This window comes from Castanea sativa, chromosome 11 (genome assembly GCF_040712315.1).
Source record: "Castanea sativa cultivar Marrone di Chiusa Pesio chromosome 11, ASM4071231v1".
In the NCBI taxonomy this organism is placed as follows: domain Eukaryota; kingdom Viridiplantae; phylum Streptophyta; class Magnoliopsida; order Fagales; family Fagaceae; genus Castanea; species Castanea sativa.
The window spans coordinates 10,608,975-10,897,332 of NC_134023.1; the positions used below are offsets into that span (position 1 = coordinate 10,608,975).

The following is a 288,358-nucleotide window of genomic DNA, read 5'->3' on the forward strand; positions in this document are numbered from 1 at the left end:
TGTAGCACAAATGTCATAATAATAAGTTAATTATTTCCATAAACTTAAAATAAAAAGAATATATATATCCACTACAGGTATCTAAATGAGTGAATTGAAATCTAAAGTAGATAGGATTATTATTATTTTTGATAAACAGTAGATAGTTTTATTATGATACTTGATTATAAGAAGTTTTTTATATACATCTGACTCAGATAACCTGATTTTTTGACGTTCAAAGCTAGTTTTTATAAATCAATGAATCTGTATCAATTTCTACCAAAAATAATAATATATATATATCTGCATCAAAGAATTCTATAATCCACATAGTGCACGCTAGTTAATAGTTTATCAAAAATTTAATATACAATTAATAGAGGGTGCCAAAAGACCTAATTTTCCAAGTCATTGGCTGGCCCAACCCATAAAATAAGCTAACACGAGGGATTACAATTGTCTATATGTGCCTCATAATCCTAGTTATGCTCCCTTCTGATAATCGTGGCCACCTATAAATATATGTACATGTATCTATGACACCTCAATTCCAAAATACATATATCCTTCTTCCTTCTAATTTCTCTCAAAGCCACAGTGCCAAAAAATTATATAGCTCAAAAGTCACGCTAGTTGATTGTGGGACCATGTGGCCATTACTTTCCAAGTATAAATATATTTTACAAACACTAACCAAAGACTCATTGCAACATTATTGGGATTAAAGTCATCTCTAATAGTACCACACGTTTTGAAGTTTTTTTTTTTTAATTCAATAGTTATAACGAAAGAGGGAATATTGGGATCCTTGATTTTTCCAATGATAGTTATATCTAATTAGAATACACTATCTTTTCAAATAAATCAATCTAACAGTAAATAAATTTGAATTTATGTTTGATTAAATTTCCGTGAACAAATTTTAATTAATATGCATATTCTACTCTAAAAAGTCTCTAAATTACAAATTACACCTCTAACTTTGACTTGCTTTTAATTTTGGTTCTTTAAGTTTCACTCTTTTTCATTTCATTCCTCTAACTTTCATTTGTTTTCATTGAATTCCTTACATCCAATCCATATTGGACGATATTAAGCTAATAGCAAGATTGGACAATTATGATGGAATGACTAAATTGATAACATATTTAAGTTAAAGAGTGAAAAAAATATATATGAAACTTAAATGACTAATTTGAAAATAAGTTAAAGTTGGAGGATGTAATTTGGAGTTTAAACTTAAATAAATATGTTTTATATATATAATAAAAAAAAAAACAAATTTCATGATCATTACATGGGATGTGGATGAGTAGAAAACTAGATATGTAATTATAGTTTGTTTTTACTTTTATTTATTTTTGAAGAAAAAGTAATAGATGACGTAAAACTGACCCAGATATCACGATTGCTATACGTTTGATAATTGCCATACACTTAGTTAGCAATTATGCAGTCTGCATCAAACAATTGTTATATAGTCCAAAATTTTAAGATTATAATTTTCCAAGTTTTTGAAAGTTTCAAACAATGACCAAAAGACATTGGAAGTTTCGAACAATGACCAAAGACTTTATGAGATATTAACAAGATTAAAGTCTTCTAATGGGGTTACTTGTTTTCATAAGTTAAAGGTATTTGTCATATCAATGACTTTAAAAGAGTTGCAATTATTTTCGCCCACACAAAATTTTAAGAGATAAAGTTACTAATAAAACTTTTCTTACCTGTTATTTTGGAAGACTATGTCTTTCCCATAAGTCCACTCCCCCCAGTAACTTATTAAAATATAACAAATGTATGTATACATATTTAGAAAAAGCTAGTCCATATTAAGGAAGATCAATCCAAACAACCATGCGTTATATTGTTTAAGTTGCACCAATTACATTCTTGTTACCAGTTTATCATTTTTTTGTAATACATTTTATTACTCTAAACAAAAATGTAGTACAATTTATAGTATCTTTAAAATTTTAGTAATAAGGGAATCAAAGATTAAGAAATAGAAATAACATTAGGTATATAAGGAAAAAAAAAACAGTTCTACTTAATGAAAATAGGAAAGATGATTGTTGGTTCCGCCATTGTATGCATGAAATACAATACCAAATTGGATCCTCTAGAACCACATTTTTGAAGTCTTTTGGATAATTTGATAGTTATAACAAAGGAGGGAGAATTTGAATTATGGAGATTCTGAGAGGTGTCAGCTCTACAAACATTTTGGCACAAGTTTTGAAGTATATTCCCCCGTAACATGGGTTTTCTAGTATGAATGAATTTAGAGAATTAATGACTTAAAGTCTATAGATGTATATCATCAAACAATTATATAGTTCAAAAGTCAGTTGATAGTGGGACCATTCGGCCATTACTTTCCAAGTTTAAATTATTATTATTACTATTACTATTATTATTATTATGAACGGTAACCAAAGACTCATTGCAACGATATTAGAATTAAAGTCTTCTAATAGTACCACCCGTTTTGAAGTTTTTTATTTATTTATTTTTTAAATATAATAGTTATAACAGGGAAGGGAAGATTAGAATCCTTGATGTCTCCATTAATAGTTATAACTGATTATACTGTATCTTTCAAATAAAGCAACCTAACAGTAAATAAATTTTAATTTAGGTTTGATTAAATTTCTTTGAAATTTTTTTAATTAATAGGTATATTCTACTCTAAAAGTTCTCTAACTGACTTTTTATTTATTAATCCTTATTAAACGAAGGCTAAATTACAAATTACACCTCTAACTTTGACTTGTTTTTAATTCAATTCTTTAGATTTCACTCTTTTTTTATTTCAATCCCTTAACTTTCATTTGTTTTCATTGTATTCCTTCTATCCAATCCACATTGGACGATATTAAGCTAATAGCAAAATTGGACAATATTGACGGAATTACTAAACTAAACAAATTTGTTGGCTCCTTGACAATGTGCTAAATGTGTAGCACAAATGTCATAATAATAAGTTAATTATTTCCATAAACTTAAAAAATATATATATATATATATATATATATATATATATATATATATATATATATATATATCCACTACAGGTATCTAAATGAGTGAATTGAAATCTAAAGAAGATAGGATTTTTTTTTTTTTTGATAAACAGTAGATAGTTTTATTATGATACTTGATTATAAGAAGTTTTTTATATACATCTGACTCAGATAACCTGATTTTTTGACGTTCAAAGTTAGTTTTTATAAATCAATGAATCTGTATCAATTTCTACCAAAAAAAAAAATATATATATCTGCATCAAAGAATTCTGTAGTCCACATAGTGCACGCTAGTTAATAGTTTATCAAATTTTCCACAAGACATAATTTTCCAAGTCATTGGCTGGCCCAACCCATAAAATAAGCTAACACGAGGGATTACAATTGTCTATATGTGCCTCATAATCCTGGTTATGCTCCCTTCTGATAATCGTGGCCGCCTATAAATATATGTACATGTATCTATGACACCTCAATTCCAAAATACATATATCCTTCTTCCTTCTAATTTCTCTCAAAGCCACAGTGCAAATATGAGGCGGCTACTCTTCTTTCTCATTTTCTTCCTCTTCCTTTCTCTACCTAATTCTTCTTTCTCTTCTTTTTCTTTTAATTCATCTACGCCTCTTTGCCTTTCCGACCAAAGCTCTCCTTTGCTCCATTTCAGAAACTCTTTTTTTGTTGGCGTTTCTCGTTGTGTCGATTATCCTCCGAAGAATTCGTGGAAAATGGGTACAGATTGTTGTGGGTGGGATGGGGTCACCTGTGATTCGATGACAGGTCATGTCATTGCTATCGACCTCAGTTGCAGTCGCCTTCATGGTCCCATCCATCCCAATACCACCCTTTTCTCTCTTCGCCATCTCCAGCGGCTCAACCTTGCTTACAACGATTTCAATTACTCCGCAATTTCGTCTAAGTTTGGTGGCTTTGCGAACATGACGCATCTCAACCTCACTGACTCCTCCGTTGCTGGTAATTTCCCATCCGAAATCTCCCACTTATCCAAACTGGTTTCACTTGATCTCTCTTGGAATTTTGGCATGAGAATAGAAACGCCTAGTTTGAAAAGGCTTGTTCAAAACCTTACCCATCTAACTGAACTTGTTTTGGATGATGTTAACATGTCTTCTGTTTCACCTAATTCTTTTATGAATTTGTCTTCCTCTTTGACATCTCTTAGTCTTATTTATTGTGGATTGAAAGGGAGATTCCCAGATAATATATTCCACCTTCCAAACCTCCAGCTGCTCTATGTAGGTTACAACTACAATCTCACCGGTTCCCTTCCAACGTATAACTGGAGTACTCCTCTCAAGTCCTTGGATCTCTCTAGAACCGAATTCCCAATCGACTTACCTAATTTAATAAGCAATCTCAAGTCCTTAAAAGAATTGTACCTCAGAGGATGCAATTTCATAGGATCATATCCAACATTTCTTCCTAATCTCACACAAATCACTTCTTTGGACCTCTCATATAATAACTTTGGTGGTCAGTTTCCATGGTCCCTCCTAAACTTTGAAGTTCTTACTTACTTAGATCTCTCACACAACAATTTGATAGGGCAGCTTCCTGAAGTTACGACAAACTTGACCCAAATTTTCTCTTCAAATAATTCTTCTAATAGTCAACTAGTCAACAAGATTCCTTCCAATCTAGAATTTCTCAGATTATCTAATAACTTATTGAATGGGACAATACCATCTTGGGTGTATACAATACCATCTTTGCGTTCCTTATATCTTGATCATAACCACTTCACTGGGCATATTGGCGATTTCCAGCATAACTCATTGGTTACTCTTCAGTTGAATAATAACAATCTACATGGTCCCCTTCCATTGTCAATCTCTAAATTGGTGAGTCTTAGTGATCTAAGTATTTCCTTCAATAACTTAAGTGGCAATGTGGAGTCAAAAATATTCTCAAAGCTCCGAAGTCTTGAATATCTTCGTATGTCAAATAATCCTCTCCTGTCACTAAGCTCCTTCACCTTTGCCACCAATATCTTGCCCAAAATTTATACATTACAATTGTCTTCTTCCAACATATCTGAAATTCCACACTTTTTACGAACTGCAAAATATATAGAAGACTTAGACCTTTCCAAAAACCAAATCAAAGGCAATATTCCAAAGTGGTTTTTGGAGGTGGGGAAGGATTCATTGTACAATTTGAATCTTTCATACAACTTCTTGACAAGTGTAGGACAGCTTCCATGGAAGTACATGGATATTCTTGATCTTAGTTCTAACATGCTTCAAGGACCACTTCTAGTACCTCCACTACACATATCTTTCTTTTCAGTCTCAAGGAATAATATAACTGGACAGATCTCTTCCTTGATTTGCAATCTCAATTCCGTCAGTTACCTTGATTTGTCTTATAATCACTTGAGTAACCTGATTCCTCCATGTTTGGGAAACTTAAGTGATTATCTCATAGATTTGGATCTGCGAAGTAATAATCTTAATGGCACCATTCCAACAACATTTGCAAAGGGATGTTACTTGAGAAGTCTTAAACTCAATGGCAATCAATTGGAAGGGTCATTGCCACAATCATTGGTCCATTGTAGAAAGTTGGAAGTTCTAGATTTTGGTAACAACAAGATTAATAGCACCTTCCCCCGTTGGTTGGAAACTCTTCCAGAGTTGCGGGTTCTTATCTTGCGATCAAACAACTTTCATGGTGCCTTAAACAACCCCAAGACCAAATTCCCATTCCAAAATTTGCGAATCATAGACCTCTCTCACAATGAGTTCCACGGGCATTTGCCGACAAACCTTTTTAATTATTTAAAAGCCATGATGAATGCGAGTGCGGACAAAGGTGAATTGAAATATATGGGTGATTATTATTATCAAGATTCTGTGTATGTGGCGATGAAAGGGTTTTTCATTGAATTGGTAAAAATCCAAAGTCTATTCACAACCATTGATTTCTCCAACAATAATTTCGAAGGAGAAATTCCAAAGGCAATTGGAGAGCTTCGGTCACTGAAGGGGCTTAATTTTTCACACAATAATCTTTCAGGTCATATGCCTCCATCGTTGGGAAATTTAACCAATCTTGAATGGTTAGATCTCTCCTCAAACAAGCTCACAGGTGAAATTCCTATACAATTAGTAGATATCACATCACTGGCAGTTTTAAATCTATCAGAAAACTATCTTTTTGGTCAAATACCTCAAGGTAAACAGTTCAATACCTTTACGAATGATTCTTACAATGGGAACTTGGGGTTATGTGGATTTCCAATGACAAAAGCTTGTGGCATTGACAAGGGACAACCACCACCACCATCATCAACCATTCAAGAAGATGGTTTTGAATTTGAAAATGGGTTTCATTGGAAAATTGTATTGTTGGGGTATGGCTGTGGATTTGTGTTTGGATTGGTTTTGGGTTATCTTGTGTTCTCAAGTGGAAAACCAATATGGCTAGTGAATATTTTTTATGGAGAACAAGATAATAAGGTATGAAGATCCAAGAAGAATGCTTGTGGACGAACTCATTGAAGAAGAATTTGGTGGATGCAAACACTGATTCTAGGTACATTCTTATATGCTAATAATATATTTGAAAATAATCTATCTCATAATTTTTTGGTTCATTAAAACTGTCTTTAAATTGTTAAGATGATTTTTCATTTTTAATTTGCTTTATTCTAGTAAGGAATGGTTGTACTTATGTTAATGTGAGGCTTATTACTAGTACTACAGGGTGCATAAGCTTCTATGTTTCCTTTCAAAAAAAAAATTCTATGTTTAAAGTATAGCTATACAGGAGAGTAATTTGATGTGCTGATATTGTTTCTATTGCCACTAGAGATGACATTATGCTAGTTTGTTCTTGATCCTGAATCTTCCTATATTCTCTCTCTCTCTTTTAAGATATTTTTTGTTAAGGTCCTTTCACCTAAGGGCTTTGGCAACAGTCTTAAGGTTTAGGATTTGATGATTGTTCGTTAAAAAAGATGCTTAAAAGAAACTTGGGGAAAATGTAAGAAACAGACTTTAAAACAAATTGTATCTCTTCACATTTATATATGTTGAGGAGTCTATCAATAAGATTCTAAAGTACACATTGGTTATGTGGAAAACTTAGAAAATTAATGAATTGATAATACATTCCTAGTGATTTTTCTTGTTTTGGTTTCCGCAAATTGTTACAGTCACCTTTACTCAGCCAACTAGCTATTTCTGGAACTTTTTGGTTATAATTTTTCAGTTGAAAATGTCAAAAATTAAAAAAAAAAAATGAAATACTTTTCTCATTCCAAATTCAGCGAAACTGACACTAAAGAACAGCTCTTAGTAACTCATTTTATTGGCGCTTTGATGTAAACTACTATACTTGATGTCACAGGCTGGTGGCCCTTTCTTTCCAGTGTTAACAGGATGGATGGACAACATTCATTCGTATTTAACGAAGCACTGGCTGGCATTCCACGACCAAATGATAATATAACACAGACACTTCACTTTTTTGCATTTAGAGGTATTGATGAAAGATTAACAGTTAGTCTTCTAGGTACTTACTATCTCTTTGCCTTTTCTCATTTCCCCCCTTATTTTATGGAGTTGAAAAAGGTTTAAAAAGTTATTTGGCTTGTATCAGTTTCTTAATCGTCTGAAGGTGCACGCGAAATTGGGAGATTAGCTGTGAATTCATACAGAAATGCCTCCCTTACCTCAAGGGGACAGGGCAGCCAAACCCTACTATAACTCCAGATTTTCTCATTGAAGTGAGAATGAGATGCAAAGACAGTAATAGGACCACCACTCATCCTTCTTCACCCATGGAATCATTGGAAATGAGTGAGTCTGCAGTGGGGATGTCATATTTGCAGGAATTGTCATCTTCAATATCATCTGGAGTAGGTTTTGACATTTATGACTGTCAGAGCTTGTCAAACAGTAGAGGACTCCTTTTGTTGATCAGCAATTGATAGCTAATGAGAAGACCACGAGATTGGTAAGGGTTTATGCCTCAGATAATGGATCAATCTAATGGACTTTGCTTGGGCAATGATGAAGATGTCAGGTCTTAATGTTTTGACTGGATCATAAGGTCAGGTCCGAAGAAACTGCTCCTTGGCTTTGGTCAGTTCCTAAGTGACAGTCTGACCATAATGAACTCTTGAGATCTTTTTTCTTTCATGTTAGTTTCTCTTATGTTCTATATTTGATTGTAGATGCTGTGACTTCTAGTTCTACATTTCTTGCCTGTGCTAATTTTCGAGTCTATATATAAAGGCAATGGCATAGAGTAGATCACAATGATGAAATTTACAGAAAAAAACTGCATATTAATGTTTTGGCTGTTGATTTCTTTTGACATATAGAATTTTAATGTTTTGATTTTTACCAAAAGTTAACAAATATTTGGGAGCTCATAATGTATGCTGCAACATCCAAATTAATATTAATGATAGAATTCTTTAGACATATGTGTAGTTTGTGGTGCCTTTGTGTTAGAACCTCATTCCCTCTCCCTTGTGCTTATGTTCAATGTCAATATGACTAGTGCAGTAGCCTTAGCTTCTAAAACTTTTCTTCTTTCATGGCCGAAAAATAAACAATCAGAAAATCTTAATAACTCAGAAGTCAGAACACTCGAACCTTAATAACTCAGTTATAACTCATTGAGGTTTTGCTTATGTTTCATTCCCTGTGCACTGTTTAATTTTTTAGTGTTTACAAAGGAGCTGTTTGAGTTTCATTTTTTTTTTTCCTTTTTTTGGGTGTGGGGGGGATAGAATGCCAGTGAGTAAGTAAGTGATTGGTCTTTCATGGGAACCTAAATTTTTCACCAGGAACCCATAATGGGTGTGAGAGCAAATCTCAGAATTAGAGTGAAACCAGTGAGCTTTGGAGACCAATTTAGAGCTTGTTGATGGGCTATTCCACTCCAGAATGTTGAAACAAATTTAAGAGAAAGCATCTCAGAAATACTGCTGGAAAAGGTATGTCTGTGTTTCAATGAGAGTTTCTATTTTAACTTTTCATTATATTTTCTTTTGTCTGATTGGTTGGCTGAGAAGGAGAAAGAGAGGAAAGCTTTGAATTTCTTAAACTTTGATGCTTTTGGTTTCAAGTTAGTCGCTAACTCTCCTCATTTCTTTTGGTGTAAATGGGTGGAGGAATTTAGTTTTTATTTGGGGTCTCAACTTACAAGATTTGTTCATTTAGAAGTGTTGTTAAATTTGCTAACAATGATTACATTTTTTTTTTTGGGTAAAATGAACATAGGTTTGACTTGCCTGCACAATCCATCACCCCTGAGATTGAGAAAGATTTGTGTTTACTGAAGGTGTGGTGAACTCTATTTTTTGTCTATGTAATTTGTTTATGCAGCACTACTTTTCAAGTATGCTCAAATTATTCTCTCGGTAACATTTTAATTGTTTAATTGTTTTTATAGATAAAATAAAAAATAAAAAATTGTTTTAATTGATTTTAATTTGCTTAGTGTTTTAACTATCGACCTTATGTGCTTTAGGGAATGTGCCATTATGTAACTTGGGTCACAGTCATGTAGCTATGGAACTAGGGAAATTATTGAAATGCCTGTGTCTTTTTTTTTTTTTTTTGATAAGTAATAAGACTTATATTCATCATGAAAGAACGAAAACTACAAATACAGGCGTTCATGATGGTGAACACAAAAAACATAGACAAAAGCAACAAAAAAGAAGAAAGGGAGGGCAGCTTAAGGGGCACTTTTAAGGGAGGAAAGAAACTCCAAAACAGAAGAACAATTTGAAGAACCCCAGAACCTAGCCCAATCAAAAAGAGTATTTCGGCTGAGAGCGTGTAATTGTTCAAGCGTTCTCTCTAGATCCTCAAAAGATCGCCGATTTCTTTCCAACCAAACAACCCACATCAAACAGCCAGGAATCATATTCCAAATGTCCGAAGAAAATTTCCCCAACCAATTATTCCAACAGGCCACCAAACACTCCACTGAACCTGGCATGACCCATTGGATCCCAAAAGCTTGCAACATATGCACCCACAAAGAATAAGCTACAGGACAATGGATGAGAAGATGGTCTACAGATTCTGCCGATCCGCGGCACATACAACACCTATTCACCAAAGGGAGGCCTCGGAGCATCAAATTATCCAAGGTAGGAATCTGACCATGGGTAGCGGTCCACAAGAAGAAAGCCACCCTCTTAGGAACCTTGACTTTACAAATCCCCTTCCAAGGGAAGCAAGAATGAGAAGTACTCCTGATCTTGTAATAGAAAGACTGAATATCAAACTTCTCATTTCCATTAAGACACCAAAGAGGTCTATCACACCCAAAACCTCTTAGGATACGGGACTGAATGAGATTTAGGAAAGAGAAGGCAACCTCAAATTCCCTCTCATGGAAATTCCTATAAAATCTCACATTCCAATATCTACTACTCCCATCCACCTGATTATCCAACAAATCTAAATACAGGCTTCCTTGTCACTGGAACACGCATACAGCTAAGGATATAGCATTTTAAGGGAGGTATCCCCAACCCACCTATCATGCCAAAAACGAATGCGGGAACCATCACCCACCACAAAAGCCAAGTGTTTGGAGAACCTCTCCCACCCGATCTTAATACCACGCCAAAGGCCACACCCATGGGCCCTTCTACACTTTTTAGTCGTCCGTCCCCCTTGACCCTCACCATATTTGGTGGCAATAACCCTCCGCCAAAGTCTAGTTCCTTCAAGGCCAAACCTCTATAACCATTTCCCTAAAAGAGCTTAGTTGAAGTGAACTAACTTCCTAACCCCTAAACCGCCCATCTCTAGAGGAGAACACACCTTCTCCCAAGCCACCAAAGAATGTTTGGAGTGCTCCTCCGAAGACCCCCACAAAAATCTTCTTTGAATACGCTCCAATCTGTCAGCCACGACTACTGGGATGGTAAATAAGGATAGATAGTATGTGGGAAGACTAGAGAGAGTACTCTTCAAAAGAGTAAATCTACCACCCTTAGACAAATAAAGACGCTTCCAACCTGACAGCTTCTTCTCTATCCTCTCCAAAATAGGGTTCCAAATGGATGTAGTCTTGTAAGGGGTGCCCAAAGGCATGCCCAAGTATTTCATAGGTAGGCAACCCACCCTACAACTAAGAATATTAGCCAAATCAACAATATTGCCAACCTCCCCCACCGGGACAATCTCACTCTTCCCCACGTTAACCTTTAGACCAGTAAAGGCTTGGAAACACCTGTGTCTTTGTAAATTAATGTTATAGCTTAAAGTGTAATTAGATCTTACTGTTCTACTTAAGAAATTGTTTGGCTTTAGATAATTCACAAATTGGAAAAATAGAAATGACATGGAAGGTGGGGTACTTCCTATTAATGCATTTGATATGTTCTATAATGTATGTGTAGACATTAGCCTTTGGCTGGATCCATGTTTAGCATTCGAAAATTCATTCCTGTGTATGGAATGTAAAAGTTTTACTTGGGGAAAATTTGACTCTAGATGGATGATGATGCTTAAATGAAACTTGGGGAAAATGTAAGAAACAGATTTTAATAGGGTTAGCATTTTCATTACATTTTTATACGTTGAGGACTCTATCAATAAGTTTCCAAAGTACATATTGATTGTGGGGAAAGCTTAGAAACTTAATGAATTGAAAATATGTTCCTAGTGATTTTTGCTGTTTTTGTTTCCACAAATTGTTACATAAAACTTTACTAGTTGTTTCAAGAACTTTTTGGTTATGGTTTTTCAGGCCTAAAATATCAAAAAATAAAAAAATAAAAAATGGAAATACTTTTCTTATTCCAAATTCAGTTAAACTGACAATAAAGAACAGCTCTTAGTAACTCCTTTTATTGGAGTCCTCTTATGTAAACTTCTATACTTTACATCACAAGCTGGTGGCCCTTTCTATCTCTTTAATAGGACTGAGGGAGAGCATTCATTCATATTTCAGAGCACTAGCCGACATTCCACAACCAGATGATAAAAATGTATGTTCTGATTTTTGGGAGTATCAATTCATTATTCCAATTTAATCCTTCCATTTAGTTTTAAGTATTAATTTGTTGGCCTCAATGTTTTGTGGGATTTTCTTGATCTGGATTGTGATGCTTCCGTCCTTTTGGACAACAGCAATGGTAATAAAAACTATTTCTGACCTTAAAGGATTTTGATAAAACTGATTTCATCAAGGAGGAGCTTGAAATGGCTTGTCCCAGGGTAGTTACATGCGCTGATATTGTCCAGAAATGGCATTATGCTGGTCCGTTCTTGATCCTTAATCTTCCTACTCTCTCTCTCTCTCGCTCTTTTGAGATATTTTTGTTAATATCAAGAGTCCTTTCACCTAAGGGTTTTAGCAACAGTTTAAGGCTTAGGATTTGATGATGGGTTGTGGATAATGATTCTTAAATGAAACTTGGGTAAAATGTAAGAAACAGACTTTAAAAGAGTCAGTAACTCTTTTCATTTTTATATGTCGAGAGGAGTCTATCAATAAGATTCTAAAGTACATATTAGTTTTGGGGAAAGCTTTAGAAAGTTAAAGAATTGAGATACGTTCCATTTTTGCTGTTTTCGTTTCCTCAAATTGTTAGTCACCTTTAATTAGCCAATTATTTGTTTCAGGCACTTTTTGATTATGGTTTTTTTCAGGTCTAAATTGTCAAAAAATTCAACAAAAAAAAGAAGAAGAAAGAAATAAAAGAGAAATACTTTTCTTTTTCCAAGTATTGGTAAACTGACAATAAAGAACAGCTCCTAGGAAGTTTGATAATGTGCTTGAGCCTGGATGCCATTGTTTGCCTTGGGTTTTGGGACAGCAGTTAGCTGGTCACCTTTCGTTGTGTGTGCAGTAGCTGGATGTTTGATGTGAAACAAAGACAAAAGGTTTGTTGCATATTTTTTTTTGCCTTAATTTCTCATTTCTTTTTCTTCTTAGGAATTTAGCTGGAAAATGCTTGTAAACTATTGTTTTGTCTGATAGCCACATAGTATCATTGGGTCTTAGATGGATTTAATTTTTTTGAATTAGTAATAGTGTGAAAAAAAGAATCATATGATTTGGAAATTATATAGGAAGACAAAGGTAACATTTTAAATTTGCGATTTACAATAATTTTTCTGTTCTGTAGCAATCAGATAGAGTAAAACAATCAGTTTGTCTCTGTATAAATGTCGTTTCTTCTTTTCTGGGTCTGAAGCAAGGGAACCCAAAACTGATTGGAAAGAATTAGTATCATACTGATTTGCAAGAAATGTTTGTATGAAGATGCGTTTTGCTTAATTGTTGTCAAACCATGAGTGACTGCAGAATTGATCTGGAACTTTTTATATTTATTTTTTGAGTTAAAAGCAGTAAAGCAAAAATATTTTAGTCTAAACACTATCATTTTATTTTAAACTATTTTATATGCTTAAAAGCATGATCCTTCTGTGGCTTCTGATCTATATATTTATATATTTTTTTCAGGATAATGTGTTTGTTACTGTTGTTACTTCTATTCAATATCGGGCCTTGTCAGACAAAGCTGCTCATGCTTTCTACAAACTCAACAACAACAAAGCACAGATCAATCCTATGTCTTTGATGGTATGGATGTGTAATTGGACCTTGAAGTTGAAAGTCACCATGTTAGTCTTAATAATGAAATTAAAAGAGACATGTATCTGATTTGAATATTATGAGGACAAATGGTGGATAGTGACGGAAAAAGAGAAAAAAAAGTTCTTATAGTAGTCATGAAATTTGCTATGTAGAATAATGCCTTTGAGGTTGGGGATAGTTTTTAGTCACTATCAATGCATATACTTGTTATGACATAGTTTCCATTGGAGACAATTTTACATATTTGTATATCGTTTGGAGAGACTAACAGGCTTATATCCCTATTCTTCTAGTTATTAGAGCAAGTGTTCCTAAGTTGGTGCTGGATCCTGTTTTTGAACAAAAGAATTAGATCGCGAAAGATGTGGAAGAGGAACTTGAAAAGGAATTTCTCTGTCCGCTAATCTGGTTTAGTATTAGTTGGGATATGGATGTGGATTCATGTTTGGATTGGGTTTGGGTTATCTTGTGTTATCAAGTGAAAAACCGAAATGGCTTGTTAATGTTGTTTATGGAGAATGGCATAACATGGTTTGAAGATCCAAAATGAATGCTACTGGAAAAATTGTTGAAGAAGAATTTTGTGGATGCAAGTACTAATTTCAGGTATGTTCTTATATACTAATCTATTTGAAAATACTCTATTTCATAATTTTGGTTTCATAAAAATATTTATTTAAATTGTTAAGACAATTGTTCATTTCTAATTTCCTTTATGCTAGTCAGGAAAGGCTGAGCTTGTGTGAATATTAAATAATGAGGCTTATTACTGTTTCTGGTTGCATAAGCTTCTATGTTTAAGTAATAGCTATACAAAAGAGTAAATTAGCTTCTACTATGTAACTGCAACATTTTAAATGCTTTATTTAGGCTGGACTTCATTTAATGACCCTGCTTTTTGCTCTAGTGTGAGAAGAAATTTCTCTACTCCATTGCAATTCTAACCATTCCTTGGTCTATGATTTTTTTTAAAAGGGGAATCTTCACTGTTATTTCATTCTTGTAATGTTACCTTTGTTTAACAGATTAAAGATCTTTTTGGTTTGAAGAGTGGGATTTTTTTTTTCCAACTTGAAGAGGTGGTAAATATTCTAGTGCTACACAAGATGCTTTAAGCTGTAGACTGATTTCCTCTATATTTTCAATTAGATGCTTATTTCAATCATTTTTATCTTGCTTGATTTATAGCCCATGAAGTGACTTTTAATTCTGAATTCTTGTGAGTAGTGTGATTCTTCGTATACGTATCAATTTTTGTATTAAGGAGGAGCTTGAAAAGGCTTGTCATGGGTAGTTTCATGTGCTGATATTGTTTCTATTGCCACTAGAGATGGCATTATGCTGGTCTGTTCTTGATCCTAAATTTTCATATGTTCTCTCTTTTTAAGATATATTTTGCTAATAGTACAGGTCAGTTCACCTAAGGGTTTTAGCAACAGTTTAAGGTTTAGGATTTGATGATTGTTTGTGGATAAAGATGCATAAATGAAACTTGGCGAAAATGTAAGATACAGACTTTAAAAGAGTTGGTATCTCTTTACATTTTTATATGTTGAGGAGTCTATCAATAAGATTCTAAAGTACATATTGATTATGTGGAAAACTTAGAAAATTAATGAATTGAGAATATGTTTCTAGTGATTTTTGCTGTTTTGGTTTCCACAAATTGTTACAGTCACCTTTACTCACCAACTAGTTGTTTCAGGCACTTTTTGGTTATGGTTTTTTAGGTCTAAAATGTCGAAAAATTCAAAAAAAATAAAATGAAATACTTTTCTTATTCCAATTTCTGTTAATCTGAAAATAAAGAAGAACTCTACATTGATAACTCTTTTTATTGGTGTTCTCTGATGTAAACTATTATACTTGACATCGCAGGTTGGACAGCATTCATTCATATTTCAACAGACACCCAATCTTAGGCGCCTTGGCCTCTTTGATTTCAGCATTCCTTGCCACGTTTGCAGCTTGATCTTCTTCAAATGATCTTATTTCTTTCTCTTTCTCTTGTCCCAAATTAACAAAAAAGGAAATCTACTGAAAGGTACCCAGGGGCAGTGACAACACTGGCCCAAGATTCCACGAGTGGATGATAACATAATACAGACGCTTCACCTTTTTGCCCATAGAGGTTTTGATGAAAGAGAAATAGCCAGTATTCTAGGTACTTACTAGCTCTCTGCCTTTCTTTCTTTTTCCCCCTTGTCTTATGGAGTTGAAAAGATTTAAAAAGTTATTTGGTTTGTATTGGTTTCTTGATCATTTGAAGGTGAACACAAAATTGGGAAGATTGACTATGAATTCATACAGAAACGCCTCTCTGACTTCAAGGGGACTAGGCAGCCTGACCCAACTATATCTCCTGATTTCCTCACTGAGATGAAAATGAAGTGCCAAACCACTACCCAGCCTTCTTCTTTATCCATGGCGACATTGGAAATGACTGAGTCTGCAGTGGGGATGTCATAATTTCAGGCATTGTTATCTTCGATATCATCCGGGGCAGGTTTTGACACTCACTACTATCAGAGCTTGTAAAAGGGGAGAGGACTCCTTTTTGCCCATCTGCAATTGATGGCTACCAAGAAGGCCGTGAGACTGCTAAGGGCTTATGCTTCAGATGACAGATCAACGTTTCGAATGGACTTTGCTTGGGCAAGGATGAAGATGTCAGGGCTTAATGTTCTTACTGGATCCCAAGGTCAGGTCCGACGGAACTGCTCCTTGCTTTTGGTCAGTTTCTAAGTGACAGTCTTGACCTAAAAGAACACTTGAGATCTTTACTCTTTCATATTAATTTCCCTTATGTTCTATGTTTGATTGTGGATCCCTACTTTTACATTTATTGCCTGTGCTAATTTGAATCTATATATAAAGCCAATGGCATCATTGGTTATGGTCACAATGATGAAATAGCTAGTTAAAACTGCATATAAATATTTTTTGGTTGTTGAGTTCATTAGAAATATAGAATTCTAATGTTTTGAATGTTATCAAAAGTTCAGTAATATTGGGGAGCTCATAATGTATGCTGCCATAATAATATTCAAATTAATTTCAATTGGGTGTTTGTGTTTCTAACAAGTTTTGGCTGATTATTCATCATCTAAAGGAGATGTTAGTTGATTCATTTGAGTTTGAACTTCAGAACTAGGAAAGTCTACAATTCTATGTCTTGAAACAAAGAAATTGATTTGTCTATAATTTTCTTATTGCTTTGATCACCAAGTAGAATATAAAAGTTGATCATAGGAATAGCTTTTAATTAGATGCCATTATGTTTTATTGTCATCAATTAGTATGCAATTACACTTTTCATGGCTGCAGAAGGTTTTGGAATGCTTTTTGTTATGCACGTCTAACAATGCTATGGTTGGGATCCCTTCACCTGAATCTAACCCATAATTTTCACTCAACAGGTTACACTTCTTGTATGACACTGCTATGCTACAACTTGAATTTACATTTTCCTTCACCTTAAACTTTTCATTTAGTGAATCTACCATCAATCTATCAGGTTCTCCTTAATGGCTTTAGGTGGTACTGATTATAGTTATGTTTCCTCAAATTGGTTATAGTTCAAGGAATAGGCATCTTTAGTTTATGCCTAGGTGGAGATTTTTCTTGTTATGGATGTCTTCATTCATCTCTTCATCTGTTACTTGAGAATCTAATTTCTTCAAATTTGAAGGTTAGGAGTGCTGCTGATGCCGTCAAAAGTGTCATTTCTGCTACCTCTGGTTGTCTGAGAGAGAGATTGTTTGATGCAAACTCAAATTTCCAAAAATTTTGAGATGCATGACTGTTGTCAAAAAACCAATTTTAGAGGTTGGGACTTAGTTTTGGATATGCAGACTATGTGATTGATTCCATTTATCAGTAGCTCACAGAATATTTTCCCTATCGTAGGGACTGGTATGACTACATATCCTTGACTCTGGTAGCTATTTAGTGAAATTAAATTGCTTATCTTTTTTATGTGTCATGAAGATGGTTTGTTCCTGGAAAACTTTTCAGTTAGTAACTATGCTTAGAGATTTTATCATTATCTTGTCTTTTAAATGTAATTTGAAGTTTTTCTCTATTAATTCTTACAGTTTTGATTTGTTCTGAAATAGCGACTTCTGTCTTTTAGCAATGCCTAAACTGCGTATGTGTCCATAATTTATCTTCTCCCCGGATACATAGTTTTCATTCTCTTATGTTTGTTCTTTGTGTTCTTATATTAAGTAAATATCCTGATTTGGCAGTTCCCTTTCAATGATCATTTATTTTTCTCACTCCAGATATTGAACTAAGTTATGCTTAGGCGCTGGTACTCTGTCCATAGTTAATTAAAAGTTCAAAACAGCTGCGTCTTTGAGCGTTTCTACATATACCTCAATAGACCACTTAAGCTTTGGTCACTGAAACAAATGAAAATAATTGAATACCTTGAAGTTTGAAACTTATAAAAGATATAACATCAAAAAAAAAATAGAGGATCATAAAATATAATACTTAATTAAACAAATTAAAGGCTCATAAAAATCTCTTACATAAGTAAATATACTAAAATTTCATAAAATCGCATACATATATATATATATATACACGTGTGTGCGCGCGCGCGCATATATTTTTAAATCTCATACAAGTGGGCTTTTTTTCTTAAAAAATATTTATAAGGAAGCCACAAAATCAAATTTGGTAAGGAGTGCATATTCCACTTGAAAATGTCAGAATTTTGACTATGATCGAATAAAGGGTTTAATACACCAGTGGTGTTTATTGACTAGAATGGAATATACCAGCTGAAACGGAACGGAATTTAAAACATTTTATACAATCCATTCCTCCCTCTCTCTCTCTCTCCCTCCCTCATTACTCTTATATATATATATATATATATATATATATATATATATATATATATATATCTCCTTCTTTTGCACTTCCATTATATCTTTTGTTCCCAATTTATTCTTCCTTGTCCACATTATGCCAGTTTGTTGTGTCCCTCTTTTTATTTTTTATAGAGAACAATGAAGGAGAAAAGATAAACAAACAAATTTGATTTTCCTTTTTACTGTTTATAGCCTAAAAAAATCAAGACTCAACTTATTGCAGTCAACTAATTAGTAATTACAATACATTTAGTGGAGTAGTTCATTTTTTTTCTTCTTTTTCTAATGGTTTCCAAATCCTTTAACTCCACTTCTTAGCAGCCAAGCTGAGCATAGCTATTTTGTGCTTTTGTCTGTTTTTTTATTTATTATTATTTATATATATATATATATTATTTATTTTGCAATATCTAGCTGCTCTTGTTATTGAATTCTCTGATGTAAACTATTATACTTGCCATTACAGGCTGGTGGCCCTTTCCATCCAGTGTCAACAGGTTCGAGGGACAGCATTCACTCATATTTCAATGAAGGACTGGCTGATATTCCATGACTGGGTTATAATATAGCACAGACACTACACCTTTTTACCCTTTAGAGGTTTTGATGAAGGGCAACACTCACTTTTCTAGGTACTTGCTAGCTAGGCCTTTACTCATTTTACGAACCTGTTTTATGCAGTTGAAAAAGGTTTGAAATGTTCTTTGGTTTGCATCAGTTTCTTGATCATCTGAAGGTGCACACAACATTGGGAAGATTGGGTTGTGAGTTCATATAGAAACTCCTCTCTGATTACAAGGGGACAGGGCAGCTTGATTGAGATGAGAGTAAGATGCCAAGACAGTAAAAGGACCACCACACAGCCTTCTTCTTAACCCATGGAATCATTGGAAATGAGTGGGTCTGCATAAATTCATAGCCAATCATTAATAGGGAGAGGACTCCTTTTTGCTGATCAGCAGTTTCTGGCTAGTGAGAAGACCGCAAGACTTGTAAGGGCTTATGCTTCAGATGACGGATCAACCTTCAGAATGGACTTTGCTTGGGCAATGATGAAGATGTCAGGGCTTAAAGTTCTGACTGGATATCCAGGTCAAGTCCGATGGAACTGTTCCTTGCCTATGGTCAGTTCCTAATTGACAGTCTTAACCATAATGAACTCTTGACAGCTTTATTTTTTTCATATAAGCTTCTCTTTAAGTTCAATGTTTGATTGTAGATGCAGTGACTTCTACATTTCTTGCATGTACTAAATTGAGTCTATATATAATAGCAATGGTGAGTAGAAATATGTTATGGCTATTGAGTTCCTTAGAAATATAGAATTCCAATGTTTGGAATGTTACCGAAAGCTAACTAATATTCGGGGAGCTCATAATGTATTAATTTTAATTGGGGCCTTGGAGCATTCACCTTAGACTCTACACAAATTTAGCTAAACTAACTCCAAAAAGGCTACTGTTACTAATTTACCAAGCATACACCTACATTGAACCTCAATATTTATTTTTTTACTCTTACAATTTTTTTTTCTCTCTTCCCCATCCTATTTCACAGCCACACATAACACCACCACACACTCACACCACCAAGCATCCCCTGCCGTTGAAAACCCAGGCCTTTGAACACCGAATTCACTGTCAGACTCATCCACCAAATCTATAAAATCAGTAAACCCATCTACCAAATCTATAAAATCAGTAAACCTTAAAAACAAAATCAACAATTTTTCAATCAAAATCAGTAACTTTTCATCGCCCATCTGCCAACAAAATCAGTAAAGCGTGATGGCAATGATGAAGAATGGAGATTTGTTCAAGGACGAACTTAATTGGTGATGGATGTTTTATTCAAAGGAAGAGAGAGAGAGAGAGAGAGAGAGCTTGGTCTAGTTGAGGGAGAAAGTGTTAGTGAACAAGAGAGATGAATTTAAAATTGGCTGAAACACTGTTCATTTGTTAGCTATTTTGGGAAAATTGTAGAAGCGCTAGGGACTTTAGCTATTTTTTTTGGGACTAAATTAGATTTACAAATTGCTTTTGCCAAGGAGACCTATATGGAAATGAGTGTGGTTCTATAGGGAAGTTGTAACAGAGTTCTTTTTTCATCTGGATTGGTCTTTCTTTGAAAGGGAACATCTTTGGAAGGTTTCGGACGTCATTCCCTTCAGCATTGAACCAGCATGAAAAGATTTCCTGACTATAGATTTGAACCACATGCTTATGACTTACACAGCTCCTGATAGCCTACAACATAACTTTGTCAAAATGTTGAAAGAACAGTAGAATAAAATGGAACTAGTCAAATGATTCGATCAGCAAATTTCATGCTCACAACTAATCATTTGAAGAATAGAGAAAATACCATGAATATGTTACTTTAAGCTAATTAGTAAGAAAAAGGAATGATCATGCACCACCGAGTTTTGTTTTGAATACAAACAATGAAGAATGGCTATATTTTATTCACTGCCAGAAGCAATGTGTTCTCACGAGTCCCTTTATCAGCATTAGCCAGGGTATCTTGAAGTTGATATATAGTGAGCACAACCAAATCACCTCTTCTGTTGCCTCTTTAGTTTACTTATTGTGATTATGGGCTTCCTCCTCTCTCGCCAATTGCATAAAGCCATTCTTCAAAAACAAAACAGCATTCATAATAGGTTCGCAGAGGCAAGAGTACTCATCCATAATGCAATGTTATACTTAAAACAAGATACTATGTACATTTTCCATCATACCACAAAACTTGAGTCAGTTTACTTCACTTTGGAGATATAATTCCATCAACCATGAGTTATGGACTCTTGCTGAGAATCATGTTCACGTTCTAATGCAAAATAGTGGAACTTCTACCATTTTAATTTCAATGATTATGATTTTATTCATTTATAAAAATATGCATTGGATCATGGGTTAGGTTTGCTTGCCTACCAATTGGTTTATGATCTTGTTATTCATGTCGATAACTATTTCTATGAGCCCTAAATGCTTCTGGAATTTATGAAATCAAAAATATTATGTTAGAACAACACTAAATTTTCTGCTGATTTACAACAACACTAAACTCACCTTTACTTTTTTCCAAGTAAATTAGGCAGTGATCTTGAAAAGGGAAAGGTATGCATTTGTTACTCTCGAACTTCTTCTTTTATATAGGTTATCTAATCAATCATCTATCAAAACCACAAGATGCTAGCAAATATGAATTTCAGACTGCCTCGATCTTATTGGCCCCAAAGACCGCACAAAGGAAATTATGAAGAGTAGCTGATTAATATGCATCAGTTAATAAATTGCAATATATAGGGGTAGCAGCTATTATGCTTGAACCAAAAATAGATTCAATTGTTCTTATATAACTTTTGGAATCATTAGAGCATCAACAGCGGATAGCCTATATGCCAAATTCAAGTTCATTTTACAATTAAGGCCCAATAACTCTCAACAATGGAACGGCTAAACTTGCAAAATTGTAGTTTTTACAATACTACTACAGTACCGTTTTACTTTTATGATGGTACTGTAGCAACTGGGATAAATAAAATATTATTTGTTCTCTCTCTCTTAGCCTCTCATTCTCTTCTTTTTTTCTTTTTCTTTTTTTTCCCATTTCTTTCCTCTGATTCTATCTCATCCTCACTCCCTCTCTCACATCTCTCTGTCTGGGTTGGAGGTCGGTGTGGCACGGCATGGAGATTGGCACACTTAGTTCTCTCTCTCTCTCTCTCTCTCTCTCTCTCTCTCTCTCTCCTCTGATTCTATCTTTGTCTTCATCCTCACTCCCTCTCTCACATCTTTGTCTTCTTCTTTTAAACATGCCACCGGAGCTAGGTTGGAGATCGGTGTGGGCGTAGCGTGTGGCATGGTGAGACTAGCGTCGTGTGCCTCGCAGTGGTGTGTGAATTTCGGGTGGGTTTTGGGTTTGATTTACGGTGCCTCACGGTGGTAATGGGTCTGATTTTCAGTGGATTTTGATGTGAATTTGCCGTGGTGGATTTTTCTTTTATTTTATTTTGTTGCTGTGGTGGTTTATTTTATTTTTTAAGTTGTTGCTGTGGTGATGGTGGATTTTTCATTGATTTTTTGTGTTGTGTTTCTGAAGTGGTGGATTATTTTTGTTGCCATGGAAGTTTTTTGTGTTGCTGTGGTAGAGGGATTAGATTATATTATTTTATTAGGTAGTATATATTATTTTAATAAGTGGAATGGAAAAATGAAAGTTGGAATGTTGGGTGTATTGTAAAATGTTATGGTATAATTGATAAAGTAGTTTTTTGTGATGATAAAATAAGATGGGATGGCATTTCTTATTGTGGATGCTCTTAAAGTTGAACAAAATGCTCTCCCATTGCTATATATTCCCAATATCTATAAAATATTAGCCAACCTTCATTTTTCAGCAGAATACCAAGATCTCATAAGCCAATCATTTTGGCTACATAGAGATAGTCCTTCAATTACTAAGAAGGAATAAAATTTTATACATAGGGGTACAATGCCATGGAAAGGCATGAATAATTTAATATGCACACACGGTGGAGAATCAACCCACAACCTCAGCTTCCATCCAAGTATGATGTGAAGAGGAAGTGCTGGTTTTCATCTAAGAACATAAGTGATGGAGTACACAAATAAAGAAACTTATTTTTTTTAATAATTTAATAGTTATAAATATGGGAGAAGTAGGACTTGAACCCTAGTTTCCGTAACGAAGAAGAGCATGGTATGCCACCAAGTTACAACACTCTTGGCAAATAAAGACACTGATATCCAAAGGAATTCATCTTCCTTTAGCATAAAATATTTCAATAACAATCAACCCTTAGTCCTAAAAATTTGGGTCACAAAACTGATGCAAACAACCAAATATTTCGTCACAGTGAAAGTATCAGACTATATCTATTGATTATGGAAATTCCATATTATTTTGGTCATTCCAACTAAATTTTACATTTTCAGTCCAAAGTGTTAAACAGAAAACCTAAAACAAAACTAGACAAAAATGAGGATTCGTAAGGGAGGGGCCTCAACTTTTCTCATGGCTCTAATCAACAAGACCACTACTTGTTCTTGTTTTCTCACAGCTTCACTGCCAACATATTCTTTGAAAATGTAAAACATTAAAAGACTTAATTTCAACACTTCTCACTTTATATGCAAACTTCAAAAAAAATTATAAGTAATGGAAAATTTATTTAAATTGTGAAAAGATTCATTCAAGTATACATGAAGTATACAGCTAGGGACCATAATTATCAAGTAGTCATTAGTGTCTATTTGGCTAGAACTTATAAGCTAAGCTTTTAGCTTTTAACTTTTAGCTTTTATGTACAGTTTTTTGAAATCTCACATTTTTAAAAAAAAAACTTTTTCTTACTTTTAAAAAAAAAAAAACTTTTTTCTCATTTTTTCAAAGTATCAATATACTTTAGCACACTTTAAAAAAAAAAAAAAAAAAAGTTTAGCAAAAGTCTAAATAAGCTATTCTAAATCGGACACTTTGAGTGAATTGAGATACAAGGTGCTTCAACTCTAACTCCCAAATTCAAAGTGTAAACTTGATTCAAATTGTATAGGACGAACCTTTTTTTTTTTTTTTTTTGAGAAGATTTATTGGACAAACTTAGTGGTGCATGTTATTGACTCATTGGACTTTCAGTTCTTTGGAAGTTTTTAGGGATGAGATGATGATAAATATTTTAGAGCAAACTAATTTCTATTCTGCTGGTCTAAAGCTGAATTCATCATACTCTCTTGATCTTCTTTGCTTTTCCTTCTTGGGCCTTATATGGGCTTGCTTCGACTTTTCAACGGATGTTAGTTCATTGCCTTGTTGAGTGGATTCTTTGGATCATTTTGTAGTTGTAGTCCTTTATGGGCTTCTGCCGAGAATCTATGATTGTGGCCCCTTTGTTGGCTTTTAATTGAAGACTTGGGCCTTACAATATTAATAGGGTCTGTATGTTTTAGGCTTCTCCTTGGGTGGGCTTATGACAGCTTGTGAAAAATTGTGTAAGAACAATGTATAAATCATGGGCAAATCAAGAATGTTATCACTAGCCAGTGACAAGTTAGTACGAAACAAATTAATTAATTCCATAGCAAAATAAGAATTTCACACTAAAAATTTTTACAGCTTTCTCGTCATAAAATTATAGATACATATACATATACATTCTTTTTATTTAGAATAGCATCACTTATTTCCTTATATTAGGATAAATATGACAACTCAATTATCACTCAGCCAATGACAGGTTAATATGAAACAAACTCAATAACTCAATAAAAAAAATAAGAATTTTATCATGTCTAAAAAAAAATTGTGCAGGCTTCCAGCAATACAAAGACTAGTAATTTTTTGGAGGGTTAAAGAATATCGGTACATTTCTCTTTTACCCCAATGGCATATTTGGATTATGGCATATTACACAGAATAAAATACTACTTTGGTTTTTGAATTTTATCAAAATTATATATTTCGTCTTTAAACTTTGTAAAGTTCTTTTTTCATCCTTAGACTCAATAAATAGTTTTTTCAATAGTTTAGTGATAAAAATATTGATGAAAAAGAAAATCTTCAATAGTTTAGGGATGAAAAAATATATATAACTTTTTCATAGTTTAAAGATAGAAATAAAACATTTTTAATAGTTTAAGGATGAAAAACGAACTTTTAAATAGCTTAAGGACAAATGAAAAAATTATTGAAGTTTTTTTTTTAGAGAAGTTTTTTATAAAAAATTATTGAAGTTTAAGAATGAAAAATAAGTATTGATCAAATTTAGGACTAAAATAGTATTTTTACCCCTACTACATATGATAAATGATTAATTGACCCAACTCAAGTTATGTTTTCAATTTGATAATGCATGCCTTTATGGAAAATCAAAGTAGGTGTGGACTGTGGACTTAGCGTGCAATACAAAAAACCCAGTCATTGTGGTATGGCACTAGTAGTGCTTAAACAGTCTATGGATATATTCATTGTTTTTGTTTTAACATCACTTAAAGCCAAGTTTTACACACTAGTCATTGACGTTACCAAATCACATTTTATTTGATGATATCGTTTTCCAGAAATTTTTATCCTTCTTTCGTTGACAAGATGCCACTACTTTAGCTCCAAACAAAGCAGCAAAATAAGACCTTCAGCTAGTCTGGTGAGATTCTGTTCAAATGATTAATTGGCAGCGAAATTTGAGACCATTTCTTCTGGTTTGTTAAGATTTTCTTCAGATAAATACTTGGCAGGTAGAACTTCAACTTTCAACCTTTGTTTTTTATTTTCCTTTTGGTTTAGGCATCTATTTGTACTAGATGGTCCATAGAGGTTAAGATAATCCTTTTTAATTTTGTGTCAGGTATATAAAATTGATGGTTTGATTACCTGTGGAACAGAGGAAGAAGATGAACCAGCTTCTTGAGAGAGAGAGGAACCGTGGTATGAACTTTCGGTAATCGCGTGGAAGCTGATCCGTCAGGTATACGACGAGGCTTCGCTCATTGGGCTTTGGGAGTTAAAATTATTATATACGTAACTGCCCTCACTTGGGCTCTTTTTATCTCTAGTATTTTGATTTTAAAAACAATTTTAGCTATTTAGTTTTATATGGCCTCATTTGGAATTTGAGTTTTTGGAAAATCAAGTGAAACTTGAGTTCTATGGAGAAAAAAACTAAGTTAAGATGTTTTTAAATTCCTAATCGTTTTTTCGTATGAGCTTGAGTTTAAGCGGGTCAAGTTCTTCACATTAAAAGTTGACTCTTAAAAACTCAAATTCTAGATAAGGCTAGAGTATTTTTTTTTTTATTCCTCGAATTCTAGATAAGTCAACTTTTGAATTCCTCGAATTTGATTTCATTTTGCAGTACTTCTAATATTTGTTCATTTAGAATTTTTATACTGAAGTAATTTTTTTTCCCGCACAAACTATCGTCTCAAAGATAGTTTGTTGATAAAATGTATCTAGATTTGACTTGCCTGCACAAACTATCATCTCAAAGATTGAGAAAGACCTGCAATTTTTTTGTCTATTTAACTTGTTTCTGTGGCACTACTTTTCAATTATGCACAAATAATTCTCTATGTAACATTTTAATTGCTTCAAACTTGTTTCATTTTTGTTAATTTTCCTATTATTTCAATTTTCAAACTTAATTATGTGGTTTAGGGAATGAGTCCAAATCTTCTGTCTTATTTTTCCTAGTCCACTCTATATTCCACCAATAAAAATATACTACATGTCAACATATTTAATTGTCTCATACCATTAAACCTTTCCTAATTTCAATTACTTAAAATAAATAATAAATAAAAACCCCAGCCCATTCCCACCAGGCCACCACTACAACCACCGGTGCCGACCCCATTAACATCACCGGTCATGGCTAACTGCCTTTGCTTGGACTGAACCACCGTCTCTCTATTTTCAAATCCAAACCACTGTCACGCTACCACCCAAAAATAAATCCAAGAACATAGCAAAAGTGCAGGTGCGATAAAAAAAACTGTCCAAATCAAAGAAAACCAAACCCACAAAACAAAAACAAGAAGAAGAAGTGAAGACTCCAATTTGCGCATCACCCATAAATCCCTTTTTCTCCTCAATAAAGCTACAGATGTACAGTAGCTTTCTTTTTAAATACTTTTTCCCCTTTTCCTAGTTACACAATAAAGTTATGGCCTTTGTTCAAGTTTTGTTTCTGGTTGAAGAAATTGATACGTGGGTTATATCCAACCACCATCACTCCACCACCAGATAAACCCAACAGATCTGAAATCCATGAACAATCCAACACATTCAGTAACAACATTTCCATATTATTTGAAAATTTGACAAGAAAGTTAGAGAGATCTAAAAATTTGGATTTGAGAAAAACAAAGTCTTGCTTTGAATGATGGTGATTCTAGATCTGTTGGTGTTTTTGGTGGAGTGATGTTGGTTCGTGAGGGGCAGAGAGATGTCCGGCATGGTGTAGATCGGGTGATGGTTTTTACCATGACTAGAGAAGTCGACGGCGACGGCTGACGGTGCCGGCATGTTTGGTGGTGGTGGCAGTGGAGGTGTTTGGGTTTTGTTTTATCTTATTTTATTTAGTATTTAAAATAAAAATAATAAGTCATAATGGTAGTATTTAATTAATTAGGTAAATATGTGGCTAGTTTTTATTAGTGGAGTATAGAGTGGAGTAGAAAAAATGAGACAGAAGATTTGGACTCTTAGGGAACATACCATTATGCAACTTGGGTCACGGTCATGCAGCAATGGAACTAGGGAAATATTTAAATGCTTGTGTCTTTGTAATTAAAATTATAGCTTAAAGTTTAATTAGATCTTATGCTTCTACTTAAGAGATTGTTTAGCTTTAGATAATTCACAAAATGGAAAATTAGAAATGAAGTAGAAGGTAGGGCATTTCCTATTAATGCATTTGATATGTTCAATAACGTGTGTGTAGTCATTAGCCTTTGGTTGGATCCATGTTGAGCATTTGAAAATTATTTCCTGTGTATGGAATTGTAAAAAGTTTTTACTTACCAAAAAATAATGTTTGTGTACAATTTGACTCCAAATGGGTAAAATAACAAATTGAAACTGAAAGCTGGTTGATTTTCCATGAACTGGAATTGATGTACGACAATATGACACTAGTAGTTGTTTTTCTACCAATGACTTTGACTGGGTTGCTAATTTAAGCCTTTCTGTAACTTTTAAGAAACATTCTTGGTGAGAGGGGTTTACCCTACACCCCAAAAAGATGATTTTCTAGGGATATAAGTGATATCTTTTAGTCATATATTGCCAACTACGTTTCTAGTAAAATGGCATCGGCATGGTCAAGTGTAAAACTTGGGCTGGACTTGATGTAATTATGATGGTAGTATCTTGGAATCTTTGATTTGTTGCTCTATCTAGGATGTTTATAGTTTCAATTTCAAAAAGATGATTCAGAAACTCAACTTCACTCAAAAAGTTTTGTTTGCATTATATTGACTTGAATGAACATTATTCTATTTTCTTACATGAAATTCACATAAAAAATCAAACATATCATAATTTATGATGTGTTTTTAAATTATGATGTGCTCTTACTTTGACCGAAGTGAGTGTTATCTTATGATAACATGTTCCAGATATAAGATTAGACTTAATTCATCTAAGGATTTCTTTGGATTTGAATAAGTTCGGCTCAAACAATCTCCCATTTACTTTTGAATGATGCTAGATCTCATTTAGATTTTAAGTCAGCCCACAGGTACTATTCCCACCAAGGCCATTCTTTTTAACCCATTCGAAGCCGAACACTATAATCAAAAGCCCATTTCGGCGTGGCGGCCCAAAACTGATCAAGGTGTCTCTTCATCCCTTCCGCCTCGCGAGACGAAATAGCACATTCTCACACTCCATCAGTCTCACCCAGGTAAGCCGATGTTTGTGCCGTGTGCCTCGACGAGCACTGCGATGGTCTCCACGCTACAGCGGATGCCGAGCCTCTTCAGATTCAAAGTGATCCCAACGCGACTTGGAATGGGTCGACCTCCACTGAAGCCCAAGTGTTTCATGGCTCTGATGGTGCTGCTACTAAGTTCATCGGCGCCGATGAGTCTGTTGAGACTCTAAATGGTCGATGTCCATCGCAGAGGGTGAGGAGAATCTGCACAGAGATCTCCGATTAATCCTTCATGAGCATTCTAGTAATGTTATAAAGAAATGGGTAAATTCGAAGCAATGGGTCCTTGAACTACGAGACGGGAGGAGGGTGGCAGTCAGCTGGCTTTGATTCAGATTTCTTTGCCATCGGGTGAAGCTGCCGAGGTTGTGGAAGAGCGAAATCAGCTGGCTTTGATTCAGTCAGATTATGAGGAAGCGTCAGTGGCTCAGATGGAAGGGGATGTAGTAGTAGTGGAGGATTGGGTCTCGGAAGCTGAGCTTCCAAATGAAGGGTGTTTCTCTCCTTTGGCCTCGGAAGGTCAGGAAGCAGTGGGTGTTGAGGGTACAATGAGACATGAACTACATTCAGAGTGGTTCCAAAGTAGATTCAATGGGTTTGATGATTTTTTGGGAGTTTGGAAGAGCAAGCAACTAACTTTTTGTTGGCTGTTGAAGCTGAGTTAAAGCGGAGGGCTGATTTGGAACATAACACACGAAATTTGAAGAGTAGTTCGGGAGTGAAAGGTATTCGAGAGCTGAGGGGTCTTTTCAGCTCGATTAATTATGGCTCTACCTCAGCAAGGCGTAGAGGTATTATTAGGCATAGGGCTCTGCTTGTTTCTGAATGAGTGTAAAGTTGTTGTCTTGGAATGTCAAGAGGCTCAAATAGGTTGGATAAGCAGCTTCAGATTCGATATTTGCTTCGTACGTGTAAGGCTGATATTGTGTGTTTGCAGGTGACTAAACTAAACTCGAGTGGATGTTCGAAGCATTTGGAGTTGTCCTTATATTGATTGGCTGTACTTGGGTTCTGAAGGTGCTTCTGTGCTTGGGATTTTTTTTTTTTTTTTAGTTTCTTGCAAATTCAAAAATGTTGGTAATCATTTTGTGTGGGCTTACTCCAATTCTTGCAGATCAATTAATGTTGTGATTTCTTTGGTCCCTTTGGATGACAGCAATGGTGATAAAAATCATTCCATATCCAATCAGACCTTGAGGGATTTTGATTAAATTGATTTCATCAAGGAGGAGCTTGAAAAGGCTTGGCCGGGGGGTACTTTCATGTGCTGATATTGTTTCTATTGCCACTAGAGATGGCATTATGCTGGTCTGTTCTCTATCCTGAATTTTCATATGTTCTCTCTCTCTCTCTCTTTTATGATATGCATTGTTAATATTAAGGGTCCTTTCACCTAATGGTTTTTACAACAGCGTAAGGTTTAGGATTTGATGATTGATTGTGGATAATGACGCTTAAATGAAACTTGGGGAAAATGTAAGAAACAAATTTTACAAGAGTTGGCATCTCATTGCATTTTATATGCTGAGGGCTCTATCTATAAGATTCTAAGGTACATATTGACTGTGGGGATGTGTTGGTTTCCACAAATTGTTACATACATCTTACTTGTTGTTTCAAGAACTTTTTGGTTATGGCTTTTCAGGTCTAAAACGTCAAAAATTCAAAAAACAAAAATGAAATACTTTTCTTATTCCAAATTCATTTAAACTGTCAATAAAGAACCGCTCTTAGTAAGTCTTTTTATTGGAGTGCTTTGATGTAAACTACTATATACTTTACATCATAGGCTGGTGGCCCTTTCTATGTCTTTAAAAGGACAGAGGGACAGCATTCATTCATATTTTAGAGCACTGGCCAACATTCCATGACTAGGTGATGGTAAAAATTTGTATGTTCTTATTTTTTGGAGTATCGATTTGTTATTCCAATTTAATCTTGCCATTTATTTTTAGATATTAATTTGTTGGCCTTAATGTTTTGTGGGATTTTCTTGATTAGGGCTGTGATACTTCTGTCCTTTTGAATGACAAGAATGGTAATATAAACCATTTTAGAACTTGAGGGATTTTGAGCAAATTGATTTCATTGAGGAGGAGCTTGAAAAGGCTTGTTCAGGGGTAGTTTCATGTGCTGATATTGTTTCGATTACCACTAGAGATGGCATTATGCTGGTCTGTTCTTGATCCTAAATCTTCCTATTCTCTCCCTCTTTTAAGATATTTTTGTTAATATCAGGAGTCCTTTGACCTAAGGGTTTTAGGCTTTTAGCAATAGTTTAAGGTTTAGGATTTGATGATTGTTTGTAAATAATGATTCTTGAATGAAACTGGGGTAAAATGTAAGAAACAAAATTTAAAAGAGCAGCTACCTCTTTACATTTTTACATGTTGAGAGGAGGCTATCAGTAAGGTTCTAAAGTACATATTAGTTGTGGGGAAAGCTTAGAAAGTTAATGAATTGAGATTATGTTCCTAGTGATTTTTGCTGTTTCGGTTTCCACAAATTGTTAGTCACCTTTAATTAGCCTACCATTTGTTTCAGGAACTTTTTTATTATGGTTTTTTAGTTCTAAAACGTCAAAAAATTCAACCAAAAAAAAAAAAAAAAAGAAAGAAAGAAAATCGAAATTCTTTTCTTATTCCAAATTCTGTTAAATTGAATATAAAGAACAGCTCTTGGGAAGTTTGATTGCGTGTGCAGCAGTTGGATTTTTTATGTGAAACAAAGAAAAAAGGTTTGTTGCATTCTTTTCCCCTTAATTTCTCATTTTGTTTTTCTTCTTAGGAATTTTTCTGGAACATGCTTGTAAACTAGTATCATTGGGTCCTAGAGGGATTTAATTTTTTTGAATTAGTAATAGTGTGAAAAAAAGAATCATATACTTTGGAAATTATATGGGAAGAGAAGGTAACATTTTAAATTTGCATTTTACAATAATTTTTCTATTTTGTATCAATCAGAGAGAGTAAAACAATAAATTTGTCTCAGTATAAATGTTGTTAGCATCATACAGATTTGCAAGAAATGTTTGTCTGGAGATGTATTTTGTTTAATTGTTGTCAAATCACGAGTGACTGAAGAATTGATTTGGTACTTTCTATTTCTATTTTTTAAGTTAAAAGTAGTAAAGCGCATGCATACACATGCGCACGCGCTCATGCACACGCACATATATATATATATATATATATATATATATTATATATATATTTTTTCAGGATAATATGTTTGTTACTGTTGTGACTTCTATTCAATACAGGACCTTGTTGGACAAAGCTGCTGATGCTTTTTGCAAACTCAGCAACACCAGAGCACAGATCCAATCCTATGTCTTTGATGGTGTGGATGTGTAACTGGACCTTGAAGTTGAAAGTCACCATGTTTTAGTCTTAATAATGAAATTAAAAGAGTCATGTCCTTTACTATTAAATAATGTTAGGAAAATAAATAAATTATGAGAAGTCAGGCTTTTCTAACTTGATATTGACTTTTGAAGTTTAGGCTGACAAGTGTGGACTTCTTTTCAAGCTTGACCTTGATTTTTTAAAGTTTATGCAAAAACAATTGAAATGTCTATTCCTAGTGAAACAACTATATAGGATAATCATTTAGGGTGTGTTTGTTTGGAGGTGAAATAGGTAGGATTGAAAAAGTGATATTTTTTACATGCTATTTTGTAACTGTTGTCTGCATTTTGTAAATGGTGGTTCCCTTTGGTGGGTTTGCTTTGAGAACAGACCAAAACTTGCGGTAGTCGTGGTTTTTGAGAAAAGACCACTGGACAACAATCGTACTAGCCATGGAAGTAGTGAAATTCTCCTGTATCTTATCAAGCCATGGCTCAAGCTCAATGTCATTGTTGAAGTTTCCTTACCCATTAGTTATTTCAGAATTTGATCCATAAAATATCGGTGCCCTTGAATGGTCCAATCTAGAGAATTTAATGGCAACCCGTCTTACCTTCTAAATGCATTATCTCAATTAAGGTTTGATATATTACTTAAATCTAATTATGAATTGCATGTCTTGTGTAGTGTTTCAGCTATAACACCCCATTTGGCGATTTTCTCAAGTCTAGACCATGCGCTATAACAAAGTTAACAATTAAAATCAATGATCACTCTCAAGAAGTAGGGAAAAGGGGGTAGTAAAAAACTAACACAATAGACATTGAAAGAAATTATGATAAAATTAAAGGTTAAATTATCTCTCTTTATTAACAGTAAGAATCAAGCCCAAAACCCACCCCAAATAGATGTATTTTGCTCCTTTAAAAAAATAAGCAAGGGCCTGTCTCTTTTGCACATCTGTGGGAGAAGAGGTGCCATTTGAGCGAAATCTCCTTGGCTTCAAGCGTGAAAAATTAAAGAACAAATAGAACCATATCTAATCATTTTGACGCAACAAAAATTCAAGCCAATTTTGTTTTGTCCTTGTATTTTTATTTTTATTTTTCAAAAACTACGTTTAAGCTCTTCCCAATGGAATAGATCCTCTCCATTTTATGTACTGAAACAAATTAGTATGCGCCTTTTCAATGGCACTTTGAAGATTTTTCATTACCCTGTGTAGAAAAAATTAGGCCTTCTTTTTCCTCTTTTCCATGAAGGGGCTTTCTTCTGTAAAATGAAAGGCTTACAAAGTAAACAGCACACTTCAACCTAATAAAAAACAAACAAATATTTTAATCCCAAGGTATGAAGAAACTATTGAAAAGATCAATACACTTATTTTTCTTATAGAAATTCACTTGTTAAAACTCATAAACATCAATGTTCTTTTCAATTCAACATTTATTTTGAGCATAAAATAGGCTGACTACACTGATTATGAATTCGAAAAGTTTCTGCGCACTTAGCACAAATGTAGTAGGCCAAGACAAAAAGGTTGTAGCTAACTTTGCTACATGACCACAACACATGGAAAAATGAAAGAAAGGATAACATGTAAAAGCAACCACATCAGTCCTTCTATAAAAAAAAATAAATAAAAAAAAACTACCAATTTTACATATTTTGAGCAAAAAAACACCCACATTAGTGGGTGTAAAAATATGCAAAAGTGTGCAGATCCATCCACGAGCTACAGTAACCGTGTATATTTACACGGTTACTGTAGCTCGTTTATCCATTATTTTATTAATTTCCATTCGCTCCTTTTTTCTCTCTCTTCTCCATGTTCAACAAACCTAGTTAATTGCTCATCTTCTTCTTTTTCCTCAGATGCACACAAACACACCCACATACAAACACATCCACACAGACAAATCAACACAGAGAATCAACATAGAGATACACTTGCTCAAAAAAAAAAAATAGAGATACACGATCGGTACTTGATCGATGCTTGATTGGATCGGAGCTCGTGGATCGTGGATCGGAGCTTGTGGCTTGTGGATCGTGGATCGGAGCTCGGATCAGAGCTCGTGGATCGGAGCAGATCAGAGCTCGGGAGAGTTGAACGAGAGGGAGAGGTTTTTAGGGGAGAGGGAGATTTTTTCAAGGGAGAGATGGGTATAGAGAGGAAGAGCGACAAACAGAAATGGGGAGAGAGAGAGAGAGAGAGAGAGAGAGAGAGGCGCGAATATATATCCGGGTAGTTAGAGAAATAATAAAAAATGTGAGGAAATTGATTATTTAATTAAAAGATGTGTAGAATAGATGAACTGATGTGGGTGTTTTGTAAAATTGGATGTGTAAAATAGAAATGTAGGTTTTGGTGTAAAAATAGATGTGTAAAATGAAAGAATTGATGTGGTTGCTCTAACACCCCAACTGTTACCCCACCAAGAGAGAGAGAGAGAGAGATGGGTCAGATTTTAGACCCACACGTGACACCCCCACCCACCCACTTATTCTCAATCACACATACTCATAAATATCTCTCTCCCTCTTGACCGGCCGCCCCTATTCTTTCACACTCAAAACACAAACACTAACACACAAATCCCTCCACCTCTCTCTCCTGAATCTCTCCTCCCTCTTGGTCTCTCAGTTAGCTTCTAAAATTTCGGTCATCAAACTCTTCTCCATGGTTTGTCTTCTCCCAACATGAATGTAAGGTAAAATCTCCATGACCGACCTTCTAATATCTTTGGGTTTTTATCATATATTGTTAAGATTGCTCCTTGTTGTGTGGGCTTTGTTTTAGGGGTTGTTTTGTTGTGTTTTTTGGGACATTTAAGAGTTGATTGGAGGTTTTAATTTAATTTGGTGAAATGGATTTATTGTTTGGCAACCATGTGAGTTGGGTTTCTTGAGAAATCAATTGGGTTCTTGATTTATATGGGAGATTGGGGTTAATTTTTGAAAGAGGGTTTCCTTGCATTTTGAGATGTCTTTAGCATATGTGGTTGTGACTGTGATTTTAACTATATATTTGTGCAAGTAATTGTGAGCATGTGTTTTTTGCTTAGCAAGTGTTTGATGAATTGCCTATATGAGTTATAGGATTGAATTTCTGAACTTGTGTTGTGATGGTTGTTATGTTAGGTTATGGGTTGTAATCCTAGTTGTTTATGTGTGTTAACACATGTAGCTTTTAAGGTTAATCAAGTCTCAAAGCTTTTGGAATAGTATTAAAATTATAGTAATTTTCTTCTGGGACTGTAAATCTGTCCCTGACAGATTTGAGTCAACTGCAATACATGATTTTAAATAAATTATAGAAAAATCGTTTTGAGCTGAATTTTTGGTGGTACATACTAGACACATAAAGGCTTCTCCCTATTTAATTTCAAGCGTTTTAGATAACACTAAAGTGGACCAAACGAATTTTATAAAAAGGGCTGACCTGTTGGAAGTTATCTGAAAGTGTGATTAGGATGCTGAGACTTTAAGGAATTTACTCCAAGCTTTTGTGGTGTGGTTTAGCTTGTAAGTTCATATGTGCTTTCTTTGACAAATGTTTTACTTTGGCTAATTTTATCATGGATTGGTAATGCACATTGTTTGCGGAAGGAAAATTAAAGGCTTTGGTTGTGTTGTAGTCCTATGAGTTTCTTGTATGCTTGTTTGATTCCCTTTTGGGTAGGGGTGCTTGTCTTAGGATGGTCAAGCTAGGCTTTAAGGCCTTAGGTTTGATTTTTGAGGAAATCCTTTCCGATTTATGGAGACAAATTTGATGGTGTAATTTTGTAGTAAGCCCTGTTATTAATAGGCTTGATACTCGTGTTTCTAGGTTCCAAGGTACTTGGTGATGAAACTAGTAACTTGATTGGTTGAATGCGGTGCCCGGTTGAGGTAAATTTGGATTGGACTGCTGAGGTAAGTAACTTTTTAATGGGATTTTTGGAAAATAACCATGTTGCATAAAGCATTGTTTTTGGGTTAAACACATTTTGGGAAATTGTTTATGGAAACTATGTTTTCCTAGGAAGCTTTATGTTGTAACTTTAATGTATGTGATTATTTGTGAAAAGTGCATCATATTTGGTAATGCAAATGGGAAAATGCATGATTTGTTAGCTTGAAAAAGATAAGCATCTTTTATAAAATTCTTGGGAATGGATTTATGAATTTATTGCATTATTTGCAAATTCGAAAGATTCTTTATCTTAGCTTGTATTATTTGGAAAATTTATGCAAAATACTTGTGACAAAAAATGGTTTTAAGGACCTTGAGATATTTTATGAAACTACTTGGAAGTGAATTGTATGTTTCAAATACATTAACTTGTGAGCTTTTGATGGGGATTTGTCATTGTGCCATGATATTGGTGATTACCCCGTTTATGTGACGACCCCGTTTGCGTGACGACCCTGTCTGCGTGACGACCTTGTCATGTGACTTTGGATGAGGTTTTTGGTTTTGATATGGTATTGGATATAGTTATGGCTCACATTGACTAATATGTAGTTTCATAGTAACCTTGGGAAGCTTGGTGCTACAATATATCTATCATTCTTGTCATGATATTAAGGAAATTTAATTTGCTGAATTCAAATGGAAATCCCCAAAATTATAACATGTTTGTAAAATGCTCATTATCATGAACTTGTATTCTCCCCACCCCCATTAATTATGCTACTTACTGGGCTTTAGCTCATTCCACTCTCCAACAGTTTTATAGATAAATTAGCTACACTTTGGGAATGGAGATTGTCTTCTTGGTGGAGATTGGAGTTATATGCTGAATTGGGAGACTCGCATTATTATTGGTTGGTGATTCGGTCTAGTTGTTCTAAGGAAGTAGTAGTTAAATCTATTAGAGGTTGGGCTTTTTAAGTTTGTTAGCCAAAGAATTTTGTTGAGGTTGCAAATTTTGAAACATTGGAGTTTTTGGTTAAATGTTTGGTGTTTGGAATATTCGCGTAAATTTTGGAGGCACATGATTTGTAGTTTGTATTGCTTGTAAATGTGTCATAGAGCTTTGACTTGTATTATGGAGAGATCAAATGTATTAAAAAAAAAATCTTATAAAGGTTCTCTTGAAGGCTCAATTTTTCATACTTTGGACCCTTTTGGATTTGGGGCGTGACAAGGTATGCGTTAGTATCACAGCCAATGTCCACAAACTTGTTTTGGGTGCTAGAGACGATGAAATTGACGGTCATTAGGAGCCACACTAAGTTCCATGTGCTAAGATCCTGCTCACCCTGTTCATAACAGTCCTCGGCTATGTACATCGTGGTTTCAAACTGGCCATGGAGGGAAATATTTGTAACAGTTTAGTTTCCAAGAATTGGTTGAACTTGGCCGAACGATTTGTTACAATTCACGACAAAATTAGGATCTATGGAACAACCTTCACTTAGGCCAAATGGTTATAGAATTTTCACATTTCCACACGAGTCGGGGCAGCTGGGCTGCGCTAATGGAAATATTGCTGCGGCTGCCAGTTCTGATAATATTATCACACCAACCCACCATGTGATGTGACTTGCATAAGGATCTTAATGTGTTTCGAATAGTTCAATTAGTAGAGCTTGAATGAAAAACACAAAAATGGGAAGAAATACATAAAAAAGTTTGTCACTGAATTAAGCCAAAATAAAAAATAAAAAATGGACGTCACATTTCAAATAGTTCAATTAGTAACGTTTGAACGAAAAAAACCTGATATTGAGCTACCTACGTTGATTTCTTAGTATATATGACAGTAAAAAACAGTCATCTTAAAACAGATTTTATAGGTTTCAAATCATGTCATATGCATAAATTAATTCATAAATTCAAAAATTATTTTTTATTTTTTTTTTCATTGTTTTTATTGTGTACCCTAACACATACAAACATGGACAGAGATGTTCAAATACATATGAGGACTAAGGAGTAATAAGAATCCCAAGGCCTCTCTTATCTTAAACTTGTCCTTTTCAGTTGCTCTGTATTCGTGAGTAATGAGCATGGCTTGAAGTAATGTGAAAAAGAAAAAATTGCCTAGATGACTTTTTTTTATTTGAAGCGTCCTTCACAATGCGCAAACTTTCTAACATTAATGTCATAAATAATGTTTGGGAGATATAAGAATTTCCAAAAATTTTGTCATAAGAGGATGGGATAAGTTGTGATTTGAATGTCACTTTCATATGAACAATGTTTAACATGATTTTTATTAATACGTATTACACATCATGACAATTCTACAAATAATTTGAGAAAAAAAATTGTGTTCCGAATTCCTAAACTTATTGTTTTAGGTTTGATTTTTCCAAACAAATTCTAACTAAATTAGGTATTATCTTTTCTACAAATTCTCTAATTGAATCTTTGCTACATTTATTTAATAAATATCTATTGTGTATAAAATATATTTTGTTTTGTTTTCAAGTAAACTTGCTGCTTACTTTTAGGTATCATATATTATATAATAAAAGTTGGGTCCTAACAATGGTGATTGCACCAACTAACTATCCTCTCTTTGTAACAAATAGCTACTCTAGCCTAGAAATTAATAAAATAAAGTTTCATTATATTATATTTATCTATTTAGGAATTTATTTACATGAATAATCCTTTTAAAATTTTAATTATAAAAAAAGTTATAACTCTACTTACGAATTGAAAGATTTTTAGTTGTTAGATAGACATAAAGTTCAACTTAGGTAAATTTCTATTATTTTTGTAAAGCTATATGTTATAGGTCTATTTATTTTAGCTTAACATGTATGCTTATTTTTGAAAAACCATCCTATTTATTAACCATTTATTCATACTGCAATACAAGAAATGCATTTAAAAAGTTACCAAAGAACGAGAGTAGAAAAATCAAACAATATGAGGTTATAAGTTAGACATGCATCAAGGAAACTGTTTTTTTTTTTTTTTTTAATAATAGAATTGCGTTATGTTAATATAGAATGGGCTTATATTTTAAGATGGTATTAGTGGGCTATGCTCCCAATCATCTCATGCAAGCAGCTAGTTGTATTGTTTATGGTTTTATGAGTTTTCATTTGTAATAGTTCTATCTTTTTACCTCAAATGCATTTAGGCAAGTTAAGTACATATTAACACTTTTTTTGGGTGGGGCCAGGGTGGGACAAGGATACCTATTGGATTGTGACTCACAAGTACATGATTAGATTTTATGCAACAACGTTTATGAAGCTGATACAAAAATTATTGTACCATTTGATGAGTTTAAGTATCTTGCTTGCCAAAAGTTTCCAAATTTTTAAAAGGAGTGTTATCATATGAGTTTAAATTATTTTAAAATTTTATTTTATTTTAATAAAAATTTTGGCTTACGCTGTGAATTTATCATTAACATAAAATATTTGTTTCCTTTGTCAGATGATTATGTTGTAAAAACATTTTTTTTTTGTAATCTATATCTAACACTTAAAAATATTTTATTTAATTTACGTATGATTTTTGATTAAGTTGTGTATCGCATGGATATAATACTAGGATAACTATAATGAAGATTTAAAAAAAAAAAAATTGCATTCAAAGAAAAATTTCACATGACAAAAAATTGACATACCAACCCGTATAACATGATAGCTACATGTTCAATCTGCCTTGAATCTACATAATCCGGTAACCACACACACACACACATATAAACTATATATTTAGTCCATATCTTTTATACCATATTTCAATTTATTTCCTAACTTTTTAATGTCGTGTCAATTTAGCCTTTATTGTTATATCTTGGATAAAAATTGCTGACATGGCTAACGACTAAAATAAGATTTTAGTTTATTGTCACATCAACAGAAGCTAATTTTTTATTTTGGCCATTAGATACGTCGTCAATTTTCATCTAAACAATAACACCAAGAACTAAATTCACACAATATTCAAATATTAGGGACCAAAGACACAATTGAAAGGTTAGATATCAAATTGAAACATAGTGTATAGAATAAAGACCAAGTATTTAGTTGATGGCGGTTCTCACAAAACTTTAGGCTCCCAAAGTCTTAGGAAGTTTTGAAAAAATGAACAAATACTTGGTTAAACGTTAATAAGATTAAAGTCTTCTCACATTTTTTAACAGGTTTTACAAATCATGTAAATATAATTTTTTTTTTTTAAATAGTGTTTTGAACACACATTTTGAAAAATTCAGGCTAGTTGATGGCGGCACTTGCAAGACTTTTGGCTTCTAAATTTAAAGTCTTTGTTAAACGTTAAAATGATTAAAGTCTTCTAAGTTCTAACAGTTTCACATTTTTTAACAGGTTTTAGTTTTAAAAATCACGTAAATGTGATTATAAAAATAGTGTTTTGAACACAAATTTTTAAATCATAATTTTTTAAAAACAAACTTTTTAAAACACTAGCAAAACAGACCCATATTCCTCCTTTATGACAATTGACAAGTACGTTTTCATTTTTCTCTCTAAATTGTACCACAAACAAAAAATCAAGAGAGATGAGATTTTAATTTTGTTTTTTATAAAGATGAGGAGCAGGTTCTCTCATTGAAGTTAAAAAAAAAGAAGGTTGAACGTTATTTTTATTATATTTTTCTCAGCAAGTTGTGCATCTAAGATTGTGCTTGGCTTGCTCAATAGACTTGGTAAATAAAAAGCAATTTCTGGCTGGTTCGCTCGAGCATGTTTATTGACTCGCTCCATAGTCTTGCTTGAGCGGGCCACAATATAATGATCCCCAAAATCTCAAGTTCAAAGTTTATTAGCTTGACTGTACTTGACTGCTCTGTTGAGCGGGTTTATGATCTATATAGCTCAAGCAGGGTTGGCTCAAGGCCTAGGCCTAAGGCTCCCACCACAAAAAAAAAGGGTTTTTACTTTTTACCCCAAGGATGAAAGGCCCCATCCTTCTTCATAGAAGGCCCAAAAATTTATAAAATTAAAATTTTTTTTTATTGGTTGTGCATTTTTTTTATGAGTGATGCGATCATGCTAGTGATACCACAAATTTATCTATAGGCTCACCATCACAAATAAGTAATTCAAATATTTATTCATTAGGTTGTTGAAATTCATCGATTACACTTATTTTAACATCATATTGTGAACATTTTCTACTAATTTTAGTATTTTCCTTTCTCATTTCTATCACAGCTTTCAAAACATGAAACCAATAGGAACCTCTAACCAATTGAAACCTTAAAATTTTTCAAAAAAAGTGTTGCAAATGTGTTAGATCTTCAATGATAGATTAATCTCTCCCAATATTTTGAGACTTTAATTTTTGTAAGTCATTCTCCTACAAAGCTGCACCCCAAATAATATCTAGCTATCTATACTAAAACTAGATTACGAATTTACTTAACTGTGTATCGTCACATACCCTAGATAAAGTAAGTTTCTTTTTTAATCATAATACATTTTTATTTCTTTTTGTTAAACTTTATACTTCAACTATGATATTCAATTCTCTATATACAATTAACATTAATTTAGTTCATATTATTTGTCAAATTATTTATTTAATGCATCAAATTAATCTTGATTTTATTCAGTTGCGAAGCCAAGATTTTAGTTTAGGAGGGAAAAATTAAAGGACAATAAAAAACTAAATATATTAATAAAAGAGTAAATAAACATTTGTAATTGTCATACAAAATCTAATATAAACATAAACTATAATTTACTTTTTCATACATAGCCTAATTAAATAAAGTAATAGATTATTCTAAATATATGAAGTTTAAATATCTAATTTGATTCCTTTAAATAAATTAAGAAATAAATCAATCTAAAAGTGTTAAAAATAAAAAAGTATAGTGGTATACCTACAAAGTTAGATACGAGTCTCATTACCTTAATTGCTTTAAAAAAATGTGCAGAGTCAAAGATTTCTTTCTTTATTCTTCAAAGTATTTAAAATTTTGCTTTATAACAGAATCTCAAAGTTTGAAACTAAAAAGTTAAGAGAAGGAGAAAAAAAAAAAATAGTAGAGGCTCTAGAGTTTTAGTACCACACAAGGAATTAGATAGTTATATATATATATATATATATATATATATATATATATATATATATATATATATTGATATTGACTTAAGTCTAAACCATGATTTTTTATTTTATAAAAGTAATTAATGTTGAGTTGGTTAATATTAATTCATTGACCTCGTATTGACTCGGTCTTTGATTAAGAAGGTTGACACTTTTGGACGATTGTATTGTGTTAATTTGAAGTTATTACTTTAGTAAATTAGATTCTATTGTTTTATACTTAAAAATTTATTTTATTATTTTCAGATTTTAATTTATATGGTAGACAATATTTCTTTTATTGGGAATATAACAGTGCAAAACTCATTTTTCTAGGAGAAACAATTTAGTATATACATCTAGTGCTTTGAAAATTAAGTGACACTAATATTTTCTGTGAAATTGGGAATTCCATAATTAGTTGGGCAATTGGAGCATCTATATTACTTAGGCCTGCTATTAGGTTCTAAATGATTTGTCATAACAAATCATGTACATAAACTTGTCTAGGTATAGATCATAGTGTCTATAAGTCATATTAGATACATGGTTTTCAGACCCGGACTGTTCATTGAACCGAAAAATGAAGAGGTTCAAGGTTTTTTAGGTCAGACCGAGGTTCAACTCAAGTCGAACCGTGATGACATCATAATTAATTTAATATTAATAAAATACAAATAAAGGTATTAAAATGGTAAACATTAACAAAATTTTACCAAAAATATGTCTTAAAAAATTTAAACAACTTTCAAATGAATTTTCACAATTTTTATTAGGTTAATAGAAAATAATAAAGCATAAACAAGTTTTAAAAATTTGTGTTTAGTAATCTTTCAAATAATAAAAAAAGTCTAAAATAAAATTATTTTCAACATAAATTTATAAATTGCACATTCACATGTAAAAAGCATAATTCTTGAACTAGAAATAAAATTATCAAAAATAATAATAGATTAAATGGGAGGTAATATGATAAATTGACAAATTATTCTCTAAACTAAAAATAAATAAAATATGTAAACCAAGAAAGACACATCAATGGTGCCCAGCATGGTGGTTGGCGTGTCAGTATAGACTTCTTGAAAGAGGGGGATCTTGGGTTCTATTCAACGCCTCTACAATTCAAAAACCGACTAGCTCGATCAATTGAGAAGAAGTTTTGGCCGATTGAGACAAAATCTATCTCCAAGGCATAAATCAAAGATTCCCTAAACTATAACCTGTTTGAGGAAAATAAAAGTACCATAATCAGTATTACCTAAATCCACTAAGGAGAGAACCTGCAAAATTGGTGCAAGATTCTAAAAACCATATAAGTAAGGTGTATAATGTAAAATTATATCTTTAGGGAATTTTTATCCTATATTACAATGTGACCACGTCTTGTTTGAAATGTTTCTGTCACTCAATTTTTTGGCTTAAAAAAAAAGGTGGGGCTGACAGTCCAATGAAACAAAGCCTAGACAGCAATAAAACCACATACGTTTCGTCAGATGATGTCAACCGTACCTTTGACCTTACTTCACCGATCCAAATATCCTTAAAACCAATACGAGGTGCACAATTATTTTCATATCTTGTTAAATTGTTATTAGAACCGTATCAATTTTATAATAGGTATATGTTAACACAGTTTATATTATGTATTAATTATACTAAACCATTTCAATCGTTATAAAAAAGAAGTGCAAATTTTTGTGTCCAAATTTTATTTATTAATTTAATGTATACTAATTCTTGTGCCGTAGATTAAAATTTCATGTAAAAGAAAAAAAAACATTTTATTAATTCTATTGAAACCGTTTTAATAATTAGTGAGTCATGAGTAAATTAACAATCTTAATGATTAGTTAGTCACATTACAAAAACTTTTTTAATTTTACGTGCAATATATCTTGAGTCACTCAGCTTGAGCAAGACATGTAACATGTAGTTTTGCTACGTTAAAACACAAAACTATAATAGATATGATCAAAAAATAAGTATTAAATTTCATTTTTTTAATTTTTAATAAATGAAATTTAGGTGTAATAGAATATTAAATGTATTAAAGCTTAGGTAATAGGGTTATACATGGAATAAACATCTTAACAATTAATAAGCAACTTAATATTTTGGTAATAGAGTTTCATTTAAATTATATTATTTTAAAAATTAATATATCTACTTAGCATAAACAAAAAATATTTAGCCACTGGGAAGAGATGATTTGAACTTTGGATATCATTAAAATACTAGGAGATGTCAACTAATAAAACTACAAGGCTCTTGGCATCCAATCCACATAGTCAAGCCCATTAAAACAATATCGTTTTGGAAAGTGAAAAATATAAATAAATAAATAAATAAAGTTAAAATTGGATATAGAAGTGAAGAAATGACTAAATTGAAATAAAAAATGAAAATGAAATAAAAAATATTAAAATTAAAGAAACAAAATGAACTAATATTAGAGGATATAATTTTTAATATATGTAATTTTTATTTTTATTTTCTTTATGTAATTATCTTTTTTTTTTTTGTTGCTAAAAATAAAAATGATTTGAGCAAAAAGAAATAGATTACATTAAATAGCCCCTGATAATACCATTTTTACACTTTCAATCTAGCATGGTTGATTTAGACACCCAAAAAATATGATTGCTACACGTTTAATGATTGCTTGCTACACGTTTAATCTGCAATGACTCAGCAATCTGAACAAACAATTCTATAGTCCAAATTCAGGGTAAGTAATAATAGACGGACCTCGCAAAAAAATATGCTTCCCAAGTCTTTGCAAGTTAAACGTCAACAAATAATGAATATCGAAAGTATTTTTTAGTGATTGGTTATATAGTTTGTAAATGTACTATAATAAAATTTGTAATATTTCTAGCATGACTTTTTTTTTTAAAAAATCAGCGTTAAAGGAAATAACTGATTTTTACTAAGCACATGCCTATAAGTAAATTAAAACAATACTGGTTTTCAAATACACAAGTCTCACCAATTTCCTTAGCACAACCAATGAAAAATAACATGAAAATTGAATCTGACACTCTGTTTTTTTATACTCTCAACACTATATAAGCTCACAGCTATGCAAAACCAAATCATTTTGCACTTTTTCCATAACAAAAGGAAAGAGGAAAAAAAAAACAATGAAATGATTTTTTTATTCTAGTTTATCTTTTTTTATTTTTTTAAGTCTATTTCATTGAATCATATTGAAAATAGTCAGTCATAAGTAATCCCCCCCTCCCCTTTTTTTTTCCTACCAAAAGGAAATTGAGTATGATGTTGGCTCCGCCATTGTAAACATGAAATTGAAAATGCAACACCAAATTGGACCTTCCCCATTTTTTTGATGAACTGAAAGACTATTAAAATTTAAAACACAAACAGCAAGATTACAAGCCATTGGATAGAATCATTAACTTGACTGTCTAGCAAGATAGTATTAGAGATGGCGTTTTGATTCTCCAATGGGTGTGTTTCTCAAAAAAAAAAAAAAAAAATCCAATGGGTGTCACTGCACTTGCAATTCAACTTTTATTAATTGTTGTAGATCATGACTGTTCTTGGAATTTAAAAGTTAGATTTTCTAATGAGTGTCACTGCACTTGAAATTCAACAGTTAAATTTTTAAAATTACAATTAATTTTGTAATTAAATTTCGCCATTTTCTAAACTAATTTCCTTAAGGCATCAATTGACAAAATCCTGTTATTATATATGAATTTCCTTAAGGCATCAATTGACAAAATCCTGTTATTATATATGAAATGTAATTCCACTAATCTTCAACATCCGTACGCACCCAACCTCTTTTAAATACAAACGTCTCTCTCTCTTTATTTGATTCTTTATTCCATTAGCATTACTCAAATATTAATGGTTTGTTATTAAAAAGTTAGCAATAATTGATTGAAATGTCTAACTTTAAAGCGACAACTAGCTTGTCATTTGTGCTTGAAGTATAATGATAAATTCATTCGTAGTCATTACCAATGTCCTTTGTTATAATGGAATCTTCAACCTTATGGTGAGTACATTTTCAGGGTTCGATCTCAGTATTTTCAATTAACAAATGAGTTTATTTAAACGATTTACATATATTATGTATGTGTGTGTCAGTGTGTGTGGTTATTTAAATAATTTACATATATTATAACTAAATGAGTTTAGTATTTTTAAATGAGAGATTTAAAATGTGGTTATTTAAAAAAAAAATTGTAAGTACTAAGATTTGGATATACTTGATATTATTAAATTTTGTTGTCAACCATATGGTTGAGGCGCCAACTTAAAAAAAAAAAAAAAAAAAAAAAAAAAAAAAAAAGATTTTTCAATGGGTGTCACTGCTTGGAATTCAACTTTTATTAATTCAACTTAAAAAAAAAAGATCAAATTCATACCTTAAACAAATTAAGGATGTTTTCCGAAGTGCTTGTATTTCTAGGCCAAACTAAATTTTAGTAAAATACAATTGTGGGAAACCAGGAGGTTTTGAACATCCTCCACAAGCTGCACCATATATCAAATGAGAGCTCAGAAATTCAACAATTATGCTAAGAGGATGCCTTATTTCTTATTTGCTAGGTGGGTGGGTCCTTTACAATGTGCTAAATGTCTAGCATTAATTTTTTACCCCAAAAACAAAATGTCTAGCGTAAATGTCATAGGTTTATTATTTTTATAAGCTGATGGTCCTAGATACACAGAGACAAATATATCCACTATAGGTATCAACATGAGTTTCTCAACAAAAAAAAAAAAAAAAAAGTATCAATAGGAGTGAGTCTTTTTTTTTTTATTTTTTTAGAAGAAGATATGAGTGAATCTAGATCTAAAGTAAATGGGATTATTATGATACTTGCGTTTATAAGGAGTTTTTAGTTTTAAAAATTTGAGCCAAATAATTTGATTTTTTTCACTTTCAAAACTAGTTCTTTAAATTAAAAAAATAGAGTAACCCATCCAGTAATAGTAATAATAATAATAATAATATTGTAACCCACAAGAGATTAATTTTTCCATGCCTTTGACAAGTGACAACAGTTCCACAGACCACAATTCATGCCAGTTAATAGAGTGACCCACAAGACCTTAATTTTCCATGTCATGGGCCAAAGACTTTTTGAAACATTTTACTGGGTTAAAGTCTTTTCTAAGATAATGAGAGCTAAGAAGCTAAAGAAAAGCCCATCCCATAAAATACGCTAATACCAGGGATTAGAATTGTGTTGCGGCTGATAATCGTGGTTATGGTCTCCCCCTGGGTTGAACCGGTTAGAAATTAATTCATTACGAAAAACTGTTGGAAGAAGAATGAGATTAGTGTTAGTTTCTGTTCTCAAAAAAAAAAAAAAAAAAAAGGAAAAAAGATTAGTGTTAGTTTCCACCCTTCAAAAAAAGTATTGTATATGGCTCACCATAGATATCTTATTAAAACACTAATTTGAAACTTACCAAGATAATTAATACAATTTCTCCTATTTCAATCTAGCATGAATCGTGGGGTTCAGTTAGCTCAACTAGTAAAGTCTTTGATGGTTGAATAAGAGATCTGGGGTTCAATCTCTGTCTACACCAAAAACCGATTGGTGTCTTTGTTTGATGATAAAGAGCTATCATTTTAATATCAGGAGTAGACGCCATAAGTTATAACTCTCCAAGAAAGGAAAAAAAAAAAGAAAAAAAAAGAGAGAGTCTAGCATGAATCTTTAGCAAATAGTTATATAGTCCAAAAGTCATGCTAGTTAATAGTTGGACCATGATGCCATTACTTTCCAAGTCTAAATTGAATTTCTGAACACTAACCAAAGACTCATTCAATATAATTAGGATTAAAGTCTTCTAACAGAATCACATGTTTTGAAGTCCATTGGATAATTCCATAGTTATAACAAAGGAGAAGACTTTGAATCATGGATATACTAAGAAGTGTCAACTAATTGAGCTATAAAAATCTAGGCATGGGTTTTGAAGTATATTCTCCCATAACACATGTTTTCAAGTTTGAATGAATTTAGAAAATCAAGGACTTGAAAAGAGTAGTTGTATATCATCAAACAATTATATAGCTCAAAAGTCATGCTAGTCGATAGTGGGACCAAGTGGCCATTACTTTCCAAGTCTAAATTTATTTTACAAACAGTAATCAAAGACTTCTTGCTATCAAGATTAAAGTCTTCTCTAATAGAACCATTGTTATTAATACCGTTTCGGACCCCGTTTCGGTTTGTCCAGTGGAATGAAATATTTCGGTACCGGCCGATTTCGGCGTACCGTTTTAAGGTGTTTCGGGTTCCTAAAAATTAAATTATATATATTCTTGTAAAACATCAAATTGTCAATTCTAATAAATAAATAACTAAATTTCAAATAATACAAATCATTTAGTCTTAACTCTTAAGTCTTAAACATCAATATAACATCTATTTAACATCACACAATAAGAAGATTTAGAAGACAATAACTAAATATCAAATAATACAAAACATTTAATCTTAACTCTTATGTCTTAAACCTCAATACAATATCAAATAATAAGAAGATTTATAACAAGTTATTACTCATTACATAAGCCCATAATAATTAATAACTAATAAGCCAACAAAATTTATAACATAATATTAGCCATCAAAATTTTTTTTTTTTTTTCCATAGGCCAAATCATGTTCCGGCCGGAATTCACATCTCGGCCGGAATTGGCCGGAATTGGCCGGAACGGCCGGAATGGACCGGAATGGTCCGAAATCTGGCCCGAGGTGGAACGATGGGTATCCTGGTACCGGTTTGCATACCGAAACGAAAAATTCCGGCCGTTCCGGCCGGAACGGAACGGAATCAATAACAATGAATAGAACCACATGTTTTGAAGTTTTTTTTGGTTTTTTGTTTTTAATTCAATAGTTATAATGAAAGAGGGAAGATTGGGATCCTTGATTTTTCCAATGATAGTAACATCTAATTAGAATACACTATCTTTTCAAATAAAGCAATCTAACAGTAAATAAATTTCAATTTATGTTTGGTTAAATTTCCTTGAACAAATTTTAATTAATATGTATATTCTACTCTAAAAAGTCTCTAATTTACAAATTACACCTCTAACTTTGACTTGTTTTTAATTCGGTTCTTTAAGTATCACTCTTTTTCATTTCATTCCTCAAACTTTCATTTGTTTTCATTGAATTCCTTCCATCCAATCCACATTGGACGATATTAAACTAATAGCAAGATTGGACAATTATGATGGAATGACTAAATTGACAACATATTTAAGTTAAAGATTGAAAAAAAATATATATGAAACTTAAATGAATAATTTGAAAATAAGTTAAAGTTGGAGGATGTAATTTGGAGTTTAAACTTAAGTAAATATGTTTTATTAAAAAAAAAAAAAATTCATGATCGTTACATAGGATGTGGATGAGTAGAAAACTAGATATGTAATTATAGTTTGTTTTTATTTTTATTTTATTTGACGAAAAAGTAATGGATGACGTAAAACTGACCCAAATATCATGATTGCTATACGTTTGATAATTGTCATACACTTAGTTAGCAATTATGCAGTCTGCATCAAACAATTATTGTATATGGCTCACCATAGATATCTTATTAAAACACTAATTTGAAACTTACCAAGATAATTAACACAATTTCTCCAAGTTTAATCTAGCATGAATTGTGGGTTCCAGTTAGCTCAACTAGTAAAGTCTATGATGGTTGAATAGGAGATTTGGGGTTCAATCTCTGTTTACACCAAAAACCGATTGGTGTCTTTGTCTGATGATAAAGAGCTATCATTTTATCATCAGGAACAAACGTCATAAGTTATAACTCTCCAAGAAAGGAAAAAAAAAAAAAGAGTCTAGCATGAATCTTTAGCAAATAGTTATATAGTCCAAAAGTCATGCTAGTTAATAGTTGGACCATGATGTCATTACTTTCCAAGTCTAAATTGAATTTCTGAACACTAACCAAAGACTCATTCAATATAATTAGGATTAAAGTCTTCTAACAGAATCACGTGTTTTGAAGTCTATTGGATAATTCCATAGTTATAACATAGGAGAAGACTTTGAACCATGGATATACTAGGAAGTGTCAACTAATTGAGCTATAAAAATCTAGGCATGGGTTTTGAAGTATATTCTCCCATAACACATGTTTTCAAGTTTGAATGAATTTAGAAAATCAATGACTTGAAAAGAGTAGTTGTATATCATCAAACAATTATATAGCTCAAAAGTCATGATAGTCGATAGTGGGACCAAGTGGCCATTACTTTCCAAGTCTAAATTTATTTTACAAACACTAATCAAAGACTTCTTGCTATTAGGATTAAAGTTTTCTCTAATAGAACCACATGTTTTGAAGTTTTTTTTTTGGTTTTTTGTTTTTAATTCAATAGTTATAACGAAAGAGGGAAGATTGGGATCCTTGATTTTTCCAATGATAGTTACATCTAATTAGAATACACTATCTTTTCAAATAAAGCAATCTAACAGTAAATAAATTTCAATTTATGTTTGATTAAATTTCCTTGATCAAATTTTAATTAATATGTATATTCTACTCTAAAAAGTTCTAATTTACAAATTACACCTCTAACTTTGACTTGTTTTTAATTCAGTTCTTTAAGTTTCACTTTTTTTCATTTCATTCCTCTAACTTTCATTTGTTTTCATTGAATTCCTTCCATCCAATCCATATTGGACGATATTAAACTAATAGCAAGATTGGACAATTATGATGGAATGACTAAATTGATAACATATTTAAGTTAAAGATTGAAAAAATATATATAAGAAACTTAAATGAATGATTTGAAAATAAGTTAAAGTTGGAGGATGTAATTTGGAGTTTAAACTTAAGTATATATGTTTTATTAAAAAAAAAATTCATGATCATTACATAGGATGTGGATGAGTAGAAAACTAGATATGTAATTATAGTTTGTTTTTATTTTTATTTTATTTGACGAAAAAGTAATGGATGACGTAAAACTGACCCAAATATCATGATTGCTATACGTTTGATAATTGTCATACACTTAGTTAGCAATCATGCAGTCTGCATCAAACAATTATTGTATATGGCTCACCATAGATATCTTATTAAAACACTAATTTGAAACTTACCAAGATAATTAACACAATTTCTCCAAGTTTAATCTAGCATGAATTGTGGGTTCCAGTTAGCTCAACTAGTAAAGTCTTTGATGGTTGAATAGGAGATTTGGGGTTCAATTTCTGTTTACACCAAAAACCGATTGGTGTCTTTGTCTGATGATAAAGAGCTATCATTTTATCATCAGGAACAAACGTCATAAGTTATAACTCTCCAAGAAAGGAAAAAAAAAAAAAAAAGAGTCTAGCATGAATCTTTAGCAAATAGTTATATAGTCCAAAAGTCATGCTAGTTAATAGTTGGACCATGATGTCATTACTTTCCAAGTCTAAATTGAATTTCTGAACACTAACCAAAGACTCATTCAATATAATTAGGATTAAAGTCTTCTAACAGAATCACTTGTTTTGAAGTCTATTGGATAATTCCATAGTTATAACATAGGAGAAGACTTTGAACCATGGATATACTAGGAAGTGTCAACTAATTGAGCTATAAAAATCTAGTCATGGGTTTTGAAGTATATTCTCCCATAACACATGTTTTCAAGTTTGAATGAATTTAGAAAATCAATGACTTGAAAAGAGTAGTTGTATATCATCAAACAATTATATAGCTCAAAAGTCATGATAGTCGATAGTGGGACCAAGTGGCCATTACTTTCCAAGTCTAAATTTATTTTACAAACACTAATCAAAGACTTCTTGCTATTAGGATTAAAGTTTTCTCTAATAGAACCACATGTTTTGAAGTTTTTTTTTTTGGTTTTTTGTTTTTAATTCAATAGTTATAACGAAAGAGGGAAGATTGGGATCCTTGATTTTTCCAATGATAGTTACATCTAATTAGAATACACTATCTTTTCAAATAAAGCAATCTAACAGTAAATAAATTTCAATTTATGTTTGATTAAATTTCCTTGATCAAATTTTAATTAATATGTATATTCTACTCTAAAAAGTTCTAATTTACAAATTACACCTCTAACTTTGACTTGTTTTTAATTCAGTTCTTTAAGTTTCACTTTTTTTCATTTCATTCCTCTAACTTTCATTTGTTTTCATTGAATTCCTTCCATCCAATCCATATTGGACGATATTAAACTAATAGCAAGATTGGACAATTATGATGGAATGACTAAATTGATAACATATTTAAGTTAAAGATTGAAAAAATATATATAAGAACCTTAAATGAATGATTTGAAAATAAGTTAAAGTTGGAGGATGTAATTTGGAGTTTAAACTTAAGTATATATGTTTTATTAAAAAAAAAATTCATGATCATTACATAGGATGTGGATGAGTAGAAAACTAGATATGTAATTATAGTTTGTTTTTATTTTTATTTTATTTGACGAAAAAGTAATGGATGACGTAAAACTGACCCAAATATCATGATTGCTATACGTTTGATAATTGTCATACACTTAGTTAGCAATTATGCAGTCTGCATCAAACAATTATTGTATATGGCTCACCATAGATATCTTATTAAAACACTAATTTGAAACTTACCAAGATAATTAACACAATTTCTCCAAGTTTAATCTAGCATGAATTGTGGGTTCCAGTTAGCTCAACTAGTAAAGTCTTTGATGGTTGAATAAGAGCTTTGGGGTTCAATCTCTGTTTACACCAAAAACCGATTGGTGTCTTTGTCTGATGATAAAGAGCTATCATTTTATCATCAGGAGCAAACGTCATAAGTTATAACTCTCCAAGAAAGGAAAAAAGAAAAAAGAGAAAAGAAAAAGAGTCTAGCATGAATCTTTAGCAAATAGTTATATAGTCCAAAAGTCATGCCAGTTAATAGTTGGACCATGATGTCATTACTTTCCAAGTCTAAATTGAATTTCTGAACACTAACCAAAGACTCATTCAATATAATTAGGATTAAAGTCTTCTAACAGAATCACGGGTTTTGAAGTCTATTGGATAATTCCATAATTATAACAAAGGAGAAGACTTTGAATCATGGATATACTAGGAAGTGTCAACTAATTGAGCTATAAAAATCTAGGCATGAGTTTTGAAGTATATTATCCCATAACACATGTTTTCAAGTTTGAATGAATTTAGAAAATCAATGACTTGAAAAGAGTAGTTGTATATCATCAAACAATTATATAGCTCAAGAGTCACGCTAGTCGATAGTGGGACCAAGTGGCCATTACTTTCCAAGTGTAAATTTATTTTACAAACACTAATCAAAGACTTCTTGCTATTAGGATTAAAGTCTTCTCTAATAGAACCACATGTTTTGAAGTTTTTTTTTTTGGTTTTGAAGTTTTCAATTCAATAGTTATAACGAAAGAGGGAAGATTGGGATCCTTGATTTTTCCAATGATAGTTACATCTAATTAGAATACACTATCTTTTCAAATAAAGCAATCTAACGGTAAATAAATTTGAATTTATGTTTGATTAAATTTCCTTGAACAAATTTTAATTATTATGTATATTCTACTCTAAAAAGTCTCTAATTTGCAAATTACACCTCTAACTTTGACTTGTTTTTAATTCAGTTCTTTAAGTTTCACTTTTTTTCATTTCATTCCTCTGACTTTCATTTGTTTTCATTGAATTCCTTCCATCCAATCCATATTGGACGATATTAAACTAATAGCAGATTGGACAATTATGATGGAATGACTAAATTGATAACATCTTTAAGTTACGGATTGAAAAAAAATATATATGAAACTTAAATGAATAATTTGAAAATAAGTTAAAGTTGGAGGATGTAATTTGGAGTTTAAACTTAAGTAAATATGTTTTATTAAAAAAAAAATTCATGATCATTACATGGGATGTGGATGAGTAGAAAACTAGATATGTAATTATAGTTTGTTTTTATTTTTATTTTATTTGACGAAAAAGTAATGGATGACGTAAAACTGACCCGAATATCATGATTGCTATACATTTGATAATTGTCATACACTTAGTTAGCAATTATGCAGTTTGCATCAAACAATTACTATATTGTCCAAAATTCTAAGATTGTAACTTTCCAAGTTTTTGAAAGTTTCAAACAATGACCAAAAGACTTTGGAAGTTTTGAACAATGACCAAAGACATGGTGAGACGTTAACAAGATTAAATTCTTCTAATGGTGTTACTTGTTTTCATGAGTTAAAGGTATCCAGCATATCAATGACTTAAAAAGAGCTGTGATTATTTTTGCCCACACAAAATTTTAAGAGATAAAGTTGCTAATTAAACTTTTCTTACCTGTTACTTTGGAAGACTTCGTCTTCCCTATAAGTCCACTCCCCCCCCCCCCCCCCCCAGTAACTTCTTAAAATATTAGAAATGTATGTATACATATTTAGAAAAACCTAGTCCATATTATGAAATATCAATCCAAACAATCATGCATTATATTGTTTAAGTTGCACCAATTACATTCTTGTTACCAGTTTATCATTTTTTTGCAATACAATTTATTACTCTAAACAAAAATGTAGTACAATTTATAGTATCTTTAAAATTTTAGTAATAGTAGAATCAAAGATTAAGAAATAGAAATAACATTAGGTACATGAGAAAAAAAAAAAAAAACAGTTCTACTTAATGAAAATAGGAAAGATGATTGTTGGCTACGCCATTGTATGTATGAAATACAATACCAAACCGGATCCTTTAGACCTTATCACTTTATGTTCAATTTTTATTAAGATTTATTTTTCTGAGATTATTAAGAAATTTTCTGCTTTTACAGTGATCTTGGATACAATATTCCTAAGGTTGTTTTTTCACAAGTGCTTCCACTCTACTAAAGCAAACTTCCCTTTAAACCAATGGCTTGAGTACTGGCGTTTTTTATTTGTGCATTTGGCATGTGCCTAGATTACATTGATTTAATTAATAATTATGCCAAGAGGATGCCTTTCACTTATTTGCTGGGTCCTTGACATTGTGCTAAATGTGTAGCATAAATGTCATAATAAGTTAATTATTTCCATAAACTGATGATTCTTAATAGGTAAAGACAAAACTTATAATAAAAGATAAAAAATATATATACATAATATATGTTAATAAAAATCTATCCACTAGAGGTATCAGAATGAGTGAATTGAAATATAAAGTAGATAGGATTATTATTATACTTAATTATAGAGAATTTTTTATATATACCTCACCCGGATTACCTGATTTTTGACTTTCAAAGCTAGTTAATAGAGTGAGCCACATAATCCTTTCCTGGTTATAGTCCCTTCTGATAATCGTGGCTGCCTATAAATATAGATGCATGTATCTATGACACCTCAATTCCAAAACACCCAAAATATATTATATCCTTCTCATTTCTCTCAAAGCCAGAGCAAACATGGTACTCTTCTTTCTCATTTTCTTCCTTTTCTGTTCTCTACCTAATTCATCTCTCTCTTCTTTTTCTTTTAATTCATCAACGCCTCTTTGCCATTCACACCAATCCTCTGCTTTGCTCCATTTCAGAAAATCTTTTGCTGTCGGCTATTCTAGTTATTATTGTGATATGTATTCTTATCCTCCGAAGAATTCATGGAAAATGGGTACAAATTGTTGTGGGTGGGATGGGGTCACCTGTGATACAATGACAGGTCATGTCATTGGTGTCGACCTCAGTTGTAGTCGGCTTCATGGTCCCATCCATCCCAATACCACCCTTTTCTCTCTTCGCCATCTCCAGAGGCTCAACCTTGCTTACAACCATTTCTATGGCTCCACAATTTCATCTAAGTTTGGTGGCTTTGCAAACATGACGCATCTCAACCTCACTTGCTCCTTTGCTGCTGGCCCCTCCTTTGCTGGCTACTCGGTTGTTGGCTCCTCCTTTGCTGGTAATGTCCCATCCGAAATCTCCCACTTATCCAAACTGGTTTCACTTGATCTCTCTGGGAATATTGACATAAGAATAGAAACGCCTAATTTGAAAAGGCTTATTCAAAACCTAACCCATCTAACTGAACTTGTTTTATATGGGATTGATATGTCTTCTGTTTCAACTAGTTGTCTCACGAATTTGTCATCTTCTTTAACATTTCTTCGTCTTGGTTGTTGCCAATTGAAAGGGAAATTTCCAGATAATATATTCCACCTTCCAAACCTCCAGACACTCCGTGTAGCTTACAACTACAATCTCACTGGTTCCCTTCCAACGTATAACTGGAGTACTCCTCTCATGTGCTTGAGTGTCTCTAAAACCGAATTCTCAATTGACCTACCTTATTTAATCAGCAACCTCAAGTCCTTAAAAATATTGCTTGTCAGTGGATGCAATTTCATAGGTTCATCGTATCCAACATTTCTTTCAAATCTCACACAAATAACTTATTTGGACCTTTCATATAATAAATTTGGTGGTCAGTGTCCATGGTCCCTCCTAAACAATACAGGACTTACTTTCTTAGATCTCTCATACAACAATTTCATAGGGCAACTTCCGGAAGTTACGACAAATTTGACCCAAATTTTGTCTTCAAATAATTCATCTAATAGTCAACTAGTCAACAAGATTCCTTCCAATCTAGAATCTCTCTACTTATCTGGTAACTTGTTGAATGGGACAATACCATCTTGGGTGTATACAATACCATCTTTGCTTGAATTACATCTTGATCATAACCAATTCACTGGGCATATTGGTGAATTCCAGCATAACTCATTGGTTTCTCTACGTGTTTCCTTCAATAATTTTAGTGGCAATGTGGAGTCAAAGATATTCTCAAAGCTCAAAAGTCTTCAATTTCTTGATATGTCAAATAATCCTCACCTATCACTGCACTCCTTCACATCTGCCACCAATATTTTGTCCAAAATTCACTCATTACAATTGTCTTCTTCCAACATAACCGAAATTCCACAGTTTTTACGAACTGCAGAATATATAGAATACTTAGACCTTTCCAACAACCATATCAAAGGCAATATTCCATCCTGGGTAATGGAGGTGGGGAAGGATTCATTGTATTACTTTTCAGTCTCAAGGAATAATTTAACTGGACACATCCCTTCCTTGATTTGCAATCTCAGTTCCCTCATATTCCTTGATTTCTCTTATAATCACTTGAATAACATGATTCCTCCATGTTTGGGAAAGTTAAGTGATAATCTCAAAGACTTGAATTTACAAAGTAACAATCTTAATGGCACTGTCCCAACAACATTTGCAAAGGGATGTCAATTAAGAAGTCTGAAACTCAATGGCAACCAATTGGAAGGGGCATTGCCACAATCATTGGTCCATTGTAGAAATTTGGAAGCTCTGGATTTTGGTAACAACAAGATTAATGGCACCTTTCCTTGTTGGTTGGAAACTCTTCTAGAGTTGCAAGTTCTTATCTTGCGATCAAACAACTTTCATGGTGCCATAGGCAATCCCAAGACCAAATTCCCGTTCCCTAATTTGCGAATCATAGATCTCTCTCACAATGAGTTCCATGGTCTTTTGCCAACAAAATTTTTCATGTATCTAAAAGCAATGATGAATGCGAATGTAGACAAAGGTGAATTGAAATATATGGGTGATTATTATTATCAAGATTCTGTGACATTGGTGATGAAAGGGAATTTCATAGTTTTGGTGAAAATTCTAAGTCTATTAACAACCATTGATTTCTCCAACAATAATTTCAAAGGAGAAATTCCAAATGTAATTGGAGAGCTTCGATCATTGAAGGGGCTTAATTTTTCACACAATAATCTTATAGGTTGTATGCCTCAATCGTTGGGAAATTTAACCAATCTTGAATGGTTAGATCTCTCCTCAAACAAGCTCACAGGTGAAATTCCTATACAATTGGTAGATCTCACAATGCTAGCATTTTTAAACCTATCAGAAAATCATCTTTTTTGACATATACCCCAAGGTAAACAATTCAATACCTTTATGAATGATTCTTACTATGGGAACCTTGGGTTATGTGGATTTCCAATGACAAAAGCTTGTGGCAATGATGAGGGACAACAACCATCGCCATCATCAACCATTCAAGAAGATGATTTCGAATTTGAAAATGGGTTTCATTGGAAAGTTGTATTGTTGGGGTATGGCTATATATTCATGTTTGGATTGGGTTTGGGTTATCTTGTGTTCTCAAGTGGAAAACCAAAATGGCTAGTGAATATTGTTTATGGAGGAAGACATAACAAGTTACGAAGATCCTAAAAGAATGCTCGTGGTCGAACTCATTGAAGAAGAATTTAGTGGATACAAATACTAATTCTAGGTATATTTTTATATACTAATATTTTCGAAAATATATATTTCATAATTTTTTGCTTCCTTAAAACTGTCTTTATATTGGTAAGAAGATTCTTCATTTTTAATTTCCTTTATGCTAGCTAGGAATGGTTGTATTTGTGTTAATGTGAGGCTTATTACTAGTGTTACTGGGTGCATAACCTTCTATGCTTCCTTAAATAAAAAAAATTAAAAAAAAAAAACCCTTTTATGTTTAAGGTATAGCCATACCAGAGAGTATATAGGCTACTACTATGTAACCACAACATTTCAACGCTTTATTTATGTCAGATTTCATTTAATGACCTTGCTTTATGCTCTAGTGTGAGAAGAAATTTCTCTACTCCATTGCAATTCTAACTACATCTTGTGGTCTAAGTATTTTTTTTTTTTAAAGGGGCAACTTCACAGCTTAGTTGCAACTTCAAATAATCTTGTGGTCTGGGTTATATTCTATTACATATTTCAATTATTATTATTATTACATCCTTGTAATATTACCTTCCTTTTACAGAATAAAGATCTTGTTGGTTGGATTGCATGAAGAGTGGTTATTTATTTATTGAAGAGCGGTGTTAATTACCCTAGTGCTACCTAGGATGCTTGGAGGAGTAGACTAATTTCCTCTATATTTTCAATTAGATAAGATTCTAAAGTTACATATTGATTGTGGGGAAAGCTTAGAAACTTAATGAATTGAATATATGTTCCTAGTGATTTTTGTTGTATTGGTTTCAACAAATTGTTACATACACCTTTACTAGTTGTTTCAAGAACTTTTTGGTATGGTTTTTCAGGTCTAAAATTTCAAAAAATAAAAAAAGAAAATGAAATGCTTTTCTTATTCCAAATTCTTTTAAACTAACAATAAAGAACAGCTCTTAGTAATTCTTTTTGTTGTAGTGCTCTTATGTACAGGCTGGTGGCCCTTTCTATCTCTCTAACAGGATGGAGGGACAGCATTCATTCATAATTTAGATCACTAGCTGACATTCCATGACCAGATGATGATAAAATATTGTATGTTCTTATTTTTGGTGTCTAATTTCTTGCCATTTATTTTTAGGTACTAATTTGTTGGTCTTAATTTTTTGTGGGATTTTCTTGATCAGGGCTGTGGTGCTTCTGTCCTTTTTGATGATAGCAATTGTAATAAAAATTATTTTAGACCTTGAGGGTTTTCAATAAAATTGATTTCATCAAGGAGGAGCTTCAAAAGGCTTGTCCAAGGGTAGTTTCATGCGCTAATATTGTTTCTATTGCCACAAGAGATGGCATTATGCTGGTTTGTTCTTGATCCTTAATCTTCCTATTCTCTCTCTCTTTAAAGATATTTTTGTTAATATCCAGAGTCCTTTAGCAACACTTTAAGGTTTAGGATTTGATTGTTTGTGGACAATGATTCTTGAATGAAACTTGGGTAAAATGTGAGAAACAAACTTTAAAAGAGTTGGTACCTCTTTACATTTTTTTTACGTCGAGAGGAGTCTATAAAGTACATATTAGTTGTGGGGAAAGATTAGAAAGTTAATGAATTGAGAATATGTTCCTAGTGATTTTTGCTGTTTTGGTTTCCACAAATTGTTAGTCACCTTTAATTAGCCAACTATTTGTTTCAGGCACTTTTTGATTATGGTTTCTCAGGTCAAAAAATTCAAAAAAAAAAAAAGGAAAAGAAGAAGAAAAAGAAAGAAAGAAAAGAGAAATACTTTTCTTATTCCAAATTCCGTTAAACTGATAGTAAAGAATAGCTCTTGGGAAGTCTGATGATGTGCTTGGGCCCAAATGCAGTTAGTTGGCCACCTTTCATTGCCTGTGTAGCAGCTGGATGTTTGATGTGAAACAAAGACAAAAGGTTTGTTCCATATTTGTTTTTGCCTTGATTTCTCATTTCTTTTTCTTCTTAGGAATTTAGCTGGAATATGCTTGTAAACTATTGTGTTGTATGATAGCCACATAGTATCATTGGGTCCTAGAGGGATATAATTTTTTTGAATTAGTAATAGTGTGAAAAAAGGATTCATATACTTTGGAAATTATATGGGAACATAAAGGTAACATTTTAGATTTGCATTTTACAATATTTTTCTGTTTTGTAGCAATCAGGGAGAGTAAAACATTCAATTTGTCTCAGTATAAATGTCTTTACTTCTTTTCTGGGTTTGAAGCAAGGGAACCCAAAACTGACCAACTAATTGTTTCAGGCACTTTTTAGTTAAGGTTTTTTCGGTTTTTTCAAGTCTAAAATGTCAAAAAATAAATTAAATTAAATACTTTTCTTATTCTAATTTCTGTTAAACTGACAATAAAAAATAGCTCTATATTGATAACTCCTTTTATTGGAATTCTCTGATGTAAACTACTATACATGACATCATAGGCTAGACAGCATTCTTTCATATTTCAAAAGACGCCTAATCTTAGGCTTCTTGGCCTCTTTGATCATCTGAGGGTGCACAGAAAACTGGGAAGATTGGCTATGAATTCATATAGAAACACCTCCATGACTTCAAGGGGATAGGGCAGCCAGACCCAACTATAACTCCTGATTTCCTTGCTGAGATGAGAATGAGGTGCCAAGATAGTAATAGGACCACCACTCAGCCTTCTTCTTCATCCATGGCTTCATTGGAAATTACTAAATCTACAGTGGGGGATGTCATATTTGCAGGCATTGTCATCTTCAATATCATCTGGGGCAGGTTTTGGCACTCACTACTATCAGAGCTTTTTAAGGGGGAGAGGACTCCTTTTTGCCAATCAGCAATTGATGGCTAATGAGGAGTCCTCAAGATTGGTAAGCGCTTATGCTTCAAATGGCTGATTAATCTTTCAAATGGACTTTGCTCAGGTGATGTTGAAGATGTCAAGTCTTAATGTTCTAACTAGATCTCAAGGTCCGACGAAACTACTCCATGGCCTTGGTCAGTTTCTAAGTGTCAGTCTGGCCATAATGAACTCTTGAGATCTTTGTTCTTTCATATTAGTTTTTCATATGTTCTATGTTTGATTGTAGATGCTGTGACTTCTAAATTTCTTGTCTGTACTCATTTTTGAGTCTATATATAAAGGCAATGGCATAGAGTGTTGAGTCTGTAGATATTAGTTGATGCTTTTGATTGGTATGTTTGTGTTTTAGTTGGTATGGCATAAAGTGTAGACATTAGTTGAAGCAGCTTAAAGATACTACTGGGAAAGGCTGGTATGTCTGTGTCTTAACGAGGAGTTTCTATTTTAGCTTTTCGTTATATCTTCTTATGTCTGGTTGGTTGCTGAGAAAAGGAAAGAGAGGAAAGCTTTGAATTTTTTAAACTTTAATGCTTTTGTTGTCAAGTTAATAACTAACTCTCTCCTCAAATAGTCTTAGGTGTAAATGGGTGGAGGAATTTAGTTTTTTTTTGGGTCTCAACTAATAAGATTTGTTCTTCTTCTTCTTTTTTTTTTTTTTTTTTTCCTCTCCTGCTAACAATGATTACATTCTTTTTTTGGTAAAATGTACATAGGTTTTACTTGCCTGCACGAACCATCACCCCAGAGATTCAGAAAGATCTGCGTTTACTGAAGGTGCAGTGAGCTCTATTTTTTTCCATGTAATTTGTTTCCACGGCACTACTTTTCAATTACTTTTCAATTATGCTCAAATGATTCTCTGTAACATCTTAATTGCTTCATTGTTTTTATCAAAAGAAAAAAAAATTGTTTCATTTTTGAGAATTTGCTTAGTGTTTAAACTTTCAACTTGTGTGCTTTAGGGAATGTGCAATTATGCAACTTGAGTCACTATCATACAGAAATGAAATTAGGGAAATTATTTAAATGCCTCTTTGTAAATTAAGGTTATAGCTTGAAGTATAATTAAATCTTACTCTTCTACTTAAGAGATTGTTTGACTTTAGATAACTAACAAACTGGAAAAATAGAAATGAAGTAGATGGTAGGGGACTTCCTATTGATGCATTTAATATGTTCTATAATACATATGTAGTCATTGGCCTTTGACTGGATCCACATTTAGCATTCGAAAATTCTTTTCTATGTATGGAATGTAAAATTTTTACTTACCAAAAAATAATGTTTGTGTAAAATTTGAGTCTAGATGGGTAAAATACCAAATTGAAACTGAAAGCTGGTTGATTTTCCACGAATTGAATTGGAATTGATAATATTTCTGCCAATATCACTGACAGGGTTGTTGATCTTCTTCATGCCTTGTGTAACTTGTAAGCAGCATCCTTAGGCCTTCTGTAACTTGTAAGCAACATCCTTAGTGAGAGGGATTTACCCTGCACCGTACAAAGATGATTTTCCAGGGATATAAATGATATCTGTTAGTCATATACTGCCAGTTCGTTTTCTTGTAAAATGGCATTGGCATACTCAAGTATAAAATTTGGGCTGGACTTGAAGTAATTATGATGGTAGTATCCTGGAATCTTTGATTTGTTGCTTTATCTGGGATATTTATAGTTTCAATTTCAAAATGTTGATTCAGCATCTCAACTTCACTCAAAAAGTTTTGTTTGCATCATATTGACCTGAATGCACATGATTCTAGTTGTTTACACGAAATTCATATCAAGAAACCATCAAAACACATCGTAATTTAAGACATGCTTTAAATTATGATGGGCTCATACTTTGACCAAAGTGAGCGTTCTCTTATCATAACATGTTCCAGATAAAGGACTTGACCTAATTCATCTCAGGATTTCTTTGGAGTTGAACAAGTCTCACTCAAACAATCTCCCATTTATTTTTGAATTGTGCTGGAACTCATTTAGACTTTGTCATTATATGTCTATCTAAATGATGGAAAGTTATTCAATACTCCTTTAGTAATACTCTCCCCTCTCACATGAATGATGGGGCCTATCGTGAATTTAATTCGTGGGACCTAGTATGATGTGTCAAGAAAATAATTTGTGTACTAAATAATTACAATTAAATAATCATATATAAGAACTTAATGTGAAGCTTCCTTTTTTCTTTTCTTTTTTTGGGGGGGAGGGGGTGATAAGGTATTGTGAAGCTTGCATAAGCATGTACTGGTTATGGGTTTATCAAGATAATAGGACACTTGCTAATCGACTTTGATGTTTCATTTGCTTGCTAGGAGTTTAGATTCTATAACTTAGGCAGGTTATTATTGATCTCTGAATTCTTACCCGTGTTCATAATTACAGTTGAGAAGTGCCATTGATCTGAAGAGGCACTACAAGAAGGGTGATTCAAAATCCAAAACATTGCCAAGTATTTCCTGGTAAGTCTATTTGTAATTTCTAGACTAATGGTATAGTATGTGATCTCTTGGAGCTGTAACTAGGACTGTGTATATTCTCTTTGGGTGGTATACATTTTGTTATTTAGGCTTGGCTAATTCATACACCATTTGGTCTTTGAACAATTAGATCAGGACGGTGATAGAGTCAGCATCAGACTTCTTCACAAGTAAACAAGGAAGGAGAGAAATAGAACAATTGTAACTGAGTTGTTATCTAATTGTACCCTTGCTAATTACAGGTGAGATATGCAACTCTATCTTGTGTTTGGGTTGAAAACCATATGACCATATCACAACATGATGTGTTGAGTTTAAAGGGTAAAAAGAATGTGGTGGTGTTGTTGTCATTCGTAAAACTTTGTTCTTTTGCCTATATAGAATAGATGTTTAAGATGAATTCAGCTAATTGTTGTCTTAAATGCCATAAGAGCATGCTTATCTTAGTTGTCAATTTGAAATGGACTCAAAAAAGAACTACAGAGTTTAGACAGACATAATTTGTTAAGAAAACAGCTATGATGTGAAGCATGGTCATCATACATAACAAAAATATAAAAACTTGAGAGAGCATATACTATTATATGGGGCAAGAGGGGGCAGGGGGGCACCAGAAAGATGACCTTGTTATTTATGATTTGTATTTCTAGAAATTATTTCCAGCAGAAACTTCCATCTTGACTCACCCCCTTATAAGCAAAAGCTAATTTGGAGTCCTCTATCGTGCACCTTACACGTTTCCATTGCTACATTTAACCAAATCAGAATGATTTTGATTATTTTTTAGGAAGTTGTTCCTTTGTCCTTGACTATGTGAAGAGCCCAATTATTTTTATGATTATCCGTGTTTGTATTTGATTTAATTCCTTTGGGATAGCCCAAATCTTTCAGGAAGCGCAAGGTTCGAGAGATAGAAGAAAAGAATCAACCAGGGAGAAACGAGAAATGGAAGATAAAAGGTCAGCAGTTGCAGAAGCGTGCAAAGCAAAGAAGGCACTGAAATATCATCACCATTTTTTATCAGATATTTCGACATTTATAGAGCTAATTGGAAAGAGTATAGTATCAAGATCAACCCAGAGAAATATTTGATAAACTATGATCCTTTTACCAAGTGACATGAGAAACAGAATCCACTAAACTGATTTATAATTCATAGCTATATTCTATGTGCTGTTTCTCTTTGATGTTGTCTACTTCCCATAGTTTTCATTATAGAGTTGATCATTATTGTTGCAATGTATAAACGCAGGCTCCAAGAAATAATATTTATTGATGGGAATTTCGGTTATTTATTGATCAGAACAAAGATCTTACTGGTTGATCGCTTCAGGAGTGGAGTTAAAGGTTCTTTTTATTTCACATTTACTTTCAGAACAAAGATGGTTACCACAATGAACTTACAAATTGACTAAGTCGCTGAGCGCTAAGTACAAATAGCAACAGGCCAACACAAAAACTTGTAGCCAACTTCGCCACAAGAGTGACAAGACTACACACACGGAAGAATGAAGGATGTATATGATTTTCAAAGTCTCTTAGTTTCATGTTTAACTTATCAATAACAACGTGTACACACACGTGCAATAGAAAGGAAATAAAGGTGTGTGTGTAAAAGACCTTTAAGTGGAGTATAAGGTAATGTGACTAGGATAAACAAGGGTAAAAGGCCTTTAAGTGGAGTTCAAGTTTCAAAATCCATGATTCAAAACCCTCGTAGACCTCAAGATAGATCTAAGTGTGTGCCTACATGTTACCATTGTAGTGTTGTTGGTCATATTAGATAAATTGTTTTAAACTGAGGTTTTGGCTTGAAATTATATAGACCTACACCTAGGAAGCAAAGTAGACCTAACACTAATCATGCTTATTTGAATTATGGTGTTTTTGGACACACTCATTCCAATTATTTCAAATTATCTGAATGTAGACTGAACACATTTTCCACATGTTGAAGAGTATACATCATTGGCATCATAATAGCGCAAAGCTTATTTTTCCAAAGAGAAACAAATTAGAATTTGCACCTATTGCCTTTAAAATTAAGTGACAAATCTTTTGTGTCAAGAATAGAGGTGCTCATATGGTAAAAAGAAGCATTGTTTGGAAAGCAGTCATTATTTCTTAGATTGAATTAAATTATTATGCAGGGCTTTTTTTTTTCTAAATAATTTATTATGAGGGGCTTTTAAAGGGAAACTCATACCAGCTACCGCAAATACTCTAGTTCAATTAGGCTTGTTTTTTACCCCCTCTTTCTTACTAAGGAACCTTGTTTGTTGAAATGAAATTATAAAAAGTAAACAACACTTAAAAAAAAAAGAAAAAGATACAACACGAATAAATAATTTAACCCGAAGGTATGATGAAACCATTGCAGAGAACAATACTCTCACGTTTCCTATAGAAAGCCCCTTGTAAAAACCGTTAAACTTCATAATTTTTATTTATTAAGTACATATAACCTAGTATGAAATAATATCTCCTCAATTATATGGAGTAACATATACAAGCCTAAAATGTCACCCATAATGAAGGCAGATACACTTCTTATAATTAAGGGAAACATCACAGAAAGAGGGGAAAATGGGCTTTTGCCCTTAATTTTTAAACTGAGCTGCAAAATGCCCCTGTTTTGAAACTCGATTTTGTTAAAATCGAGTTTGGTGTAAAACTCGATATCATTAAAATTGAGTTATATGTACTTTGTGCCAATGTGGAACTCATTAATGTGGCTTTTTCGATTAAAAAAAGCCACAACTCGATTTTACTAAAATCGAGTTCTACACTTTTTTTTTTTTAAATGCAACTTGATATATATAGTATCGAGTTATTTGAAAAAAAAAAATTAAAGATATAAAGTAGAACTTGAATTTAGTAAAATCGAGTTCCACAACTACTTTATTTTTTAAAAATACAACTTGATGTTAAAGTACAACACACATAAAGAACTGGGTTAGATAAAAGAAACATCGTCATGCAGTGTCCTTAAATATATGTCATATGGGTTAGGATTTGATGATTGTTTGTGGACAATGATTCTTGAATGAAACTTTGGTAAAATGTAAGAAATAGACTTTATAAGAGTTGTTACCTCTTTACATTTTTTTATGTCGAGAGGAGTCTATAAAGTACATATTAGTTGGGGGGAAAGATTAGAAAGTTAATGAATGGAGAATATGTTCCTAGTGATTTTTGCTGTTTTGGTTTCCACAAATTGTTAGTCACTTATAATTTGCCAACTACTTATTTTAGACACTTCTTAATTATGGTTTTTCAGGTCTAAAATTTCCAAAAATTCAAAAAATTAAAAAAAAAAAAAAAAGAAGAAGAAAGAAAGAAAAGAGAAATACTTTTCTTATTCCAAATTCTGTTAAACTGACAGTAAAGAACAACTCTTGGATAGTTTGATGATGTGCTTGGCCCAGATGCCACTGTTTGCCTTGGGTTTTGGGACAGCAGTTAGCTGGCCACCTCATTGCGTGTGCAACAGTTGGATGTTTGATGTGAAACAAAGACAAAAAGTTTGTTGCATATTTGTTTTTGCCTTGATTTCTCATTTCTTTTTCTTGTTAGGAATTCAACTAGAACATGCTTGTGATCTATTGTATTGTATGATAGCCACATAGTATCATTGGGTCCTAGAGGGATTTAATTTTTTTGGATTAGTAATAGTGTGAAAAAAAGATTCATATACCTTGGATATTATATGGGAAGACAAAGGTAACATTTTAAATTTGCATTTTACAATAATTTTTTTGTTTTGTAGCAATCAGAGAGAGTAAAACAATCAATTTGTCTCAGTATAAATGTCTTTACTTCTTTTCTTGGTTTGAAGCAATGGAACCCAAAACTGATTGGACAAAATTAGTATCATACAGATTGCAAGAAATGTTTGTTTGAAGATGTGTTTTGCTTTATTGTTGTCAAGTCATGAGTGACTACAGAATTTATCTAGAACTTTTTATTTTTATTTATTTTTAGTTAAAAGCAGTAAAGCATGAATATATTAGGCTAAGCACTATCCTTTTGTTTTAAATTATTTTATATGCTTAAAAGCATGATTCTTCAGCCTCTTCTAATCTCTCTCTCTCTCTCTCTCTCTCCCTCTCTCTCTCTCTATATATATATATATATATATTCATGATAATGTGCTTGTTACTGTTGTTACTTCTATTCAATACCGAGCCTTGTCAAACAAATCTACTAATGCTTTTTATAAACTCAGCAATACCAGAGCACATATCCTATCTCTGTCTTTGATGGTATGGGCGTGTAACTGGACCTTGAAGTTGAAAGTCACCATGTTTGTCATTATAATGAAATTTAAGAGTCAATTACTTTTTTATTAAATAATGTCACATGGGTCTATATTTGTTAGGAAAATAAATAAATTCTAAGAAGTATGGACTTTCCTAATTTGATATTGACTTTTTGAAGTTTATGCTGAGAAGTAAGGACTTCTTTTCTAGCTGGACATTGATTTTTTGAAGTTTATGCAAAAACAATTGAAATGTCTATTCTTAGTGAAACAGTTATATAGGATAATCGTTTTATGTTTTAATGATCTTTATGATTTGCTTAAAGCATCATGATTAACTATGTGCATGACATGGCTTGGAAAAGTGATTATTTTAACAATAATGTTCATGTGGAGAGGACCATGGAGGTTGTTATGAGTAATAGGGGCAAAACCGTAATATCATGTACTTTATATATAAATAACATTTTATGTGTTAGGGTTGAATGATTTTGAACCCTAAAAAACACTTTCACAGTAAACAACATGGTATCAGAGCCACCAACCTATCGCTGCCGTTAACCCTCTGACCACCACCTACCGGTATTGTTGTCACTGGCGACCATAACCTGACTCACTAGACCTCTGACGATCTCGATTTAGTGGTTGAGGGGGTTGCCCAGCGCCGGTGACCCTCTCTCTGGTCTTGCGACACCAGATCGACGGCGCCTGACCACGAGAGAGGCAGGGTTTTACTCGCCCTCCTCCGGCGACCCATCTAGCTTACTCACCAATCCTTGCACCGCCGATCCTGCACCCTAGCACCACCGCCAGAGTTTTTTTTTCTATTGATCTTTTTGTTTTTTTTTTTTCTTCTCTTGTTCAATACGTTCAGGCAGGCAGCCGTAGATTGATGTTTAGTGGTGGACTGGGCATTTCTTTTTTGCTGTTGGTATGGATTTTTTGCTGCCTTGGTTTTTTTGGAATAGTTTGGTGGTGATTCTTTGATAGATGAGTTGCTGTTGGCGCGGCTGATTGGTTGAAGTATATTGGTTGTTGGTTGGAGTTTATTTTAATTTAGTTCAACATATTTCTTTAGAGTTAGTTTGTTCTTCAAATTGCTATTATGGAGTCCAAAGACAGTGCTCAGCCCCCTAATTATTTCCTATCTCCTGATATGTTATCAATTACCTCCATTCGTCTAATGGTAGTAATTATGCTCAGTGGGCACAGGCAATGGAAGTCTTTCTTCTTGGTAGAAAGAAGTTTGATTACGTGATTAAGGAACCTCCTGCACCCACAGACCCTAAATTTGCTGATTGGAGAGCCGAAGATGCACAAATTAGGAGTTGCTTGTGGAATAGCATGGAGTCTAAGATCAGTTGTAGTTTGATTTTCTTACCAACTGCTAAACTTGTTTGGGAACAAGCCAAGAAACTTTACTCTGGTGTTAACAATTTGAAGCGGATTTATGATCTTCGTCAAAATTATTTCTCCTTGAGTATAAGTGATATGTCTTTGGAGGACTATTATAACAAGTTTAAGGGTGTATGTGAAGAACTCAATATTTATCAGCCTATCTCCTCTGGTGTTAAAATTATGAAGAAACAAAGAGATTCTATGAATGTTGCTCGCTTCCTCTCTGGATTGCCTAAAAGTTTAAATCCAATAAAATCACAAATTTTAGCTAGTCCAGACCTCCCTTCATTGAGTGAAGTGTTTGGTAGACTTCGATAGGCCACATTATCTGATTCGAGTATTGGCCATTTCTCTTCCTCCAATATTGATGCTTTACCTTCTGGTGATAAATCTGCCTTTATCACTTATATGGGGAGTAATAGAGGTGGAGGTCAAGGTCGTGGGGGCTGAGGCCATGGAGGTCGTGACCAAGGGGGTCGTGGTAGTGAACAAGAGGGTCGTAGTAAAGGACGTGGTCTTTGTAAGTGCATTTATTGTTATGGTGAAAATCATACAATATACTTTTGTTGGGAGTTATATCGTAAACCCTCGGCTTACCAAGCTAGTTTTCAAGTTCAAGAACCACCTTCACAGTTACTTCCACCAACATCCAGAGTAGTCCCTATTCTTGAGGAAGAGTACAATCGCCTCTTGTCTCTGCATTCCAACTCTGTTGGGTCTGATTCTACTGCTACTTTGGCTCAACAAGGTACTTCCGCTGCTTGTCTTGCCACTCAGGACCCTTGGGCCATTGACTCAGGTGCTACTGATCATATGACAAGTACCTTAGGTTTACTCTCTGACCTTGAGCAATCTAGTAGTCTTCCCAATGTTACATTGGCAAATGGCTCAGCCACTACAGTTTCTGGTTTGGGCACTGCCAATCTCAGTCCTAATCTTTCTCTCTCTTCTGTCTTATATATTCCTGATTTTCCCTTTAACCTTTTGTCAATTAGTAAGCTTACTAAAATTTTAAATTGTGCTACCATTTTTTTTATCCACTCATTGTATCTTTCAGGATCTCAAGATAGGGAAGATTATTGGTGGAAGGCATGAAGCCGATGGACTTTATTACTTGGATCGATGTGGTTCTTCCCATTTAGTGGCTTCTCATTTGTCTGTCTCACCTCTTCAACATCATTGTCGCCTTGGTCATCCATCTCTCAAGAATTTGAAGTCATTAGTTCCGTCGTGTCGTCAAATTGAGTATTTACAATGTGAAGCATGTCAGTTAGGTAAACACTATAGGGTGCCTTTTGCCCCTAAGCATGAGAGTCGTGTTAGTAGTCCTTTTCATTTAGTTCATTATGATATTTGGGGTCCAATAAACACTCCCTCATTGTTGGGATTTAGATATTTTGTCATTTTTGTTGATGATTATTCTAGAGTCACATATCTTTATCTTATGAAAGAACGGTTTGAATTGTACTCAATTTTCAAATCATTTTATATGGAAATAAAGACTCAGTTTAATGCTTCACTTTTATTTTTCGGTCTAATAATGCTCGTGAATATTTTCATACATCTTTGTCTCAATTTTTTGATGATCATGGTATAATTCACCAATCTTCATGCCCCCACACTCCACAACAAAATGGTATTGCTGAATGCAAAATGCATCATTTGTTAGAGGTCACTCGTGCCTTAAAGTTTCATATGCATGTTTCCAAATCATATTGGAGTGATGTTGTTCTCACTACCTGTTACCTAATTAATCGTATGCCTTCCACTGTTCTAGGTGGTCAGATCCCCTGTACTGTGCTCTCTCCTGATGCACCTTTGTTTCATCTACCTCCTAAGATCTTTGGTTGTGTGTGCTATGTTCATTTCTTAGGTCCAGGGAGTGACAAACTTGATCCTAGATCCATTAAATGTGTTTTTCTTGGGTATTCTTGTACTCAAAAAGGATACCAATATTACTCACCTACTCTTCGGCGTCGTTTTGTTAGTGCTGATGTCACATTTGATGAATCTCAGTCCTATTTCTCTCCTTCAGCTGCTAGTGACAGTTCCCCTCCTTGTCTTCCTCTCCTACCACCTGTGTCTCCTATTGAATCTTCTCAGAAACCACTCCAGGTATATTGTCGTCAGCAGAAACCTCCAATTGCTTTGTGCAAAGGTAAGCGTTCTTGTACCTCTCACCCTATCTCTCAGTTTGTCTCGTGTGGTCACTTGTCTCCATCTCTTTATGCCTTTACCACATCCTTGAATTCTACTGTTGTTCCTAAGTCTGTCCAGGAAGCTATGTCCATCTCTAGTTGGAAATCTGCTATGGAGGTAGAAATGTCTACCCTGTCTGAAAATGCTACTTGGTCTTTAGTTACTCGTCCTCCAAGGAAAACTATTGTTGGTTGTCATTGGGTGTATATTGTGAAGTATTTTCCTGATGGTTCTATTGAGCGTTTGAAGGCTCACTTGGTTGCCAAATGGTATACCCAGACATACGGTGTTGACTATGCCGAGACATTCTCACCTGTTGCTAAAATTTCTTCTATCCGGATTTTGATCTCCTTGGCTGCTAATTTGGGTTGGCCATTTTTTTAGTTAGATGTTAAAAATGCCTTCTTGAATGGCGATTCGAAGGAAGAGATGTATATGGAGCAACCACCTGGGTTTGTTGCTCAGAGGGAGTCTGGAAAAGTGTGTAGGTTGCATAAGGCCATCTATGGTCTTAAACAATCTCCTAGAGCTTGGTTTGGTAAATTCAATGAAGTAGCGTTAAAGTTTGGATTGCGACGTTGTCACTCTAATCACTTTATGTTTTCTCATACCTCTGATAGAGGAAAGATTTTGTTGATAGTATATGTTGATGATATTATAATAACTGGAAATGAAAAGCACGGTATTGATGATTTGAATAGATACCTTCAAAATTCCTTTCAAACTAAGGATCTGGGTAAACTTCGCTATTTCTTGGGTATTGAGGTAGCACGATCTAAAGAAGGCATCAGTTTATCACAGAGAAAGTTGTGTTGGATATTTTGGAAGAAATTGGCTTGCTAGGATCTAAACAAGTGGAGACTCCTATGGATCCTAATGTCAAATTATATGAAGATCAGGGGGAGCTGTTATCTAATCCTGAGAGATATCGTCGTTTGGTTGGTAAACTAATTTATCTCACAATTACTCGCCCAGATATATCATTTACAGTTAGTGTTTTGAGCCAGTTTATGAAAGATCCTCGCCTTCCACATTGGGAGGCAGTTATTCGAATTGTAAGGTATCTTAAAGCACATCTTGGCCTTGGTCTTTTGTATAAAGCTAATGGTCACCTACGGGTAGAAGCCTACACTGATGCTGATTGGGCTGGATCACCGTTAGATAGAAAATCCACTACTGGGTATTGCACTTTTCTGGGAGGAAATCTGATTTCTTGGAGAAGTAAGAAACAAACTGTTGTTGCTAGGTCTAGTGCAGAGGCTGAGTCTAGAGCCATGGCACACACATCATGTAAGCTTATGTGGATTAAGCATTTACTTGAGGAATTAAGATTCGTTGTGAAGCTGCCTATGACTATGCATTGTGATAATCAAGTAGCAATTTATATTGCCTCCAATCCTGTGTTCCATGAGCGAACCAAGCATATTGAAGTAGATTGTCATATTACTTGGGAGAAAGTAGAAGATGGTGTAATTGCTACTCCATATGTTTCTACAAGAGTCCAGATTGCTGATATGTTTACTAAAGCCTTATGTAAGACTCATTTGGGTTTATTATGTAACAAGCTAGGATTGTATGACATATACTCTCCAACTTGAGGGGGAGTGTTATGAGTAATAGGGGCAAAACCGCAATACATGTACTTTATATATAAATAACATTTTATGTGTTAGGGTTGAATGATTTTGAGCCCTAAAAAACACTTTCACAGTAAACAACAGAGGTAATGTGTCTGATATGAATATTATGAGGACAAATGGTGCATAGTGACAGAAAAAGAGAAAAAAAGTTCTTATAGTAGTTATGAAATTTGCTGTGAAGAATGTCTTTGAGGTTGGGGCAAGTATTTTGTCACTATCAATGCATATACTTTTTATGTCATAATTTCAATTGGAGACAATTTAACCTATTTGTATATCGTTTGGAGAGACTAATAGGCTTATGTCTCTATTCTTCTAGTTATTAGTGCAAGTGTTCCAAAGTTGGTGTTGGATTCTGTTTTTGAACAAAAGAATGAGATTGTGATAGTCGTGGAAGAGGAACTTGAAAGGTATTTCTCTATCTGCTAATCTAGTTTAGTATTAGTCAAGTTACAACTTACAAGGTAAATCTATTTCTTTATAATATCTTTGAATTTCACATGCATAGGCCATGTCAGCTTATGGATTTGAGATTGTTCAAATGCTCATTGTGGACACTAAACCTAATGAACATGTGAAGAAGGCTATGAGCGAGATAAATGCTAGTAAGTGTTCATTTTGAATTGAACATTCTTTCTCATCTCTCTCGTCTTGTCTCTCTCTCTCTCTCATTGGAAAAATTCCTTCCTTGATTTGTAATGACTTTCCTTAATGTCCTTGATTTGTCTCATAATCACTTGAGTAACATGGTTCCTTTGTGTTTGGGAAACTTTAGTTATTCTCTCATAGTCTTAGATTTGAGAAGTAACAAACTTAATGGCACCATTCCAGCAACTTTTGCAAAGGGAAACTACTTGAGAAGTCTTAACCTCAATGACAATCAATTGGAAGGGTCATTGCCAAGATCGTTGATCAATTGCCGAAGGTTGGAAGTTCTAGATCTTGGTAACAACAAGATAAGTGGCAACTTCCCTCATTGGTTGGAGAGTCTTCCAGAGTTACGGGTTCTTGTTTTGCGATCAAACAAGTTTCATGGTGCCATAGCCAATCCCAAAACCAAAATCTCTTTCCCTAATTTGCGAATCATAGACCTCTCTCACAATGAATTCCATGGTCTTTTGCCAACAAAATATTTCAATCATTTCAAAGCCATGATGAGCATGAATGCAAATAATGGTAAATTGAAATATATGGGTGAAAGCTATTATCACAATTCTGTGATGGTCACCATGAAAGGATTTTATATTGAAATGGTGAAAATCCAAAATCTCTTTACAACCATTGATTTCTCAAACAATAGTTTCAAGGGGGAGATTCCAAAGTCAATTGGAATGCTTAAGTCACTCAAGGGGCTTAACTTTTCACACAATAACCTTATAGGTCATATGCCTCCATCATTGGGAAATTTGAGCAATCTTGAATGGTTAGATCTCTCCTCAAACATGCTCACAGGAGAAATTCCAGGACAGTTAGCAGATATTACATATCTTGAAGTTTTAAATCTATCAGAAAATCGTCTTGTGGGGATGATACCTCTAGGTAATCAGTTCAATACATTTGAAAATGTTTCTTACCTTGGAAACTTGGGGTTATGTGGATTTCCATTAACAAGAACTTGTGACAATGTTGACGGACAACAACCATTGCCATCATTAACCATTCAGGATGATGATTTCAAGTTTGTAAATTGGTTTCATTGGAAAGTTGTATGGTTGGGGTACGGATGTGGATTCATGTTTGGATTGACTATATGATACCTTGTATTCTCAAGTAAACATCCAAAATGGCTGGTAAATATGGTTTGCAAAGAACAACACAAGGTGCGAAGATGCAAGAAGAATGCTCACAAAGGAACTAGTCCAAGAAGAGTTTGGTGGAAACAAATAGTAATTTAAGGTATATTCTTTAGGACTTCAACACTAACATATTAGAAAATACTCTATTTCATAAATAAAAAATAAAAAATTATGTTGTCAAACAGATTGTTCATTTTTAATTTACTTTTTATTGGACAAGAATGTTTGTACTTATGTTATTGATGAAAAACATTTGCTTACAGGTGGATAAGCTTTTATGCTAGCGATAGCTATACAACAAAGTAAACTCGCTCACTATTGCAGGACTGCTACGTTTTGGTCTAGCCCTGGTTTATGCTATAGTGTAAGAATACATTAGGAAATTATGAATTCCCCAAGTTGTTGAGCACTTGGCACAAATAGCAATAGGTTAGCATAAACGTTTTTAGCTAACTTAGCTATACATGAATGAAAGGATACACATGAACACCGATAAACATGCTGGTTGAATTTAGAGTCTACTTTTTTGTGCCATCTAATTAAAATGCTCTGCTGCTTGTAGTTATTTGGTCTTCTAGTATATTATTGAATTTTATTTTGTTGATGAGAAACCTATTGCATTGTTAACTTTACTTCCAAAATAGTTTAATACCAGTTATATGGGAAGGCAGCCGGAATTGGTTGCCTGCCAGGTCAAATAGCTTACTATCCATTCAAAGCAAATTGTATGAGATGAATTTGGGAGGAGCGGATTCAGTTTATTGGCTGAGATCTAGATCAGATAAGCTGACACTGCAGCTATTCTGAGAGAAAAGCTTAGCCAACATCTTGCTGTACCCTTGAATTCATATTGGTGAGATCATAACTTGAAACCATTGAGCCTTAATCCAAGTGTGTTTCTGCAGAGTTCAAACCTTCAAGGAAGGTCCTTGGAGTCAATCAGCAGGTCTGATCGTGATCATGGACTTAGTTCATGAGAGAAGGGATTCATATAGAAGTTCAGAAGGTTTGAAGCTTGTGTGTAGTCACATCAGTTTTATAAACTGAGTACAGAAAGTTTCCTTCTTGTGGATTTCTTCATTCATTTCTTCATCCATTGCTTGGGAATCTGATTTCTTCAAATTTGAAGGTTAGGAGTACTGCTGATGAGCCATCGTAAGTATCATTTCTTCTACATTTGGCTATTTGAGAGAAAGATAGTTCTAAGAAATTTATAAACATAATGGGCCAAGCATGAGGCTTAGTTACGTGACTTTTTCCATTCTTGTTCACGCCTTAGGAAAAACCACAACTTGGAGTATCTAGGTTTTCTACTTTCCTTCCTCTTCTTCATTTCTAAGCATCCAATTGGAGCACCAATGTATCTTTACTTCCAAAAAGTTTTTTTTTCCCCTGATCTTTTGTTTCTGTATTTGTAATTCAGGTTCTCCAACATTCTTTTGCTATCTTAAATCACAGGCATCTGGCTCTTCTTGTTAAAGTAAAGTAAAGAGAACTTAGGTTCATGGTTTTCTTGTTTTGGCTTTAAAGAATTAGACTAATTTACTAAAGCCAAATAATTTTGATAGGCTTCTTTATTAGAATTGTTCTGAAATATAGAAAATTCCAACGATTTGAAAGTTTTTTGGAAATTTCCACTTTATTTTGTTGACAAAAATAATAATGATGGACACTTCTATTTTGATAAATCTTTCACATAACATTTTGATATTGATTCGTGATTCTGTTGTTAATAATTTTCTTTTTATGATTTACAATCCATTCCTCTCTCTTTCTCTCTCTCATGATATATATATATATATATATATATGAGTGCTTCCCTTATATATCTTTTGTTCCCAGTTGATTCTTCTCTGTCCATATTATTCCAGTTTCTTTGAAGGTGAAAAGACAAACAAACAAATTTGCTGTTCTTGATTGATTCTTCAACTTCTTGCAGCCAAGTAATTACATTACACTTGGTTTAGTTGAATCTTTTCTCCTTTATTGGGGGACCAAACCCTTCACCTCCACTTCTCAGCAGCCAAGCTGAGGATAGCTATTTTATGCTTCTCTCTGTTTTCTCTTTATTTATTTATTTTGCAATATTTTGCTGTTCTTTTTATTGGAGTTCTCTGATGTAAACTATTATACTTGACATCACAGGCTTGTGGCCCTTTCTATCCAGTGTTAACAGGCCGAGCATTCATTCATACCTCAACAAAGCACTGGCCGAGATTCCATGACCGGATGATTATATTATACAGACACTTTACCTTTTTGGCATTAGAGGTTTTGATGAAAGAGAAATAGTCTATCTTTTAGGTACTTACTAGTTCTTTGTCTTTTCTCATTTTATGCCCTTGTTATATGGAATTGAAAAAGGTTTAAAATGCTACTTTGGTTTGCATTGGTTTCTTGATCATCTGAAGGTGCACACAAAATTGGGAAGATTGGCTGTGAGTTCATACTGAAACACCTTTATGACTTCAAGGGTACAGGGCAGCTTGACCCAACCATAGCTTCTGATTTCCTCACTAACATGAGAATGAGGTGCCAAGACAGTAATAGGACCACCACTCAACCTTCTTCTTAACCCATGTAATCATTGGAAATGAATTCACAGCCAGTCATTAAAAAGGGGAGAGGACTCCTTGTTACTGATCAGCAGTAGCTGCAGGCTAATGAGAAGACCGCAAGATTGGTAAGGGCTTATGCTTCAGATGACGGATCAACCAACCGCAAGACTGGACTTTGCTTGGGCAATGATGAAGATGCCAATGCTTAATGTTTTGGCTGGATCTCAAGGTCAGGTCCGGCGCAACTACTCCTTGCCTTTTGTCAGTTCCTAAGTGACAATCTTGACCATAATGAACTCTTGACATCGTTATGTTTTCATATAAAGCTTCTCTTTAAGTTCAATGTTTGATTGTAGATGTAGTGACTTTCAAACTTCTTTCCTGTGCTAATTTGAGTCTATATATAAAGGCAATGGCATAGCGTAGACATTAGACACAATGATGAAATATGTTATGGCTGTTGAGTTCTTTAGAAATATAGAATTGCAATGTTTGGAATGTTACCAAAAGTTAAATAGTATTTGGGGAGATCATAATCTGTGCTGTAACATCCAAATTAATTTAATTGGCTGATTATTCATCATCTGAAGGAGATGTTAGTTTGTTCTTTTTGAGTTTGAACTCCAGAAACAGGAAAGTCTACAATTCTGTGTCATGAAACAAATAAACTGATTTGTCTATAATTTTCTTTAGAAGAAATTACATTTACCCACGTGATTTACTCAAAAAAACACTTTATCCACTTGTGGTTTAAAAATTAACACTTTAGCTACCTGTGGTTTAATCTGTTAACTCAATATTACCCACCTGTCCCTGCCGTTACTCTAATAACACTATTCCACTCAAAAAAAACAATAGGAATTGGATCAAAACACGTTCCTTTGAGGGGGAAAAAAAAAACCCTTTACCAGATTGCTCTCAACTCTCATTCTCTCTAGTTGAAGGTGGCGACGGCGGCAGCGGATGGAGAGGGACGTTAATGGCTGGATTTTGCTGTTGTGGGTCGTTTTTGGTCATGGGTTTGCCACCGTGGGTCAGTTTTGGTCATGGGTCTGCTGCCGTGGGTGCATTTGGTTCATGGTTCTACCGCTGTTGGTGGGTTTTGTCATGGGTTTGCTGCCGTGGGTCAGTTTTGGTCATGGGTCTGCTGCCTTGGATGGGTTTTTTTCATGGGTCTGTCGCCGTTGGTGGGTTTTGTCATGGGCTTGCCGTCGTGGATGGGTTTTGGTCGTGGGTATGCCGCTGTGGGTTGTGGGTTTGTTGCCATGGATCGGTTTTTGTCATGGGTTATTGGTGGTGGGGTGAATGTGAATGAAGGGTTATGAGAAATTTGCTCGTGCTCTGCCATAAGAGCTTGGAGTCTGTATCATGGTATGTTTTATTGTCATCAGTTAGTATTCAATTACACTTATCATGCCTGCTCATCCAAAGTCATGCTTTAGCTGGGAGCCACTCATGGAGAAGACAACAATGGTACAGTCCATGTGTTGATACCCACTTTCGTTACAAATTTCCTTCAAGCCCAATTTGCAAGAAGTGAAGTTCTTCTGTATCTTCTCAAGGCATGACTCAAGCTCAATGTCATTGTTACAACTTCCTTGTCCATCAGCTTTCATTTCCTCCAACATCATTTCACTCAAGTCCACACCATGCGCTAGAGTTGTTTTCTAAAAATCTGTTCATGGCAAGGTCAACAATCTGTTTGGAGGCTTAAAGCATTCATATTAGCCTCCACGCTGCTTTAGTGAAACCAAGTCAAAAAATTTTACTTTTACTATTTTAACCTGTATACACCTACATTAGCCTCAATATTTATTTCTCACCGCTATTATTATTATTATTATTATTATTATTTGTCTTCCTCATCCCATTTCGCAGCCACCAATGGGCAGTGACAGTCAGGAGCATTGGAATGTTTACTAGAACGTATAAGTTTTTCTTGATAGATTTCTGTATTGAAAAACAACTTGACAAAGCATAATGATCGAATAAATAATTTAACTCCAAAGTCTGATGAATCAACTACAAAGATCAGTACTGTCCCCCATTATAGAAACCCACTTATTGAAACTTTTAATTACTGGAGTTATCTTCAATTCATCATATATTTTGAGCAAAGCATGTTACAGTAGGAAATTACGAAGTCCCCAAGTTGTTAAGCGCTTGGGACAAATAGCAACAGGTTAGCACAAAAGTTTTTAGCTAACTTAGCTACATGAATATGCACGTGGAGGAATGAAGGAAAGGATACACATGAACATGGCTGTCACAATCCATAGGTTCAATGTGTAACTAATGAAAGAAAAAAACGACACGAAGGTTTCCAAAAATGAACAACGAATGAGTATTTTCTTTCATACATATAACTACACCGAACAATAAGTCCAACAATGCCACTACAAGCTCGCACCTACTGTGCAATTAAACCAGGACTGAGTACAAATCAACCATTTGCAATTTGCTTTAACTTCTCTGAAGTAGAACCATCACGATCACGATCACTAACAGCCAGGAGCAAAGAATACTCATCTGTCCCTTCATCAACAGCATCCAGTGTATCTTGAAGTTGAAACAATGAGCACAGCCAAATCACCTCTTCTATTGTTTCTTTAGTTTCCTTCTTGTGATTATAGGCTTCCTCCACTGTTGCCAATTGCACAATGCCATTCTTCTAAACAAAAAAGCAATCATCATAGTTTTGCAGAGGCAAGAGGACTCATCCATCATGCAATGCAATAATTACACATGATCCTATGTACATTTTCCTACATACCACGGAAGTTGATTCCAGTTTTCTTCGCTTTGGAGATATAATTCCATCAACCAATGAATTATGGAGAAAATGAAAACCATCGCCATAACTATGTAGAGAATCATGTTCATGTTCAAATGCTACACAGTAGAGCTTCCACCATTTTAATTTCATTGATTATGATTTTATTCATTTATAAAATTCTGCATTCGATCACGGGGTTAGGTTCGCTTGCCTAACCTTTATAGTATGATCTTGTAATTCATGTTGATAACTCTTTCTATGAGACCCATATGCTTGTTGAATATTTGACATCCAAAAATATTACCTTACTACAACACTATTTATTTATTTATTTTTAATTAACACGCTAAGCTCACCTAACTTTTACCTCAATAAATTAGGCAAGGATCCTGAAGAGGGCAAGGTATGCAATTGTTACATCTAACTTTGCTCAGATATATAACAAAACCACAAGATGCTAGCAAGTACGAACTTCAGACTGTCCCCATCTTTTAGGTCCAAAGACAGTATCAAGGAAATTCTGAAAAGCAGCTGATTAATGTGCGTCAATAAATAATTTTAGCATATAAAGATAAGCCAATAATATAATTCAATGTTTTTACTTAGAAAATAAATAATAACTATCATGATTGTGAAAATATTTACAAGAGTTCCTAGAACATAAACAACAATTATACAAATATAATAATATTTTACATGTTATTACTTCTACAAAAAAAAAAAAAAAAAAAAAAAACATATGCTTCAAATGGACAATAGTTGCTAAAAACTATTGAAGTAGTAAATTATCTCAACCATATCTAGCACTAACATATCTCCCAAAAAAAAATATATATATATATATATATATATATATAGAGAGAGAGAGAGAGAGAGAGAGAGAGAGAGAGAGAGAGAGCACAACCAAGCCTGCTGCTGGCTTTATTGGATCGGGTATGGGGTAACAATTGTTATGTAGGAACCAAAAATGGATCCAACTTTTCTTCTATATCATTTGGAATCATTAAACTTAAACAAAATGCTCTCCCCTTTCTATATATTCCCAATTTCAACAAAATATTAGCCAGCCTTCATTTTTCAACTGAATACCAACATCTCATAAGGCAATCATTTTTAACTACATAAAGATAGTCCTTGCAAAACTAAGATGGAATAAAAATTTTACAAATGGGGAGACAAGCCGGTGTAAAGGCAGTGATAATTTAAGATGCGCGCGCGCGCACACACACACACATATATAAGTCTAAAACAAATTTGTCTTCTTGTACTGGTAAGTTATTCATACACTCAGTGGAGCATTACCACAGCCTCACCTTCCATCCTAGTTTTATGTGAAAAGGAAGTACTAGTTGAGTTCTATTTCAACTGAGAATCTAAATGATCGAAAGTACACAAACTAAGAACCCTAGTTTTCCTAATAAAGGAGAGCAAGTTATATCACCAAGCTACAAGACTCTTAGCAAATAAAGAAAATGAGAACCAAAACAATTCATCTTCCTATTGCTCAAATATTATAATAACTACCAATCGCTAGTCCCAAGATTTGCGGTTGGCTATGGATCCTCCACAAATTTGCCATATTCAGCCACATGTATTTCTTTTCACAATTCGATTCTATTCAAAGAAATGTTTTCAAAAACATACCGTACATGTCAGTATGGCCTGACCTTTTAGTACTAGTCACAAGAACGGTAGAAACAACCCCACTATTTTGACCTAGTCAAATTACAGGGCTATATCGATTGGTTCCAGAAATTCAGTATTAATATTCAGTCCAAAATGTTACACAAAAAAACACAAACAAAACAAAACAATACTTGAGCTTTGTAAAGGAGGAGGACATTGCTGTCAAGAAGGTTTCAAGCCATCAATGAAGTCTTGCTAGATCCACCTAACATTAAGTTGTCAAGGCATGAGGAGCCTCAACTTTTCTCATATCTCTATTCAACAAGATTGCTACTTGTTCTTTGTTTTCTGCGCAACAAACAATGCTTCACTGCCAGCATATTCTATGAAAATGTAAAACAATAAAAGACTTGGCTTCAAAACTTTTCACTTTATGTACACACTTTGATTTCTTTTTTCATTTCTTTATGACTTGGTTTGTAAATCACTTATCAAAAAAAAATTGTTTTATTTCGTTTTGGTTATCAATAGTATTTTCATTTTAGGCCCTAGTATTTATTAAGCTCCTAAAGAATATATCATATAAGAATCACATTCTAAAAGAAATGTAGTGTACAAAGTCTACAACATACTGCACATCACTTGTGGGACACAAAGTTCCCCTAAAATTAGGTTATATAAGAATTACATTCTAAAATAAATGGAGTCTACAAAGTCCATAACATAGTGCATATCTCTAGTGCCAAGAAAATGAGAAAATCCAACTAATAATCTCCAAAACTCATTTTCAACACCAATCAAGATCTCCCCTCCATTGAATAATGTGTTTATTTCTCTCCCTCCATATAACGCACAATAAGCATAAGGGGATTATATTCTGAGTAAAAGATTCTCTATGATTCCAAACGAGTTCCTCTTCACACAAACAATAAATCTATTGTCAATTAGACATTACCTAATGGATCGATCCCAAGTATTTTTTTTTTATGAGTCCAAAGTTTTTTTTGGTTAAAATGGAAATTCATTCAACTAGGAATAGGAAGTAGATACATCAATGTTAGGGCAAAGCTTGACATGATAAACATCAGAGAGAAAAAGGTCATGCAAACAAGGGGGAGGGGAGTTATAATACAAAATATCAAAAGCTTGTTGGGATCCTAATCTGGCGAGGCCATCCGCATAGCGGTTGGTTTCCCAGTAGCAGTGCGACACTTTAACTTGGGGAACTTGGGAAATTAGGAGCCTGCAATCAACCATAATAGCAGAATATACAACTTTAGAATTTCCAGAATTGGTCATCAAATCTGCAACAGCTAGAGCATCCAACTCAATTAATACACATGATAATTGGTAAGACCATCCCTCAAAGCCCAAAGTTCAGCCAGAAACCTAGTTGTGTTTCCTATGTGTCTAGAGAAAGCTTGGATCCATGAACCCGAATCATTGCGGAGGATCCCCCCTCCACCTGCCACACTTGGGTTACCCAAGGAACATCCATTAGTATTAAGTTTAAACCAACCCCTATGTGGTCTCTCCCACCGTAAATATTTCTCAACTCGAAACTTACTAGCTACCATGTTCAAAGCACAGTAGGCAAACTCTGCGGCTCTTTGCACAATTTCCTTGTGGATATTCTAGTTAGGGGTGAAGTTTTTAAAAACCACTCTATTCCTGTGTTGCCATAAGATCCACACTCCAAAGGCAAATAGAGTACTCTAAGGAATTTGAAGATATCTAGTTCTTTTATCCAATTTGCAACTTTCTTCCAACTAGCTATAGATATCCAGAGAGAAGAATTCGAAGTTGAGATTCCCTATTCCAAGATTCTGCTAGCAATTTGAGGCAAATCCACAATCCATAAGCAAGTGGAGGATAAGTCCAAAGTTTATTGAAAAGAGTAGAGAGAGTGGCACAAAGGATATGAACATTCCCAAATCAAAGAATTAAAATCACAAAAAGTGGAAAACTAAAAAGTCAACTTAGACATCTAATGGATGCAACTTTGAGCCTGCATCTACCTATACAAGGATCTCAAAATTTGCTCTGTGATTACAAAGGTAGAATGTTACACCCCATCAATGTCCCTCATATTTTGTTCATGATACAGAATTCACATGACAGAAAGAGGCGTGGCTAACTACACCTTGGATATTATGTGTCGCTAAAAGCATCCTTGTCAACACTTTAATAGATGAAGCACTGATTTTTCACCAAAATTGTAGATTGGAGGCATATCAAAGTTTCATGGGGGCATGGATTTCTGAAACCTCTAAGCTTTTAACCTTGCTCTTTTAGCAAAACAAGGGTGCTGTCTTATGCACAACACCTGATCCTTCTCTATAAAGTGTTCAAGGCAAAATACTTCCCCCCATGCTCATTCTTGGAAGCAAGACCAAGATATAACACATCCTTTGGATGGATAAGCAATCTTGAAGCAAAAGAATTTATACATTTGGGGACAAAGCGGAGAGTTGGAATAAAGCTCCCAATGAGTAAGTGTGGGTGGAAGAACTAATTGATAAAGAAAGGAAAAGACAGAATACACATATAAACCATGGAAGCCGAAATAATAAGAACACCGTTGAATTCCAAGGTATTTTGGATTGGAAATTCCAGAGGTATATTAAAGGTAAGGAGTGCATATAACCTAGACCAAGAGTGTAAAAATTAGGAGCGTGAGGGAGAGAGTTCCAACAACAATGGCTCAAAGAAGCAATGGAAGAAAGTTTGGTAAATGAAGCTGCCAAATAAAATCAGATTCTTTACATGGTGTGCCAACCCACCAATGAAACAGTAAACTATGCAATGTGGGAATGTTAGCTTACAAAAGAGGTATGGAGGATCAACTCCTTTCACTCTAAAACTGCTGGAAGCCTTAAGAAAATGGACTTTACCAAGACAGTTTGGGCAATGGTGGAACAACAAGGAGAGAATGGTCAAAAATTATTTTTAACATTCTCATGGACACTATGGAATCATAAATATTAGATAAGATGCAATGGGAAAAAACAACTGCATTGATATTTGATAATGGACAATGCAATGGAATACAAGTAAGAATTTTGTCAAGTTATCATTATGGAATAGACCAGAGTTGATACACGAGGCATGTTGATACCTCCTCTACTGAGGGTGTACAAATTCAATGTAAAGCGGGAATGGGGCTGGGGGTTAGAGATGATAAGTGCTTTGTGATAGTGGGCATGAGCAGAAGTGAGAATTATCATGGTCAAGATGGAGGAAATGAAAGCTTTTATAGCAGAGGTAACACTTGACATTGCAAAAGACATGGGGTTACAAGATAAAAGTTTGAAGACGATCCCTTAACAGTTGCAAAAGCTTTGAAGTCCAAGTAGAATAACGGTGAGGTATTTGATAAATGGTGCACATCATGCTCTTAAAAAAAAATTCAATGGTGGAACATCACACATGATGAAAGAACAAAAAAACATGGAAGCACACAGATTGGCACACCATACACACACAACATTTAGAAACTATGAAATTTTTGTTAGAAGAAATAGAAACAATAAGCATGAATAAAAATCCTTTGTCCATCTCAAAGGGTTCGACTTTATACTCTATCAATTGCAATAAGCCATATGCCTTTTTTTTTCTTTTCTTTTTTTTCATTTTAAACTTTGGTTATTTATACACGTGTGTTGACGAGCTGTGATTTGTGAAGCATAATGTGAAACACTAAAAATGAGACAGCAGAATTTTATTTGCCAAAGCATATATGTTCAAATGTTCTTTAATTGGTAATTACACATGCACCGAGTGGGTTTTGAATATTGCATAGATATACAAATGTGAATTTTAACTATGTTTCAATACTACAAACAGGCCCCATGGCTGAACCAAAAAGTCATTGTTCAACCCTTGCTTAACAGCCACCAACAAGTTTGGCCACAACCCTTCACAATAAACCATGCATAATCATCAAAATGAGATTTTTTTTTTTTTTTTTTTAGAAAATCAAAATGAGCTTAGTCAATTATTCAACAAAATCCACCCCATACACCATATTCACTTATGGAAAATCAAAGTAAATAAAACAATTAATATAATAGTAGCCCAGCTTGTTCTCATCAACTAAAAAAATTTAAAAAATTTTATGTACTCTAAAATGGGCCTTGAGAATTTTTCTTAATCCAAATCTAAAGAATGCTGAATATAAGTATGTAAGTGAGAAATGGCATACTTGAAAATTGCAAAGGAATGAAGAAGAATGCTTCTTAAGGCTTTAGCTATGAAAATACGCTACTTCTTCGTGCGTTTTCTCCTTTACTTTCAGCAACTTCTTCTTTGAATACGTGGGTTATTCTAACTAACTTAAATATATATCTCAAGAAAAATATATTTAAGTTACTAACTAACTTAAATATATATCTCAAGAAAAATAAAGTAAATAAGAATTATCAATATTTGTGTCCTGCCTTTTTATTTAATATTATTACTAACTAACTTAAATATATATCTCAAGAAAGATAAAGTAAATATGAATTATCAATATTTTTGTCCTGCCTCTTATTTGTTATATAAATAAATTGAATTAATTTATTGTTAGTGAATATTGCTTTAAATTCGTAATTACTTTTGGTTAGGGTTTCCTTGACGTAGAAGGAAAGATTTGTTTTTGGAGTGGAAGATAAGGATTATCCTTGACATAAAAGGAAAAAAGATTTTTAGTTAAAAAAATAATTGGGTATTCTTTATCCATTAAATAATAAAAGAAAATCCTTATATATAGGCATTGTTGAAAGAGTAGTGGTATAGAGACAAATTATTTTATAACATTTTTACAAACTGTTGTTGTGATTAACTTCTTGCTAGTTCTTATCTGAGCCCCAAGGGAAGAACTATGTATACAGGTGGGGGGCCATCCCTCAAAATTTTGAAATTTCCTTTAATATATATAAATAATTATTTTAATGTTTTCAAAATTTAGCCTACAAAAATAAAAGTTGGCCCCCCAAATATTTGGATTAGTCTAATGATGCCTAATAGTTATAGAGACATAACTTTATTATTCTCAATTTTATTTTTTATTGTAAAATATGCTCTTATATTTGTCAAATATTTGATCAAGTTTGACATCGAACATGTTTAAATTTATTTTTTTCAACCCGTTATATGATGATTAACAAGTTATTAACTCATTAAAAAAAATATTGTCATTAAAACTACACGTGAAATGTTTCTTTAGTTGTCACATAATAGATTAGAGCAAGATAACTTCAAATATGTTTGGAGATTAACTTATTTCTCCAAGTTTTGAATCATTCATGTTTTTAAAAATTTCATTAGTTCAATTGAAAGATTTTTTACTGACTTCAGTGTAAAAATGAATTTATTTTATGAAAGATTACCATCAAACATAATTTTGATAGAAAATATTAAGCTCTTTTTTTTGTTAGGTGTGAGTATATATATAAATTATCAAATTAAAAAGTGTGTGTATATATGTGAGTGTATAATAAAAAAAGTGTGTGTGTGTGTGTGTGTGTGTGTGTAAGAAGTTGTTTTGATAAATATATTAGTATCGCAATTTAGCACCCCCCACAACAAAACAAAAATTTATGTCTCCGTCCCTGTTAGGCCCATCACTAACATCATTTTTTTCATTTACCATTAACCACATGTCACATTAGTAGTTTGAATTTTTTTTTTTGCAAAAAAGTATGTATCTCTAGCATTTTCCTTGTTGAAAAGGGTTTGGTGGTTTTTGCCAACGGTTCCTTCCACATGGGAAGAGGAGAAAGCTCCTAGAAGAATATGAATTAGGTTTCTTCGAATAATAGTTAGTCAATTATTTGGGATTGAAAGATTACCCATTGTTATGTATTGAGAATTTGTTGTATTTATGGGCATGAGAGAGTTATTGGGTGTACTAGGGCTTTAGGATTGTGAGTTTGTGTTTATGAGAGGTTTTGTTTATGTTGGTGAGGCTTTGTGAGTATTTTCGTGTGAGTTGTGAGTATTAATTAATGTCATTCTAATTCATATCATTGATAGTGAATATTTTAATTAGCATCGCCTGTGAATGTAGGTATCACAATAATTGATATTATAGATTTTGTTGTTGAACAATATGTGTGCTATTTGAAAATTATATAATTTATGAAAAATATATAATTAATATAAGATTTTTTTTGGAGAAAGTAATTAATATAAGATTTAGTTATTATAAGAGAGAAGAATTGTAACTAATGTTGTATACTCTTAAAATATAAGCTTGTTAAAAAAAAAACTCTCTTTTATTATGGTACAATCCATATCATTCATAGCGGATATTTTGGTTGGTGTTTCCTCTGGACATATGCGTGAAATTGACCAACCACATTAAATATTGTTGTCTTTTGAGAATGCTTTATTTTTATTGTTCAAGTGAATGCACTTCCACTAACCCCAAATCACAATAGTCTATATCTATATCTATATCTAAATCTATATAATAAGAGAGGTGCTACGTTCATAACATCTTTACAACAAATTATAAGTAGTTAGTTGTTATTTGTTCTAATTTGAAACTATCACTAAAATTACTTTTCTACTCCAACAAAAACAATTTGCCACATAAAAATTATTGTGAAAATATTATGAAAATGTTGTGAACTTAACACTCTCATATATAATAATATAAAAGCAAAATGTCATGCTTTTCGTTTACTAATTCACATGACTATACAAATTAATCCCGCGATTATTTTTAAAAACACCGAAAACATGTGCCTTTTTTGTTTTGTGTATTAAGTGTGCATTTGGCTTTAGCTTAAAAAATCAGTTTATTTTACTATTTAGCTTATTTTTGCTACCATTCATAGACTCTATTGCACTTTTTGGTACTATTCATGGTCTTAATATACTATTTCAACTAGCTCTTACCTTTATCTACAGTACTTTCAGCAAAAAATTTTCAGTTTTAGCAAAATAAACAGATGCCAAACCCTTGGCTTGTGGAATCCATTATTTTTTTCCCATTAAAATTACTCTTATACACTTAAAAAGTTCTTGTCTATTTTTTTCCCTTAAACATGTGGCTTTACGTTTTGTGGATTGAGGTAACCATTTCTGTATATTAGAGCCTAACATTAATTATTGATCGAGAGCGTCAATAAGGGGGTAGAGAGAGTCAACACAGGAGAGAAAAATCTGAGGGCCTATACCACCGTCAGACCAGTTTTTCTTCGAAAACATTACCGGTAATCTTTTAATTTTGTTTTATAAATTTTCCCGTTAAATATGATTTAGGGTTATGTTTGGAAGTGTTTTTGTTTTGAATGATCGGCATAGTCTGATGGGTTTGGAGCCTGTGGTGGGTTTTGTCAATTTCAATCAAAACTCTGTCTCCTAACTGTATCCTGTGGTGGATTTTTCTTTTATTTTTAATGTTAAGATAGTTTTAAATTTGTGGTTGAAATTTGGTTTTTATTTATTTATTTTTATCTTGGGTCTCAATACTATTTTTCTCATTGTTCAATCAAAATGCAAAATTTCAGTTTCAGGGTCATCAAAGCTGTTGCCAATATTCTGTACTTGTGGGTCTATCTGTTGGGAATTTAATTGCTAGATGGGATGAAATGGTAAGTGCTTTTTTCTGAATCATCATCTTTTTGGGTTGCTTTGAATTAACATATTCTATAGGAGTTCTTTTGGTGTCGCATGGCATATGCTTGATGAAATTCCTATTAAATTTGATGTGAGATCTTTTCACTCAACCTTTTTTTTCCCCTTATGTTGTGATAAATCTGAGTATCTATACTATGGGTGTAAAAAATTAATTTTTTAATGGAAATTATTAATTTGGTTATAACAGAAAATTTTCTGATAATATTTACTTAAATCTAAAATTACATGTTTGGCGTTGCACGATATATGTTCGTTGAGATTCCTTCTCAATTTGATATATGATCATAAATCTGAGTAGTTATACTGTGGCTATTTAAAATCAATTTTTTATGGAAATGAATAATTTGGTTATAAATATGGAGATTAACCCAAATACTCAAAAGAAAACCAATTCTAAACAGAATAGAAGAATACGAAGACTAAACCAAAACTACTCTACTCTCCTCTATTCCCTCTCCTTCCTTCTCCATCCAAACTTAAGAAAGAAGATCTCAACCACAAATGAAAAATTACCTTAACTTAATAAAATAAAATAAAATAAAGAGAGAGAGAGAGAGAAAGAAAGAAACAATGGTAATTTACGAGTTATTCTGGTTATATTCTTGCAAAATAATACGGTTATATGTAGTTTTGATTGAATTATTGAAATAGGAAAGAGAGAGCAATTCCCCCAATAATTGAAATTATCAAATTCTGGTGATACTTGCACAATTAGTCTTCAATATGAATGAACTGATTGACATATTCTTGATGAATTAAATTAGTATATAATTTCATAATTATAGTCTATAGAGCATGATTCTTCCTTTAACATATGACATAATTAATTTATTCTGTGATTGTAGACAACTTAACTACTTGTATGACTCCATGAACTGACTAATATGTCATTTTCTTTGATATACAACAAATTTTGTGTGCATGTATTGTTTATAGGTTTAATTTCTTTCTTGCTTTCTTTGCACTTACTACTCATGTTTAAATTTCTTTTTTCCCTTGCTTGCTGTGTCTAATTTTGCTTATTGTTGACTTCTTCAAAGAGCAGTATTTACCAAGAAAAAAAAGAAAAAAAAAAAAAAAAAGAGAAAGGGAGAATGAGGCTGTGGGTCATAAGCTTCAGCCACATCCATTAGAATTAGAATTTGATTTATGCTTAAATGTTTTTTAGAACAAATAGCACTAAGTTATGTTTGAATTATTTGCAGGGACTTCCACTCTATCCAATTTTGGGGATGTTTGGAGCAGACAGATTTGATGCTATTGATCTTCCAGGCTAGATGAGTGATCAATAATAATAGGTAGGCTTTTATTTCTTTAATTTTTAATTTTTAATTTATTGTTGTGACTTGATGAGATTGTTCTGCCCCTTTGTAAATAATTAGCCATTTGCTCTAACCTCTGAATTTGGAATGATGTCTGGGGCTATATAATGGTTGTTGGAGCATCAAAGCCAACTGTAGTGGCTGATGTAGATAGGTTTTCCAGTATGAAAAAGTAGAATATTGGTGAGTTTTAATTAATTTCAATTTATTAATAATGTATAAATTTTGTGCTTCACATTCTCGAGCTTATGAAGCGTTGGGTACTGCTTATGAACTATTAGTTAAGTGTTAGATAATAGCTAGAAATTTGCTAGGTTACTCTCACACTTGGACTATATTGTTTAGTTTAACGTTAAAATCAACTTAGCCATAAAACTTTGTGTTAAGGGTTCTAAATATTGTGCTAGGGTGTATTTAGCATATTTCAGTTTCAACTTAATCACTAAATCTCTCCTCAAATAGTCTTAGGTGTAAATGGCTGGAGGAATTAGTTTTTTTTTTGGGTCTCAACTAACAAGATTTGTTCTTTTATAATTTTTATAAATTTTTTTCCTGCTAACAATAATTACATTTTTTTTTTGGTAAGATGTACATAAGTTTGACTTGCCCGCACAAACCATCACCCCAGAGATTGAGAAAGATCTGCATTTACTGAAGGTGTGTTGAACTATATTTTTGTCCATGTGGCACTACTTTTCAATTATGCTCAAATTATTCTCTATGTAACATTTTAATTGCTACAAATTTGTTTCATTTTTGTGAATTTTCTTATTATTTCAATTTTCAAACTTATGTGGTTTAGGGAATATGCCATTATGTAACTTGGGTCATGGTCATGCAGCATGGATTTACAAACTAGAAAATTAGAAATGAAGTAGAAGGTGGGGTATTTCCTATTAATGCATTTAATGTGTTCTATAATCTATGTGTAGTCATTAGCCTTTGGTTGGATCCATGTTGAGCATTTGAAAATCATTTCTTGTGCATGGAATGTAAAGAGTTTTTACTTACCAAAAAATATTGTTTGTGTATAATTTGACTCTAAATGGGTAAAATAACAAATTGAAACTGAAAGCTGGTTGATTTTCCTCGAATTGGAATTGATATACGACAGTATGGCACTAGTATTTGTTTTTCTACCAATGACTTTGACTAGGTTGCTGATTCATGCCTTTCTGTAACTTTTAAGCAACATTCTTGGTGAGAGGGGTTTACCCAACACCCTAAAAGGATGATTTTCCAGGGATATAAGTGATATCTTTTAGTCATATACTGCCAACTACGTTTCCTGTAAAATGGCATTGGCATAGTCAAGTGTACAACTTGTGCTGGCTTGAAGTAATTATGATGGTAGTATCTGGGAATCTCTGATTTGTTGCTCTATCTAGGATGTCTATAGTTTCAATTTCAAGAAGATGATTCAGAAACTCAACTTCACTCAAAAAGTTTTGTTTGCATTATAATTTATATTGACCTGAATGCGCATGATTCTATTTTCTTACATGAAATTAACATCAAGGATCGATCAATCATATCGTAATTTAATACGTGCTTTTAAATTATGATGTGCTCTTACTTTGACCAAAGTGAGTGTTCTCTTATGATAATGTGTTCCAGATATAAGATTAGACTTAATTCATCTATGGATTTCTTTGTAGTTGAATAAGTTTGACTTAAACAATCTCCCGTATACTTTTGAATTATGTTGGAACTCATTTGGATTTTAAATCATTTAATATTTATCTAAATAATGGAAAGTTATTCACTACTCCTTTAGTAATGCTCTCTCTTCTCACGTGAATGATAAGGCCTACCATGAATTTAATTAGTGAAACTTATTGTTATACAAGGGGAAGAAACATGACTCCTGGTGTACTGAATATTTACAATTAAATAATCATATATAATAACTCACTGTGAAGCTTCGTTTTTTTTTTTTTTTTTTTTTTTTGGATTTGGATTTTGAGTTTGGGGGGGGGGGGGGGATAAGTTGTTGTGAAGCTTGGATATGCAGGTAGTGGTTTATGGTTTTATCAAGTTAATAGAACACTTTTTCATTGACTTTGATGGTTCATTCGCTTGCTAGGAGTTTAGATTCTGTAACTTAGGCAGACTATTATACTCTAAATTCTTTTAAAAGAAAGTTCCATCTTGATTTCTGAATTTCTTCCTGTGTTCATGATTACAGTTGAGAAGTGCCACTGATCTGGAGAGGCACTACAAGAAGGGTGATTCAAAATCCAAAACTTTGCCTATGTATTTCTAGGTAAGTCTATTTGTAATTTCTAGACTAATAGTCTTGGTTGCACCGACACGGCATTTTTGCCAACATACCGGTAAGACTCGCCGAACTCAGTGTCCAAGCGGTGTCTTTTTTTTTTTTTTTTCAACACAGCACCAACCCGGGGCCGACATGGCCCCGACGTGGTGGACACGCCAGCAATGGAAAAAAAAACCCACATAGCCCAAAAGAGAGAACTGAAAAATCTCAAATCAGAAACCCACACAGCCCAACTGTTGATTTCCCTCTGCCCGTTGCCCTCTGTCCCTCGCTGGAGCTACATCAGGCTGATCGGCGAGCTCCCTCTGTTCCTTCCGATCTCTCTCTCTCTCTCTCTCAACGTGGACAAATTTGAGCTTCTTTTCTCTCTCTCTCTCTCTGTTTCGCAATTTTTTTTTTCTTTTCTTTTATCTGCTGACTGCTTAGGACCTTTGACTTGGTGTACTGTGGCGTGTTATATTTATAACACCCAAACCCTTTTTTTTTTAATCCCACTCACTATGTTATACTTTACTGTGTGTATATATATATATATATATATATATATATATATTCTTCTTTACTCAACCTTGTCTTATAAATTATAATGTTTATTATAAATTTAGTGATTTTTGTTTTTGTGTCTTGCTTATTTCCTTTTATGTTTTTAGTTGGATATTGAATGTAGTCTATTTAAACTTTTGGTTTGTACTCTAAACATTTTATGTGTATTATTGTACTACGTTGGGTGTTAGTTTACTTGTCTGTAGTTAGTACATAATTTAAATTCTAGATATAAACGTATTTTATGTCTAAAAATATTAAAAAATATGCCTAAATATAAAATTTAATTAATTATTTAATTACTGTGTCCACGCCGTGTTGTGTCCTTGTTTTTCAAAAATTGCCGTATCACCATATCCGTGTTCGTGTCGTGTCCGTGTCCGTGTCCGTGCATTATAGCTAATAGTATGTGATATCTTGGAGCTATAAGTGGGATTCTTGTCTATTCTCCTTCGGATGGTATACGTTTTTTTTTTTTTTAATTTAGTTTTTGGCTAATTCATACACCTTTTGGTCTTTTGACAATTATATTGGGAAAGTGATAGAGTCAGCGTCAGACTTCTTCACAGGTAGACTAACAAAGAAGGAGAGAAAGGGAACAATTGCATCTGAGCCTTCTGAGGTGTTATCTGATCTCTCCCTTGCTGACTACAGGTGAGATATGCAACTCTATCGAAAATCATATGAATCATATCATGACATGATGTGCTGAGTTTAAAGGGTAAAAGGAATGTGGTGTTGCCATTCGTAAAATATGTTCTTTTGCCAATATAGAATGGTTGATTAAGATGAATTCAGCTAAGGGAGATCTAAAATTCTATATGAGCTTACCTTAGTGTAATAAAAACTTGAGAGAGCATATAGCATTAGATCATTAGATGGGGAGAGGGGGGGGGGGATGTTGAGGAGCACCAGAAAGCTGACCTTGTTATTTTTGCTTTGTATTTCTGTAAATTATTTCCCGCAGAAACTTCCATCTTCACTCACCGCCTCAACCAAAATTTGGAGTCCTCTATTGTGCAGCTTGAAGTTTCCATTGCTACAGTGAATGATCTGATAAATTGTGATACTCTTGCCAAGTGACATGAGAAACAAAATGCACTGAGCTGATTTATAATTCATAGCTATATTCGCATGTGCTGTTTCTCTTTGATGTTTGCTCCTTCCCATAGTTTTCATTATAGAATTGATTGTGATTGTTGTGATGATAAATGCATGCTCCAGGAAATCATAATTATTGAATGAATAAAGCAAACTTACAAACAAAAGGCTTCACGTATGAGAAGAAAATAAATTATTAAATTTTATTGAATGAAACCATATGCTTTGAGGTGTCAAAGGAAAAGACGATAGAAGAGCTCAACGAAAGACAAAAAGTTTAGGGGAGAAATCTTTTTGAAATGTTCCATACCTAATGGATTTGTCTGGACTTTGGACGGATCCTAAGAAGCCTTTTAGACAGATTCAGGGGCCATTTGGTATGACATTTTAAGCAACACTTTTTAGTTTTTAAACAACATTACACATTTTCACCTACTTTTTCACTCACACGTATTTTCAAAAAATACAAACGTTACTAGAACACCGTTACCAAATGGCCCCTCATGATGCCAAGAACATTCAAGTCCTGCATCAAACTCCTGAGTCACTGTACCACAGATATCAAACTAGTAACAGAGCATAATGAAAGCCATTAGATTCTATCAAGATTTTCAAAAGAGTTGAGAAGAAAAAACCATATACCAGGAAACAAACCAAATCTCCACTTCACTTGTTCATCAAGCAGTCAAAATCATTTAAAAAGACTAAAGAAGAAACACTAGGTTAGGCATAAAACTAAAAAAATTAAAATACATCACAAAACGAAAGGCATATATAAACCACAAATTTGTATTAGATTTCTCTATCCACACTATCCTTATTTTTCAAAGGAAGTAAATTACTTTCAAATGATAATGAATATTAAAGTTTAGTTGCCTTGATAAAACAGTATATAATTTTATGTTGAATGGCATGGAAAAATCAGACCAACTGATCCAATTACTAAAATGAAAATTCTTCTAACGTTTTCTTTCATACATAGAGGCGCATGCACCTTCTTCCACATTATTTTATCCTATTAATCTTCCTCTATTTCAACTCTATGTACAGTAAGAAGAAGAAAAAAGTTCTATGCCAATGTGTCTGTCCCATATGGGTTCATTCATCTACATATTGGGATTGCAGTCACAGAGGAATGTTTCTTAAGAGTACTGAAACAGCTACAGTTGGGTTTTAGCTAATTCTTCTTGCGTCTTCTGCTTATATTTCTCCAACTTATTCTTCTTCATCCATGAACTTGCCACTAATTCTGTCGGTTTTGTCCATTTGGAGGCAGGAATGAGAGGGAAATGAAATAACATGGACAGTGAATGTAGAAGTAGAAATTGGGAAACTAAACTGACTGGATTAACCAGGCCAAACCCAGCGGGTTGAGCGAGTCAGAAATTTTTTCCCTTCTGTGTAATACCTTCAAATTATTTAACGACATCAAATTAATTATTTTCCATATTTAATTGTTGTTGGTTTTTTTTTTTTTTTAATGATAGAATTTCAACTTATAATGTCCACTGTATGATAATTGCTCCTATCATTAAGCTAAGACATTGATCGATTTTTAGTATAAGTGGGTTCAAATTTTAGATTTCTAATTCAACAACAATATCATAAGTACAAAGACAGGAATTGCATCCCATTGTTGAGACAAAAGTCTTGTAACATAACTGGTACAAACTTGTGGTGTTTTTTTTTATAGAACTATGCATGGTTCAAATTCCCCATTTCCCATTATAACTGCCAAATTATAACCCAAAAAAAAAAAAATTTATATTCTTCGGTTATAAGACAAAAATGGAAAAGTGTGTATCTTTCCCTCAAGGTAACACATAAGAGCCAATTTAACAATATTATGGGTCACAAAATTAATTTTTCTAAAAGTATGATTAACAATCCAATGGATATCCAAAGAATTAATTATTTGGTATAAATTTTTATGATGATTTGATAGTTGGGGGAAGCTTTGAACCCTAAATATCTTTATTGATAACAACTCAACTGACGCGGTCAATTGAGTCTCAAGATTGCTGGCTTTCTTTTTTTTTTTATATATATATATATAAAAAAACATAATTATATATTGGTTAGAATTGTTAATTTTGCTATTTGAACTCCAAAGCCAAAATATCAGTGTACATAATCCACCATCACGGCTATGAAATGCCTATAACCCATTGTGATTTAATCATCTAAGTCTATGATTAGTCCATTAGGGAACCATTTGCAAGCACATTGAACGGTACTTTTCTTTCTTTTCTTCATCTTCTTTTTTATTATTACTATTTTTATAGAAAAAAATTTTGAAAAGAAGGCAGCTATCAATGTGTATAATATTATCCTTTTAATTAATTTCAAAATAACTTTATTTATCTTATTAGATGCTACATTTATTTAATTAGTTAATTGAAGTTTCAATAATGGAAGAGCATGATGAAAAAGAAAATCCAATTACACTAGAAATTCTATATTACTTTTAAAACAACAGTAAAAATTAGAATTAAATTGAAAAGAGTAGTGTTACACATAAAAATTATTTTATAACTTTTTTACAAATTATTGATATGAATAATTCTTGCTGATTCTCTTTTGCGCATACTATTAACATAATTTTTTTAATTAATCATTTACCATATTAACAGTTTGTAAAAAATAATGTAAAATAATTTGTAACTTGAGCATTTTTCAAATGAAAAATCCCAAAAGTGGGACCTATTGGACAGATTAACACTCCACTAGTTGAACCAAAGTGTTGATTTGGAGGCTCTAGGTGCTAATTAATCGGCACTAGAGCTCCAAACTACAAAAATTTATGTGTTTTTGTTAATTTTTGTGGGAGATATATATGAGACCATACAACCAATTACATAACCTTTAAGCACTAAAAATAAGGAAAACGCCTCTCTCAAGTCTCAACTTAGTATTCGAATTAAAAGGGCTCTGGATTTTCATTGTTTGTAGGCTAAAAACCTCTAAAGCTTAGTTTACCAACCCCCACCCATAACCACAAAATTCACTTCTTCTTCTTTTCTCAATATTTTCATAACCCTTTCATAGCACGCACACACACATGACTTTAAGGGCTTGTTTGGATTAAGGGAAAAATGAGGGAGAGTGGAGGGGAGTAGAGTAGAGTTGACTAAAATTATACTAATTTAGGCCAAATCTATTGTTCTGTACTCTACTCTACTCCCAATCCCTCCTCCTCAAACCAAACGGACCAAAGTCTATATAGGAATTATTCATAGACACCAACCCTAGTAGTTTTAGGATTTATTACATCCATCAAAACCATCATTAGTGCGAAGCTAAGTGATACTTTCCTTTCTTCAAATAAATTATAGGGCTTGAAAACTTTTTGGAGTTTTAACTAGTGTGAAATTTTGTTAATTTGAACAAATTATAATTCATGGTTTTTATTTTTTATTTTTATTCAAACAATGCAACAATACTATATATAGTTTGGATTAACTTAGGTTTGATTTTCTCTAAATAAATTTTAATTAAATTAGGTTTATCCTTTTCTTTAAATTATCTAATTGATTTATTGAAGAAAACTTATTAAATATAGGCTAAATTACAAATTACACTCAAATTTTGCATTGTTCTCAACTCAGTATTTTTTTTTTAAATTGTTTTATTTATTTATTTTTATTTGAGTCCTCTAATTTTCATTCATTTTCAATTTAGCTCTCCCATTGGATCCTCCTCATAGAATTCACTAAAATAACATCGTTTCATAAAGTGAAAAATCTAAAACTTATGATGAGATTGGACAAAATTGACAGAATGAAAATTGATACTAGATTACAGCTAAAAGACTAAAATGGGGGGAAATGAAATTTAAATGTCTAATTTGAAAATATATTAAGGTTTTGTATTTTGCAGTTTAAACTTGAACAAATATGTATAAAAACAACTTTTATTGATTTTTCTTATTGCAAAGAATCATTGTACATAGATCTAAACTTATAAATTAGTCTCTCTTTTTTTCTAATTTATTTTGAGGAAAAATAAATAGATAACATAAAACAGACCTAGACTACATGACTCCTACATGTTCATTCTGGCTTGGTTTAACAAAGGGACCTTAGATAAAATTATTGTTACATGTTCAATGACCACACGTTTAGTTTGCAATTCTGCCATTTGCATCATAAAAATTTATATAGTCCAAAATTCTAAGACTACAACTTTCCAAGTCTTTAGAAATTTTGAACAATGACAAAGACTTGGTGAAAATGATAGACACTTGTTGAACGAAAGATATATTAAAAATTATAGGATGTCTTAACCAATTAAAATATATATATTTATTTATTTACATTAATTTATGGAGAGAGAGAGAGAGAGAGAGAGAGAGAGAGAGAGAATTTAATTGTAAATTTAATCTTAAATAATATTATTATTAATAAATAATTTTTGTTGAGAACTTTCTTGATCATTGTAAGCATACCAATTTTTTTAATAATACAATATTTGAGAAAAGAGAAACAAATGACATAAAAGTAAAACTGACCCAAAACATTGATTGTTGCACGTTTAACCTAGCATGAATAATAGAGGGACCTGGATAACATAATATCTACACATTATCTCCATAACTCCGCAATCAATATCAAACAATTCTTATACAATCCAAAATTCCAAGACTATAACTTTCCAAAAACTTTATGAATTCCAAACAATGACCAAAAACTTGTGAAGTATTAATTGGAAATCTAACCTATACCACATGTTCAATCTAGCATGAATAGGTTCTCAAAAAAAAAAAAAAAAAAAAAAATCTAGCATGAATAATAGAGGGACCCGAATAACATAATATCTACACATTATCTCCACAACTCCACAATCAGTATCAAAAAATTCTTATACAATCCAAAATTCAAAGACTATAACTTTCCAAAGTCTTTGCAAGTTCCAAACAATGATAAAAAACTTGTGAAGTATTAACGAGAAATCTAACCTATACCACAGGTTCAATCTAGCATGAACAACAAAGGGACTCAGATAATATAATATCTACACATTATGTTTGCAACTACATAATCAGTATCAAACAATTTTTATACAGTCCCAAATTCCATAACTACAACTTTCCTAAGTCTTTGTGAGTTCCAAACAATAACCAAAAACTTGTGAAGCATTAACTGGAAATCTAACCTATACCACATGTTTTCAATGGCTTTTAGTAAGAATAATTGTATTTTATTTTCTTCAACACAAACTGATGACAAATATCTTTCATTATGCCTTATAGTAAGAATAGTATTATTTTGTTTTCTGGCATACAAATTGATGACAGATATCTTTCATTCAACCCACGTGCATTTCACCATGCCTTTGGGATCTTCGTCTATTAACCAGCATGAGCTTTCATGGTTGAATGAATTTGGGGTATATAGATTATAGAAAGAGTAGCGCTATTTCATTCTAGTTTTCTTTCCTATATTTTCCATCATCGACCCCAACCAAACGGATTAGTTTTGCAATTTCATTCTAGTTTAATTTATCTTCACTAAAGTTCTGCAAGAAATATTGAAAGCTAAATATTTTTTTCATCCTTCAATTTTGCACAGAATTCGTTTTTCTTCCTTAAAGTTTAAAAAGTTTTTTTTCTTTTTCTAAAGTGGAATTTACAATTTAAGACCCATATGAAAGTTGTACGTTTAGTGTTACAATTTCCTCTTAAAAATATCACCTGATTCCCCAAACTGAACAATAGAGTAAATTAATTTATTAGGCATATCCATATCCAACAAACCATTGGACTGGCAACTAAATTTTTTTATGACTAAATACATTTAATTTACCAAAAATGAACAACGAATGAGTATTTTATATTTTATTAAGTATGAAATAACCATACACAATAATGAGCCACTAACCCTTCTGATCAATAAAATCTTAGGGTGAATTACATTAATAAAATCTATCAGTTTCCTTCTCAAAAAAATAAAAAATAAATAAAAACTTAGGGTATTAGAGGCGAAAACACGCTTCTGCTTCTTGCGTCTTCTCCTTCACGTTGTTCAACTTCTTCTTCTTCTTTCTTTTTCATCTGTGAGAGACAAAGAGAGAATAAGAAAAGCCACCAACATGGATGGAACTGAAGAAGTGAAATGGGAACCAAACGAGTGGGTCAGATTAACCAGGTCTAACCCGCTGGGTTAAACAGGTTATAAATTAATTTATTACGGAAAAACATAATTTTGTTTTTAAAGAATCAAAAAAGTATAAACTAAAACCTTTTTTTAGAATGAAGTTGTAATTTGTAAATGTAATTATGAAACAGATATGGGACATATTCTATCAAACTAGTTTTAGGACCACAAATTTTTCTACAACTTTTTTTGTCACATTTTATATGACAAGCAGAGAGTGGTTAACTATCGCTTACATATGAGCTCACTTTTTTTTAATTCACCAATCACATTCTACCACAGTTGTGGCAAGAAATTGTCACATATTTTGTAGTCCTAGACTTTTTCTTTCTATCAACACAAGGGAACTTGTGAGTTGTGACATGACGAATATGCCTTGTAAAGTTGTTTACCAGTTGTGAGTTACAGAATTTTCATCCCTAGGTGCATGAAAAAAACAACACTATGAAAAGACTGCAGTATTTTTATTATTTATTTGTTTTTTGACTGGAAGGGTTACTCTATTTTTTTATTTATAAGAACTAGGTTTTTTTTTTTAATAGGTATAGGAACTAGTTTTGAAAGTGAAAAAAATCAGATTATATTTGTCTCTTAAATCAGATTATAATTATCCCATATGCTTTAGATCTAGATTCACTCATATTGATACCTATAGTGGATGTATTTGTCTTTCTATTTAGGACCATTAGCTTATAAAAATAATAAACCTATGACATTTATGCTAGACATTTAGCACATTGTAAAGGACCCACCCACCCAGCAAATAAGAAATCAGGCATCCTCTTGGCATAATTGCTGAATTGCTCAGTTCTCATTTGCTATAGAAAGAGTCAAAAAGACCTGAAAAAAGAGTGAAACTTAAAGAACCAAATTAAAAAAAGTCAAAGTTAGATATGTAATTTGTAATTTAGCTTTTGATTAATAAGTATTAATGAATAAAGAGTCAATTAGAGTCCTTTTAGAGTAGAATATACATATTAATTGAAATTGGTTCAAGGAAATATAATCAAACCTAAATTAAAACTTATTTAATGTTAGGTTGCGTTATTTGAAAAGATAGTATAGTCTAATTGGATATAACTAGAAATGGAGACATCAAGGATTTCAATCTTCCCTCTTCTTTATAACTATTGAATTAAAAAAAAAAAACTTCAAAACTTGTGGTACTATTAGAGAAGACTTTAATCCTGATAATGTTGCAATAAGTCATCGATTAGTGTTCGTGAAATAAATTTAGACTTGGAAAGTAATGGCCACTTGGTCCCACTATCAACTAGCGTGACTTTTGAGCCATATAATTCTTTGATGATATACAACTACTCTTTTCAAGTCATTGATTCTCTAAATTCATTCAAACTTGAAACCTTATGTTATGGGAGAATATACTTCAAAACCTGTGCCAAGATTTTTATAACTCAATTAGTTGACACCTCCTAGTATATCCATGATTCAAAGCCTTCTCATTTGTTATAACTACGGAATTATCCAATGGACTTCAAAAGATGTGATTCTGTTAGAAGACTTTAATTTTAATTATATTGAATGAGTCTTTGGTTAGTGTTTAGAAATTCAATTTAGACTTGGAAAATAATGGCATCATGGTCAGGACTATATAACTATCTACTAAAGATTCATGCTAGATTTTTTTTTTTTTTTTTCTTGAGAGTTTTAACCTATAGCATCTGCTCCTAATGTGAACTCTTTATCATCAGACCAGGACACTAATAAGTTTTTGATGTAGACAGGGATTGAATTCTAGATCTCTTATTCAACCATCAGAGGCTTCACCAGATGAGCTAACTGAAACTCACATTTCATGCTAGATTGAACTAGGAGAAATCGTGTTAATTATCCTGGTAAGTTTCAAATTAGTGTTTTAATAAGATATCTATGGTAAGCCAGACACGATACTTTTTTTGAAGGGAGGAAACTAACATTAATCTCATTCTTCTTCCAATTGTTTTCATAATGAATTAATTTCTAGCTGATTCAACCTAGTGGGAGACCATAACCATGATTATTAGCCACAGCACAATTCTAATCCCTAGTGCTAGCGTATTTTATGGGTTCTTTAGCTTCTCAACTTTCATTATCTTAGAAAAGACTTTAACCAAGTAAAATGTTTCAAAAAGTATTTGGCCCATTACATGAAAAATTAAGGTCTCATGTATCCTCAAAAAGAAAAAATTAAAGTCTTGTGGGTCACTCTACTAACTAGCGTGAATTGTGGTCTGTGGAACTGTTGGTTTAATATCGATCAATGTGGATTGGATGGAAGGAATACAACGAAAACAAATGAAAGTCAAAGGACTAAAATGATAAAGAGCAAAACTTAAAGAACCGAATTAAAAATTAAGTCAAACTTAGATGTGTAATTTGTAATTTAACTTTTGGTTAATAAGTATTAATAAATAATCCCATATACTTTAAATCTAGATTCAATCATATTGATACCTATAGTGGATATATTTGTCTGTGTCTATTTAGGACCATCAGCTTATAAAAATAATTAACCTATGATATTTACGCTAGACATTTCTTTTTTTGGGGGTAAAAAATGCTAGAGATTTAGCACATCGTAAAGGACCCACCCACCTAGCAAATAAGAAATAAGGCATCCTCTTGTCATACTTGTTGAATTTCATAGTTCATTTGATATATGGTGCAGCTAGTGGAGGATGTTCAAAACCTCTTGGTTTCCCACACTTGGCCTAGAAGGGGTTGCAATTCTGTAGCTGATGCATTGGCTGAAATATAAGCACTTCGGAAACCATCCTTAATTCGTTTAAGGTATGAATTTGGTCATGAGTCATGACCTACAACAATTAATAAAAGTTGAATTCCAAGTGCAGTGACACCCATTGGAGATTTTTTTTTTTTTTTTTTTTGTTGTTGTTGAGAAACGCACATATTGGAGAATCAAAACACAATCTTTGATACTATCTTGCTAAACAGTCAAGTTAATGATTCTGTCTAATGCCTTGTAATCTTGCTGCTTGTGTTTTAAATTTTAATAGTCTTTTCAGTTCATAAAAAAATCGGGAAGGTCCAATTTGGTATTGCATTTTCAATTTCATGCATATAATGGTGGAGCCAACATAAGTTCTATGTCCAATTTTAACTTTATTTATATTTTTCACTTTCGAAAACAATGTTTTTAGAATGTACTTGACTATGGGGATTGGATGCCAAGAGCCTTGTAATTCTACTAATTGACACCTCCTAGTATTTTTATGGCATTTAAAGTTTAAATACCCTCATCCGAGTGACTATATATCTTTTTTCTTTTTTCTTTTTTGGTAGGAAACTTAGAACTTTATTTAGAAAAGTCAAGAGGGAACATCATGTGAAAGAGCTTGCTCAAGAAAGCAAGGATTCTCTTCCATCCATACAAGAAAATCATAATACCGCATATTTAGCTAATATATGGGCTGGTCTATCGCTCTTTCTTTTGACATGAGAAAATTCAAATTGCCTAAACTCCTTGCACAAATCCAGCATCCCAACACAACCGAAGCTACTGATGAAGGTGGTAAGGAAGCTTCACAAAGAGCATTGTAAATGACCAATGAGTCACCCTCCAATATAACATCTTGAATACCAATGTGTCTTGCAAGGAGCAGTCCAGCTTCAAACGCTTTGGCCTCTGCCTGCAACGCACCCAATGGAACCAAAACCTTCTTACTCATTGCTGCCTCCACTCTTCCTCTATCATCCCTGATTATAACACCCAAACCCACTGCCTTCTAAGATGCAAACACAGCCCCATCGACGTTGATCTTAAACCAATTTGCCCAAGCAGGTAGCCAAGACACAACCCTCTCAACCACCACCGGTGTAGGCTGCTCCCTCTCAATCGCTGACCAGTACTCCTCCAGGTATTGTGTCGCCCACCTCACCGCATCCTTGCCAGCCTTCCTTACACCCCCGAGTCTGATTTCATTTTGATTAAACCACAAAACCCAAGCTATGGTGACCATCCTATCAACCTTCTCCTCCTCAACCCGATCAATAATTACCATCTTCCACATCAGGTCCATGAAAGAAAAACACTAGGACTGATCAGACAAACCCACCAGCTTTGAGCATGACCACGCCTCCTGTGCCAAGTAGATATATTAATTTTTAAAATAATATAGTTTTAACGAAACTCTATTATTACCAAAATATTAAGTTGCTTATTAATTGTTTTTTTGTTTTTGTTTTTTTTTTTGAGAAAGAAGTTGCTTATTAATTGTTAAGATGTTATTTCCATGTAAAACTCTATTACCTAAGCTTTAATAAATTTAATATTTTATTACACCTATAGTTCATTTATTAAAAATTAAAAAAATGAAGTTTAATACTTATTTTTGATTATATCTATTATAGTTTTGTGTTTTAATGTAACAAAACTACATGTTACATGTCTTGCTCAAGCTGAGTGACTCAAGATATATTGCACGTAAAATTAAAGAGTTTTTGTAATGTGACAAACTAATTATTAAGAAAGTTAAGTTACTCATGACTCACTAATTATTATAATGGTTTCAATAGTATTAATAAAATGTTTTTCTTTTCTTTTACATAAAATTTTAATTTATGACACAAGAAGTCTACTAGTATACATTAAATTAAATAATACCATGAGAGAGAGAGAGAGAGAGAGAGAGAGAGAGAGAATAAGTATTTAGGGGATAAAAAAAATATGCAAGATAATCAATAAATAGGATATTATACATTAAATCATTTAAATGAATATATAGATTTTATGCAATATATGGTGGGACGAGCAAAATTTGTCCCATCCATTTGCCTATATGTAATGGGAAAAGTTTGCATGGAATAGAACACACAAAATGGATTAGACAAGGCTGAGATTATCAAAGTAACAGCTAAGAAAAGTTTAATTATTGACTTTATCTCTTAAAATTAGTATGGGAGAAATTTTTTATATATATATGTATGTATATCACTGCTATTTTTTGAGTCTTTGATTTGCCAGATTCCTTCAATCTTGAAAACATGTGGTTCAAAGGTATAAAACATGAAAAACGTTTCACCATGTCTTTTGTAATAATTGTTTGGAATTCTAAAGACTTGTAATGTTTTTTTGTTTGTTTTGTTATTTTTTTATAGAAGAAAATACTTTGAAAGTTAAGTATTATAGTTTTCCTTCCTTCTATTATCCAGCGTGAAATTTAGACTATGAAATGGTTTGTTTCAAATTGCAAAGTTGCAAATTGAAGATGTAGCACTCATGTTATCTAGGTCCCTGTATTGACCCAACAATCATGTTGTCAATTTATCATGTTCATATGGCAATCATGTTATTATATAGCAATTGTGTTATATGGATCTCTATTTCTTTTCTATTTACTTAAATAAGTTTTTTCAAAGAAACTCATTTATAATTACATATATAAACTCAAATTTACTCATTAGTATCTTGTACAAGGATCAAGGATAGAGAAAGTCGAACAAATTATGAAATCATGAAATAAGAGTCATCAAAGTATATACAACATGTACAGCTAGAGATCATATCAATCAAGTAGTCATTAGTGACATGAGTGGGTTTGCACATTTATAAAATATTCATAGCATTTAGATTCGAGTATCTAGAAAAAATACAGTGTGGGCGGAAAAAAACTAGCCCCGAGGACCTCCGCGGATTACAGTTTAAAAAGTCTTCCACAATCTACTTATAATTGAACAATTGGGAATAAACTCTCCACAATAGGAAGCTTGATTTCATTGACAATATATGTTACAATTGTATTTCAAGTATTACACCCTAGTTCCTCTTTTTTCCCCGTGGTGTTATACATTCGCTCTCTTTCTCCAAGGTTGTTCACCTTCTTTTCCTTCTCTGGACCCAAAAAGAACCTCCCCCCTTTCTGCATCTTCCTCTTTATTTATAAGCACACTTCTCATTCTTATCCCTACAATTGTCCTGTTGCCAGCTAAACACTCAAGGATATTTTTCCTTACTTTATCGGTTTCCTCCCCTCCCTTATCCTTGAATATTAACTTTTGGAGGATATTTGTACTATTCAAGCTGTCTCATATGTATTTAATGCGGCAGACGTTAGGTAAAAACCCCTACATTAATGCGGAGGTAAAAACTTTCAACCTTCTTGCGTGTTTTGGAAGTTTCCTGTGGTCCTTGACACCATTTGGGAACTATACGTGGATTATCCGTACACCTTGCTTCAAGTAAAGTTAGTTTCTTACCTTTTTCTTGGGAACCATTTTCCTGTGTTATTTTCACCTTTGGGTATAGGGGATTCTTCAGCTTCCTTTTTCTCACAGCCCATTGCCCTCTTGGACTCCCTTCAAGCGTATAAGCTAAGCCCAATTCGTTATTGGGCTTAAGGCTTGGACAAGGATTCTCCTACTCCCCACATACACATTTAACACTGGAAAATTTTACTTTGTCTATTTTATCATACCATTTTACAACTCACCCACATCCTAGTTTTTATATATTTAGATACAACATATTAAAAAATATAATTTACTCCATAAAATAACAATAATAAACTATTTCACAAAATTTTTTATACTACTCTTATGAGATATAGAAAATATTGTCAAAAAATTAATTGTTTTCTTTATTTTCCCATAACAACTTTCCTAAAATAATGCACTAAAAAATCTCTTAGAGTATCATTAACCTTTTCCTAATAAAATTTTCATTACTTATTGAAAAAATAAAAACTTTAAAGCGTGCATTTAGAGTGAAAAGTGTGGAGGTGAAGTCTTTTACAGTTTACTATTTTATATTTTCAAAGAATATGCTGGCAGTGAAGTAGTGTTTGTTAAGCGAAGAAAACAAGAACAAATAGCGGTCTTGTATGTTGAGTTGTTGACCGAGTTTTTGTTTAATTTATTAATTAATTTTAATTTATATTAATTAACATTTTTGGAATTACTTTAATTTATCCTACTTCTATTTTAATCTTGAATCGTGAACTAAAATATTAGCTTTGACACTGAATTTGTTGAAGTCTTTTTTTAAATACTAGTGATAAATGACCTGTGGTTATACATAGAATAGCTAAAACGATTCTTGCACTGGCGTTTCTATCATGGAATCTGTTGAATTTGTTACAGTTGTTAGGGCAGTGAATTAATGGCTAGTAGAGTAGTTAAGCCTAGCTTTTATATATAAATAGAGGGGTGCTACGTCCACAACATTTTTACAACAAATCATAGGTGGTTAGTTATTATTGGTTCAAATTTAAACTTAACACTAAGATTACTTTTTTGCCCCAACAATAACAACCAGTAACAACCTGCCACTTAAGATTTGTTGTAAAAATGTTGTGGACATATCATTTCTCATATAAATAATATATTTGTACTGAGACGAATCAATTCAATTGATTCTCTATTTTTTTTTTAAATCTAAATGTCTCTTGCTTCTTAGTTTCCTTTTCTCTTCCCTTCCCAAAAACTCTCTTATTTCTCTTTTATTAATTCAATTGAACTCTTTTACCCTCAGTTTCTTCTTGAAAACGCGTACTAGTTAATAGACAAGACTATAACTTCCCAAGTCTTGTGGAAGTTCTGAGCAAAGACCAAAACACTTGGTGAAACACACGGTGGTTAAATGAAAGATATTTGCCATAAATTTGAATGGGAGAAAACAAAATACGACTATTCTTACTAAAAGATTCAATGAACCTTGAAAACATGTGGTTTAGATTAGTAGACTTACTGTTAACATTTCACAAGTCTCTTGTAATTGTTTGGAACTCCCAAAGACTTAAATTGGAAATCTGTAATCTTGGAATTTTGAACTCTATGAGTCTGTTTGGATAGAACTTATTGCTGAAAACTGAAAACTGAAAACTGAAAACATTGTAGCAAAATAATTTTTAAATGGGCAAAAAATACTGTTCATGCAAAATTACTGTTTATTGGCCTAAAATCACTGTTCATGGCCAATGAACAGTGACAGACAGTTGAAAGAAAAAAAAAAAAAAAAAAAAAAGGAAGCCCAGACTGGACGCTGGACGTGGAAGCTGAATCCAAACACATTCTATATATAAGCTGTAGTCTTTGGATGATGACTGCAGAATTGCAATCTAGACACGTAGGCATAGCAATCAGGCTATCCTTAAATAACAATTGCTACAGTACAATTTTGTTTATTTTCTTAATATTGCTGAGTTTTTTTTATTATTACTTTAATGTGGTGTAATGTTAAAACAGAAGATCTGATGTATAGCGTATTGTAAAATAATATGCTAAAATTGATAAAGTAAGTTTTGGTGTGGTAAAATAGCTTGATATAACACGCCTAATGCTAGTGCTCTTATCGAGGTCTCTCTATTAACTATGCTAAATTGAAGGTGTAGCAATAATGTTTTTTGGTCTATTTTAACTATGCTAGTGCTAATGCTCCTTTATAATTTATCCATGGGATCCTTATTTTTATGATAGAGTTTTCCGATTTATCCTAAAATTAGGAATATTGATACTATCACTAAAATTTATTCATAGGCAAGGTTTATTATCCAAAAAAAAGGGGCAAGATAAGCACAAAATAGAGTCAAAATATATATTTGTATTTTTTATGAAAATATATTTGTATTTTGTATTATAATAAAAGAATAATTTTAAAAAAAATTATATTAATATTGGCTATAGTTTTTCTTTCTTATAATAATTAAATGTTATAAGAATCACATATTTTTCCTAAAATAAATAATTAAGTTCAAATAACACACAAATGTAATTCAATTTATTTATATAACAAATAAGAGGAAGAAAACAATTATAGATAAAATCATATTTACATTTTATTTAGTTTTTTAGATTTAAATATTAGTTAGTTATTAATATAAAAAAGAGTAAACTATATATAGTTGGTCTCTATCCTTTAAGTTGTTTGTTAATTTAGTCTCTATCCTTTTGGTATTGTGTTAAAATGGTCATTAGTATTAAGTGTTGAATAAAAAATGATAATATAGTTAATGATGATATTGAAATATTATTTTTATGTCAAATAAGTTGTCACATGAAATTTTTTGAAAAATATAAGCAAAAAGAGCTAAAACTTTACAAAAATTAAAATCACAAACATATTTAGTGTTTAAAATTTTACCATAAGAAAAATTCTTCAGATTTAATCTTAACATTTTGGAGCTAGAGGAACTCTTCAGTTAGATTTTCTTTGTAGCTTCCTCTCTAAGTTCTTTTCATTTAATTTGCCTATCATCTCCGTAGCTAATGGAAGAACCTAAATCAACTATTAGTCACACCTAAAGCTTAATGAGTTCTCAGAATAAAAGAAAAATAAATCTGAATGCAACATCCATTGAAAACTCATCTAACATATAGCCTATTTCTACTTGAACTTTGTTACTAGAGTTAAGCAGCTGTATGAGCCTTCCAAAATATGAGTACATACTTTTTGTAATATTTTAATGAGTTAGTGGGGGGAGTGGACTTATGGGGAAGACAGAGTCTTCTAAAATAACAGGTAAGAAAGTTTAATTAGTAGTTTTATCTCCTTAAATTTGTGTGAGAGAAAATAATTGTAACTCTATTTAAGTCATTGAAAATGAGTGACACCATTAGAAGTCTTTAATCTTGTTAGTGTCTCACTTTGTTCAAAACTTCCAAAGTCTTTTGGTCATTGTTTGAAACTTTCATAGACTTGGAAAGTTATAATGTTAAAATTTTGAACTATATAATAATTGTTTGATACAGATTACGTAATTGCAGACTAAGTGTATGGCAATTATCAAATGTGTAGCAATCACAATAAAAAAGTATATTCAATAATATTTCATCGAAAGCAAATTCATAAATGATTCCTGTGTAAAAATTTATCAAGTCTCTTTGCAAGAAAATAAAAATCGGTTGAAGCTGGAGTACTTTTCTTTTATTCGGTGCTTTGTGCTATTATCTCTCTCCATGATACATGCTTCAAATCCACCCATAAACCTTGAATTAGGAGTGGTAAAATTTGACACGACCCGTGAACCCGACACGACACGACACGAAATTAGCAGGTTATGGGTTGAGGCTTAACGGGTTCGTGTCATATTCGGGTTGACATGGCTAACCCGTTTAATAAATGGGTTGGGTTAGTGTTGAACACATAGAACCCGTTTGACCCGTCTGACCCGTTTAATTAAATGATATTTTGTCAATACACCCTTCAAACTCTTGGTATATAAACTTATTAGTTGTTGTGATTTATTTTATTTGACATATTGTGATTAATTATTTGTGATATTGTGATATGTTTTAATTTTGAATGATTCTTTGTGATGCAATTACTCGTTAGTTCTGAATTTTATATTAAAAATATTTATTTGTTTGTTTTTTCATTAATTATTATTTTTCATTTTGATAAAAGCTGATAAACAGGTCGACACGACTGACCCGTTTAATAAATGGGTCGTGTTAGGGTTGAGGAATCTTGACCCGTTTAATAAACATGTCAGGTTAGTGTTGACCTATGTAGTCGAATACTCATGACTTGACACGATACGAACCCGCCACGCGAACTCGAATTGCCACCCCTACCTTGAATATCCCACATACAAAATATCCTGGCCTATGATGTAATCTGCGCTCTTCCCTATCATTATTATTATTATTATTATTTATGAGAAACAAACACAGAGAATAAGATTTTAACACAAAAACACACCATAAATTTCAATCAAAGTTCGTAGTAACTTTTAAGAGAGGGTTATTCCCATCTTGTTAATATATTAAATTAGTTGAATTGGTTCTAGATTAATGTAAACAATTTAACGTTAGAGAAAAAAAAAATTCCACAAATTTAACAAACACAATTTACATTTTAGACTAGAAGTAATTAATATATGTAATTATTAGACTAAATTAAACATTGTGATTTAGTTTATAACCAAATTTGACAAACTTAGTTGTAGCTAAGGTTACAACTCTCACTAAAAAAATTAACATAAATATATATTTTAAAAATATAACCGTTAAATTGTAATAATTTTGATATTCACACCAAAGTATGGAGTTTCAATCCTTGTAGCTATGCGTTTATTAGCAAAAACGGCACTTTCACTTTCTCTGTAGACTCCCTTCGCGATCTACGGGACAAAAAAGAGGCCAATGGTTTTTGATTGGGCAATCGGGAATGAGAGGTGTAAAGATGTAGAGAACATATGTGGAGGTATTAGTACATGTATCGATTCCGACAACGGGTCTGGTACCGTTGTGAGTGCAACGACGGCTATCATGGGAATCCATGTCTTCCTCACGGTTGCGTTTATTTACACTAAATTTCAAATTATGCCTTCTAATTTTTTTATTTTTTAGAGAGAAAAAAAAAAAATACCTCTCCATCCCAAACCTCCTACTCTCCCCTTGCCAGCTTGTTCTCTGAAAAGGAAATGAGAGGGGGCAAGGCTGGCCCAGCAGATTTAGAGGCTAGTTTTGCAAAAATTTATGTATGTTTTAGAATAATAATTTTTAAAAATATATCTATCAAATTATTTATTTTACACTACATTTTATTAAGATATTATTTTTTATCGATTTTTTATTACTCTCCCAAATCATCTAATTTACACATTTAGAGCATTCACATTATTTTGTGCAAAAATATTTGTATATTTTGAGCTTACTTTTTTTTTACATACTCACTTTTCAAAACACGACATATCAGATTATCTATTTTACACTATATTAGATTAAAATATCAATTTTTCTTTATTTTTTTAAAATTATTTTTCTCTTTTCATACACAACAACCACCATCCATTCTCTTCTTTCATCCTCGAAATTCATAAAGAATTTATTAAATGCGAAGTGAATAGTATTGGTATAAATTGACATAGTTATTGTAACAACTTTGTAAATTTACACATTTTGGGTGATTTTGAGGTTTTAATGTGCAAAATTGATACTTTTTTTCTATTTTGCATTCTTTGATGCAAATGCTCTTATAGATTGAATGACTCATAATTTTTTGGGCTTAATTGTGTAAATTTGACACATTTTTATTTATTATATACACATTGATGGAATTAGAAAGAAAGATTTAATTGAAAAGAGATTAATATTGAAGGACTGGAATCAAGAACCCAAAAAAAAAAAAAATTAACAGCTAGAAACTCTTTTAAACTTCTTGTGTTGCAATACTTTTTCATTTCATTTTACTTTTTGTTTGTTTGTTTTGTTTTTTTTGTTTTAAATCTTGGTCTTGAATATGTCATTGCTTTTTATTTACTATATTTATTTCAATTCACTTAACGATGGCCTTTACAACTACGGACATTGATGAGTGCGAAAATGATGATGATAACTGCAAGGGCCCAGGAAAAAAGTGTTTGAATGTACTAGGGAATTTTACGTGTTCTTGCATCGAGGGGTACCATTGGGACCGAAGTGCACAAGTAGACCTCTGTGTTATCAATCAACCATCGCTACAAGTTAAACTTTTTATTGGTAAGTATACTTAAAGTCCGTTTGAGAACAGTTTATTTAACTGAAATTGAGACTAGTGTTTAAATAAGAAACTCTACTAGTTAGGCTAATTGAAACTTATCTTTAACTTTTAGAGTTAAATAGTATTATTTCACTCCTCAAGCTTACATTTAGTTTGGTTTCATCTCAAAACTATTAAAAATGTTATAGTTTGTACTCTTCGGTCTACTTAAGCTTTTATCCATCTTAAATTTCCAGACTCATAGTCTGATTTCTCAAAAAAAAAAACTTTTTCTCCATCTTATTTAATAGAATGTTTAGTGATATTATTTAATGATTATTTCATATTAGTTAATTTGACTTGGAGCACCAATTAATATATGTAAGCATTAGTTAATAGGAGAATTATTAGGAGCTATTAGAGGCTTTAAAGCACAGTGATATGATATTCTCTTCTCTCATATTCACGATGAATCTCACTATGAATTTTAATTTGTGGGATCCAAGTCAAATTAACTAATATAATGCTTACCTGAAAGAAAAAAGAAAAAGAAAAAAAAAAAAGAAGAAGAAGAAGTTTTAACAGCTTAGCACAAAAATGAAAATTCATGCAAATTTTAAGAGTGGAAAAAAGAATTACCATCAAAATTCTTATGAATTTAAATCTAACCAGCAACCTGTATCATGTCCTAAAGAAAAATATAAAAAATAACTCTTTGCAAAATTGTAATCCATCTCCCCCTTGGACCTCTAAGAATGGTATAAAAAGTCCATTAATAATGTTTATTTCTATGGGCATAAGCTTCATCGTTTTGCTTCTTAGTAGCTCGTAGATGAACTTGATAGAGAATTTGCAAGCTAATATTCTATTTCTTTCAAATGTAGGTGTTGGCATAAGCTTCATAGTTGTGCTTATCTGTAGCTCTTGGCTGTACTTGATAGTTAAGCAAAGAAAGTTAATCAAGCTTAAACAAAGGTTCTTTAAACAAAATGGGGGTTTTATTTTACAACAAAAACTCTCCAAACAACTGCTTTAAAAAAAAAATCTCCAAACAAGAAAATTCAGCTGCAATAGCCAAAATCTATTTTTTTATGAAAATAGATTTGTATTTTGTATCATAATAAAATAATAAAATTTTTTTTTTAAAAGTATATTAATATTGGCTATAGTTTTTCTTTCTTTTAATAATTAAATGTTATAAGAATAACATGATTTTCCTAAAATAAATAATAATGTTCAAATAACACACAAATGTACGTAATTCAATTTATACACAAATGTAATTCAATTTATTTATACAACCAATAAGAGGAAGAAAAAAATTATAGATAAAATTATATTTACATTTAATTTAGTTTTTTAGATATAAATATAACTTAGTTATTAATATAAAAAAAAGGGTAAACTATATATAGTTAGCCTCTATCCTTTAGGTTGTTTGTTAATTTAGTCTCTAATCTTTTGGTACTGTGTCAAAATTAATGGTCATTATCATGAAGTGTAGGATAAAAAATGCTGACATAATTAACGGTGATATTAAAATATTTTTTTTTTATGTCAAATAAGTTGCCATGTGGAAGTTTTTGAAAAACATAACCAAAAAAGCTAAAACTTTACGAGAATTAAAATCACAAACATATTTAGGGTTTAAAAATTTTAGCAAAAGAAAAATTCTTCAGATTTAATCTTAACATTTTGGAGCTAAAGGAACTCTTCAGTTAGATTTTCTTTGCAGCTTCCTCCTTATGTTCTTTTCATTTAATTGGCCTATCATCTCGGTAGCTAATGGAAGAACCAAAATCAACTATTTGTCACACCTAAAGTCTTCATGAGTTCCCAAAATAAAAGAAAAATCAATCTGAATGCAACATCCATTGAAAACTCATCTAACATATAGCCTATCTCTACTTGAACTTTTTTACTAGAGTTAAGCAACTACATGAGCCTTCCAAAATATGTTTACATACATTTTGTAATATTTTTAAGAAGTTAATGGGGGGAGTGGACTTATGGGGAAGACAGGGTCTTCCAAAGTAACAGGTAAGAAAAGTTTAATTAGTAACTTTATCTCCTAAAATTTGTGTGGGAGAAAATAATCGCGACTCTTTTTAAAACCTTGATATGCCATATACGTTTAATCATGGAAACAAGTGACACCATTAAAAGTCTTTAATCCTGTTAACGTCTCACCGAGTCTTTGGTCATTGTTCAAAACTTCCAAATTCGTTTGGTCATTGTTTGAAACTTTCAAAGACTTGGAAGGTTATTATCTTAAAATTTTGGACTATATAATAATTGATTGATGCAAATTGCATAATTGCAGACTAAGTGTACGGCAATTATCAAACATGTAGCAATCATGATATTCGGGTCAATTTTACGTCATCCATTACCTTTTCCACAAATAAAATAAAAATAATAATGGACTATAATTACATATCTAGTTATCTACTCATGCACATTCTATGTAATGATTAGGATTTTTATTTATTTATATAAAACATATTTATTTAAGTTTAAATTGCTAATTATATCCTCCAACTTTAACTTATTTTCAAATTAGATATTGAAGTTTCATATTTTTTTTTCAATCTTTAACTTAAATATGTTACCAATTAAGTTATTCCGTCAATATTTTCCAATCTTGCTTAGTTTAATATTGTCCAGTATGGATTGGATGGAACGAATACAATGAAAACAAATGAAAGTTAAAGGAATGAAATGAAAAATAGTGAAATTTAAAGAACCAAATTACAAACAAGTCAAAGTTAGAGGTGTAATTTGTAATTTAGACTTTTTTAATAAGTATTAATAAATCAAAAGTCAATTAGAGACTTTTTAGAGTAGAATATATGCATTAATTAAAATTTGTTCAAGGAAATTTAATCAAACATAAATTAAATTTTTTTTTTACTATTAGATTGCTTTATTTGAAAAGATAGTGTATTCTAATTAGATATAACTGTCAATGGAAAAATCAATGATTCCAATCTTCTCTCTTCCGTTATAACTATCGAATGAAAAAAAAAATCAAGATGTTTGGTACTATTAGCGAAGACTTTAATCCTACTAATGTTGCAATGAGTCTTTGGTTAGTGTTCATAAAATATGTTTATACTTGGAAAGTAATGGCCACATGGTCTCACTATCAACTAGCATGACTTTTGAGCTATATAATTGTTTGATAATATATGACTACTCTTTTCAAGTCATTGATTTTCTATATTCATTCAAACTTGAAAACCCGTGTTACAGGGGGATATACTTCAAAACCAGTGCCAAGATTTTGTAGCTCAGTTAGTTGACATCTCATAGTGTCTCTATGGTTCAATGCCTCCCTCCTTTGTTATAACTATCGAATTATCCAAAAGACTTCAAAACATGTGGTTCTATTAGAAGACTTTAATCCTAATTACATTGAATGAATCCTTGGTTAGTGTTCAGAAATTCTATTTAGACTTGGAAAGTAATGGCATCGTGGTCTAGCTAGCATGACTTTTGGACTATACAACTATTTGCTAAAGATTTATACCATATTGAACTAGGAGAAACGTGCTAATTATCCTAGTAGGTTTCAAATTAGTGTTTTAATAAGATATATATGGTAAGCCAAAGACAATACTTTTTTTGAAGGAAGGAAACTAACACTAATCTCATTCTTCTTCCACAACAAAAAAAATTTGGTTTGCACTGCAATTTTTTTTTTTTTTTTTGGTGGCATATCCAAAACCGCTGCTATAAGAGACTAATCTCATTTTTCTTCGACAAACTCAATATAGCTTGTAACTGAAATTCCTAATACCAACAATGACATTGTCATAAAGATGACAAAGAAGTCGAAGAGGTCTAGTCGAAATTAAACTTTGTTGCTATCACCCATCTTTCTCCTTTATTCCATAAAATCATATCATCACTTTCTCTTTCATTGCAGAATTTCTTTATATCACTAGTTTTTCCCCCACATTCTTTTTTGAATCTAAAGCCAACAACCCCTCATCACCAACATCTTTTTCACCCTCATTTAACTCCACCTCCTTAGATACTAATTTGAAATGCATTTCAGAACCTTTGTTAAAGACTTTAGTTTCAAGCTACAACTCCATCAAATACTCACCAATTTTTTTAACTAAAATTGTGTGTATATATGTGCATGAGAGAGAGAGAGAGAGAGAGAGATTTGTATTTTGTAATAGTTTGTATTTTGTATCATAATAAAAGAATAATTTTTATAACAAAAAATTATATTAATATTGGCTATAGTTTTTCTTTCTTATAATAATTAAATGTTATAAGAATTACATGTTGTTCCTAAAATAAATAATAATGTTCAAATAACACAAAAATGTAATTCAATTTATTTATATAAAAAATAAGAGGAAGAAAAAAAATTATAGATAAAATCATATTTACATTTAATTTAGTTTTTTAGGTATAAATATAAGTTAGTTATTAATATAAAAAGGGTAAACTATATATAGTTGGCCTCTATCCTTTAGGTTGTTTGTTAATTTGATTTCCAACCATTTGGTATTGTGTTAAAATGGTCATTATCATTAAGTGTTGGATAAAAAATGCTGACGTAGTTAAAGATGATATTAAAATATTATTTTTATGTCAAATAAGTTGCCACGTGGAAGTTTTTGATAAATATAACCAAAAAAGCTAAAACTTTATGAAAATTAAAATCAAAAACATATTTAGGGTTTAAAATTTTAGCAAAAGAAAGATTTCTTTAGGTTTAATCTTAACATTTTGGAGCTAAAGGAACTCTTCAGTTGGATTTTCTTAGCAGCTTCCTCCTTATGTTCTTTTCATTTAATTTGCCTATCGTCTCCATATCTAATGGAAGAACCAAAATAAACTATTTGTCATACCTAAAGCCTTCATGAGTTTTCAAAATAAAAGAAAAATAAATCTGAATGCAACGTCCATTGAAAACTCATCTAACATATAGCCTATCTCTACTTGAACTTTTTTACTAGAGTTAAGCTGCTGCATGAGCCTTCCAAAATATGAGTGCATACATTTTGTAATATTTTAATGAGTTAATGGGGGGAGTGGACTTATGGGGAAGATAGAGTCTTCCAAAATAACAGGTAAGAAAAGTTTAATAAGTAGCTTTATCTCCTAAAATTTGTGTGGGAGAAAATAATGGCAACTCTTTTTAAGTCATTGATATGCCAAATACCTTTAATCATGAAAATGAGTGACACCATTAAAAGTCTTTAATCTTGTTAACGTCTCACCGAGTCTTTGGTCATTGTTCAAAACTTCCAAAGTGTTTTGGTCATTGTTTGAAACTTTCAAAGACTTGGAAAGTTATAATTTTAAAGTTTTGGTCTATATAATAATTGATTGATGTAGATTGCATAATTGTAGACTAAGTGTATGGCAATTATCAAACGTGTAGCAATCATGACATCCAGGTCAATTTAACATCATCCATTACTTCTTCCTCAAATAAAATAAAAATAAAAATAGACTATAATTACATATCTAGTTATCTACTCATCCACATCCTATGTAACGATTAGGAATTATTTATTTATTTATACAAAACATATTTATTTAAGTTTAAACTCCAAATTACATCCTCCAACTTTAACTATTTTCAAATTAGTCATTTAAGTTTCATATTTTTTTTCAATCTTTAACTTAAATATGTTACCAATTAAGTGATTCCATCAATATTGTCCATTCTTGCTTAGTTTAATATTGTCCAATATGGATTGGATGGAAGGAATACAATGAAAACAAATGAAAGTTAAAGGAATGAAATGAAAATTAATGAAACTTAAAGAACCAAATTAAAAACAAGTCAAAGTTAGAGGGGTAATTTGTAATTTAGCCTTCATTTAATTAGTATTAATAAAGGAAAAGTCAATTAGAGACTTTTTAGAGTAGAAAATACCTATTAATTAAAATTTGTTTAAGGAAATTTAATCAAACCTAAAATAAAATTATTTAATGTTAGGTTGCCTTATTTGAAAAGATAGTGTATTCTAATTAGATATAACTATCAATGGAGACATCAAGGATTCCAATCTTCCATTCTCCGCTATAACTATGAAATAAAAAAACAAACAAACTTCAAAATGTGTGTTACTATTAGAAGACTTTAATTCTAATAATGTTGCAAGGGTCTTTGGTTAGTGTTCTTGAAATAAATTTAGACTTGTAAAGTAATGGCCACATGGTCCCACTATCGACTAGCATGACTTTTGAATTATATAATTGTATATTCATATACAACTACTTTTTTCATGGCATTAATTCTTTAAATTCATTCAAACTTGAAAATCTGTGTTATCGAGGAATATACTTTAAAACTTGTGCCAAGATTTCTGAAGCTCAATTAGTTGACACTTCCTGGTAGGGGTGGGAATTTGTGTTCGCAGGTCGGGTTTGTTTCATGTCGAGCCATGAATATTCAGCTATATGATTTGACCCAAACCTAACCTATTTAGTAAATGTGTTGGGAATTCTCAACTCGAACACAACCTGTTTGTTAAACAGGTTGACCTGACACAACACGTTTAACTCGTTTAATTAACAAGTTATGTAAAGTCAATATAAATGACCTGTTTAATAATCTATTTGATTAATAGGTCATACCTAACCTATATAATTTTTATCAATTCTCATATATCTAAAATTAAAATACAATTATAACTATAAATATAGTAATAAACATATAAAAACAACCATAAATTAAGCAATAATATCAAAATAACTAATAATTTTATAAGCTAAACGAGTCAAACGGGTTAGACAGGTTCGCATGTTGAACATGAACACGACTTGTTTATTAAACGAGTTAGCCATGTCAACCCGAATATGACTCGAACCTGTTTAGCCTCAATCCATGACCCTATTTATAAATAGGTTAGTCATGTTGGGTTCGCCAAGTCGCGTCAGATTTTGCCACCCCTACCTCCTAGTGTCTCTATGATTCAAATCCTCTTTTCTTTGTTATAACTATCAAATTATCAAAAAGACATCAAAATTTGTGGTTCTATTAGAAGACTTTAATCCTAATTACATTGAATCAGTCTTCAATCTTTAGTTAGTGTTCAGAAATTCAATTTAAACTTGGAAAGTAATGGCATCATGATCCAGCTATATATTAACTAGCATGACTTTTGGACTACATAACTATTTGCTAAAGATTCATGCTGGATTGAATTAGGGGAAATTGTGTTAATTATTTTGGTAAGTTTCAAATTAGTATTTAATATGATATCTATAGTGAGCCAAACACAATACTTTCTTTGAAGGAAGGAAACTAAAACTAATCTCATTCTTCTTCCTCTACAAAAAAAAAAAGAAAAAAAAAAAAAAAAGGGGGTTTAAGCTTTTTTTTTTGGTGACGTATCCAAATTAAACTTTGTTGCTATCACCCATTGTTCTCCTTCATTCCATAATTTCCCACACATTCTTCATTGAATCAAAAACCTTCAACCCCTCATCACCAACATCTTTTTCACCTTCATTTAACTCCACCTCCTTAGACACTAATTTTAAATGCATTTCAGAACCTTTGTTAAAGACTTTAGTTTCGAGCTACAACTCCATCAAAGACTCACCAAATTTTTTTTACTAAATTGTGTATATAAATGTGCATGAGAGAGAGAAAGAGGAGGGCTAAAGCTCAAGTTGTGAACGCATACAAACCCATGCCTTCAAAATCCAAATTTGTCATTGTAGTAAACGAGAAAAGTAATGTCAGTTTTAACAAAAAAAATTTACCAAATTTTTTTACTGCGAGAGACCTATATATTATTTTTTAGGCACAGTGAATTTTTTAATATTACGCTATTGACTTATTTTATTTGTTCCACAATAGCATGTCATTGGTCAAGAGTGCTAACGTTCCTTTATAATTTATCCATGGGATCCCTGTATTTTTTATAGAGTTTTTTTATTTATCCTAAATTTAGGAATATTGATACTGTCACTTACATTTAATCATGGGCAAGGTTTATTACCCAAAAAAAGGGGCAAGATAAGCATAAAATAGAGTCAAAATATAGGTTTTTATTTTGTATCATAGTAAAAGAATTTTTTTTTTCAATCTTGTTTTTAAAAGTATATTAATATTGGCTATAATTTTTCTTTCTTATAATAATTAAATGTTATAAGAATTACATGTTTTTCCTAAAATAAATTATAATGTTCAAATAACACAAAAATGTAAGTTAGTTATTACTATTGAAAAATAAAAGGAAATTACCATTTTTGTAATACTTATCTCACTCATCTTTATCTTTAGAGGAACTTTGTGGACTCTTCCTCAGGGGTTTCTTTTGTCCTTTTGATTGGGGATGTAAAACATGTTGTAACTTACAAGAGATTAAATTTTCCATGCCTTTGACAAGTGACAAGAGTTCCACATACCATAATTCACGCTAGTTAATAGAGTGACCCAGAAGACCTTAATTTTTTCTTTTTGAGGAGACATGAGACCTTAATTTTCCCTATCATGGGCCAAAGGCTTTTTGAAACATTTTACTGGCTTAAAGTCTTAGTGCAAAGATTAGTGATACTTTCCTCTCTTCTAAGAAAGTATAGGGCCTGACAATTTTTTGGAGTTTTAACTAGTGTGAAATTATGTTTTTTTTTTTAGAATACGAAATATTTTTAACACACATGGGGGAGAGAGAAGAAGGTCTTAAAGAAACTTACAATAGTGTATACCCAAAAGTGGCCTAACTCTTGAATATACAATACAGGCTTTAAACCTCTTGAACAAATTATAATTCACGGTTTAAAAAAAAAAAAAAAAAAGATAATGCAACAATACACAAAATATACTGCATAAAGTTTGGATAAACTTAGGTTTGATTTTCTCTAAATAAATTTTAATTAAATTAGGTTTATCCTTCTTTATAAATTATCTAATTGATTTATTGAATGAAACTCATTAAATATAGGCTAAATTACAAATTTTACTCAAATTTTGCATTGTTCTCAACTCAGTGCTTTTTTGCATTTTTTTTTTTTTTTTTTGGTTTCAACTTTAAAAAAAAAAAAAAAATTTGAATCCTTTAATTTTCATTCATTTTCAATTTAGCTCTTCCATTTAACCCACCTCATAGAATTCACTAAAACAACATCGTTTTATAAAGTGAAAAATCTAAAACTTATGGTGAGATTGGACAAAATTGACAAAATGACTAAATTAATACTTAGATTATAGTTGAAAGACTAAAATGGGGGGAAAGGAAATTTAAATGTCTAATTTAAAAATATATTAAAGTTATGTACTTTAAACTTGAATAAATATGTACAAAAAAAAACTTTTATTGATTTTTCTTGATTATTGCAAAGGATCATTGCACATAGATCTTAACTTATAAATTAGTCTCTCTCTCTTCTCTAATTTATTTTGAGGAAAAATAAATAGATAACATAAAACAGACCTAAACTACATGATTTCTACATATTCATTCTGGCTTGGTTTAAAAAAAAGGGACCTAGATAACATTATTGTTACATGTTCAATGACCACCCGTTTAGTTTACCATTCTGCCATTTGCATCATATACAGTCCAAAATTCTAAGACTTCAACTTTCCAAGTCTTTGGAAGTTTCTGACCACACGTTTAGTTTGCCATTCTGCCATTTGCATCATATATAGTCCAAAATTCTAACACTACAACTTCCCAAGTGTTTGGAAGTTTTGAACAATGACAAGACTCGTTGAAAATGATTGACGCTTGTTGAACGAAGTGGACCACTACTATTTACAATTTGACAAGTACGAATACAAGTTATGGTTCCGGAATTTATACCTATAAAAAGTCCATTTATTATAGAAGTTTTCCACGCACAAACACAATATTCTTAGTTTCTTACCTCCTTTTCTCCGTAACAGTGGGGATATGGGTTTCCTTGGGATTCTTATACGAGTCACTTGTGTTGCTGTGATATTTCTTGAATTGGCAGCCGCAGCAGTAGCATTTCCAATTGCGCTGCCCGGCTGCCCGGACAGGTGTGGAGATGTGGAAATTCCATATCCATTTGGCCTAAGAGAAGGTTGTTACATAGATCGTCATTTTTACGTCAATTGTTCTAGCAACTCGTCTGGAAAAACGCAACCATTGTCTGGAACCCTCACTGTTACAAACATTTCCCTCCAAGGCCGAATGGACATATTGATGTATATTGCCCATGACTGTTATGAACATGGTGTGCGGGATAATGATACCTCCAACACAGCGTGGCTCAAGCCCTACCTCAATTTCAGCGTCTCTAACACCCAAAACAAGTTTGTGGTTGTTGGGTGTGACACTTACGCATACCTTGCAGGTTCCCAGCGAGAAATTATTTGCTCCTCCGGGTGGAGGAGTGACGTGGTCCTCCTGTTGATGTGGACCAATAAAATGCAGCCATGTATTAAAAGAAAAGCTGAGTCAGCAACACACCACTTCAGCCATTTAAAACTTAAAAACGTGAAATACACTTTCACTTCTCAGCATCAGTTATTCACCGCCCAAATTTTTTGCTCACCGCCCAGCTCTCCTCTCCACCTCGCTGCATCATTGAAGAAAATTTTCTTTGCATGAACAAGCTTTATGAGATTTTGAACTAACTTTGTTCTTGGGCTTTTTTTTTCTTGCTTGTTTCCCTCTTTTCCCCTATGACTGAAGTGGCTGCAATCCAATGCTCACCATCGCAACTAACCATGCTAATCAAGGTAGGTTACAAAGTCTCATTTCACTCTTCAAAGTCTTATTTTCTTGCTCTATTCTGTCTTTATGTAGTTTATAATACATTGCCTTTTACATGTTTGATAAAAAGCTCAAGATAAAAAAAGTTTTAAAAGAATGAAATTTTTATTTTTATTTTCTTTGTATTTAGTTTTCTTGACTATGAGCCCTTGTTTTTAACTCTAGATTGCAGGTCTTTTATTTTAGAATGAGTCTTTAATTGAGACCTCCTTAAATTCAGTATTATAACGTTGCTAGGTTCCTCTGTTTTTTTTTTATGTTTTTTTTTTGGCATTTGATTGTTATTGTTTCTGATTCATTTGAATGTTGTGGTGTTTTAATCATAGATATTAGAGTCAATGAGGAAGGTGTTGAAGATGTTGAAACTTTGCTTGGAATGGTGGTGCATAGTGAGGATGAAGCATATAAATTGTACAATGACTATGCCATTCGAATTGGGTTCAGCGTTCAAAAAGAAAAAATCAGATATGCAAAAAATGTTGTAAGACAACGAGATTATGTGTGTTCAAAAGAAGGATTCCCACGAGATAGTGACTATTTGGATGATAAGAAGTTCAAAAAATTACAAACTAGGACCAGATGTGAAGCTAGTATCCGTTTTACAGTGACAAATGGTGAGTGGAAGGTTACTCACTTCAATCCTACTCATAATCATGAGCTTGCAAAGCTAGAAAAAAGGCCATTTCTAAGGTCAAATCGAAAAAAAACTAATGCTCAGTTAGGTGTTCTAAAAACTTTCAAGGAAGCGGGTATAAGAACAATAAGCGCATATTCCTCTTTAGTTAAGGAAGCTGGAGGGTTTGAAAATGTTGGATTTATAAAAAGAGATTGCTATAATGTGGTGAACAAGCATAAGTTAATTAATGTTGAGGCTGGAGATGCTCAAAGTTTAGTAAACCACTTTAAACAGAAGCAAGCAGAAGATCCTATGTTTTTTTATGCAATTCAAGTTGATCAAGAAAATCGAATGACAGTTTTTTTTTGGAGAGATGGCAGATCAAGGATTGATTATAACTCTTTTGGGGATGTTATATGTTTTGACACTACATATCGAACTAACAAGTATAATATGATATGTGCCCCATTTGTAGGTGTCAACCATCATTGGAAGAATGTACTTTTTGGCTGTGCATTTTTATTGGATGAAACAACTGTTTCTTTTACTTGGTTGTTTGAAACATTTTTAGAATCAATGGGAAATCAAAAACCAAAGACAATTTTTACTGACCAATGTCAAGCAATGTAGAATGCCATAAGAGTTGTGTTTCCTGATACATGTCATCGCTTGTGCTTATGGCATATCTCAAAAAATGCTGCAGAAAATTTACCAAGGCATTATGGGATTCCTGAATTCAAGAGTAGATTCAATAAGATTCTTTATAATTGTGAGATTGAATCAGAGTTTGAGTCTTCTTGGGATGCCTTACTTAGAGATTACAATTTGGTGGGCAATAAGTGGCTTAACACTTTATATGAAAATTGGGAAAGGTGGTGTTCAGTTTTTAGTCATAACATTTTCTCTGCTAGAATGAAAGCTTCATCAAGAAGTGAGAGTGTAAATAATGTTTTTCAACATATGGCATGCAAAACAATGAGGCTAACAAAATTTGTACACAAGTATGAGAAAGCTTCAAAAAATATGCGGGTGAAAGAGTTAGAAGAAGATTTTCGTTGCAAACAAGGTACATCTTCTCAAATAGTCAAGAATTGCGGACTTTTGGAACATGCATTATCTGTTTATACTCGTACATTTTTCAAAAGATTTGAGTTAGAAATTGCTTCTACCTTGGGGGTCACACACCAAGATGTGTATTTTGATGGAGAGTCTTTTACCTATGAAGTTATCGAAGGAGATGGTCGGAGGGTTCGTGTTGTCCAATTTAACTCATAATACTGTGACATGTAGTTGTAAAATGTTTGAAGCATTGGGGTTACTATGTTGACATGCTTTGCTAATACTTATTGTGAAAAATGTCACAGAGCTGCCTGTTCAGTATATTTTGAAAAGATGGACAAAAGATGCAAAGAAAGATATTGTTTTATGTGATCATGTAAAACCAGCAAGTGCAAATGATGAGTTGTTGGTGACTTCACGTCGTAACGAATTAATGCGCTCGGTTTATGAAATTCTCACAAAAAGTGCAGCAACAACTTGACATACTGAAATTTGTAAAAGAAAAATAAGAGAGATGATAGAATTAGTTGAAAATGATATGGAGCTGTTAAATGCGGCTAGAGATGATGATGAAAAAGAAAACAGGATTGCTGCTAATAATGTCTTTGATGATGTTAAGAAGGTAGATTACTCTCTCAATAGTTTGCCAATATTAGATCCCCCTGTGTGCGACCGAAAGGAGTCACAAATGCAAGACTCAAAAGCAACTTGGAGAAGCATAAAAGGAAGCCATTAAAAGATGTTACAAGATCAAGTAAATCTTTGTTTTTTTATTTAAATTTTATATTGAAAAAAAATATGTTAGTAGTGTGGTTCAAATATTGGTTTGTTGTGAATAATGCCCATGATTTCCTCTCCTTTTTTTAGAACAATTGTCAACAAGAGGACTTCCAACAAGCTCTAGCCATGCCCCTAAAGGTATTGATTTCCTCTCCTTCTTCTTTTTTTTGTTAGTCTAGCAGATTTATGTATTTCTGTGTTTATTACTGATCTACTTGAATAAAACCAGTAAATCAACGCCTAGAAATTGGAGAAATTGAAATTGGAGATAAATAAGCCTTAGCTCAAATGCACTTCTTCTTCCAAAAGAATGGGGTGAGGGTGAGGGTCACAAGTTCAAGGGTAGCATGTAAAACTTACCAACATAATTATTTAACTCACTTCATGGTCAAAAGTTATAAAAATTTATAACGAGAAGACACTAAAGTTACAACAATAGTACGCAAATTTCAAGATCTATGAGAGCATTTTTTGAGAATTTTAAGTCTACTACCAAACCCAAATGAACCGTGTAGCAGTTCCAAAACACTCAAAAAATTTCTGCAAATTAGGATATAGTGCATCACTTCATTATATCATGGCATCTCAGTTTCTAACAGACTACCAATTCCATTAACATTAGATTCCATTTGTAATAGGTTGTCGCTCAAGTTGATAGAAGTGGTGACAGGAACCTTATACACAATATTAGTGCCAAGTAAATGTCATGATCCACTGTTCCCTCTTCCTCAAATCGTGCAATTTAAAATTTTTGTTGCTAGACTACTTCCAATTTTATCTAAAACCAATATAACTGCTTGTATCATCATATACTCACCAATAATTCTCCTCTCCTTTTCCATCAATGTTAACAAGCTTAAAGTCTTATTGCAAATTAAGACACTAAAATTATGCAGACATGCATACTTTTTACTCATTTCTCAAAAAGCATAATCATTGATACTACTGTACCTGGTACCAATGCATACTATTGTCAAGTGCAACCTAATATGCTAGCAGTTGGAATGCAACCTAATATGTTGGTTACTTAGGCTTGTGCTTTGGAGATGAATAGCTGGAGCAGAGATGTGCTTTGGAGGTTTCTTTGACTTTCAAATTTTAATTTTAATTCACAAAACTCAACCTATGCTCCACAATGTACAGGTCTTTGCCAGCCAAAGCACCCATCTAGTGTACCCATGGATGAGAGTTATACTAATCAAGTATGATCTAAGCCCCTTGCATCCTCTTCTTTATTATTATTTTTTTAATGATGCCATATTAATCTCTTATAATATTTGATAGGTATTTCTTCCTCCAACCATGCCAACAACCATTAGTCCAAGTCATTTTCAACATCCAAATCAGGTAAAAGTAAATAAAAATAAATAAATAATTGATTTGTGTAATTGAATGTTCATTTAGAAAAATATCTAACATTTAAGCCTGAGTTAATTTGAATGTAGAACCCCTTTTCCTATTGGAGCAGTGCTTCTCCAAATTTCAGATTCACAAGTATGCTTCAAAGTAATGATTTCTTGAATCATTTTAAGTCAGGTAAAATACTTGTTGTTTCTATTTTTTATTCTTTATTAGTTATGTTTATTTATAGTTATCACCTTGTTACTAATAACTGAAAAATGTCCATCTCTATTTGTGCTATCTTTTTCAAATGATTTTACACAACTAAATCCTAGGCAAAAATGATTTGACTCAGAAGTTACCATATAAGTATTCAACTTGGAAGATTTTTGACAAGTTCTCAAGTTGGAAGATTAATCAAGTAACTAATGATTAGAGGAGTGAAAGCTGCAGTAGTTATTTTTGTATTTTGAAAGCAATGAAAATAGGCCTATTTATAGGAAATGTTAGATTACATTCCTTTTTGTATATTTTCTTTTGTTATGCCTTCGCATCCTCTACTAAAAAAATTGTATAGATCAACTTGTTATTTATCCAATTGATTATAACCAATAGCAATGAAAAGTATTTCCAATTCAAGTGCTGATTATGAGAAATTTTTGTGAACTTGTAGTGTGGACAATTAGAATATAACCATTGTAAAACAAAAGACTTGATTTATTGAGAAATATATTTCAGTAAAATTGTCACAACTTCTCATATTTCAGTACAATATATTTCAATACACTAGCTGCATAACTTCTCATCCTCTAACCATTGTCACAACTTCTCATCCTCTAATTCCCACCAAAGGCTCTTCCTTTTCCTGAGAAAACTTTACAACTTACTAGCTGCATATGCCTTCTCATCCTCTACTAAAAAAATTGTATAGTTCAACTTGTTATTTATCCACTTGATTATAACCAATAGCAATGAAAAGTATTTCCAATTCAAGTGCTGATTATGAGAAATTTTTGTGAACTTGTGACATGGACAATTAGAATATAACCATTGTAAAACAAAAGACTTGATTTATTGAGAAATATATTTCAGTACAATTGTCACAACTTCTCATATTTCAGTACAATATATTTCAGTACACTAGCTGCATAACTTCTCATCCTCTAACCATTGTCACAACTTCTCATCCTCTAATTCCCACCAAAGGCTCTTCCTTTTCCTGAGAAAATTTTACAACTCACCAGCTGCATAGTTACAAGTTTTTATACACTACATGAAAGGAAATTGATTCAAAGTTTAACATGAGTCGCCTAGTAAAACCTTCAAGGTGTTACTAATAACTTTCTAATATGTTACAACTCCAAAATTTAAATAACCATACCAAAACACGGCAACCTAACTAACTAACTACCCTGACCATTCCAACCAACTGCTCAACTCCTTGGCACAACACAGCAGCAGCCCACGCACAACACAGCAGCAGCCCACGCACCCCAGTGCACACCTCAATGCACACAGTTGTGCATCACCCACGTGTAATGGAGGTACACCTGCCGATGACCAAAGAAGACCCTACCTCAGCTCTGTGGGACTTCGGAGACCTCCTCGACTTCACCGTTTCGTGGTCATTTCTCTATGTCCCTAGATCCTGATCAACTTCCCTCGCCGCCGCCGCCCATTATCGACCAGAGTCTCGATTTTTTGTAGGAGGATTCGCAAGTGGATACGGATCCTCCGGGCCCGAGTTCCGGGAAGACCCGGAAACGGGATCTGAGGCTGACGTGTACCAATTACTTGGCGGGTCGGATCCCTTGTGCGTGTCCGGAGATGGACGAGAAGCTCAAGATGGAAGGGACCTCCGTGGGAAGAAGCAGCCCATTCGATCTTAACAGGGATGTGGTTGATGAGATATTGGGGTAACAGAGCTAGAGGGAAAGAGAAAGAAAGAGGCAGATGCGTTTGATTTGGATTTCAGAAATTTGATTTTGGTTTCAGAAGTTATAATGGTGGAGTTTGGATTCACGTTTTTAAGTTTTAAAGAGCTGAAGTGGTGTGTTGCTGACTCAACTTTTTTTTTTTTTAATACATGGCTGCATTTTATTGGTCCACATCACCAGGAGGACCACGTCACTCCTCACCCGGGAGGAGCAAATAATTTCTCGTTCCCAGCAAAATGAAAATTACACCACTGGCTGCGTGTCCGCTTGTGGAAGCACAAGGTACATGGTCGATGGGTTCTGCTCTGGTGTTGGGTGTTGCGAGGTAGATATTCCTATTGCGTTAAGAAATATTACTATCAGATCCTTTAGTTTTAATAATCACACTGAAGTACGGAATTTCAATCCTTGTGGCTATGCCTTTATTAGCAAAAAAGGCGTGCTCAATTTTTCTGTTGGTTCCCATAGCAGTCTACGGGACACAGAAATGATGCCCATGGTTCTTGATTGGGCGATTCGTACCGAGTCTTGTAACGAAGATGCCGAAAACTGATGTGGAGGTAATAGCACATGTCACAATTCTGACAACGGGTCTGGGTACCGTTGCAAGTGCAAGGACGGCTACCATGGGAATCCATACCTCCCTCACGGTTGCCAAGGTATTATTTACATTATTTTTTATGAAAAAAATTTAATCATTTTCATATAATTAAATCATTTTATACATATGTTATTTATTATTTATTTATATATGATAAATTACCAATTAATACAAAAGTTTAAACCTTTAGAAAATCTCTCTTCTTCTGCAAGAGCTAACCTATCTAAGCAATTCCAAGTCCACTCAGAGGCGCACAGATCAGCCGCCATGGTGAAATACTCAAGAAACCTTTAGGAAATCTTAAATTTAATCATTTAAGGAAACCATCGCATTAGGAATAGCAAAATACCTCTATGTGGCGTTTGGCCTAAGGTTCTATCCCACTCTATCCTAAGGTGACGTTTGGTATGGAGTAATGTTTTAGGATTCTCAAGAATGTTTAAAGATTCCCATGTTTGGTTGCAAATTACGCTAGGGAATCAGATGCAAGGGGAATCCTTAAACCCCTCTCAGTAGGAATATAGATTCCCTTTAAAACAGGTGGGAATCCAGATTCCCAAACTTAAAAGAAATTGTATTTTTTATAAATTGACAATTTTAACCCTTTTTCCTTATCATTTAAGCAATGAAGATAAACTATAAAACAAATTATCAATATCTTCTCTCTTGTCTTTATCTTTTCCCGCCAAAACAACATAAACAGGATAAATAACTCTGCTAATAGTTATTTTTGTATTATTCTTGTCATTTTGAAATGTTAGATCACAGTTTTAATGAATGTATTGCTAATTGATAGTTTATATTATGTTTTTTATCTATCTATTTAGAGTAAGATACTTTTTTAAAGGACTAATTAATAGTTTATATTTTTTTTTCATTATTTATTTAAAGGAAGATTTTTTTTAATGGGCTTGGTACTTCACATTCAAATCTAAGAACAAAATGGGAAAAACAAATAATTCATTTAAGATTCCTGGGAATACACCAAACATTATCATCTCACATTCCTGGGAATCTCCCAATGAAACCAAACATAGGAATAGCTACATTCCTAGGAATGTGATTCCTAGGAATCACATTCCTGGGAATCTAGATGCCAGGAATAATGTGGATTCCCCGTACCAAACGCCACATAAGAGAAAGTATTTGGTATCAAATAATATTATGTCAATGGTGTCAAAATCCAATAAGAGTGAGACATGTTAGCACAAAAATAATTAACTCGCTAACAATTGAAAGACATGTATTAGTTAGTAGTTATTTTTGCATACATATTTTTCGTTTATTTGATTTTGATACGAATGACATATTTTCTTTTTTAATTTTCTTTTTTAGTGGTAGTAGCAAAAAAAAAATCTATGTTTTTTATTATATATAATTTTTATTTTGAGAATCTAATTTATAAGTAGATAAATAAATTTGAAAATCAATTGGAAAGTAACCCTATTTTTAAGGCAATGTTTTAGTAAATAAATTTGAAAATCAATTGGAAAGTGACCCTATTTTTAAGGCAATATTTTAGTGGAAGTTAGAGTTGTATTTTTACCGGATTGTCCTTTAGTTTTATCTTTACTTAAACATAAGAATGTAATGGTATTTTAGAACAAAAAAAAAATCCGGATTGTTCTTTAGGTTTTTTTTATTATATATATTTAGATTTGTTTTTGGATAAACCTAGGATGTTTAACTTATTTTTCTATTTAAAAAAAAAGACAATAAACGTATACTTGCTTTGAAGAAGTGGATTGGTGGAGGAGTGTTCCTATTTTGTAGGCAATATTTTAGTGCAAGTTAGACATGTATTTTTACCAAACTATCAATTAGTTTTGTTTCTACCTAAACTTAGGGACATAGGGGTATTTTGGAACAAAAAAAAATCTGGTCCAAACAGGGGTAGCCGCTTAAATAACTAGCATCTGAGCACGCGCTTATGCGCGTACTCAGAGGCTCTTCTATTTTTTGGGTAAGAGTTAATTTAGAGCATTGATTATAATTTGGGATTACTACATTTTTCAATCACAAAAAAACCTAAGGGTGTAATAAGTATTATGCATTAACAGGTAAAATAATTTTTCATCACACTCTTAGGTTTTTTTGTGATTGGAAAATGTAGTAATCTCAAATTATAATAAATACTCTAAATTAACTCTTACTCAAAAAATAGAAGAGCACGCTCGTGCTCACAGGTTAGTATATTTAGATTTTTTTTGGATAAACGTGAAGTGTTTAACTTATTTTTCTATTTTAAAAAAAAATAAGCGTATAATTACTTTGAAGAAGTGGATTAGTGAAAGAGTTCATATTTTGTAGGCAATGTTTTAGTGGAAGTTAGACATGTATTTTTACCAAACTATCATTTAGTTTTGTCTCTACTTAAACCTAGAGGTATAGGAGTATTTTGAAAAAAAAAAAGAAAAAAAATCCAATCCAAACAAGAGTAGCCCTTAAATAATAGTATAGGTATAGATAGTTTCCCATCCTAGACCTACTATGCTCCCGCGCTATGTGCATCTTCTCCATCCTGTTGACATCTCGTATTTTCAATTGAATTCTAATGTTGTATTACTTTTTATTTTTTTTCATTTTAATAATAACATCATTTTTCTTTTAGGACCAAAAAAAAAAGTCACTGCTTTATTTATTTATTCAATTTTAAATCACAGTCTTGAATGTGTCATTGCTTTTGATTCATTATAGTACGAGTCAAGTTATTTAGCCATGAGCTTTACATCTACAGACATCAACGAATGGGAAAACCCCAATAACTGCAATCTCCCTGGATAAAAGTGCATTAATGGATTAGGGAATTTTACGTGTTTTTGCATCAAGGGATACCATTTGGACCGAAGTGCAGGAGTGGTACTCTGTGTTACCAATCAATCGTCAAAACTAAACCGCTTGGTTCTGGTTGGTTAGTATACTTACCGTGTTGCACCCTTGCATGTTTCGGTTAATATATTCTTGTGGAATTTGCATTTGATTGTGTGTGAATTAAGCTTCTCATTGCTGCTTTTATACAGATTTATTTTTAGTTTCTTTTTAATATTTTTTGTGCACTTTTTCTATATCATTGAAAACAATATTGTGAAGAGAACTAGGATGGTTTCTAATTTTTTTTTTTTTCCCCGTACTCTGCATTCCTCTAAGCACTTAAGGCTTGGAGAGGTACTATTCGGCTCAACTCACCCAATAGCCAAGATGAAGTGTTGGATTTCACACATTATGTACTCAAAGGATCTCCATAACAATTTAAAAATGTAATATTAAATTTTGATAGTTATTTTTTTAAGAGTAGTACTAGAAATAAAAACTTTTTTTCAAATATTACAAATTGCTGATGTGGTGAGTAGTTATTGGTAAATGAAAAAGTGATGAAATGGTAGACCTAAATGAAAACCAATAAAAAGCTGGTTACATTAACAATTTGAAAAAATGTTATAAAATAGTTTGTAACTGTAGCATTACTATTTTTTTAATAACTTGAATAAAATGAATTATTATGACAACTGAGTATTTATAATACTTAATTATGTTTGGGTTATTCTATAAATAAAGCTTATCTTTTGTAGAAGTATTTATTAATATTAAATTTAGCTAAATAAAATTTTAAATCTATAAAACATAAAAATTTGGGTTGATTTGTTAAGAGTATCATACCTTAACTAGCATCTTGTAATGTTTCCGACCGAGACATTCATGATTCAATTCCCTCATTAATTCCTAATATGTAACTATCAAATTATATATTAAAAAACGGGTTAATTCAACATGTTACATGATTCCAACCTCAAGTAAGATATATATATTTCTAAAATTAATTTTAAAGGAAGTGGGGATGAACCCATGAAATATATTTGGATAAATTTTTTGTAATAGTTTGTAATTGTTTCCTTAATTTTTAGTGTTAAATAGTACAACTTTTAATTAATATCCACAAAATTAGGTAAAAAATGTGCATGTCAATAACTTTAGATGCTCTTGATGGTTATGAAAGAAAGCTTTTTTTTTTTTCTTCTTTATTTTGGAAATCTAGGTATTGGCATATGCTTGATAGTTGTGCTTGTCTGTAGTTCTTGGTTGTACTTGATCGTTAAGCAAAGAAAGTTAATTATGCTTAAACAAAGGTTCTTTAAACAGAAATTGTTCACCCCTTTTAGGTAATTAAGTTATCGAAGTTTCCATCTTTTTACACTTGTGCATCATTTTTTAAAGCTCTTTAGGAATTGCATATGCATCCTTTAGAGGTTTGTGCTTGTGGTTCAATTCTATTGAATCAAAAGGCACCAATCAAGCTAACATGATCCCCCCTCCCCTTTGGCGCTAATGCTTTGGCCTATTGTATTTTTGCATAAGAAATAAGAAAAATGGAGGATAACAACAAGTTGCTATCTTTCTTCCCCTCTTTTTTTTTTTTTAGTTGTAAATATTCACATGCTAAGTGTATAATAAATAAATATTCACATTTTACCTCTCAAAAAAAAATATTCACATTTTAAAATCATATATATTATATCTTGAATGTAGTAAATTTCTTTCACATGCTACACACACACACACACACACACACACACACACACACACACACACACTTCAGATTCTTTGTTTGTAAATAATTCTTTGAAATAAATATTCACATTCTAAGTTATAAATAAATAAATACTCACATGTGTGTGTGTGCGCGTTGTTTGTACAAAACATTTTTCAAAAACAAAATGCCAAGTATCTAAAATTTTCACCGAAAATATAACATTAGAATTAAAACTAAAATGGGGTACTATATTTTAGATAGACGGTGTGGGGAGCCTAACACCTTTTCCACACATAACCGAATTTTGGAGTCCAAAATATTTGATTCGAGGCTTTTGGTTTACCTTAATTAACTACCATTAAAATTGGTTTTATTTAATTAGGTAACTTAAAATGGATTAGACAAATAGGTGACCAATCACACTTAGTACAAAATCAATGGTTGGTGGCGACTCCTAAAATAAAAATAAGAAAAAGAGACTCACACACACATACATACCTCACCCTAGAAACACATGCAGACAAAGAGTCGCATTGCCAAGGACCCAAAGTGCGATAAACCAAAAGAAAAGCCTTCAACGAGCTTTTTATACCCTTTTTGGGGCCTCTGCAGGCCTCCACTCATTGTGTTCCAATCCTAATTCCATCAAAAAGTCTTCTAATAGGTTATTCTACACACACACACACACTAAACTTATCCTAACATGCATCTAACATCCAACACGGCATATCGTATTTTAACATCTATCTCAACACATTTATGGTACATGTCTTAACATTTGTCTAAGCAATTCATGCTTCATATATCCAAGAACAGTAAGCATCATTTGACACCTACATCAACACAGGAGTAAGTCATGAAAAAAATTAATCAAGCACATTTACATATTCAAGCATACACCACCCATCATGTGCATCATGTTCATCATAAAAATTAAATCTGTGTTCATACAATACAAGCATGACATACCTTATTGCATCACCCTTATCTCAGCATTTATGCATTAATGCATGTTCATGTGATTTATGCATGTTCATATCATTCATCAAAGCACATTAACCCTAATCTAACAAATTAAGCAAATAAAACATTTTATTCTACTAAATCTAATCCTAAACATGTGGAATTTAAGCTACACAAAACATAAACATGTAATTATGAGCAAAGCAAGACATCAGAACAACAAAACCCTAAAATCTGGGTTTCTAGGCACAAGTTGTGTCAATACTGTATTTTGTCCAGTCCCAATTCAAGCTTCAAAACAAAGACCAAAAAAAATCCAAAAAATTAGAAAAGGTGCAAAATCATGAGTTTCAAAGCCAAAAAGGGCAAAAATAAATACATGTTTAAATGGTGAATCAAAAAGTCACAACATTTGAAAAAACCTGTTTTAATGAAAATCTGACCAAAACCCTAACCAGGTGTGGTAAAAAAAGTGACTTTTTTATCTGACCATTGGATCATGTTGAACTTTGGACCCTCTCGTAGGACATGTTTTTCCCTTCAAAATAATAGTTTACAGGCCAAAATGAGAGTTAAATCGAATGAAATATCCCAAAAATACTAAAACCCTAATAAAACCTTCACTATATTTTTCAGGAAAATTGGCAGTTTTTTACCCGACTTTGCGCAATAAAATTTACCATTGGGCAAGAAATGGAATGAACGGGCTGGACCATCTTGAATAAGAAGGTCTTAGCTAATTTTCGCCAAAAGGGCTCGACAATATCAGCTCTAGAGTAAAAAATATGAATTTTCAAAGGAAGAAGTCTAGAATTTTTCAACTTTGCATCACTTCCCTTCCGAGTGCAATATCTTGATGACCATAGCTCCAAATCCAACAAGGCCAGGTCCATTGGAAACTAGACATACGAAAATCGGGCCAGAAATTAGAAAAAGACGAAAAGTGCTGACGAGGCGTTGACAAAGCAAATAAGAATAAGGATGGAGCTAGAATTGGTGTACCAAGTACACCAATGCTGGCCTCCACTTTCCTCCATTTTTGCTATAAATACACCCCCCCCCCCTCACTTTTGGAAAAAGGATGAAGAAGGAGACTAGTGAATTTATGTAGGATTTTTGTAAGAAAAAAGTTTAAAGAGAGAGAGAGAGAGAGAGAGAGAGAGAGAGAGAGAGAGAGAGAGAGAGCAAAGTAAGAGAAAAAAAATTAAAAACCCTAGAAAATTTTTTTCTCTCTTTCTCTTTAGGAAACCCTACACAAAAAATTCATGCTGGAAATATTATAAAATTTCTCTCTTTCTCTTTAGGAAACCCTACACAAAAAGTCATGTTAGAAATATTATAAATTTTATTACAGTACATTTACAAATTGTATAACTAATCACTAAAAAGTAATTTCAATATTTATTATTAGTTGATGTTTAACTTGTATAGACTCGGGAAGCATATTTTTCTGCAGGGTCCATCTATTGTTACTTACCTTAAATTTTGGACTATAGAATTGTTTGTTCAGATTGCTGAGTCATTGCAAATTAAATGTGTAGCAAGCAATCATTAAACGCGTAGCAATCATATTGTCTAGCAATCATATTGTCTAGGTGTCTAAATTAGCCATGCTATATTGAAAGTGTAGAAATGGTATTATCAAGGATTGTTTAATGTCATATATTTATTTTTTCTCAAATCATTGTTTTTAGCCAAAAAAAAAAAGAAGAAGATAATTACATGAAAAAAATTTTGTAAGGACTGGAATTGGACCCTCAGCCCAACGAAAATGGATGATAACTCAACAAGCCCAAAACAATATATTTGTTAGAGAGTGAATTTTACAAGTAAAAGACTCAGTAAATCAAGTATGGGCCATAGTAGATTGGATTCGTGCTAGACAGATAAGAAAACACAATTTGAAGGGAATAACACTCCTCGGTCAAGTCCGAGGATGATGTGTTCTTATATTCACTCAAGTTTATCTAAGTACAAGGTGTTCTTATTTTGCTTCCACTCCTTCTCAGATTCCATGCCAGTTTTTTATGGGAGCCTTTCCCTTATATAGTCCTTTCATCCTTCATCCCAACCTTCCACTTGTAGACCTTATAGATGATCTTTTGGATGCTTGTTCTATCCAAAACCTATTGGAAACTTCATGAGTAGCTGTAAACTGAGATACCATTGTTCAGGTGTCATTTCTACATAAATGCGGCCAGTTACTTAGGTGCAGAGCATTTAATATGGTAGTAGCAACCTTCTTCCCAGATACTTCTGCCTTTGTTGTTGGCTACCTTCCCTAAAGCTTTTTCTCAAAAGACTGATCACCTTTTGTACAGCATTCCCTTGGTGGCTGGGTTCCAACCATCCACAATGCTTTCCCGAGGAAGCTCGGCTCCTAGGGACCTACCATCAGTTCGTTATTCTCTTTCCTTGTCCTTGGCTCGTTGATCCCAAAACTTAAGCGACCTTGAGACCATCCTCAGGCTTCTATGTGTCCTCAGGCACGGCCCACGACTCAACTCGCTTACTCGGCCTACTTACCCTCACAATAGCCCTTTAAAACGCCACCTTTTTTCTCCACTGAGGAAAGTGGGGTTTTGATTTTTGCTTCAAAACTTCATACACTTAGTGAACATTCTCATGTGATAACGTCTTTTCACCTACTCTGAACATGCTCCTCACGCTTCGACATCCGCAACACGCCATTAATTGCTTCACACAACGCTCTGTCCCCCACGTTCTACGCTGCGATGAAAATCCTATAGTGAAGATTCTTCATGGGAATTCAAGTGGAAATTTTCCCGCTCACTTTGTCTTCCGATATAAAAGAAGCAGGAGGTCCATTTTCTGAATCTTCAATCTCCTAAAGAAGCGGTCTGAGGTGCTCTTTATACACTTCTCTATAAGTACCTCAGTCCATATATTGACATTAGGTTCCTGCTCTTCCTCGGCCTACAATTCTTTCTTTACTTTTTAGTAATTTTTCCCTTTACTTCCTAGATGGGTAGGTTTGCTAGTTTAGTAGACATTCCTGAAGGTATAGAAGCCTTTAAAACCCGACACAATATACCACCTCAAGTTAACATACAGCATTGCCTTTTAGGGGATTGACATGCTCTTAGGCCCGAAGGGGCGATAGTGATCCCTATGATAGCTTTAATAAAGGGGGGGAATGCAGATCCCTATAGGGAGGGTGAATAAGGATTTTTTAATCACCCATAGACTTTGCCCGACCTAGTGTTCCCTAAATTTGTTTAGAATACTAGGTAGTGTTGACATCCTCTTTCCCATCACATCTCTAGGTGGATATATAACTGCCAATACCTTAAGAACACCGAGTTTTACCTCAAAACTAGGGTTCCCTCAGTCAGACTAATTTCGAGCCTCCTCGAATCCAACAAGGGCTTGGACCAGGATTTCTTGATTGTCTCGGATGAGTGGCACGATGACTACATTGTCCAACGCGAGATGGGCAACCGGGTAGAGTTTTCTAGGCTTAAGCAACCCCTTTAGATAATAGAGATTTCAATTTTTTATCCCTTTTTCCTTCCAAATATTGCATGTCTTCAACTCTTCCTCTTTTAATCGTACTTTGGTCTTTGGTTTCTGTAGACAAGAACTTCACTGCTCCCAACTTCAGCCTGGTTAACAAAACAAATCTCAACAAAATTCTTCGGTCCAAGATTTTCCTTCACCCGAACGGACAACTATGAGCCACTCACGTAATTCTCGAGTACAAACCAATTTCATCCAGCTTTCAGTCCCCCAAGAACTGTTAGGGTTTGTGCCCTAAAAATTCAATTTATTGGCATGTTATAAATAATTAAATTGTTTAATTATATGAAACTATTTATAAATGAACTAATGGGACATTATCATAGTCCATGAGATGCATTGTATGTGATTTATGTGAAAAGTCATAGAAGATGTAAATCACAAGTTCCTCGTAAACTCAAAATGTAGTTCGTAGTCAGTGATGAAATTGGATGTTTCATTTGCAAAGATTATAACACATCAACTAAGATGATTTGTCTTGATCATGGAAGTGGAGACTTCTAGTTGATGTGTTGATGTGTCTTAAGAGTTAAGACATATTGAACTGGACCGCTGTGAGATTAATTATTCAATCAACAACTGTCACCTGAATAATTAATCTCACGACTTCTAATTTCATAAACTCTCAATCCTGAGAGGGTAGTGAACCCAATCATAAAATGTAGGTTACTTTGATATATCAGTAGTGTGATCTAATATTCACGGTCAAAACCTCAGTATGTTGGGTAACCACACGTAGTGTTGAGGGAACACATATTCTCAAAATGGAATTCATAATCTCTTTTTGTAGAGACATGAAATATCTCCTTGAGACAAGTTTAATAGGAGCTAGTTATTTAGGGTGCCCACTTTAATAAGAAGTTACTAAAACTTATATTTATTGAAATTGAATTTCAATAAATGTGAATAACTAAAAGATTAAACCGGGCACTTAAGGATAAAATAGTTGTTTACAAAGTGACAGTTTATTATGAATTTGTTTACTGTGGATATTTCATGGAGAGGTCAAATGATATTATTAGAGTCTTGGGATATAATTTATTAATAAGGCCTAGAGTGCAATTATATTTATATAGTAATATTAACTATAATTAATGATTGATGATGCAAAGAAGATCAGTAGGCTGGATGCTTCGGACTTCAAAGGACTACTGGTTCTCTCTGCGGCCTGAAAAAGAAAAAAAAGCGAATCAAAGGCGACCGAGGCTACCGGCCAAAAATCCTCCGATGGCAAAGTTAGTTTTTTCCTCTATGTTATCTGAGTTCCAACTTTTTTGGAGTAAAAACTGAACATACCTTGGCCTTATCTGAAAGAGCCTTTATATAGTGTTCTTATAGGCGGTTACCAAAATTGGAACTTCTCCTGGATTCAAGGAGAGGTAGAAATCAAACGTAACTTGCATAACCATTTAGAAGTTATGTTTTTGTCTCCACAACGGATACCTGGCGGTTATGCGTGGGATAAAGGATTATCACGTCTTATTCGGAGATTTTCCTAAGTATGATACCCTCGTCCTGGAGTTCCTTAGTTGGGTGTGCTTTGGTCCACGTGCGGGGGCTATTTCGTCTAACGGGCAAATTCCTTCAAGACGAGGCTGTCGGCACTCTGGACGAGTGCATCACTGGTGGTGCCTACCTCGTCCAGAGCTCTTCTTCCCTAGACGAGGTAATTGTAGGCGAGTTTCTGTGGGTGTTTACAGTGGTAGGGGGTTCTGGACGACCTGTATGGACGACTAGGAGATAGGCTAAATCAGTCCCCTATCAGTTGCCCCCTGTTCTAAGGTCGTCCAAAGCTCTTTGGTTTCTGGACTCGTTGCAACGTATTGTTCCACGTGTCTCAAAGTAGAGGACGAGGTTCCAAAGGCCCCAGATTATGTCACGTGTCATTATTTACCTGGGTTAACCGCTACGTCGATTTGGGTTTTCTAGGAGGTTGCCACGTGGTTCTTCCTGATTGGTCATTTCGTTCTGGGTTTTACTTTTCAACACCTATAAATAGTGGATTTCCTCCCCTACCCTCTCCATTTTTCAAATTCTCTCGTTTGACATCCCTCGTCCATCGCCTCGTCTAGGAGTATTCCAGCATCTCTAGTTTCTTTCGTCTAGAGCTAGGTATTTTCTCTACGCTTGTCTTTAGTTTTCCCTTATATTTCCAAAATGTCCGAAAGTTTTTCTTCGTCTAGCAATAGTGTTGATAGGGAGATAGATGAATATCGTAACACAACTAGCTATAGTGGTTCTAGTAGTGACAGTAGGAGCAGTGGTAATACCACAGACGAGTATGTTTCTGGGGTTCCTGGGGTTCCCTTAGAAGTTTTCCAAGAAGAGCTTAGGACGAGGGTAGGATCTGGGTCTGGGGCTGGTCCCTCTAGCGCGCCCTCGCCCACTAGAATGGACGAGGTTGAGACTGTATACAGCTGCGCTGCAGGGGTTCCGGCCAAGACGGACGAGAGGAAGTTAGCGTCCCTTATAAGCTGGTACCAAATCTCAGACGAGCTAAATCCTAGATTAGCCGTCCGTGGTGAGTGGTGTTGCCAACCTCACTTTGGCATTGGGGTTTATGAAGCCTATCTTCTAGGGGGTCTTAGGCTGCCTCTTAATGCTTTTGCCAGGGAGTTACTTAGTAGGTTAGGTTTAGGTTTGTGTCAGCTAAATCCTAATGCATGGAGACTAGTCGTTTCTATGCAAGTCTTGTGGAGAGTGGTTTTTGAAGGGGATTGTCCTCTTACTGTGGACGAATTCCTTTTTTGCTATAAACCCTCTGAAATTAGTCAATCTCGTGGCTTCTATCAGTTCACAGCTAGGAGAAAAGATTGTAGGATTATTAAATCTTTGGTTACTTCAGATAGGAGCTAGAAGACGGAGTCCTTCTTCGTCTCCGATTTTTGGGCAAGACGCCCTATTGAGTTGAGCAGGGATTCGTTTCCCCCCTATACAGGAGACATAGGGAACCTTCGTCCTGAAGGTATGCTTACCACTACCGTAACATTACCTTTATTATACATCTTTCTATGTTAAACTTCTCGTCTTTATTGCAGGTGTTAGAAGGCCATCGTTGAACAAGTTCTATCTAGGACGCGTTCAGAAGGCTCGTCTTTACCCAGAGAGGGACTTCCACTCTTTGGTCACCCTGCAGCGTCTTGCGACTTGGGGACTTGGCCCAAAGCCCTCTCCGGAAGCATTAGCCCACGAAATCACAGTTCGTCGACGTGAGTTCTCGTCTTGAACTTCTTTTTTATTATTTTCTTATTTTTGTCGTCTTAGACAGATTTGTTAACTTATTCACCCATACCTGTTATTATTGCTATTTGTTTTAGGGATGGCTACCATGAAGGAAAATAAGGGCAAAGGAGTTGCGGACGAGCGTGCTAAGCAAGACTTCGAGGCAAGGGCTCGTCCTGCTGCTAGTGATAAGAGAAGCCTGTCAAAGGCTATCAATCTTGAAAACCTCTCCAGCCGGAGAGCCAAGCACAAGAAGTCGTCCAAGCCTGGGGTCGTCTCTCCCGCTGTCCCTGTTCTTCCTCCTCAATCGCCGTCCGTCCAGATCGTCGATGTGGAGTCGTCTGAGCCTGTTCATCCTCCTCCGTCCAAAACCAATGTTCCTACCTCGTCCCAGCCTCCCGTTGACGTCGTGCCTAACCTTCTTGAGAGTGAGGGTTTGGCTTGGGAGAGGTTTCAACAAGCAGTGTCTGACGAGGACGTGGCTGCATGCTATAACATGTCCTTGAAGGATTTTGAACACTCAGGTGTCCACAATCTTTTCAAGGTAAGTGATATAAATTTATTCTCGTCACTAGTTTTGCTTTTATGCTTGTTGACTTTGCTTAATACGAAAACCTTTATTTGCTTGTGCAGGCCATGTCCAAGTTTATAGCTGCGTCCAGGCAGGCTACTGAGCTGGACAGGACGAGGCTACTGTTGGAGAGGAGGATCCAGGAGGTCAAGGACGATTGCAAGGGTTGGGCTGAGACGGCTACCAAGGCTAAGGACGAGGCCAAGGGTTTGCTCAACCTCATCGAGGAGCTGAAGGCTGACATAGTGGAGAAAGACTCTCGTCTTGACCACTTTCAAAGGAAAATCGACGAGCTAAGCAACTCCCTTGTGAGGGCTAAGGATGAAGCTGTGGACGAGTTCAAGGCTTCGAAGCCATTCACTGACCTTCTGGACGCCAACTATGCAGCTGGATTTGAGGATTTTCGCATGGAGGCAAAAGAAAAGTTTCCAGAAGTTGACTTCAGCCCCATCGTCCTTCAACTAGGAGGTGCTTCCAGTTCTTTTCTTCAGACTAGCTCTGAAGACGTCAATGTTGAAGACGACGCCTCAACCAAGCCTGCTCAAGACGACCCTGACGCCTGATGCCCTTTGTTATTCAAAGATTTTATTGCTATTTGTCCAAGTGTTTTGCCTTTGTCTCTTTTTTTTTTTTTTTTTTTTTAAAAAATGTATAATACATTTATCTTGTCTGGAGTACTTTTGGCGACTTTATAAACAATTGTCTTTCAAGGCTTATTTCTTAAGGGTTTTTGGATGATGGTCGTCCACCCTTTAACGTCTAATGAATGTTTACTTTCGATTATTATTGTTGTTCCATGGACGAGTTTGTGTATATATTTTTTTATTCAATTGCCTTTTAAGCAATGTTCCCAAGTGTTGGGTGATTATTTACATGATGCCCTTATGGACGACTAGATTAGGACGATGAGGATCATTTTGCCTGCTCTTTAGGCGATTACTAGCATTTTCGCGAGTTCACAATCGTCTCGACCATATGCTCGTCGTTGGGATGCATGTGTTAATGCCCACTTTCCTTCTTAGACGAGTAGGCCCTGGATAAGGAAATCTTGGACGAGCATGCCTTAGCATCTTTTCTTTGCTTTATCCTCATTCTTTTTTAAGGAAAGCTTGGACGAGCATGCCTTAGCATTTTTTTTCTTTGCTTTATCCTCATTCTTTTTTAAGGAAAGCTTGGACGAGCATGCCTTAGCATTTTTTTTCTTTGCTTTATCCTCATTGAAAGGAAATCTTAGACGAGTTTGTCTTCGTTTAGAGATTTTACTTGTCTAAGGCTTTTTGCCTCGTCCGTAGGTATTATCAGGGAAACTGGAATTCAAATACATAAGAAATCCAAACCATATTATTACATGAACATTGTTCACAAACTTGGCACATGCTTATAGGCTAGTGCCTTATTAAGATACTCAAGTACATAGCATCGTCTTTTATAAGCTAGTCTGTAAGTAGTGCAAAAGTTTAAGAACTAGTGCACTTTTATTCATAACACACCATAACAGTAGTAAAAGCAAAAGTAAATATAAGCAAACACGCAAATCACGACTGTAGTTTTGCCACTGACTTCCCTCGTCCCTGCTCATCACTGATAGTACCTTCGCAGATGTTCCACGTTCCAAGGATGCTCTAACTTCCGCCCGTCCAGGGCTTCCAAGTAGTAGGACCCCTGCCTTTTGCAGTTGATGACCCTGTAGGGTCCTTCCCAATTGGGTCCCAGTTTTCCATGAGCTGGGTTTCTGGTTGCCAAGGAGACCCTTTTGAGGACAAGGTCCCCCACACCGAACCGTCTGGGTTTTACCATGGCATCGTGCTATCTGGCCATGAGATTTTTGTACCTTGCCGTCCTTTGCTCCGCATCCATTCTTACCTCATCAATAAGATCGAGGTCAAGGCGAAGTTGCTCCCCGTTGTCTTTCTCCTGGTACTGCATCACTCGATGACTTGCCATATGGACCTCCGCTGGTATGACAGTTTCACTCCCATATGCTAGTTTAAAAGGGGTCTCTCCTGTCGGAGTTCGTGCAGTCGTCCTATAGGCCCAAAGAACACCTGGTAGCTCGTTTGGCCATATTCCTTTTGCCCCCTCAAGCCGAGTCTTGATGATTTTCAGCAGGGATCGGTTTGCTACTTCTGCTTGCCCATTTGCCTGTGGATGGGAGGGTGAAGAATAATGATTCTTGATCCCAAAGTGATTGCAAAAGTCCCTGAAGGGTGCGTTGTCAAATTGACGTCCGTTGTCAGATACTAATACCCTGGGTACTCCGAACCTGCATAGGATATTCTTCCATACGAAATTTTTTACGTTTTGCCGAGTGATTGCTGCAAGAGGCTCGGCTTCTACCCACTTGGTAAAGTAATCTATTCCTACCACCAAAAACTTCATCTGCCGGATTCCTACGGGGAAAGGACCCAGGATATCCAGGCCCCACTGTGCGAAGGGCCATGGGGCCGTCATTGGGGTCTGGTATTCTGACGGCTGTCTAGGCACATTGCTATAACGTTGGCATTGGTCACATACCTTGACATAGGCTTTAGCGTCTGCCTGCATTGTTGGCCAATAGTAGCCGGCACGGACGACCTTATGGACAAGGGACCTTGCCCCTGAATGATTTCCACAAGATCCTTCATGAACTTCCCTTAGAACATAGTTTGACTCGTCAGGAGCCAAGCATCTTAAGTAGGGTTGGGAAAAGCCCCGCTTGTACAACACCTCATTAATGAGGACATACTTGGCCGACCTGACCCTTAACTTTCTTGCCTCATCCTTGTCCTCTGGAAGCCTCCCATCCTTGAGGTAAATTATTATCGGACTCATCCAATTCTCTCCTCCTCCTATCTGCTGTATGTTAGGGATGTCTATGCTCGGCATGTACTGGATGTCGCCGAACTCATCTATGACCCCTGCCGAGGCGGCTTTCGCCAAGGCGTCTGCTTCCGCATTCTCCTCCCTGGGAAGTTGAATAAAACTTATGGCTGAAAATTTTCGGACAAGGCATTTCACTTTGTTAAGGTACTTCTTCATTCGATCCTCCTTGACATCACACATCTCATTTACTTAGTTAATGACCAGTTGAGAGTCTCCTCTGATTGTTAACGACTCCGCCCCTAAGGACTTGGCCAATTCCAACCCCTTGAGTAGAGCCTCGTATTCAGCCTCGTTGTTGGTAGTTGGATACTGCAGACGGGCCGCATACTCCAGCTTGTCACCCTCAGGGGACTTCAGTACAATTCCAATCCCTCCTGCATACAGTGTGGACGATCCGTCTACATTAACCATCCACATTTCATTTCCTTCGTCCTTGTTCAGGTCGTCCTGACTGGGGGTGAATTCTGCAATGAAATCTACCAACGCTTGTGCTTTTATTGTGCTCCTCGGGAGGTACCTGACATCAAACTCGCTGAGCTCAACAGCCCATTGTATTAGCCGTCCAGCAGCTTCCAACTTGCTCATCGCCTTTTTTATGGGATGGTCTGTCAGGACGTTGATGACGTGTGCCTGAAAAATAATGTCTCAGCTTCCTGGAAGCCGTGACTAATGCGAAGGCTAGTTTCTCCATCATCGGGTATCGTCATTCTGCCCCTCTCATCGCGTGGCTTGTGTAATAGACCGGCCTCTGGACTCTCCCCTCTTCTCTGACCAACGCTGAGCTTATTGCGTGTGGGGACACTACCAAGTACAAGTACAACTCTTCCCCAGGTACAGACGGACTCAACAATGGGGCCGTCATTAGATACGTCTTCAAGTCTTGGAAGGCCTTTTGACACTCGTCCATCCATTCAAAAGCCTTCCTAAGGACTTTAAAGAATGGTAAACATTTGTCAGTAGCTTTCGATACAAACCTGTTGAGGGCGGCGACTCGTCCAGTAAGAGACTGGACTTCCTTGATATTTTTCGGTGGCTCCATGTTCAGTATCACCTGGATTTTATCCGGATTCGCCTTAATTCCCCTGTGCGACACCATAAACCCCAAGAACTTACCTGATGAAACCCCGAAAGCACACTTGCTCGGATTTAATTTCATGTAGTAGCGTCGCAACGTATCAAAAGTCTCTTGAAGGTCGTCAAGATGTTTATCCTCGTCCTGGCTCTTCACCAGCATGTCGTCCACATAAACCTCCACATTTCGCCCGATTTGAGGACGGAACATATGGTTAACCAGCCTTTGGTAGGTCGCCCCCGCGTTCTTCAAACCGAAGGGCATAACCTTGTAGCAATACAACCCTTGGCTCGTGATGAATGAGGTCTTCTCCTGATCTGCTTCATTCATCTGAATCTGATTATACCCTGAGAAAGCGTCCATGAAGCTAAGTATCCTGTGACCTGCCGTCGAGTCCACTAACTGGTCAATGCGCGGCAATGGGTAGCTATCCTTGGGGCAAGCTTTGTTTAGATTAGTGAAGTCCACGCACATCCACCACTTGCCATTGGTTTTCTTGACCATGACTACGTTCGCCAACCAGTCTAGGTAATGAACCTCTCGGATAAACTTCGCGGCGACCAACTTCTGCACCTCTTCCTTAATGGCATTGTCTCGTTCGGGAGCAAAAACTCTTCTCTTCTGACGCATTGGTTACGAATAGGGACACACGTTCAAGCTGTGGGTAATGACGCTCGGATCAATGCCAGGCATGTCCTCATGACTCCATGCAAAGACATCGAGGTTTTTCTTCAGAAACAGAATCAAAGCGTGCTTTGCCCCCTCTTCCATGCTCGCCCCAACTCTGGTAGACTTCTCGGGCTGGTTATCGTCAAAAGGGACGTCCTCTAATGCTTTAGTGGGCTCAGCCACGACCCTTCTTCCGTCTATACTCATCGCCTGCATGTGCTCGTCCATGGCCAGCATAGCTAAGTAGCATTCTCTGGCAGCCAGTTGGTCTCCTTGTACCTGGCCTACTCCGTGCTCGGTCGGGAATTTGATGGACAGGTGGTAGGTAGAGGTTACCGCTTTCCAGCTGTTCAAAGTTGGCCTTCCAATAATTGCATTGTATGACGATGCACAATCAACAACAAGGAAATTCACCTCCTTGGTTATCTGCTGCGGATACGTCCCGACGACCACTGGCAACGTGACGGTGCCCACAGGTTGTACCTTCATTCCTCCGAATCCTACCAACGGCGAGTTCACTAGTCGAAGCCGATCTCGTCCTAGCTTCATTTGTTGGAACGCGGGGTAGTAGAGAATGTCTGCAGAGCTGCCATTGTCTATCAATACCCTCCTGGTCGTGTAGTCAGAGATGAGTAGGGTGATGACTATCGCGTCATCGTGTGGATGGTAAATTCGTCCTGCCTCCTCGTCTGTGAAAGTAACAGCCTGCTGGTCTACCTCCCTCGTCCTAGGAGGTCGTTCTGACTGTTGGATGTTCTGTACCACCTTCAAGTATGTCTTCCTTGATTTGGACGACTGCGCCGTCGAGCTTCCTCCTATAATTACCCTTATTTCTCCTAGTGGGGGGCGTGATGATTCTTCCACCTTGGCCTTCATTTTCTCATCTCTCTGGTCTCGTCCAAGGAAGTTCCTCAATTTTCCCTGTCTAATGAGATTTTCTATCTGCTGCTTCAAGTCAAAGCACTCGTCTGTATCATGCCCATGGTCCCTGTGAAAACGGCAGTACTTGCTCCTATTACGCTTGTTGGGGTCTCCCTTCATTTTGTCCGGCCACTTCAAGGACGGATCATCCTTGATCTGCATAAGAACCTACTCTAACGGTATAGTCAGAGGCATGTACTGCTGATTCCTTGCGGAGGAACTGGCCTTCTTACCATCCTTATCTTTTCTCTCGTCTACCCGAACTTTCTTTGGACGAGGTCCCTGGTCCGGATAGCGATGGTGGCCCACTTCCGAGCGCTCTGCCCTTTTCCTTTTCTTGGCTATGATGGCGTCTTTAGCATTCATAAAATTCTGGGTCGAATGGACAAGCTCGGCCATAGTCTGTGGTTCCTGCTCGTAGAGCTTATGAATGAACAAGTCAGAATTGACCCCATTGTGGAAAGCGGCCAACAATAGCTTGTCATCCATCTCGTCCACCGTTAAGGCTTCTCTGTTAAACCGGGTGATAAAGAATCGCAAACTCTCATTGTCCCCTTGCTCTATAATCAGCAGGCTGGAGGAGGAACGTTTGTGACGCTGTCCTCCAATGAAGTTGTTGACAAACAGCTTACTCAGTTCTTCAAATGATCCCACTGAGTTTCGGGGGATCTTACTGAACCACACTCGCGCTGGTCCCTTGAGCGTGGTGGAAAAAGCTCTGCACATGATCTCGTCGGGGACCCCCTGCAGGTGCATGGTCGTCTTGAAAGTTGCAATGTGATCGCAAGGGTCGCGATTTCCATTGTACGAGTCTAAAGAAGGCATTTTGAATTTCGGGGGTAGAGGGTGACTGTTGATGGAAGCTGTGAAAGGAGAGTCCGTTCGGTGGACCATATCATCTACCGGGTTTGCTCGCCTCATGTTTTCTCTCATTTCATCCATGGCTTTTCTCATCTGGTCCATTTCTTTTTCCAAATGCGGCACCCTTCTTGAAGCGGTACCCCTTGTTTGATCTTCGGACTCTACATTTTCCCCTCCTCCTTCCTGACTTGGGGCCCTTCCCTCTATTTGTCCTTGACGCTGCCTCCTGAGGTTGATCTCCCTATTCAACTCCTGGTTTTGACGTGTCAGTTCTGCCATAGCGGCAGCCATGGATTGTATGTGTTGAATAGAAGGAGGTTGCATTACAGGTGCTGATCTGCGATCGCGAAGGGGATTGCTGGAAGCATCCCTACTCTCCTGGTGGCCTGGGCTGGTAGCCTTTGATCTTGTTCGAACCATTCAGCCTTTTGTCTAGGATAGAATAACTTTTTCCCACAGACGGCGCCAACTGATGATGCAAAGAAGATCAGTAGGCTGGATGCTTCGGACTTCAAAGGACTACTGGTTCTCTCTGCGGCCTGAAAAAGAAAGAAAAGCGAATCAAAGGCGACCGGGGCTGCCGGCCAAAAATCCTCCGATGGCAAAGTTAGTTTTTTCCTCTATGTTATCTGAGTTCCAACTTTTTTGGAGTAAAAACTGAACATACCTTGGCCTTGTCTGAAACAGCCTTTATATAGTGTTCTTATAGGCGGTTACCAAAATTGGAACTTCTCCTGGATTCAAGGAGAGGTAGAAATCAAACGTAACTTGCATAACCGTTTAGAAGTTATGCTTTTGTCTCCACAACGGATACCTGGCGGTTATGCGTGGGATAAGGGATTATCACGTCTTATTCGGAGATTTTCCTAAGTATGATACCCTCGTCCTGGAGTTCCTTAGTTGGGTGTGCTTTGGTCCACGCGCGGGGGCTGTTTCGTCTAACGGGCAAATTCCTTCAAGACGAGGCTGTCGGCACTCTGGACGAGTGCATCACTGGTGGTGCCTACCTCGTCCAGAGCTCTTCTTCCCTGGACGAGGTAATTGTAGGCGAGTTTCTGTGGGTGTTTACAGTGGTAGGGGGTTCTGGACGACCTGTATGGACGACTAGGAGATAGGCTAAATCAGTCCCCTATCAATGATAACTTTGGACTTGTCAAGAGTTGACAAAAAAGCCCAATGCCCATTGGAGCTAGAGTTTTATTTGTTCTTTTTGGTCTCATCTCAAGCCACAAACTAAAACCCAATTGGGTAGGCCCAAAAGGCTAACCCAATTAGATGATCAGTTTTTATTTAATAAGAATTATTAAATAAAGTAACTACCAAGGTAGTTAGAATGTACGTATAATAAAAAAAGAAAACAGTTTTTCTCCACAAGGAGAAGAAGAAGGAATTTTCTTTGAGAATCAACATACATAAAGACTAATTGAGAGACCACACTTCTTGGGTACCATGTGGAATTGAGATAAAGATTAAAGGTATTCTCAAGTTTTGGTTCTGATTTTCACTGCATCAAGGTACGCTTTCTATTCTTTATTCTAGAATTCAAGGTTACATGTTATCTCTTATGAATGAAGTAGATCCGAGATTGCTGCTTCCGCTGTGTGTTTTGTATAAGATGCAAAACTAGATTTTTCAATAATTGATATCAGAGCCAAGTTTTCAATATCGTGCTTGTATAACACGTGATTGGGTTTTAGAATCAAAGAAAATAGTTTTCTTGGTGTTTTAATTTTCTACAGTAAAATTTTCTGCATACTTGTTGCACGTGTGGTTTAACATTGATACATGTTGGGTCTTATTAATTCATTGTTAGATTAATAATTGAACATGTTTCTATATCTTTTGTTTGAGGTAGTGAGAAGAGAATTATATGAAATCGTTTTTGCTTTATGCACTAGGCGCCCACGTTCATTCTTGATTAAAGAATGTGGAAAGCCAAATTGTTTGTCTTTGTTTCGGTGCCCGAATCAGAGAGTTAACCGCTTTTTGGTTTTCAGTAGTGCGTGGGAAACTTGCTATCTATCGTGCGTCTAAAATTATGGATATAGTTGGCAATTGGGCACAGTTGTTGAATTTCATTCAATAACTATCATTAATGCTTGTTGTCCATCTAATAAGCATGTGTTAATTGCCTTGGATGCCTTGGATCCGTATGTTAATTTTGATGTGTTGTTCTGTTGTCTTCTTGGAATGCATTGATTAATATATGCCATGATTTATTATATTATATTATATATATATATATATATATATATATATATATATATTGGTTCGTGTCATTCCATGAAGCCCATGATCATGTCTTTTGTTTATGGTGCCATGTTATGTTTTTATATTCATGGAATCCGTATGTTATCAAGTTGAAGTGTTTTATATGTTATCGGGATTGATAACCTTGGATTGATTTTAAAAAGGATTCATGGCCTGATAAACCTTAGTGTTTGATTTGTAAATCTTCATTCATAAAATCAAAAAGGTGTTTTTGATGGAAGAACAATGAAGATGTCAAAAACGGTTACCTTAAAATTCTAGAAAAATTCAGTTTTGCGAGCTTAGATCGATCGAGAATTCCTTTCTATCGATTGAATGTACTTTTCGATTGATCGAAGAGGAATCGAGAACCGATCGAGTTAGGTAGAAACTTTATGATGAAATTCTTCATTGTCTCGATTGATCGAGAATTTTTTTTGACCGATCGAATGTTAATTTTGATCGATCGAACAGGAATCAAGAATCAGTCGAACGAGGCAAAACCTTTATGATGAATTTTTTCATTTTTCGATCGATCGAGTAATAGGTTCGACCAATCGAAGGCACTGAATTTTGAATTTTCACTAGTTTTTGAATAAATATTAAAATTTTGATAAAAAGCGAGGCTATGTGACTAATTTTTATAGTCTTTAAAAGTTAAGGACATATATTCATCATTATCTAATTAAAAGACCTAATAAGATCAAAGATGTTAGTTAAATAGAACTCTTAGTCCAAAATTGTTGTATGATTAAAGTCTTTAATTTATTTTAATTAGAGGTTTTTAATGAGATTAAAATTCTAATGAAAGTTATATAGTTTCTAATGAGATTAGAATACCTTATCTAGTAAATTAAGTATAGAGTTCTATATAACTAATTTTTGATTCATTAGTGTTTAAGGAATCCTAAATAGTTTAGCACTTCCATTTTAGTTAGTGATTCTAATGAGATTAGAGTCTTTAACAAGTGCAAGGTTATTAGTTGTGATGGGTTCTCAATTATTGAAGAAAAACCCAAATAACGAGTGGAAGTGTTGAAATAACCTTTTTGTTAAGTTTATTGTAATGTGAATAGATACCTTGTCTTGACTTCGAGTCTTGCATTCCGTGCGGAGGGTATTTACTTCACGGATTACAAGATTAAACTTCTTTGTGATTATGCGAATGTTCGTTACACTATTGTGACGTGACTTAGTCAGATCACGTTGAATTTAAATAATTAAACACATTTGATGTGTAGGGTTAAAATTGTGATAAGATCACAATGATTTCAATACAATCCACTTGTTCTAAAATTTTTAGTAGGAGAGAGATTCAAGGGTTGGATCTCAAGGCTTCCATTGTCGGTTCATAATGGTGTGGGGTAAACATCTCGTCTTGGCTTCGAGCCTTGTGTTCCATGCGGAGGGTGTTTATTTCATGGTACTACAAGATTGAACTTCTCAGTTTGTAGTGGTGTGGGGCAAGCACCTCGTCTTGGCCTCGAGCCTTGCGTTCCATGCGGAGGGTGTTTTGCATCATGGTACCATAAGATTAAACCTTACAAGGGTAGAGTTATGTGGCTACACATGGGTCTAGGCAATGATGTACACTAGATTAAGTTTGATAATATCTTCTATGCTGAGTTCTTGCTATTATTACTTAGAGGCTAAAGGAAGAGCGGCAAATTATTTTTGTTTGGTAAGAGTTACCATGATAGCATTAATAATGAGAGTAATTCTCGCCTAATCATAGTGGTTGGTATTTACTCTATACTGAGGAATATTAATTGCGGGATTAGGTTGTCGTTGCATCTAGTATAGAATGGTTTTCGGGTTCCATATTATATAGTTATGGTTGCAAAATATAATGTCCTTGTAATTAAGTTCGTAGTCTCAAATTAAAGTTGTCATAAATTTTTGTTCTCTAACTACTATTTTAATAGAGTCATATTAACTAAGAAATAATTTTGGACATGGTACTTAAAGGAGCTGAAGCACAATCCCATGGGTAGAACACACCCTTGAAAACCGACTTGCAAGAGGAGGGTGCCCAAGAACTTATAAACACATAGTTAAACTTACACTTAACTAATGTGGGATACTAGGATCATAAGAACATATTTATGTTTCGATTCAGCATTGTCATAATTTCCTATACATGATACATTTATGGAAAACAGCTTATGATGTGATCATAGTCTCCCTTGGAATGCTAAAAAAAAGTTACATTGGCTTCTATCTGCAACAGCATGAGATGCAAGAGTTAGTACTAAACTTAGACTTTATATTAAGTCTAAATGAGATGTTTGGTATGAATCATATTGAGTGCTAAGAAAGGCTTAAGGAATTCCAATTCTATATTATTTCATGAAAATATTTTATTTTTAAAAATAAATTGGAATTCTTAGATGTAGAGATTAAGGGGGTATTTAGTAGAGTAGTTTGAGATAAGATTTTTGTAGTTTTTAAAAATACGTGTGGGTGAAAATGTGTGTAATGTTGTTTGAGATGTAAAAATGTGAGTTTGAACTTAAAGACCAAACAGGCCCTAAATGTTAATCTCATTTGGATATGATCCACAAGTTCTTATTAGAATCATTTGATCAATTCAGATAGTTTTGAAAATAAATTCTTTTTTATATTATCTGAATTGATGAGTGAGTTCTATGCAACGGAAGACATCCTAAAAGCTAAGGCTAGGATCAATATAGATTTAATTCACATTCTTAGCCTGGACTGAAAGGTAAGGGTGGTAAGAAGAGAAATTAAAATATCAAGCAGTTGGACAAGCTAATTGCCCTAGTAGTTGCTAAAAGGAAATTTGACTTGATGAGGAGTTGTGAAGGACAACTGAATCCAAAACGTCCACGATCGTCCATGCCAGGGGTCATCCATGAGTTTCTCATGGACGACCCACAGGTGTTCAACATGGCACAAGGTAATTTGTCCATACCATTGGTCGTCTATAGGCAAGCATGTGGACGACCCACGACACTTAGAGAATTCCAAGTGTTTTTCCCTTGTTCAAATAACCATAGGTTATGATTCCAAAGGGTGAGCAATACCTGGTTGCACCACTGCAATCTCGACTCAAAACATAAACTGTCAACAACAGTTAATTAAGAAGGAAATATAACTTCTATGTTAGTTGTGGAGGTTATTCTTGAACCCTCAGACCTCCCTAAATATGGGTGAGGTTACAAGTCTAATAACCGCCTCCAGGATGCACTATATAAATGCCCATTCAGACCAAATGAATGTATGTTTTTACATTTCCCAAAAAGTTGGAACTCCGAAGTTATAGAGAGAAAACTAACTTTGCCATTGGAGGGTTTTTAGCCGGCAACCCTGGTCACCTTTGATTGCCTTTCTTTCTTTTTCAGACCACCAAGACAGCGAGTAGTCCTTTCAAGTCCGAAGCATCCAGCCTACTGATTTTCTTCGCATCATCAAGACTCAAAAGTATGACCAAAAGGAAAGTGTTTCTCTTTTGGTAAAGCTAAGCATTGTCCTTGATTGTTTTCTAGATGGAAATTTACATGTTTTACTTTTTAAAGAGAAAGTTTCATCATTTGGTATTGTATGTTTTGACACTCATGTCTAGATCTTATTAATCTAAATGATATTCAAGATTGGTGAAAGATAGGCTTTTAGAAACATTATTTTGTTATATTCCCAGTCTATGAATTCTATTTAGAGGATAATAAGATCTAGGGCTCCTTTTCGTAAAGGAACGAAGTTTCAATGACTTCTTTAAGTCAATGCATACATAAACGATGAATAGAGCTCTTTTAAAGGTAGATTGTTCTAGAAGAAAAATATCAGAATTTGTTGTGAGACAACTATAAAATACATTTAGAAATGAGATGGTTGTATTAGATACACCACAAGACATTATTTTGTAGATAACTATTACACCGGTACAATATCGTAATAGGAGGATTATCAATTACCAAATAAATTCATACTTTTAGGATAAACTTTTGAAGTCATTCCACAAGGATAAAAATTTGATCATCGGTCCTACGTAAAGGCTATAGATGATATGCATATGGATTACTGGATCAAGGTTATGTGAATAGAATTAGATTCTATTTAAAGTCTAGAACTTGTAGAGACGTCTAGCGGCATTAAGCCTATTGTTTTCAAATAGGATTATAAGTAAATGAGATTGATAGATTTGAAGGCGCAAACCTTTAAAGTCAAAACTAGTGGCGAAAAGATTTATTTAGAAAGAAGTGGTTCACCTATGAAAAGATATTTTCACCAATAGTTAGGTTTGACTCTATCTAGATTCTCTTATTCATTATATTTCCTTTGGATGAAATATGACAATGGATATTAAGAAAGCTTTTTTTAGTGGTAATCTTGAGGAAGACATCTATATGATGTATATAGATTTGTTCATTGCAAATAACTAGTAGTGTTTAGTATGCAAGTTGCTTAAAGTCCATTTATGGACTAAAGCCAGCATCTGAATCATAAAATATAATCATTGATCAAGCAATCAAGTTATTTGATTTTGATCAAATATTAAAACACCTTATGTGTGTAAAAGTAATATAGAATAATAAATTTCTTAATATATGTTGATGACATTCTAATCATTTAGAATAATGTTGAGTAGTTGTCATCAAATGAGTTTTTGGTTGTCTAGTCCAGTTTGATATAAAGTACTTGGAAAGACTGGTAACATCCTAAGAATTAAACTTTGTTAAAATTCAGAAATTAGGATATTGAGTCTATCTCAAACTGCTTAAATAGATTAGATTTTAACCAAGTAGAGCATGTAATACTTTAAGAAAGGATTCTTTCCTTTTAAGTTTGAAGTTCCTTTATAAAGGACTATAGTCCTAAGACATATAGAAGGAAGAGCACATTAAGACAGTTCCTTATACCATATAAACAGGAAGTCTTTATGCTATGCCATATACTAGGCAAAATATCTATTTTGCGGTGGGCATAATAAGCAAAAATCAATTGAATCTAAGATCACTTAATTTAGTGGGAGTAAAACATATACTCAAATATCTTAGGAGAATGAGAGATTATATGCTTGTCCACCAAAGTGAGGATTTGGTGGTTAATGGTTTTACAAATACTGACTTTTAATTTGATTATGATTCATGAAGTTGGACTTCAAGATATGTGTTCATCCTAGGTGGCGAAGATACACATTAAGCGTAAGTATTATGTCATTAGAGAGATATGAGTACGTGAGATGTAGTAGTAGAAAAGATAATTTATGCAATACATCTGGCTGAAACTTGTTTCCAAACCTTGCCTTAGAGTGATTATGAATTATTCTAAAGGGAAATAAGTGTTGGATATATGATAAATTGTCTTTGAGGGCAAGTGGGAGATTGTTAGGGTTTGTGCCCTAAAAATTCAATTTATTGGCATGTCATAAATAATTAAATTGTTTAATTATAGAAGATTATTTATAAATTAACTAATAGGACATTATCATAGTCCATGAGATGCATTGTATGTGATTTATGTGAAAAATCATAGAAGATGTAAATCACAAGTTCTTTGTAAACTCAAAATGTAATTCGTAGTCGGTGATAAAATTGGGCATTTTTTCTGCGAAGACTATAACACATTAACTAAGATAATTTGTCTTGATCATAGAAATGGAGACTTTTAGTTGATGGGTTGATGTGTCTTAAGAGTTAAGGTATATTGAACTGGATCGCTGTGAGATTAATTATTTAATTAACAACTATCACCTGAATAATTAATCTCACGATTTCTAATTTCATAGACTCTCAATCCTGATAGGGTAGTGAACTCGATCATGAAATGTAGGTTACTTTGATATATCATGAGTGAGATCTAATATTCACGGTCAAAACCTCAGTATGTTAGGTAATCACACGTAGTGTTGAGAGAATACATATTCTCAAGATGGAATCCATAATCTCTTTTTGTAGAGACACGAAATATCCCCTTGAGATAAGTTTAATGAGAGTTGATTATTCAGGGCGCTCACTTTAGTAAGAAGTTACTAAAGCTTATATTTATTGAAAATGGATTTCAATAAATTTTGAATAACTAAAAGATTAAACTGGGTACTCAAGGATAAAATAGTTGTTTACAAAGTGACAGTTTATTATGACTTTGTTCACTATGGATATTGGACGGGTCAAATGAGATTATTAGAGTCTTGGGATATAATTTATTAATAAGGCCTAGAGTACAATTATATTTATATAGTGGTATTAAATATAATTAATGGTAACTTTAGACTTGTCAAGAGTTGATAGAAAAGTCCAATACTCATTGGAGTTAGAGTCTTATTTGTTTCCTTTTTTCCCATCTCAAGCCACAAATTAAAACCCAATTGGTTAGGCCCAAAAGGCTAACTCAATTAGATAATCAGTTTTTATTTAATAAGAGTTATTAAATAAAGTAACTACTAAGGTAGTTAGAATGTACGTATGAAAAAAAGAAAGAAAACAGGTTTTCTCTACAAGGAGAAGAAGAAGGATTTTTCTTTGAGAATCAACGTACATAAGACTGATTAAGAGACCACACTTCTTGAACACCATGTGGAATTGAGATGAAGATTAAATGTATTCTCAAGTCTTGCTTTTGATATTTACTGCATCAAGGTACGCTTTCTATTATTTGTTCTAAAATTCAAGATTACATGTTATCTCTCATGAATGAAGTAGATCCGTGATTGTTGCTTCCGCTGTATATTTTGTATGAGATGCAAAACTAGATTTTCCAACAAGAATGTCATCAGAGAGAAAGATCCTCGACTGCATCAGATTAACATTGTATTGCTTGGGTTTCTCACTCGGGTTAACTGCCCGGCTTGAGCGTTATCGTAATAGAGGTGCTCTCTTCTGACTCGTTGCAAGGAGAAGAAACCGTCATAATAGTTGAAGAGGAAGATTTAGAAAACGACTACAAAGTCTTTGACCAACCAAACCTCGCAGAATCTTCAAGCACTTCTCCTCGGCGTCTTCTCGCCGCTCAACTCAGTCACAACCAAGAGTCCACTGATATACCAGAAGCCATGGTACTCTAACGCAAGAAAAATACCAGCCTTCTTGAGCTACTAGAATCACATACGGAAGGGTCCACACCCAAAGTGGTCGTCTAGACCCGTCCTCCCACCCTTCTTCTTGTCCAAACCTCCCCAGTTGAGCCCCTAGAGAAGAAAAGGAAAAGGGAGAGGAAGGGTAAGAAGACATTCGAGGAGGGTGAGATCCCTTCCGACAAGGATTCGGAGCCCAAAAAGGGGCAAAGGTCACTAAAGGGCCACAAAAGAGAAATACAGCAGAGGGTTCATGAACCTTTTACCTACTTACTTTTTTAAAAACATATTCCAACAAACTCTCTATCATTTTTCTATCCCATTTAAATATTATTTTTTTATTCTTTCTTTAATTTTCATTAATTTTTTTTAATATTTCTTTATGCATTCCCAACTATTATATTTTTATAATTGCCAATAACTATATTTTTAAATCCCCCGATGGTAACATTTTAAAATTTTTCAACAATCATACTTTCCAATGGTTTTTTTTAATGATCATATTTTTCATTCTTGCATTATTTTTCATTTATCAAAACTATATTAGTCTTGAATTTTATCAAATCTATGTAATTTTGGAATGAATTTATGCATTAAATTTTTCACAATTTATTTTTTTTAGATTATTATTATTATTATTATTATTATTATTATTATTGTTATTTAATAACTAAACAACTTATAATTAATTAATTATCTCTTTCTATTTTTTCTCAAAAAAAAAAAAAACCTATCTAATCTTAAATACCATATCACACGATTACTTACCAAAAAAAAAAAAAAAAAAAAAAACCAAGGGATTAACTCAATTTTATTTCAACCTACTAATTTTGAAGACCACACATTTTCACACCCAATTGATTACTCAACTTAAACTTCACAGTTACACATTTATCACATCAGAGAAAATAGAAGAGAGAGAGGGAGAAGGCCGGTGGAGATCAGGTCAAGAGAGCTATTGTAGCAACGCCAAAAAATATTTGGAAAAATCTGAGGCCTATACCACCGTCAGACCAGTTTTCCTCCGAAAACATCACCGGTAATTTTTTTGGAAATCTGATGGGTTTGGAGCCTGTGGCAGGTTTTGTCAATTTCAATCAAAACTCTGTCTCCTAACTGGAGCCTGTGGTGGGTTTTTCTTTTATTTTTATTTTTAATGTTAAGATAGTTTTAAATTTGTGGTTGAAATTTGGTTTTTATTTATATCTTGGGTCTCATACTATTTTTCTCATTGTTCAATCAAAATGCAGAATTTCAGTTTCAAGGTCATCAAAACTGTAGGCTAATATTCTGTACTCATGGGTCTATCTGTTGGGAACTTAATTGCTAGATGGGATGAAATGGTAAGTGCTTTTTCTGAATCATCATCTTTTTGGGTTGCTTTGAATTAACTTATTCTATAGGTGTTCTTTTGGTGTTGCATGACATATGATTGATGAAATTCCTATTAAATTTGATGTGAGATCTTTTCACTCAACCTTTTTTTCCCCCTTATGTTGTGATAAATCTGAGTAGCTATTCTATGGTTGTAAAAAATTAATTTTTTAATGGAAATTATTAATTTGGTTATAACAGAAATTTTTTTGATAATATTTATTTAAATCTAAAATTACATGTTCTTTTGGTGTTGCATGATATATGTTCGATGAAATTCCTTTTAAATTTGATATATGATCATAAATCTGAGTAGTTATACTATGGCTATTTAAAATCAAATTTTTATGGAATGAATAATTTGGTTATAACAGAATAGAAGAAGAAGAAGACTAAGCCAAAACTACTTTACTCTTCTCTATTCCCCCCTCCTTCCCCCTCCATCCAAACTTAAGAAAGAACATCTCAACCACAAATGAAAAACTACCTTAACTTAATAAAATAAAATAAGAGAGAGAGAGAGAGAGAGAGAGAGAGAGAGAGAGAGAGAGAGGTAATTTACGAGTTATTCTGCTTATATCCTTGCAAAAAAATACGGTTAGGAGATGTAGTTTTGATTATATTATTGAAATATGAAAGAGAGAGCAATGCCCCCAATAATTGAAATTATCAAATTCTGGTGATACTTGCACAATTAGTCTTCAATATGAACTAACTGATTGATATATTCATGATGGCTTAAATTAGTATATAATTTCATAATTAGAGTCTATAGAGCATGATTCTTCCTTTAACATATGACATAATTAATTTATTTTGTGATTGTAGACAACTTAACTACTTGTATGACTCCATGAACTGACTAATATGTCATTTTCTTTGATATACAACAAATTTTGTGTGCATGTATTGTTTATAGGTTTAATTTCTTTCTTGCTTTCTTTGCACTTCCTACTCTTGTTTTAAAATTTTTTTCCTTGCTTGCTATGTCTAATTTTGCTTATTGTTGACTTCTTTAGAGAGCAGTATTTACCAAGAAAATAGAGAAAAAAAGAGAAAGGGAGAATGAGGGGGTGTTTGGTACATGCACTTAAAAGCTGAAAATTGTTGTTTGAAAACATGTGGGGAAATACGTATGAGTAAAAAAGTGTGTGAAAATACGTGTAATATTGTGTAAAAACTGAAAATTGTTGTTTGAAAACATGTACCAAACACCCTTGAGGCTGTGGGTCATAGCTTCAACCACATCCATTAGAATTTGAAGTTGATTTATGCTTAAATGTTTTTTAGAACAAATAGCCCTAAGTTATGTTTGAATTATTTGCAGGGACTTCCACTCTATCCAATTTTGGGGATGTTTGGAGCAGACAGATTCGATGCTATTCTTCTTCCACGCTAGATGAGTGATCAATAATAGTAGGTCGGCTTTTTATTTCTTTAATTTTTATTTGTTAATTTATTGTTGTGACTTGATGAGATTGTTCTACCCCTTTGTAAATAATTAGCCTTTTGCTCTAACCTCTGAATTTGGAATGATGTCTGGGGCTATATAATGGTTGTTGAAGCATCAAAGCCAATTGTAGTGTCTAATGTAGATAGGTTTCCCAGTATGAAAAAGTAGAATATTGGTGAGTTTTAATTAATTTCAATTTATTTATAATGTATAAATTTTGTGCTTCACATTCTCGAGCTTACGAAGTGTTGGGTAGTGCTTATGAACTATTAGTTAAGTGTTAGCTAATAGCTAGAAATTTGCTAAGTAACTCACACTTGGACTATATTGTTTAGTTTAGTGTTAAAATCAACTTAGCCATAAAATTTTGTGTTAAGGGTTCTCAATATTGTGCTAGGGTGTATTTAGCATATTTCAGTTTCAACTTAATCGCTAAATCTCTCCTCAAATAGTCGTAGGTGTAAATGGCTGGAGGAATTTTTTTTTTGGGTCTCAACTAACAAGATTTGTTCATTTATAGTTTTTTTTCTTGCTATGAATAATTACATTTTTTTTTTGTTGGTAATATGTACATAGGTTTGACTTGCTTGCACAAATCATCACCCCAAAGATTGAGGAAGATTTGCACCTACTGAAGGTGTGGTGAACTCTATTTTTGTCTATGTAATTTGTTTATGTGGCATTGCTTTTCAATTATACTCAAATTATTCTCTATGTAACATTTAAATTGCTTCAAATTTGTTCCATTTTTGTGAATTTTCTTATTATTTCAATTTTCAAACTTATGTGGTTAGGGAATATGCCATTATGCAACTTGGGTCACAGTCATGCAGCAATGGAACTAGGAAAATATTTAAATGTCTGTCTCTTTGCAATTAAAATTATAGCTTAAAGTTTAATTAGATCTTATGCTTCTACTTAAGAGATTGTTCGGATTTAGATAATTCACAATCTAGAAAATTAGAAATGAAGTAGAAGGTAGGGTATTTCCTATTAATGCATTTGATATGTTCTATAATGTATGTGTAGTCATTAGCCTTTGGTTGGATCCATGTTTAGCGTTCGAAAATTCTTTCCTGTGTATGGAAAGTATAAAAGTTCAACTTAACAAAAAATAATGTTTGTGCAAAATTTGACTCTAGATGGGTAAAATAACAAATTGAAACTGAAAGGTGGTTGATTTTCCACAAACTGGAATCAATAATAGTTATATGACTGTATGGCACTATTAGTTGTTTTTCTACCAATGACTTTGACTGGGTTGCTGATTCATGCCTTTCTGTAACTTTTAAGTAACATTATCGGTGAGAGGGGTTTACCCTACACCCTAAAAAGATGATTTTCCAGGAATCAAGTGATATCTTTTAGACATATTCTGCGAACTACGTTTCTTGTAAAATGGCATCGGCATAGTCAAGTATAAAACTTGGGCTGGACTTGAAGTAATTATGATGTTTGTATCTTGGAATCTTTGATTTGTTGCTCTATCTAGGATGTTTATAGTTTCAATTTCAAAAAGATGATTCAAAAACTCAACTTCACTCAAAAAGTTTTGTTTGCATTATATTGACCTGAATGAACATGATTCTATTTTCTTACATGAAATTCACATCAAGAATCAAACTAACATATCATAATTTAAGATGTGCTTTTAAATTATGATGTGTTCTTACTTTGACCAAAGTGAGCGTTACTTTATGATAAAATGTTCCAGATGTAAGATTAGACTTAATTCATCTTAGGATTTCTTTGGAGTTGAATAAGTTTGACTCAAACAATCTCCCATTTACTTTTGAATTATGGAAACTTATACAATACTCCTTGAGCAATGCTCTCTCCTTTCACATGAATGACAAGACCTACCATGAATTTAATTAGTGAGACTTATTGTTATGTGAGGGGAAGAAACGTGGCTCTTGGTGTACTGAATAATTACAATTAAATAATCATATATAATAACTTATTGTGAAGCTTTTTTTTTTTTTTGGGATTTGGATTTTGAGGGTTGGGGGGATAAGTTGTTGTGAAGCTTGGATATGCATGTAGTGGTTTATGGCTTTATCTAGTTAATAGGACACTTTTTATTGACTTTGATGGTTCATTTGCTTGCTAGGAGTTTAGATTCTGTAACTTAATTATATTCTAAATTCTTTTAAAAGAAAGTTCCATCTTGATTTCTGAAATTCTTCCTGTGTTCATGATTACAGTTGAGAAGTGCCATTGATCTGTAGATGCACTACAAGAAGGGTGATTAAAAATCCAAAACTTTGCCCATGTATTTCCAGGTAAGTCTATTTGTAATTTCTAGAATAATAGTATAGTATGTGATATCTTGGAGCTGTAAGTGGGACTCTTGTTTATTCTCCTTTGGGTGGTATACATTTTGTTATTTAGGCTTGGCTAATTCATACACCTTTTGGTCTTTTGACAATTAGATCGGGACAATGATAGAGTCAGCATCAGACTTCTTCACAGGCAGACTAACAAAGAAGGAGAGGAAGGGAGCAATTGCATCTGAGGTGTTATCTGATCTCTCCCTTACTGACTACAGGTTAGATATGCAACTCTATTGAAAACCATATGACCATATCACGACATGATGTGTTGAGTTCTAAGGGTAAAAGGAATGTGGTGCTGCCATTCATAAAAATATGTTATTTTGCCTATATATAATGGTTGATTAAGATGAATTCAGCAAAGGGAGATCTAAATTCTATATGAGCTTGCTTATCTTAGTTGTAATCTTCAAATGGACTTAAAAAAAATTCAGACAAACATAATTTGTGAAGAAAATGTGAAGCATGGTCATCATATATAACACAGTAATAAAAACTTGAGAGAGCATATAGCATTAGATTTTTTTGGGGGGGGGGGGGGTGTTGAGGAGCACCAGAAAGCTGACCTTGATATTTTTGCTTTGTATTTCTGGAAATTATTTCCCGCAGAAACTTCCATCTTCACTCACCCCCTCATAATCAAAATTTGGAGTCCTCTATACATTTCCATTGCTACAGTGAATGATCTGATAAACTGTGATACTCTTACCAAGTGACATGAGAAACAGAATCTACTCAGCTGATTTATGATTCATAGCTATATTCACATGTGCTGTTTCTCTTTGATGTTTGCTCCTTCTCATAGTTTTCATTATAGAATTGATCGTGATTGTTGTGATGATAAACGCATGCTCCAGGAAATAATAGTTATTGAATGAGTAAAGTAAACTTACAGACAAAAGGCCACGTATGAGAAGAAAATAAATCATTAAGTTTTATTGAATGAAACAGTATGCTTTAAGGTATAGAAGGAAAAGATGATAGAAGAGCTTAACGAAAGACAATAAAGTTTAGGGGAGAAAACTTTTTGAAGTGTTCCGTACCTAATGGATCTGTCTGGACGGATTTTGAGAAGCCTTTCAGACAGATTCATTATGCCAAGAACATTCAGGTCCTGCATCAAACTCCTGAGTCACTGTACACAGATATCAAACTAGTAACAGAGCATAATGAAACCCATTAGATTCTTATCAAGATTTTCAAAAAGAGTTGGGAAGATAAAACCATATACAAGCAAACAAACCAAATCTCCACTTCACTTGCTCACCAAGCAGTCAAAATCGTTTAAAAAGACTAAGAAGATACACCAGGTTAGGCATAATACTGAAGAAATTAAAATACATCACAGAATGAAAGGCATATATAAACCCCAAAGTTGTATTAGATTTCTCTATCTGCACTATCCTTATTTTTCAAAGGAAGTAAATTACTTTCAAATGATAATGAATATTAAAATTTAGTTGCCTTGATAAAACAGTATATAACTTTCTGTTGAATGCATGGAAAAATTAGACCGACTGATCCAATTACTAAAATGACAATTCTTCTAATATTTTCTTTCATACATAGAGGCGCATGCACCTTCTTCCAGATTATTTTATCCTATTAATCTTCCTCTATTTTAATCTCTATGTACAATAAGAAGAAGAAAAAACTTCTATCCCAATGTGTCCCATATGGATTCATTCATCTACATATGGGGATTGCAGTTGCAGAGGAATGTTTCCTAGAGTACTGAAACAGCTACAGTTGGGTTTTAGCTGATTCTTCTTGCGCCTTCTGCTTATATTTCTTCAACTTATTCTTCTTCATCCGTGAACTTGCCTTTAATTCTATCAGTTTTGTCCATTTGGAGGCAGGAATGAGAGGGAAATGGAATAACATAGACAGTGAACGTAGAAGTAGAAATTGGGAAACTAAACCGATTGGATTAACTAGGCCAATCCCGGAGGGTTGAGTGAGTCAGAAGTTTTTTTCCCTTTTGTGTAATACTTTAAAATTATTTAACGACATTAAATTAATTATTTTTCATACATAATTGCTATCTAGTGTTTTTTTTTTTTTTTAATGAATAGAATTTCAATTTATGACATCTACTCTATGATAATTGCTTTTATCATTAGGCTAAGACATCAATCAATTTTTAGTATAAGCGGGTTCAAATTTGGAAGAAGTCGAAAATTAGCTGGGTGGAAGAAGTTGTACCTGTCTAAGGGGGGTCGATTGATGTTACTCAAGAGTACGCTATTTAGTCTTCCGACTTACTTTCTATCGTTGTTGACAATTCTTACTCATGTGGCTAATAAAATTGAAAAGTTACAAAGAGATTTCCTATGGGGTGATAGCAAGATTCATTTGGTAGGATGGAATACAGTTTGTGCGCTTATAGCCAAAGGTGGCTTGGGGATAAGGAAACTCACTACCTTTAATAAGGCATTATTGGGGAAATGGTTGTGGCGGTTTGGGAAGGAAGAGGGTCAGTTATGGAGGAAGGTGGTAGCTTCAAAATATGGGGAAGAATGGGGGGGGGGGGGGATGGACCTCAAAGCTTTGTAGGGGAGTTCATGGGTGTGGTTTGTGAAGAAGTATTCGCATGGGTTGGGAGGATTTTAGCAAAAATTGTCAGTTTGTTGTTGGGTTGAGGAATAGAGTGAAGTTTTGGCAGGATGGGTGGTATGGGGATCAATCTTTTCAATTGGTATTTCCAAGGCTATATGGTATTGCCATTGATAAGGAGGTTTCTGTTGAAGCTTCTTTGCCTAAGCAGGGGGCGAAGAAGGATAGAAGATTTTGGAATGTTTTAGTAGATTTTTTAATGATTGAGAGATGGATGAAGGGTTGTAGTTTATTCGTATACTGGGTGCCATCACCCCTCTTATGGATGTTGGAGACCAGATGAGATGGAAATTGAAGCCTAATGGGGCTTTTGACTTCCGGTCGTATTATAACAAATTAAGGGATTCTCCTTCAACTGTCTTTCCTTGGAAAGCTATTTGGAGAGTAAAGGCCCCTAGACGAGTTTCTTTTTTTGTTTGGTGTGTAGCTTGGAATAAGATCCTAACGGGAGATAATTTGACATTGAGGAGATTGGAGTTTGTGGATTGGTGCATTATGTGCCGTCATCGTGGGGAGACGGTAGACCACTTACTTCTTCATTGTGAGATGGCTTATCGGTTAAAGAGTTTTGTTTTTATAACTTTTGGCTTGTCTTGGGTTATTCCTAGATCGATCCCAAACTTGTTTTTTGGATGGTGGAATTGGTTGGGGAAGCATTCGTCTCAGATTTGGAATTTAGTCCTGTTGTGCATCCTATGGTGTATTTGGAAGGAACGGAATTGGAGGGCTTTTAAGGATTTGGATAGCTCTAGCGATCAATTGCTTGCTTCTTTCAGTGGAACTCTTTTTGATTGGTCTCGGGCATGGGGACTCACGTCTAGTGATTTCCTCCCTTCTTTTCTTTGCTCCCTTTTTCTCTTGTAATTTCTTTGTTGTTTGGTTTTCTCTTTGTTTTCTTCTTCTTGTATTATCTGGGTTGCTCTTTGTTTTCTTGCATAGAGTAGCCTTTCATATATATATATATATATATATATATATCATTCTTACTTATCAAAAAAAAAAATGCAGATCTTTAATTCAACAACAAAATCATAAGTACAAAGACAAGAATTGAATCCCACTGTTGAGACAAAAGTCTTATAGCATAATTGGTACTATCATGTGGTGTTTTTTATAGAATTATACATGGTTCAAATTCCTCATTTTCCATTATAACTACCAAATTATCACGGGAAAAAAAATTATACTCTTTAGTTATAAGACAAAAATGTAAAGATGTGGATCTTTCCCTCAAGATGACACATAAGAGCCAATTTAACAATATTATGGGTCACAAAATTAATTTTTCTAAAAGTATGATTAACAAACTAATGGATATCCAACAAATTAATTATTTTGTATACATTTTTATAATGATTTGATAGTTAGGGGAAGCTTTGAACCCGAAATATCTTTATTGATAACAACCAAATGTGTCAATTGAGTTGCAAGATTATTGAGTTAAAAAAAAAAAAAAATTATATTTGTTAGAATTACTAATTTTACTATCTAAACTCCAAAGCCAAAACATCAGTGTACGTGATCACCATCATGGCTATGAAATGCTTATAAGCCACTGTGAGTTAATCATCTAAATCTACAATAAGTCCATTAGGGAACCATTTGCAAGCACATTGAATGGTAGCTTTCTTTCTTTTCTTCTTCTTCTTCTTCTTCTTCTTCTTCTTCTTCTTTTTTATTATTACTATGTTTCTAGAAAATTTTTAGAAAAGAAGGCAGCTATCAATGTATATAATATTATCCTTTTAATTAATTTCAAAATAACTTTATTTATCTTATTAGATGCTACATTTATTTAACTAGAAGGTTGCGTGGATAATGCTGTAAACTTTTATGTAAAATGGTTTTTGAAATTTTTGTACATCTATTATAACATAAATGGTGGATATTTTCGTTGCTAAAATCACCTACAATTATAGTAGAAATTTCAGAGCATGTAGGCATATTTTGTTGTCTACCATCAGTTGATCATAAACCAATTAATTGCAAGCATATATTATGCATATCAAACTCCTTGAACTTGTCCCTTGTCATACGAAATGTCTAACTAAGGCGTTGACCCTATGAAGCATCTTCAGTTGATCGTAAACCAATTAATTGCAAGCATACATTATGCATATCAAACTCCTTGAACCTGTCCCTTGTCATACGAAATATCTAACTAAGGCATTGACCCTAAGAAGCATCTTCAATAATATTTTAACTATAGCAGTGCTAAGGTTGCATGGTGATTCATGTCTAGGCAAAGCGACAAACACACTTTGATATTGTTAAGGCTCTTGCGGACAGTCGTACATGATACTTGACCAATAAATAAATAAAGCAAGTAGTTTCAATGATGGTTGAGGTAGACATGATTCAACATATTTAACAATTTTTTAACCACCGCACATCCTTGGTGCGATGCTTACTCCACAAGTATAAGTACTTATGGGGTGTGGGAGGCAAGGGTCGGGGTTCAAGTCTCTAGGAGGGACCTTCACACACATATACACTTAGATTAGGCTAGAATAGAAATTCTATCTTCTATAAAAAAAAATAAAATAAAATAAAACAATTTTTTAATAAAGGTGTACCAGTATAATATATTTAACAATTTTTTAATACCATTTTGAGTTTATATAGATTCTAGGCTAACCTTCAAATAATGGAGACACCACATAATTTTTTTCTGCCCACTTAGTTCTTAATTTGTACCTTTGGGGTTCTATTGTTTTTTTCTTTGTTCTTATTTTTAACAATTGAGTTTCTATCATTTAGTAGGACATAGAATATGTGTAGATTGTGGTGATTATTTTAAAAATTTGCTACCAAATAATACTTAACCCCTCAATAGGTAAAAGAAAATTATTCACCCAAAAATAATAACTTCTTTCTTACCCGTAGCTAATTTAATTTGTTTCACTTATGTCAATTATATAAGCTGCTACATCATACAACCAAATAAAAATTATAAATTTTCTGTCAAGCATTTTATCAAATACTAGGGATTCAAAATAAAATATATGATTACTCTAGGGCTCTTTGCACTTTGAATCCCACAAAAGTTTTGCCTCCATTGGCGCTTTGAATGTGACCCAATCCATAGAGATACATGTATTTGTGCTCCGACTACATGTGGCTTGGAGGAGCTTGATTTATTGATTAAGCTTCTTCCTCATTGATCTTTCTACTTGCCCAACAAAACCAGATTAGTTACTCAACCTGTCTTTGCCTTAGGGTGTAAATATTACCCAATTCAACTAATTTTCTTAATCACATCCTCATGTAACATATTTAAATCACTCACCAAAAGCCAAATCATAAATTACAAAAACAGTGTGGCTCAGTAAAAATCTCAACTAGTAAACAGTTCAAATGAAAAGAAACAAACCACCATCTAGTGCGATTATCAAAAACCCATTACCAAACAACAACAAAGAATGAACAAATTGAGTATTAGTATTTTGTACCTCTTAGATACTGAAGAAGGGTTTGATAAATTAGGGGCTGGTGGCATTTTCTCCTTGTGTTTAGCGACTTTAGTCCCCGGCCAAAATATGGTAAAGTTGAAGCTTCAATCTACCCGAGTCTATCTTCCCTTAAACATTGCAAACCGTAAACTTAGTATCTCAAATAAAATTTTGAAAAAAAAAATTGAAAGAAAGAAACAAAGAAAGAGAGTTGGCAATATTTATTTATTTACAGACACTAAGAAAGGAGCTTTTGTCCATGAACTCAAAGAGGAATTGTTGATCCATCAATATATAATTTTCAAAAGAAATAGGTACAATAGTGTGCATTTAATTGAAAGGGGAAGTGAAAGAGTTTTTTGTTTGTGTTTTTGCTAGAAGAAGTGAAGAGTTAAGACTTAAGAGACGTAGAAAGAACTGAAGAGTTAAGAAAGAGAATGAATGAAATTTAAAAAATTTAAGATTGGTTTGATCTCAACAGAAATTACTTGGAAAGTATAATATTATTGTAAAGGTGTAATAGTGCAAAGCTTGGTCTCACTTTGCCAGGTACTTATTCATATTGTGCATTTAAATTTGAACGGGGAAGTGAAATTTTTTTTTGTCCAGAAGCAGTGAATAGTCTTTTTTTTTTTGATGGAAAGAAGTGAAGAGTTAGGAGAGAGGAAGAAGTGAATTGATTTTTGATGAAGCAATAAGTGCTAAACATAAAAGCTGCATTGTTTTAATTTTTGAAGTTGGAATACATCATTTCATAATAAAGAGGATTGCAAAGAACTCATATAGAGCGCCACATGGCAGAACCTCATGCACTCTCGCATGAGGTCTCTGCTTTTATATATATATTGATATTGATTAGTTAATTGAAGTTTGAATGATGGAAGAGCAATATGAAAAAGAAAATCCAATTGTACTAGAAATTCCAAATTATTTTTAAAACATGAGTAAAAATTAGAATTAAATTGAAAAGAGTAATGTTACACATAAAAACTATTTTACAACATTTTTACAAACCGAAAGTTGGTTTTGGCTTGCTGGCAAGGTCGTTTTGGTCGCCATCGTAATGGAGATATTTGGAAGGCCGTTCCTCATTGCTTGTTGTGGTGTATTTGGAAGGAGAGAAATAGTAGATGTTTTGAAGACATCGAGAGTTCCATGCCTGTTCTTAAGTCTCTTTTTTTCCGAACCTTACTAGATTGGTTCTCCGTGTGGAGAAGCCTTCCTTTTCTTTTTTTTTTTGGATTTTCTTGATTTTTGTAATGTTCGTCTTGGATTTGTTCTCCCTTGTATACTTCCTGTGTACTTGGGTGACTCTCTTTTTTCAATAAACTTCTTTATTACTTATCAAAAAAAAAAAAAAAAATTTACAAACTGTGACTAATTCTTATTTATTCTCATCAGCACTTAACATTAACATAATTATTTTTACTTAATCACTTACCATATTAGAAATTTGTAAAAAAAATAATGTAAACTAGTTTGCAACCTTAGCAATTTTTTAATTGAAAAATCCAAAAAGTAGGACCTATTGGGGCAGATTAGCTCTCCAGTAGTGTTGATTCATACACTCTAACGGCTAATTGAACAGCACTGGAGCTCTAAATTTCTGTGTTTTGGACATGATTTTCTCTTTCTTTTTTTTTTTATTAATTTTTGTGGAAGATAAAAATGAGACTATACTACCAATTGCACAACTTTTGAGTACTAAAAATTAGAAAAATGCATCTCTCAAGTCTCAACTTAGTATTTGAATTAAAAGTGGTCTGGATTATCATTGGTTGTAGGCTAAAAACCTCTAAAGCTTAGGTTACCAACCCATAGCCACAAAATTCACTTTCATTTTTTCCATATTTTCATCACCCTTTCACAGCGTACACAAACCACTTTATGTCTGTATTTATAGGAATCATTCATAGACACCAACCCAAGTAGTTTTAGGATTTATTACATCCGTCAACAACATCATTAGTGCGAAGATTAGTGATAATTTCCTCTCTTCTAAGAAAGTACTAGGCTAAATTACAAATTACACTCAAATTTTGCATTCTTCTCAACTCAGTGATTTTTTTCATTTTTTTTGTTTTATTTTTTTTATTTGAGTCCTTTAATTTTCATTCATTTTCAATTTAGCTCTCCCATTGGATCCACCTCATAGAATTCATTAAAACAACATCGTTTTATAAAGTGAAAAATCTAAAACTTATAGTGAGATTGGACAATATTGACAGAATGACTAAATTAATACTAGATTACAGTTGAAAGACTAAAATGGGGGGAAATGAAATTTAAATGTCTAATTTGAAAATATATTAAAGTTATGTATTTTGTAGTTTAAACTTGAATAAATATGTATAAAAAAAATCTTTTATTGATTTTTATTGATTATTGTAAAGGATCATTGCATGTAGATTTGAACTTATACGTTAGACTCTCTTTTTTCTAATTTATTTTGAGGAAAAATAAATAGATGACAAAAAATGGATTTTTTTTTTTGTTGAGGATGACATAAAACGGACTTAGACTACATGATTTCTACATATTCATTAGGGCTTGGTTTAGCAAAGGGACCTAGATAACATTATTGTTACATGTTCAATGACCACACGTTTAGTTTGCAATTATGCCATTTGCATCATAAAAATTTTATATAGTCCAAAATTCTAAGACTGCAATTTTCCAAGTCTTCGGAAGTTTTGAACAATGACAGGACTTGGTGAAAATGATTGACGCTTGTTGAACGAAAGATATGTTAAAAATTATAGGATGACTTAACCAATTAAAATATATATATTTATTTATTTATGTTGAGAGAGAGAGAGAGAGAGAGAGAGAGAGAGAGAGAGAATTTAATTGTAAATTTAATCTAAATAATATCATTAAATAATTTTTGTTGAACTCTCAATCATTGTAAGCATTCCAAATTCTTTTTTAATAATAAAATATTTGAGGAAAGAGAAACAAATGACATAAAAGTAAAACTGACCCAAAAACTTGATTGCTACACGTTTAATCTAGCTTGAATAATAGAGGGACCCAGATAACATAATATCTACACATTATCTCTGCAACTCCGTAATCGGTATCAAACAATTCTTATACAATCCAAAATTCCAAGACTATAACTTTCCAAAGTCTTTGTGAGTTTCAAACAATGACCAAAAACTTGTGAAGTATTAATTGGAAATCTAACCTATACCACACGTTCAATCTAGCTTAAATAATAGAGGGTCGATAACATAATATCTACACATTATCTCCACAACTCCGCAATCAGTATCAAACAATTCTTATATAGTCCAAAATTTCAAGACTATAACTCTTCAAAGTCCTTGTGAGTTCCAAAAAATGACCAAAAAACTTGTGAAGTATTAACTGGGGAATCTAACCTATACCACACATTCAATCTAGCATGAATAATAGAGGGAACTGGATAACATAATATCTACACGTTATGCCCGTAACTATGCAATCAGTATCAAACAATTCATATACAGTCCAAAATTCCATGACTACAGCTTTTCAAAGTCTTTGTGAGGTCCAAACAATGACCAAAAACTTGTGAAGCATTAACTGGAAATCTAACCTATACCACATGTTTTCAATGGCTTTTAGTAAGAATAATTGTATTTTATTTTCTTCCACACAATTGATGACATATATCTTTCATTATGTCTTATAGTAAGAATAGTTGTATCTTGTTTTCTGGCATACAAATTGTTGATAGATATCTCTCATTCAACCCGCGTGCATTTCACTAAGTCTTTGGGATCTTTGTCTATTAACCAGCATGAGCTTTCATGGTTGAATGAATTTGGGGGGGTATAGAAAGAGTAGTGCTATTTTGTTTTTCTCCAATACGCACATTCATGAAAGATTGAGTCAAAAGCAACAAACAAAAAATTGAAGCTAAACAACAATATATAAAATTTGACACATTTTTTTGAGAAGTTGCATTAGTATTTCATTTCATTATCTATAAAAAAAGAAAAAAGAAAAAAGAAAAAAAAAAAAGAATAACTATAAGGCTACGTAGTACATATAAGATTTTTTCTTCTTGACTATATTAAGGGTCTATTTGGATATCGCTTATTTTGCTAAAAACTGAAAATTTATTGCTCAAAACACTGTAGTAAAATAATTTTTAAGTTATGAATAGTGTCGTGGGACCTAGCTAAAAACGCAAAACGCAACTTCATTCCTCGGCAAACGCACGCTAAGAGAGTTTTAAATAAAAAAAAATTAAGTTTGAATATATATATATATATATATATATTAGTCTTATTTAAAGGTTGGAAGAGGATTACGATGACCCCTGAACACAAAGTAGTGTAATTGATAGAAGAATAGAAAAAGGAGATTAGAAAAAAGAGATTCTAACGGCTATGTTTCTAACGGTCATATTCCAGCTCAGCTACAAAACGGTACCGTATAGTTAATGTAAACGGTAATGTTTTGGTTCAATGAGGATTCACTTAAGTTGAGTGACGTCGTTTTGATAATTTTGATAACTGAAGCTGGACGACATCATTTTGATCTTGCTTGTCTTCCTCCCAGAGCTTCAGCTTCTAAGAACCGTTTGTAATTAAATGTATTATGTAAAAATGAATTTGCTTGATTATTACATGGAAAAATGAGTATATCTAATCATAAATCATTTTTATTAATTAATTTGAGCAAAAAGAAAGGATGACATAAAACTTATTCGGATAAAATGATTGCTACATGTTTAATTAGTTGCCACATGTTTTGTCTATAACTTTGCAAGTTGCATCAAACAATTCTAATATAGTCCAAAATTCCAAGACTATAGTGATCAAAGAAAAAAATTCCAAGACTTGAATTTTCAAAGTCTTTTGAAGTTCCAAAGAATGATCAAAGAATTGTTAAAACGCAAACAGGATTTAAGTTTTCTAATGGTATTTCCCTTAAAAAAAAAGAAAAAAAAAAGAAGACTTTTGATGGTGTCACACGTCTTCAAAGTTGAAGGAATCTAGCGTATTAATGACTTAAAAAATGAATGATATCATTTTCTTTCATAAAATTTTTAAGAGATAAAACAACTAATTAAACTTTTCTTAGTTGTTACCCCTAAGCCAACTCCCCCCAATTAGTTGTTATTAAAATATTAAATATGGATGTATACATATTTAGAAAAAGGTTCTCCATTGTATAACAAATAGTGATAACTTAAGGGTATTTATCAAAGAAAATTATTTGGACTTTGACCAAAGTTATCAAAAGATGATTAAAAAGATTAAAACAATACTAATTTATCTCTTCATAGTATTTATCAAATAACAAGAAATGTGAGTTTTACATAATGAAGAAAAAAAAAAAGATTTTAAGCACTGTAGAGGTCCCCTCCTTGCTTGCTTCCCCACATCAGATATGCATAAAGTAGGCAATGAGCATATGCCTTATGGTTGCATGCATCTAAAAAAGATTATATGCTGACCAGGGGCTTTATAGCTGAGTTGACATCTCCTCATGTACAAAGTGTAATTATATATATATATATATATATATAGTATTAAGTATAACTGTATAAAGGGAAACAAAACATTTTTATCAATATAAATGCCATCCTATTTGAAAGTAGCTCTTGTGATTTAGCATGAAGCAAAATAAAAGTGACAACAATTATATTTTTGTCAATAGCTGATCTAGATTCGACTTACTAAAAAGGCTTAAGATATGTGTCATTGACAAGGGATGAGAATACTACTGGAATACGCAAGAATTTTATTGGCACAGATAAAATTTCCTCAGCAAAAGGAATGGAAAATATCTTCAAAATTGAATCTGACATTTTGTTTTTTGGATACTCTCAAAAGAATTTAAGTTTACTGCTATAATAAATCAAATAGTTATGAAATTTTTTTCATAAAAAAAGGAAAAAAAGAAAAGAAATGTTCATCTATTATTATTCTATTTTATCTTTTATTTAAAGTATTTTTAATTAAATCAAAATGTAGATAGTCAGTCATTAATTAAATCCCCATACTTTTTCTCCCAAAAAGAAACCGAGTATGATGTTGACTTTACCACTATATGCATGAATTGGAATTTTAAAACACAAAATTAGAACTAAGTAATGATATCACAACACGTCACATACTCCGTAATACACACTCACCTTATACATTCTTCCACATGAACTGAAATTCTACTTTTAAAAAATGATTTCAATTAAATTGTAAAATAATGATTTTAAAACACAATTTCATAATTAAAACTGAAATTATGAGCTGTTTAGAAAAAAATTTCAGAAGAGAAACAAAGTGTGTACAGAATGTACAATACAAAATGTGTTATAAGATTTTTGGATTGAACCCTTTTTTGATGTTATTACTTTATATATATTAAACTTTTATTAATCAGAGCATTCCCATGTTGGTCATGAGCGTATTTCATAGTACAATAAAAATGTGGAAAATCAGGAGTTCATGAACATTCTTCACCAGCTACACCATATATAAGCAATGATTAGGAATTTCAAAACCATAATCATTATGAATCAAAACTGAGCAATTAGAAATTCCCAAACCGTTTAAGATCTTGATTGGTCTTTTTTACTTGTGAATTTGGCATGTGCCTAAATTAAAATAATTTAGTTAAACAATTATCCCAGGATGATGCATTTTTCTTATTTTGCTAAATGTCAATATGATACTGTCTAGTTAAACAATTATCCGAAAATTTGACAACGTGCTAAATGTCTAGCGTAGAAGTCATCAGTTCATTATAGCCAGAGAGACAAAACATAAATAATAATAATAATATATTCACTACAGGTATCAGTATGAGCTAATAATAATAATAATAATAATAATAATAATAATAATAATAATAATAATAATATATTCAATACAGGTATCAGTATGAGCTAATATAAATGTAAAGTAGATAGGATTATCATGATTCTTGTTTATAAGGAGTTTTTATAAATCTCACCTTGATTTTCTAGCTTTTAAAGTTATTATGATACTGTATCAAAGAATTCTGCTATATAGTCCACAGTATATGCTAGTTCCTTCCATCCAATTCATCCTTAAGTTCACTAGAATAATGTATTATAAACTTGGTTTAAAACACTAAATATTATTATTTTCGTGTGTGTTCTAATAATTATTATTGTTTACTCAAAAAAAAAAGTTCACTAAAATAATGTCATTTTGGAATATGAAAAAAAAAATTAAACTAATGGCAAGATTGGACACTATTGGAATTACTAAATTGAAAACATATTTAAAGTTAAAGAAAAAAATGAAAGAAAGAAAAAATTTTAATGATTGATTTGAAAATAAGTTTTTTAATTTGGAGGATGTAATTAATTTGGAGCTTAAACTTGAATAAATTTGTGTTATATAAAAATATTTTTTCTTGAATTTTCTTGATCATTGCATGGGATACTAAAGAGTAGATAACTAGATATGTAATTATAGACAATTTAAAATTTTAATTTTTAATTTATTTGAGAAAAAAGTAATGGGTGACATAAAACTGATCATGATAACATGATTGCTACAAGTTTGAATATTATCACGCGTTCAACTTGTAATTCTGTAATTTACATCAAACAATTTTTATACCGTCCAAAATTTCAAGACTATAGCTTTCCAAGTCTTTGGAAGTTTCAAACAACCACCAAAGACTAGCTGAGACGTTAACATGATTAGTCCTTTAATTGTATCACTCGTTTTCATAGTTGAAGGGATCTGGTATATCAATGATTTAAAACAAGTTGTGATTAATTTCTCCAAACGTACAAATTTTAAGAGATAGAGCTACTAGTTAAACGTTTCTTAAATATTACTTTGGAAGATTCCTAAATCCCACCACCCCACAAAAAAAAAAAAAAAGTTTTTATAAATAATAAGAAATGATCACTGAGCAATGCTTAGAAATTCCAAAACCCTCTGATCTTGAGTTCTTGACTGCCTTTTTTTACTTGTGCTTTTGGCGTGTGCCTAAATTAGAATGATTTAATTGATTAAATATGATTATTCCAAGAGGATGTCTTTGTCTTATTTGCTGCTAGGTCCTTGACAATGTGCTAAATGTCTAGCACTATCGTAATAAGGTAATTATTTCCATAAACTGATAGTCCTATATATTAAATAGGCAGAGACAAAACTTAAAAGTATGAGCAAATTGAAATCTAAAGTTGATATTTTTTTTTAATAAACAGCAGATATAACTACTCCAAATAACCTGGTTTTTTTAATTGTCAGAGCTATTTTTTTCATCGAATAATTCTATAGTCCAAAAAGTATACACTGTACGCTAGTGACCCACAACCACAAAACCTCCATAATTTTAGCCCACAGGACCATAGATATTATTAATTAACGGGTTAAGGATATATAAATGTAATAGAGTGACACACGAGACCTTTAATTTTCCAAGTGATTGGCCCAACCCATAAAATAAGCTAACACGACACGTTGGATTAATTGTCTTGTTACTTATAATCGCGGCCTATAAATATATGTATCTATGCCATCTCAATTCCCATATCTTCCTAAATATATTTATATTCTCATTTCTCAAATCCAGAGCAAATATGGAGCGTGTATTTGTATTACGCCCAAGTCACCTACTCTTTCTCATTTGCTTCCTCCTCCTCTCTCAACCTTATTGTTCCTCTTCTCTCTCTTCTTTTTCCTCGTTTAATTCATCAACGCCTTTATGCCATTCCCACCAAAGCTTTGCTTTACTACAATTCAAACACTCATTTTCTATCGAAGAATTTCCTGTTAGTGATAATTATTGTTATCCAAAGACAAATTCGTGGAGAATGGGTACAGATTGTTGTGGGTGGGATGGGGTCACCTGTGATACGATGACAGGTCATGTCATTGGTGTCGACCTCAGTTGCAGTGGGCTTGTAGGTCCCATCCATCCCAATAGCACCCTTTTCTCTCTTCGCCATCTCCAAAGGCTCAACCTCGCTTACAACTATTTCAATTACTCCACAATTTCATCTAAGTTTGGTGGCTTTGCAAACATGACGCATCTCAACCTCACTGACTCCTCCGTTGCTGGTAATTTCCCATCCGAAATCTCCCACTTATCCAAACTGGTTTCACTTGATCTCTCTTGGAATTTTGGCATGAGAATTGAAACGCCTAGTTTGAAAAGGCTTGTTCAAAACCTAACCCATCTAACTGAACTTGTTTTGGTTTATGTTAACATGTCTTTTGTTTCACCTAATTCTTTCATGAATTTGTCTTCCTCTTTGACATCTCTTAGTCTTTATGATTGTGGATTGAAAGGGAGATTCCCAGATAATATATTCCACCTTCCAAACCTCCAGCTGCTCGATGTAGGTTACAACTACAATCTCACCGGTTCCCTTCCAATGTATAACTGGAGTTCTCCTCTCAAGTCCTTGGAGCTCTCTGGAACCGAATTCCTAATTGACTTACCTAATTTAATCAGCAACCTCAAGTCCTTAAAAAAATTGTACCTCAGAGGATGCAATTTCACAGGATCATATCTAACATTTCTTCCTAATCGAACACAAATCACTTCTTTGGACCTCTCACATAATAACTTTGGTGGTCAGTTTCCATGGTCCCTCCTAAACTTTGAAGTTCTTTCTTACTTAGATCTCTCATACAACAATTTCATAGGGCAGCTTCCCGAAGTTACGACAAACTTAACCCAAATTTTCTCTTCAAATAATTCTTCTAATAGTCAACTACTCAACAAGATTCCTTCCAATCTAGAATATCTCATCTTATCTGGTAACTTATTGAACGGGACAGTACCATCTTGGGTGTATACAATACCATCTTTGCGTTCCTTACTTCTTAATCATAACCAATTCACTGGGCATATTGGTGATTTCCAGCATAACTCATTAGTTGTTCTTTTGTTGAATAATAACAACCTACATGGTCCCCTTCCATTGTCGATCTCTAAATTGGTGAGTCTTAGTGATCTAAGTATTTCCTTCAATAATTTAAGTGGAAATCTGGAGTCAAAAATATTCTCAAAGCTCAAAAGTCTTGAATATCTTGATATGTCAAAAAATCCTCTCTTGTCACTAAGCTCCTTCACCTTTTCCACCAATATCTTGCCCAAACTTTACTCATTATCTTTATCCTCTTGCAACCTAATTGAAATTCCACACTTTTTACGAACAGCCAAATATATTGAACACTTAGACCTTTCCAAAAACCAAATCAAAGGCAATATTCCGAAGTGGTTTTTGGAGGTGGGGAAGGATTCATTGTACAATTTGAATCTTTCATACAACTTCTTGACAAGTGTAGGACACCTTCCGTGGAAGTACATGGATATTCTTGATCTTCGTTCTAACATGCTTCAAGGACCACTTCCCGTACCTCCACTAGGCATATTTTTCTTTTCAGTCTCAAGGAATAATATAACTGGACAGATCTCTTCCTCGATTTGCAATCTCAGTTTCGTCAGTTACCTTGATTTGTCTTATAATCACTTGAGTAACCTAATTCCTCCATGTTTGGGAAACTTAAGTGATTATCTCATAGATTTGGATTTGCGAAGTAATAATCTTAATGGCACCATTCCAACAACATTTGCAAAGGGATGTTACTTGAGAAGTCTAAAACTCAATGGCAATCAATTGGAAGGGTCATTGCCACAATCATTGGTCCATTGTAGAAATTTGGAAGTTCTAGATTTTGGTAACAACAAGATTAATAGCACCTTCCCTCATTGGTTGGAAACTCTTCCAGAGTTGCGGATTCTTATCTTGCGATCAAACAAGTTTCACGGTGCCTTAGGCAACCCCAAGACCAAATTCCCATTCCCAAATTTGCGAATCATAGACCTCTCTCACAATGAGATCCATGGGCGTTTGCCGAGAAACCTTTTTAAGTATTTAAAAGCCATGATGAATGCGAGTGTGGACAAAGGTGAATTGAAATATATGGGTAATTATTATTATCAAGATTCTGTGACAGTGGTGCTGAAAGGGTTTTTCATTGAATTGGTAAAAATCCAAAGTCTATTCACAACCATTGATTTCTCCAACAATAATTTCAAAGGAGAAATTCCAAAGGCAATTGGAGAGCTTCGGTCACTGAAGGGGCTTAATTTTTCACACAATAATCTTTCAGGGCATATGCCTCCATCGTTGGGAAATTTAACCAATCTTGAATGGTTAGATCTCTCCTCAAACAAGCTCACAGGTGAAATTCCTATACAATTAGTAGATATCACATCACTAGCAATTTTAAATCTATCAGAAAACTATCTTTTTGGTCAGATACCTCAAGGCAAACAGTTCAATACCTTTATGAATGATTCTTACAATGGGAACCTGGGGTTATGTGGATTTCCAATGAAAGCTTGTGGCAATGATGAGGGACAACAACCACCACCATCATCAACCATTGAGGAAGATAATTTCAAATTTGAAAATGGGTTTCATTGGAAAGTTGTATCATTGGGGTACGGTGTTGGATTCATGTTCGGATTGGGTTTGGGTTATCTTGTGTTCTCAAGTGAAAAACCAATATGGCTAGTGAATATTTTTTATGGAGAATAAGATAACAAGGTACGAAGATCCAAGAAGAATGCTCATGGACGAACTCATCGAAGAAGAATTTGGTGGATGCAAATACTGATTCTAGGTATATTCTTATATGCTAATAATATATTTGAAAATAATCTATTTCATAATTTTTTGGTTCATTAAAACTGTGACTTAAATTGTTAAGATGATTTTTCATTTTTAATTTCCTTTATTCTTGTCAGGAATGGATGTACTTCTGTTAACATGAGGCTTATTACTAGTATTACTGGGTGCATAAGCTTCTATGTTTCCTTTCAATAAAAAAGAGCTTCTGTGTTTAAAGTATAGCTAAGTAATTTGATGTGTTGATATTGTTTCTATTGCCATTAGAGATGGGATTATGCTGGTCTGTTCTCCTGAATCTTCCTATATTCTCTCTCTCTTTTAAGATATTTTTTGTTAAGGTCCTTTCACCTAAGGGCTTTGGAACAGTCTAAGGTTTAGGATTTGATGATTGTTTGTAGACAAAGATGCTTAAATGAAACTTGGGGAAAGTGTAAGAAACAGACTTTAAAAGAAATGGTATCTCTTTACATTTTTATATGTTGAGGAGTTTATTAGTAAGATTCTAAAGTACATATTGGTTATGTGGAAAACTTAGAAAATTAATGAATTGATAATACATTCCTAGTGATTTTTGCTGTTTTGGTTTCCACAAATTGTTACAGCCACCTTTACTTATTCAACTAGTTGTTTCTGGAACTTTTTGGTTATAATTTTTCAATTGAAAATGTCAAAAAATTTAAAAAAATTGAAATACTTTTCTTATTCCAAATTCAGCTAAACTGACACTAAAGAATAGCTCATAATACCTCGTTTTATTGGTGCTCTTATGTAAACTACTATACTTGACATCACAGGCTGGTGGTGTTAACAGGATGGAAGGACAACATTCATTCATATTTAACGAAGCACTAGCTGGCAGTTCACGACTAAATGATAATATAACACAGACACTTCACCTTCTTGCCCTTAGATGTATCGATGATTGAGAAACAGTTAGTCTTCTAGGTACTTACTATCTCTCTGCCCTTTCTCATTTCCCCCCTTATTTTATGGAGTTGAAAAAGGTTTAAAAAGTTATTTGGTTTGTATCAGTTTCTTAATCATCTGAAGGGGCACGTGAAATTGGGAAGATTAGCTGTGAATTCATACAGAAATGCCTCCCTTACCTTAAGGGGATAGGGCAGCCAAACCCAACTATAGCTCCTGATTTTCTCATTGAAGCGAGAATGAGATGCCATGACAGTAATAGGACCACCACTCATCCTTCTTCACCCATGGAATCATTGGAAATGAGTGAGTCTGCAGTGGGGATGTCATATTTGCAGGACTTGTCATCTTCGATATCATCTGGGGTAGGTGTTGACACTCACGACTGTCAGAGCTTTTTAAAGGGGAGAGGACTCCTTTTTGCTGATCAGCAGTTGATAGCTAATGAGAAGACTGTGAGATTGGTAAGGGTTTATGCTTTAGATGATGGATCAATCTTTTGAATGGACTTTGCTTGGGCAATGATGAAGATGTCAGGTCTTAATGTTCTGACTGGATCTCAAGGTCAAGTCCGAAGAAACTGCTCCTTGGCTTTGGTCAGTTTCTAAGTGACAGTCTGACCATAATGAACTCTGGAGATCTTTTTTCTTTCATGTTAGTTTCTATTATGTTCTATATTTGATTGTAGATGCTGTGACTTCTAGTTCTACATTTCTTGCCTGTACTAATTTTTGAGTCTATATAAAAAGTTAATGGCATAGAGTAGACATTAGTCACAATGATGAACCTAACAGAAAAAAACTGCATAATAATGTTTTGGCTATTGATTTCTTTTGACATATAGAATTTTAATGTTTTGATTCTTACCAAAAGTTAACAAATATTTGGGAGCTCATAATGTATGCTGCAACATCTAAATTAATATTAATGATAGAATTCTTTAGACATATGTGGAGTTTGTGGTGCCTTTGTGTTAGAACCTCATTCCCTCTCCCTTGTGCATGTGTTCAATGTCAATATGACTAGTGCAGTAGCCTTAGCTTCTAAACCCAACGAAACTTTTCTTCTTTCATGGCCGAAAAAAAAACAATCAGAAAATCTTAATAACTCAGAAGTCAGAACACTCGAACCTTAATAACTCAGTAATAACTCATTGAGGTTGTGCTTGTGTTTCATTCCCTGTGCACTGTTTAATTTTTTAGAGTTTACAAAGGAGCTGTTTGAGTTTTATTTTTTTCCTTTTTTTGGGGGGTAGGGGGGGACAGAACGCCAGAGAGTAGGTGAGTCTTTCATGGGAACCCATAATGGGTGTGAGAGCAAATCTTCGAATCAGAGTGAAACCAGTGAACTTTGGGGACGTAATTCAGAGCTTGTTGAGGGCTTTTCCACTCCAGAAAGTTAAAACAACTTTAAGAGAAAGCATCTTAGAAATACTGCTGGAAAAGGTATGTCTGTGTTTCAGTGAGAGTTTCTATTTTAACTTTTCATGATATTTTCTTCTGTCTGATTGGTTGGATGAGAAAGAGAAAGAGAGGAAAGCTTTGAATTTCTTAAACTTTGATGCTTTTGGTTTCAAGTTAATCACTAACTCTCCTCATTTCTTTTGGTGTAAATGAGTGGAGGAATTTAGTTTTTATTTGGGGTCTCAACTTACAAGATTTGTTCATTTAGAAGTGTTGTTAAATTTGCTAACAATAATTACATTTTTTTTTTGGTAAAATGTACATAGGTTTGACTTTCCTGCACAAACCATCACCCTTAAGATTGAGAAAGATTTGTGTTTACTGAAGGTTTGGTGAACTCTATTTTTTGTCTATGTAATTTGGTTCTACAGCACTGCTTTTCAATTATGCTCAAATTATTCTCTCGGTAACATTTTAATTGTTTAATTGTTTTTATAGATAAAATATAAAATAAAAAATTGTTTTAATTGTTTTTAATTTACATAGTGTTTTAGCTATCGACCTTATGTGCTTTAGGGAATGTGCCATTATGTAACTTGGGTCACAGTCATGCGGCTATGGAACTAGGGAAATTATTGAAATGCCTGTGTAATTATAAATTATTGTTACAGCTTAAAGTGTAATTAGATCTTACTGTTCTACTTCAGAAATTTTTTGGCTTTAGATAATTCACAAATTGGAAAAATAGAAATGACGTGGAAGGTGGGGTACTTCCTATTAATGCATTTAATATGTTCTATAATGTATGTGTAGACATTAGCCTTTGGCTGGATCCATGTTTAGCATTCAAAAATTCATTCCTACGTATGGAATGTAAAAGTTTTACTTACCAAAAAATAGTGTGTAAAATTTGACTCTAGATGGATAATGATGCTTAAGTGAAACTTGGGGAAAATGCAAGAAACAAATTTTAAAAGAGTTGGCATTTTCGTTACATTTTTATATGTTGAGGACTCTATCAATAAGTTTCTAAAGTACATATTGATTGTGGGAAAAGCTTAGAAACTTAATAAATGAAAATATGTTCCTAGTGTTTTTTTCTATTTTTGTTTCCACAAATTGTTACATAAAACTTTACTAGTATTTCAAGAACTTTTTGGTTATGGTTTTTCAAGCTTAAAATATCAAAACGTAAAAAAAAAAAAAAAAAAAATGAAATACTTTTCTTATTCCAAATTCAGTTAAACTGACAATAAAGAACAGCTCTTAGTAACTCTTTTTATTGGAGTGCTCTGATGTAAACTTCTATACTTTACATCACAGGCTGGTGGCCCTTTCTATCTCTTTAACAGGACGGAGGGAGAGCATTCATTCATATTTCAGAACACTGGCCGACACTCCACAACCAGATGATAAAAATGTATGTTCTGATTTTTTGGGAGTATCAATTCATTATTCCAATTTAATCCTGCCATTTAATTTTAAGTATTAATTTGTTGGCCTCAATGTTTTGTGGGATTTTCTTAATCTGGACTGTGATGCTTTTGTCCTTTTGGACGACAGAAATGGTAATAAAAACTATTTCAGACCTTAAAGGATTTTGATAAAATTGATTTTGATCAAGGAGGAACTTGAAAAGGTTTGTCCCGGGGTAGTTACATGTGCTGATATTGTCCAGAGATGGCGTTATGCTGGTCTGTTCTTAATCCTTAATCTTCCTACTCTCTCTCTCTTTTAAGATATTTTTGTTAATATCATGAGTCCTTTCACCTAAGGGTTTTAGCAACAGTTTAGGGCTTAGGATTTGATGATTGGTTGTGAATAATGATTCTTAAATGAAACTTGGGTAAAATGTAAGAAACAGACTTTAAAAGAGTCAGTACCTCTTTACATTTTTATATGTCGAGTGGAGTTTTATCAATAAGATTCTAAAGTACATATTAGTTTTGGGGAAAGCTTAGAAAGTTAAAGAATTAAGATACGTTCCATTTTTGCTGTTTTCATTTCCTCAAATTGTTAGTCACCTTTAATTAGCCAACTATTTGTTTCAAGCACTTTTTGATTATGGTTTTTTTTTTTCAGGTCTAAATTGTCAAAAAAATTCAACCAAAAAAAAAAGAAGAAAGAAAGAAAAGAGAAATACTTTTCTTTTTCCAAATATTGTTAAACTGACAATAAAGAACAGCTCCTGGGAAGTTTGATAATGTGCTTGAGCCTGGATGACATTGTTTGCCTTGGGTTTTGGGACAGCAGTTAGCTGGCCACCTTTCGTTGTGCGTGTAGCAGCTGGATGTTTGATGTGAAACAAATACAAGGTTTGTTACATTTTTTTTTTTTTTTTGCCTTAATTTCTCATTTCTTTTTCTTCTTAGGAATTTAGCTGGAAAATCCTATCAAAAAGAAAAAAGAAAAAGGAATTTAGCTGGAAAATGCTTGTAAACTATTGCTTTGTCTGATAGCCACATAGTATCATTGGGTCTTAGATGGATTTAATTTTTTTGAATTAGTAATAGTGTGAAAAAAGAATCATATAATTTTGAAATTATATGGGAAGACAAAGGTAACATTTTAAATTTGCAATAATTTTTCTATTTTGTAGCAATTAGATAGAGTAAAACAATCAATTTGTCTTTGTATAAATGTCGTTTCTTCTTTTTTGGGTTTGAAGCAAGGGAACCCCAAACTGATTGGAAAGAATTAGTATCATACTGATTTGCAAGAAATGTTTGTCTGAAGATGCGTTTTGCTTAATTGTTGTCAAACCATGAGTGACTGCAGAATTGATCTGGAACTTTTTATTTTTATTTTTTGAGTTAAAAGCAGTAAAGCACGAATATTTTGGGCTAAGCACTATCATTTTGTTTTAAACTATTTTATATGCTTAAAAGCATGATCCTTCAGTATCTTCTGATCTATATATTTATATATTTTTTCAGGATAATTTGTTTGTTATTGTTGTTACTTCTATTCAATACTTGGCCTTGTTAGACTAAGCTGCTGATGCTTTCTACAAACTCAGCAACACCAAAGCACAGATCCAATCCTATGTCTTTGATGGTATGGATGTGTGACTGGACCTTGAAGTTGAAAGTCACCTTGTTAGTCTTAATAATGAAATTAAAAGAGACATGTCCTTTACTATTAAATAAGGTCTCATGGGTCTGTATTTGTTAGGAAAATAAATAAATTCTAAGAAGTCTGGGCTTTTCTGACTTGATTTTGACTTTTGAAGTTTATGCTGAGAAGTATGGACTTCTTTTCTAACTTGACGTTGATTTTTTGAAGTTTATGCTAAAAAAATTTTGAAATTTCTATTCTTAGTGAAACAGCTATATAGGATAATCATTTAATGTTTTGATGTTCTTTATGATTTGCTTAAAGCATCATGATCAACTATGTATATGATATGCTTTCTTGGACTTGGAAAAGTGATAATATTAACAATAATGTTCATGAGGAGAGGACCATGGAGGTAATGTATCTGATGTGAATATTATGAGGACAAATGGTGGATAGTGATGGAAAAAGAGAAAAAAAAAGTTTTTATAGTAGTTATGAAATTTGCTGTGTAGAATAATGTCTTTGAGGTTGGGGATAGTTTTTAGTCACTATCAATGCATATACTTGTTATGTCATAGTTTCCATTGGAGACAATTTTACCTATTTGTATATTGTTTGGAGAGACTATTAGGCTTATATCCCTATTCTTCTAGTTATTAGAGCAAGTGTTCCAAAGTTGGTGTTGGATTTCTTTTTTTGAACAAAAGAATTAGATATGTGGAAGAGGAACTCGAAAAGGAATTTCTCTGTCCATTAATCTGGTTTAGTATTAGTCAAGTTACAAGGTAAATCTATCTCTTTTTAATATCTTTGAATTTTACATGCATAGGCCAAGTCAGCTTATGGATTTGAGATTGTTCAAACAGTTATTGTGGACACTAAACCTGATGAACATTTGAAGAGGACTATGAGTGAGATAAATGCTAGTAAGTGTTCATTTTGAATTGAACATTGTTTCTCCTCTCTCACTGAGTAAGTTTGACTTCTTTTTCCTTGAATACTAATTATCCTGTCATTGACCTTTTACATGAGATGAACAGCTGCAAGAATGAAGGTGGTGGCTAACGAGAAGGTTGAAGCAGAAAAAATCCTACAAATAAAACATGCCGACGGAGACTGAGCATGGTAACTATGCCAGCATCAGACCATTGAAGTTAGGCTGAGGGACATTGTGCTTGCTTTCTCTGTGAATGTACCTGGGACTACGTCAAAGGATGTCATGGACTTGGTTCTGGTGACTCAATATTTAGACACAATGAAAGAAGTTGGTGCATTGTCATCACAGACAGACCAGGTGCTATGAAATACATTGCTTCACAGATTAGAGATGGCCTCCTTCAAGCAAATACCACTTTGAATTAGTGACTTTATCCCAACATAATGTTGCACGAGTGGCTTTTCTAATGGTGTAGAAATGATTGGTGCTAGGGTCTAAGATTGTGTATGTCTTTTATTCTTCTTCTTTTCTACTTTCCAAATTAATTACTTGAGTGAAGATAGGAACTAAGGATTGTCTTGCAAGTTGCAACTAAGTGCTGTGGTGTGTATACATGGTGTTGAACTCGGCTATAATATTGGCAATATTCTTTATTGCACGAGATGGTATTGATTTGGGCAATTTTGGGGCATCCTCTAGTGTTGTATGCTATTTTGTAACTGTTGTCTGCATTTGTGAATGGTTCCCTTTGGTAGGTTTGCTTTGAGAGCAGACGAAAACTTGTGGTAGTTGTGGTTTTTAAGTACAGACCACTGGACTACAATCGTACTAGCCATGGAAGTAGTGTAATTCTCCTGTATCTTATCAAGCCGTGGTTGAAGCTCAATGTCATTGTTTAAGTTTCCTTCCCATTAGTTAATCTCACAATTTGGTCAGTAAATATATTAATGCCATTGAATGGTCCAATCTAGAGAATCTAATGACAACAATCTTACCTCCTAGATGTATTATCTCAATTAAGGTTTGATATATTAGTAAATGGGATTAGCATATTGCATGTCGTGTGTAGCTTTTCACCTAGATGGCTATAACACCCCATTTGGTGGTTCCCTCAACTCCAGACCATGCGCTAGAGATGATTATTAAAGCAATCTATAACAAAGTCAACACTCGAAATCAATGATCAGTCCCAAGAAGTGGGAAAAAAAAAAAGAGAAGTAAAAAACCAACACCATAGACATTGATTTAATTCCTAAAGAAATTAGGATAAAATTAAAGCTTGCATTGTCCATTTCTATCGACAGTAAGAATCAAACTCAAAATCCACCCCAAAATGAGTGTCTTTTGCCCTTAGATGGGAATTGGGAGAAGAGGTTCCATTTGAGCCAAATCTGCTTGGCTTCAAGCACAACAAATTAAAGAACAAATGGAACCATATCTGATCATTTTGATGCAACAGACATCCTAGCCAAATTTATTTTGTGTTTTTTTAATCATGTTTAAGCTCTTCCCAATGGAACAGATCCTCTCCATTTTATGTTCTGAAGCAAATTATGATCGCGCTTTTTAAGGGCACTCATTAGCATTTACTAACTTGTCAAAGGGATAAAAGAGATTATGTCATTATGACCTCCTTACCACTTGCCAGAGCACTTCAAAGATTTCTTATTATCTTGTCTAGAAAAATTAGGCCTTTCTTTGTAAACAACACACTTCAACCAAATAAAATAAATAAATAAATATTTTAATCCCAAGGTATGATGAAACTATTGCAAAGTTCAATACGCTTATATTTGTTAAAGAAATTCACTTGTTAAAACTCTTAAACATCAGTGTTCTAATCAAATTTAAGATGAAACTAAGAGCTGGGTTAATATATGCAAATCCAAAAAGGCATTCCCAAATGCATCATGAATCCCAACATACTATAGGTAAGATGTAACGGAGTTCTTTCTCTTAGATTGAGCTGATTTGAAATGTGGACACACATAGAAGGTTCCAGATGTTAGGAACATCAGTATATGACAATTCAGCATCTCCTTCAACATCTCCTGATAGCCTGCAACTTAACACAGTCAAAATCAAGGCACTCCATAAACCATAATTATGAGAAACCTTCAAGACAGATTCATTAGAAAATGAACTTCAAGTTTGTAATGTTGACTATTAGCAAGCCATGCATCAAACTCCTAAGCCTCTAGCCTTTTTTCCCTCAACTTTTGAAGCATCCTTTTGATGATGTCAACTGCTAACCTGATAGACTAAATATGACTATTAGCAAGTTTGTGATGTTGACTATTATATCCTTCACACCTTATGTCTTGCATCACAAAATGAAAGATAACCAAGATTATATATGAAGGAAAAAAGACATAAGTCTAATCAAAGTAGGAGCACCAAGAATTGAACAAGCTGCTATCTGTTACAGAAGACTACTAGCAACAGAGTATCAGGAAAACGACACCGTAAGAGATAACACGTGCGGTAAATAACACGTGCGATCACTTAGTCAAACGGTGCGTTTATCAAACTTGAGAATTCATAATGATGTCAAACGGTGTGTTGCATCTCAGTAGCAAGGCAACGGTTAGATGGAATGAAAATCAGTTATGGCACGTGTAGAGAGCAGTTATGGGGCACAAGTCAGTTTGTTATGACTTAGAGCATCTGCACGGGAATTTCTATTGAAGCTATTAGAATCTTCTAGAGATCATTTATGTGTAAATCCTGTGTATAGGCAACCTTGATTAATGAGAATTAGAGGACTATTATTAGCTAGGGTTGTATAATATATTTTTCATAGTTAGGAGGACTTGGAGACTAAAACTACAACTTTGTTGGAGAGAACTAACTTTTATTATTATTATTATTATAAGGTCGCAATTTGAACCTAAGCTCAAAACAAGATGGGTGTAAGCCCAAAGAGCCCAAAACAATAAATTTGTAGAGAGTGGGCTTTAAATCTAGATTCAAATGAGTTGAATTAATGATGACAACGGGCTAACATTGCAGTGAGATGGACATGGAACAATTTGAGTATTGAAATTTGTCCTCAGACTCAAGTCGAGGAGTTTGATTCTTATATTTCTCTCTTCTAAAGACAAATTACATATATTGTTCTTGAATCTATAGTGTTTTTCTTTCGCATTCTTTTTTTTGATCCCCCTCCCATGGAGGATCTTCTATCTTATATAGACATTTTCAAATGATCCTGGCCTTTCACCTGTTCATCACGCAAATCATCACCCATCTTCCAATCTTATCTAGCATCTTCTTTCAGTTTACAGAGAGGTATAGCGCCCAAAGCAACCCTATTCACAGGTCTTCTCCACATAAATGCTGCCAGAAGGTTTTGTGGGATGCATTAAATGTGGTGACAATATCTAGCTTTTCAATCCCGTCATTACCATCTCCTTTCCCAAAGCACTTTTTGAACAGTAGAGCCTTCTTTGACAGCGCATTGATGACGTAAACATAAAATCCAACGATGTGGCCTCCTCGGCCTAGCAGTTGTCCTCATCGGCCAGGCGTGACACGTGGTGTGATCACCTTACTCGGAATTCCCATACCTCACAATAGCCCCTCAAAACTTCAATTTGTTTCCTCCCATCTGAGGAAGGAAAATGGGGTTTTGACTATAAGCAATTGATTTGACATGTGTACCTGACTCCCACGTGCAAGAATGTCATTTCACATGTCCCGTAATTGTACTTGACGCTTCGGAGCCCGCAACGCTTTATTTAATTCTCCAGGCGACACCCTGTTCCTTATATCCAACGGTGAGACAAAAATCTCACGAATAATATTTTTCCTCGAAATTTGGGTGGGATTACTCCTACCCAAATCCCGCCATCTATATAAAGCGCCTAGAGAATTCAATTCTCCCATTTCGCACACCTTCGAACTCTCCAAGCTTCCAAGATTTCCTGACCCTTCCCATTCTAGAGACATTTCTGAGGTGCTCCTTCTACTTACTTTCGTAAGTTTAATTTTTTATTCTTTTAGATTGTTTTCTCCTCGACCAGTCTTCTCAGCCTTCATTTTTCTATAATCTTTACTTAGACATATCCTTTGCTTCTTTTTAGCTTGTTTTAAATGGGTAAATTCAAACATCTCGTAGATATCCCCGTCGATATGGAGGGTTTTAGGGCTAAATACCACATCCCCTCAAGAGTCTTCCTTCGATACTGCGCTTCAGGGGATTGGTATACTGATAGAAAAGAGGGGGAAGTCGTCATTCCCATGATTGCCTTCATAGAGGGGGGAATGACGCTTCCAATGAGTAGCGTAACTAGGGACTATCTGATCACCCAAAGAATATTTCCACATCAATGTGCACCTAATCTGTTTAGGGTCCTGGGTAGCGTAGATGCCCTTATTGCACACATGGGCCTGAAGCTCACTTGGCACGACGTCGTCTGGATGTATTACCTCAAGTCCAAATCTTCAGCCGTTAGGCTTATTTCGTGTCTTCCCAAGTCCAACAAGGGCATGAAGGACGACTATTTAATCGCCTCTAGGGAGTGGCATGACGGTTTGCACTGTCCCATACTAGAGGGGGAACCAAGTAGGGTACCTTAGTTATAGGTTCCTTGTCGTGAGGTTTAGTTTTGTGATTCTTCCTCCCCGTTCCTAAGTGTTTGTCTTTCTGACAGTGGATTTTCTTCTCAGCTATGTTTTGCAGATAAAAGACACGTGGCTCCTGATATTAAACTTGTCAACATCGACGATCTTAACAAGCTACTCAAATCTAAGGTGTTCGTAAGTGTAGATAGGAAACCAGGGGCTGTTCACCTCATCCTCAATTTTGAGCCATTGTCTGACACCTTTCAGGACATAGGCAACGAAATCCTTGCGGGCGACCCTCGAATCAATCGTATCGTCATTACGGTGCGAGGTTTTCCAGCCCGAGAAGACATAGTGCACACTGTTCGACAACGAGCTCTCCTAATAGTAGCGATCCCAAGGGAAGAGACCGCTTCTTCTCGGCTATCACTTGAGGAGGAAATTGACCAATTCCAAATCGAGGAAGTAGAGAAAAAGCCAGAAGACCCTGTTGTCTACCTTTCAGACGAAAAGGGCGAATTAGACAAAAACTCGGGTATTAGGTATCCCGATTTTAAAGTTGCATGTGTGGATAGTAGCACCGAGGAAGAGAAAGAAAATATGTCCCTGCAAATGAGGAGAGGCTTGAAGGCCATTCTTGCTAACAGGGGTAAGGAGTAAACTATGAAGCGTGCTTCGGGATCTCAGCCCCCTACCAATCTCCCACCCCCTCCTCCTCCTCCTCCTTCTCCTCCAAGTAGTTTGCTTCATATACCCAACCTCAAAAAGAAAAGACAAGATGCGGTTGAGGAGGGGGAGCTGGCTCGACAGAATGGGTCTAAACAACAAAAAACAACTAAAGGCCAGACACGAGCTTCTTCTGTGGAGAGAAATGACAGCCATGAAGTGGCCGAGGTGCATCAACCTCAGACCAATTCGGCCCCTCAGCTGGAGTTGGACAAGACTACCATTCCTTGAAACTCCACCATAAGGGAATTTCAAAAAAGGCTTGCCCATTACTTGGCCAAGGCCTTGGGGTAGCCTATCCTTCTGCCTAAGGAGATGGCTGTCCTAAGGAAAATGAGGCAGCAAGAACTCTTCCTGTCCCTAAAAAGGGACTTAGTCTTGGTAAGTTTTATTGCCAGCATTAGTAGCTACCAATTTGAATATTATATATATATATATATATATATATATATATATATATATATATTATTCTCCATGTCGTGACATGTTTGTTTGTTATTTTTATGCAGACTATCCAGGAGGTGTTTGTCCCCAAGGAATGCATAAATAATGCTTGGAACGAGGCTAAAGTCGAGGCCAATCTTCGGGCCAAGGCTGAAAAAGCATTGGGTTTAGTCGAGCAAGAGAATAAGGAACTCACTGAGAAGTTGGTAGAAGAGGGGAAAAGGAGAAGAAGTGTTGAGGCCGGGCTTAAAACTGTCGAAGCTCAAGTAGAGGAACAAATGCAAAAAACTCTACTACAATGGGATAGAGCTAGCCACAGCCCAATAATAAATTCTGGACTTAAAGGCGGAGCTAGTCCAGGCTAATGAAGCAACTCGCACCATCAAGGAGACCATGGAGGCTTCATCACTAGCTTCCTACAATTGCGGGGTCGAGAATACAGAGATTCGCCTGGTCGAGGAGCATGCTGAGGTATGTAGGGATTACTGTCAACTGGTATGGGTGGAGACCCTTAATGTGGCAAGAGTCCCTACTACCTCAGAGTGGAGGAAGGCTGAAAACATATGGTTTCCTCAGGACATCCGTGCAATTCCAGCTATCCTTCCACCTCCTACTGCCCTCAAGTCCATTCTCCCTGTGCAACCCTCCATCACCCAAAGCTCTCTCCCTCCTCCTAAGGTCTCCACAGGGCTTGACCAAGCAGGTGACCAAAGTGAGAAGGTTGAAAAGGTTCTGAGTGAGGGTATTGGTCAAGGTGATCCTCGGCCAGGAAAGAAGGACAAGGGCAAAGACATTGACTTTGTCTGAGGCCAAGGTTCTAGATGTTTCCCTCAAGCTTAAAGAAGTGGCTGCCATGACCAAAGAGACTAATGCCAAGTCAAAAGGGGCTAACCGCAAGACAAAGGAAACTATGAATAAATCCAAGGAAGACCCTCCTCCAAAGACCAAGGCATAACCTAGGACTCCCTTCTCTTCTTACTCAGTCATTTTGTAGTAGCTTCATTTTGTTATATGCTTATTTTTATAATTTTCTTTCTATTTTCATCTGTAATGTAATTACCCTCATATATAATGACAAGATTAAGACTCTTATCTTGTTTTTATTCTATGCACATTTCTATTTATCTGAGATATTTACATCTGACCAATAATACCCTTTGTTGGAATTTTAGCTTAACGATGCTCCTATACACAGTGTGAATGATTTGTTGCTCAATTAAACAAGGTAGGACCTTGTAAATGACTAAATAACAATTCTAACCTCTATATATTAATGAATCCTTAAAATGGTTTTACACATGATTTGGATAGTGATGACTAATATGTCGGAATTACATTCTTCGTAAGATTAACAAGTATTAGCTAGTAAAAAAATATTGAAAGTTATCAATTTTCCCAAGGAATGCGGTCCGAGGAGCTAGGCATAGCCAAGATTCTATTTAATAATTAGAGAAATAAGGAAAGATATCAATTTTTCCAAGGCATATGGTCCGAAGAGCTAGGCATAACTAAGGTTCTGTTTGATACTTAGAAAAATGAGGAAAGATATCAATTTTCCCAAAGCATGTGGTCTAAGGAGCCAAGCATAGCCAATGTCCTGTTTGATACTTAGAAAAATGATGAAATATATCAATTTTTCCAAGGCATGTGGTTCGAGGAGCCATGCATAGCCAAGGTTTTGTTTGATACTTAGAAAAATGAGGAAATATATCAATTTTCCCAAGGCATGTAGTCCAAGGAGCTAGGCATAGGCATAGCCAAGGTTCTATTTAATACTTAGAAAAATGATGAAAGATATCAATTTTTCCAAGGCATATGGTCTGAGGATCTAGACATAGCCAAGGTTCTGTTTGATACTTAGAAAAATGATGAAAGATATCAATTTTTCCAAGGCATGTGGTCCGAGGAGCCATACATAGCTAAATTTATGTTTGATATTTAGAAAAATAATGAATGTAATGCATGAAGTAATAAGAGACACAGAACACAAGAAACCTTTATTAATAATAATACCTTCGCAAGTTATTTACATTCTAGGGACATGGTACAACATTTTCATCTAGGTCTTCAAGATAATAAGACCCTATTCCAGCTACCGAGATGATACGGTATGACCCTTCCTATTGGGTCCTAATTTTTCCCATGCTGCGTTTTTTGCAGTACCTAAAATCTTTCTTAATACCAAATCTCCTGGTGCTAGTGGCCATAATTTCACATTTGAGTCATACCCTTGTTTGAGTTTGTGTTGATAATATGCCAATTGAATCATGACGTTCTCCCTTCGTTCTTCAATCAAATCCAAGCTCATTTGTAATAGTCCATCATTGTTGTTTGGTGCAAAAGAACTTGTTCTCATCGTAGGGAATCCAATCTCAATAGGGATGACAGCCTCGACTCCATAAGTCGTTGAAAAGGGTGTTTCCCTTATGGATCTGCGAGGGGTAGTCCGATATGTCCAGAGGACATGTGGCAATTCTTCTACCCATTTTTCCTTCGCATTGTCCAACCTCTTCTTAAGCCCATTCACTATCACCTTATTGACAGCCTCAGCCTGTCTTTTCCCCTGTCGATAAGCTGAGGTGGAATACCTATTCGTGATGCCCAGGTCACAGAAATATCTTCTGAAAGCTTTGCTGTCAAACTGAAGTCTATTGTTTGAAATGAGAGTATGGGGGAATCCCGAAACAGGTGACAATATTCTTCTAGAAAAATCTTTTTGTGTCCAAGTCCCTGATATTTGATAATGGCTCAGCTTCTACCCATTTGGTGAAATAGTTTGTGTCGACCAGCAACCATCTCTTATTTCCTGCTGCCTTAGGGAAAGGCCTTACAATATCTAATTCCCATTGAGCAAAAGGCCAAGGGTTGGATAGAGGGCTAAGGACACCTCCTAGTTGGTGAATGTTTGGGGCGAATCTTCGACACTGGTCGCATTTCTTCACATATTCTTGTGCTTTCCTTTGCATATTTGGTCACTAATATCCCTAAGTGAGGGCCCTGTAGGACAAAGATCTGCCTCCTGTGTGGCTCCCGCAAATCCCTTCATGCAACTCCTCTAAGAGTAATTCAACTGCTTTAAGGTGTATACAAAGCAGATACAAGCCAGAGAAAGAATGCTTGTACAACTTTTAATCCTCGAACAACCAAAATTGAAGAGCTTTTTTGAGTATCTTATTGGCCTCTGATTTCTCCTGAGGAAGGATATCCTCTTTCAAGAATAGTATAATGGAATCCATCCAACTAGGCCCCACTCTAATATGATGACTACGGATCGCATTCACACTTATATTGGTTGGCCTACATAAGTCTTCCACCAAGATGACCTGAGGTAAGCTCTGTGTCGAGGAGGTTGCCAAAGTGGCTAGAGAATTAGCATGAGTGTTTTTGCTTCTGGGGATTTGCACTAAGGTGAAAAATTCAAACTTTGATCGTAAATGACTAGCTTGATTCAGATATTCCTACATCCTTTGATCTCTAGCTTCCAGCTCCCTTTCCACTTGGCCTATAACCAGTCTTGAATCCGAGAACATCTCCACTGTTTCCCCTCCCAACTTCTGAACCATAATCATTCCTACCAATAAAGCTTCGTACTCAATGTAATCATTTATGGCCAAGAAATTCATCCTCACAGATTTATATATAACGATCTTTTCTGAAGATATCATAACTAATCCCACTCCTGATCCTCCTTTATTGGCGGCACCACCCACGTACACTTTCCACGACTGAGGTTCCTTTAGGGAGATCATGCCAACTGATTTTTCATCTATGTCCAGTTCTTTAGTATTTTCCTCTAATGAGGGCTCAGAGAACTCGGCCACCAGGTCAGCGAGGACCTAGCCTTTTACAGAAGTGCGTGGCATATATTTGATATCAAAAGCCTCCAACATTGTACCCCACTTGGCAATCCTTCTTATATAATCAGCACGCCGAAGTAGTGACCTAAGCGCAAGTTGAGTCAAAACCACCACCGTGTGTGATTGGAAGTAATGGGGAAGTTTACATGTGGCATGCACCACTGCTAAAATAGCATTTTCTAGTGGTAAGTAACGAACCTCGGCTTCATTCAATGCTTTAATTATATAATAAACTGGTCTCTGTATACCATTGTCAACCCGTATCAGTATCAGACTAACGGCATGTGAAGCTATCGCAATATAAGCAAATAAAACTTCGTCCTCCTCGGGCCTAGACATAATGGGTGGCCAAGAAAGGTATTCTTTAAGCTCCTGAAAAGCCAAAGCAAACTCTTTCGTCCATTCTAATCCCTTCCACTTATGTAATAGCTGGAAGAAATTCCTAAATCTATCCGTGGATCAAGAGATAAATCGATTTAAGGCAGCAATCATTCCTATCAATTTCTGAACTTCTTTAGGATTCCGAGGTGGCTGCAAGCTGTTTATTACCTTAACCTGATTAGGATTGACCTCGATTCCACGATGAGTGACCATATACCCAAGAAATTTGCTAGATCCCATGCCAAAGGAGCATTTGGAAGCATTGAGGCGTAGCCTATGTTTCCTTAGTATCTTAAAGATGTTCTCAAGGTCCTTCATGTGCTCGAACACCACCTTACTCTTCACCACCATGTCATCTATGTAAACCTCAATGCTTTTACCTAGTTGTGGCTCGAACATCCTAGTCATCATCCTTTGATAAGTAACCCCTATGTTCTTCAAACCAAAAGGCATCACTTTGTAGTGGTAATTTTCTGTGGGAGTAATAAAGGCTATTTTCTCCTGATCATCCAGGGTTAGGGGTATTTGATGATATCCTTGGAAGGCATCCAGAAAACTCATTCGAGAATGCCCCACAGTGGCATCCGCCAATTGATCAATACGAGGCATTAGGAAGGGGTCCTTGGAGCAGGCTTTATTCAAATCTGTGAAGTCCACACAAACTTGCCATTTCCCATTCTTCTTTTTCACCACTATTGTATTAGCCAACCATTCAAGATAAAAGACTTCATTGATAGCGCCTGCTTGCTTGAGTTTGGTTACTTCCGATTTAACGACATCAGAATGTTCTTTGGACGACCGTCGAGGTGGCTGCTTCTTAGGGAGGATAGCCAGGTTAACATTTAAATGATGACAAATAAAATTTGGATCTACCCTGGGAGCTTCATAAGCACTCCATGCGAATACATTGATATTCCTCTTCAAAAATATGACCAGCTCTTCCTTTTACTGAGGAGGTAACTGGGCTCTGACCTGAAAGAATCTTTCTAGATCATTGTCAATAAGAATTTCCTCCAAATTATCGCATGTGGGCCCTTTTAATGCTGTCTCCAAAGGTAAAATCGGGATCCTTGATTGCTATGAGCCCCCCTCAGCAGAAGCCGAGGACTCAAATTCAGGCTGGCACAAAATTGCAGCTGCCATACACTGCTTAGCCATGGATTGGCTCCCAATAAGCTCTTCAATCTGGTCCCCTAACGAATATTTCACCTTCAAATGTAGAGTTGAGGCAACAGCTCCTAGGGCATGGAGCCAAGGTCTTGCTACAATGGCTGTGTAAGAGGAATAGACATCTACTACAATAAAATCTACTTCCACCACTTCTGAACCTGCCTGTACAGGTAATCTAATTTGACCCTTTGGAATGACAAATTTCTCATCAAAGCTTATTAATGGTGAATCTAAGTTGTCAAGTCTTCTGGTTTCAAATTCAATCCTTTGTATAGATCATGGTACATAATCTCCGCACCACTGCCCTAGTCAACCATTACCCTTTTCACATCATACCCACCTATCCTAAGTATAACCACCAACACATCATCGTGTGGCTGCGTGGTCCCAATCTTATCTTCATCCGAAAAACTCAATGCCAGTAGGATACCGTTTTAGCCCTCTTCATCCCAGAATTAGAGTCCTCGGCGAGTGTTCGTGCCACAGACATCACTCTGAAAGGACGAGAACTGGTCCTTCCAAGAGCAGCAAAGATGACATTAATTGAGCCCAAAGGTGGCCTTGAGGAAGTGTTCCCCTGAGTTCCCAACCCTGTTTGCTCCATTCGCCTGTTGGGCTGATACAAAAACTGTTTTAATCTTCCATCCCTAACCAGTTGCTCCAAATGATTTCATAGGGTCCTGCAATCCTTGGTAGTATGTCCCTATTCCCGGTGGTATTGACAATGAAGACTCTGATTGCACCTCATAGGGTCCCCTGCCATCTTGATTGGCCATTTGAAGTAGAGCTCATTCTTAACCTTTTCCAATACTTGATGCACCGGTTCTTGGAACACCGTGTTGACCATCTGAGGAGCCGTAGATCCAGATTGACCAGCAAAATCTCTTTGGGGTCTATTACTATTGTATCTATTCGACCTGAAATCTCTCCTTTCCTAAGGGATAATCTTCATTTTCCCCTTTGCCTGCTATTGGTCCTCCTAAACCCACTTATACTCATCAATATGGTCCATAAGTCGGCACACACTCCTCACAGGTTTTTTGGTCAATGATTTCCTCAAATCATGCTCGGTAGATAGGTCGACCTTGAAAGTCTTTATTGCTACGTTGTCAAAGTCTTCATCAATTTCATTAAACATCTCCCAATATCTGTCTGAGTACGTTTAGAGGGTCTCCCCTTCCTGCATGATCATAGACAGCAATGAATCTAAAGGTCGAGAAACTCTACTGCTTATGATGAAGCAAGACCCAAACACCTGAGTGAGCTCTTTAAAGGAGTCAATGGAACCTGCTCTCAGACTATTAAACCATCTCATCGCCACAGGCCCTAAGCTAGATGGGAAAATCTCGCATATCAAAGCCTTATTTCCAGAGTGTACAACCATCCTCTGGTTCAAGTAGCTAACGTGTTCCACAGGGTCTGTTCAGCCATTGTAAATGGTAAACGTTGGTTGAGTAAATCACCGTGGAAGTTTCCCCCCTTCAACTCAACACGTGAAGGGTGACCTGGAAATTTGATTCAACGCTCTACTCATAGCATCATTTCCCAGGCCTCTATATGAGAAAGACTCATTAGGGGGAGTCCTTGATCTGGGCCTGTAATTGCTGTCTCCACCTTCCCCAAAAGAAGGGTCAGAAAATGAAGGAGTTCATCTCCACCATTCGTGGCGTAGCTTTCTCTTCAAACGATCAATCTCCAGCTGTATGGCCCTAGCATTTTCCTCATGAGAAACTCTGCTCCCACCTTGTGACTGACTCTTGCTAGTGTGGGTGGTATGTATACTTCCCTCCCGGTCTCTATTTCTTTTAAGATTCAAAAAGTCACCTTGATGTTGGGACCCCATAGATTCTACCTAATGCGGGCCTAATCCTACCATCACGTTCAACTTAATAAACACCAAGATTTCCCATAGACGGCACCAATTGTAAGGTCGTAATTTGCACCTAAGCCCAAAACAAGATGGGTGTAGGCCCAAAGAGCCCAAAACAATAAATTTGTAGAGAGTGTGCTCTAAATCTAGGTTCAAATGAGTTGAATTAATGATGACAACGGGCTAACATTACAGTGAGGTGGAGATGGAATAGTTTGAGTATTGAAATTTGTCCTCAGCCTCACTCTTGTATTTCTCTCTTCTAAAGACAAATTACATATATTGTTCTTGAATCTATAGTTTTTTTTCTTTCTCCTTATTTTTTTCGATCCCCCTCTCATGGAGGATCTTCTATCTTTTATAGACATTTTCAGATGATCCTGGCCTTCCACCTATTCATCGCACAAATCATCACCCATCTTCCAATCTTATCTAGCATCTTCTTTCAGTTTATTGAGAGGTGTGGCGCCCAAAGCAACCCTGTTCATAGGTCTTCTCCACATAAATGCAACTAGAAGGTTTGGTGGGATGCGTTAAATGTGCTGGCAGTATCTAGCTTTTTAATCCCGTCATTGCATCTCCTTTCCTAAAGCCCTTTCTGCATAGTAGAGCCTCCTTTGATAGTGCATTGATGACGTAAACATAAAATCCAAGGGCGTGGCCTCCTCGACCTAGCAGCTGTCCTCCTCAGCCAGGCGTGACACGTGGTATGATCACCTTACTCGGAATTCTCATACCTCACAATTATTATTATTATTATTATTATTATTATTATTATTATTATTATTATTATTATTATTATTATTATTATTATTATTATTATTATTATTATTATTTTATAATTCATATTTACAATAAGGAATGAAGAATTTGTAACCTAGACCTTTCAATCATTTAAAATATTAAGAAATGATAGTTGAGCTACAAGGCATTTTTGACTTGTAAAGAACTTAACGGAGTGAAGCACATAATATATGAAGAACCACTAAGAAAAACAATTTCATATATAAGTATATTTTTGTACTGAGAAAAGTTTCCTTATTGTAATTATTTGTAATCAGTCTACTAATATTTATGCAATATTTTTTAATGAAACAATACACACACACACACACACACACACACACATATATATATATATATATATAATCCACTAGGATTTATGGCCAACCCCAAACTATTGGGATTAAGGCTTTATTAATTGTTGTTGTACGTATAATACTCCACTAAACTCACTGAATTAAGAACAACTTCCTCAGAGTCCAACTTTTTAATGAACCCTGCATCAAAACAAGAAGAACAATTAGTCAATTGGGATCACTTTCTCTCTTTGTCTTTACTATTTTAGCTTTTTATTATTCATTTTTTGGGTAAAATACGTTAAGATGCGTTGAACTTTTATGATTTTGTAGTAAGACTCCTTTAACCCTTTTTTTTTTTTTTTTTGCCCAAAATTTAGTACATAAATCTTGATACTGTCGTAAATAGTTTCCTTCTCTCACATCTATTTCTCCTCTTTCTATTTGTTTTTTTTTTCATCCAAATTATTAATAAATCAAACGATCGAAGGGGTCCATATGCTGCACATTAAGGACCCATTTAGTAAAAGATTTCTAATAACATTGTTATTTTGTAGAGATACGTGTGGGTGAAAAAGTGTGTGAAAATACGTGTAATGTTGTTTAAACACTAAAAACTGTTAATTAAACAACTGTACCAAACACCCTTAAATGATTTAGTGCAAAAAATGTTAAAATAGAAGAAAAATGGAAAGAAGGTTCCATCTACTATTCTTTTTTTTGGCCGAAATGATAGAAGTTCCATCTACTATTCTACCACAGTTTCAGTATGTACAAAATTTGTGAAAAAAAAAAGAGTCAAGGGAGCCTTACTTAAAGTCTGCAATTACATAAAAGTTTAGGAGGTCTTAGTTCATTTTATCCTTTTTGTTTTTCCCCTCCTATTTGTGTGAGTGCTTGAGAGAGATAAATTTACTTATTGCAGTCCATGCTATCAGAAATGAGGAAGCTAAGATCGGTGTGGCACATGATAGGAAGAGAATTGATACGTGAGGCAAGCAAGCGAGTTTGTGTTCCCTTTACACTAGCCTGAATGCAGAAGCAGATTGTCCGAGGCCCAAGCTCGTGCTTTGCTAATTTATTTAGCTTCTCTACGTGTCGACAATATATATTTGTTGGTTTGTAGTAGAACCCAACGAGGAAGGCCAGGCAAGTCAGGGAAATACTCAAACACAGGCCCACAAACAGGGTTTATTGAGCCAGTTTTGACTGATGAGACGTGTCTAGCCTAGAAACTACGAGCAAGAATATTAAAAACACAATTGGACGAGTCATTGCTGAATTTTTTTTTTTTTGGTACATATAAAAGCATAATTAGTAAATATGTATGATGTTATTGGTATTTATTAAAGGTGGTATTATATAAGAATTTAATTTGGTCTAAACCAATAAATATTTGTTCCCAATGGAACCAAACAGAAGCAAGTTCGTTAGAGCCATGCATGCAATTCTCATGCTCCCTGAATTGCTCAAACTTGCCCCAATACTCTTGAAAAGTAGGAAAAGCTTTCCATTATGCATGGTACCGTTACATGATATTTGGGAATTATCTACAAAACTCACCAAAATTATTCACGTGATTTATAGCATCACTCTAATTTGAAGTAGTCAGAGCATCTCCAATAGCTTAGATAAAGGCAAAATTTTGTCTATAATAGAGAATGAGACCATAAAAATGGTCTCCAATGGATTCTCTATACATGAGTTTTTTTTTTTTTTGCTAATGAACAGTAGCTCATCAAATCTGATGGGCTACTATTCATTCTTCAAATGTTTTTTTCTATTATAATAATAAGATATTGAATAAAAAAATGTTGGAAGATATGTAGTTGTTAAAAAAAGAATAAAGAATGAATGAAGAAATAATATTTAAATGAGATAGAGAATGTGATAGATAATTTGTTGGAAAGTATATTTGAAAAAGTGGGTAGGTAATAACTAAATGTCACTGTTCATTCTCTAAACAGTACAAAAATTTAGAGAATCTACTGGAGATGCTCTCAAATCTAATAAATTACAAATGAGGACTAAAGAAATATATACTTTAGAATTCAAGCCTTTAATATCTTATTAAACTTGAGCTTTTCAGTTGCTCCGTTGGCATGAGCCTAGCTTAAAATGATTTTAAGAAAACAAAAAAGTTACGAAGACAATGACTTCTCCTAATTTGTTGGGTCCTTCATAATGCATGCAAAAAAAAAAAAAAAAATTGTCAACTCATTGTTTTATATATATATATATATATATATATATATATATATATATATATATATATATATATATATATATATATATTCAAGCCATTTCTACACAAATATTCATGAGAGATTCTTAAATTTTATTCTGAATATATTAAGAGAAGCCTTGATACTTCACAACATGGAATGAAACCAAATTACTACAAAACAAACAATTTTATAAATCATATTTTTTTGAAAGGTAATGATGGTAGAACGGTGGATGATGGAGTTAAAGCGATTTCAAAAAATGATCCTGTTGATGTAAAACTAACATTTGAAGGCTCAATTTCCTCACTTCTAGAAAATTGAAGTTTTTCATAATTTTGTTGACCATCACACTACAAAAAACGGGGCCTATAGCCGCGTTTCAAAAACGCGGCTATAGACCCCGAAAACGCGGCTATATCCTATAGCCGCGTTTTCTAGAGCCGCGTTTGTAAACGCGGCCTAAGCGGCGCAGCAACAGGCCTGTGGGGTCTGTAGCCACGTTTTTAAAAACGCGGCTACAGACCAGACCTGAAGCCGCGTTTTGGAACCACGGCTATAGGCATCAGGTCTATATCCGCGTTTTTCTAAAAGGCGGCTATAGACAGCGACCTATAGCCGGGTTTTCTGAAAACGCGGCTACAGACCTGGTTGAGCCGCGGTTCTTTGCGCGGCTACAGGGTGCAGACTATAGCCGCGTTTATAAAAAACGCGGCTATAGCCCTCTGTCAGTTCGTTTGCCAACCTTGCATAGAAGCTATAGCCGCGTTTTTAAAACGCGGCTATAGCTTCTCTTTTTTTTTTTTTTTTTTCCCTGCCCTCTGTTTTGGCTGTTTTTTCACTGTTATCATAACTGAAGAATTTTTCCCAACCCACACAAACATCCAAAATATTCAACCCACACAAACAACAGCAGAGCAAGAGATTTCACCTCAATAAGATGAAGATTTGAGGCACAAAAGCAAATTCTCCAATTTGAGCAAGTGAGACCCCAACCTATAAAAAAAAAAATCATTCTTTCATAAATAAGCAATTTCTTTTCTTAATCCAGATCTAAAACTAATTGAACAAGCCATACAAGTCAACTTAGGAGAACAAAAGCAAATTCTCCAATTTGAGCGAGTGAGACCCCAACCTATAAAATAAAATAAAAAAATCATTCTTTCATAAATAAGCAATTTCTTTTGTTAATCCAGATCTAAAACTAATTGAACAAGCCATACAAGTCAACTTACAATGAATGATGTTCTAATGCTATAACCAAAGGCCTTAGTAACAATAACAACAACAATGTCTTAACAACTATGACCAAAATAACATGATGCTAGCAATATATCCACATGGTTCCATAGGAAATGCCCATGTATGAGCATTCCAATACTTGGAAGGAAAAGTGCTGCAAAGACTATTATCATAATTTCAAATTACTGAGCAGTCTACACTCATTTACCCCGATTCAAACACTATTCAGTTTAACTTTTCAAAAGCTAAAATAACATAAGAAAACATTAGAACATGAAGTAGAACTAGAAATTAGTTTTAGACAATAGTTAAATTTATATACATGAAACGTTTGGAAATTATTAATGACAAAAAAGATGTACCTGGTCCAAAGTATGTTGTGCAAAGTCAGTAGTAGATATCATAACACCAGCCACAAATGAACCCAGCTCAAGACTAAGGCCTAGCTTATCAAGCTGCACTGAAAATGTTATTGAATATTTTAAAATATTAAAAAGGTGTAGATAACTTTGAAGATACTCAACAATTTCCCACACTGGAGTCAAATAACTCAACAACTCACCACCTTAACTTCAAAAGAATTTTTCCCAACACAACACAACCATCTAAAATAAACAAGTTCCAACACAAATTATCCAAAATAAATAAGTTCCAACACAACACAAGTTTCCAACACAACACAACCATCCAACAGCAGCAAGTTTCCAACACAACACAACCATCCAAACTAAACAAGTTCCAACACAATACAACCATCCAACAGCAGCAACTTTCCAACACAACACAACCATCCAAATTAACCAAGTTCCAACACAACACAAGTTTCCAACACAACCCAACCATCCAAAATAAACAAGTTCCCACCCTTACAACACAACACAAGTTTCCAACACAACACAAGTGCCAAAATAAACCAGTTCCCAACATCACAAAAAGCCACAGCCACAGCCAACAACATCACAAATAGCCAAACTGGCTATTAACAAAAATATATATATATACAAACGTTTGTTCATGTCTATTCACAAAAAACGTTTGTTGTGAGGCCTGAAGAGTTTCCTCAGTGGCATTTGGCTCCATTTTGACATACGCTTTCTTGTCCACTTCATGGTAAAACTGCACAAATTATTCGCAACTGTCAAGTTAAACTTGCCAAATTTTTGCTTGCAATACATAATACTCTAAATATGAGTTCAAATTCAAACATTTGTATCAAATGCCAAAATGGAAGCATATAAGATTAATTAGAAATAGGGAGAGCTCATTACAATTGGGGCTACAATACAACGAAAATATAGTACTACGAATCAATCTCTGCCCCATATCAGTTATGTTGTTTTCATCAACTTAGTAACATAAGAGGAAGGCTAGCTGTAGTTCAACTAAGTCATAAACAAGAGTAGTGTAGTAAGTTGTGTAGTCAATTTCCCATTCGTTAACAAGAGTATTGTTTTTAGGGAAATTTTTAAAGAAATTTTGTTTTACCTTCGGATGCACAGTTGCATTCCCATCAAGCATTGCCACTCTACATATATATTAAACGCATTGTATTAATATCACATAACAATGCATTGTAAAAAGTAGTGTTTCGTTAAATAACATTTGTTTGCTACCTGAGAAGAATATAATTCACGGATAAGTGGGCTAAATGCGTTAAATTGGTTGAACATCTCTCTCATCGAACTCCTCACTTCGTCCAGTTGTTGTTTATGTCTTGCCTCAGATTGAGCTAGTTCTTCCCTATGCCTCGCCTCAGATTGAGCCAGGTCCTCCCTATGCCTCGCCTCTGATTGAGCTAGTCGCTCCCTAAGCTCTTCATGACTCGTCTCCAACCCTGAAATCCTTTGCGTTGTTTTGGTTGACGACGGACTCGAGGTAAACAGTGAATTGTTGGTGGCACTTCTTCCTGATGGGGTGATTCCAAAACCTAACCCGCGTACACGTCCGGGGCGCTCAGGACGATCCATCACCCGAGCATACGCATCGTCTCTCGACCAGAGGATTCCACTACCAACCTCTCCTTCTAGTCGCATGCCCTGTTCATTCAACAATGCTGCCATCCTATCCTGTTTTCCCACAAGAACCAAACAACATATTACACACCATAAACAATACAAACACAACATACACTACAATTCCATTCGATCAAGTTGTGCTTACCATGTTCTCTTGTACACGGCTACTAACAGCAACCCCATCTTTGGTGCGGTATACTTGTTGATATACATCTGCACGCTCAACGGGCGCCCCTTTAGCTTCCGCCTACATGTTGAAATTCTTTAAATACTTTCAAAACACTTAGAGCTGGCTTACAATATAGCTGTAGTTATGCAGCCATAGAGGTTAATGAATTCTTTTCAAATCACATTTCGATTTTTAGATTTTCTATTGCTAATTGTACATTTGATTCCTCTATATATAATCCTTTTTGTTGGTTTCCTTTTGAGGTATTCAATTTTTATGTTTAAAAAAAATAATATTTTCAGGTGATATGTTCAAAATGCAATAATATTTCAAATCAGTATGAAAGTATGATGGATTTGACTGTGGAAATTCATGGGGATGCTGCATCTTTGGAAGAATGCCTAGAACAATTCACAGCCAAGGAGTGCCTTAATGGAGAAAATATGTATAAATGCGATTGGTATGGTTGCATCTATTTTTCCATCAGGTTCAATTAAAAATTTTAGAAAGTAAAGAAAAAAACTATAATTCTGCATACTGGGTATCAGCTGTGATATATGTGTTCTACTGAATTTCTTTTCTTTTTACCTAGCGAAAAAAGAAAAAAATAAAAAGAAAGAAAGAAGAAGACTTGTAGAATAGTTTGAAGCATAATTTTTTTGAATTGTTTTTTTGGCCTTCCTTTTAAAGAGGATAATCCAAATTTGTATTTTTTTGGGTATGGTTATGGTTGAGATATGCCTAATTTGGCTGTTTTGGAAAATTTTGATGAACAAGCTACAAAAGAATGGGAGTGCGGGAAATTTACGGTCCCTTTTTTTTTATGCTTCTAGTATGAAGAAATGCCTTTTGGCATCTTTATTTATATTTTTTACCTCTATGTTTCTCACAAATTTGTGTTGCATTCAAGAAAGTCTTGTTCATTCAAGTTTTATGTACAATCTAATATATTTATGGAGAGTTTCTTGCATATGGTGGTTTAGTTTGTCGTGATCTTTTAAGTTTAATTTACTGATGTTTTGGTTCTAAATGATGTGTTTTCCGTGTCAGCATTTGATCTCATGTTAGAAAGAGCCTATTTTTGCTGTTTACAGCTGCAATGACTATGTTAAGGCTTGGAAGCGTCTTTCTGTAGAGGCCTGCTCCAAATATTCTTACAATTGCCTTAAAAAGATTTCAGGTCTGAGCTATATTCATTTTACATGTTCTATCTTATGTTTTGTAATGCACTCTTACTATGTTAAATGCAAATTCTAACCTATATTATAGATTTTCACTAACTTATCCTTATTCCTAAAGCATATGAAATGAGGTTAAAACCATAAATAGGTGTTCACAAATTCTAAGTTTATGTGTGGGAATGCCTGTATGTGCAGAGAGAGAGAGAATTGTAAGTATTACTTTTTGCTCTTCATTTGAAACACTAATCAAATGTGTATAAGTTTAATTAGGTGGGTGAAGAGAACTTGAGATCACACCAAGGCCTACAGAGAACTTACAATCTAAACAATAATCTGATGGGTAGTTAGAACTTTAATCCTATGTTAACACTCCAACCCGTGAAGTCCCATAGAGAGAAAATTACTTATACGTAACCTAAAATTTTTCTGGGTAAATTATACTTATGATTTTTGAAATATATGATAAGTTCGATTTAGTCCCTCAACTATTTAAAAGGGACTTCTCCAAAAAAAAATATATATATATATATATATATATATATATATATATATATATTTAAAAGGGAACAATTTAGTCTTTCCATTAATTTTCCATCCATTTTTTTCTTATGTGGCTAATGACATGATGAACAGATTGATTTCTGTCCTTCAACTCGCTGCAATAACAAAAAATGATATCATAATCTACTACTCACTATGGTTTTGCACCTAAACTACTTGGAAGAAAAAGAAATACAGCAATGCAATTGAATGGAGGGACATTGTCCTCTTAACTTATAGTTCTACTAACCAAAATCATGTCTGCCTTGGATTACTGACTTCTATGTCATTTGGATGAACACTCAGGATTCTCCTCAAATTTAACAAATTTAGGATTAGCTATGTCCCTAGCTTTCCCAAACCTTAGCCTCCTATGTACATATATGGCTCTTAACCCCTACCTTTAGACATGACTCACAATATATATTTGAATAACCTGTAACTTTAGCAAAAAAGTCTTATTTTCTACAGGATGCAATGGTTAAAATGGTTGGGATTGCAAAATGATTTGTCCCAAACTCATTGTAGTGATTTTTTAAACTTAATCCTGAAGGGAAGTACGCATGTGGTCCTTTCATGTTATATCAGATTTTCCTTTATATAATTACATCACATAAGCCACACACCCACACACACATCAAGGAAATAGTATATAGAAAACTAAAGAGTAAAATAAGAGAAGAGAAAGGATGCGAAAAGGTCATTTGGACAAAGGAAATCATAAACTTTAGCCTACCATTTCATCAGAAATTTGTGCAAAACTTTTGGCCCCAGACCTGGTTATTTCCTCCTGTTTACCTCGACTAGCCGCGTTTTTTCCACTTGTTGTCTGCAACCACATTACCATCAATACTAAAAAAACAAAACAAAACATATCTTGAGTAAATTACCACGAAGATGAGACCAACGAAGAAAGTCAGTACCTCTGTTTTGTCATTGAACCAATACTCAACCATCTCCCTCCATTGCACTGGGATAACTTGATCCGGTACTGTAGCGGCAACCTGTTCACGTGTCATGCCGCGTTTTTTGACTTTCTTCTTTAACTTGGTCCTACGATTTCTCCGAATTTCGCCTAGCTGATGCATTGCCCATGCCTTTTGATTGGGTGGTGCGACAATGGTGGGATCAATTATATATCGTTTCTGAAATGCAAAAGTGGAGTTACCAACATGTACTAACTTAATTAGAACAACGGTTGAATAAGGGAATTTACTTAGGACAACAGTTGTAAATGTAGTAACTTATACTTTATTTTCATACTACCTCAATTTCCACCCAACAATCCCGTTTATACTTTTCAGCAACGCTTGGCCACCCAGCAGGCGTAAGCGGGCATAGTAGGCCATTCTCGCAAAACGACCCCAACCACCGTTTGAACAAAGACCCGTCCCGCTTAATCGGTTGGCCTTCAGCATTTAATGGCAACTGGATTTTGTAGTCATCACCAGTCATTGCCCATATGTCAGCCAACTTCGTTTTGCCACGTCTTCCAGGCCTATTTTCTGGTGTTGGATTTTGTACCGATGCTGGGGTTTGAACGTAATCATCTGTATATACAAAACCACCAATATTAGAACTGATTTATCAAAGCTCACAAGTACTGAAAAATATCACACCACACAAAAATTATGCATCTACCTAGTAACAAAAATAATAAAAAGTTTATGATTTCATTTAAACAAAACATTAGTAAATGTAGGCCTTTCTCCCACACATTCATGTAACCCATTGGTTGTGCAAGTGTAACTGTCAATCATGTATTACAGAAACATATTTAGTTCACTTTGGATTAAATGAGGTCGCAAACAACCAATATGTTCCCTACTAGGCCAAGTTAATTGTTGATAACATTTGCTTACTAGCTTGCATTATAATTAGAATGACTACTAGTTCATAACATTCCAACATTCCAACTAGCTTGCATTGTAACTTCAACTATAAAGGAGAGCACTTTACCAAAACGAAGTGTTGGCACTTATAAAAATAAAAGGAAAATCAAATTATGACCTCTTTGTATGACAAGATTTTGTGGGATTAATCATTTTGAAAAGATGAACAAGCTCATTTTTCCTTAATAAATTCAAATTTAGAACGTACAATTTCAGCCCAAACTTATCTTTTATCATTCTTAAGTGCACTTAATAGACCAAAGAGAACAAAAATGGACCAAAGTGGACGGAATATGCCGAAGTTGATGAAATTGGACCGGACTGATCAAGTGGACCATATTGGACCGAAATGGACTGAAGGGAAATCAATGGACAGAGCAGACCAAATTGGACCCAAGGGAAATGAATGGACCAAACGGACCAAATTGGACCACATATACTGAATAGACCAAATTGGACCGCATATACTGAATAGACCAAAGTGGACCGAAATGCTACGCTAATGTTATATAAATATAGATTATTAGAACTGAATTATGCATCTATAGTAATAAACATCAAACTTTAGATAATGTGACATGTTAACTACCTGGGGGCTGTGTCTCATCCTCACTTCCCACCGGTCTTGCCTCCTCAGAATGATGTGCTTCTTGATCTACTGCCTCCACCCTTTGTCGAGAATTCGATGATCCTTGCCCAACGTAAACCAGCCCTAATTGACGTTTCCTCCCCATTCTTGCGTCCAACACCTTTACAACACAAACATAAAGATAGTTATAGCCAACAAGGAATCACATGAATAAATAACAATTTCCACATATATGTGCAACATTGTCAAACGTTGCACGCAATAGACCTTTACAAATTCTACTTACAATTTCAATAATAACTATAACATAATTACGCATACAACAGCAGTATCCTATTACACTACTCATCATCACTGTACTCGACTGCGTTGTCATCTTCATCGTTGGACTCATCATCAATGAACTCACAAGCATCCAAGTTGTCCATTTCATGAACATCTCTTTCCCCAATGACAGAGGCATCAATTGTCATGCCCTCCACATCATCTCGACCCCAACGAAGGTCATCCCTACGAACATCATTACCACTTATACTATACGGAATGTTCTCATGAAACCCATCTGCCTCATCCTCGTTACAATTGGGGCCAATACCGGCATCAAAGACATCTCTGGCTTTCGTTTTAACAACGACATACCAATCTTTCTGTCTTTTATCTTGAACATAAAATACTTGTATAGCTTGAGACGCCAAGACATATGGTTCATGCACCATTTCCTCCCCACCATGTATGGAGTGAGTAAAATTCACCATAGGAAACCCAAACTCATCAGTCTTATATCCCTTCCTATTTTAATCATCAACCCATGTACACTTGAATGACACATGTTTGATACTGCCAAAATAATTCAACTCAATAATATCTATCAACACACCATAGTACGTCATGCCACCTTCAGTGGCGACATTAACTCCACTATTCTGCATTGTTCTATTTGCCTCGACATTTGAGCTCCTAAATTTTAACCCATTAATGACATAATGTTTCAGCCGATTGACTAAAGTATATGGCCCTTTGGAAAGTGTGACAAGTGCATCAGTAAGTGCAGTACTGTCCCTATTAGCATCAGTCATAGACATCACCTAATATAACCAAACAAACTTATTATCATTAATACTGTCATTCTACTTATGGGAAAGTTGCAAGCTTAAGAAGTTGAAGATGTGAGACCTAAACTAACCACAAAACTTCTCCATGTGGTGCTTATGAATAATAGCATTGGATATACGACAGTGGCCCCTTCGAAGTTCATCCTCTATGGCCCTTTTGTGCATCCTGCATGCGATGGCAATTATATTAGTGTTAACACACGTTACGAACATTGGATTTTCATACAATTATATTGGTGTCCGTAGTACGTACTCACGAAATTGGTAAATGTTGTCGGAATTGAATAGAACGTAGCGATGAGCTTGGGTCAACTCCCTATTGCCTAGTGCCACGCTTGAAACCGCCCCTATTGACTCCTCCATCGTCCTTGTGGGTCGATTAAATATAGTTTCAACTCCTTCCATATACCGTGAACAAAATGTTAAGCATTCCTCCACTATGTATCCTTCAGCAATACACCCTTCTGGAGCAGCCCTATTTCTTACGTAAGACTTAAGACGTGAGAGGTACCTATAATGCGCATGAGAAGGTTAGCAATTGACACTAGTTTTTACAAAGCGCACATTATTGTTACATAATTTGACATGTATCACATACGACTTACCTCTCAATGGGGTACATCCAACGGTACTGAACTGGACCACCAATCTTGGCTTCAGTAGCCAAGTGCATGACCAAATGTACCATCACAGTGAAGAAAGATGGAGGAAATATCTGTTCCAATTCGCACAACGTGACCGCAATGTCCGCCTCAAAGACTCGCTATATCCGAAACCGTAAGGGTTTTCGAACAAATTTTCCCGAAGAAACATGCTAACTTTATCAAAGGCCTAGTAACGTGCGATGGCAAAGATCCTCGTAAAGCAATTGGAAGGAGTTGTTGCATCAGATGTGATTATCGTGACTCTTTAAACCAGAAATCTTGGGTTCTTTCAGATTCACACGGCGTGAGATGTTGGAAGCATATCCATCAGGCACTCTTACGTCCCGCAAAACTTGCAGGAAACCATCTTTCTCCAATGCAGACATATGAAAACACGCGGGCGGCATCGTGTACTTATCATCACCTTTTCGCCGTAGGTGGAGTTCACTCCTTATTCCCATGTCTGCCAAGTTAAGGCGTGCCTTGTAATTGTCCTTTGTCCAGTCCTTCAAGTTCAACACCGTGCCAAGTATATTGTCCATCACATTCTTCTCTATATGCATCACATCAAGATTGTGTCGCAACTTGTGATCCTCCCAATAAGGCAAGTTGAAAAAAATACTTCTCTTCTTCCAAACACACTGGTTTGCCTCACCTCTCTTTCTTTTCTTGTATTTTTCTTGACATTTCTTTCCCAGACAACGTCCAACTAAACTTTCAGTGTCCACAATTATGCTTGCCGTAACTTGTGGCATAGGAGCCACTCGCATATCAGTAGATCCATCAAATAATGTATCTTCTTCCCGAAATTCGTGGTCCCTACCCAACCATTGCCTATGTCCCATGTAACAGAATTTGTGACCATTTTTTAAATATCGCGAGTCAGTCTCTAATGCACAACAAGGACATGCATACTTACCCTTCGTACTCCAACCCGACACATCTGCGTATGCAGGAAAATCATGTACAGTCCACATCAATGCTGCACGCAATTGGAATACATTTTTGGAAGATGCATCGTACGCTTCTACTCCAACATCCCATAATTCCCTCAGTTCTTCTACTAAGGGTTGCAAGTACACATCTATCGCAATCCCTGGCGATTTAGGACTAGGAATAACTAGTGATAGAATCAAAGATGACCGTTTCATGCACAGCCAAGGCGGGAGATTGTAAGGGACTAGCATGACAGGCCAAGTGCTGTGAGTAGTACTCAGAATTCCGAATGGGTTGAACCCATCCGCAGCTAGACCAAGTCTGACATTACGAGGGTCAGATGAGAACTCTTCATGCGTACTGTCAAACATTTTCCATGCATCCGAGTCAGCAGGATGCCGCATTACCCCGTCATCTGTACGACCATTAACATGCCATTTCATAGAACTAGCTAGGTCGGGTGACAAAAACAGTCGCTGCAATCTTGGCTTTAAGGGGAACCACCGTAGGATCTTTGCAGCTTTCTTCTTTCCCTTACTAGATGATGCATTATTACCTGTAACAGATGCCTCATTCGTTTTCCACCTTGAAACTTTGCAACAAGGACATGCCTCAAGGTTAACATTCTCCTTCCAAAATAGCATACAATCATTGGGACAAGCATGGATCTTCTCATAACCCAAACCCAAATCTCGAACAATCTTCTTAGCCTCATAATGGTCCTTTGGCAACTTAGCGTCTGAAGGAAGCATATCCATCAGGACTTGAAGCAACATAGTAAATAACTTGTTCGTCCAACCACAAAGAGTCTTCAACTGGAACAACACAACGATGGCTGAGAATATGCTAAATTTTGTACAACCAGCATATAAGGGTTTGTCCACATCATCTATCATGTTGTAAAACTTTTGTGCATCATCAGTCGGTTGGGCTTCAGCCGGTTGTTGCACTCTTTCACCTTCTTCCATTGGTTCGGGTGGCATTTCATGTGTGGGGCACAAATCATGCAACATCCCATGAAAGTCACCATATTGTTGTAGGGACTCTTGCACATGACTACTCCCACATTCGGTGGCCGTTGGCACATCGGCCGATTCCCCATGCCATTTCCAATGTGTGTAACTTTGAAGCATCCCCTTTCTCCACAGATGTTCACGTGCCACCCCTGGCGGGACCAAACACAAATTCACACATTTGGTACAAGGACAAAAGATTTTCCCATCGCTTGCATGTTCAGATGCAAATTCCACAAACTTAAGTACACCTTCAATATATTCCATTGAACCCCTCTGCTTCTTCATCCAACTTTTATCCATTGATAGACAAGATTTCGAAATTCTGACCTACAACAACATTTGGTAATGCATAGCCAGTAACCCTTCAAATGAGTTAAGATGAAATTATGAGTGACAGTTGAAACTTGTTGAACCAAGTGTTCGTAAAATAGAGGACAAATTTTAGTCAAACAATCCTATCTTTCACCAAAAGCATGCTAGTGCATTTAGGTTATTGTCAAATTGTTGTATAGAAATGTAGAATGTGTGTTTGGATGATGGGTTTGCAATAAATATAGTATTATGAAGAATGATTTTAACGTGGTTAAGAAAGATTGAGGATGTTTCGTTTGACAATAACATTTTCTATGTACAAAATTGTAGACCCCTAATCATGAACCTTATGAGCTAAGGTGGCATTTAAACAAATTTGTTGAAGATTATAATATAAATGGAATGTCACCAACAACGGATGACGTGTAGATGTAAAGTCTCACTTATTGTGAATATAGTCGTATTTTCAAACAAAGAAGACAATCAAACTAAATGCAACTATGATCATGTGACACTTATTACTTATTACATAGGGGACCTATAGCTAAGTTGTTAACAACAATGGTATAGGTGGTGGGTTTTAGTTGCATTTATAACAAACGCGGCTATAGGGCAACTATAGCTACATTAGGGAATACTCTTTCTATTTTTTGTATTCATATATTACACCCACGTGCATGTCCCACAAGGCAACTAATTAAAAGAAAGCTACCTTATATTCGACAAGCAGTGGAAAATGAAGAATCACAGGTGGCTCAGTGTTTTCCTACCTAAAACCCCCATTAAGAAGCAACAATAAATAAGAAGTACGATAAGATGTAGAAAATTGGACCACATGTACACAATGTGGTAACAATCATGCACACATGTATATTTTAAAAGAAAGGTAAATATTATATTACACACGAACTATGAGAAATTTTATTTTAGTTTGTAATAAAAATTTACAGTTTGTGACTTACTTCACCGTTGACCTCGACAAGAATCATTAATTGGTATTTCATTGGAACTAATTTTTGGTTAATGACAAAATAGAATAGAAAAATGGTTATCTTGCTTACTCAATTGATTTTCTATAGAATTGTAATATTTCATTTTGGCTATAAATAAAATTGTTGCCCACATAAACAAGGTTTGAGGGAACTCACTTGTAGTTAAGGAGAAAATGATGTAGGAAACTAGTTATCAGAAGCTTAGCCAGGTCACTTGCAGGCCAAAATCTACTGCCCGCACCAGATAGAATGAGAGCTTGTGGTTTGGCTTTTAAATTCTATTTACAAAAAAAATAACAAGTTAGTTATTTCAAGAAATATAGGCACGGGGCTTTGCCCACTTCGTTGAGGTGCCAAGAGTTGGTCTAAGTTGCCTCGAAAAATCGATAAGATTTGTTGATTCTATCAGTAAGAAAGAGCCTAATGCATCCATGTAATTAATAACTAATTACTTGTTGAGAATTGATTGTCACATTTTCTGGTTGGAGATTAAAGTTTATTTAATTTATGAAAATCGTTAGGCAATATCAATTTATACGAAGGGTTAAAATTAATTTAATTTATGAAACTTGTTTTTATTTATGAAATAAGTTAGCCAAAAGAGAAGACATATAGTCTGGAATAAGGATCAGAGGAAGTTTAGGTTGCATATATATATGTGTGTGTGTGTATGTGTGTGTGTGGGTGTGTGTAGACACGCACACACGCCTCAGGCATCTCTTCATGCAATTTCAAGGGCGAGGAATTCACCCATTCAAATATAGTACAACTTCTCTTTACAGGGCGAGAAATTCACCCATTCAAATATAATTCCACTTCCCTTTCCAATAGGGTACTGCACGCATGCATGTCCCAACTGTGTTTGTTTTACAATTTTTTTTTTTTTTGAAAATTTGTTTGATAGGGCCTACATATGTCTCAGATATGGCCCTATCATACAAATCTGAATGTACATAAAGGCTTACAACGATGCATCAAAAGCATCAAATGAAGGAAGATATTAAACACAACAGAACACATTGTAATCAACAATGTATCCCAAGGAAAAAGATATATATATATATATATATATATATATATATATATATATATATATATATATATATATAACAATTACAGTTCTACAGCTTACAAAGAACGATGTTGAGCAATAAGTAACAAAAGAGGAACAGCAGCTTTGGTTCGTCCTTTTGGAAGCAATTAGTCCCGTAGCCTGATAGTGGAGTTGATCAATGGCTGCATAGAGAAAATATCTTCAATTGACATTTCTGAGGTATACAAACAGCCAAAAATTCAAATATAGTTATCATATAACTATTTAGCTTACATGTTGTTATAATTTATTACGAAAAGTGGTGAGCTGTGTATTCACAGCATCCAAGCAGCAGCACTTGATCCTGCAAAAATACAATGCCAAGAATGTCAAACAATGCATACTTACCTAGTCAAATTGGCAAAAAAAGGAACATATTTTTTAACAACTTCCAACCAGTCAGACTATATTCTATGTCTCCAGCTAAAGTAGTTCTTCATGTTCAAATTATTATCGTTTTAATCCATTAGCTTGTAAAAAAAAAAAAATAGTCAATTAATCTAATTCTTTGTCTAAATATTTTAGTAAACAACTATACCATTTAAATGTTATTTCTACTATGAAAAATTTAAAAGAAAACATTCATAAGATTCATTATTTTAAAAAAAAACTTATTGTTTGATATTATTAAGTTAAAAATTCTTAAATTACTTAAAATCCTAATAAATGTAGAAAAAAAATAATTAAATTAACGCATTTAGTTATTTTATAATTGGACAATTATTTGCTTCCTTTCTAACATACAACTTACATATATTTATCAAAATATATAACATACAAGAGAAAGAATATATTGAAAGAAAAATCAAAGTAGACTTAATCTCAAATGTGTACCAAACTCTAGAATCATAAATTGAAAAAGTAATAGATTCACGACTAACAACACTTAACTCCATAATCAGTTTAGTACAAAAATAGTTTTAATCAAGTTGTAAATCAAGTGATTTCATTCAATTGGATATAAAATATAATCAAAGAATACACAACCCATGGCATATACCCAACTCCAAGACCATACCCCAATTGAAAATTAACCAAAAAAAAAAAAAGGATAACAAAGGACGCAAAAGAGTATCAAAACAAATCTTAGGTGACTAGTTATTAGTGATGGATAAGAAGATGATATCAGTGACAAACCCAAATTAAAACCAATAATAACTTACTACCTAAGATTTATTGTAAAATTGTTATGAATAAAACATTTCTCTAAAGTGTGTGTATATGTATATGTGTGTGTGTATATATATTTACATATATCTGTGTAACACATGTATAGGAAAATAATAAAGGATGGGATTGAACTAGAAACCAAACTGAATTAGTATAAAAAGAACCTGCCCTACTCGCTAATTATAGCAATATTATATTAAAATAAGAGCATAGATGTTGTGGATTTGCTTGCTTTTTGCCAAAGGAAGTATGGACAGGTTACAAGTAGTGAAATCTGAAAGGCTATTCCATTAGGACAGAATTTTCATCCAAACTAGTTTGAAGGAATATTCCTTCAATCCACTACGTAAGAGATCAAATGATCACCCATATATATTTTTAATCATATGACTCATTAAATAGTCACGTGACTTGTTTAAATCACTTAATGAGTCATGTGATTAAAAAATGAGCGGATGGTCATCAAATCGCCACATAATGGGTTAGAAGATATTTCTCCAAAATGATTTGGAGGAAATCTTTTTCCATTCTGTTATGTCTAATGGAGAGAAAGGAATAATTGAGCCTTTAAATGAGTAGAATTCTGTAGTGAATTCCGTACCATATTCCTGAGAACTTTGTATGGTTTGATTTAAAAATTAGCCACCATTGACTTTAGTAGAATCTGGTTATCTCCTAAATTTTAGATTGTAAAATTTTTAGGAGTTGCTCTAGTATACTCCCTGTGTACTGGAGTAATCTTCTCATATCAATAAATTGATATTTTATTCATTAAAAAAAAAAATGCACAAAGTAATTTTGTAGAGTATTCTCACAGATGTTTAAGCTCAGATTACATTCACACTAACAATTGAACCAACCTTCTTGTCAAAGAGAAGCCAAAACTTCCACATCTATACACAATTAGTCCTTCATTGAAAAAGAAAGACTTAAGGAATTATTATAGTCACAAGAAAGAGAACAGTGCCTCCTTTTTCTCTTTATTTAAAAATTAATTTTTATAATAAATAACTTATTCCATCTTGTTAGCAAACCAATTCCAATGAAGCATATATACATTTTTTTTATATGAAAATAATTTTATTATAAAAAAGAAAATTAGCCCTTTTTAAAGAATAATATCTTTATCTAACAACCTATTTGCATAACATTCACAATTTATTTATTTAATTAGTTCATTAGTCTAGAGTGTATCTCACGCACTTGCTTAACGTCTTTTCCTCCCACACTGACACCAGCTTCCACAATGAATGGGTGGCCTTCAAAAACTTGAGCACTGCATGTAATGGTAAAAGAGAAACGTCACATTTACAGGGAAAAGAAAAACATCAATGAGCAGAAGAAAAATCTAACTCTAAAAACATACAATCTAGTTCATATACAAAAAATTATATTACCATACTACATATGAGTGTAACCCTTTAAGTCTTTTACACTTATTACAAGGAAAACCCATACTACGTATGAGTCAGTTTCATAGAAGAAGCAGATCAAGCATACTGAGGTTCAAATACAACCTGCCTGAATAAGTTGCAACCATGTCTGGATGCAGCTCGTTTATAATTCCAAGACGAAGATTGTATTCACCTGCAGGGCTAAGAAGGAAGCTGGAGTTGTTCCAGATTTGGGCATAGGTGGGCCATGTGAACGACATTCCCAGAAGAAACACAGAACATATGATGGTTTTTGCTGGTTAAGCTGCCAACCAAAGGCTGCGAAATGGGGACGTGTTTTTGAATTTGAGAAAGGGTCATCAAGGAAAGAAGAAGAAGACTGATCAGAACTGTTATTCAAAGTTCTCTTCAGCATCTTTTCACTCACGCTTATAGTAGGTTTTACACCCTTCCTACCTACTAACAGAAAAGGCTATATACTTCTTCGGAATTATCAACAGAAAGTAATGTGGAAAAGAATTTCTGGGAATTTGATTGTACTTTAAAATCTTTTTGGTAGGCTATTATTAATTATTTAAAGCTTCAATGGTATTTGATGTGAGAAGAAAAAAGAAAGTTGCACGACATTCCCAATTGCAATTTCTTCTACCCATCCAATTCAAATTGTGGAAATGAAGGACTTCATGTATTAAATTCCAACATAGTTCATGTAAACAAACAAAAATTTATGAGGACTCCTTCAAAAAATTCTTAATTTGACCCATGTTTAACCCCTCTTCTTTGGACTGTTCAGCTTTCAATAGCTTTTGTATCTTTGTAACTTATTTTCTTTTTTATTTGTTTGGGTGATTCTTTTCTGACAACTCTACTGGACCGATGTAAACAACTTGCATTTATTTTTTTTCCTACTGGACACCCAATTATCACACTTTTTGCCATCATTATTACTGGGGGGCGATATAAACTCAAACCCAAATGCTTAAAGAATGTGCTATACCCTAAACCTTCGTATTGTAGCTCTAGATTAACCCAAAGACAACCATGTCTTTTTTATCGAAGCAACTTATAAAAGAATATGCGTCTGTGTGTGTGTGTGTGTTCACCTATGGATGCTTAGACCCTTCTTGAATACATGTGACATCTTCTATATGAAAAACCAAGAGAGACAGACAGAAATCTGAAATAAGAAAAGGACCTTACATATATATACTGTCAAGGCATTGCTCAATTTTTATAATAACACATTATATAATACATTTGTGATTTCATTAATTAATTAGTTACTGTGGCATGCAATTAAGTATTGGTCCACATCAAAAGCAATACAGTAAGAAACATCCACTTTAGTTCATTTCTGATTCCTTCAGATACAGTGACATATATGTCAAATTATGCTGGCAACAAAAGCACTAACACTTAAACTTGTACAGTTTATGTTCACACTTGACCCTTTCAACAAGTTTTCTTTCCCTGTTCATCTTTCGAATGCAACAAAATGCAAGTAAAGATTACAAATTTGACTATTACAAGGTGAGATAGGGGATATAACAGGTTCAGCAATGTCAATGTGGGTTTCCTTATCAGATTGTATTAAGTAATTAGTACACCCAACATATATTGACCACCCTAGTTCAAGCTGTACACCAATAAGTTTTCAAAATTCGCATCCACAGCCATTGTGGACTAATTAATTGTTCAATATTGTATAGACTAGCAAAAAAAATATAAGTACAAAGAGGATTAAAAAAATCATGGGTTCCAATTAGAAATTACCTTAAATGCTAAATATCTTCATTCTTGATTAAGGGACATGCGATTATATCACTTAAGCTGCGTTTAAGATAATCTTCTATAGTGTCATATGTCCTTGATGCTTCCTTAAGATCATGTACCTGAATGTATAAATGGGAGAATTAGATTTAGGAAGTCCAATTGAATGCAATCATGAAGTATTTACAAATTGGAGGGCATTAGGAGCAGTACATGTAGTCACTATAAGAAATATAGAATTTAGAAAGCAGGCTCAAAGGCTTACAGAGAAATAGTGGCATTTATAACAGCTACAAGGTTCTCTCTATCACAAAAGAAGGTAAAAAGCACACATGAGGTTGCTCACTTTTCTAACTTATTCAGAAAAGCACACATGTAAAAACAAAAATAGAAAAGAAAAAAGAATTGCCAACGGTGTCTTTTCATGTCTTGGATAAGCACAAGAAAGACACATGAGGTTGCTCACTTTATAGAAACAATCCCCTTCGTAACTGAACACCTGCCTCTCAAAAGAATCACGCAGAGTATGTTGGTTTAAAAGTGATTAGATTAGACTGATAGCTAAAAGGGAGAAGCGTCATGCCTAAATCATTTTCACCCAATTCATTCATTTCCTATACAAATCTAAGTAATAATGACATTTGTTTCCCTATATTAGACTTGTATATCATTACAAAGAAGTCCAAAACTAGAAATAATTAGTATTACCTCTAAGAATACGCATCTGCCACATATATATGAGCTCAATCAAACTGTAGTGTCTGACTATGATTGGTTATACTCAACCTAAAAAGAAAAGGAAATGCATGGACTATTTATATAAAAATAGAGAATCCAGCTGCATGCAATATAATTATACAAACACAGTCACTGTGACTAAGATTGGTTATATACTCACCTAAAAAGAAAAGGAAATGCATGGGCTATTTATATAAAAATTGAGAATCCAGCTGCATGCATGCAATACAATTATACAAACAATCTCATTCCTTTTTTTGGTTAGAGGATATGTGACAAGCCCCATTATTCATTAATTATAAGGTATGTGAATTACGTGATTGCAGGACTCAAGCATCATGAGAAAGAAAATATAGAAAAATGCTTAAGTACTCTCGGAGTATATGCTCCCACATTCATGATGGACACACCATAAATTGAATGAGAAGAATGAGCACTGGAACCTGAGATAATTATTAATTGTTAATTGAGAATTTATTTTAGATGCAAAGTTTCAGGAAGTAAACAGTGAACAAAGGCCACTATTATAGGTCTATACAATGCACACTCCAAAATTTGTTGAGTGGAATGAAAAATCAGACTTATTGTGCGTTATTATTTGAATTGAATGAGATTTATTTTGGTCAATTTATATAGTTGTACCTTTAAAAAAATGTGAAATAGGACCATGATTAACTTAATGATGAGAATTCTTTGTGGTTGTTATGGTCGGCCAATGCGAATAAGATCCATCAAAACATTTCTTCAATATTTTTTTTTTTTAGAATAACAAAAAGAAACATGATAATATTAATAACGCACCAATGACATCAGTGATCAGAACATAGATGAAAGCAAAGCAAAAGGGTATCGAAAAGCAATCCCATGGATGCTTATTATGGTGCAAAAACGTGTGAACTCAGGACTTAAAAACCACAGCCACCTCACCATTTGTGTAGCCACATGATGCACCACTTAACACCATCATTGTTTTAGCTTTTACTGAAAGACCATATATTCTAAGACATTCTCTTTTCTTACTGCTCTAGTCTCTTCCAATCCCTCTCTATCTATCTCCTATAAATACAATCCAACAAAGTCTTGTCTTAATACAAGTTGCAATACTTTCATCTTTTTCTTCTGTATCTCTCTGACTCTGGCTCTCTTTCTTTTCTTTCTGTGAATCCAAACAAGTCTTAGTCCTCAGCACAAAAAAATATCTTCCTTTCTCTCTCATATGTAATAAGAATTCATTGAACCAACTATGAGGCTGACAAGAATAGGCATTGCTTTGGTTACACTGGTGATGGTTTGTAGAATCCACATATGTTTGTCAGAGAATATTACCAGAGGAAGCTTTCCAAAGGGTTTTGTTTTTGGGACTGCCTCTTCTGCTTTCCAGGTTGGTCATGACCCCATTAACCAAGACCTTCTATATTTATTTATTATTGACATCAATGATATTTTATCAGTTATGTCTGTGATATGTTTTTTGGAAATAAATAAGAAAATGAAAATAAATGTAAGGGTGGGGTCTTTGCCAGGAACCCACTAGAATCACTGACTCCTACTCCACTCTCTCTCTCTTCTAACCGCCTGTGCTTCCCGATTGGTTCTTTTTTGGGACTCTTCAAGGCTATACAAGTATTTAAGAAGGAGAAAAAAATAAATTAAATTTTATAAAACATATTACATTAAGTTCAACATTTAATAGTAGATAAGACAAGGTTCTCTCTATCACAAAAGAAGGTAAAAAGAAAAGTTCTAAAGGCGTTTTCTTTTTAATGCTTTTACACCCAAAGGAAAGATTGAGTTTGCTTTTGACAACTAAGGGAGAGAGTTTTATTTTATTGTTATATGAAGGTTCTACTCATACCATTTCAACCATAACATTAGTATAATAACATTAGAAATTAATTTTCCCCTCTTAACCTGAGGTGCAGCTTTATGGTGCAGACTGGTTTCAATCTAGTTTCTTTGTTAAGCTCCTAATTACTGCATTGGTTACACATGGTTAGATTGTTTTTCAACTTATAATACTTGTTTTCTTGATCAGAAACCCGATGACTAATATGTTAAATTGCATACTTATTTGTAAAAAAGTCTTATCAATTTGTATTAAAAACAAAAGGTACAGAAAGAGATGGGAAGATTATTTATTTCATTACTTTCTTCACAAAATGTTTAAATCAACCTGCGTTCCAACAATTTGGAGAGAGAAATACTTTGGGGAGACTCTTGACTCATTAATATAACAGCCAATGATTATAAGCTCAACTAATTGAGTAGTTAATATAACATATATGGACATAACTTAATCCAAAAAATTTAAGTCTAAGAGTTTGAGCTCAACTATGTTATACTAACCATTAATTCTTTTTATTAGTATCCAATGTGAGACTTCATTATTTAACTAATCACACCAATCACACATGAATATTTAAATATTTTATTAATATGGAAAGCTTCTCTAGCTCTGATCAAATGTTTTAATTTACTCACTAGAGGTATAGAGAATTGGATTCAGAATTCCTTGCTTAAAATCTGTTATGTTTAGGCCATGTGCATGAAGCTAAGGGGTGGCCCGTTAAAAAAAAAAAAGCCAAATATTTGTATGGAACTTAAATGAGCAACTTAAAGTAGAACAACAATCTATAGCAATTATAAATTTGTTGGAGTAATTGAAAGGCATATGCTGTCCTATTTTCTGATCATATAGGCTTCTATAGTTTTTAATTTTGATGGTTTATGTCATGGTAACAAAGCCTAATTTAACCAAGGGGTTCAAACATATGGTTCCCTTATTAGATGCAGGGTCAAAGTTAGGGCTTGGAGTTTAGAGGCAACTCTTATATTGGTTACGTGTGGCGTTTCTGACTTTCAGCTGCTACTTAGTTGTTGATGGATTTTTTCTTCTTCTTTTTTGGTCTTTTATGAAAAATTATTTTGTTTGAAAATTTTAAAATGCCAAGTTGTTTGTTTTATGTAAAATTGATTAATTGGGCTTAATTGTTTAAAACTATTTTAGAGTCCATATTTTTAGGTTGGCAAACAATGTTCAAATTTTATCAATTTATAGTATTTTGGTGAAATTGACTATACTAAAGATGTATTTTAAAGTTTAAGACAAAGACCCAAGCTCAGCACTGGGGTCTCCATTTCTCTTAACTGTAGTGCCCCTTTTGCCATTCTAGAGGCCATAACTCATAAATTCACTAGAAGATTGCATTTCTTTCTGTGATAATTTTAATTTTTACCTAACAAAGAGTCCTTACCCAACTGCCTTTGCATGCTTTTACAACCCTCTCCAAAGCAAGAAAGCCTGAAAATCCTACCAACCAATTAGGCAGCAACCAAGGTAGGTGGTAGGTACACCATATGTACAAAAGTTTCATCGTTTGTAATTTTTTTTATGTTATGTTTTCATCTTTTAGTAAATGTTGGAATTTGAATGATAATTATTATAAATAAAAAATTTCATTGGTTCAATTGCTACTCATTAGCTTCCAAGAAAAAATGGAAAATAAAAAATAAAATAAAAAGTCAGTTGCATTGCAAATATTATCAAAACAATGTTGCTCAACAAAAATGAATAATAATTATAAAAAACACAAAGAAAAAGCAATTCATTGGTCCAATTTCTACTCATTAAAGGGAAAAAAATCATAAACATGAATGTACATAAGTTGAAAAGAAAATATTAAAAAAATATGGCTAAGCAAAAATGAATGATAATTATTTAAAAAGAAAAAAGAAAAGAAAAAGCAATTCATTGGTCCAATTGCTACTCATTAGCTTCCAAGAAAAAAGAAAAAAGAAAAATAAAGTTTTTGTAATTTCAATTGAAAGTTCGACCAATTGAGATGAGTTAGATTCCAGCTTGACACCTAGTTTGACCGATTGAGAGTACGTGTATCAACAAAAATCAGAAACACGAAAAGCCATAACTTATTCGTGTCAAACCCAATTCATAATCCGTTTGTTGCGCTATTTAAAGGATATCATAAGCTATAACAAGAGAGGTTTTCATGGAGAGAAATTATTGTTTGTACGGCTAGAGTTAGTATAACCAAGTTTTTCTCAATTTTACGATACCAGAAACATTCAAAGTAGATTGTAAGAGTTCAAGACCACAGAGAAAAATTAACATAGTGTTGCTGCTACCATAGTGATTAGCTAACACATGGGGCACTTTGATTGGCTAGCTAGGTTTTTCATTTATTTAAAACAAAAGTAACAAACAGGACTCATAACACCAGCAAAATACATGCTTGTAAGACCAGTAAACAGGACTCATAACACCAACAAACAGGACTCATAACACCAGTAAAATTATAATCACAATCCAAGCAAGAAGAACATAACTGTTGTGTTTAGATTCTTTTTCGTGTTCATAATCATAACATTAAAAAAGTTTAAAAAATTTCACTTCAATTGATTAATGAATAACTGAAATCAACATAAACACACAATATAAATTAAAAACAATTGCTCAAATTGAAATTATACCTTCACAGTCTTATCCCACGACGCCGAAACGATGGTGGGTTGGAGAGTGTTGGGGCTGAAACGAACGCACGAGACCCACTCTTGGTGCGCCTCTTGGTCAGAGATGGTGAACTTGCATTCTCCGAGGGTGTTCCAGAGCTTGATCGTGCGGTCACGAGAGAGGAGGAGGAGGAGTCGGTGAGGCCGAAGAAGAGCTTCGAAATCGTACACAAACCGATCGAGGTCAAAATCAGATCGAACGGTCGTAATCCATAAACAAAACTAAATCTAACAAGAGCGAAAATAAAATAACACTTCGGATCGGAGCAAACTTACCTTAGATAACGAAAAACGACGACAGAGAGAGAGAAAATCGAAGATCGAAGAAGAGCAAGCCAACCTCCAAAGACGAAGGCTAGGCTTTCTCTGTGTGTGTGTGTGTGAGTGTGTGTGTGCGTGTGTACGGGAGAGTTGAAAGCAAAGAGAGAGAAAGGGTGAGATGTGAAAATTGTTGGAGAATGAGAATAATAGGAGGAGGGGTTTCTGATTTGGGCAGGTGAGTGAGAGAGAGTTTGGGTTTGGGCAGATGGAGGAGGGGTTTCTGATTTAGGGTTATTTTTTATATGATTTAGGGAAGGTTTTTTTTTTTTTTTTTTAATATTTATACTAAATTCAGAAGCCGCGTTTTCCAAACGCAGCTCCAGACATATTGAAGCTGCGTTTAATTAAACGCAGCTTCAATATGTCTGGAGCTGCGTTTTATCAAACGCGGCTTCAACATTTAGAAGCTGCGTTTAATGAAACGCAGCTTCTGCGGGTCTGGAGTTGCGTTTTTTAAACGCGGCTCCAGAAAAAATTAAAAATAAATAAATAAATCCCTGTAGCCGCGTTTCTAAAAACGCGGCTGAAATTCTACCTGCCAAACGCAGCATCAGCACCAAAGAATGCGGCTTCAGTGCGGGTCTATAGCCGCGTTTAGTAAACGCGGCTATACTTGTTTCCTGGAGCTGCGTTTTTGTAAAACGCGGTTCAAAACCCCTGTCTGTAGCTGCGTTTTACAAAAACGCGGCTAAAAAACGAGGCCAAAAAACGCGTTTTTTGTAGTGTCAGAAGTTTTTCGAATTCCCTGCAACTCAATTGCAACCTCCCTCATTGTAGGACGTTTCCTTCCATTCAAGCGCAAACATCTTTTTGCAAGGTTAGCAACTATGATTACCTCTTCCTTATCACCATCCTTCTTTACTCGATCATCAAGAATATCAAATAGATGGTTCTCCTCCATTGAATGAAGGAAATATATGGATAAACTTTTACTTGCTTTTGACCTTGTTGAAGAAACAGGTTTTTCTCCAGTTAAGAGCTCAAAAGTATAAACTTCTACTCTTTTTTGTGAACTGGCTTGTTTGGAAGTATTCTTGATCCAAGTATCCAAAAGTTCCATGAACTAGGGTGGTGACATGAGTTTGGTCAATCTCTATTGACTTTGATGTCCTGAATTCTGCTACTTTTGCTTTGTACATTTCATCTAAGAGTATATTTGTGGACTTTATGTCTGTATGATAAATTGGTGAGGAAGCTGCTAAGTGTATGTAGAAAAGAGCTCTTGCAATTTCTATGGAGATCCTTAAAAGCATATCCCAAGTTAATGGAAACTCTTCGTTTTCTTCACGAAGATATTGGAAGAGTGTCCCATTTGGAATGAATTCATAAACCAATAAAGGAACTTCTGTCTCCAAACAACACCCAATTAGCTTAAACACATTTCTATGGTTAATTTGAGAGAGAATAAAAATCTCATTAATGAATTGTTCGATATTCCCCTCTTGCACTGTGTTACACTTTTTAATTGCAATAATTCTTCCATCACTTAACTTTCCTTTGAAAACACCACCCTTACCAACTATTCTGTTTTTGCTAAAATGATCTGTTGCCTTTTCCAACTCCTTCAAATTGAATAGTTTTATATTTTGAACATTGTTTTCATTTGAAGATAATTGTTGTTGTAACAATAAACCACCATTCTTTTTAAAGAACTTTTTCTTAAGCTTGGTTTCACTTCTCTTCTTTATCACACTGAATAAAACCAATGTAATGGTTATTAGAAATAATGCTCCGAAGCTTGTACCAAGACCTGCATAAGTCAAACAAAAAAAATATGAAATATCAATATTTTTTATATATAAAACATGATTGTGTAAACTAGAGTTTGATAAGAAGTACCTTAATTTTTTTTTAATAGAAGTTACTAATTCTTCCAAATTATGTTCCACTCTTTCCTAAAGTCTAAATCAGTGTTAACTTCTAATTAATTTCTATAAAAAAAAAAAAAAAAAAAAAAGGAAAACGATTTTTTTTTTTGCTTTAATTTAATTTCAAGTAATTAGTACATATGTGCAATGATCAATTGTGTTCCAATTATTAAAAATAAATAAATAAATAATAAAAACTTCTCTTGTGACAACACCTTCTGAGTACAGTCACCTTCAGCCATCTACATTTTGAATTGACTGTTTAGAGCTTGTTGTTGTCATCTTCTTCGCCGTAAACTTTTATAACAACCTGTTTAGTTTCTTCCTTGTCTCAAACTTTTGTTAACCCTAACAGCTAAGTCTTCTTCCCCTTTTTTCACCTAAACCCACTTTTCTAAGAGTCTGAACAAAATGAATAACCAATAATTGGTCTCCCCCCCCCCTTCCTTTTTTTCTTCCCTTCGTAGCTATTTACTATAAAACCTAGCATTGAACAAGGATTTTTGTGTTCAGACCCAAAGTGTTTCTTCAGGGAGCCTAGCTCTAATAGAAGAGAAATAGGTTGGAGTGATTGTAGTGAGTTGGAGGCCTGTGATGTTGATGACGACATGGTTGACCCGTTGGTCTCATACTCCCATATGGTGACGATGTTTTAACAAACACCATCTTTCAATGAGTGCATGCTGCTCAAATGGATGAGGAATCCATTTCTTAGTGTCATAGGTCCTGTTCGAAATATTTAGGAATAAATGTTTAGGTTCTAATTTTATGTAAGTTGGCAAACCCAAGTACAAAAACATGTCTAATTTAAGATATTCATGTCTTAGAACAGTGTTAGACATTGCTCAAGTTGATTCAAGTCTAGATTCAAGAACATTCAAGCAGTAGAAAAAAGAATTCAGAAACTGCAAGGCTCGACCGATCAAGAGACAAGTTCGACTCGATAGATCGAGATGCGTTTTTTGCAAATTTTAAATCAAGCCCGAAAGTTGGCGAAGCGTTTAGGGTTTGAGTCTAACACTGCTAGGTATAAAAGAGAAACCCTAAATCACATTTCAAAAGTCTCGTGAAGTCTTGTGAACTACTCCTGTGAGATTTGTGAGGTTTTGTAACCTTTAACTCAACAAGCATCTACCTGGAAATAAGATCCATACACTAGAACTGATGGAGATAAATTGCCGCATACAAGATCAACAACTGCTGATGATCTAAAGCTTTGAGTGAGATCTCAAAGTCACAAAAGAGGGTGTCTGTGCTCAACAAATTCAGATAGAAGAGTTTGTTGATTCAGAGCTACGTATGGTCACTTGAGTAAGTACTACAAGAGGTAGCTTTAGATTTAGGAAAAAATCTATTGTAAAACTTCCATTCTATATAGTGAATTTGTTGCCTTGTAGATAGTTTAGGTTAAATCCTCTCTAGGTTTTTTACTTTGAAAATTGACGATTTCATTGGTTTTCCTTAGTTATCATATCACTTGTCTTCTTTACTCTTCTGCACTTAGTGATATGATTGTTTGTGTTTAACCTAGATCTCATAATAAACCTAACTAACTACTTGGTTAATAAATTAGGTTAAACAATCTAAGCGTTCAGGGGTCTAAACAAACAAACAAGTGGTATCAGAGTAAGTTAGTTCTTGATTAGGTAGTTTTACCTAAAGTTGATCCTTGACCCCTATTGTCATGGAACATGGTCACTCTCTAGTGATCCCTTCCCACTTTGATGGGAATAACTATGTCTATTGGAAGGTGAGGATGAAAGCCTTCCCAAAATCTCTAGATGAGAGAATTTGGATGTCTGTAGAAACTGGTTGGGAAAGACCTGCCACTCTTGTGGCTCAATGGTCAAATGCTCAAAAAGAAGCAGCTAACTTTAATAGTAAGGCTATGAATGCGATGTTCAATACTGTTTTGTTAGAATTCAAAAGGATTTCTAATGTAGAGATAGCACACACTACTTGGAATAGGCTACAAGCTGTGTGTGAAGGTACAAAAGCCGTAAAGATTAATAAACTACAGTAGTTGACTTCTAAGTTTGAGAGCATTAGAATGGCAAAACATGAGATCTTTGATGAGTTTTATGCCAAACTGAACAACATAGTAAGCACTGCTTTTAATCTAGGTGAAGTTTATGAGGAACCTAAGATAGTTTGAAAAATCTCAAGATCCTTAACTGAAGAATTTAGACCCAAAGTCACTACCATAACTAAGAGCAAGGATGTGGACACTATTCCTATAGATGAACTTGTAGAATCCCTTCATTCTTATGAGTTTGACCTACCCAAGGCTAACAAGTCCAAATCTATGGGCTTGAAATCTTTAGATGATGTTGATGGAGATGTATTTGATGATGAAATAACATTTATAGAGATTTCTTACCTTGCCAAACATTTTTGAAATTTTTTGAAAATCAATAATAGAAGGGCAAGAAATCGAAATGTTGCTGATCCTAGGAATGTGAAGACGAATAAACAACCCAAAAATAATTTCTCAAAAAAACCTAAAGATAAGGTTTTTCAATCATCTAACAATTTTTTAGGCCAACAATATATTGGATGTCAAGGGTATGGACATGTAAGGTTTGAATGTCCCACATACTTGAGGTCAATGGGTAAAGCTATGGCTGTTACTCTTAGTGATGATGAAGAATCTGGTCAAGAGTTTGATAGTGATCAAGAAGGAAATTTTATAGCTTTCATTGCTACTGCTATAGTTGGTGAATTTGAAATTGTTGATAAGAACCCTTCTGATGGGGAACTCTCTGAGAATGCTGACTTGCGAGAGACTTACAACAAGCTATGTAAGATTGCAACAAAAGGTGTTATGAATGTTTACTTAGGGTTGAAAAAGATAGACACACTTGAACATAAAAATAAAAATCTTTTGGTCAAACTGTTTGATGCTAATGAACTCATTAATGCTGTTAAGATTGAGAACATGTCTTTGATTGAAAAGGTTAAAAGTTTAGAAACTAAATTACTTGTTTCTAGAGAACAAATTGATAGGACTTCTAGTTCTAAACTTGATAACATGCTGAGTGTTCAAAAATCTGCATCTTATAAGACTGGGTTAGGTTATGTTGAGAGCTATTTGTCTTTTGTGGTGACTCCCACCAAGTTTTTTCCTCCTGTGTCTATGCCTGAACCAGAAGTTAGGGTTCATAAGGAAGAAGTCCTAGCCATTAGGAGAATAAGAGTAGATCTAAGTGAAACCAAACCCAAACAACGTACTCATCTTGTAGGTAAGAAACAACACAAACCTCAGTGGTTTTGTAAATTTTATGGTAGAGCTAGGCATACTCTCCTAAATGGCTTCAAGTTGCAAGCTAGCAAGCAAGCAACTAAACCAAAAGTGTCTGTGCCAAAAGCACAAGATCCCATGCCACTTATTTATGAATTGGTAAAAGGCTCTCAACTTCTATGCCAATACTGGAGTTGATCAACAATCCTATGTGTCTAGAAACTCTGACTTCAGGTCTGTATCTAAGAAAGTGTGGATGCAAAAGACTCATCATAAATGAGTTTGTTTGACACGGTCCTCATGCTTAATCTCTTGATTCTTTGAACGAAATGTTTTGCTTAGGATTTTATTTTTTCCATTTCCTTCTAGGGTTGATTAGGATGCTTTGAAGATTTAAAAAAAAAAGTTTTGAATTGCACACCACTAAGTATGCAATTAAGGCTGGTCAATGAAATTTGCACTTCATGACTGTGTACATTGCTTAGCTTTGATGAGCTACTTTTTGCACTTTGCTAGTTTGTACTATTTAGTACTTAATTGTGTGAGTTATTTATAGTCTTTGAACAAACGATCTTGATTTTGATGTCACATTCTTTTGATCATAAGGACTAGAAAATCCTATGAGAAAAGTATAAATAGCCATCTCATCACTATTACTCGCCAATGATGAACACCTATGTGCAAATCATAAAAGTTGAGCTTGGTAAGGTGTAGCATTTGCACAGCAAGATAAAATGAGGTGTTATCTTTTAAAAAAAAAAATGTTGTAACAAGGGTATTTTCTTTTCTATCTCCTATATGCCCATGCATGATATCTTTGATTGTGCTTAAAAAAAAAAATTTAAATGGCAAAAAGCAAGAAGAGCCAAAATGCTTTTACATTATTGCAAGCATGTTTTCTAGGAGATGTAAGAGTTATATGATGTAACTCTTTAGGTGATAGTCACTTTCAAACCAATGTAATTGATAATGTAGAAAATTTGTTTGATTACTATCTACATATAACCTTTTCTATACTTTGTACACTTAATAATTGCACACACCACGCAAATCAATGCTAAATTTTGTACATATGATTGTGTGTTGACTAATCTGGCCATCTTTGATTACTCATGAAGTGATGTTTGATACATTTTCTTTGGTTTGAGTTGTATTTGAAGAAAAACATTTTAGAATTTTTAAATTGAGTGATTTTTACTTCTATTTTGTGAAAAGTTTGAAAATTTAAGAGCAAAATGATTTTGAAATCTTCTGGAAGTATTCATGTGCATTTCGTATTTTAGAAATTGGTTTTTAGTTGATTTTCTACAAAATTTCCAAGGTTTTCAAAATTTCATTTTTTTTTACTAGTTCGATCGATCAAATCTGATTCTCGACCGATCGAAAATGTCCAGTTTTTAGGCCAAAAATCTTTTTCTGGCTTGATTCCTACTTGATTGATCCTCAATCGATCAAAAATTTTAAAATATCCCATTCGATCGTTGTTCAATTCCTCTCAACCAATCGAAATTCGAAAATTTTGAATTCTTAAGGCTTTGATAGATCAGTTTTGTCCTTTCTCACTCTTTTTCTTCGATTCCTCTCGATCCCATCTTAGAACTTAAAAAAAAAAATTGTCTTTTCTAGCTAAAAGCTTCAAGTGTTTTCTTTCTCATATCAAGTAAGACTCTTTTACCCTTTCTTTTTATTCAAATTACATACACTCATGCATTAATATGTCATTTTTTTCTAAAATTTTTGAACTAAATTTTTTTGGGGATTTTGATGATTTTGGGTGTTTTGAGTGAAAATGATCAATGGGTTTTTGTCTATGCATGATATATACATGATTCCTTTGCTTTAATTTGAAAATTTTCATGGATTGTAAAAATTTTCAAAATTAGGGTTCATGTGTTCTTGAGAATTTGAGGATTTTGTTCAATTAGGTAAAATTAGGTAAAATTGATCATTGTTGTTGATTGATTGATTGTTTATAAAATGTTTTATACTTGTTGTGGTGATCAATTGCTCAATTTGTGTGTTTTTGAAAAATTAGGGCTTATGCTCTTCATAAATTGGGGATTTTTAATAAAACTTGATTTTTGGGTCAATTTTTCAAAATTGTGAGAATTTGAACTTCTCAATGCATTAGTTCATGCATCATTTGAGTCAATGCATCATGCATCATATAGATTTTGAAGATTGCACATATATATCCTGTTTTGTCTCTCTAATGCAGTCTACCCTTGATTTTTGTGTTTTTGTTATGTTTCCTCCATTTTTAGATGTTAGAAATCGCCCCTAAGAAAGCTAAAACCAATGTCAAAACCAAAGCCAAAAGAGTAGCTAAATCCACTTCTATCTTTGTTGAGGAGTTTGATCAGATTAGGTTTCATACTCTTCCAAATGCTCAAAAGTTTGAAAATTTGGTCACGTACAAGTCCATTTAGAGTGAAAGACAGATTAACCTAGATGAGTTGGATCCATTTTTCAAACAAAATCTAGCGTCTAGGAGTTGGTTACCTCTTTTCTAGTTGAGTCTCCCCCTGTTGCCTTGATTAGAGAATTCTATTCGAATCTCTGTATTCACTTTGCTTCATCTGGTGGTCACTTCTTGACTATTTGGATTCGAGGTGAAGAGTTTCAGATCACTTAAAAAATAGTTTCTACTACTCTTTTTGTGCCTCTTGTTCAGCGTCCTACCTATACATACATCGAGTCTCCTCCATTAGATGATGTCATGTCTTTCTCTGTGGAAGACCTGTCACATGGGGTTTTGAACCTAGACTCCATTCTCATGAGTTAATTGAGTTTAACTATTTGATGTTTAGGATCGCGTGTCATAACATATTTTGTATCTCTCATGTGCATACAATTCCTATTGATAGGTGTGTCTTCCTATATGCTCTCATCACTAGTGCTTCCATATGTTTTCTCTCCCTTTTCATTCAAACCATTGTTGAAGTCCATAGGAACAATGCTAGGAAACAACATCTCTACTTTCCTATCTTTATCCATAAGATCTTAGGCTTTATAGAGTTAGAGCGTTTCCCCTCTTCTAAGTTGGTCCATCTCACAGCACCCATTAGAGCTACTTTCCTAAAGTGGCACAATGCACATAAGAAGCCAACTAAACCAAGTGTAGGAACAACAAAGAGACAAAAGAGTAGAGCCCTCCCATGAGGATGTGCCTATTGATCTTATAACTGATGTTGTTGCTAATGATGATGTTGATGTTGATGCTGTTGCTGATGCTGATGGTCCGTTTACAACCTTTCCATCTCTCTATTTCATGCTTGAAAGAGTACTTGAGATGTAGTCGTCACAACATATCATGATGGAGACTTTCATGACGACACAAGTGGCTCATGAACAGCTTTTGGACGATCTTATTTCTAATGTAGCTGCCTTGAGAGTTGACTTTATTGAGTTAGGAGTTCTTTTCCACCACCTCCACCCTCAGATGATTGACGGTTGCCTTTGGCAATATGTAACAAAAAGAGAGAGTAGTTGTGTGAGCTCTTTTACTTAGGGGGAGCAGTTTTTTTTTTTTTTTTTTTAGATGTATGTATATAGTTTGAGTTTGAGTTTTTGACTTAGTTTGTGTTTATGTTTATTTTTTTTAGTTTGTTCTTGTTTCACAAACTTGATGCTTATTGATACATTGATTATTCTCATTGGATATCTTATTTTAGTTTGATTTTGTGAAATCAAGTTCAAGTTATGATTTATACTGTATTTTCCACACGTGTTTATAGTTTGTTTTCAGTGTTTCAGGAATTTACAAGTTAATTCTTTCATGATGCTACTATTTATTGTTGTGACTTGTAGATAGTAGATTATGACTGAATCGTAGTAGGGCAACAACTTGTGTTGGGTTAGTTCTTGAATTTGAGCAATTCATGTGTATGTATGTTTTGTCATGGATTTCCAAAGTGGGAGATTTTTAATGCGATCTCAAAGTCACAAACGGGGGTGTTTGTGCGCAACAAATTGAGATAGAAGAGTTCGTGGATTTGAAGCTACGTGTGGTCACATGAGTAAGTATTACAAAAGGTAGCTTTAGATTTAGGGGAAAATCTATTGTAAAACTTCCATTCTATATAGTGAATTTGTTGCCTTGTGGATTGTTTTGGTTAAAGCCTCCTTAGGTTTTTTACATTGAAACTGGATGGTTTCATTGGTTTTCCTGGATCATCATATTGCTTGTCTTCTTTACTTTTCTACACTTAGTGATCTGATTGTTCATGTTTAACCTAGATCTCATAATAAACCTAAGTAACTACTTGCTAATAAATTAGGTTAAACAATCTGAGTGTTCGGGGGTCTAAACAAACAAATAGATCCTTTTCAAAAAATTTCATAGTGTGATTTCTATTAGATGCATGCTATTTCTTAGTTTGCCTCATGCAAAGCTTAATTCGATCACGAAGCTTGGCACCAATAAGAAATGGTGAGAGTGTTAGGCAAACAACAATAATTTTACGTTTTCCAAGTCGAGCACATCTATGAGGTTGAACACATACAATGTGAAGGCTGGCGACAAGGGGAGGAGCCAGGAATTATTTTTTGTGGGGCCAACATGGCAAGCTATACTATTTTAAACTGAAACTCAGAATACTAACCAATGATTGTCTATCAGTAAGGGGTAGAAAGAGTACTCCTCATGGGAGACAATTTCAAAGGGGTGTGAGCAATGGATCCTGAAACCATATATGAAGAAGATGAGTTTCTTTCGCATAGGCTGAACAACATGGGGCCTGGGCTCTGAGTTCCATGAGGGATGAAAGCCTTGGCAAGGGAGTAGTTTGTGTCCTCCTTGTTCAAATTATTACCATTGTGGTCGGGTCAGGTTGAAAGAAAAAAGTAATTAATTAAATATGATCTGCTACCGTCCCTAATAGTATATTCTCCAGAAACATATGGAGAAGTGTAACACCACCCCCCAACCCCCAAAAAAAAAGTATAACTAATAACTATTACTAAATCAGTACCAAAAACAATGAGGAGCACATTTCACACACAATCAATTGCAATTCCAGAGGCATATTAACCCAAACGTGTGAGGGTGCAATAAAATATGTATACTTACCAATCAAGAGGTTAATTTGTAGTGATAATTGATTGGTAACACAGAGTTCTACTCCTGCAGTTCGGTCCAAATGGTACCCCTTGATGCAAGAACAATCATAACTCCCTATTCTGTTAATGCAACTTTGCCCTGGGCAATTGCAAATTTCGCGGTCTTTACATTTGTTAATGTCTGTACATGCAATGCTTATCATTAAGTAACTCAAAAGAACTATAATTAATATTCAGAAGTAATGAAATAGTCTTGATCTTGATTTTTTTTCATTATAAAAAAGGTTAACTTCGGCTCACAGAAAGCAGTGACATATCACAAAAAAGTGGCCACTCTTTTTCTAATTTGTTTGATTTATGTACTCTCATGAATTTTCATTCCCTCTGTTCACTTCCTGTGTATAGTGGCTGTACTGTTATTCTCTCATTTGAATAAAAGCTTTCCATTTACCTTTCAAAAAACAAGTTATGACAGTTACCATACATAAGATCGAAAACTTCATGCAGAAATTTAAAGGATCTCTCCATGAGCACTTTTATTGTTGTGTGATGTTGACAATTTCCAGAAGAAACTTATACTGTTCAAAATCTTTCTTGGATTCCAACCTAGTCCATTAGGTACTCATTACAAAGCTTCATGACTATTATAAAGTTTTTAGATACATTACTTAGGTTTCGAGAAGGTCCTTGCTATTAAGTGAGTTTAAGTATTTTAATTTATTGAAGGCCTAATTCTTAAATTCTTCATCTACATTTTCTCTTTATGCTTCATTATTAGTGCATTTCCACCACCTTTTATTTGAAAGGCAGCGTACGAACTTGAGACTACTAAGCTATCCTGCATCAGTAAGACTTTACTACCTTACTAAAAGCACATTGACATCACAAATCAACCATGTTCCAGCCACATTTGATAATTTGGATTTGACCAACTTATTAGATATAGCAAGGTGTTACTTGCACTTTAACAAAGAAATCAATTTCCAAATGAACTAACTTTGAGACTTGATGCTCTAACTCTAATATGCACAGGTACTTGTCCCAAAAGCTTAAGAAAGATAAATTTTTTTATTTATTTTTTAAAATTAATAGAAATCTCACAATCATGCATAACAAATTCAAAACAGGCAGAACCAACCTCCAGTTATAAAAATTCTCACCAAATGTAAAATTCTACTGAAAATACTTGATCACTTTCAAAACGTAAGTCTCTAGATTTTTTACAAAGACATCTAAAGGATCAAAGTAAAAAATATGTAAGAATCATATAATTGGTGATCATTGGAGTAAGCCATATGGGATTTAATTCAATTTTTACTGTTCAATTTTGGAATTTAGCGTCTTTTGACTTGGCTTTTTTGTCTTACATGGCAAACAAAATTGATTAGCAGTGTCAACCATAGAATAAGAAAATAACAAGAATTAGGCCTATTACAGTGATCTACTTTGCCTCTCCAGTATTCATTATTTGCTAGCTTTAAAAGTAAAGTCTATACATAAAGAAGCAGAATTCTAACTTTAACAATATAATTGAAATGAAATGGAAAAGCACTGCAACATAAGAAGTTTAAAATTCCACTATTTTATAAATTGCACCCTCTAATTTTACCTGTTTTCAATTCAGTCATTTAAATTTTTTTCTTTTTTTTAACTTTTAATTTTAATCTGTTTTCAATTTTGTCGTTTCATCTAGTTTCCGTTGAAAATCAGCCTTAGTTTATGATTACTATTATTATTATTATTATTATTTACTTTCCAAAACTGCATTTTGATGATTTTTTTTTTTTTTAGAAACAAACACACACAAGAGAGAGGGAAATGGATTTTTACATAAAATCACACCGTGTTAGAATCCTTTCCTTTCTCCCTTGTGTACATATGTTTGTTTTTCAAAAAAAATAGAATGAATAATTGCCCTATATTGCTTAAGAGAGTATGTTGTGTTTATGTGTATTGAAGTGCATATTGAACCAAGAAAAGCAAGAAGACTATTATTGGAAAATAATTGAAGTTAAAGAATTAAAATGAAGAATAAAATTAAATGATTAATTAAAAATAAATCAAAATTAGAGGATGTAAACTCTCATGAAAATAAGAAATTGAAGTAGCTAGATGGGATAATTAATACCTTGGCAGCCACGAGGGAGGTATGGGTTCCCATCAGGGCCAGCCCTAGACATTTTGGGGCCTAAGGCTAGAATTAAAAATGGGGCCTTTTTTATATTTATATATTAATTAAATTAATATTTATTTAATATTTTTATATTATAATATATTTTATTTAAAATCTATTTTGCTTGCCTTTTGAGATGCAAATTGACTAATTAAATTTTTGTATTCAAGTTCTTCTAACATCTTTTTTTTAATTGATAGTATAGCTAATCTACTTAATCTTTCTTGGGACATTGTTGATCTTAAATATGATTTTATTAATTTTAATTTTGAAAAACTTCTTTATGTAGTAGCTACTGTAACAGGTATTGTTAGTAAAATCCTATAAGCAATGCATGTATTTGGAAATGAATCTAATATTTTTATATAATTTAGTATGTCAATTGGAGTATAATATTTTATTTGTAAAATTTCTTTTAAAATCTTTAACTCTGACAATAAATCAAAACCATCAATATCACAATAATTATCATGTTTGAGAAAATCTTCAAGTTTACGACAGTATTTTTGTAAACTATCATTATCTAGTGACTTCAATTTTGTGAAGTTAAATTGAAAACCAAAAATATCTTCATATATTTGAAAATTTTCAAATCTATTCTCAATTGAACTAATTGTTTTATCTACTATATATAAGAAATAATCAATTCTAAAAGATTCTTCAGTAGAACATGTTATCTCATTATGAACATTTTCATCAAATTGTTTCTTTCTATGAATTCTATGTTTCTCACGAAATACAGGTTCTATTTTCATTTCCAATGCAATTTTTTTAGATGAATTCATTGCAAATGTAAATTCATTTTCTCTATGTTCTTTAAAATAAGAAATGAGACCTTTTAATTGATCTATAGCAACATCAACGTGCATGTCTTTTGATTGTAAGTTTTTACTAACAGAGTTGACAGTAAATAATATGTCATACCAAATGGTCATACCCAATAAGAACTCAAAGCTTTCAATTTCATATGTTGCTAAACAATCAGCTTCACTTTTTATTTTAGGATCTTCACTTGTTTGTGCTAATTGTAACAAAGCATCTCTTATTTGTGGAGCTTGGAATTTTATTGCTTTTACACTTTCAATGTACTTTCCCAGCGTGTTTGTGATAATGACTTAAGAGTTAAACATGACACATTATCTTGTAAAATTTTCCATCTTTTTGTAGAAGAAGAAAACAATGTATATATGCGTTGTATAACTCCAAAAAATGATATAGCTTTTGGACAAGAATTGGCCATATCACATAGTACAAGATTAAGACTATGACAACCACATGGTGTGTAAAATGCTCTAGAATTTATATCAAGAAGTCTTTTTTGTACCCCTTGATGTTTTCCTTTCATATTAGACCCAATATCATATCCTTGTCCACGTATATCATTAATATCAAGCTCAAGAATATTTATTACATTTATAATTTCATCAAAAAGACCTTTTTTGGTAGTGTCATCAACTTTCACAAATTCAACAAAATGTTCTGCTATTTTTATTGGACTTGTTGAAATATCAACACATCGTAATATGAGAGACATTTGTTCTTGTTGACTTGCATCTGGTGTACAATCAATTATAATTGAAAAATATTTTGCTTCTTTGATCTTTTTGATAATTTTACATTTAATCTCATTTGCTAACATTTGTATCAATTCATTTTGTATTTTACGTCCAAGATAATGTTTATGGATTCCACCATTTTGAATACATCTAATATGTTCTTGCATAACTGGATCAAATTTTGCAATCATTTCAATTAGAATTAAAAAATTTCCATATTTTCTTCATAAATCTTTGCATTTTTCCCCCGGAATGCCAAATTATTTTTACCAAGATTCTTTACTATAGCAATAATTCTTAATAAAACCTTTTTCCAATGATATTTCTCTTTGTTAATTTGTTCTTGGATATTTTTATCTATTGTTTTATTTTTTGACAATCTCATTTCCAAATCTAGCCAAGTATTCATGTTAGTAATATGCTCTCTAGTTGTTTCATGCTTTCTAATTTTAGAACTAATATTTTTCCAATCTCGAGTTCCTTCATTACATAGTTGGCCAATACATATAGACTCAAACAACTTGAAACAAAAACAAAATACTTGGTTCGTTTCTTTTGAATATACTAGCCATTTTCTATCATGCTTCTCCCCATTTGATAATATTCGAGTGTAAAGAATAGTAGAAAAATGTCTATTGTCATCACCTTTAGGAAAAATTATATCATTGTCTCTAATTGGACCTTTTTCTACTAATAAATCTCTTAATTTTGTGTTAATGTTTTTCCAATTACCTGGATCATAAATATTTGAAGGAATATAATTCAATGTCATTATTATTTTCATTTTCTTCTAGTTGAACATCATTATGGTGAACTTGTTCATTTGTGACATATTCATCATTATTTTTATTTTCTTCTAAATTATTTTGAAGTTCATTATCAAGATTTGTTGTATTGCAAAATTGAATATCATTGTTATCTTGCAATTGTATCATTTCACTATCTTCTAACTTTTTTTGGTGAATTTCTTGCTTATTTGTGATATTTTCATCTAAATTTTGTGTTATATTTTATTTATTACTAATAACAAATTTATCCATTGATCCTTTTTGAGACTCAATTAATTTTTCTTCTTTTTTTTCTTTTTTTAAGTTTTCATTATCCAGATGCATATTTCCTAGTAGACATTTCTAATCAAATAATATATTTATAAAGACTAAAATAAAAAATAACTTTCAAGTGTAGAGCAAATGAGAAATAAAACATGATTTATATAAAAAGTATTGTTGTAATTTCATCGATGACCGAACAATAACAAGTTTTTAGCAATTTCAACCTACATAAATAAAGACACATTCAGTATATGGCCACTAACTAAAATATATATATATATATATATATATATATATATATATATATATATATATATATATAAACTAAAAACACACACACGCTTCGCACGTGCGATGAGACTATTCTTTTTTAGTGGTCTTATTTTGTAGGAAAAAACTGCATTTAATTATTTTATATACATATATGATTTTTATCTTTTTTAGTGGTCTTATTTTGTAGGAAAAAACTGTATTTAATTATTTTATATACATATATGATTTTTATTTTAAAAATCTAATTTATAAGTGAATAAATCAATTTAAAAATTAATAGGAGAGTGGTCCTATTTTTTAGGCAATATTTTAGTGGGAGTTGGAGTTGCATTTTTACCGGATTGTTCTTTAGTTTTGTCTTTATTTAAACATAAAACTGTAGGGGCATCTTTGAACTAAAAAATGAGCTTTTACCGGATTGTCCATTAGTTTTGTCTCTATTTAAATATAAGACTGTAGGGGCATTTTTGAACTAAAAAAATAGGAATCCAAACAGGAAAAGCCCCTTAAATAGTAGTATAGACAAGATTAAAATTAAAAAAAAAAAAAAAAAAAAGCACAACCATAACAAAAATTTAAGCACAACTTTAACACAACAAGACTTATTAATAAGACCCACTCAAAAAAAAACACAAAAAAAAAAAAAACCCAATACCCAATACAAATTAAAAAAACACAAACAAATTACAAACCCATTCAGAGTTATCTATAACCCACCCAATACCCAAAAAGTAAAAAAAGCACATGCTTTATAAACAAAACGCACAGTGGCACAGGCACAGTAGGAGTCTTTATAAAAAATCTATGATTATCTAGCCAAATCCAAAAAGAAGAAAACGCAGCAGCAAGCTTTGTCAAAAAAAAAAAAAAAAAAAACCCTTGAAGGAAGCTCGCTGAAGAACGGCTGAACGGAACTGAGGAAGACGAAGAGAAAGCCAGAAAGGCTGGAGGAACTGAGGAACTGAGGAAGCTTGCTGCCAGGGCCGGAGAGCAGATCAGATCAGATCAGTGAGAACAGGGGAGAGAAAGGGATTGAAGGAATCAGAGACTGAGAGAATGAGAATGAGAGACAGAGAGAGAGGCGGAGAGCAGAGATTAGAGAGAAAGGTTAAATTTTTAGGGTTTTGAATTATTTTATTTGTTGTGATTCGTGATTGTTTTGTGGTTAATGTGTTAGACCGGATTTGTAGTTTATCCGGATAATTTTTGGTTTGTCTGATTTATTAATATTTTTGGTTAAAAGGATGTATTGTGTAGATTGTTGTGATTCACCTTAAACTATTTTTTTTTCCCTCTACTGTGTCAGTTTTTTGTGCTTCCTCTAAAACTAAATTTTTTTTTTCCCTACTCCCTCTTATTTTCTAAAATTTTGGGGCCTCCATTCCGCTTGGGAGCCTTATGCGACCGCCTAACTCGTTTAAGGGAAGGGCCGGCCCTGGGTCCCATCGTAGCCGTCTAAGCACTTGCATTGTACCCAGATATGGTGTTGGAATGGATACATGTGCTATCACCTCCACATACATAGCTCGATTTGTTCTGAACATCTTCACAAGTCCCAATACCGATCACCCAATCTAAAACCATCGGCATCTTTTCTTTGTCCTGTAGACTGCAAAGGGAGTCTACGGAGAAATCGAACATGCCTTTGCTGCTAATAAACGCATAGCCACAAGGATTGAAACTCTGTACTTTTGTGTGATTATCAATACTCTCGGATTTGATAGTAAAATTTCTAAGCCCAATAGAAATATCAAGCTCGCAGCACCCAACACCAGAGCAAGACCCATTTATAATGTACGTACCTAGCTAGTGCTTTCACTGTTTCACATGCGGACTCGCAGCCGATTCTGTAATTTTTATTTTGCTGGGAATGAAGAAGGTATGCGTTAGTGTCACAACCAACGACCACATAATAATAAAAGGGATTAAAAGCGAACTTAAAAGACCAACAGTGTAGTTAAGCCTACCTATTGCAAATATAAAGTTATCATCTAGAATAGGAAAGGCAACCCATAATGTCTTGACAACTTGTGTCAAATTTAATAACACAAAAAATAAAATCAAAGTATCAAACATTGCAACCTTATTAATTTCAACTAGAACTGCTAAAACACACTTAAACAAAGTGACAATAAAAAGCACCCTACGTTAGGAACCACCCTACGTTCCATGTACTGATATAACAGTGTCCTTGGCTATGTACATCATGATTTCAAACTGGCCTTGGAGGGAAATATTTGTAACAGTTAAGTTTCCAATAATTGGTTGAAATTGGCAGAACGATTTGTCACAATTCACGACAAAATTAGGATCTATGGAACAACCTTCAATTAGGCCAAATGGGTATGGAATTTTCACATTTCCACATCTGTCGGGGCAGCCGGGCTGCGCTATTGGAAATGATATTGCTGCGGCTGCCAATTCTGATAATATTATCACACCAACCCACCATGGGACTTGCATAAGAATCCTAAGGAATTGAAACCCATATTCCCCAATATTTCCAAGGCGACAAGGAGGTCAGATTATTGTGTTTTCGAATGGAAATTAATTTATAGATGTTGGACCTTTTATAGGCATATGTAATGTAATTAAAGCAGTCCGGTCTACGTCTATTCATAATTGTCAAATCATAGATCTTAATGTGTTTCGAATAGTTCAATTAGTAGAGCTTGAATGAAAAACACAAGAATGGGAAGAAATATATTTAAAAAGTTTGTCACTGAATTAAGAAATAAACCAAAAAAATGGACTTCACATTTCAAATAGTTCGATTAGTAACGCTTAAATGAAAAAAACCTGATATTGAACTACCTACGTTGATTTCTTAATATATATGACAGTAAAAAACAGTTACCTCAAAAACAGATTTTATAGGTTTCAAATCATGTCATATGTATAAATTAATTCATAAATTGTATCAAAAATTATTTTTAACTATTTTGCATTGTTTTTATTGTGTATCCTAACACATACAAACATGGACAGAGATGTTCAAATACATATGAGGACTAAGGAGTAATGAGGGGGTGTTTGGTACATGTGTTTAAACATATGTTTTCAGTTTTTAAACAACATTACACGTATTTTTACACATTTTTTCACCCACACGTATTTCTAAAAAAATTGAAAATTATTGTTTAAACACACGTACCAAACGGGCCCTAAAAATCCCAAGGCCTCTCTTATCTTAAACTTGTCCTTTCAGTTGCTCCGTATTTGTGAGCAATGAGCATGGCTTGAAGTAATGTCAAAAAGGAAAAATTGCCTAGATGACTTTTTCTTATTTGAAGCGTCCTTCACAAATCACAATGCGCAAACTTTCTAACATTAATGTCATAAATAATGTTTGGGAGATATAAGAATTTTCACAATTTTTGTCATAAGAGGATGAGATAAGTTGTGACTTGAACATCACTTTCATATTAGCCATGTTTGACATGACTTTTATTACTACAGACTACACAACATGACAATTCTCCAAAGATTTTGAAGAAAAAAAAAATGTGTACCAAACTTTAGTGTTTTAGGTTTGATTTTTCCAAAAAAATTCTAATTAAATTAGGTATTATCTTTTCTACAAATTCTCCGTTTGAATCTTTGCTTATTAACATTTATTTAATAAATATCTATTGTGTATAAAATATATTTTGTTGAGTTTTCAAGTAAACATGTTGTTAGGTTCTAAGATTTTAGGAACTAAATGTATTAAAACTTCAATTTGTATTGTGTTGGCAAACCATAATCAAAACTTAGAGTCTAAGTTTAGGCTGCTCAAAGTGTGTTTATTATTAAAGTTGGAATCAAGTGATTGCAAAATTTATTGGACTAAATCTGCAAGGCTCAATTGATCCAAAATTAGACTCGATCAATCGAATCTCGTGCAGATTAATTTTTCTACAGAATTTCCAACTCAACCCAAGCTCATGTGATATGTAGAGTTTTATGTTTTACTCCAAGTATAAAAAGAAAAACCCTAACTACGTTTTAGAAGTCTTTGATGTGCTGTGTGTTGAATCTCTTGTGAGATCTAAATGTGTTTACCTTTATACACACTTAGGGTTATCAAGATTCATGACAAGAACTTGGTGATCGCTTCAGTTGCTGTATAAAGAACTTAAAGAGGATCTGAAACCTTTGAATGGAGTCTCAAAGTCACAAGTAGAAGAACTTGTGGTTGCAGTGGATCAAAGAAAGAAGTAATCCATGGACTCGGAGCTGTCAAGTGGTCGTGGTAGTAAATTTTCTACTCGAGGTAGCAATAGGATGTTAGTGGTCTAAGTCTTATTGTACAAACTTCAATTCTTTCATAGTAGATCTGTTTTATCTTAAGGATAGCTAGATTAAATCCTCCCAGGTTTTTTACCGATTTAGTTTTCTTAGGTTATCAGATCTTTGTGTTCTTTATTTTTCGCTGCTTTATTATTTATGATTATTTGTGAATATTTAAGCTCAATGGTTAATGAATCCAATTTTACTTTCTAAAACTTCTGAATATGGTTCATCATTGCAAGTGTAACAAGAATGATAACCCTTTATCCTCCACCCAGACACGCTACCAAATCCAGGATAGTCATGTATTGTCCACAACAAAGTTGCACGCATCTGAAAATGCTCTTTTCTATAAGTATCATAAGTTTCTACACCTTCTTCCCATAACTCCTTCAACTTGTCAACCAATGGTTTCAAGTAAATATCAATCTCATTTCCCAGTTGATGAGGACCAGGAATAAGTAATGACAACATAAAATATGGCTCCTTCATAACCAACCAAGGCGGTAGGTTATAGGGGATAAGTATGACAGGCCACATACTATAGTTATTGTTCATATTTCCAAAAGGGTTAAATCCATTTGTAGCCAACCCCAGCCTTACATTGCGAGGTTCAAGGGCAAAATCAGGATGTTGCAAATCAAACTCCTTCCACTCCTTACTATCAGCCGGATGCCTCATTATCCCATCGTCCACACGTTTGTCTATATTCCATCTCATATCCTTAGCTCTTTGGTCTGACATGTACAACCTCCTCAGTCTCGATGTCAATGGGAAGTAATGCAATACCTTATGAGGAATCTTCTTACCTTGGGCACGTGTATCCTTGTACCTAGGCACCTCACACACCGGACATCTATCAAGGTTTTCATTTTACTTTCAAAATAGTGCAAAATCATTTTTGCATGCATCTATATGCTCGTATGACATACCTAAGTCATGTAATATCTTATTTGCTTCATAAGTTGACCTTAGAACCAAGTTACCTTTTGGTAAAACCTTTGTCAGCAATTTTAGTATCATATCAAGTCCCTTATTACTCAAGTTGGTCATTACCTTTACATTCAACATCTCAATAACAAATTTCAAGATACTATAATCAGTGCAATCCGGATACAACTCATGCTTTGCATCTTCCTCAAGTTTGTCAAAATTAAGCACTTCCTCATCTTCTGTTGCATTTCTTGGTTCCCCTCTAATTCAGTCATCTACCAAGGCATCGATACCATCCATATGATCACCATCAAACATTTCATTATCATGAATGTTCTCGTTTAATACACGAGGTTCTCCATGATTATACCAATTAATGTAAGATTGCATAATCCCACGATGAAGCAAATGTATACGCATAGTTTGAGGAGATTATTGATAGCAATTTACACAGTGAATACACAGGCAAGAAATATTACCACTACAGTTTATAATTGCTCTTGCAAAATTAATCAATGCATTGACCCCTTCAATATATGGACGACTTAATCTACCATCAGGTGTCTTACCAATTGTCATCCAACTTTTATTCATGTTCGACTACAATTGCAAAGTGAATGCTACTTTAGTAAAATAAGGACAACTCATACATAATGTATTCTAACATCTAAGTCTATAAGCTAGTTAAATAAAATTCTATCTCATTCATGAATGCATAAGTCTATATTAATACTTAAACACTCTCAATATTAGTTTAAACCACCTTATAACACCATGCAAGCCACCCACTTGCTCCAACACAATCTACCACAAAACCAATCACAAACATCACAAGTGTAGAGTATTTACAAGTATTGAAATCAATTAAAGTACTATTCATCACATCTAATCAAAAAATTCCATTCACATTTGCAAGAAACTAAAAACACTCCTAATATGAATTTAAACCACCTTATAACACCATGCAAGCCACCTGCTTACTCCAACACAACAACCCACCACAAAACCAATCACAAACATCACAAGTATAGAGTGTTTACAAGTATTGAAATCAATTAAAGTACTATTCATCATATCTAATCAACAAATCCCATTAACATTTGCAAGAAACTAAAAACACTCCAAATATGAATTTAAACCACCTTATAACACCATGCAAGCCACCTGCTTGCTCCAACACAACAACCCACCACAAAACCAATCATAAACATCACCAATATAGAGTGTTTACAAGTATTGAAATCAATTAAAGTAGTATTCATCACATCTAATCAACAAATTTCATTCACATTTGCAAGAAGCTAAAAACACTCTCAATATGAATTTAAACCACCTTATAACACCATGTAAGCCACCCGCTTGCTTCAACACAACATACCACCACAAATCCAATTTCCAACATCATAATATAGAGTTTTATAAGTTTTTAACTAAAATTTACTTACTTTGCTCAAGCTAAGCTTACAACTTTCAGAAAAAATCTAACGTTATTGCAAACGATGTGTATTTAGCCTACAAAAGAAAAGTTAAATTTATAAATACTTCAGTGTTGAAAATGATCCTATCATAATAAATAAATAAAAAGAAGCGAAGGTACCAAGCTAGGAGCGATAAATCACTAGTTTTTGCCAAAGGGACACTGTTGAAATGTTTTCCTGCATAAAGAGAAACAAAATTGAAAATTGAGGAGCACATTATCACAGTACCTAATGGTGTCACACTACATTTTCTCTTCTAAGCCAAACAAAATTTTCTCATAATTCTAACACAAGCATCATAGCGAACAATTTTTTTCTTAAAACCCATATAATTTCTCCTCTTATTCACAATGACAACTACCTATCTATCATTTCTCAATCAAATTTCTCACCTAAACCAAATGAAAATATCTCAGAATCTAAACACAGCTCAAATATTACATCAAAAATAGAAGGAAAAAAAAAAAAGCACCGTGAGCCTTGAGAACACGAAGGATCATGCTTCCGGTGACAAACCCTTCTTAGCAAATTTGTATATGTTCTCCTCTGCAGACTAATCAGGGTCAGTCACAGTATTCTATTTGGCATTCAACATTCAACCCATATACAAAAAACCATTGAAAGCACCAACTATTGTTCCTAAGAACATAAAATAAATTTCATGATCTTCAAATTTAATTAAAAAGAGGACTTTCTCAGCACCAAACGCCAAACCACACTCTACAATAGCATAGATAGTACTAGGATTCAATCATACATTTAAGTTCAAGCATTCATATAGATAGGGGCTAACTTGTTTCTTTCACTAATCCTATCCTTCCATCCAGGACCAAACCAACATAGAAAAATCACATAAACACACTTTACTTTAATCAAATTACAAAGCATTTGATAGTGATTTCTACTTTACCTAGAAAATGTAAAAGCTTTACAAATCCAAATTTTATACCTGTAGCTGAACCTTTTGCCATAAAATTTGAGCACTAGAGCTCAAATGGGGTTCAAGAAAAAAAAAAAGCAATAATAAGAGCTAGTTGAGCAGAAGTAGCAAAATCAACATGCAAAGGAGACTTTTATTTAAGTGTGTTCATCCAAAAAATAAGGTCAGCAGTAATATACTAAAATCACAAACCAGAAAAGCAAGAAGGGAAAAAAATAGAACATAAATTTTGAAAAAATTGACAAAAAAAAAACCCTTTACAGACCGAATGGAACCAAGGAGAATTTGAATAGAATGTAGAGAGATTAAAATGACAAAACCCAAAAAAGAAACACAGAAAATAAAATAAAAAATAAAAAACCCAAAAAAGAAAATAAAAAAGAAAAGGAAATTACCTATGGAGATGGAAACCGAAGCATCACCGAAGTGTCGCTGGTGCGAAGCGTCGCCGAAGGGTCGTGGTGAGAAGCGTCGCCGGTGCAAAGCGTCGCCGCGAAGCATCGCGGTCCGATGGGAAGCGTCGCTGTCGGATGTGAAGTGTCGCTGTGCGATGTAAAGCGTCGCAGTCCTATGTGAAGCATCGCCGGTTCTGGAGTGTCACCGAAGGTCGTCGGTGCTGGAGCGTCTGTGCGATTTGGAGTGGGTATCGGTATCGGTGTGAGGGAGTGGGTATCAGTGTGAAGTGAGGGAATGGGTATTTCTAAATGAGTGAGGGAAAAAAACAAAGAGTTACTATATATAGGACATTTATAGCGACGAATTCAAGTTCGTCACTATTCAGTTCCTTTAGCGAAGAATCCAATTTCGTCGTAGATTCTCCACAAAATCATGTGTTTTTCTTTATAGTGACAAAGCATTTTCGTCACTAATTGTCATTTTCTAGTTTCGTCACTAAAAGCATGACATCAGCACCTTTAGCGACAAAAAATTTTTGTCGCAAAAACTTGAACTTTTAGCGACAAAACAATTTCGTCGCTATAGCTCCATTTGATTTCATGCCTGCACTTTTGATTGGCGCTCCTAATTCATCGCCAAATGTATCTATAGTGACAAATTTATTTTCGTTGCTATTCATTTCCTTTAGCGACGAATCTGAGTTCGTCACAGATGCTCCACACAAATCTTGTGTTTTTCTTTATAGCGACGAAGTATTTTCGTCGCTAATGGTCTCCTTCAGCGACGAAACTTGTTTCGTCACTAAAAGCATGACTACCAGCACCTTTAGCGACGATATTGTTTCGTCGCAAAAAAATAGAATGTTTAGCGATGTAAAAAGTCGTCGTTGTAGATCCATTTAGTTTTGTGCCTCCACTTTCATTTGGCGCCTCTAATTCAGCCCCCCTAGAATGTTTAGCTAAATGTTACCAATTTTTTTATAAATAGAGACGAAATATAAATTTCGTCGCTATATGGTACTTTTTTGCGATGAAAAAATTTTCCTCACTAAAATTCGTCACTATAGTTACATTTTGTTGTAGTGTAAATTTGAATAATAAACCTAAGTATTCACTTAGTTAATTAATTAGGTTAAATAATCTAGTTTACAAGGGTCTAAAAACGTACACATGTTACTTACTATTAGATATCATATATTATATAATAAAAATTGGGTCCTAACAATGGTGATTGCACCAACTAACTATCCTCTCTTTGTAACAAATAGCCACTCTAGTTAATTATTAAAAAAAAAAATTGGTTTATTTTATTAATTTAGGCTAGTTTAATTTAGATAAAACTTTACCACCTTAGTTTCAATAAATTAACAATTATATTTCAACTAAAATTTTGTTTATCTTATATAGATTTTTTTTTAAAATTTCATAGTTCAATGATTTTCTAAATATAAAGATGACGAAAAAAAGATATTTAAATTGATCTTTTGACTACTTATTTCAAGTTTGAAAAAAATATACTTCAAAATAACGCAAGATTAAAATGCCACACATAAAACTGTACAGTTTGGTATTATTCTAAAAAGTTGTTGGTTTCTCACTAAAACTAGTTTTCATTATATATATATTACAAAGGACAAAGTTTGGCTACAAAATTGGTTATAGTTTAAAGCTACAATATCACTCAATATTTTATTTATTGGATGCGAATTTTGACAAATCCATCAATATATTACATTTTCTTCTTATATTCTTCATGCTTACAAAAATTTTAGAAGATCAAAGATGAATGGCTAAGTCATCTATCAATTTTTTAAATTACATGTTTTTGAAATTTAGAATTATGTATAAAAATATGTTTGAGTAAATAATATCTGATTGGTACAAAATTTGACATGTATGTTAATAGTGTAAAGATCATACAATTCAAAAGTTAGATTTTCAAAATATTTAGCAATGTTAATTTTTCTAAAAGAAGTTGTATCCTTACTTTGTAGCCAAACTTTGTCCTATTACAAATCTAAAATTTCTTTCCTACTAGCCCAAAATTATATGCAATTTAACTATGGCGAAAGTAGATTTGATGCTACTTGATGAGAAGATAAGTAATGTAGGGAAGGACAAATACATAGAATTAAATAGTTTGGAGTTGTAAAATCCAAGGATACCTATTGGATTGTGAATCACAAGTACATGATTAGATTTTATGCAACAACGTTTATGAAGCCGACTTGCTAGCCAAAAGTTTCAAAATATTTAAAAGGAGTGTTATCATATGAGTTTAAATTATTTTAAAATTTATATTCTATTTTAATAAAAAATTTGGCTTACACTATGTGAATTTATCATTAACATAAAATAAGTTTTTTCCTTTGTCAAATGATTATGTTATAAAAACATTTGTTTTTTGTAATCTATATCTAACACTTAAAAATATTTTATTTAATTTACGTATGATTTTTGATTAAGTTGTGTATCACATGGATATAATACTAGGATAACTATAATGAAGATTTTAAAAAATAAATTGCATTTGAAGAAAAATTTCACATGACAAAAACTTGACATACCAACCCGTATAACATGATATATATATATATATAGATAAACTACATATTTGGTTCCTGTACACCATATTTCAATTTATTCCCTAACTTTTTAGTGTCATGTCAATTTAGTCCTTATTGTTATATCTTGGATAAAAATTACTGACATGACTAACAACTAAAATAAAATTTTAGTTTAATGTCACATCAACAAAAGCTAATTTTTTATTTTGGCCATTGGACTCGTCATTAATTTTCATCTAAAAGATAGTGGTAGGAACTAAAGTGACATATTACTGAAAGATTTGGGACCAAATTGACACAATTAAAATATTAGGGGTCAAATTGAAATATGATTTATAAGATAGGGACCAAATATTTAGGTAATGGCCGCTCTCACAAAACTTTAGGCTCCCAAAGTCTTAGGAAGTTTGAAAAAATGAACAAATACTTGGTTAAACGTTAATAGGATTAAAGTCTTCTCACATTTTTTAACAGGTTTTACAAATCGTGTAAATATAATTTTTTTTTTAAAAGGGCCGTTTGGTAATGTTGTTTGTATTTTTTGAAAATACGTGTGGGTGAAAAAGTATGTGAAAATACATGTAATGTTGTTTAAAAACTAAAAATGTGTATTTAAACATATGTACCAAACAGGCCTAGTGTTTTGAACACACATTTTGAAAAATTCAGGTTAGTTGATGGCGGCACTCGCAAGACTTTTGGTTTTTAAATTTAAAGTCTTTGTTAAACGTTAAAAATGATTAAAGTCTTCTAAGTTCTAACAGTGTCACATTTTTTAACTGGTTTTAGTTTTAAAAATCAGGTAAATGTGATTATAAAAATAGTGTTTTCAACACGCTTTTTTAAATCATAATTTTTTAAAAACAAACTTTTTAAAACACTAGCAAAACAGAGCCTTATTCCTCCTTATGACAATTGACAAGTACGTTTTCATTTTTCTCTCAAAATTGTACCACAAACAAAAAATCAAGAGAGAGGAGATTTTATTTTAATTTTTTATAAAGATGAGGAGCAGGTTCTCTCATTGAAGTTAAAAAAAAGGTTGAACGCTATTTTTATTTTATTTTTCTCAGCAAGTTGTGCATCTAAGATTGTGCTTGGCTTGCTCAATAGACTTGGTAAATAAAAAGCAATTTCTGGCTGGTTCGCTCGAGCATGTTTATTGACTCGCTCCGTAGTCTTGCTTGAGCGGGCCACAATATATTGATTCCCAAAATCTCCAAGTTCAAAGTTTATTAGCTTGAGTGAACTTGACTGCTCTGTTGAGCGGGTTTATGATCGATATAGCTCAAGCAGGGTTGGCTCAAGGCCTAGGCCTAAGGCTCCCACCACAAAAAAAGGGTTTTTACCCCAAGGATGAAAGGCCTCATCCTTCTTCGTAGAAGGCCCAAAAATTTATAAAATAAATTTTTTTTTATTGGTTGTGCATTTTTTTTTTTTGAGTGATGCGATCATGCTTGTGATACCACAAATTTTTCTATAGGCTCACCATCACAAATAAGTAATTCAAATATTTATTCATTAGGTTGTTGAAATTCATCGATTACACTTATTTTAGCATCATATTATGAACATTTTGTACTAACGCTCTGTTTGTTTCAGCATCAACGTTTTATGGAAAATGGTTCATTTTCCAAAGAGCATTTTCTAGAAAACTATATCATTTTTCAGTGTTTGGTAATGACCTTGAAAATGAGCTTGAGAATGCTTTCTGGTGTTTGATATGCAAATTTTTATTTTTATTCTTTTAAAGATAGTTTTCTGTTGACCAGTTTTTTTTTTTTTTTTTTTTTTTTTTTACTACCAAACACTAGAAAATGTGAAAAACTATCTTTACAGAAAGTTTTACAACAAAACAAACAGAGCGTAATTTTAGTATTTTCCTTTTCTTATTTCTATCAAAGCTTTCAAAACATGAAACCAATAGGAACCTTTAACCAATTGAAACCCTAAAATGTTTCAAAAAAAAGTGTTGCAAATGTGTTAGATCTTCAATGATAGATTAATCTCTCCTAATATTTTGAGACTTTAATTTTTGTAAGTCATTCTCTACAAAGCTGCACCCCAAATAATATCTAGCTATCTATACTAAAACTAGATTACGAATTTACTTAATTGTGTATCATCACATACCCCAGATAAAGTAAGTTTCTTTTTTAATCATGATACATTTTTATTTCTTTTTGTTAAACTTTATACTTCAACTATGATATTCAAATATTCTCTATATAAAATTAACATTAATTTAGTTCATATGATTCATCAAATTAACTTTGATTTGATTCAGTTGCGAAGCCAAGATTTTAGTTTAGGAGGGAAAAATTAAACGACAATAAAAAAAGCTAAATATATTAATCTATATTAATAAAAAAGTAAATAAACAATTGTAATTGTCATACAAAATCTAATATAAACATAAACTATAATTTACTTTTTCATACATAGGCTAATTAAATAAAGTAATAGATTATTCTAAATATATACAGTTTAAATATCTAATTTGATTCCTTAAAATAAATAAAGAAATAAATCAATCTAAAAGAGTTAAAAATAAAAAGTACAATGGTATACCTACAAAGTTATATACGAGTCTCATTACCTTAGTTGCTTTAAAAAAATTTGCAGAGTCAAAGATTTCTTTCTTTAATCTTCAAAGTATTTAAAATTTTCCTTTATAACAGAATCTCAAAGTTTGAAACTAAAAAGTTAAGAGAAGGAGAAAAAAAGAAGATAGTAGAGGCTCTAGAGTTTTAGTACGATATTGACTTATATATAAACCATGATTTTTTATTTTATAAAAGTAATTAATGTTGTTTTGATTTATATTAATTCATTGACCTAGTATTGACTCGGTCTTTGATTAAGAAGGTTGACACTTTTGGACGATTGTATTGTGTTAATTTGAAGTTATTACTTTAGTAAATTAGATTCTATTGTTTTATACTTTAAAATTTATTTTATTATTTTCAGATTTTAATTTATTTAGTAGACAATATTTCTTTTATTGGGAGTATAACAGTGCAAAACTCATTTTTCTTGGAGAAACAATTTAGTATATACACCTAGTGCTTTGAAAATTAAGTGACACTAATATTTTTTGTGAAATTGGGAATTCCATAATTAGTTGGGCAATTGGAGCATCTATATTACTTAGGCCTGCTATTAGGTTCTAAATGATTTGTCATGACAAACCGTGTACATAAACTTGTCTAGTTATAGATCATAGTGTCTATGAGTCATATTAGCTATTGCTCAAAGTGCTGAAAGTCAAAACTTAAGAACATACAAGCTATAGATTAAAAATTCGAAAACTGACTAGCTAGATCAATTGAGAAGAAGTTTTGACCAAATGAGTCATAATTTTGCAAAATTTAAATAAAGCCCATCAGCCATTAAACAATTAGGGTTTCACCTAGATTTGATACCACTTGTAAGGTTTTAGACATCTGAAAAACACAGTGTTTAATGTAATTTATTAGCCAAGTTTTTACTTGGGTTAATTATTCAAATTTAAGTTGAACATTCATTACAAATAACACGCACAACAATAATCTAAATAACACAAGATATGATGACTTAAGAAAGCAAATCTATCCAAGGCATAAATCAAAGATTCCCTAAACTATAACCTATTTGAGAAATATAAAAGTACCATAATCAGTTTTACCTAAATCCACGAAGGAGAGAACTTACAAAATTGGTGCAAGATTCTAAGTACCCGTTTGGATACTGATGATAAAGGCAGAGTTTGCATTTTGGCATTTTCTCTTTTTTTTTTTTTTTTTTTAGACCAGGCACTGTGGGGGTCCCGTGTAGGAAGAAAAGAGCATTTTTTTGCTTTTCCAGTGGGTCTCGTGCACTATTCACGGGACCCACAAGTACTTTATTCAAAAAAAATTTAAAACTGGGTCCCATAATACTATTCACACATTTAAAAATTATTTCGCTACAGTATTTTCAGTTTTCATCAAAATAAGTGGTATCCAAACACAATCTAAAAACCATATAAGTAAGGTGTATAATGGAAAATTATATCTTTAGGGAATTTATATCCTACATTACAATGTGACCACATTTTGTTTGAAATGTTTCTGTGACTCAATTTTTTGGCTTCAAAAAAAGGTAGGGCCACAGTCCAATGAAACAAAGCCTAGACAGCAATAAAACCACGGGTGGAGCTTGTGTCCAATGGCCAATGCCACTAGACATGTTGCGATGCGGACACATGTTCGTATCCTGACGGGTCCAATGGCCATTGGCCACTGGACACAAGCTAGACCCTAAAACCACATACGTTCCATCAGATGGTGTCAACCATACCTTTGACCTTACTTCACCAACCCAAATATCCTTAAGACCAATACGAGGTGCACAATTATTTTCATATCTTGTTAAATTGCTATTACAACCGTATCAATTTTATAATAGGTATTTGTTAACACAGTTTATATTATTTATTAATTATACTAAACCATTTCAATCGTTATAAAAAAAAAGTGCAAATTTTTGTATCCAAACTTTAGTAATTAATTTAATGTATACTAATTCTTGAGCCATAAATTTTTTAATTTTACGTGCAATATATCTTGAGTCACTCGGCTTGAGCAAGACATGTAACATGTAGTTTTGCTACATTAAAACACAAAACTATAATATATATGATCAAAAAATAAGTATTAAATTTCATTTTTTTAATTTTTAATAAATAAACTTTAGGTGTAATAGAATATTAAATTTATTAAAGCTTAGGTAATAGGGTTATTCATGGAATAAACATCTTAAAAATTAATAAGCAACTTAATATTTTGGTAATAGAGTTTCATTTAAATTATATTATTTTAAAAATTAATATATCTACTTAGCATAAACAAAAGGCTCTTCGCATCCAATCCACATAGTCAAGCCCATTAAAACAATATCGTTTTGGAAAGTGAAAAATATAAATAAATAAATAAAGTTAAAATTGGATATAGAACTGATGAAATGACTAAATTGAAATAAAAAATGAAAATGAAATAAAAAAATATTAAAATTAAAGAATCAAAATGAAATAATATTAGAGGATATAATTTTTAATATATGTAATTTTTTTATTTAAATTTTCTTCATGTAATTATCATTTTTTTTATAAAAATAAAAATGACTTGAGCAAAAAAAAAAATAGATAACATTAAATAGTCCCTGATAATACCATTTTTACACTTTCAATCTAGCATGGTTAATTTAGACACCCAAAAAATATGATTGCTACACGTTTAAGATTGCTTGCTACACATTTAATCTGTAATGAATTAGCAATCTGAACAAACAATTCTATAGTCCAAATTCAGGGTAACTAATAATAGACGGACATTGCAGAAAAATATGCTTCCCAAGTCTTTGCAAGTTAAACGTCAACAAATAATGAATATCGAAATTAATTTTTAGTGATTGGTTATACAGTTTGTAAATATAATATAATAAAATTTGTAATATTTCTAGCATGACTTAAAAAAAAAAAATCATTGTTAAAGAAAATAACTGATTTTTACTAAGCACATGCCAATAAGTAAATTAAAACAATACGGGTTTTGGAATACACAAGTCTCACCAATTCCTTAGCCCAACCAATGAAAAATAACATCAAAATTGACACTATATAAGTTCACAACTATGCAAAACCAAATCATTTTGCACTTTTTCCATAACAAAAGGAAAGAGGAAAAAAGAAACACATAAACATATAGCACTTTGTATTCTTTAGATGAACATTTTGTTTACAGCGTAAAAAAAAAAAGTCTTTTATATACATCCTATATATGAAACATCTGTCCTCATTTTCTAATAAATTTTACCCATAAAAATATGATGGCAATTTCAACTTAAAAATGGTCCCCAGAAAACAACATTCTAAAGCAATACTAGGACGATAATGTCAAAATAGTTCAGGACTAACTAAAAGTTGGAAAGTACATACAAGAACAATAGGCTACAAGAAAAACAATGAGAAGCGGACTATAGCCAATTAAAGGGTTGCAAGTAGAGAATACACAATGGGTGATACAAGCATTTTGAGAGAATTGAATCATCCTATTTAGTCTTGTACATTTTAAGGTGCTATTGAAATTCATGTCTACGTTCACCAGAAGCTACATGCCACATGCCACATCAACTGCCAGTAAAAATCCAATGCCACAGCACATAGTATCACCCATCCACAGAAAGAGAGACATTGTAAGAGAGTGGGGAAGGGTGGACTGTTGCAGATAGGCCTTAAACCATTACTGACCTAAATAATGACCGAAACATTCTCGAAACTTAAAAAAATGACCAAACCCCCTCCCACCACAAAGCGCATAAAATTACCAAAATACTCCCGAAACATGGAAACTGACCATAAATATTCCCCTATGTTTGAAAAAGACCAAAATATCCCTTGATGACTAAAATAAGACAAATATACCCCTATAAATCAAAAAATGACCACAACGCCCCCGTAATAGTTGGAGCTGTCTAAAATACACTCGGAACCTAAAAAATAACCGATACACCCCTAAAGCATAAAAAATGATCGAAGAACCTATGAAGGTAGCATTATAATGACAGAAAAATTAGAGAAATGTTATAGCATGACCAAAATACCCCCCAAAACATAAGAAATGATCTCATACCCTTTAAACATTTTATTAATTTCTTAAGTTCCAAGGGCATTTATGTCATTTTTTAGGCTTAGGGTGTATGTGTGTAAACTTTATTACTGCATAGGGGGTATTTTGTCATTTTTTGCATTTACGGGGGTATTTGGGTCATTTTTTCAATCTTAAAGTGTATTTTTGGTTATTTAATTCTATGGGTCTTAATGGATAAACCCATTAATACCCACTAAAACCCATCTAAAATTTAAATAAATAACATAAAATCTAAATTTCAAGAAAATGACCAAAATACCTCTGAAATTTAAAAAATGACCAAAATATCCCTAAAACCTAAAAATTACCAAAATACTCCCAAAATCCAAAAAATGACCAAAATACCCTTAAACCTAAGAAATGACCAAAATACCCCCAAAACCCAAAAAATGACCAAATACCCCTAAAACCCAAAAATGACCAAGATACTCTTGAAACTTAAAAATGACCAAAATATCCCTAAAACTTAAAAAATGACCAAAATACCCTCGACACCTAAAAATGACCAAAATACCCCCAAAACCCAAAAAAGACCAAAATACCCCCGAAACCTAAAAATAACCAAAATACCTCCAAAACCCACAAAATGATCACAATACCTCCAAAATCTCTAAAATGAACAAAATACCCTCCAAAACTCTAAAACGTCCAAAATATCCCCAGAACCCAAAAAATGACCAAAATACCCCCTAAACCTAAAAAATGACAAAAATATCCCCTAAACCTAAAAAATGATCGAAATGCCTCAAAACCTAAAAAATGACCAAAATACCCTCGTAACCTGTAAAAAGTACCAAATTACATCGTAATCTAAAAAATGTATAAAATACCCCTAAAACCCATAAAATTACCAAAATACTCCCTAAACTTAAAAAATAACCGAAATACCTCCGAAACCTAAAAAAATGACTATAATACCCCCCGAAACCTAAAAATTACCAAAATAACTTGTAACCTAAAAAATGATCGAAATACGCTGAAATCTAAAAAATGACCAAAACAACCCCAAAACCAAAAAAAAAAAAATGATCCATAAAATCCCTAAAACCTAAATTATGACCCAAATACCCCTAAACATGTAAGATGACCAAAATACACCTGAAACATCTAAAATTACCAAAATAGAGATTTAGGGTATTTTGGATGTTTCGAGGATATTTTCAACAAATTAAAGGTTCTAAGAGTATTTCAATCATTTTATAGGTTTCGAGGGAATTTTGGTAATTTTTTAGGTTTCAGGGTTATTTTGATCATTTTTATATTCTAAGAATATTTCAGTCATTTTTTAGGTTACGAGGGCATTTCTGTCATCTTTTAGGTTTTAGGGTTATTACTTAGATTTTTAGTTATTTCGGTAAATTTCTAGGGTTCAGAAGTATTTTGGTAATTTGTAGGTTTTGGGATATTTTGGTAATTTTTTTAGGTTTTGGGGGTATTTTGGTAATTTTGTGGGTTTTGGGGGTATTTTGGTCATTTTTTAGGTTTCAGGGGTATTTTGGTAAATTTTGGGGTTTGGGGGGTATTTTGGTAATTCTTGGGTTTTAGGGATATTTTGGTCATTTTTAGGTTTCGGGGGTATTTTGGTAATATTTTGGGTTTTAGAGGTATTTTGGTAATTTTTAGGTTTTGGGGGTATTTTGGTCATTTTCAGGTTTCGGGGGCATTTTGGTTATTTTTGGGGTTTTGGGAGTACTTTGATCATTTTTTGGGTTTTGGGGGTATTTTGGTAATTTTTAAGTTTTGGGGATATTTTCGACATTTTAGAGGTCTTGGAGTTATTTTGCTCATTTTAGAGATTTTGGAGTTATTTTGCTCATTTCAGTTGTTTTTAAGCATATTCGGTGAGTTTAGAGATATCGGGGGTATTTTGGTCTTTTTTTGCATTTACAGGGGGTATTTAGGTCATTCTTTTTGTCTTAGAATGTACTTTTGGTCATTTTTAGGGTTTCGAGATAATTTGGTCATTTTCAAAGTTTCTAGGCTATTTTGGTCACCTTTTGGCTTAGGGTGTATAGTGGACATTTTTAATGCCTATGGGGTATTTGGTTCATTTTCAGCTATTGGGGGTATTTTGGTGTCTCAACCATTTTTTTAGTTTGTGGGGTAGGTTGGCATTCTTTTAGTCTTAGGGATATTTCAGTTGTTTTTAAATGAATATTAAATTATATTTCTTCCAATTCTGGCCTTTTCTTATGATTCAAGGGTATTGTGGTCTTTTTTTAGGCTTCAATGGTATTTAAGTTATTTTTCTTACTTCAGAGGTATTTCAGACATTTTTTGGGTGATGGGGGTGTCTCAGGCATTTTTTGAATTTGTGGGGTAGGTTGGCCTTCTTCTAGTCTTAGGGGTATTTTAGTTGTTTTCTCCGAATTATAAATTATATTTCCTCCAATTTTGGTGTTTTCTTAGGATTCAAGGGTATTATGGTCTTTTCATAGGCTTCAAAAGTATTTCAGTTATTTTTCTTGCTTCGGAGGTGTTTCAGCTATTTTTTGGGTGTTAGGGGTGTTTCGGTCATTTTCTACGGCGGTAAGTTGGTCTTCTTTTAGTTTTAGGAGTATTTTAGTCATTCCAAAGTAATATTAAATTATATTTTAATATTTTTGGTCCTCGAGTCTCATCTTACATTTTTTTTAGTTCTTACATTATATTTTAGTAATTTGTAGTGAGAAATTATATTTTATTGATTTGAAGTATTAAATTAAAACATATTAAATTAGTTTGAAGTATTAAATTAAATTAAATTTTTTTAAATTGAATTATTAAAATATATTTTATTTTATTAATTTGTAGTGTTAAATTATATTTTATTAATTTGAAGTATTATATTAAATCTTATTAATTATTAAATTATACTCAATTAATTTGTAGTATTAAAATATATTTACATAATTGGAAGTATTAATTATATTGTTATTAATTAGTAAATTATATTTTAGTGACAAGTGTAGTATTAAATTTTATTTTAGTAATTTGAAGTAATAAATTATATATTTGTTAATTTGTAAGATTAAATTATATATTTTTAATTATTGAATTATATCTTATTAATTTGAAGTATTAAATATTATTTTATTTAAAAAATCCGTAAAGCATTATTAAGGCGGGCTTGATTTTCGCCACAATAAGTAATATTCCCGTCATAATAAACCTTAGCCTTCTCTTTCTTCATTGCAGCAGCTTTAAATCCGCTATAATAGGTCAAAATGTTGTCACAATAAAAATCTGCTGAATTCCCTCTAAAACTCTTCGGTTTGCACCAAAATTTTGACACTTTACTCTCTCACTCGAATCAAACCTTTGGAATTCCCAAAATTCTTCCTCACTCCCTCCCTCACACTCCGGCGGCGTGGACTCCGACGGTAGCAGGTTTGTTCTCTCTCTCATTCGATTTCTTTCTCTCTATCTCTTCGCTAAAAATGGGTTTTGATTTGCTTTTAGGTTTAGTGATTTGGAGTTTGGGTTTCGGGAGGTTGAAAAGGGGATTTTGGTCTCAGAAGCTTCTTATCTCCGTTATCACAAAAATTCGTTAGAGTGTTATTTTCGTAGTTTAGGATTCTTGAGGAGTTCACAAACACAAGTATTAATGATATTCATTGGTTACTAGAAGTTGTGCCGTATTTTTTGGGTTGCTATTTTTTTTTTTGGGGTTGTTATTTACTCTTAGAATTGATATTTGGGTAATACTAATATTTATCAATTTTAGCTGATTAAGATGGTTTTGTTGGTTCAGCCTTTGGGGTATTCCAAAGGGGTATGATTGATTCTTGGACGTTTAGGAAATTTTAAAGTTTTAATATTTTTAATCCATTTTGGGAATATCATATTTTCTATGATGCTAAATTAAAGTTAAAAATGCTTGATTGCTGTTTTTTGGGTGTCAGTGTCAATCAAAAATGATACTAGTAGTTCTGAAATATTGTGGAACGAAAATTTTTATTGGATTAATAGTGTAGAACAAGGCGTTGTATTGGTATACATTGACAACGTGCACCTCTTCTCTCAACAAATTGGATACCCTTTTAGCTATGTGAAAGTGTTCTCTGATTGATTCTTTTGTTTGTAATTCTGGTCCATACAAATTCTTAGAAGATTTTCTGTAAAGCAAATTAGCCAATAGATTGCAGTAAGATTCGAATAGAGGTTTATGTCAAAATGGGGCCATGTTGAAGATTTTAGGTCTGATCAGCTACATTTCAATTAGGAGACCCCATAGTAAGACTAAAACTACTCCTTTTGGTCACTGGTTGTGATAGACGGGCGTTACATTTTGCATACACTTTATTGACTAAAAAATTTAGGCATTTGCACCACTTAAAGGGGGTCCTTTCAGTTGAAAAACCAACCCTCCCTCTCCCTTCTCTTTTCCATTAGCAGCAAAAGGGAGGGGAAAAAAAAAAAAAGGTAGAAGGACTGTGAGGTCATGTGCTTCTAGTTTCCTAGCTGCTGCCATATGTGCTTGTAAGTCAATACCTTCCTAAGCAACATATTTTAATCCATAAGCACTACAATTATGGAAGAGATGATTAGTTTTTTACATCAATCACAAGGTAATAAAAAACTTCTATGTCTCGGCTGCCTGAGATTGAAAATTTTTGTTTCACTATGATGTTTATTATGTATATGACATGTAAGATATCCAGATTCATACGTAATTGCTTTTTTATGCTTCTCTCCTTCAGCTTGATAAGTTTGACTAGAAATCCTTTAAGAACTTATAAAAGCAAGAGCTTCCCAAATACAATTACCTTCCACATCAAGAAGGCTCTACACATTGATTGTCTGCACCTTCTGCTTGCATCTATTTACTTCATTGAGGTTAAATATCCTCAACTATTACCTTATACTTATAAGTCTGTCTTGATGTCAAAGTAGTTTTAAGGCTCTTTGATTTTAAATCCAATTATATGAACTGAATGTAAGTTTACTTGGATCAATATTATGGAACCATTAGCCACATAGGATGGTCAATTCTTTAACTTGCTTTGAAGATTGAAGGTGTTATAATTACATTTTGGATTTAAAATGAACTATCTTGCTTGTGGTTTAGATGTTTTGGTGCAGTGTTTTAGAGCCTTTGCTCCATTCTTCTTCTCATTTATGATTGGCATTCTGATGCTTCTGGTAATGATTTTTCTAATGCTTTTCCTGCACCCCTCAAATTACTTTTTGAAAAAAAAAAATTAAAAATATATGCTAAGTCTTACTGTCTAATATGATTATCTAGCCACGGAAGTCACATTACTCACTAGGGTAGTGGCTTTTACTTAGGATAGAGAGAATTTTGGTCACATTGGAAGTTCCACTATTTTAAGACAATTTGTAAAACTGTGCTTACAGCTTACTCATGTAGTCTACTGTTATGCCCTATCTCCTAGCTAATATTGCTAGCCAGAGATATGTTAAGTAATGAACTACTTTTCCTAGAAATTTAGATCAATTAACCTACGATTTATGTATATGTTACATTATGTTTTTTATAACTAACAAGCTTATATTGTTTAGGTACTGCACACAGGAATGGGGAGGAAGCGGCGACTTGAGTTCGTAGAGCCTGGTGAGAGCTCCTCACGTGTGGGGTCGAATGAAGTACAATCACGGCAACAAGCTCCTCTGACTGATGATGACAGACGACATTCCCAGGGGAGTGATGACAAGACACAACCACCAGGTTGGTGTATTTTTGTATGTGGCTGGAGAGTTGAGATTTAGACCCACTTGACCCTCATCATTTGTCATACATTTTGAGGATTATGACTGAATATATTTTAATATTGTCATTAAATATCCTTATACTAATAAGGATACAATATAAACTTACTTATCTATTTTTTGGAATATCTAAGCATCACAATAGCTAGTTTCTTGACATTTCATTTTTTTGTGTTTCATTGTAATTTGATGCAACTTCTTGGTGGTTTAATAGATCCTGAGGACATACCCACAGCTGGAGCGGACAATGTACCCAATAAACGTGGGCCTAACCGGTTTGACAACATTTGGAATATGCCACCAGGGAAAAAACTGTTCTTGCAAGTAAATAAAGCGGGCCAGCCAGTCATGAAAAATGTTGGGTCTTAGGCAAGGTGGCTGGGAACAATAGCAAGAAGGCATGACATGTGCCTAGTCAGTTATGTTTGTTGGCCTGCAGTGCCACAACAATACAAGAATCGGTGCTGGGAAGCCATTCAGGTATTAGGCAAAAAGCTACGGTAAAAGGGGTTTCTTTATTACTTTTTTAAAGCTTATGCAAGTTTGTTATTATGTTGAAAATGTGACATTTGTTAATTCAACTTTACACATGGTATATACTCAAGGAAAATATTACTTGCAAAATACAAAAGTAATAATGGGGATGAGAGAGAGAAAGAGAGAGAGCTGAGTTGGGCGGTTGTAGCCATGAGCTTAGGAGAGTCAAACAAATCCAAGTAAGGAGGAGTATCAGAGTTGACAGGCTTGTGAAGAAACGTTTCTTGGGAGTTGGGAAAGGAACGGGTCCTTAGGGTTGAATGGAGGAATAGGGATTTTGGATTTGTTTTGGGCATTAATGGAACAAAGGGTAGTCCTCAAATTTCTGAAACTACCCATTGTGCTTCTTCTTCTAAGGGACTGTGATAAGGAAGTTGAAGCTGAGGGAAGTGAAGAGGCCATTGGAAAGTGCAGAGGGGTGGTGGCCATGGTGTGTTTTTTTTGGGTTTGTGTTTCTGTTTTTTGTGTGGTGAAAATCAGAGAAATTATGGGGTTCTTTTTTTGATTTTTTCTGTTTTGAGAAGCAAAAAGAAATGGAGTGGTGTGGAAGATTGTGGATGGTGGGTCGGATTGTGGATTTGTCTGAATGGGTCAATCTAAACACACCATATACATGGATGGTTGTTTATCAAATATCAAAATTAGATTTTTTTTTTTTTTGGGATAAGTATTTTTATATATGGTTTGATTATATTTAGTTTTAGAAAGTGCTATTATTTTGCTAGTAACATCACCAATCAAATTAAGTTTGTTATTATGTTGAAAATGTGACATTTGGTAATTCAACTTTACACATGGTAGGAATGATGGATAATTCCTGCAGACCGCATCCCACCTGCCAAGTAGAGGAATGGGCACTGTCACGGATTGGGAAGTTGTGGAGGGGCCACAAAGCAGAGTTGAAGGAGAACTACTGCAAGCTGGGCATTCCTAAGGAAGCTTTACTTGAGCTATCACCACTAGAGGTTGATGACAATCAATTTCATGTGTTGGTAGAGTACTGGTTTTCTCAGAAAGGCATGGTAGTAATAGTTACAGTAGTATAGATGTTTTGCTTTTATAGGTTTTGGCAAGAGTATTATATATTAGCTTGTTATTATAATTGGTAGTGACTTTGTTGAAATTTTAGTAGGACCTGTCTAAAGATAACAAAGAGCGGCGTGCAAAGCAGACTCAGCTGCATATGCTGGGATCTAGAAGCTATGCCCAAACGGCGGATAGCATTGTAAGAATAGCATTATATATATTAGTAACATGCAAAAATTAACAAAGCATATATTCTTTTGCGTTCTAAAGTAGAAATAAATGTGATTCAACACCATCGAATCGACACCCTCGCTTTAATATGCCGAATGTACTGACCATGTTATAGGCAAACAAAAATGGCAAGCAAATAGAGAAAGGTGAGATGTATGAAGTGGCATATTCTCACTGTGATGGTATACCTGTGAATGAATCTGTAGAAGCGAACATTGTAAGTTTGTAACAAGTTATGTTAGTAATTTGAATGTATTATATTTTGAGTTGGAAAGAAGTTCTTTGACGGCGGAGAACTATTTGAGATTGAAGCTATTGGTTCATATTAACCATTACAGGTGCTATAACATATGACCATGTGCATCTTCATTACTTTTCATGACCATGTGCCTGGTTTTGCATGGCTTATGAATTGTATATAAGGTACATATGCAGGAACTAGAGTATGCTATGTGATCCATAGAGGTTTAATATAGTAAGATGCATGCATTGGTGTTGGATAATAAGTTAAGGTCTCCAAGTTAAAATTTTCACCAATCAATCTTATGGAGATACTTTGCTTTTGAGATTTTCATGCCTATACATGAATTTACCTTAGATATCAGTTATAAAACTTGAAACAGAAAAATCAACAATATAATAACTCTTAAGGACACAATATATATGGTTTGGGTTCTAAGTACACATGGTATAACTTTGACCCAACTTTTTTTTTTCTTTTATATTAACTCCAACCCAACTTTTATATATATAAAAGCATATTACTCATGTTGGCATGAGTTATGTTTACATGGTATACCCTCGCAATTAGTTATGTTTACATTGATTGCTTCTTGTTTTGTTTCTACTAGTAAAACCACAGCTCTGAACCCTTGTCTTCATGCACTGTTAAGGGTCTCTCCCTGATGTTCATGAGGTGCTTTTGTGTTTTTTTTCTCTTGCAAGACCATCATAGAAGCATCCTTGTTTGATGGTTTGGCCTATCCTATCTTTTAGTTTTAGGACAAAATTTGCTAACAATAATTAATAGTAATGGTCAAGGTTTGCATTGGGTGAACCTGTTGTAGCCAGTGGCTAGGTTTGGACTTGAAGTTTCACTTTTGTTACCTTCAAGGGCTAAGATATATTTTTCCTAACTTCAAGCTTTGGATTGTGTGGAGGGCCTTGTTGGCTATTGCAAAGAAACCCGGAATTGTTATATTATTTTAATTTATATTTAATTTTGATAGTGGTTTAAGTAATCAAATTAAGTTATTATCGTTGTTAAATTAAAAAAAAAAAGTTGTTACTGTTGTTTATGATATATTATTATATGATTAGATTTGATATAGTAATATGTGTACTTATTTGTTGAAGCATTGATGCAAATATAAATTCACTTTAATTGTTTCATATTAACTCATGTTTAATGCTTTTTAAATTTTTTTTTTTTAAGAATGGCACTAGCAGTGATGAAGAGGACAACTCAAACAATAACAAGGAGGTCGAAAACATCTTGGAGGGTGACTCAAAGGAAGACTAATATAGATCTTGTCATAATTAAAGTTGTTTAAGTTTAAAACAAGGTTTAATTTTAAGATTTCTTTGTATATTCTATATTTTAAAGTTTAAACTTATATGAATTTTTGTCTTTCGATGGATCAATTTTTAGTAATTTTGTAATTATTGTACTATTGTATCAATTTTTAGTAATTATTGTACTATTGTAATATGATAGTTAAAAAAATGATATAAAATAAATAAATAATAAAATATTTCAAAAATCATATAAAATATTATCACTGATGACATAAAAATTTGGTCATAAATAACTTTATAGTGACAACAAAGTCCCTCGCAAATTATAGAATAGCAACGCCCCTTAACCCCTTGCAAAAACGTTTTAAGTGACAACTTAATGTCATTATTCCTAACTAATTGCGAGGGGTTAAAATCTGTCACAAATAAATTTTAGCGACATCATTATTGGTCTCGTCGTTAATTTAAAATTTGCAAATAACTAATTGCAAGAGTATAAATGTCTTTACAAATAGTTGTTTAACAACGACTACTTCCCTTCACTAAAAATATGTTGCGAGGGGTTAAAATCTCTCACAAATAAATTTTAGCAATGCCATTATTTGTCTCTAAAAAGTATGTCGTCAATTTGAAATTCGTAAATAACTAATTGCAAGGGTATATAGGTCTTCACAAATAGTTGTTAACGACGACTACTTTCCCTCGCTAAAAATAAGTCATCGACTTTTCTCGTCATTTGGTAATATATTTGTGAAGGCAGATTTATTTAGTAACGACGATGGATTACCCTTGTAAATTATCTATTTGCAAAGATATGGTCGCAAAATCTCTTTTAACAACAAGACGGCCTTCAAGGGCCATATGCTCTCACTAATAACCTTTTGGGACGATATTTGAATTTTTGCGAGGGCATTTTACCCTCGCTAGTAGACTCTTTTCTTGTAGTGCAATGAAATGATTTTTTTTAAAGTATATTTCATTGAATCATATTGAAAATACTCAGTCATAAGTAATCCCCTCTCCCCTTTTTTTTTTCTACCAAAAGGAAATTGAGTATGATGTTGGCTCCACCATTGTAAACATGAAATTGAAAATGCAACACCAAATTGGACCTTCCCGATTTTTTGGATGAACTGAAAGACTATTAAAATTTAAAACACAAACAGCAAGATTACAAGGCATTAGATAGAATCGTTAACTTGACTGTCTAGCAAGAGAGTATTAGAGATGGCGTTTTGATTCTCCAATGGGTGTGTTTCTCAACAAAAAAAAAAAAAAAAAAAAAATTCCAATGGGTGTCACTGCACTTGGAATTCAATTTTTATTAATGGTTGTAGATCATGATTTGGAATTTAATGGTTAGATTTTCTAATGAGTGTCACTGCACTTGGAATTCAATGGTTAGATTTCAAAATTACAACCAGTTTTGTAGCCTTAAGCTACAATTAGTTTTGTAACTAAACTTCGTCATTTTCTAAACTAATTTCCTTAAGGCATCAATTAACAAAATCTTCTTGTTATATATGAAATATAATTCCACTAATCTTCAACATCCGTACGCACCCAACCTCTTTTAAATACAAATATCTCTCTCTTTATTTGATTCTTTATTTCATTAGCATTACTCAAATATTAATGGTTTGTTATTAAAAAAGTTAGCAATAATTGATTGAAATGTCTAACTTTAAAGAGACAACTAGCTTGTCATTCGTGCTTGAAGTATAATGATAATTTCATTCGTAGTCATTACCAATGTCCTTTGTTATAATGGAATCTCCAACCTTATAGTGAGTACATTTTCAGAGTTCGATCTCAGTATTTTCAATTAACAAATGAGTTTATTTAAACGATTTACTTATATTATGTATGTGTGTGTCAGTGTGTGTGGTTATTTAAACGATTTACATATATTATAACTAAATGAGTTTAGTATATTTAAATGAGAAATTTTTTTTAAAAAAATTGTAAGTACTAAGATTTGGATATACTTGATATTATTAAATTTTGTTGTCGACCATATGGTTGAGGCGCCAACTAAAATAAAAAAAAAAAATTTTAAAAAAAAAGAAGAAGAAGAAGAAGAGATTTTTCAATGGGTGTCACTGCACTTGGAATTCAACTTTTATTAATTCAATTAAAAAAAAGATTAAATTCATACCTTAAACGAATTAAGAATGTTTTCCGAAGTGCTTGTATTTCTAGGCCAAAGTAAATTTTAGTAAAATACAAATGTGGGAAACCAGGAGGATGCACAATATATCAAATGAGAACTGAGAAATTCAACAATTATGCCAAGAGGATGCCTTATTTCTTATCTGCTAGGTGGGTGGGTTCTTCACAATGTGTTAAATGTCTAGCATTAATTTTTTACCCCAAAAAAAAAAGTCTAGCGTAAATGTCATAGGTTAATTATTTTTATAAGCTGATGGTCCTAGATAGACCGAGACAAATATATCCACTATAGGTATCAACATGAGTTTCTCAAAAAAAAAAAAAGTATCAATATGAGTGAATCTTTTTTTTTTTTCTTAGAAGAAGATATGAGTGAATCTAGATCTAAAGTATATGGGATTATATGATACTTGTGTTTATAAGGAGTTTTTAGTTTTAAAAATCTGAGCTGTTAATCTAATTTTTTTTCACTTTCAAAACTAGTTCTTTAAATTAAAAAAATAGAGCAACCCATCTAGTAATAATAATAATAATAATAATAATAATAATAATAATAATAATAATAATACTGTAACCCACAAGAGATTAAATTTTCCATGCTTTTGACAAGTGACAACAATTCCACAGACCACAATTCACGCTAGTTAATAGGGTGACCCACAAGACCTTAATTTTCCATGTCATGGGCCAAAGACTTTTTGAAACATTTTACTGGGTTAAAGTCTTTTCTAAGATAATGAGAGCTACAAAGCTAAAGAAAAGCCCAACCCATAAAATACGCTAATACTAGAGATTAGAATTGTGTTGTGGCTGATAATCATGGTTATGGTCTCCCACTGGGTTGAACCGGTTAGAAATTAATTCATTATGAAAAACTGTTGGAAGAAGAATGAGATTAGTGTTAGCTTCTCTTCTCTTCTCAAAAAAGAAAAAAGAAAAAAAAGATTAGTGTTAGTTTCCTCCCTTTAGAGAAAGTATTGTGTATGGCTCACCATAGATATCTTATTAAAACACTAATTTCAAACTTTCCAAGATAATTAACATGATTTTCCCTAGTTCAATCTAGCATGAATCATGGGTTCCAGTTAGCTCAACTGGTAAAGTCTTTGATGGTTGAATAAGAGATCTGGGGTTCAATCTCTATCTACACCAAAAACCGATTGGTGCCTTGGTCTGATGATAAAAAGCTATCATCAGGAACAGATGCCATAGATTATAACTCTCCAAGAAAGAAAAAAATCTAGCATGAATCTTTAGCAAATAGTTACATGGTCCAAAAGACATGCTAATTAATAGTTGGACCATGATGCCATTACTTTCCAAGTCTAAATTGAATTTTTGAACACTAACCAAAGACTCTTTCAATATAATTATGATTAAAGTCTTCTAACAGAATCACATGTTTTGAAGTCTATTGGATAATTCCATAGTTATAACAAAGGAGAAGGCTTTGAATCATAGAGATACTAGGAAGTGTCAACTAATTGAGCTATAAAAATCTAGGCACGGGTTTTGAAGTATATTCTCCCATAACACATGTTTTCAAGTTTGAATGAATTTAGAGAATCAATGACTTGAAAAGAGTAGTTGTATATCATCAAACAATTATATAGCTCAAAAGTCACGCTATTCGATAGTGGGACCAAGTGGCCATTACTTTCCAAGTCTAAATTTATTTTACAAACACAAATCAAGGACTTCTTGCTATCAGGATTAAAGTCTTCTCTAATAGCACCACATGTTATGAAGTTTTTTTATTTTTTATTTTTATTTTTTTTAATTCAATAGTTATACAAAAGAGGGAAGATTGAAATCCTTGATGTCTCCATTTATAGTTATATCCAATTAGAATATACTGTCTTTTCAAATAAAGCAACCTAACAATAAATAAATTTTAATTTAGGTTTGATTAAATTTCCTTGAACCAATTTTAATAAATATGTATATTATACACTAAGAGGTCTCTAATTGACCTTTTTATTCATTAATACTTATTAAACGAAGGCTAAATTACAAATTACACCTCTAACGAAAAAGTAATGGAAGACGTAAAATCGACTTGGATATCATGATTGCTACACATTTGATAATTGCCATACACTTAGTCTTGCAATTATATAATCTACATCAAACAATTGTTATATAGTCAAAATTTTAAGATTATAACTTTCCAAGTCTTTGAAAGTTTCAAACAATGACCAAAAGACTTTGGAAGTTTTGAACAATGACCAAAGACTCAGTGAGACTTACAAGATTAAAGACTTCTAAAATAATGGTGTCACTTGTTTTCATGATTAAAGGTATCTGGAATATCAATGTATTAAAAAGAGTCGCGATTATTTTCTACCAAACAAATTTTAGGAGATAAAGCTACTAATTAAACTTTTCTTACCTGTTATTTTGGAAGACTCTGTCTTCCCTATAAGTCCACTCCCCCCACCCCCAATAACTTATTAAAATATTACAAAATGTATGTACGCATATTTTGGAAGGCTCATACAACTGCTTAACTCTAGTAACAAAGTTCAAGTAGAGATAGGCTACATGTTAGATGAGTTTTCAATGGACATTGCATTCAGATTTATTTTTCTTCTTATGAGAACTAATGAAGGCTTTAGGTGTGACTAATAGTTGATTTTGGTTCTTCCATTAGCTACAAAGATGATAGGAAAATTAAATGAAAAGAACTTAAGGAGGAAGCTGCAAAGAAAATCTAACCGAAGAGTTCCTTTAAATCCAAAATGTTAAGACTAAATCTGAAGAATTTTTCTTTTGTAAAAATTTTAAATCCAAAATATGTTTGTGATTTTAATTTTCGTAAAGTTTTAGCTTTTTTGGTTATATTTTTCAAAAAATTCCAAGTGGCAACTCATTTGACATAAAATAATATTTTAATATCACCGTTAACAATGTGCTAGTTTGGATCCAGTTTATTGCTGCGTCCACGTTTTACTTTTTTTTTTTTCTTTTCCTCTGCTGCGGGGAGACAAGCGCACTGTGCGCGCACTGTTCATGTACTTTTTTAACCATTTTTTATTAAAAATGGGTCCCGCAGTACTATTCACACATTTAAAAATTATTTTGCTACAGTGTTTTCAGTTTTCAGCAGTAAGTTCTATCCAAACGGACCCAATGTTAGCATTTTTTATCCAACACTTAGTGATAATGACCATTTTAACATAATACCAAAAGGTAAGAGACTAAATTAACAAACAACCTAAAGGATAGGGACCAGCTGTATATAGTTTACCCTTTTTTATATTAATAACTAACTTATATTTATATCTAAAAAACTAAATTAAGTATATATATATATATATATATATATATGATTTTATCTATAATTGTTTTCTTGCTCTTATTTGTTATATAAACAAATTGAATTACATTGGTGTGCTATAAATAAATTGAATTACAATTTGTGTTATTTGAACATTATTATTTATTTTAGGAAAAATATGTAATTATTATAACATTTAATTGTTATATAAAAGAAAAACTATAGCCGATATTAATATAATTTTAAAAAATCATTTTTATTCTTTTATTATGATACAAAATACAAATCTGTTTTCATCACAAAAAAAAAAAATACAAATCTATATTTTGACTCTATTTTGTGCTTATCTTGCCCCCTTTTTTGGATAATAATCCATGCCCATGATTAAATTTAAGGGATAGTACATATTCCTAATTTTAGGATAAATCAGAAAACTCTACGACAAAAATAGGGGTCCCATGGATAAATTATAAAGGAACGTTAGCACTTGCCCAATGACATGCTAGTGTATTTATCAAAAACAAAAAGGACATGCTAGTGTAAAAAAAAAAAAATAATTCAATAACGTAATACTAAGAAATTCTTTGTGCCTAAAAAATAATATACAAGTCTCTCGCGGTAAATAGTTTTGGTATTTTTTTGTTAAGACTACCATTACTTTTCTCTTTTACTCCAATGACAAATTTGGATTCTGAAGGCATGGGTTCGTATGTGTTCACAATTTGAGCTTCAGCCCTCCCCTTTCTCTCTCTCTCTCTCTCTCTCTCTCTCTCTCTCTCTCTCTCATGCCCATATATACACACAATTCTAGTAAAAAAAAATTGGTGAGTATTTGATGGAGTCGTAGCTCAAAATTAAACTCTTTAACAAAGGTTTTGAAATGCATTTAAAATTAGCGTCTAAGGAGGTGGAGTTAAATAAGGGTGAAAAAGATGTTGGTGATGAGGGGTTGTTGGCTTTAGATTCAACAAAGAATGTGGGGAAAAAATTAGTGATATTAAGAAATTCTACAATGAAAGAGAAAGTGATAAGAAATTATGGAACAAAGGAGAAAGATGGGTGATAGCAACAAAGTTTAATTTGGAGCAGACCTTTTCGACTTGTTTGTCATCTTTATGACAATGTCATTGTAGGTGTTATGAATTTCAGTTACAAGCTACATTCAGCAATAAGTTTGAACAGTAATCTTCTAGTCTCATAAACACACACACACATATATATTTTGAGGTAGTCAATATGAGATCAATCTCTTATAGCGGTGGTTTTGGATATGCCGCAAAAAAAAATGCAGCCCAAATCCTCTTTCTTTTTCTTCTTCTTCTTCTTTTTTTTTTTTTTGTTTTTTTTTTTTTTTTTGTAGTGGAAGAAGAATGAGATTAGTATTAGTTTCCTTCCTTCAAAGAAAGTATTGTGTTTGGCTCACCATAGATATCTTATTAAAAATCTAATTCGACACTTACCAAGATAATTAACGCAATGTCTCCTAGTTCAATCTAGCATGAATCTTTAGCGAATAGTTATATTGTCCAAAAGTCATGCTAGTTAATAGTTGGACCATGATGTCGTTACTTTCCAAGTCTAAATTGAATTTCTGAACACTAACCAAAGACTTATTCAATGTAATTAGGATCAAAGTCTTCTAACAAAACCACATGTTTTGAAGTCTTTTGGATAGTTTGATAGTTATAACAAAGGAGGGAGGATTTGAATTATAGAGACACCAGGAGGTGTCAACTAATTGAGCTTCAAAAATCTTGGCATAGGTTTTGAAGTATATTCCCCCGTAACACAAGTTTTCAAGTTTGAATGAATTTAGAGAATTAATAACTTGATAAGAGTAGTTATATATCACTATACAATTATATAGTTCAAAAGCCATGCTAGTCGATAGTGGGACCATGTGGCCATTACTTTCCAAGTCTAAATTTATATTATGAACACTAACCAAAGACCCATTGCAACATTATTAGGATTAGAGTCTTCTAATAGTACCACATGTTTTGAAGTTTGCTTTTTTAATTCGATAGTTATAACGGAAGATGGAAGATTGGAATCCTTGATGTCTCCATTGATAGTTATATCTAATTAGAATACATTTTTTTTTCAAATAAAGCAACTTAACAGTAAATAAATTTTAATTTAGGTTTGAATAAATTTCCTTAAACAAGTTTTAATTGATAAGTATACTCTACTCCAAAAGGTCTCTAATTGACTTATTCTTTATTAATACTTATTAAACAAAGGCTAAATTACAAATTACACCTCTAACTTAAACTTGTATTCCTTCCATCCAATCCATGTTGGACGATATTAAGCTAATATAAAGATTGGACAATATTGACGGAATGGCTAAACTAAAAACATATTTAAGTTAAAGATTGAAAAAAAAAATGAAACTTGAATGAATAATTTGAAAATAAGTTAAAGTTGGAGGATGTAATTTGCAGTTTAAACTTTTATATAAATATGTTTTATATAAAAATAAATTTTTTTAATCATTACATAAGATATTGATGAGTAGATAACTAGATATGTAATTATAGTCCATTTTTATTCTTATTTATTTTATTTGAGGAAAAAGTAATGGATGGTGTAAAACTGACCCGAATATCGTGGTTGCTACACATTTGATAATTGCCATGCATTTAAGGTCCGTTTGATTAGGTTTTTTGGGAGATTAAAAGAACGTTTTTAAAAAAACCCAAAACGCTATTTTGCAACCACTACTCACAGTTTTTTTTTACAAACGCTCATTTTAAACTCAAAACACTATTTTCTAACAGTTTATACAAACACACTCTTAGTCTGCAATTATGCAATCTGCATCAAACAGTTATTATGTAGTCCAAAATTTTAAGATTACGACTTTTCAAGTTTTTGAAAGTTTCAAACAATGATCAAAAGACTTTGGAAGTTTTGAACAATGACCAAAGATTTGGTGAGACGTTAACAACATTAAAGTCTTCTAATGGTGTCACTCGTTTTCATGATTAAAGGTTTCTGGCATATCTACGACATAAAAAGAGTTGCGATTATTTTCTCCCACACAAATTTAAAGAGACAAAGCTACTAAGTAAACTTCTTACCTGTTATTTTGGAAAACTATCTTCCCCATAAGTCCACTCCCCCCTGTGTATCAATTGCTACATACATGGTTATGTGATAGAAAAAAGAAAGTAAAAGGTGTTTAAGGGTCCACCTAAGTACATATGTTAGTAAAATCCAAATGAGATTAGTCTCTTATAGCGGCAGTTTTGGATACGCCGCAAAAAAGAACAAAAAAAAAAAAGCGCTTAAACCTAGTTTTTTTTTTTGGTAGTGCAAGAAGAATGGGATTAGTGTCAACAGCAATAACAACAATAACAACAAGAAGTTACAAACTCATGGGTAAAACTCACCCTTGAAAGTCGGCTTACAAGGGGAGGGTGCCCAAGAGCTTATAAATGCGTGGTTAAGCTTACACTTAACCAATATGGGACACAAGGATCATAACATACCACCATGCTTTGCAGCTGACGTCCACGACGGCTCACTCTAGCGACACTGATTCATTGGTAGCCCTTTTCTCTTTTTTGGTGGCTCCATTCAACTATAAGTAATTTTAATCCAGCCTCTAGGTTGCCCCTTCCGAGATTCGACCATAAAACTGCAACTCATTTGATCCTATACTCAATGAGCTACACCCAATTAATCGGGTGATGGTTGACTTTGATACCAAATGTTACAAACCCATGGGTAGAACTCACCCTTGAAAACCGGCTTACAAGGGGAGGGTGTCCAAGAGCTTATAAACGTATGGTTAAGCTTACACTTAACCAATGTGGGACACTAGGATTATAAGAAACAAAAATGCCTAAACCTAGGTTTTTTTTTTTTTTTTTTTTTTTGTAGTGGACGAAGAATGAGATTAGTGTTAGTTTCCTCCCTTCAAAGAAACTATTGCGTTTGGCTCACCATATATATCTTATTAAAACACTAATTTGAAACATACCAAGATAATTAAAACAATTTCTCCTAGTTCATTCTAGCGTGAATCTTTAGCAAATTGTTATATAGTCCAAAAGTCATGCTAGCTAGTAGCTAGACCATGATGCCATCACTTTCCAAATCTAAATAGAACTTCTGCACACTAACCAAAGATTCATTCAATGTAATTAGGATTAAAGTCTTCTAATAGAACCATATGTTTTGAAATATTTTGGATAATTTGGTAGTTATAACAAAGGATGGAGGCTTTGAATCATGGAGACACTAGGAGGTGTCAACTAATTGAGCTACAAAAATCTTGGCACAGGTTTTGAAGTATATTCCCCCATAACATAGGGTTTCAAGTTTGAATGAATTTAGAAAATCAATGACTTGAAAAGAGTAGTTGTATATCATCAAATTAAAAATTATATAGCTCAAAAGTCACGCTAGTTGATTGTGGGACCATGTGGCCACTACTTTCCAAGTATAAATATATTTTACGAACACTAACCAAAGACTCATTGCAACATTATTGGGATTAAAGTCATCTCTAATAGTACCACACGTTTTGAAGTTTTTTTTTGTTTTGTTTTGTTTTTAATTCAATAGTTATAACAAAAGAGGGAATATTGGGATCCTTGATTTTTCCAATGATAGTTATATCTAATTAGAATACACTATCTTTTCAAATAAAGCAATCTAACAGTAAATAAATTTCAATTTATGTTTGATTAAATTTCCTTGAACAAATTTTAGTTAATATGTATATTCTACTCTAAAAAGTCTCTAATTTACAAATTACACCTCTAACTTTGACTTGTTTTTAATTCGGTTCTTTAAGTTTCACTCTTTTTCATTTCATTCCTCTAACTTTCATTTGCACTACAAAAAAACTGGCCTATTGCGGCGGGTGCGAAAACTGCCGGTATAGGCCGCCTATTGCGGCGCTTTTTCGGCCCGCCGCAGTACATGAGATCTATTGCGGCGGGCCAATGGCCCGCCGCAATAGACCTAGTATATTGCGGCGTACTATTGCGGCAGGCCAGTGACCCGCCGCAATAGACCTCTTTTAGCGGCCTTCAGCTTAGCTATAGCGGCGGGTCAATGGCCCGCCGCAATAGACCCTGAAATTGCAGCAGGCCTATTGCGGCGGGTGCAAAAACTGCCGCTATATGTCACCTATTGCGGCGCGATTTTGGCCCGCCGCTGTAGATGAGATCTATTGCGGCGTTTTTTGTGACCGCCGCTATAGGTAAGGTTTTTGTATAAAATTAAGTTTTTGTAGTTTACAATAACGCATAAAAGATGAGTTTCAATATCAAATGGTAAATTACATCCGATTGGCATGAAAATTGGCATGCATGTTAAGAACATATAGAAAATGTGATCCAACGGATAAATTTTTAAAATATGAATTCAACAATAAGTTATTGGTTGGTATAACATTTTATAGAGTTACGTCAAGTGTAACTTGAACCCAACCCTATATTTCTTAATTCAATGTGAATTTTGACAAATCTACCGTTAGATTACATTATCTTCATATATTTTTCAGGCTTAAAAAATTTCAAGGTGATCAAAGATTAATAGCCATGTCATCAATCAATTGTTTAAATTCAAGTTTTTGTAGTTTAAAATAACGTATAAAAGATGATTTTAAAAATCAAATTGTAAATTACATCCGTTAGGCATGAAAATTGGCATGTATGTTAAGAACATATAGAAAATGTGATCTAACGGTTGGATTTTCAAAATATGAATTCAACTATAAGTTATTTCTTGGTGTAACATTTTTTAGAGTTACATCAAGTGTAACTTGAACCCAACCCTATATTTCTTAATTCGATGTGAATTTTGACAAATATACCGTTAGATTACATCATCTTCATATATTTTTCATGCCTAAAAAATTTCAAGGTGATCAAAGATTAATAGCCATGTCATCAATCAATTGTTTAAATTCAAGTTTTTGTAATTTAAACTAACGCATAAAAGATGAGTTTAAAGATCAAATGGTAAATTACATCCGATTGACATGAAAATTGGCATGCATGTTAAGAACATATAGAAAATGTGATCCAACGGTTGGAGTTTCAAAATATGAATTCAACGATAAGTTATTGGTTGGTGTAACATTTTTTAGAGTTACATCAAGTGTAACTTGAACCCAACCCTATATTTCTTAATTCAATATGAATTTTGACAAATCTACCGTTAGATTACATTATTTTCACATATTTTTCATGCTTAAAAAATTTCAAGGTGATCAAATATTAATAGCCATGTCATCAATCAATTGTTTAAATTCAAGTTTTTGTAGTTTAAAGTAACGCATAAAAGATGAGTTTGAAGATCAAATGGTAAATTACATCCGATTGGCATGAAAATTGGCATGCATGTTAAGAACATATAGAAAATGTGATCCAACGGTTGGAGTTTCAAAATATGAATTCAACGATAAGTTATTGGTTGGTGTAACATTTTTTAGAGTTACATCAAGTGTAACTTGAACCCAACCCTATATTTCTTAATTCGATGTGAATTTTGACAAATATACCGTTAGATTACATCATCTTCATATATTTTTCATGCCTAAAAAATTTCAAGGTGATCAAAGATTAATAGCCATGTCATCAATCAATTGTTTAAATTCAAGTTTTTGTAATTTAAACTAACGCATAAAAGATGAGTTTAAAGATCAAATGGTAAATTACATCCGATTGACATGAAAATTGGCATGCATGTTAAGAACATATAGAAAATGTGATCCAACGGTTGGAGTTTCAAAATATGAATTCAACGATAAGTTATTGGTTGGTGTAACATTTTTTAGAGTTACATCAAGTGTAACTTGAACCCAACCCTATATTTCTTAATTCAATATGAATTTTGACAAATCTACCGTTAGATTACATTATTTTCACATATTTTTCATGCTTAAAAAATTTCAAGGTGATCAAATATTAATAGCCATGTCATCAATCAATTGTTTAAATTCAAGTTTTTGTAGTTTAAAGTAACGCATAAAAGATGAGTTTGAAGATCAAATGGTAAATTACATCCGATTGGCATGAAAATTGGCATGCATGTTAAGAACATATAGAAAATGTGATCCAACGGTTGGAGTTTCAAAATATGAATTCAACGATAAGTTATTGGTTGGTGTAACATTTTTTAGAGTTACATCAAGTGTAACTTGAACCCAACCCTATATTTCTTAATTCGATGTGAATTTTGACAAATATACCGTTAGATTACATCATCTTCATATATTTTTCATGCCTAAAAAATTTCAAGGTGAACAAAGATTAATAGTCATCAATCAATTGTTTAAATTCAAGTTTTTGTAATTTAAAATAACGTATAAAAGATGAGTTCAAAAATCAAATAGTAAATTACATCCGATTGGCATGAAAATTGGTGTGCATGTTAAGAACATATAGAAAATGTGATCCAATGGTTGGATTTTCAAAATATGAATTCAACAATAAGTTATTTCTTGGTGTAACATTTTTTAGAGTTACATCAAGTGTAACTTGAACCCAGCCCTATATTTCTTAATTCGATGTGAATTTTGACAAATCTACCGTTAGATTACATTATCTTCATATATTTTTCATGCCTACAAAATTTCAAGGTGATCAAAGATTAATAGTCATGTCATCAATCAATTATTTAAATTCAAGTTTTTGTAGTTTAAAATAATGTATAAAAGATGAGTTTAAAGATCAAATAGTAAATTATATCTGATTGGCATGAAAATTGGCATGCATGTTAAGAACATATAGAAAATATGATCCAACGGTTGGATTTTCAAAATTTGAATTCAACAATAAGTTATTGGTTGGTGTAACATTTTTTAGAGTTACATCAAGTGTAACTTGAACCCAACCCTATATTTCTTAATTCAATATGAATTTTGACAAATCTACCGTTAGATTACATTATTTTCACATATTTTTCATGCTTAAAAAATTTCAAGGTGATCAAATATTAATAGCCATGTCATCAATCAATTGTTTAAATTCAAGTTTTTGTAGTTTAAAGTAACGCATAAAAGATGAGTTTGAAGATCAAATGGTAAATTACATCCGATTGGCATGAAAATTGGCATGCATGTTAAGAACATATAGAAAATGTGATCCAACGGTTGGAGTTTCAAAATATGAATTCAACGATAAGTTATTGGTTGGTGTAACATTTTTTAGAGTTACATCAAGTGTAACTTGAACCCAACCCTATATTTCTTAATTCGATGTGAATTTTGACAAATATACCGTTAGATTACATCATCTTCATATATTTTTCATGCCTAAAAAATTTCAAGGTGAACAAAGATTAATAGTCATCAATCAATTGTTTAAATTCAAGTTTTTGTAATTTAAAATAACGTATAAAAGATGAGTTCAAAAATCAAATAGTAAATTACATCCGATTGGCATGAAAATTGGTGTGCATGTTAAGAACATATAGAAAATGTGATCCAATGGTTGGATTTTCAAAATATGAATTCAACAATAAGTTATTTCTTGGTGTAACATTTTTTAGAGTTACATCAAGCCGTAACTTGAACTCACAAATTTATATTTCTTAATTCGATGTGAATTTTGACAAATCTACCGTTAGATTACATTATCTTCATATATTTTTCATGCCTACAAAATTTCAAGGTGATCAAAGATTAATAGTCATGTCATCAATCAATTATTTAAATTCAAGTTTTTGTAGTTTAAAATAATGTATAAAAGATGAGTTTAAAGATCAAATGGTAAATTATATCCGATTGACATGAAAATTGGCATGCATGTTAAGAACATATAGAAAATATGATCCAACGGTTGGATTTTCAAAATTTGAATTCAACAATAAGTTATTGGTTGGTGTAACATTTTTTAGAGTTGCATCAAGTGTAACTTGAACTCAACCCTATATTTCTTAATTCAATGTGAATTTTGAAAAATCTACGTTAGATTACATTATTTTCATATATTTTTCATGCTTAAAAATTTCACAAGATCAAAGATTAATAGCTCGTCAATCAATTGTTTAAATTGAAAATTTTGGTTATTTTTTTGGTGTATCGGTCATTTTTTATTAAATATATATTAATAACCACATCATTTTAAGTTTTACTAAAATAATTTTAAAATTAATTAATCAAGAAATATATATATATATATATATATATATGTAAGCCCAACTTGAATAAATAAATAAGTAATTTATTGTAGACCTATATATATTATTATAGGTAAAATACAATTAATAAATATATATTGCCTTAATGTTAAGCACGTGTGTGTTTTAAGTTCCTGTCTCTGGTTCTAACCTTCATAACAACGTTTTTCATTTTTAAGTTTCTATTATCAAAACGACGTCGTTTTGAATTTATATAAAACTAAACATCTAAAACTAAAACCCTAGCATCTCTTTCTCCTTCAGCCGCTCTGTCCTCCCTCTCTCTCTCTCTCTCTCTCTCTCTCTTTTCACACACAACCTCCATCACTCCTTCTCACACACCATTGTTCTCTACATCATTACATGCCTCATTACTATGGTTCGTGGTTGCTTCTGTTATCCGTTTCTCTTATCTTCACCTTTACTTTATTGCGGAATTAAATTATTAGTATTATTTTATAATTATATATCCTATTTTGACTTATGCAATACGTGTTGGATGGGATATTTCAGGGTACTGCTACAAATGAATCCACCGCTACCAAGAGGACAAGAAGAAAAAAGGTACTACTGTATAAATCTTAATGCTCTTCAATATACACACGGGCTACACACACACACGTGTATATATATATATAAATCTTTTCTTTTTTTTCTACTATTACATACCGGAAAAAGTAATGAAATTAGATATGGTTCTGATGTGAAGATTAATGAAATTTTGTAGACATTTGCTGAACTGAAAGAGGAGGAGAGTTCTCTGTTGAATGAAAGGATACAATTGAATAAGGTGCGTTTCTGCGTTCAAGCATCTTGGTGCTTTTTGAGTTTCTACTTCTCAAAAAGTTTGGGCCCCCTTCATACAAATTAATTTAATTTTAATTCATTCTTTGAACAGGAGCTAGAAACATTGCGTGCAACTTTTAAGGAACAGAGTGCCAGGAACGATAGTTAACTACGGGAATGCACACCGCGACATCGACCAGGTCCTCTTTCTTTCTCTCTATTTTTTTTTTTATAAATTTTTTATTTATTGTTTTCGTTTTTAAATTTTTTCGCTTTGCTTCAAATTCCCATATTTTTCGGGATGAGATAGAAAGATTAGGTAGAGTTTTTAGGAGGCTTAATGAAAATTTTAAGATTCAAAAAATGTAATAATCTTTGAAAAAAAAAAAAAAACCCATTGCCTCCTTGCTATATAGTCAAACTGCGCATTTTATTTAATTGTATGATTTAGTGCTAATTATTGTTTGCAAATAATAATGTTGCGGCATGCATCCGCAGACCAATTTTGTCTTTACAGAATTTTGTACCTTTGCCTATTTAATTTTGTAATATTGGAATTGTGGACACACATAAGTGGGTTTCTTTTTTAAGGAACTAGCAAATATTAGGAAAAATTGTACACCCAGAAAGGACCTCAATTTGCTTAGCGTTTAGGTAAAGCTAGAATTTGGAAACAGTTTATGCCACCACAAAGTATATGCTATTTGATAAATTACTGATAGTCACAAAAGTTTAAGCGGTTAGGAAATGAGGACTGAGCCCGTAGTCCGCCTTAATAAGTGGAGATCAACATGTGGAATTTTTAAATTTTAAATGGGAGGCAACTTGAGACAAAGTTCGAACTCATAACTACCGACTCTGATGAGTTTTTGTTGTGTGTGAGAATTTTGGTGTGTGAGAAAAGAAAGCACAAGATGAGTTGCACGCAATGTTCTTTCATTCTCTATAGCCCATACCCTACCCAGATGAGTTTTTGTTGTGTGTGAGAATTTTTGTGGCTGTTCTGAGAAAAGAAAGCACTACTCTCCAACGGCAACGTTGCCAATGGAGATCTGTCCTCTAACCCTAACCCTAACCCCAACCCCACCAAGAAGTCCCGCGATACCGAACGACGTCGTCGCCGCCGTAAGCAGAAGAAGAACTCCATGGCCTCCCAAGCCTCCTCCAGCGACGCTGATTCCAACGATCCACAACAGGTTATCTCTTCTTTTCTTTTGTATGGGATATTGGAATCTGTGATAGCAAAAATGCTTAACGTTTTGTGTATTGATTTTATTTGTATGTTTGCTGAATTAAGTGGAGCATGGAGTTTTTCTTTGTGATTTATTTCCTGCTTTGTTTGTTTGTTTGTTTAGAAACCGAAGGAAAACGAGAGAAAGATCATAGCAAACTACCACTTGATGAGATTTATTTAAATTGAAGAATATATTTCACGAATATCTTTGAAATTGAGAGATGAAGTAATTGTTCTTGAACTCGAAGAAAAAGGAATATAAGCTTGAACTCTATAAGGTGCAAAGTAAAACTTTCTATATGGATATTTGAAATCTGAATAGAACTGGAAGTAATCTCTCTTCCTAGTTTCTCTGATGGAGTTTAATTGAGAGTTTATTTCTGTTTAGTTTTCACATTACCAGAGAAGAAAAGCTGAATAAGATAAGATGAATTTCGTTTTCAATTTAAGCTGGTTTTGCATTAGCTTGAAAAGAGAGTATTAAGATCTTAAAAATATAATACCCATATTCATGTTGTCCAATGAATTATAAATCAGGAAGTTCTTTTACATGGTTCTGAACATGTTTATTTCTCTTATTCTTATATGTTGGAAATTTGTAGACATTTCCGCAAGTTGAAGTGGAGTATGTCCCAGAGCCTGCTGAGCTTGATGATGGAATGGATGAAGAATTTAGAAAGATTTTTAGCAAATTCAGTTTCCGTGAAACTATTGCTACTCAGGTTTAAGGAATCCTCCCCCGTCCCTTCTTTTTATGTAATATTGACTTTAAAGTTATTCTATTCTTCCGCTGGGAGAAGTATGAGCCAACACGGATGAATGTGAGATTTTGTCTCTGTTTTGCCCATGAAACTGGTCTATAATGCTCACAAGTTAGTTCAAGAAGTTACTCATGAATAACACCTTCTATGTAACTTTCTTTTTTAAAATTGGAAAAATCTCAAGTTTTTTTTATTTTTTTATTTTGGGCATGGGGAGTAATGCTTGACTACTTCAAATCTATCTGAAAGTGAATGTAGTACTATGTGTCAAACATTATTTATCTCATGATGTTACCAAATAGCCTTGATTGGGGGTTCATGTTTCTGACAGATTGGTTACAAAGTAATAGATCAAAATGTATTTTTGTTGTAAATAATGGGCTATTGCTCTCTTCAGTCATTATGACTTCATTTTGTTTTTAAATTCTCTTCTTTGTGTTAGTTCTGCACCATTTTTATTTTAATCAAATCTCGTTTTATTTTATTTGCTTCAGGAGCTAGAAACGGATCAGGTTCTAAAGCAATTAAAGTATATTCAGATGGTAAGTCTTAGCACCCTTTCAATTACTGATGTTCATTTTATTGGTCCAAGGAAAATGACTGTACATTAGATTACTTGCAGCTAATTTTTTCCTAATCCTTGACTCTCCTTTTGATTATATACACCCCTAGTTACATCTTTCAGAGTCCATCGACTAGTTGACATTTACTAATTGTCCTAATAACATCAACCAACTAGTTCTAACAAAGTGGTTGGGAAGCAACATCTTTTACTAATTAACATTTCATTTGTGTGAGGAACAGAAAAGTAGATGCTAACTTTGTTGAACCAAGACAATGCTTTATGATTGCCTTAAAAGATTTCTCTCTCTCTCTCTCTCTCTCTCTATATATATATATATATATATATATATATATATATATTATAAAACAACATAAGAAATAACCCAAAACAGTTCTCACTTTCAATCCCAGTATGGCCAGCACCAAGGTCTATGACATCCTTAGCAAACAATGAATCAGTCATGTGACACTGAAGTCCATGGTTCAAGCTTGAAGGTTTTAATTATTATCTATTT

At 33.5% G+C, this 288,358-nt stretch overlaps 7 protein-coding genes, 3 long non-coding RNA genes and 1 pseudogene across 69 annotated transcripts; 8 read left to right on the top strand and 3 right to left on the bottom strand.

Annotated features, from left to right (window-relative positions):
- Positions 1-3,491: 3,491 nt before the first annotated feature.
- Positions 3,492-65,154, top strand: LOC142615850 (receptor-like protein 6). Of its 44 annotated transcripts, none has more exons than XM_075788724.1 (19): positions 3,492-6,569; positions 7,386-7,550; positions 7,638-8,985; positions 9,272-9,332; positions 11,939-12,006; positions 12,149-12,278; positions 12,671-12,904; positions 13,488-14,228; positions 15,501-15,786; positions 15,892-17,537; positions 59,610-59,711; positions 59,804-59,976; positions 60,311-60,546; positions 61,072-61,893; positions 62,195-62,255; positions 62,879-62,942; positions 63,875-63,951; positions 64,100-64,211; positions 64,847-65,154. In XM_075788724.1, exon 1 carries the CDS (start codon positions 3,545-3,547, stop codon positions 6,497-6,499), a length of 2,955 nt encoding a protein of 984 aa, XP_075644839.1. In that variant the 5' UTR covers positions 3,492-3,544; the 3' UTR covers positions 6,500-6,569; positions 7,386-7,550; positions 7,638-8,985; positions 9,272-9,332; positions 11,939-12,006; positions 12,149-12,278; positions 12,671-12,904; positions 13,488-14,228; positions 15,501-15,786; positions 15,892-17,537; positions 59,610-59,711; positions 59,804-59,976; positions 60,311-60,546; positions 61,072-61,893; positions 62,195-62,255; positions 62,879-62,942; positions 63,875-63,951; positions 64,100-64,211; positions 64,847-65,154. The 44 variants fall into 44 exon arrangements, with proteins under 44 accessions (XP_075644839.1, XP_075644853.1, XP_075644845.1 ...); XM_075788738.1 differs by having other exon boundaries at positions 64,105-64,211; XM_075788730.1 differs by having other exon boundaries at positions 61,072-61,488.
- LOC142615853 (uncharacterized) lies at positions 28,816-32,848 on the top strand. 2 transcript variants are annotated; one of them, XR_012840866.1, is made up of 3 exons: positions 28,816-29,981; positions 30,079-30,272; positions 32,227-32,848. It is a non-coding gene; the product is annotated as an uncharacterized LOC142615853 (long non-coding RNA). The 2 variants fall into 2 exon arrangements; XR_012840865.1 differs by lacking the exon at positions 32,227-32,848 and adding an exon at positions 30,966-32,206.
- Positions 65,155-74,213: 9,059 nt separating the features above from the next.
- LOC142616055 (receptor-like protein 33) lies at positions 74,214-75,221 on the top strand. Its single transcript, XM_075788944.1, has one exon. The coding sequence runs from the start codon at positions 74,214-74,216 to the stop codon at positions 75,219-75,221; it is 1,008 nt and encodes a 335-aa protein (XP_075645059.1).
- Positions 75,222-75,225: 4 nt separating this feature from the next.
- On the top strand, positions 75,226-78,135 carry LOC142615854 (uncharacterized). The gene is made up of 4 exons (XR_012840867.1): positions 75,226-75,363; positions 75,527-76,418; positions 77,409-77,567; positions 77,675-78,135. It is a non-coding gene; the product is annotated as an uncharacterized LOC142615854 (long non-coding RNA).
- An 11,127-nt stretch (positions 78,136-89,262) lies between these two features.
- LOC142615147 (uncharacterized) lies at positions 89,263-96,570 on the top strand. Of its 6 annotated transcripts, none has more exons than XR_012840668.1 (8): positions 89,263-89,428; positions 89,726-89,809; positions 91,061-91,153; positions 91,764-91,834; positions 93,366-93,443; positions 94,559-94,655; positions 96,153-96,267; positions 96,375-96,566. It is a non-coding gene; the product is annotated as an uncharacterized LOC142615147 (long non-coding RNA). The 6 variants fall into 6 exon arrangements; XR_012840669.1 differs by having other exon boundaries at positions 96,379-96,566; XR_012840670.1 differs by having other exon boundaries at positions 94,571-94,655; positions 96,153-96,570.
- A 26,989-nt stretch (positions 96,571-123,559) lies between these two features.
- LOC142616056 (protein FAR1-RELATED SEQUENCE 5-like) lies at positions 123,560-126,564 on the top strand. The gene is made up of 4 exons (XM_075788945.1): positions 123,560-123,986; positions 124,735-125,522; positions 125,655-126,264; positions 126,389-126,564. The coding sequence occupies exons 1-4, from the start codon at positions 123,560-123,562 to the stop codon at positions 126,562-126,564; spliced, it is 2,001 nt and encodes a 666-aa protein (XP_075645060.1).
- Positions 126,565-160,127: 33,563 nt separating this feature from the next.
- On the top strand, positions 160,128-189,318 carry LOC142615148 (receptor-like protein 7). 9 transcript variants are annotated; one of them, XR_012840671.1, is made up of 12 exons: positions 160,128-160,362; positions 160,485-160,577; positions 161,936-162,028; positions 162,638-162,698; positions 164,269-164,346; positions 164,497-164,612; positions 184,283-184,472; positions 184,757-184,817; positions 185,754-185,850; positions 186,513-186,745; positions 188,320-188,416; positions 188,531-189,318. XR_012840671.1 is itself a non-coding variant. In XM_075787848.1 (9 exons), the coding sequence occupies exon 1, from the start codon at positions 178,957-178,959 to the stop codon at positions 182,005-182,007; it is 3,051 nt and encodes a 1,016-aa protein (XP_075643963.1). In that variant the 5' UTR covers positions 177,985-178,956; the 3' UTR covers positions 182,008-182,092; positions 182,895-183,045; positions 183,133-183,491; positions 184,283-184,472; positions 184,757-184,817; positions 185,754-185,850; positions 186,513-186,745; positions 188,320-188,416; positions 188,523-189,318. The 9 variants fall into 9 exon arrangements, 8 of the variants coding, with proteins under 8 accessions (XP_075643969.1, XP_075643963.1, XP_075643961.1 ...); XM_075787848.1 differs by lacking the exons at positions 160,128-160,362; positions 160,485-160,577; positions 161,936-162,028; ... (1 more) ...; positions 164,269-164,346; positions 164,497-164,612 and adding exons at positions 177,985-182,092; positions 182,895-183,045; positions 183,133-183,491 and having other exon boundaries at positions 188,523-189,318; XM_075787846.1 differs by lacking the exons at positions 160,128-160,362; positions 160,485-160,577; positions 161,936-162,028; ... (1 more) ...; positions 164,269-164,346; positions 164,497-164,612 and adding exons at positions 177,985-182,092; positions 182,895-183,045; positions 183,133-183,491.
- A 25,053-nt stretch (positions 189,319-214,371) lies between these two features.
- Positions 214,372-216,381, bottom strand: LOC142616057 (uncharacterized). Its single transcript, XM_075788946.1, has one exon. The coding sequence runs from the start codon at positions 216,379-216,381 to the stop codon at positions 214,372-214,374; it is 2,010 nt and encodes a 669-aa protein (XP_075645061.1).
- A 12,705-nt stretch (positions 216,382-229,086) lies between these two features.
- LOC142616059 (wall-associated receptor kinase-like 1) lies at positions 229,087-236,413 on the bottom strand (annotated as a pseudogene).
- Positions 236,414-241,022: 4,609 nt separating this feature from the next.
- On the bottom strand, positions 241,023-242,488 carry LOC142616060 (uncharacterized). Its single transcript, XM_075788947.1, has 2 exons — positions 242,066-242,488; positions 241,023-241,829 (listed from the first exon to the last, which is right to left on the bottom strand). Exons 1-2 carry the CDS (start codon positions 242,486-242,488, stop codon positions 241,023-241,025), a joined length of 1,230 nt encoding a protein of 409 aa, XP_075645062.1.
- A 21,624-nt stretch (positions 242,489-264,112) lies between these two features.
- On the top strand, positions 264,113-270,014 carry LOC142615192 (uncharacterized). 3 transcript variants are annotated; one of them, XM_075787897.1, is made up of 7 exons: positions 264,113-264,244; positions 266,381-266,546; positions 266,802-267,067; positions 267,926-268,146; positions 268,257-268,349; positions 268,497-268,598; positions 269,817-270,014. In XM_075787897.1, exons 4-7 carry the CDS (start codon positions 267,928-267,930, stop codon positions 269,901-269,903), a joined length of 501 nt encoding a protein of 166 aa, XP_075644012.1. In that variant the 5' UTR covers positions 264,113-264,244; positions 266,381-266,546; positions 266,802-267,067; positions 267,926-267,927; the 3' UTR covers positions 269,904-270,014. The 3 variants fall into 3 exon arrangements, with proteins under 3 accessions (XP_075644012.1, XP_075644011.1, XP_075644014.1); XM_075787896.1 differs by having other exon boundaries at positions 267,948-268,146; XM_075787899.1 differs by lacking the exon at positions 268,497-268,598 and having other exon boundaries at positions 267,948-268,146.
- The last annotated feature ends 18,344 nt before the right edge of the window (positions 270,015-288,358 follow it).

Coding starts and splice junctions, on each gene's coding strand:
- LOC142616057 (XM_075788946.1), bottom strand. CDS start 216,381: ATGGATAAAAGTTGGATGAAGAAGCAGAGGGGTTCAATGGAATATATT.
- LOC142615192 (XM_075787896.1), top strand. CDS start 267,009: ATGTTTGTTGGCCTGCAGTGCCACAACAATACAAGAATCGGTGCTGGG. Junction 268,147..268,256: donor GGTTTTCTCAGAAAGGCATG/GTAGTAATAGTT, acceptor AAATTTTAGTAG/GACCTGTCTAAAGATAACAA. Junction 268,350..268,496: donor CCCAAACGGCGGATAGCATT/GTAAGAATAGCA, acceptor ACCATGTTATAG/GCAAACAAAAATGGCAAGCA.
- LOC142616060 (XM_075788947.1), bottom strand. CDS start 242,488: ATGATTGCAAAATTTGATCCAGTTATGCAAGAACATATTAGATGTATT. Junction 241,830..242,065: donor TGAAAGGAAAACATCAAGGG/GTACAAAAAAGA, acceptor ACGCTGGGAAAG/TACATTGAAAGTGTAAAAGC.
- LOC142615148 (XM_075787848.1), top strand. CDS start 178,957: ATGTATCTATGCCATCTCAATTCCCATATCTTCCTAAATATATTTATA.
- LOC142616055 (XM_075788944.1), top strand. CDS start 74,214: ATGGTTCCTTTGTGTTTGGGAAACTTTAGTTATTCTCTCATAGTCTTA.
- LOC142616056 (XM_075788945.1), top strand. CDS start 123,560: ATGGGTTTCCTTGGGATTCTTATACGAGTCACTTGTGTTGCTGTGATA. Junction 123,987..124,734: donor CACTTACGCATACCTTGCAG/GTTCCCAGCGAG, acceptor TTTTAATCATAG/ATATTAGAGTCAATGAGGAA. Junction 125,523..125,654: donor TCAACCATCATTGGAAGAAT/GTACTTTTTGGC, acceptor CAAGCAATGTAG/AATGCCATAAGAGTTGTGTT.
- LOC142615850 (XM_075788728.1), top strand. CDS start 3,545: ATGAGGCGGCTACTCTTCTTTCTCATTTTCTTCCTCTTCCTTTCTCTA.